The following is a 288,358-nucleotide window of genomic DNA, read 5'->3' as shown; positions in this document are numbered from 1 at the left end:
AAATTGGTTTCCGTCCAGGTAGGTCAACAAACGTAGCTGTGCTGTCTCTGATAACATAAAGAAAAGTAGCGATTCAGGAAATTTAGTGAGTTCGATTTTTTTAGATCTCACTAAAGCCTTTGACACTGTAAATCATCAAGTCTTATTGCATAAACTTCAGTTCTATGGAATAATTGGACCTGCGCTTACATTCTTTAAATATTACCTACTTGACCGACAGTACACAGTACACGCCGCAAATACCTTTTCTACAATAAAATATGGTAACCAAGGAGGACCGCAGGCCTCAGTATTGGTCCCTTTGCTATTTATTTTATATATGAATGATCTTCATGATGTTCTTAACTCTTTTTACTGTGGTCACTGTGTTCTATACGCTGATGGCACAGCAATATCTTCATCTGATAAAAACATTGATGCTCTTGTTTCAAGGTAAATCTTGCATTAAGTGCCCTCATGAATTGGTGCAGCAGTAATTGCTTAGTTATGAATCCCACAAAAACTAAATTTATGTTGTTTAAAAGTGCTCAGAGCTCATTATCTACAATTTCCTTATTACAACTTGGTATTCATTTCATTTCTGCTTGTTCTGATATCGTCTTTCTTGGCATACATCTTGACCCATGCCTCACCTTTCGCAGTCACTTTAACCATCCTAAGTAGAAGACGGCGTTTGGTATATGCACATTAATCGAGGCTCGCCCTTTCTTTTCCCGTGAAGCTCTACTGGCACTGTATTTTGCGTTCATTCATAGTCATATTACTTACGGTGTATTCTCATGGGGCAACACTTATGCTTGTTATTTATCATCAATACAGCATATTCAAAATCAGTCCATACGCATTGTCACTTCTAGCTCTTCGCAATCGAACGCCTACACATTACTACGCTCTCACAATATCTTGCCAGTAAACCTTTTGTTCCGGTTGAATCTTCTGACCTTATTCCACAAATTGCTGTATAACCAACTGGAATTCCCATTTATTGCATGTGATATTCTGCAGAATAATAATGTGACCAGGTTTGCGGCTAATAAAAATTTCCTATTACCCCTCACTCATACTAATTATGGGCAAAAACCTTTCGCTTTCAATGCGATATTTTTTTGGAATGCGTTATCTTCTGGCATTAAGCGTTGTGCTTCATTTCCTTTGCTCAAAAAGTCCGTCAAAATCATTTTCTCGAATAACCATGCATACATGTGATCGTTTGCCTGTTTAACTTGTCTGTTCTTCGGTTGTATTTATACCATGTTGCGTGTTTTGGCTTGATTTGTGATGTAAAAGTGTATTTTGATGTCTCTATTTGTAAGAATTTTCTGTTGCTCTGTATAAATTTTACCGTCATTTTGTATTGACAAACCGAAGGTACCACTGAATTCTCTGGGTCTGGGACCCTCGTCTGTGTATCCTAGATTTTGTAACTTGTTTCTGGAAATAATAAATCTTGAAACTTGAAAAACTTGATTTGTCGCGTTCCTTTCCTCAAGTTTTGTTATCACCCCGTTACACTATGTTCAGCGCAAACCGCGCCTACCGTGTTACAGAAGCTTCGAGGTTGTAGTACATCGTTTTGTTAAGATTACGCCCACTTTGTGAAGCGTTCAGATTATTCTGTAACCTACGTTGCCGCTAGCAATAACGCTAGAATGTACGATGGCAAGTGTATAAATGCCGACACGCTCCGTCGCTTGTCAGTTGATCGACGGCTGACGCTCAAATCGCCGCTATCAACGAAAGACTGCTACTAGAATCCGACTTTTGGTTCAGTGGGCCCAGGTTCACCTAAATAAACAGTTTGGTCTCAACATACAGTCTCCTGTCTACGGCCACGTCAAAACCCCGTGACATCTGGTGGTGGTGCTGCTTCGTTCATGTACCGGGCGCCCCCGTGAAGCTGTGAACATAGCCCATGTCGCGAAAAAGACACCGACGCCACCACGAGCACTGAACAAGCCGCAGATAGCAGGGTTCTCCACCAGAGTACTGTGCTCTACAAGACAGGGCTCGGAAGACTAAGACCGTGACATTGACCGTGGCACCAATGACAACTGCTGCGCCACAGACCACGATAGTGATGCAGCTGCCAAGAGAACCACCGATTGTCTGTGGGTCATCGTTTGAAGATCAGGAGACCTGGCTGGAGACCTACGACTGGGTGGCCGCCCTGAACAACTGGGACACAGAAAAGGAGCTACTTCGCGTCTACTTTTATTTGGAAGACGTGGATAGAACCTGGTTCGAGAATCATGAGTCCACCCTTCAAACATGGGATTTCTTCCGCAGTGCATTCCTGGATACGTTCAGGAGCATCGCCCGCAAAAAAAGAGCCACGACGCTGCTGGAGACGAGGGTGCAACTGCCGAAGGGAACTGTAACAATCTTTGTGGAAGAAATGACGCGACTTTTCCACCACTCTGACTCCCATATGCTCGAGGAGAAAATGTTCGCTTTCTCACGCTAGGAGTGCAGCAAGAACTCTTCACTGGACTGATCCGAAGCCCTCCGACGACCATCCCGGAATTCCTATCGGAAGCAAGATCAATCGAGAAGACGATAGAAATGCGAACCCGCCAGTACAATCGGCGAACAATGGAAGACAACCCAGCTCTTCATGCTCTTGGCTCTGACGACCTTCGCGAAACAATACGAGTGATCGTACGGGAAGAGCTGCGTAAATCATTGCCGGCCTCACAGCATCCCGTCGACCTGATCGCCGATGTTGTTACGCCAGGAAGTCCAGCAATATTTCTGGACACCTGAACCAGCACCGCCCGAGCCACAAACTGAGCTATGCTGCTACAGCGCGCCATCACGCTCCTCCTCGACGCCCACGCCAAAATGCCACCCCGTCACACTTCCGTTGCCAGACGCCGCCGCCGCCACCACCACCACCGTCCTACAGTTCGCCAGCGGGCCAGCACAGCACGAAAGGGAAACCGATGTCTGGTGTGCGCCTGAGAACCACCCGCTCTGCTACCACTTTGGGGAGGCCAGGCACACTTCGAGTGATTGATTGATTTGTGGGTTTTAAGTTCCAAAACCACTATATGATTATGAGAGACGCCGTAGTGGAGGGCTCCGGAAATTTTGACCACCTGGGGTTCTTTAACATGGCCGGGCACACTTAACCGTTTTATGTACTGAGAGATGGGTCTACTGGGCTTCGACATTAACGCGCCATGCCCACAACGGGGTGAATGACCACATGATATCGCCGACTACCTCGCGGGAGCGCTGTCAACACCCCGACGACCATATCGTTCGCCGTCGCCAGGCCGCTATGCCTAACCAAGAAGTGGGCAGTACACCTCGGATCTGTTCGGAACCGATCTCCGAGCCCTTACTCAGAAAACTAAGGGCAGCAACCAATGGAGGCGCGGTCGCTGTACGACGAACTACCGAAGATCCTCCACTGCCGCCGACAAAGCTGCCGCCGCCACGAAATTGAAAGCATCCGCCACAAGACAAAAAGGGTCTTCACGTCAAACCTTCGCAGCATACAAAAGACGTCACGACGTACGCAACGTGGACGCAGCGGACCAAATAGACGTAGCTGTTACCTAATGCCACGACCCGACCACAACACACGACGACAAACCAATGAACTCGACGTATTATTCGACGGCCACCTCGTCACTGTTCTCGTAGATACTGGAGCCGAATACTCCGTCACCAGTGGGTCTTTCGCGACGAAGTTGAAAAACGTGAGGACAGCACGGAAAGGCACCGAAATCCAGACCACTGGAAGTCACTAAACGGCCACTGGCCGCCCCGCGTTTAAAAACGAGGGGGTGATTTTCTCCTCTCCATGCACAAGATGCATCCTCCTCGCTACTAAGTTCTTGAATGCATGTGAACAATATCAGCACTATAAGTGCTAGAGCCTCTCAGGATTTTGCGCTTCTCGGCTGCACACTGTTATCGCCGCTTGCGCAGTTGTAAACACAAAAAAATAAAGTTTGATCGGATGATTGTGCATGATGTTCATGCGAGACAAAAAAAAGAACGGATGGGCGGCTGCATGGCAAAGTAGTGCAGGAGACAAATCACATGTGATATTTCGCGTATATCAATGAATCGAGAGCACGTATGCTGTAGATGTCACGAGAACTACTGTCTACGTCTTTGTATTGTACCAAGAAGGACGAGAAATATCAGGAAAGAATGTTGTGCTCTCTTTTATATTTTGAGAGCCTCGTGTGTGATCCTTTAACAACGCCGACTGCAGTCTGCAAAGCAAGAATCACAATCAATAACCAGACTTATCCTACGAGCTTTGTAATCTTACAAAATTGCTCCAGGGATTTGATACTTAAAATGAACTTTCTAAGTCAACACGGTGCTATCATCGACCTGAGGTCTGATGCAATCACACTACCCTCAGAAAACACGTTGCCGACCCCTACAACGCCAAGGAATTACGCATTGCTTTGTGCTAAAAAAGCAGGTTACCGTGCCGCCTTTCTCCAGCGTCATTTCTAATGGCACCGAAAAAGCCGAAAACATTGAAGGTGTCGTCCAGGGCGATCAGGACCTTCTTCTAAATCATCAGATTTGCATTGCAAGAGGCATAGCTGAACTGCGTGACGGCAAAGCAAAGGTGGTGCTGAAAAACTTCAGTCACGAATATAGGCATCTAAATCGTGGTACACGGGTCGCCCACATCGATGAATTCTTCGAGCCCAGCAATTAATTCGCCCTCGTCAATGTTGCCGATGCTGCTTCGACAAATCGGGGTGCCGAAGCAGATTTAGATGTCAACCCAAGCTTTTCTAAGTGCAAGCAAGATCAGATCGAGTCTCTGCTCTTGCAATCAAGGACTGCTTCTCGTCATCATCGCGAATTCAACCTACCTCAATCGAGAAACATCGCATCATAACAAAATAAAGTGTCCGACCAGTTCGACAAAGCCCGTACCGAGTCTCAACGCGTGAATGTGACGCCGTAAAGAAACAAGTGGGCAAAATGCTACGCGACGACATCATTCTGACATCCAAGAGTACGTGGGCGACACCCGTGGTATTAGTGAAGATGGACGGGACCCTACGGTTTCGCGCCGATTACCGCCACCTGAACAAAATCATAAAAAAGGATGTGTACCCTGTCCCACGTATAGACGACGCACTGGAACGTCTCCACAACGTGAAGTACTTTTCTTCTAAGGACCTCAAAACGGGCTATTGGCAAATTGAAGTTGACAAGAGAGATCGAGAGAAGACGGCCTTTATCACGCCAGGCGGCCTCTTCAAGTTTAAGGTCATGTGATTTTGTGTTTGCTCGGCGCCTACGACGTTCCAGCGCGTTATGGACACCGTGCTGGCTGGATTAAAATGGCAGACTTGCCTCGCGTACTTGCATGATGTCGTCGTGTTTTCCTCCAGCTTCGACGAGCATCTCCGGCGCCTTGAAGCAGTACTTCAAGCTATCAACACCTCTGGACTAACCCTGAAGCCAGAAAAGTGCCACTTTACATGCGACTAGCTGTTGTTCCTGGGGCACGTGATAAGCAAGTCTGGAGTCGTGCCAACCCGCTGAAAACATCCGCCATCGCTGATTTCCCGCAGCCCACTGAAAAGAAGGCTGTACGCAGATTTCTCGGATTGTGCGCCTATTACAAACGTTTCGTCAAACGTTTTTCACAGATCGCCGAGCCTCTTACTCACCTCTCAAAAAGCAACGTCGAATTATGGTGGGAAGCGGCACAAGATGCATTTCAGGCACTTAAACGACGCCCCCAAACACCGGGGGCATTTCCCGAATACGCCAAAGCAGAAGTACACACTCACGAAAGCAGCGTATGACTCGGCGCCATCCTTGTGAAAATACTGGCAGCGTGGAAAGGGTTATCAGTTATGCTAGCCGGTCGCTATCCAAGGCCGAGACCAACTATTTTACAACAGAAAAGGAGTGCCTAGCTGTCATATTGGCAGCGTCAAGGTTGCACCCCTACCTCTACGGCAGGCCTTTCAAAGTTGTAAGCGACAACCACGCCTTGTGTTGGCTAGCTAATTTGAAAGACTCTTCAGGTCACCTCACACAATGTAGCTTCAGACTTCAAGGATTCAACGCGACCGTCATTTACAAGCCTGGAAGAAAACACTCTGACGCCGACTGCTTGTGTCGTGCCCCCGTCGAACCACCACTGCCTGACGGCCTGGATGAGTACTGCTTCTTCGGAACAATAACTGGCGATGACTTCGCCGAGCAACACCGAGCTGACCCGGAACTCAGAAGCCTTGTGGAATACCTCGAGGGTAGCAGCACGACTGTTCCGAATGTTTTTAAGAGATGATTGAAGTCGTTCTTTTTGCGAAATGGAGTTTTCTTGAAGAAGAACTTCTCGCCCCTTCGAGCCGACCACCTTCTCGTGGTTCCTTCAGCAGTGATAGCACAAGTACTCGAGGCCCTACACGACGACCCGCCGGCTTGACACCTCAGTGTTTCCCGTGCGTTCGCAAGAATACAAGAAAAGTACTATCTGGCTACATTCCGCCGACGTCACTCACTACGTCAAGATCTGCCGCGACTGTCAACGACGAAAGACACCATTGACTAGGCCAGCCGGACTTCTCCAGCCCATCAAGCCACCTCGCCGGCCGTTCCAGCGAATCAGGATGGGCTTACCGGTGGCGCTCCCGACGTCAAACTTCGGGAACAAATGGATCGTTGCGGCAACCGACTACCTCACGCACTACGCCGAGACAAGAGCTCTGTCCAAAGGCAGTGCCTCCGAGGTTGCAAGGTTCTTTGTCGATAACATTGTTCTGCGTCGCGGAGCTCCACAGGTTCCTATTACTGATAGAGGTACAGCCTTTATGGCGGAGCTAACTCAGGCGATCCTGAGGTACAGCCAAGCAAGTCACCACCGCACCACGCCCTACAATCCACATATCAACGGCCTCGCCGAACGTCTTAATAAGACCATCGCGGATATGCTGACTATGTACGTCGACGACGAGCACAAGACGTGTGATGAAATCCTTCCATACGTGACCTTTGCGTACAATATGGCCGTCCAAGAAACGACGCATATGACGCCGTACAAGTTGGGCTATGGAAGCTTGAGCTCGGCAGTGACGCTCGACGCTATGCTCCAAATGTCACTGGCGAAGAGAACCTCGACGTCACCACTTACCTTCAGCGCGCAAAAAAAGCTCGTCAACTCGCCCGCCTGCACATCAAGAATCAGCAGGCGACCGACAGCCGCCGTTGCAATCTTCGACGAAGCTTCGTTGAGTACCAGCCTGGGGACAATGTCTGGATATGGACACCGATAAGCCGACGTGAGCTTAGTGAAAAACTTCTGTGACGGTACTGCGGACCGTACAGAGCAGTCCAACGTGTGGGACCACTCGACTACAAGGTTATTCCCGACTGCTTTACGAACTCTCCATGGTGCCATGCTCGGCTTAAAGTCGTCCATGTCATGTGCCTCAAGCCATTTCATGCACGAACCTAAAGACAGAATTTATTGTTGTTGCTGTACTTACTGCTTATTGTCTTTATTATTGTACCTTCGTCTTTTGTTAAAGCATCAGGACAATGCCTTTTGCAGGGGGGTAGGGGGTGCAATGCCACTTTTTTTTCTCAAGATTTGTTATCGCCCCGTTACACCATGTTCAGCGCAAACCATGCCTACGGTGTTAGAAAAGCTCCGAGGCCGTAGTACATCTTTTTGTTATGATTACGCCCACTTCGGGAACCTTTCAGATTATTCTGGAACCTACGTTGCCGCAAGCAATAATGCTAGAATAATCAATGACAACTGTATAAATGCAGACACGCTTCGCTGCTTGTCAGTTGATCGACGGCCGATGCTCCGTTTGCCGCTATTAGTGCAAGACTGCTTCTGGAAATCGACTTTCCATTCACCGGGCACAGGTTCACCCAAATAAACAGCTTAATTTCAACATACAGTGTCCTAGCTGTCTTCGACCACGTCACGACCCTGTGACAATATTGTGAACTCGATTTTTATTTAGTCCTTGTAGAGAGAACGTCTATGAACACCGAATATGTTGTCGGCGCCGTGTTTGCCTTTTCAGCTCATTGCTTTATTGTATTCCCACTGCTAGGACACTAACTACCACCGACGAGGCAGGACGGTTTGAAGAAATCAAGGCCAAATGCTGTTTGCAATAAAATCTCACCTGGAAAAATTTGGTTTGTCCATTGTTGCTCCCCTTTTCTTCTAGCCTAATACACAGGTTTTTGTGCGGAGGGTTGGTGTATTATGATTGAGTTCCCTAGTATTTTCTGGCAATGCTTACCGCTTGTAAGGTTTTTAAGCACTTCATTGTTCAGATCATTTTGCAGGAACTAAACTTGCTGCACCAAATTATATTACGAAGAAAAGCAATATTTAGGGTGTGAGAAACAGGCTAGCGGAGTTATGCGGTTTACAGAGAACATCGCTAGCTATCCGGTAGTTTGATCTGCCTTCCATGTCGTTATTAACGGGCAATGCACCTTTTGATTGCCAAAATGACGGCTGGTGCCAAGGTCAACCCAACGGAGAGCACTTCGGCAGACCTGGAATAATAATCAATAATCAGGACTTAATCGCACCTTTTCAGTTGAAACAGATCGATGCCCAGGTGCGGCCATGGCCTTTCAGGTGTAACCGTTGGCAACATAGGTTCGGATTGCTGAACTCTAGTCTCGGCGCACACAGCACACTGCGACACCATATGATCCACATGCATGTCACAGTTAGGCTACCAAACAGTCTCCCTGGCCCGTTTTTGGCAACGGCGCACTCCCTGAATTCCTTCGTGTAATAGGGCGAGAATGTCCTAACGCAAGGCTGATGGAATCGCAAGTCGTCGGTCCAGCAGAAGGATGCCGTCGTATTCGCTCAGTCTGTCCCTCTTCTTGCAAAACGGTGACCTGCAGAGGCACCTTGGTTTTGTTGGGCCATACTTTCGGGCAGTAGGTCATGACCAAGAGCGAACTCCATCTTGAGCTTGATGCTTGCGCACATCATCCAGGCGTCTTGCTACCAGAGGCGGTAATTGCTTGAACACTTCGCTGATGAACAGCTCCGGTGTCTCTATTATGAGGGTAGCCAGCACTTCAAAGGCGCTCGTGACAGTGTCTGCCGTAGCTAAGTACTTCCCAGGCACATATTTCACCACATACTGATAGCGCATTAGTTTTATCCGCATTCGTTGTATGCGAGGTGGCACGAGCTCTAGGTCTTTATTACCCAGAAGTGTAAGCAGAGGAAGATGGTCTGTCTTTATTTTGAAGGTGAGGCCACTATAAACTGATCGTATTGTAAAACAGCCCAAGTCATGGCGAGACACTTCTTCTCTGTCTGGCTGTAGCGCACTTCTGTGGAAGGGAGCACCCTTGAAGTGTACGCAACAGCCCTCCGAGTACCTCCCGGATGGTTCTGTAGGAGCATCGCTCCCAGGCCGTAGGAACTGGCATCTGCAGATACTACTGTGTGGTAGTAGCAATCGTATTTTGCCATGCACGCGCCAGAGTTCAGCAACAACTTCAGTCATGAGAAGGCAGCTTCTTGACTGGTACCCCAAGTCCAGATGCCGTTCTTGTTTAAAAGGGGACGAATGGGCTCAGTGACATCGGAGAAGTGAGGTATGAAGCGTGCGACGTGGTTGGCCATTTCAAGTAACCGTCGTACTCTACTGACGTTAGTCAGCGGCGGCAGGTTCTTGACAGCCTTAACCTTGTCTGGGTCTGGTGAAATCCTGTCTGCTCCAACCACTACGCTCAGGAACTACACTGAGGTGACCCGACACATGCACTTTTTGCTGAGCGTGACAACCTCTTTTTCCAAGCGGGCCAGGACGGCCTTCAGGCGCTCGTCGTGCTTCTGCAAATCTTTGCTGAAGATCAGAATTTCGTGAATCATGTTCACGACTCCAAGCAAGCGCTCAAGTATTCTTGACATTAACTGTTGGAAGTACTCAGGTGCCGTGCCAATACCAAAAAAGAGTCTCTTATAACAATACCGACCAAACAGCGTGATAAAAGTTGTGAGTTCTTGGCTGTCTGCACTCAGCTTCACTTGATGAAAGATATACCAGCAATCTGACTTGGAGAACACCCATGCTCCACCCAACTCGCCAAGAATCTGCACCACTACTGGTTCCTTTCAATTTTACATTAGGATTATTGAAGTCAACACAAATCAAGTAGTCTCCAGATGACTTGGGCACGACTACGAGTCCGCAGCATCACTCCTTTGGCGTCTATACCTTCTGTATGACAATTTGTGATTCCGATTCATCCAGCGCTCTCTTGACAACGTCGTTCAAGTGAGGCACTCAAGCAAAATAGACGGGCGCTGGGTACGACGTGCACACGGTAATCTCCTTGCCGAAATTACTGTAGTTCATGGAGAATGTTTGCTTTAGGGGCATGAACGCCCTCGGCAGAATCCACGAACTCAACGACCCCAACAGCTTCGATTGCAAGCAGCGCAAGTAGGTGTGTACGCTGATGGTCAACCACATACAACATCTACACTGTGACTCGCCCCCCCCCCCGAGTGTAAAGTTGCTTTGAAGGTACCGAGAACGTGAAGAGTTTGTTCACCAGGGCCTAAGACTTCCCCTTCGACGGAATCTAGCACCCGCGGTTGACCTGGGAAAGACAGCGAGACCACAGACACTTCTGTGCCAAAGTATATCTTGAACTCGGCCGGGTGCCCATTAATAAATGTTTTCGTGAACCTTGTTCGGCGCGAATCTACGTGGCGAAGTTCAATAGATCCGAGCACGTCGTTTCTGTTCTTCTTCGTACAAACGTCGCCAAAATGTCCTACTTTTCTGCAATAGTGGCAACACCGATTTCTGGGCAGGGCAGTCTTTGCGAGGGTGTCGCTGACGCCCGCAAAAGCGACATGATAGCCTCGTAGCTTTGGCACACACCCATGCTGGGGTGTGTGCCAAAGCTACGTTTTCCGACTCGAAACCGGCCCTACAGAGCATGCAGTCAGTCCTTCGATGAGGTTGCCATGAACAGTTAACTTACGAAGTTGTCAAGCTTCTTCACCACGTCACTAAAACAGGCCACGAGGTCAAGTTTCAGTGGCTTCCTGGCCATTGTGGGATCAGTGGCAATAATTCTGCATTCAACGCGGCTCGCACATCGCATCAAGAAGAGCACATCCTTCCGATTCCTTTGTCAAGGACTGACGCTTCAAAGCGACTTCATCACCTGGCACGTAGTCTGTGTCTGCAGGAGTGGAACATCCCAAGCATAAGACACACGAGACTCTACCAAAAAAACCCTCGACAGGAACTTCGACCTCCATCCGGACTTCATCGACGTGAAGTTTCGCTTCTTTGTCACCTTTGGTTGGGTGTTGCTTTCACAAAAGCATATAGAATCCTCATCGGATTGACAGACAATGCGGAATGCGACGTCTGCTGCGCCAAAGAGGACATGGACCATCTGATATGCCATTGCCCTCGATTTGCCTCCGAAAGACAGAAGCTTTCGGACGCATTGCGACAATTGGACGATCGGCCACTCTTTATGCAGATGCTAATGGAACACCGTCCTCGCCTTTCGTCGGCTCAGAAAGTAGTCAAAGCTGTCTTGTGCTTTTTGAGGACTACAGGCCTACATGACAACCTTTAGCTTTTGTGTTGTGCCACCGCTGCATACGCGCCAGCCGATTGACTGACAATCCCCTTTTTTCTCTTTTCTTTCCCCTCTCTCTCATCTTTATGCCCCCTTCCCATTCCCTTAGCGTAAGGTAGAAAACCGGGCATGTGCCTGGTTAACCTCCCTGCCTTCTCTCTTGTTGTTCATCCCTCCCCCATCACGGTGGGGGATAGACCAGGAACCGGGTAGTTCTGAGGAAATACTGTTAATTTGTTAGCTCACGTTTTTAATTCACCAATAAAAAATTGAGCAAAAATTAAGAAGAAATGGACAATTAGAAATAACGAATATAGAAAATGAAGCAGATGGTTTCAGCAACAACAATAAATAAATCAACGAATAAATTGACCTCTAAAAAAAGTAACTTAGGAGTAATAATATGTTGTACAGTCTGAATCGTTTTGAAGCTTTGTTAAACTCCTGCAAGGCATCGACAACTTTCCCGTCACTGAACCCTATGGACAAAGCCCCCAAAGAAAGTACATTTGGAGTTTCAAACTCCAATCTTACGAGACGGAAGACGGCATCTAATGTGATTTTGCGCAATGCAGCGTATCTTTTACATTATATCAGACAATGTTTTGTTGTCTCAGGGACTCTAAAAAACTAACAATTAGGGGAAGCAGCCAGACCAGCTCTGTGTAAATAAAAAATGAGGTAAGGAGTATCACACTTCAGCCTTGTGGTTGCGACTTCAACCGCACGCGTGTCACATATTTTACGGTTGCAATAATAATTTAGGTGTTGAAATTCTATTGTGTTTATTATGTACGGCAAAGAAAATTATTCTAACATCATTTTCCTCCTAAATCTAGCCCATATAACGAATTTAGACGCTGGTAGTATGCGAATAACTAGGCCATTCAATGATGACTTAGCTAGTGCATCCGCCATATATTTAAGGAAAATTCTTTTGGGCCCTGGTACCCAAACCAATTTAACCAACTGTATATACGACATGCCCAGCTGAAGACGAATGCTCTTTTTCTTCGCTGAGACGCCTAAAGTTGTACCTGAGAGCGGCACTAACAAATGAAAGATTGTTTGGCATTGCTCTCTGAACATCCACGGTGAATGAAGTCCGCCCGGATGACATTCTATCTGTTCTTTACCAGGGATGTAGACGGCTTCAGCTCAATGTGTGTGTAGTATCAACTAAAGGCGCCTTCTAGAAATCAAGGAAGAAAGGCTACTGAAGTTATTCTGGGATTGAGCTTTTTCGAACTGCAGAAAAAAAGATAGTTATTAATGATCAATTGATAGGGTGATCAAAAAAACAGTATATAGTTACGAGACCCACCATAATGTGGGATGCTATGGAAATTTTACCACTTTGATTCTTTAGCATGCACCTAAACCAAAGTGCACAGGCACGGCCGCTGGATGCAAGAGCGCACGGTTACGGCCCGCCGCGTGCTCCAGAGAGAGAGAGAGAGAAATAACGCTTATTACACCCGTCTAGAATTACGGGGGAGGAGGCTTCAGCCTCTGCCCCCAATCATCCCCCTAGCCATCGGCCGGAATCCCTTGGGACTCGGCGGCGGTCAGGGCGAGACCGATGACTTGACGCTGTTCTTCGGCGTCACGGCTGCGTAATAAGACCTCCCAGGATTCTACGTTTCTACTTGGATCATTGTAGGATGGGCAGGTCCATACCACGTGCACTAAACCCGCAGTGCTGTTGCAGTGCGCACATCTGGAGCTGCACACTTCCGGGTGCCATTTACTGTACAGGTGAGGGTTCGGAAACACCCCGGTTTGCAATTTTCGCCACAAAATTTCGTCCTTTTTGCTCAGCTGTTTAGCCGCCTATGGACAAATCTTACGGTGGAGTTTATAGTGTGCGGTGATTTCCGGAAACGTTCGTAGTTCGTCTCTTGTGGAGATGGGCTGCTCGCGCGAAGGCGGTGGGTCAGCGTCGATCGACCGGAAAGTGAGCCCTCGGGCGATCGCGTGCGCCTTCTCATTCCCCTTCGGACCTTGATGGGCCGGGGACTATACTAGTGAGATTAGCTCTGCGGGTACTGGTCCTTGTCTTAGAATTTTGGCGGCTGTAGCAGACTGCGTGCTCCAAAACCGGCATGGCAGGTCTAATTCTCGAACCACCGCTGCGGCGCCACCGGGAGGGGGGGGGGGGGGGAGGAGCAGTTTTCGTGAGCGTCCATGGAATCGCATGCGCGTCGCGGTTGTGGTAGTTACGATTGATCGCATGCATCTTTGTGTGACTCTCGAAATTGTTTGCTTATCCGTCTGGCATGTGCCCACCAGGTGATTACTGACCTTGCTTTTAGATACTTGCAGCCCTTGCAAAATTTCGTATTGTCGTAAACGAGATGGAACCTTGCACACCGATCTGTTTTCGCGGAAGTAAGAATTACTAGCGCATTTGACTCGGATTCTACAAGATCACAACCAACAGATCTGGAAGAGTTAATCCTTTCTAATGCTTCTAAATAGATTATAGTAACCGTGAGTATGTTGCTTCAGAAAATGTTGCTTCAGACTTAATCATTCCATTCAGAATAAGTAACCTCAGCAATTGCAGTTGCCAACGTTCCTTTAACACAAAACAGGCTAGACTGTTTACTTCCTCAAAACTCGTCTATACTTTCACAGTAGAGTATCAGATGCAAGAGCCACGAAATGTACTTTACATGTGTGCGACCTCATAACAGTAGACTCGAGCCTCTTTGAAGTTTCAGTGACTGTAACTTCAAGGCTGGCATTTGAGCGAGCAGTTATGAAGTGAATAATATTAAACTGTGAGACGAATCGAGCTATGAAATGCTGCAAAATGCAAACACAACTGCTTGTGTTTCTGCGCTATTGAATGTTTTCGTCTCTTTCCGTCCCGACGTTTTTATGATAATGCAACCAATTCAACAGTGAACACACCGGAACAATATGAGTGAAAATATTTTATTTATTCTCAATTTGGGGCTGATGCTGGCATTTCAAACTTCTTTTGTTCTATACAACTTTGCATAAAAAACAACTTGACAGTTGCTCCTGCTTTTGCGCTCAACTTTTGGCTTCTGTGTCTATCGACAATTGCACCATCCGTTCGGTCTTTTCATGTTAGCCTCTCCACGGGCACTGGCGAATCCCGAGAGCACTCCCACGCGCTTCTCTTCTAGCAGTATCCGCCATGCGTTTCTGTCATCCATTACCGTTTATTTGTTCCGCTATGTATCGTCATCAAATTAGCACCTGGGCTCTCACTCGACTGCCCTACAGCAACAGCAGCCGTGGTTTCGCGATGTGTAAACGCAATAAAAACGAGGTTTCAACTTGACCTGGCTGCATATATATATATATATATATATATATATATATATATATATATATATATATATATATATATTATATATATATAGCCACTAGTACAAGTTCTAAAAGTATTATTTCCACAGATGCTGGCATGCTTGTATGTGCCACTATTCAGAAGAGGACAATGATGAGCGTGCACAGAAAAACAATAGTCGTACTGCCGTTGTTCGAATCAGTTTGACGTCCTTATGTGCCATTATTTACAGGTTACAGTTACGGTGTAATGTGACACTGGTGGAGGCACTGGGTAATAGTCTATGCACTGTTACCACGAGAAAGATCTCGGCCCCAACATTGACACCTTGGTAGAAACAGCCAACCTTCGACGCAGTCGGCGGCAACTAGGCCTACCACCCCGATTCGGCCCTCTTCCGGAACGCTCCATAACCATGGCAAGTGTGACAACTGCAAGCCATACTGAGCAGACCGTGACTCCGCCAGCTCCATGGCCACCAGCCCCTCGAACCCCAAAGCCCTTCCATGGGAGCCCTACGAAGACGTTGAAGACTGGCTGGACCAATACGATCGAGTCACCGTCGCCAACGAGTGGGAAGAGCACCGGAAACTGCGGTGTGTCTATTTCTACCTGGAGGATTCGGTGCGTATTTGGTTCGAGAACCACGAGGCCGCCCTGACAACCTGGCTGGTGTTTTGCACTCAGACGCGGAACACGTATGGTAGCGCCGACCGGAAAGAACAAGCTGAACGTCTCCTCAATTCTCGCAATCAAAGGCCAAACGAAAGCGTGGCCATGTTCGTTGAGGAGATGTCTCGTCTGTTCCGTCGAGCAGATTCTGCAATGACAGAAGAGAAAAAGGTACGCCTTCTTATGCGGGGTGTCAAGGAGCAGCTGTTTGCAGGACTTGTACGAAACCCACCAGCTACCGTAGCGGAATTCCTCCGTGAAGCGACGACAATGGAGCGAATGCTAAGACAGCGGTCTTCGCAGTATGAGCGGTCCGACAACCTTGCATGTCTGCCAGCACCCTTGGTAACACCCGATGTCACGAGCGTGAGAGACCTTGCTGAGCTAGTTCATAGCATTGTATGCGACGAGCTGCAAAAGCTTCACGCAGTGCCTTCACAGCCTCAAGTGGCTGCTCTGACAGACGTTGTCCGTGAAGAGGTGCGGTAGCTGGTACGACCATTAGCGCCACCTCCAACCGAAGCTCCTCTGCTAATGTATGCGGAAGCTGTACGTACTCCTGCACCAGCAGCCAGCTATTTCCCCCGACCGACTAGCCTGCAGACGCCACAGCACTTCTCGGGTGGGCCACGCTATGAAAACCAACAACCGACCAGTCTGCCGACGTCGCAGCACTACTCGGGCCTGCCGCACTACGAAAACCAAAGACTGACTTGCCTGTAGATAGCGCAGTACTTCTTGGGCCCACCACACTATGAAAATCCGCGACCTAATTTGCGAAAATCTAGCCTGTGGCGCTCTTCCGACAATCGGCCACTATGCTAACAATGTGGTGAGCCAGGTCACTTGTACTGGGAGTGCTCGTACAGACAGAGGGGCCTACCTGGATTTCGGCCAGACGCTCGTCGGCCCAGGGACGGCGAACGACCCCGCGCCATCGCAGAATACTTGGCAAGTCTACCGTCTCCGAATCTGCAGCGACGCCAATCACGCTCTCTGTCTCCTCGATGCTCTACGTCCCCGAATCAATACTCCGCTTTCACCGTTGTTCCAGGACGATCCGCTAGGTCCCCAAGTCCACGCCGGGGAAACTAGAATCAGCGGCTTCCGGGGGTGGGACTGCTGTTAAGCTATCGTCAAAACAGCCTCCTCCGACCAATCCGCCGACCTTCGACGATTTCTTTCAGCCGACACCTCGCATCGCTGACGAACCCGTTTCAGCGGACATTGCCGTTCGTGTCGACAACCATCCAGTGACTGCTCTGGTCGACACCGGCGCCGACTACTCAGTTATCAGCGCTGAACTTGTGGCTGAACTCAGGAAAGTCCCGATTCCTTGGGGGCATGGACCAAACCTTCGAACAGCCGGTGGTCATCTCTTGACACCAATCGGGAGATGCACTGCAAGGCTGCAAATCTGTGAGTCGACGTTCATTGCTTCGTTCGTTGTGCTTTCCGAATGCTCCCGGAAAGTTATCCTTGGCATGGATTTCCTTCGTGAGCACGGCGTTGTTATAAATCTTCGAGACTGCCTCGTAAAGTTTGCTGACGACTATGGCCCAAAGCCTAGAGATACCAATCCGCAGAAGACTGCGCTTCCCATTGTCGACGACACCGTCACACTTCCGCCATTCACCAGTATGTTTGTTACTGTACAGGGCGACATAGACCATGGCAGTAGTGGTATCGCTGAAGCCAACCTTTCAGTGCTCTTGTCTCAGCAAATCTGCGTTGCCCGCGGCATTATTCAATTTAAACGTGAGATGACTGAGTTGTTGGTCACCAATTTTAGTGGAGCATACCAGCATTTGGCCAAGCGAACAACTATTGCTCATTTCTAATCCATTGACGATGAAGCGTGTATGACGATAGCCCCGGTTTCTGCAGCCGTTGAAAGTGACACCGTGGTAGTAGATGCAGTCGATGTCAATCCGAAGCTGTCATGTGCGCGAAAAGAGCAAATCCGCTGTATCCTTCGCATGTTTAGCGACTGTTTCGCGTCTACATCCAAGATAAAACAAACGCCAACCGTAAGGCACCACATTGTCACTGACCGTGCTGAGCGACCCATACGCCAGCACGCCTACCGAGTATCACAAAAGGAACAAGAGGCTATATATACGTTCTCAAGTGAAGCAGATGCTCGAAGATGGCGTAATCCAACCCTCGAACAGTCCATGGTCGTCCCCCGTCGTACTAGTAAACAGAAAGACGGCACTCTCTAATTTTGCGTCAATTACCGCAAACTAAACAAAGTAACAAAGAAAGACGTTTATCCACTCCCGCGCATCGACGACTCACTAGACCGCCTCTGACGCGCCCGATACTTCTCCTCTATAGATTTACGTAGTGGCTACTGGCAGATCGAAGTTGATGAACGCGACCGAGAGAAAACAGCATTCATAACGCCTGATGGTCTGTATGAATTCTAGGTGCTGCCCTTCGGTCTGTGTTCTGCCCCTGCGACATTCCAGAGGATGATTGATACAGTGCTCTCCGGTCTCAAGTGGGAAGCATGCCTTGTTTACTTAGACGGCGTCATTGTCTTCTCCCAAACGTTTGAGCAGCATTTGCAGCGACTTAGATCTGTTTGCTGCAAATCTCACGGCAGGCCTATCACTGAAACCAGAAAAATGTCATTTTGGTTACAGCGAATTAGAGTTCCTCGGTCACCTTGTTAGCCCTGATGGTATTTGGCCGGACCCAGACAAAACATTGGCTGTCGCAGATTTTCCACCACCTACCAAGAAACGTGATGTACGTCGATTTTTAGGCCTCTGCGCATACTACAGACGCTTTGTGCAAAATTTCGCAAACATTGCCGAACCCCTCACTCGTCTGACAAAAGATGGCGTTCCCTTCGTGTGGGGCCTTGAGCAAACACGCGCTTTCTCCGAGCTCCAGCAGCATCTCCAGTCTGAGCCCTTACTCGGACACTACGACGAATATGCCGACACAGAACTACACACAGACGCCAGTAACATCGGCCTTGGTGCAGTCCTCGTCCAGTGGCAAGGCGGCGTCGAACGCCCTATTGCTTATGCGAGCCGGATTTTATCATCTGCGGAGGCGAATTACACAACTGAAAAGGAGTGCCTAGCTGTTGTCTGGGCAATAGCTAAATTCAGACCGTACCTGTATGGTCGCCCGTTCAGAGTTGTTACCGATCATCATGCGCTCTGCTGGTTGCCGAACCTTAAAGACCCTTCCGGACGTGTGGCCAGGTGGAGCTTACGCCATCAGGAGTTCGATTTGACAGTCGTGTACAAGTCTGGCCGGAAGCATACTGACGCGGACTGCCTTTCGCGAGCTCCTCTTAAGACAGCGTCGGGTGATCAAGATCTCGACGGCTGTTCTCTCTGCGTCGTTAGTGTATCCGATTTGGCTGAACAGCAGAAGAACGATTCCGAGCTTCAACAATTCATCGAATATCTCAAAGGCCGTACGCCGCATCCACCACCAGCATTCGCCCGCTCATCATCATCGTTCTGCGTCCGCAGAAATATTCTCTATAAAAGAAACTTCGACCCTTACGCGACTGAGTACCTGCTCGTTGTCCCACCAGCGTTACGAGCCGATGTCTTGTCCACCTGTCACGATGAGCCTTCCTCAGGCCACTTAGGATTCACACGTACCTTGGCCCCGATTCGCCAACACTACTACAGGCCTAAGCTCAGTCAAGACGTGAAGCATTACGTGAAGACGTGTCACGAGTGCCAGCGCCGTAAAGCACCACATCAGCGCCCAGCCAGCTTTTTGAAGCCCGTCGCTCCTCTGACACAACCATTCCAACAAATTGGCATGGATCTACTCGGACCTTTACCCAAGTCTCGTGACGGCAACCACTGGATTGTAGTCGCTACTGATTACATGACGCCCTACTGCGAAACGAAGGCATTACAACGTGGCACCGCCATTGAGACTGCCTGCTTTTTCATGAAAAACATCGTCCTCCGACATGAAGCACCAGCAGTGGTCATACCTGATCATGGCACAGCTTTTACCGCCCGGATGATACTAGACGTCATGCAGCTTAGCGGCACAGTACATCGACAAACTACTGCATACCACCCACAAAGCAACGGCCTTACAGAGCGACTAAACAAGACGATCGCCGACGTGCTATCTATGTACGTTGACCAAGACCACAAAAACTGGGATGACATCCTTCCTTACGTCACGTTCGCTTACAACACCGCTGTGCAAGAAACAACTGGATTCACACCATTCCCGTTGCTTCACGGCAGGGAGGTCACTACAATCCTAAATGCCATGCTTCTACCAGACAGACACCAGGTTAGTGTCAAGACGAACGAATTCATCAGACTGGCAGACGCGGCTCGTAAGCTTGCAGTCTAACGAATCCATAAGCAACAGTTCATCGACTCACTGGGGAAGAACGCTCGTCGTCGCGATGTCTCGTACCAACCCGGAGAACGAGTATGGTTGTGGACTCCCATTCGACAACGGGGCCGGTCGGAAAAGTTGTTACGCCGCTATTTTGGTCCCTATACAGTTCTCCGTCGTCTCAGCGAAGTGAACTACGAGGTTCTTGACGAAGACATGGCTCGTCAATCCCGCCGTTCACAACAGCCACACGTCGTCCATGTTTCGAGGATGAAACCATTCTACCAACGCTGACTATTCGTCCCAATCCCTTGAGTAGACTTACAGTGATTGTGAACACCCCCTTGTGTACTGCTTATCGTACGTTTTTTTTTTTCTTTTCATCTGGTAATTATGTTATGACATCGGGACGATGTCCTTTGGGAAGGGGGGTAATGCCACTAGTGCAAATTCTAAAAGTATTATTTCCATAGATGCTGACATGCTTGTATGTGCCGCTGTTCAGAAGAGGACAAAGATGCGCGTGCAGAAAAAAACAATTGTCGTACTGCTGTTGTTCGAATCATCTTTGACGTCCTTGTGTGCCATTATTTACAGGTTACAGTTACGGTGTAACGTGAAAAAAAAATATATATATATATATATATATATATATATATATATATATATATATATATATATATATATATATATATATATATATATATATATATATATATATATATATATATATATATATATTACACTGCCTAGTAAGAAATATCGAAAAATGAATGTCACTTCTAATACCTTCGCAGCCTCTTCAAAAAATATCAAGGCGCGTCATCATGTTTAATACACTTTATTCAGCCTTTGAATCTTAATTACTTTTTGGCACACTACCGCTTACCAAATAACATTAAAAATAATCAAATTGTGTTTCTTTCATACGCACTTAGCATATAAAAACATTAACATCTATTGTCAAGTGTCGGAAAAATGAATTGCCAAGCATGCCGCCTCAGGAAACGTGAAAGTGCTGAATAAATGTCCCAAAAATCGAAATACATTAGTTTAAGGCATCTTCATAAATGTAACAACAACATGTGTGGAAATATATGAACGCACAAGGTAGCAGGAAAAGCACTTGACAGAAAAGACGCTCACTTACAGCTTGTGGCAGTAGGCAGTACCATGTTAAAGAAGTCAAAGAGGTTAAGTACCACCAACACGGCGGAAACGAGGCCAGCAAATACGGTTGTAGCTATGCGCTATATGCACAAGATTTCGCACTCCTTCATGAAGATTGGGCGCAAGCACGGAGCATGCGGTGTTCTCACTGCTTCTTGCAAACTGGCAAAACTGTGCCCCATGATAGGAAATCGTGGAAGGGTGAACAAGAGTGGTAGCACCAAAAAACATGCCACACTGTTTGTACTGTGTATTTCAGGGGTTGTTTAAATAATCCCCTTGAGCTGCGGAAAAGTGTACATCGGCCAGAAGGGTCGTTGTTTAAACATGCGACGTCACTGAAGGTTCTCGCAGGTGGCACGCACCTGTCAATGCGCTGCAGGGATTGTGGGTGCAATCCGCAGTTTGGCAGCACGAGGATTCTGGGCAAATCAAAACACAAACTGATCAGAGAAATCATGGAAAACAGATTAGGACAAACGCAAGCACGTGTATCAGTGTTCTTTCGGTAGCCATAAGTGAAAAAGAGGGATCTTTTTTGAGCTGTTGGAGTATATAGACATATACCTCCTTTTTGGGGGAGAGGGGAGGGGTTAAAACCTTGAAGTGATAGTTGGTTGCGCCTGCGAGTTTGCGTTCTCGTGCAATGAATGTTTTCTAATAAAAGTTCAGTTGTAAGTGAGCGTCTTTCCTGTCAAGTGCTTTTCGTGCTACCTTGTGCACTCATATATTTCCACATTATGCTTTACCAACTGGTTCAGCATTCCACTTTATTGTAACGACTTTGTCACGCATTCAGTGCCATATCATTCAGCTACATGCATTGTGAATTTTTCTTTCAGCCTTAAAGCAAGAAGCTGGTTCTGAAAAAAAAAAGAAAAAAATTTCAGGTGTTCGGCATGCACAGGAAAAATCAATTGAGTTTTTAATTAGGTAGCGCCTGGTATAGTACATACAGAATATATCATCACTGCGATAAATGAGATTAAAAAACACTTATTAGAACAACTGAGTGCAACACTGTTGTGACAAACACCAGCTAATTTGCTGCGGCTGCTGCCCCGACTGGAGATCCTCCGAACTCTGCCGCTAGCACCACGCAAACCCCTCCATCTGCTTTCGGCCCCATGCGCCCACTGACGGTGAACGCCTTTACCGAAGCAGATAACGAAGAGGTCCGACGCAAGCATCAGCAGAAAAACGGATTTCCATGCCACGCATCAACAGCTACTAATGCCCCATCTAGTAGGCAGCCAGCCTGTGCAGCTCCCCCAAGCAAGGGAAAAGGACCTCGCCAGAAACCAGGTCACCGCCAGCACCAACTCGATCTTATCGAACACCTGTTCGTGAATGAGTCCCGTTGGATCTTTGCCACTTTCCTCTACCGCCCCAAGGGCAGGAAGAACAACTTCATCTCCCTCAGCCGAGCCTCAATTGCAGCACCGCTCTCGAAGGTGCCCGACACGAAGCGTGTGCGCGTTAGCTTCCACGGCAACGTTGTTGCGCTTGACACCACACCCGGGGCTGACATCTCCGCTCTCGTGGCAGTGAAAAGCATCGGGGAAGTGGCTGTCAATGCCAAGACCGCCAACGAAGGAACCTGTACCGGCGTACTTCATGGCGTTGACGCTGCTTTTGACGAGAAGGTCCTCAAAAACAACATAGAGAGATGTGCTCCCATCGTATCTTGTGCCCGTACCGGATGCAATGTCCTTCTCCGATTTGCGGGTAGCGCACCGCTACCTGAGGTGGCGTTATTTAGGCAGGCCCACCTTGTACGTGTTCATCGTCACTGCCCCTTCCAGTGCGTTGGCTGTGGTGCTTTCGGACACACTCATGCGAGGTGCGCCAGCTCCCCACGCTGTTAGCGCAGTGGCGGCGACCACGTCCGCGCCGACTGCGTTGCACCGGGCCCCAAGTGCCTACAGTGTACTGCGGCAGCCCCCATCCAGCCACCGAGCCCCGATGCCCTCGCTGGCAATACGAGAGGAAGATGCTAGAAACCATGGCCTCTGCCGACTTGCCCCTCTCTCGTCGTGAGGCCGAGAGGAACCCTGAGTGTGAGGGAAAAGCCGTGCCTGCTCGAGCACCATGCACTGGTATTTCCTCGGTAGTGCAACCGGGCCGAACGTACAGCGCGGTTGTTTCGCCCCGGCCGCCGAACCCTCGGTCCCCGACAGCGAGGTGCAAAAGAACATGGTGATTAGTGTCCTGGCCGCTGCTGTGCAGGCCCTCATCGGGACAATACCGCAATCCGCCCTTGTGTTCAAGCTGCGCAACGCGGCCCTGGCCGCCCACGCTGCCCTCAACCAACTGCAAAGTGTTTCGGCCGTGGATTCTTCAATGGAGCGTTCGTTCTCTCCACTGCCATCATGCCAAGCTGTCTAGCCAACTTCTCAGACGCGAGTACGACGTCTTGTTGCTGCAGGAAACCTGTGCTCGTGTCAGAACACTCAACTTAACTGGCTTTGTCGGCTATCACAGCACCACGCAGTGCGAACTTGAAGAGTGTCGCGCAGTCCGGTGCAGCACTCCCTCGCATCCTCCCGGCAAGTCACGGGCTTCGGTTTCTGTGTGCGCCGACCTCCCTGACACTGCGGTGGACATCGAGTACATTCTCTGTAGCACCCTCGAAGCCGTCGCCCTGACTGTGTGCTGTTAATTTTGGCCTGGAAATTTGTCTAGGCAGACGCCATTGTGCGTAAGATGGTCTACTGGGGAGGCTTTCAATCCCTTTGGCGCCCAGTCTGCCAGACGCTGTCGAAGATTTGAGCAATTACCCGGACCATGTGGCGAACCAAAGCGAGTTCCTGACTTTCAACTACGGACCCTTTCGTCGTCTCTCCGAGCAGAAGCGATGACTGATGGCCTCGGCGACTCATCTGGCGATGGGGAAGCTGTTGTGACCGGCGCCAGAGCTGACGGCGGAGCGGCGCACTTTTAATCCTCAAAGACGTAGCCGACCGGCGGGCTGCCTATGCTCGTCAGGCATTGTCCGTGCTAGCCTGGGGAGGAGACGTCGTGTCGCCACGACGCCATTAGCCGTTCGAGAGAGGACAACAAAGACAGCATCTTCCTGGAAGAGACCGCGGCGGCCACCGCAAATCACCCCGCTGATTAGGCGAGCTGTGCGGCAGACCCTTTGATGTACGCTGTCACGATCGTAGGACCTCTCGACTAGCGGCACACACACGATGAGGAAGAGTCCCACTGGAGCCACCTTGCAGTGCAGTGATAACGACTCAATATTGGACGTTCACGCGGACCGTGCATGCTCATCCCCCTCACCTGTTGTGTGTGTGTGATCGGTGTTCCACTCGGAGAGGAGGAGCCCGACAGGGCTTAAAACGACGCCGCAGAGTGCTGGACGTCGCTCTGAACTATGTAACGGTTCATCCACTACGCTCGTGGTTTGGGAAACCACTAACCTTTCTTTGCTGTATATATGTGTAAATAGTGCCATAAACATGTTTGTTTTCGTATTCTCTTCTTGTCAGCGTTTGTTTCCTTCACCCGGTTACACCACGCCACCACGAGAGACCGGGTAGTCCCCCATTCCTAACAGTGCATAGGGTGCATAGACACCAGTGTCGTGAGCGTGTACGTGCACACATCGAACTACTCGGCACGCTGGGGCACCCATTTCGTGTGCTGCCTTGCAGACCACCTAAATCGCGACGCGGTCATCGGTGGCGACTTTAACTCTCACCACACCTCGTGGGGCAGTGACGTGACGAACCGCCGTGGGCGCGATCTCATCGACGCCATGCAAAAGGCCGGACTGCTCGTTATAAACACGGGTAGCTGTACTGTCGCGCGCCGTGGTGTGTCCGAAAGTGCCATCGACCTGACTCTCGTGAGCGTTGCGTGTAAATATGAGTGGCAACGTGCACCGGACTTACGGCTCCGACCACTACCCCATCGTGGTCACACACCCTTCAGCTAGCATCAGGTAAACTCGGACCTACAGTGTTGTTAAGCGGACGCGCTTCAGAGAATTGTGTGCTACCGTTCCAGTTTCTCCACTTCTTCACCGCGCTGGTGGAGTGCCATGACGCAGCTACCGCCCGCAGCACCGTGTCTGCGGGCACCCCCGCACCAGACATCAGCCTCCTCAATCTTCGTGCCAAGTGCTGCAGGGCGCAGATTGTGGCGGTGCACTCACAGAAGGTGGAACATTAGCGTGTCTATAACTGTATTGACGTGTGCCTACAACTGTATTGACGTGTGTATAACTGTATCACGACCATAGCTGGGGGAGCCTCTGCTCGTCACTATATGACCCTCAGAACCACACCCACGCCTGGCGCATCTTCGCTGCCGTTCTTCGCACCAGAGAGCCTCGCTGCCTAGTTCTCTGCGTTGCTGTTGCAATGAAGACCGCCACGCAGGAGTTGGATGAGCTGCTGGCAGACAAGTTTGCCCCTCCTGCCTGCCCACAGCCATCACATGGACTACCACCTGTGCCTGCACTCAACAGGCCTGAGGTGTTCGCTCCCGAGTGGTACTTCCCCACTGAGAGCATTCTGCTGGAGACCCGCGCATTGTGCACGGAGTTGTTTACTCTAAGGAAACTGACCACAGTGCTCAACAACCACACGAAGCAGTCTGCCACAAGAGTGGATGGCCTCACCTACCAGGTGCTGCACAATATTGACCCCTCCATGTGGCCCTGGTTCCTGGAGGCCTACAACGAAGTGTGGTGCACGAGTCCGGCGCCTCCCGGCTGAAATGAGGCGCTCGTGGTGCCCATCCTGAAGCCACAGAAGCCGGCCACGGAACATTTATCCTATACCGGTCAGTATCACTTACCTTGGCCGCAAGAAAAGTCATGGAAGCCATGGCATTGCGACGCTTTCGCTAGATTGCCACCGCCACCAACGCATTCCCTCCCGAACAGAGTGGATTTCGCCCAAGGCACGGTACGTTCAACTCACTGGCTGACGTGATCGCCACCCCCGAGGAGGCCAAGTACCACGGCGATCACGGCATCCTCGTGCTGCTCGACGTGAGAAGTGCGTTTGACTGTTCGCCCCACGCATCGATTTTGGACGCACTTCTTGACTTCGGTGTGTGCAGGTGGATGTTTGACTACCTAGAAAGCTTCTTGGGTGACCGCACTCTTCGCGTTTGTGTTGGCTCCACAATCAGCGGTTCCCACCCTGTCATCGCGGGCGTACCCCAGGGCAGCATATTGAGCCCTTTTCTATTCAATCTGGCTCTTGCCAAGCTGTTCGACTACTACCCGCGCCACACAGCTCGTGAAGTGCATGTGGTGATTTACGCCTATGACATTTTTGCCTGCGGCCCCGGTCGCCACCGGGCAGCCCTTCTCGACTCCCTCCAGGTGGCTATTGATGCGGTTTATGCATTCCTGAACGGGATTGAATTGGCGCTCGCCACCTCCAAGACCGAGGCACTGCTCGTCCAACCACGAGCGTTGACATGCCGCTCCAGGCCTCGGCTCTCACTCCGGGGCCTCCCCATCGAGTGCAGCGCGAAGGTTTGCTACTTGGCGGGACCATAGACCACTGGCTCAGCTGGCGACTGACCGCCAACGATCTGCATACGAGCAACCGCAAGGTACTCGGCGCCGCACGCAGTCTCCTAGCGCGAGGTCACGGTTGCACCCCTGCCCCTGCCCTGCGAGTCTATAACACAGTCGCATCAGCACGCGTGATCTACACGCTTCGTTAAGTGCTTGCCATCTAGCTGCCTTGGACGCGGACCATCGCAACGCCGTGCGGGAGCACTACGTACTTTCCCACACCTCCCAGGTGGGCCCCATGCTCTCCGAAGCGGGCGAAACTTCCATGTCCCTGCGGGTGACCCAGCGGACTCTAAATCATGTACTGCGGTTGAAAACCACGATGCATGGGCAGCTCCTTGTGAACAGGCTATACGCTCTACCTCACTAATTCATGGGGCAGCGGGCGAGTGAGCTCTTGACAGTTGTGCCAGACATGCAGTACCCCAGCTGGCTAGCTATCCCAACCTACCGCCGCATCCCTCTGGTGACCACCAAGACCATTTGCGGCATCGAAGCGCAGGTGCGCAGCCTGCTGGCAGCGAAGCAGCAGGAGTGCTCCACCCTCCGTCACGAACAGCTGATTGGCCGGCTGCTTGTTTACGCCAATGGGTCAGTGCTTCGCGACGGCTCCGCGGCCGCCACTTGCGTTGTACCATCAGTCTGCGCAGTTCCCAAGTGCCGCCTCCCCTCCCTCGCCTCCTCCACTGTGGCGGAACTTGCCGCTATAAATTTGGCAGCCGATTTCCTGAGTGAGCGGGCACCCATGAGCGCTGCAGCCATCATCTGCGACTCCCGGATGGCCTTGGCCGCGATCTCGCACGAGGAAGACGGCAGCCTCCTTGCGCAGAAAGTTGCCCGGAAGCTACACGTTGTGCAGCAAATGGGCGGCGACCTTTCGCTGCACTGGGTGCCTCCACACATTGGAGTACCCGGCAACGAGGTGGCCGATTGTGCCACGAGAGATGCGCACGACCCCTACCCCGCCGTTGCCAACTTCGTGTGCTCCGTGGATGGCGGCCTTCTCCTCACCGCCCACTACGTGCGCGAGCGTCCTCCCGACCCTCGCGTAGCAACTGGAAAGCCGCCGCAGCGGCTCCCTCTGAAGGGATTACCAAGACGAGACCCCAGTTTCCTCCTCCGTCTCCACGCCGGAGACAACTACACCGCAGAGCGAAAACGTCGGTACTACGGACGTGGCAGTCCATACTGCATGGACTGCGGTAACCTGGAGACTCTGGACCACCTTTTGCTTGATTGCCCGGCTGGTGACGCGACCAGACAAGTGATGCTCGCAACGTACGGAGCTCTCAGCCTGCCTCGGACAACTGAGCACCTCTTGTCCCGAACGGTGGCTGCGCGCTTATCAAGCATGCCCTTCGAGCGCTGCTGGACTTTTTTGACGGAAGCGAACTGCGTGAGCGAATTTAGAGAATTCGCGCCCCGTGATTTTGGTAGACGATCAGTGCGTCCCCACCTTTCTTTTCGGTCTCTTCACTTGCTCGCTCTCTCCTCTTTTCTCTCTTCGCTCAAGTCTATTACCCCCCCCCCCCCCATTTCCCTTCCCCTGCGCGGAAATTCTTTTCTTTTCCAATTTTAAGAACCACATTCCTTAGGAAGCCGGCGACACTCGTTTTTCCGTCCCTCCCATCTCCACCCCGTCGCGCTGCAGCAGCCGGAACTGACCCTATGGCTGACACGGGCTCTCCCATAGTAAGTCGTCCGACGCGACAGGCCGTACCGCGCGCTCTTTCGTCCAGCGGCCGTGGAACAGGCCTCAATCATTTTCGCTTACATCGAAAATACGACAGGGATACGACCTGCGGCTCAGCAATGGAGCACCAAACCATTGGACCACTCTGACCAGTAGTAAAAAACACCGTTTTGGTAAACTCATTATGCTCAACTTTCGTCCAGTTGTAAGGAAGCAAGTTCAACTGTATAAGACATATTGCTGAAAATCACTTTGACCGCATGGCACAGTGATTCCATTCTCTCTCGTTGCTTACGCCTTGCTCTTCAGTGGCATTTTTCTCTTGAAGACGTACGTAGTCCGCGGATACGAAATATGGGAACGGCAAGGAAACAATGCAAATGTGCAAATGCCAATGCTCGCGCATTTTTGTTGAAATATTGGGCATATGTTATGACATGTAGTGAGCACGCTAATTTTTACGTTAATTGAAAAAAAATAATCCGCAGTATTCTGCTATGTAATGTCTCTCTTGCTACGTGAGGCACACACCGAGCAACTTCTGCAACTATATAGTGACATGTCGTATGACGAGAAATGCACAGAATTGAGAAACATCGGCTTTCATATTATCATGTCAATTTACGACCAATATGCATAGTAACCATAACTTTTTACAAGAAATGAAAAACCCTGTGCAAGCAACTTCTAGTCATGTCAATGTAAAGAAACGAGCAGATGAAGCGAATCAATACATAGGTATAATTTTTGTCGTATATTTTTTCAGCTTGATGTTTCCTATCCTTGCGCTGTCTGCCACACTGCTGAACAATAAAGCTTGTGCTCACTACAGCTGCCCATACAGCATTTCTCATTACGCTGCTTTAGGTTACTGACAATTTTTTTATTTATCAGCCTTAGTTATGTGATGAGTATTTTAGTAGGCCTTTCTAAGGCTGTGATTGGCCTGCATGTTTGTCTGTGTGGCACTTTCGCCACTCGCGTCGGAGTTCTTTTAGCCGTTAGGGCATAGTAAAGATATCGTAAGGAAGCAGACAGAGAACAAGTGACCACACCCGATAGCTTGCTTGCTCCTTTCTTTTCTGGCTCTCACCTACTAAGGGGGATTGGCCAAGAAGCCGGTGGTTAATGCAAGTCAGTACCTCTAGGTTTTCCAGACTATAAGAATAAGATTACTTTGTTTTAACTGTGAAATTAATTTGGCGCAATGTAAAAAATGGGGGGAGGAGAGAAATAATATAATTTGTTGAATATCTGAGGTGTAATCATTATATAAAATTCTTCTCAAGGTTATATCATTGCAGTGTAACAGTTAAATATGAAATGGTAGATTGGCTAGTAAAATTCGAGAGCTGATCAATGGCTCAGCAAGGTAATCTTCTTGTGTTGTGTAGGAATTCGCAGAGAGCCCCGCAGATGTTCCTGTCACTGTGTCCCAATGAAGCGGCCCCAAAAGACAAAATATTAGGAGTAGTAAGTAATATTCCTAGTTTTTTATTAAAATTTTGAAGCAAATTTTTTTCTTTGATTTTTGAAACGGTGACATGTGATAAGAAAATGGTCGATATGTTCAGGGTCGTTACAGCTTGAGCACAGAGGGGATGGCACCAGACCAGACCTGTTTAAGTAGAAATTAAGAGGTGGTACACAGCAACACAATTTTGTTATAGAGACTTCCAGCTTACGCGTGGGACACCAATTATTATTCCATGCGAAGTGCAGGTGCGAGAAATCTGGATTCAGTATCGTAATTTTTATGAGTCTTCAAGGAGGAAAAGTTTTCTAAACCTCGCTTTTGTTAGATAAGCTGTAGGAGGCATAATTGGCACAATCGGAAGATCAAAGGATGTTCGTGCAAGTGTGTGAGCCATCTCATTGATAAATATACTATGATGGCCTGGCACCCATATCATTCACACTAGACGAATGTTTGCTGGGAATAATGATTTAAAAGTTTCTAGTACTGCTGATGTCGACGACGATGATAAAATGAACACACGGAATACGAGTCAGTCACTATCACAGCTGTCGAATGAGTCGCAGGAAACTTACGAATAGCTAGCATAACGGCCGTTAATTCCGCTTCAAATATTGGTGTATAATCTGGGAGGCGTAATGAAAATGACCAGAATAATGAGAGAAAAATCCTGGGCCAGCTGTTCTTATTCTGTACTTCGTCTTTCTCTGCTTCTTCCAGCTAGCTCCTAGCGCCCAGAGGCCAGATTCCGCTGCTCTTAGTCATCACACTTGGCCATCACTGCGAGCGCGTGGAGCGGCCGACGGTGCTTCAGGTGGGCGGGGTCGGCTGCATCGTAGTGGTCGGACTCTTCCACGCTTGAACTTCGTCTGAAAATATTTCGGAGCTAAATCCTGTGGCCGACACTGGATGTGTTGCCGTGGTCGTTCGAAATGTCGGTGAAGACGCTGAGGTTTGCTGAGGACTGGCGTAAACCTTGGCGGATAGCGACTGTGAGTTACGACTTTGTGTTGCGGCGGTCTTTAACCTCGGCCACGTTGCGACGCTTCCAGTGCGATTTCCGACGGGTGGAATGAGTTATGTCGCTGCGGTCAGTCTCGTTCAAAGTTCGACGTGTTCGGAAGACTTGGCGAAAATGGTTCTGGCGGGTGGCATTGACTGCCTCGCCGCGGCTGCACCCATCTAGGCTGTGACTTGGCACGCTGAGACTGTAATCGTTGCCTTGGTCGGCCACCGTGCCGTTGTTGACGTTGGACATTGGCATTCGCTCGAACCTTGGTTGATGAAGACTCAGGGATAGGAAACTGGCTGTACCTCGGTGGTCTGTTTTTACGACGCTGTAACATGGTGTAGAGATTTGGTGGGCGACAGCGGTTGTGTTTGAGTAGTTGTTGCTTGCCGAGTATACATTTATTAAGTCGTCTGAGTGTGGTGGTATGGTTTTTCTGCGCATTTGCATGCCGAGCCAGAAAATGCTTGCGCAACACAGGGTGAGTGTGAGCACGCACAGGCCACTGGACACAATCATGATGCGAAGTGCCTGCAGCTTTCTTGCTGTTATCGCTCTTGTGTTGAACGAGCTGGTCATGGCCTGAACAATGATGGGCGATTTCCATGGTGACAGCAACGACTTCGTGGGGGTCAGAATGGCGTGCATGTCATCGTCGGCAAAATCAATCATCATGTTGCCGGAAAGGCCGATGCTGGCTCTCTCTGCCTAGAATGCATTGATGTAGCTCACACGCTCGGCCAATGACTGCAGAAGATGTGGTACAGACTGGACCAAGATTGTCTCCTTGCCATCCATGGTTGTCTCCGACAGCTCTGTCTTGGAAATATCATTAGTTGCTGGCACGGAATTTCGTTGAGCTGGGTCCCGGTGTGGAACCTGGCTTCGGAAGAGCAACGCCTGCCTTGGAGCCTGTTTCAGTGTACCCTGTGGAGCATTCAGCCAAGAGGTCATGAAAGCATATGCAGGGTACAGCTGCACATTCGGGATGATTCAGTGTGGTATGTCATTTCAGTGACGTCCTTCACGAGGCTCGTCTTTGATAGTGGTCTTTGGCTGAACTGAACTTGAATCGGACGACGGCAAAGAGTCCGAAATCTCAAGTGGTGAACTGCAACGCATGACTGCAGCCTAGAGGCGGAAACCCTCCTGCGCCTTATCCTCGGTAGTGGTCAGGTTGAACTGGGTGGTGGAAGGGAGATCAGAGATTGTCCGCTGAGGGCATAGGCAGCTGTGAGCTTGGAGCTCCACTCCGCCCATGACTGCTGCTTGAAGCCTTCATACCGGTGCCACGCCGTTGCACCTTCCCGAAGACGGTCTATAGCCACGAACCATTTCTAAGATTCCATCCAGGCCTCACGCATTGCTATCGCGTCGACGGTCGTCACCCTATCGTCAGCGTCGTTATCAAAGCCATGGAACTTCGGTATTTGGGCGACGACTTGCGACGATAAAACGGCAGGTGAAAATGCAGAGAGCGCAAACGTGAAGCTGCCCACCTGGTCCGAGAGCTGCATGAGGGCATCTCGGAGCTATCTGTGTTGCTCGGGTGGGCTGGCCTCCAGGTTATGTGAGGATGCTAAGTCAAGCATGGCGTCAGCAGGGCTCAATGTCGGAAGGATGGTAGGAAACAGCACGGAGCTCGTCGCTGGCTGGCCTCCAGGTTATGTGAGGATGCTAAGTCAAGCATGGCGTCAGCAGGGCTCAATGTCGGAAGGATGGTAGGAAACAGTACGGAGCTCGTCGCTGTAACAGCGTTGACCGTGACCTGGAGTCGCGCTATGGTACGCCGCAGCTCAACAGCATTGTCGCATGAGGCATTGGAACCACTATTATTCGCGTCCGTGGAGTATGCGGTACGAGCACTATTCACGGTGGCGACATGCACGTCCAAGGAATCCTGGACAGCGATCCGTGGCGGCCCGTATGTGGGAAAAGTGCCAGTAACGGAATGAAGGCCGTGGGAAGCTTGAACTGCATTCCCAAAGGACTGGAGCCGGTGCGGATCCCTGCCGTGAAGCGGTGGCAGGGTGTTCATCAGGTCATGCCCATGAACCACAAAGGAGGCCTGGACGCCATCCACTGGTGGTCTAAAGGGTAGATGAAGTGGCTTGCGGGACCGCATCGCCAAGGAAGCGTGAACGGCGTTCCTCGATAAAGAAGCCCGCACTGCAGACGAACCGCGAAAACACGTACCGGTAACTTCCTGCAGAGGGTTCACTTTTCGGACAGCGCCATTGTATTGAAGCAGACAGAGAACAAGAGACAACACCCGATCCTGGGTCAGCTATTCTTATTTTGTACTTAGTCTTCCTCTGCTTCTTCCAGCTAGCTCCTTGCGCTTAGAGCCCCGATTCCGCTGCTCTTACTCATCACAATATATACATTGTACACTCGCATACAAACGATGTTAAGTATATGAACCGAATACTCTGTCGCATGCGTGTGTGTGAGTGTTTGTGTGTGTGTTTAGATGTTAGCAGAACATGCGAAGGTTCTATAGAAATGTTATTCTCTTAGTTGAACATATTTTAGCTCACGTACGAAGAGTACCTGTAATGTGCTTTAACGTGGCCCATCAGACATTGAAACTATGTCTGGCTTTTGCACTACAACAAACCTTTGCATATAAAAAATTATCGTAGTGGTCGACTCCGGCGAGATTTGTTCCGGCGGGTACAAACATGACCACCGCTAAATCATTAATCCCGTCGCTAAGCCAACTTATACCCCTGTTACACGTAGCAACTTAAGCGGACTTTGAGCGAGTGTACTTACGCTCACGAAGTGTCATTTTCGCGATTCGCTGCTACACGAGGAAGCGAAGTGTACTTTGGAAATGATGGCAGTGGCGATTGACGGATTTGTAGGACAACATATATTTGTTATTTTTGCGCCTGTGTCTCATCTTCAGACAACGTTGTCTTCGTGGATGTAGCACGTGTGGCACATGTCATCTTAAATGACTAGAAAACAACTAACCTACACATGTGCAAGGGTACCTGGAAGTAAACAACGCGACAGACGCAGCCATTGCTGTGCATGTGCTGCCGCATCCCACTAGCGGACGTGGTCGCTAGTGGGATGCGGCAGCCCGATGGTGATAGTAGCGGGGTTATTGTTGTGTTAAATGCGAAGCATTTCTTGTGAGCTTCGGTGACATTGAGCGTATCTATCTATCTATCTATCTATCTATCTATCTAGCTATCTATCTATCTATCCGCTTACGTTTGGGTGCTCTCGTGGCCACCCCCTTGGCGTAAACCAAAGTTAGCATGGGAGGGTAAGATTGCTAGACGAATATGAAGCGCTGGTCAAGACATGAATAATGTCGCAATCCCATCGCGTACGTCGTCAAACACTTCCCGCCAGATAGTGGCACATACCCACGCGCGGGTATGTGCCGCTGATATGTGGGTATGTGCCACAGAATATTGACACTTCTTATCTTCCCATGAACGACGAGAACGCACATGGACAATTTCAACGCGTAAGCGTTAAGCAATACCCGACATCGGTAGCGTCGACTCAACGAAGGCATAGAATAAATGTGTGTTAAGAAAAAACCTGACATAGGCAGCGTTGACCCCCCGAAGAATGCAAATAACAAATTTCAGGGTCTCAGCAGGAATCGAAACCGAGAATTCTGCGTCGTGGCAGTCAAGCATTCTACCGCAGAGCTATAGGAACTACTTTTCAAATAGACGCTAATCTTCGTGAAACGTCAATAGTGGTTGCAGTGCTGCCTACTGAATTTTAAAAACATTACATATGTGCTCCGTTGATGCCGCCGTCACGTCGGGTGAACGTCCATTGTGGTTAGTTGCCATGCGCTGAAGTTGATCTTTGTAGCAGTCTCCACGACCTGTATTCTCTCGAGCATGAGAGCTTTATATCCGGTTCTAATGTTGCTAATACGTATGTTCCGGTTGACGACTTTACGCAAGTGCAAACAACTGGTTATATAAACATCTACAACTCTAGAACATGTGTCTGTGCGTGAAACATTTTATATTCAGCGTCATTTCATGGCACAACGCTCAGAAAAAAAAATACAACGCGATCACCTTCCCTCCGCATGCTTCGCATAACGTCGATTCCCAGGTACAAGGGATCTGCCGATGTTTCTTTTATAATTTGTTTTATACAGAACATTCTCTATCATAAAAAAACAATGGTTTAAGTATTATATGAGCACCGCTTTAGGCAACAGCGTCTTTCTGTACAAGCCACTGGTACCAAGGCTACACACTTAATGAAAGCCGTCACAGTGATGTGAAGTTGGGGAACGCACTTGCCGGCAACTGTACTTGCAGCGAGTGACACTAAAGTTGCTCGTGTGACAGCGCGCAAATGACACTCGCAGCTAAATTTACTCGCTCAAAGTGCACTTAAGTTGCCACGTTTGACAGGGGTATTAAAACACTCATGGCCGAGATTCCCTCTCCGCCCCCCCCCCTACAAAAAAATCTCACAGTGTGCCAAAACCTTGCGAAATACCGCGACACGTCTTTTTCGTATGCACACATTATTCATTGTAAAAACGCTCAGGAATGATATTGTGATAGTAGCATCGCTAAGTTTCTAAATCATGTCAGCGCGAAGCGACGCAAAAAAAACACACACATTTGGCTAAGTCGTGGTAGTGATGACAGGGGGGTGGATGAAAAATCCCCCCTCCCCCTTCGCTGCGCCACTGGCCCTCCACCATCTCCTGACCCTGTGAAGCTCTCGCTGAGTGTTACCCCGTCCTCGTACTCCTTCGACTGTGTCCCTATCTTTTTCTATCTTCTCTTTATCCCTTTTAATCCCTTCTTATCCCCTTCCTACGTGATCCACATGAGGTGTCGCACTCTGATGCAGACAGTTACGGGGCTCACTTTCTTACAATATATGCTTTAAGTTGTTCCTCATTGCTTGTATATACCTAGATTATAGCAACAAATTTATATTTATTGTGAGTGTAATAAAAATAAGCTCAATATACCTTGACGTTATTCTGTTATTGAATTATTATAAAAAATTCGCAGGCATATTTCAACTACACTTCTGCTGCTAACATAAATAAACTCATGTAAAAGATTGAACCAGTAACAAGCCACACAGGCTAATGGTCCAAATACTTATGCAACCATTCTTTGTATTCCCTTGTTCAAATACACGTTCATTGATTGAAGGGCCTGCATTAAAGGTAGGGGCGAAATTTTGATATAGCCCATGCAGATGATGGCATGGCAGGTATACTCCTTTTCTATTGCAGAATCGTTGGCCTCTGCCTTTGATAGTCACCGGCTGGCATAGCCCAAGTAACCACAGATATCCGGTAAGCATACGACAGGACGTACAAATAATCCCGGTAAATTAATCCTGGCGCCGCCCCCGGATTGAACCTGCGTCTGCAGCCGAGCACCGTAACCGGTGCGGCAATCTCATTGCATTCCTGCTGCGTACACAAAAAGCACCACACAGTGATGAGGTTCCCCTCTAAAGGAATTCATATGATTAAAAACTAAATGCGCCGGGCTGAAAAAAAATTGAGAAAAATATTTTGCCTGCAGTTATAACTGCTAACGAAAATTTGAGGAAGGAGGAGATTAGGTCCACGGATTTCCCGCAGAGCTTGGATCCAACACTGATATTTTGGTAGCTCTTGCAATTTTATTAAGAAATAGTGAAAAACTTTCCAACCACTTCAAGGCACCATGCTTAAAAATAGAGAGAGATAGAACTTGTTTTGTGTCGTTATACGCAAACTAATCAAGTCATGCGCAGAAAAGGTTCCTCCCTATTCGGAGCTTTGGCGGCGCCAGCACAACTGTAAGAGTAGGTGCAAAACATCAAAAGAGGTTCCTATGGCTACATAAATTCCATTTCACTGTTTCTTTGTACAGTAACTTATAATTAACCGTTCTTTGTTTGCTTTATATGCGCGCAAACTCCTTACTCACAGTTTGCGTCAAAATGTCTGGCCTTTCCTCATTTTCACCGTTTAATATATTTTATATCGATAATGAAGGCGTCATAATAGTCAGTGAGTATTCTTGTCATTGTAATCAAACATAATTATGTGAAAAATAATGTTATAATTGAACTAGAACTGGAAGCTTGAATATTATATATGCCACCAGTATGGGGCGTCCTGAAGGCGCTAACCTGCCCGAATAGTCCACAGACCTCTTTTTTCCGCATTTACAATTCATTGGCGCCTTGTGAGAAAACACAACGCGCTTATACCACAACTACAATACTTCTTAACGCGAGGAATTCGTCAAGGCGCTGGCTGACGCGTGCGAACAAAGCGCGCCAGTGAGCTGCTGCGCCCTCTGAATACTGTATCGTAAAATATTTCAGCCTCACTGCCTCGTCCACGACACTAAAAAAGCACTTCTAGCCGCGATACCGAAACCATAGAGTTTCCCAAAATTAACTAGAGGGCACTCTGGCGCTGCGATCGTACAGCGACCATGGAAATGATGGGTAGTACACACATTTGCCTAGTCTTCGTACTTGTGGGCAGTGAATCGTACTTGCGGCTTCGTTTATTGCTGTGTTTCAGTTTTGTTTTGAATGAAAAAACAAACTCTTTTCAACTTAGTGACTTGATTCAAAATAGTAAGCCTGAAAGAATAAGGTTGTGAAGCCCAAACGGTGAACATTTGCTAATTTATGTTTTCATAAAAAACAGCTTCAAGCCACACGGATACACACGGAGCCAGAAGCAGGCGAGAAGTACGAAAATTAGACAAATGTGTGTACTACTACCACGGTGACTACTACAGACTACTGGAAGAGGGCAGTGGGCTTACTCCACAGCTACTCTGACGCTTTTGGCGTCACATAAGAGAGATAGCGCCACAGGCATCTTCAATGGAAGCTTCACCTGCAAAAGCTGCTCGCCTATGGCCGCTCGTAAAAGTTGGAACGTGCATTTATTCGATATTTGTAATAAGGTTGCATGCTTTGACTGCCCTCTGATTATATTAAGAGCTTCTGGTGCTCTCGCTTCACAGTGTTTTCCTTTCCTTTTGCGATACAGCTTCCCGAAAATTAGTCCGATCGCAGCTGGTGCAGAGTCTGTGCATTCTCCTTTCTAGTGCGATGCAGCTAACGCTTTTTGTGTGTGTGTGTGGGTTTCGGAGGGTGTGTGCTTGAGTTAGTAGAGTATTCCTGATAAGCACTATATTTGTTCAGGCCACATCATGTTTCCTCGAATATAACACCTTGTCGAAAAGGATAATGTATCCCACAAATTATGTTTTGATACAGTGACCAAACGTACGGTTCATGCTGTGTAGATGGAACCTAAAAAGAATTCGCAACAAGATTATGCCCGCCCTTTCACGACATAATTAGAAAACAGTGCACGTTCACTTCCTAGAAAAGCTTTAACATGCAGGCGTGCTGGCTGAGTTTGCGCCTTTGTTATAAAGTGAAACTGTAGTGCTTAAATAATTTTTGTTCTGCTTCAGTTGTAGACCATGGCACAACAGTTTTCTGGGGGTTATTAATAATCATAAATATGCAGATACACGTATGTTAGACATATGTAGAGCGACATAGTTAAAAACTAAATAAAGATACACACGAAGCTTCTGCTCCTGACATGAAGCTCTTATTTGCAAGAACTGCAGTACACCATCTAGCCACTGATTTACACGCCTTATTCACTTCATGTGTGACAGCTTATCTTCAGCTGCTTGGCCCTCTGCCGCTTCCCTGCCTAAATGTCAGTGTTCAGTTCTTTTAAATTGAATGAAGACGTGTGACAACGTAAAAAAAGTAATTACTTTCGCTTTGAGCGTAGCTGCGTGCACACTTCAACCAACTTCAATCGGCAGTCTGCGCTGAACAATTGCCAGTACTATGTCCATAATGCTGTCAGAGTGCAGCTCACTCTGGCAAAAACATTGTGTGAAAATATCCTCGAGCTTTTTCATGAAGCTGTACAGCTGACTTGAGGGATGAAGGAGGCCTCCTCGGTCACAAAAGTTGGTCAGCCGAACAAGTTGAAAACAGCCTCGGCGTGGATAGTGGGTAAGGTATGCGCACTTTTTTTTTCATCGATAATATGCACAGACGTGGCTGCAAGTGGACTTCGCGAACTGCGTTGGTGTCTTCCAGAAGCTTGTCCGCTCTGTGCTGGTTCTTCTCGCATTCTTTGGGCCTGTTTTCATCCGTCAGGACGCCAAACAATGACAGGTCCCGCTTACTCTTCACGAACACGTTGCCTGTAAAGCATACTGTCATCTTGCGTGGTGCGTAACGCTCAGAGCTGATGGCGAAAACTCGGCTTAACAATGTCAACAGCCACACAACGTGGCTCAAACTCTATTGCTATCATTCCCATGCTCGCTGAAGCGCCGTGTGTTGCAGCTCCCATAGACACCAGTGCCAGAGCTCCCTCTAGTGTATAAGAGGGTTGCACAGGGGCGTGGCCCACGAGATGGCGCCAGCGTCGAAGAGGCATCGAAGGTTCAACTGTCGCAAGGCCCAGCTTCAGCGAGGTAGTGGTGGGGCTGGGAGGGGACAAAGCAGCCGGCGTCACAGGTGCAAGCAGCCCCCAGGTGCAGGACGCTCTCGCTGAAAGGTCACAGCATGTGATAATCGGCGGGGACTCGAATTTAAATCGATGCACAGAAGCCATCAAAGAGAGGGTAAGAGGGGACAAGAGGGTTGCAGTAGGGGCGTTCCCAGGACGCAAGCTTGAAGCAGACATGAGGCAAGCGAGCGCAAAACTCAAAACTACAGCTGATAGACGAAACCTCGTGATTAGTTCAGGTGGTTTAAACGATGTCTTAAATGAAGATACAGCAGGACTAGCAGCCACACTGGCGAAAGGCGTCGATGACATGCGCGCCACCTCTCCTAAGGTACAGGTAGTGATATTTATTTATTTATTTAAAATTCCTTACAGGCCCTTTACAGGGCATTGAGTAAGGGGGGTAATTGGTGAAGTTTTACAGATCACACAAAATTGATTCACGCTTTACAAAGCGTATCAGCACAATGAAAATATGACGCGGATTGCAATATAAGTTGAAGTTAACAGGCGATAACAAGAAAAAGGGAAAGGCGATTTCATATTGCACACACGACAGTGGGAACCGAATACAGTCATTATAGCATATGAAGGCGACATCAACCAAAGATAGCCAGCTGGCTTTACCTCAACGACGTGCCGTAATTTGTTTATAAGTTGCAGAACATACAATAGAAAAAGCACCAAAAAACGCAGAACCTATGGCCATATACAGAAAACATTTCCAGTGTGCAACAAACATAATCGGGCACAAAATCCGACACGTGCATAACAGTGGCAAGTCTATTGTGAGAAGAGAGTAAGCAGCAACTGACGGAAAGAATTATTGTCTGATACAGATGCGAAGTTATCTGGAGGACCATTCCACAAACGTATGGCACGAGGAAGAGCAGATCAGTTGAATGAATCAGTTGCCCCGTATAATCGCTTGAAACTGAAGTGATTATGCAACCTATGTGAAGTAATGGAAGGAACATCGAGGTGGAGTGGGAGGGGTCTGTTGGTGTACACGTATTTGTGAAAGAGGCAAAGAAGGGAAATGTCGCGACGAGTGCTCAGGGGTTGAAGAGAAAGATTGTTTTTAATTTGCGTTATGCTGCTGTGATAGTCATGATTGCGTGAAATGAAACGGGCCGCCCTGTTCTGAATAGCTTCAAGCATGTTAATTAAGTAGTTGTGATAAGGGGACCAGATAGGAGCGGCAAATTCAAGCTGGGGACGGACAAAGGTTTGATAGGCTAGTTGACGGACGTGAGCGGGACAGCTATGTAAATTACGGCGTAGATATCCTATGGACTTGGAGGCTTTCGCGCTAATGGTGGTGATGTGGGGAGACCAGGAGAGATTGGGTGTGAAATGGACACCAAGATACTTAAAGGATGATGCCTGTGATAGTGCAGAATTATTGATAGTGTAGTGGAAAGTGCAAACGTTTTGTTTGCGCGTAAAGGAGATTATTTTACATTTTTCCGTGTTCAGGAACATTAACCATTTGTTACACCAGTCATTATTGCGGTGAACGTCGCTTTGTAGAGTTAAGTGGTCGTCGGGGGATGATATAGGACGGTAAGTTATGTAATCATCTGCGAAAATACGCATGCAGGAAGATATGTTATTTGGCAGATCATTTATATAGATTAAAAACAGTAAGGGGCTGAGGACGCACCCTTGTGGAACGCCGGAAGTTACGTGGGAAAGAGGGGAAGGGGAATTGTTAATTATAGTAAACTGCTGACGAAGTGAAAGAAAGTTGCGAAGCCAAGATAGGGTAAGAGAGTCTAATCGGAAGGCAGATAATTTAGAAATCAGACGGCAATGGGCTACGCGATCGAAGGCTTTAGAAAAATCGAAGAAGATACAATCAGTCTGAAGGTTACTGTTCATATTGGAATGCAGCTCGGTTGTTAGTTCTAGCAGCTGTGTTTCGCAAGAAAAACCCTTTCTGAATTCGTGTTGGTTCAGAAAGAAGAAATTATTTGATTCTAAGTGTCGGAAAACATGGGAAGCGATTATGTGTTCAAGAAGTTTGCAGCATATACATGTAAGAGAAATTGGACGGTAACTTTCGGGTAAATGCTTATTACCGGTTTTAAACACAGGCACTATTTTACCAATTTTCCAGTCAGAAGGGAGTTGACCTGTCGCTAAAGAATGCCTGAAAAGGTGATACAAAATGTTAACAGAAACGGAGGCGGTGTTTTTGAGAATTTTAGAATTAATGTCGTCGATGCCGGCTGAAGTGGAAAGCTTGAGGTTATTAACTAGTAGAGCAATACCCTCGGCAGTTATTTCTATAGGTTCCATGTACGCAATGTCACGTTCAGGAACGTATGGTACGTCGGAACGGTCTTCCAGGGTGAAAACGGATGAAAAAAATGCGTTAAATGCTGATGTGCAATGACTATCTGAAAGAGGGACATGGTCGTCATCTAGCAAAGATATTTGTTGGCCATGCTGTTGAGGAGAAACAAGTGACCAGAACTTCTTGGAATTTGATTTGAAGAGGGAAGGTAGATCAACAGAATAATATTTAAGTTTAGCAGATTGTACTGCCGCGCAGTAGCTTTTCATAAAATTCTTGTATGTCTGCCACGTGGAGGGCGTGTCATGGCGTTTAGCTGTGTGGTATAAACGTTTCTTTTTATTTCTGAGTTGCCTGAGAGATTTCGTAAACCATGGGTTTGTTTTATCGTTTCTCACTTTTACGAGGGGGGCATACTGATTAGTTAGTGTACATAGTTTATCTCGGTACAGCACCCAGTTATCATTTACTGAACAACGGTCGAAAAGGGGTAGGAATGTGTCGTTGTAAAAAATTTCGAGTTCGGCGTTAAATTGGCTGTAATTGGCCTTACTATAGTCGCGAATATTTTTGTGGTCGGTGCCGGAGAAAGGTAGTGGGATGTTTAGAGTTACTTGGAGGAGGCTGTGGTCGCTAAAACCATCTATGTTAAGAACGGTACCTACTGTTTCAGGAACTGTCGTAAGAATTAGGTCAAGGATGTTAGAGCCGCGCGTAGGTTGGTTTACTCTTTGAGATAGGTTAAAATCTAACGCAAGATTTATAAATTCCGTGGAATTGCGGCAAGAGGAAGACAATTGGATCCAATCTATTTCGGGATAGTTAAAGTCGCCGAAAATGTAGATGGCGTCGGTGCGACATAAATTAGTCGCCTCGGTTATGCTACTGCGCAAGTCGTCTACAAATGAATGGGAACAATCAGGGGGCTACCTCAGGTATATGCACAATACCGGAGGTAGCGGTGCATGATAGCAACCTGCAAAGAGCGGTTGTCAACGCAAACCAAGAGATATGGCAGATGAGTCGAGAGAAAGGCTTTGAGGTGGTGGAAATAAACAGAGAGGTGCATAAGTGGGGTGGTTTTTAACGAGACAGAATTCACTTCGATGGGCGGCTAGGTCATGAGGTGGGTTGGCGACTTGCAGGACGCGCAGTAGCTTTTTTGGGGGGCAAGCGAGCCCTTCGGAGTGCAGGATAGCTAGTAACGAGGAAAACAACCAGGGAGACTCTTCGACAGGTGGTATGGACAGATACGATTCCAAAGTGGCACAAAGATCTAAGATAGGTAGAGTCTGGGGCATAAATATTAGAGTCTGGGGCATAAATATTAACATGCAGGGTGGTAGAAACAGGCTGAAATGGGAAGAGATAGAAGAACAGCTAAGGGAAGAGAGGCCGATGGTATACGGTTTTGTAGAAACACATCTCAGGGACATGGAACAACCTCCGAACAATCCGGACTACGCGTGGGAATATTGTAATAGAACAGAAGGCAGCAGAATGGGGGGTGGTATTAGGGCATTCATTCATAAAAGTACAGACTGGCAAAGGGTCAAGCAGTAGTGCAAGGAACATTTATGGCTAAAAGGGAAAGTGGTAGGTCAAATGACACTCCTTGGTTTCGTGTACTTGTGGACGGGAGCAAAGGCCAGAGAGGAAAACCAGGCAATGGTAGAGTGTATATCAAAGGACATTCAGGAGTTAGGAAGAGAGTGCGACATAATTATACTAGGAGACATGAATGCGCACATGGAAGATATAGATGGGTATACCGACCCGACAGGCAAAATGATCATGGATATGTGTGAAAGGCTTGATTTGATGATTTGCAACAGTGCCGAGAAGTGTGAAGGGCAAATAACATAGGAGGTAGGAAGGCTGCAGTCGACGATGGATTATGCACTGATGTCACATATGATGTATGATAAGCTCAGGGGAATGCACATAGATGAACGTGGCTCCAGAAGTCTGGGTAGTGATCACAAACGTATCAAGCTAAGTTTTGGAAGAGCAGTGACAGTAGGAAGGTGACAAGATGAGCCACCACAGGAAAATTTTTATTAAGAAAGGCAAATTAAAAAATCCACCAAACAAATTCAGAAAGTAATCACAGAGGATAGTAAAACAGTGTGGACATACACGAATATAATTAGACTGTTTGAGCTAGAGCTTGCTAAGGCACGTGACAAGTCATACCGAAAAAGAAGACAGAAACCCAAAAGTTTTTGGGATGAGGAAGTTAAGAGAGCCATAGCAAAACGTCAGGAAGCCTCTAGGAAACACAGACATGCTAAGCAGCGGGGGGAACCGACAGATGATGTTGAAAGAAAATGGGAAACCTTTCTAAGCTGTAGAAGAGATGCATCCCTTCTGATCAATGAATAGATTAGAAGAAAGGGAGCTCAGTGGCTGGCAGAAGTACATCAAAAAGATAGAAAGGCAGCTGAGAAATTTTGGAACCATCTAAACTCCCTAAGAAATGAGACGAGTCTAGAGCAGAGTTTTATAACTACAGCCCAAGGTGCTAGGCTAGAAGGGGACGAAGCTATTGAATATATAAGATCAAGGGTGACAGAAAATTTTCAACAAAGAAGTACTTTATGCACCACAATAGACAAGGACGAATCAAGTGGTGCAATGGCTCCATTTTCACAACGAGAGTGGGAAAGACTGAGAAAAGGGTTCCTAGTAGTACATCAACAGACCCAGATGGCATTCCAATTAGGCTGATAAAGACATTAGGTCCGAAGTCTAAGCAGGTTTCGAGAGAGGCAGTGAGCAAAATAATAATCGATGGTGAAGTTCCCGATGGATGAAAACTTAGCAGGATGAGCATGATCTATAAAGGAAAGGGGAACAAAGCTGACATAAACAACTACCGTCCTATAACAGTGACATCGGTGGTCTACAGGCTGGCGATGCAGATTATAAAGGAAAGACTGCAGGCATGGATAGAGGATGAGGGGGTGCTGGGGTAACTGCAGAATGGGTTTCGGAAACACAGGAGGTTGGAAGACAATCTGTTCTCACTGGCGCAGTGCATCGAAATAGCAGAAAAGGAACACAGTCCCCTGTGGTTAGCATTTTTGGATATCAAGGGAGCGTACAATAGCGTGGTTCAAGAGGAATTGTGGGGAATACTGGACACACTAGGCGTGGAACATGTAGTCACTAATCTTTTAAAGGGCATCTATAAAGGTAACAAGGTAGTTGTAAAGTGGGAAAAACAGGTATCCAAGCCTGCAGAGGTAAAACGGGGGCTTAGGCAGGGGTGCCCCCTGTTACCCTTATTATTCATGATGTACCTACAAGGATTAGAGGCAAAATTAGACGGAAGTGGACTGGGCTTCAACCTCTCTTTATTCAAACAAGGAAAACTTATTGATCAGGCACTACCAGCATTAATGTACGCAGAGGATATAGTGCTAATGGCCAACAACAAGGAAGATTTGCCGAGATTGATGGACATCTGCGGTAATGAGGCAGATAGGTTAGATTCTAGATTCAGTAAGGAAAAATCAGCAGTCATGATTTTCAATGACAACGAAGGTAGTGAGCTTAGAATACAGGAGGTCACGCTAGAGATAACAGATAAATACAAATATCTGGGCGTATGGATAAGCAATGGGACCGAGTACCTGAGAATATACGTGACGACTAAAGGTAACAGGAATGCAGCAGTGATGAAAAATAGGGCACTGTGGAATTACAATAGGTGTGATGTTGTGAGAGGAATATGGAAAGGGGTCATGGTTCCTGGGTTGACGTTCGGCAATGCGGTCTTGTGCATGAGATCAGAAGTTCAAGCAAGATTAGAAATTAAGCAACGTGGAATAGGTAGGCTTGCTTTAGGAGCTCCCGGGAATACATCAAATCAGGGAGTACAAGGTGATATGGGATGGACATCATTTGAGGGCAGGGAAGCTAGCAGCAAAATAAAATTTGAGAAGCGATTGAGAGAAATGGGGGAGGAGCGTTGGGCTAGGAAGGTATTCAGCTACTTGTACATGAAGAATGTCGATACAAAATGGAGGAAGCGAACCGGGAAGTTGACTGGTAAATACTTAGAAAACAGCAGGTGGCCAAACCAAAAAGAACTATCGGTTAAGAAGAAAGTGAAGGAAACAGAGACTGACATGTGGAGAATGGGCATGATTAAGAAGTCCGCACTAGAGATCTATCGAACTTTTAAGCAGAAAATTGCCAAGGAAAGGATCTTTGATAATACTCGGGGTAGTTCTCTACTGTTTGAGGCTAGGACGGGAGTACTGCGAACCAAGACATATCGGGCCAAATACGAAGGGGTAGACACTGTATGCAGTGCGTGTGGAGAGGAAGAAGAAACTGCCGAACACTTGATAATGTTCTGTAAAGGGCTTCACCCGATAGTTCAGGATGATGGCGCAGAGTTTTTCAAAGCACTGGGGTTTAGGGACCGGGAGGGCAAAGTAGACTTTAAGCGGGTAGACATAACTAGAAGGAGGTTATGTGATTGATGGCTATAGTCAAGGCACGAGTGAAAATTAAACTCTTCACTGCAAAGTACGAACCCTCAAACTCACTTTTTAAGGGAAAAAAATATAGTTTTTGATTCATTAAGTATTACGGCTTGGTGGCGCTAGCCACCGCCCAATCTAAAGGGTACAGCCATATCCATGCATCCATTCATCCATCCAGTGCATTCATCTTTGTAGTCTTCCTCCCTGCCGCCGCGGGCAAGCAGTCGCAGAACGTACACTAGTACGAGGTACGCTCACGGCTGCGCGCCTGTGCAAGATACCTGTGCTGATAATGGTGAACTGTGCCTTATTTGGTTGCTACAATCACTCGAGTGAGAAGGCTGGTCATGAGAATGCGTCTGATGTCGGCTTTTTTTTTTCTTCCATACCTAGAATGATCGTAAACCAATCGAAAAGGTTTGGATGGTTCAGCCACACTCTATACCACGTGTGCGTTAAACATTTAATTTCCGATAAGTGTTCAGAACCTATGCAACATCTTAGAGGTTCGCGTTTGTGGTGGAAAACTTGGGTTTTCGCGACGTGCTACGGAGCTTTGTTTACGCAGCAGGAGACGAGCGTGCGCACTACGACCGCGATCGCTGCTTATCAGCGGTATCAATCAGGTAGGTGCTACGTGTTATTGATTTATCTGTGTTAGTAAACAGTCAGCGACGCAGTGCGTTCTCGTTTACCCTTTACCCATGCTTTACAGAGCTGAGCACATTAACGTCGATCAGTTACAATCGAGACCATGTGATTTCTGGGTGCGCAACTGCCCGACGCGCGTCATTGGACCCTGCAGCAAAGAGCATTTTTGATCGCAAGCGGCTTGGGCTCAACCATGAACAAACTATGACAATTGCATCGCCTCACATGCTCTTGCAAATCGTGAAGCCCTTCTACACAAAGAATTCGGGAAACGACACCACCGCGGTGAAAAAAAAAAAATTATTCGTCCGAGCACTGAGCAAGGAAAAGCAGTCACGTTTCCGACGACGACGCGGCGGCCGTCTCCGAGGTCTCTAACTCGATGCTATTGAACCCATCCGCTAGTGACATAGTTTTGGGTGTCCATCAATTTACATGCTTTAAGTTCGTCCCTTGTTGCAAAGCTTGTGCCGCCAACAAGGTGGTCCTTAATGTCCGTGAGCTTTATGCGGGAATAACACTTCAAATCCCACACAGCTTCATCGCTGCTGAAGTCGAACGGGTCGATATCCGCCGCAAATGTGAACCTTATGTTCATAGCGAAGTTTCGCCGGACTTCGGAAGTCACGCGCGTAAGCACTCAGTCGAATTTCACCACGTTGGTACCGTACGTAGCGGCACGCACACAACCTCTCACTGCCGCTCGCCGCTTCAAAAGGGGCGCGCTTAGACTATTGACATGGCGGTAGAGGCAAACGCCGCTAGCGCCTCAAGGGGATGACGTCACGTGCAACCCTCCTCTAAAACTCTGTGACCGAAACCTACCATCCTCCGTGCCTACTATGGATAGATCACTCCACTACACCATGGAGAAAAGAATAAACATTGCAGTGTTTCTTGCAGTGGCTCTGTCATGGGCTCTGTGGTGGATAGGTGGCAGGTCGGTTTTCAAACCACGCAGATTTGTGTGCGGTCATGGACGTGCTGCAGACCGGTGTATTGCAGCTAATACGATCTGAGAAGTTGTTCGGATTCCGGCGTTTATTCTCAAATATGGTAAAAACAATGTTAATGAGCAGTGCTGGCGACTGTAGGCGACCTAACGCACCCTGAAAGACGCTACTCGTCGTTTCTTACTGCGTGGCCAAGGTGCGTACTTCCCTTGCCTACTCATGCAGCATACGTGCAACACACTGTATCATTGTTTGGTGCGTGCTTGTATACATGGTTAGCAAACACGCTTATTTTTGCGACCGGCGTGTGGCGCAGTGTCATGTACAGTGGATCGGCGTGATCAATCGCGTTGCGAAAGGGCTTCTGCGGGCGAAATTACGCACAGTAGGGCAGCACAAAAAGAGCACCGTGCTGCTTCTTTATGAAGCTCATCGGTGCGGTCAGCTTCTGTCAAAAGACGTGGTTAAGAGCGTTGCTTCGAAGCGATGGAAAATGCCGAAGTAGAGAGTTGATATGGTAGCATAATTGAAAGGCCATGATGCTTTTAAGCACTTGCCGGGACCGTCAGCCACTGGATCCGTCAATGCAGTTGGGTCTCGAATACCAACCTGTAGACAGCTTACCGCTGTACGTGACAGCAGTGGCGGATGGAGAAGATCAAGCATGTGGCAGTCACTGTCGTGCTACAGGAGCTTCGATCATCGAAAATACTGTGCGCTAGGTCGGTGCAGCTGTGCTGGAATAGCGGGCAATTGATCGGCGCCCATTCACACGACTCGCGAACTATGGAGACCAATGTAATCAAGCTCCTACGACTATCTGGGGCCAAAATCTTATAAAGAGACACCATAGTGGACAGTGCATGTGATGTGATTGACTTTCTGCTCATGTTTGTGGGAAAGCGTGCCTCGACAGAATTTTCACGCGAGGCTTGTGGCCTAGCAGTGGTAGAACTCTGTTGGTGTGTGTCTGGTTCATTGTATTTCCTCTTTATGATTCCATGGATCCACGTCCTGTACACGCATTCACTTTCTGCCAGTGTTGGAATATCCGCTGTACTTGCTAACGTCCCGATTGTGCTTCCAGTGAACTCTGTTCCACTGAACACGACTGTTTCAGCTGTCACATGGCTTCTGCACAATGTTCCATTGCCCCCATACAACTTTAGCAGTTTGATGTGACCAACTGCTATGAAGCCTGCAACCGTTTGGATGATGCATTTGAAGGTCTTGCATTTGGACATGTAGCGTGCTGGTGTCACATGCTACAGAACGTCAGGTGACAAAAGTAGGGTGCTCCACACTGAACGTCATAGCAGTGAGTGGCGCTGGGCAACACTCCCAGGTTTATATGCTCATAGATACCCCATACGACCACCCGGTAGCTCAGTTGGTAGAGGATTGGACACATTCTCTGAAGGCTGATTTGCTGCCAGTCAGTTGTCTTTCCGGTCCATGTTACAATTGCTGCATTACAGTTTATGACTACAAATATGCCCTTACACTTTCCTTGGCTTCATTTATCTTAACAGCGTGACAAACATAGACAAAGGACAAAGCTGCCTTTTGAATGAAGGCTTATTAATGAAAGTGGAAACATCAACACAAGGCTGAGCACTTTGTAACGAACTCAGCCTTGACCCTTTATTGTCATTCAACTTAAAATACTGTGCACAGTTATACTCGGGTACAACCCAAAAAAGAAGGAGCTTGTTGCCCTCAGAGGACCCCCCCTCTCTTCAGCCAGTGGTGTTGCGGCTGCTTTATGACACGCAGCTTTGTGAGTCCTGCTGTGAGCGTGGTGTGTGGGTAGGTGCCGCAAGGTCACGATGACATGGTGAAAACCTGCTTCCTTTTTTTGATTTCTACCTGAGTAAAAGCATTGCTATGGGAGCTTCGACTGACTGCAAAAAGACGGCTAAGTTACAGACAGCAAAAGTAAATATGGCCACAATACCAGGCCCAGAATAGCAGCAGATCCTTATCCACTAACTAACAAATCACTTTTAATTTGTTGATTGATTTATATGCGGGGTTTAACAGTCCGAAACCGTCATATTATTATGAAAGATGCGATCGTGGAAGCCTCTGGAAATTTCGACCACCTAGGGTTCTTTACCGTGCATCCAAATCTAAGCACTCGGGCCTACGGCATGTTCGCCTCCATCAAAAATGCAGCCGCCTCAGCCAGAATTCGTCATACTTATTCAGTCCAAAGCTCTTGGAACAAAGTTTGAATGATACTCTTCTAGGAATCACTCACTCAAAGTCCAGCACTGTTGTTGATTCGCTACCGCCGAAGTTTCTCTTCCAGGAAACCTTGTGTCTTCGAATGTTCGTACTCCAAGCACCAAACCTCTTCGTCAGTGACACGTCGGCTTTCTACGCGCAGTTGCTGCAAAAGCGTCTTTGCTCGCTGGCGGCAGACACCCTCTCTTTTTCTGCTTGTAGTACTAGCCTTCACCTTTCAGGTAGAAACCTTCTTCATCGCCTGCTTTGTCACTGACGACAAAAGCCTTCGCCCAACAACGGGACAACTCTACGCACTTTTGCGCAAAGCTTCCTTCATCGCCTGCCTACACACACTGGCATAAACTGTCTTCATCTTCTGATCACCACTCTTCGCTGCTCGCTTAAATACTTTCGCGCTGGTTTCTGGATGTTTCTAATCGTTTCGTCAGCACTCTGCACAGCCAAGGCTGGGGAAAGGGCAAGCCTTTATGAGTACAATCCGCGACAGGAGACGCAACCAGGAAGTGACACGTGTTTTGCATCTCGATGATTCTGGGAGCCACTCGGCATACGTTTCCGGCAACACCCTCTAACGTGAGAGCTGTAAAAAGGGCGGCACCTCTTTCTCGTAAGATGATGCAACTCTGCCTCATCATGCCCCTTTCTTCATAGGTTTTTTGAGCAATCTCTAGCCGGCCGATGCGAGGAGATTTGTCGGCGAAACTGCGCCTCCGAGGGGGAGAGCCGGTGCGCCCGAGGAGTGCTTTGATGTTTGTTTTTTTCTTTACCGCTGGCTCTGGAGTGACTTTCTGGCACCTGGTATCATCGCCTGAATTTGGCGGTGCACGCTTTCCTGAGCGCTCGTTTGTGACAGCAACAGTTGTGACAACACACGACGTAAGCAATTGCACTCGGTAATCCTAGAGGTGCACTATATGCTGCCTTTAGGTAGCACAGTTGCGCATACGTTTTCCTTCCACCGCTCGTGCCGCTGGTGAAGGCTGTTACGTACTTGGTGAAAAGGGACGTCAAATGTTCAAATTAATGTGGCGGAGCCAACTTTACATGCATGATGGCGCGACGCTCGTGCGTTCTACGGCTGCACCGACTTGAGTCTCATCGTGACCGCGATTAGGGGCTTTTAGCTTGTACGTATATGATTTGTGTTACCATGTTACCGAATAGAATCTGCGCACGTGCAGGTCTTTACAGAACGTAAAGCTTTCCGTAACGTACACTACTCGCTAGGTAGGCTTTACGTTTGTGGCAGTATTTTGCAAATTCACCTTCGTTCACAGAAACTCGCGATATCTGCATGGTGGAGAGTCCAGACATCGTGTCAAAATAGCCGAAGTGTGAGTGACAATAGCGATTACATTGTTTCAGCCGGATTACCAAAGCTAGAATGGCAAGAACATCGAAGCCGCAACCGTGTGAGCCGTCGATAGACTGGATAGGTGGTGTCATCTAGCGGAGTCAAAATGAACCAGGTCATCCCTACATTGTTATTGCAGAAAGACTGTGCATCATTTGTCTGGTGTAGTAACCGCGCTGTGGCATTATTACGAATGAGTTACTTTTTTCAATCATTTGCACCTGATATAGTTTATTGTTGAGTTTAAGTCCTAACACCACCATATTATTATGAGAGACGTAGTAGTGGAGAGCTCTGAAAATTTCAACCAGCTGAGGTTCTTTAACATGCACCTAAATCTGAGACACGGGCCTCGAGCATTTTCGCTACCTATAGCAAAATACCGCTGTTTAATCAAGCACAGCACCAGGTCAAACCGAGGAAGAATCGCCTCCTTCCATGAGCATGTCTGTGCTCACGGGACTTGCAGCCAGATGTAAACCTATACGGCTGAAAACTAAGTATCGCTCGCGATGTTTAAGCCTCGTTTTTGTCAGTGAGCCATATGCCATTTTAGACAATCTGGTGCCAAAACCCAGGAACTGCTATGAGGGTCCACGGAAGACTACAGAAAGCTTTGAATGAGCTCAATGTTATGGAGAGGCTGAAACCGAAGCAGACATCGAGACGATCTCTCAACACTAGGATTAACAACAAGGCAAGAGCTCTTCTAGGCAATGCGACAGCCACAATCGACCAGCTGAACGCCATTTACGGACGTTTGAAGGCAAACAACGATGAGCTGAACCAAATCAACAGGGAGTTAGAGGGCCACATACCAGATGAAGAGTTTCAGGAAGAGTACAACACCGTCCTTGAATACGAAGTCAATACTCACAGCGTCATGAGTGAGATTCTAAGCAAGCGCGACAGTATTGTTGTGGTCACGTCATCAACACCGAGGCTTCAGACTTCGTCAGTAGCCAGTAACGCTGGAGTCTCTGGTGTCAAGCTTACCATCACCCCATTTGCTGGTGACCTGTGCTAGTGGAACGACTTTTGGGAGCAATTTCACCAGATGATTCACGGGAACAGGAGCCTCACAGTAACGGACAAGTTCAACTACCTGAGGTTCTTCCGAAGGGGTGACACAGCTTCAGCTATTGTGGGCCTGCCAACCACAGAATCAGGCTACAAAGATACCATCGACATATTCAAGAAACGCTTCAGTGACAGAACGAGACTCGAACAGGAGTAGTTCTCCAACCTTCGTACGTTGCCTTCTGTCCATTCAAGTGCCCCGTCTGCTCTTCACAAGGTGTACGACCAGGTCATCATCAACATCAGAGGACTGAAGACGCTTGAGGTGAGCAAGACGTTCTTTTTGCCAACACTGTGCGACATTGCTGCGGGCTTTACCACACGATCTCGTTGCACAGTACCATCAGTCATGCGCCAATTGGGTGACGAGCTACAGCAATAATGCAGCCTCTAACCCGGAGCTGGAACGCTTATTAAGTTTCTTGTCTATTGAAGTGGAGAGCTTAGAGAAGAGTGAGTTCGCTAACCACCATGGAAAAGGCAGTCATAATGAGAATGCACAGAACAAATCACATCAGCCTCGTAGCTCAAAAGCCAGGTCCTCAGTTGTTCAAAACAGCACAAAGAAGGTACCTGAGAACTGTGTGTTTTGCAAATCGAGCCAACATTCCATGGAAGAGTGTTCTTCTACCAGAAGAGAAGTGCATTCTATCAGGAGACATGAGGTGCTTTCAAAGCACGACGAAAGGTCACAGGGCGTGTGATTGCAGACGCAAGATTACGTGCTCTACCCGTCAAGGGCGTCATGCGACAAGCTTGTGTGATCTGCGGAAGACACGAGAAACCAGTCAGAAGAGAAATTAAGCCAGAAGACACGAGAAACCAGCAGGACAAACACCAGAATACTGGCAAGTAAGCAAAGCACCAACACGACTGTACGTGCATCTCTAGAGAAGAATCGACATACCCCCGAGAATTTATCAAGGAGTGTACTTCTTCAGACGTTTCGGGCTTGGGCCATATCGGATGTTACATGTCGGTATGTCAGAGGTGTCATAGACGGAAGAAATCAGAGCACATTCGTCACAGAGAGGCTATCAAAGCAGCTGATGTTGCCATGTGTGGGATCCACCATCATTGCGCTCAACACCTTCGCAAGCAAGTCAAGTCGAGCAGCTCATAGGTGGCGTGTTGTGCAGCTCCGTTTGAAGAGTCCATTTTCACAAACTCAAGTTGCCTTAGAAGCTATAGAAATTCCGCACATATGCCAAGGTATCGCAGCAAGTACAATAAGTTCACCATTTGTCGCAGAAGTACAGAGAGCTGGAAGAGACATCGCTGATAAACCACTATACGGATCCGTTGTTGGGGAAGAAGGCATAAGTGTTCTCATCGGTTCCGACCAAATGTGGACGGTGATGATAGGAGAGGTCACTCGATGCACAGGCGATGAGACGCTAATTGCTATCAACTCGAAGCTATAATGGATGTTTCCAAGGCAACACCAGCATGGCATCGGATGTTACACTCTTACGGATTATGGCCTGTGTATGGAAAACCAGTGTACAAGAGAGGGACGAATTCCTTCGTTGATTTTGAGAACTCGAGAGCGTAGGAATAACAAAGGCCATTGACAGTGAGAGCGAGCTCAGTCCAGTACTCAAGTGATTCGAACAGACCGTCTGCCTTAGGGGCATTGCCCTGGAAGGAAAATGTGGAGCTCTCAGACAACAATCAAGTGGCTATGACAAGACTTTGGAAACTTCTCCATGGACTGTCGAATGAACAAGGACTCTTCGAGACGTATGACGCCATCATACGGGAACACCTACGAGCGGGACATGGAGAGGTTGTGAACGGGCCACCTCTGGATTCGTCGAAAGTATATTATATGTGGCATAAAGAAGTGATCTGAGAGCAAACACTCACCACGAAGGTCCAAATCATTTTTAACGCTTTCTCTCACGCAAAATGGTGCTTTTAATTGAATCAATGCCTAAAAAGAGGTTAAAACCTATACCAGGATCTCGTGAAAACAGCACAAGACAACGAGTACACTACAGAAGAAGAGACAAGGACAGAAAGAGTGCTGCAGTAGTTGCGACATGACCACAGAAGAATAGAAAAACAGACAAGGACAGAAAGAGCGCTACAGCGCTCTTTTTGTCCTTGTCTCTTCTTCTGTGATTACGTCGTAACTACTCGTCTTGCGCTGTGCAAATATGCTGATTTTCAATCACGAGCTAGCCCAAGCATCTGTCTTATCTCGTGAAAGTATTATTATGCTTCAGAATGCACCATATAGCTCTTCTTGCCTACATTGAAAAGGTATTGCTTCAAATTTTAGTCACTCAAAAAGACAAAGATGTCTTTAGATTCATCTGGTTTCGAGAAAAGGAAGCACTGCATTTCTCAGAAGAGGATATTTAAGAGGGGAGAAGGACGAGTGCCATTTGGAGCGACGTGCAGTCCCTTTCTACTGACGGCAACTATACTCCACCATCTGAGGAGCATGCCTTCAAGCAAAACCAGAACTGCAAGACTTCTCAGTGATTCATTTTACGTGGATTATCTAGTGGCTGGAGCAGGGTCGAATGAACAAGTACTTCAAATCTGCAGAGAAACCGAGGAGATTATGCAGCAAGCAGGAATGACACTGAGGAAATAGAGCACTAACTCGGATGGACTGATTATCGCATTTGAGCACGAGGAACAGACTGCAGGCAAGGAACTGGCTATCCTCATTGAGACAAGTGCAAAAGTACTTGGAATTACATGGAGTCCGCACACGGATAATTTCACATTTTCTTTGAGGGGCCTTCTTGAATTTAGGAAAGAAAAATGTGATACCAAGCGGTTCATTCTTCAAGCTGCTTCCAGAATGTTCGACCCCATGGGATTTGTTGCGCCATTCACCATTGCTATGAGGATCTTCTTCCAGAAGTTATGGACATGTGGAATAGCATGGGATGAGCAGCTACCTCAGGATCTTCAGGATGAGTGGCGTGAATGGGTGCATCAAATACCGCTTTTGCAGAATGTTTCCATGCTGCATTATCTTGGCAGCATAGCCAAATCACCCCGAGAGCTGCAGGTGCATGTATTTGCGATGCAAGCCCATCGCCATATGGTGCAGCGCTTTACGTCGTACCGAGCTGTTCAGCGAAGCCAGAGTTGCTGATCGCAAAAGCCCGTGTGGCACCTATCAAGACAAAGGCACTACCACGGCTAGAGTTTCTAGAAGGCTTGATTGGAGCAAATCTACTGCACCATCTGTCAAGTACACTCACTGGCTTCGAGACCTACTGTACAATGTGGTCGGATTCCACAATTGCATTTTCGTAGATAAAAGGCGACATGACAAAGTGGAAGCAATTTGTGTCCTACAGAGTGAATGAGATCAGGGAAAAAGCAGATCCTTTTATGTGGAGGCATGGGCCTAGTCATGTGCATTCAGCCGACCTCTTTACACGTTGAGTTTCTATGGAGAAATTATTATCCATTAGCATGTGGCGACATGGACCAGACTTGCTATGCAAAGCAGAAGACCGATGGCCTCAACAACCATCAGAAGCTATCAGCACCGACTACAGGATTTCTTCTGAAATGATTTCCGTGCACGTTGTGATATCCAGTGAGACAACGTCGACACCAGTCCTAGACATAAACAGTTACAACAAAATTGAAAGGCTGCTCAAGGTCACAGCTTGGTATTAAGATTCATTGAATGCTGCCGATGGAAAACTGCAGCGCACACTGGATTTCTAGTAGCTGAAAAGATTGCTGAAGCTGAAAATGATTGAATCAGGCATGTACAAAAACAATCTTTCAGAGAAAAAATAAGCTCGATTCGGAAAGACACAAGTGCAAAGGAGGACTCTCGAATCAAAGACCTCAACCCGTTTTTGGTTGACAAAAGCATCTTTCGGGTCGATGGGCGCCTTTTACACCTTGAAGCATCTGAAGAGGTAAAACACCTAGTTATCCTCCCGCAGGATCATTGCTTTTCCACATTACTGACCGTACGAGCACACTGCAAAACTTTACATGGAGGCGTGAGAGACACCTTGTCACAGTTGAGAGAGCAATACTGAATCTGCCGGTCACGAACACTGGTGAAGAAATTGATACATGGCTATGCATGCAGACGTTTTAGTATAAGCCCAGATGACGCTCTGACGGCTCCTATAGCACGCCATTGTTTGACAACGACGAATTCGTTCGAAGTCACTGGAGTTGGCTTCGCAGGACTGCTCTTTGTTGTGACTACAGCCGGGGCCGCAGAGAGCAAATGCTACATAGCGCTTTTCGTGTGAACTACATCCAGAGGAGTCCACTTGGAGCTGGTATTAAGCCTGACCTCAGGAGCCTTCCTCATGTGTTTACGACGCTTTGTAGCATGAAGAGGTCTCCCTCCCGTAATTTATTCAGACAATGCAAGAACGTTCAAGAAGACGTCAAGAGACTTGGAGAAGCTCTGTCGGATGGTTTCCTAAGAGGACGTATTAGCATACTTGGGTCACAAGAGGATCACCTTGAAGTTTATTCTTCCCAGTGCTTCATGGTGGGGCGGATGGGGGAGCGTCTGGTCTGGACTATCAAGCTTCCACCGAGAAAGGTTCTCAGCAAAGCTCGACTTGACTTTGAGGAGCTGACTACTGTGCTATCGGAAGTGGAGGCGGTTGTGAACTTGAGGCCTCTCACCTACATCGAGTTGGACAGCGGGGAACCTCGTATGTTGACCCCCAGCAAAGCTCGACTTGACTTTGAGGAGCTGACTACTGTGCTATCGGAAGTGGAGGCGGTTGTGAACTTGAGGCCTCTCACCTACATCGAGTTGGATAGCGGGGAACCTCGTATGTTGACCCCCTGCAGACCTCATTATTGAAAAGAAACTTACGGTGCTACCACAGGGCTGCAATGACACGTCAATGAACCTAACGCGCACAGAAGCTTTACGACGGCATGCATACAGAAAACGGCTAAGTGAAAAGTTTCGGAACTGGTGGACAAAAGAATATCTGCTTCAGTTTCGATTAGCGCACTTTTCGTGGTCCAGACCCACCAAAGAAGTTAAAGCAGAAGACATCATCATAGTCCATGAAGAAAAATTACCCCGACAAATGTGGAAACTTGCAAGGGTTCTGAAAGTCTACAGAGAAGCTCATGACCATGGTCCGTTTGTGCAAGATCCAACAACAGCAAGGGGTTGTTATAACAAGGCCAATACAAAAGATTTATTCGCTCGAGCTGAACGAGTGACTTGGCGGCCGGGAGTAGGTTTAATCTACCGCAGCGCCAGGTTATACCGACGAAGAAGAAGCGCCTCCTTCTATGAGCAAGTCTGTGCTCACGGGACTAGCAGTCGGGAATCAAGCAAGATGGCTGAAAAAATAAATATATCTCGCGATGTTTAAGCCTCGTTTTTGCCTGTGAGCCATATTTATTTATTTATTCATTTATTTATAATACCCTCAGGGCCAAATGGCATTACAGAGGGGAGTGGATTACATTGAATAACACATGGTACATGGTGAGGAGGGAAAAAAACAGCATTAGTACGAATATAAGCAAAAGTCAGCGTACAAACAAAAATACATTAAATAGGTCCTGCATATACAATGTTAGCTACGGTATCACGAAAAAGATGGTTGTCATTAATAGCAACAATTTCAGGGGGAAGGTGGTTCCACTCGCGAGAAGAACGAGGCAGGAACGACTGCGCAGCTGTGTTAGTACGATAGGTGATAATTCCAACCTTGTGACGGTGATCGACACGGTTGGAAAAATACTGGGGTTGCAAAATAAGTTCGTCGCGCAATATGGGGTGGTGATACAATTTATGAAAAGTTGATAGGCGGGAAACTTTTCTTCGAAGTGACAGAGTAGGCAGGGACAGATTATTTTTCATTGCAGATATACTGGCAGTGCGATTGTAGTTCGATAATATGAAGCATGTGGAATTATTCTGAACTAGCTCAAGCGATGTAATTAAATTAATGTGGCTGGGATCGCAAATGGAAGAAGCATATTCTAGTTTAGGTCGTATTAATGTATTGTACAGGGCTAATTTCAATGAAGATGGAGCTTTGGAAAAGTTACGGCGTAGGTACCCAAGCGTACGGTTAGCTTTGTTGATTATTTGTTCGACGTGCATTGCCCAAGAGAGATTGGATGTTATGTGGACGCCTAAGTACTTGTACGAGTTAGTAGATTCAAGAGGTATGTCGTTTAAGTAGTAAGTAAATTGACTCCTTCCATAGGGAGTATATACAGTAACTCTACATCATCCGACAGAACACCAGACACAATATAGCAAAATATTGCCACATGCGTATGGGTATGTATCGGCATGCCTGTCAAGTCTCGATGATTTCGACCGTTGTTTTAGTTTGTACGGTTGTCATGAAAATGTCCCGTAAATCTAAATTTCTGTGCATAACCAGGCTGCATTGACATAATATACCTCAATCCACTCCCGGCTTTTTGCGAACCCACCGCATTTTATCATAAACGAATTGAGGAGGCATTCATCTAAACCTACAGTAGTACCATATTTACTCGCATAATATTAAGGCGCACTTTTTTTTTAGGGAAATCCGGCTCGTAGTTAGGGGTGTGCCAATTACAGGAGGTAAAATTCTTGAAAATTTCTTGGACTTTGTTTTCGCACGTTAAATCTGCATATTAGTGAAGTAAAAGGTGACTTTATCGTTTGCCAATTAATTCAACATAAAACAAACATACCTACGTACCTCTTCATGAACAAGCGAGAGCCGTCAACTGCACACACACGTAAAATTTACTGACACAAAAGTCGTAGGTGTTCTTCTTTTTCCCTACTCGGAGTCCGAGTCGGAAAGCACACATTCATCCTTGCCGAGCGGGGATTCGTTTTTGGCGTCCGAATCATCCGCACCCCACAACATTTCATCCTCACTCGCACCCAGTGCATTCGAGATACCCGTCTTCTTGAAGCTTTTCCTGGCGACTTGGTCGGAAATAGCCTACCACGCTTTAACGATTCAAGTGCACAGCATTTCTACAGGCGGCCTCGTAATCTTACTACCTGGAGTCAGCTAACGTTGTCCTCCAGTCATCCAGGTGGTGTACAGCCTTCGAACATTGTCCTTGGAAGGCTTATTCAAGGACACGTCCAAAGGCTGCAGTATTGATGAGAGGCCGCCCGAAATCATTGCCAGATCTGTGCGCAGCTCCTTTAGCTTATCTTGTATGTGGTCTACTAGGTTCCCACGAAAACTGTCCAGGACAAGCATGGACGGGAACAACAGAGCACCCGGCCACCGACCCCAGACTGTTTTCACCCAATCCACCTCGAGTTCCCTGCTCATCCAGCCTTTTTCGTGGACTCTGACGTAGATGCCTTGAGAGAAATTCATCTTGGCGAGCTTCTTACGTTTAAAAATAGCGCAAGGCAGTAGCTTGCGCCCATCCGCTGTCACCGCTAGCATTACGGTGCACTGTTCTTTAGCAGTGCCAGACGATCTGACGATCACGCTCCATGCACCCTTCTCCTCCACTGTCGTGTTCCGCGGCATATCAAAGCAAAGAGGGTCTGATCAGCATTGCCGGTCTGGGACAAAATCAAGTCTTTCTTCTGTTGGAGATTTATAACGAAACGGTGGAAGTATGCCACTTTGTCCGCATATGCTGTGGGCAAGTGCTGACACAAAGTGGTCTGCTTTCGCAGTGTGAGGCCATAGCACCGCATCAAACAAGTTGTCCATCTGGAGCTGGCTTTTAACTCTTTTGCTTCGATGCTCTGCGCTAGGGCTATTCTGCGCGCCTCAGTCTGCAGAATATCCTATGACACAGCACAGCTGTCTTGTCGTAGCTCTCGTATATGCCGGACGAGTTGCTCTTCGACGTTCGAATACGTGCCTGTCTAGGCATCGCGGAAAGCCCCTCATGTCTTCGTCGCCTCAAGTTTTTATTCTTGATCCCTCCAGTACCGAATACTGGTTTCTCCAGCACCAAAATGCCTGCTTACATCCCGGTTGTCGTACTCTAGCGCGTACTGCACTGCCTTCAGTTCAAACCGAGCCGTGTAGCTTGCGTACTTACCTATCGTGAAACCAAAGTTGAATACACGACCACAACATACGCACACTGCTTGCCAAACGACGTTTCTTTCAAGCTTCAAAAGCTAAGCTAAAAGCTTAAAGCTAAGCTTGCTAAACAGCATAATTTCAGCGTAACGTTACCTACTTTTCTTATCAATAATCCCCACAGGTTTTGAAATCATTTTTGCACCAAGAAAACAAGAACATCGCATCTCCTCCCTGAAGAAAGAAACCGTTAAGGCCAACACATATAATAATTTTTTTCGATCAGTGTTTACTGTAAATGATGACGTTATTCCACTAATGATACAGTAACATAGAATAAATATCCACAAAATAGATAACGCTGATGCTGGTATTTTCAACCTTCTGCTAAATCTCGACTCCAAAAAAGGTAGTTGCCCCGCCGTTATACCAAACAGTTCCCTAAAGAAATATGCAGAATGTTCTAGTCAGTATCTAAGTATCATTTTCCGAAAATCACTCAAGACTTCACAACTGCCTAACGATTGGAAAATGGCAAAAGGGATACTAATACACAAAAAAGGGGACACATCGTTACCTTCGAATTTCAGACCTATCTCATTAACCAGCACCTTACGTAAACTCCTTGAACACATAATCCTAAAACACGTGACATTATTCCTAGAGCACATTAATTTTTTCTCTCCTAACCAACATGGCTTTAGAAGTGGCTTGTCCACAATTACCCAGCTTACTGAACTAGTTCACGATCTTGCTGCTACAGTTAACAATTGTGGCCAAACTGACTTAATTTTACTAGACCTGTCTAAGGCATTTGACTGTATGTCACAGCAAACTAATAGCTAAAATCAAAACTGTTTTTGGCATAGGGGAAATTTCTGCTTGGATAAAAGGTTTCCTATTTAGCTGATCACAATTTGTACTTTACAAACAAATGTTTTCTAACACAGCTGCAGTGACATCCTGAGTTCCTCAAAGCTCTGTGCTTGGGCCTCTGCTCTTCCTAATCTACATTAATGATATTACTGATAATGCTGCTTGCAATATAAAATTATTCATGGATGACTGTGTCATCTATAAAAAAATTAATATTTATAATGACCACATCAAGCTTAATGATTCTTTAGCTAACTTAGCTGATTGGTGCTCTAAATGGCAGATGAAAATAAACATACAAAAATCAGGGGTATTGACTGTAAGCAGGAAAACAAAACCATCCAACTACACATACACCATTAACAGCACTCTGCCTAATAAAGTAGAGGAACATAAATATCTAGGAGTTACACTCCCTTCTGATAAGACAAACACATAGATAACATTACTTCAAAGGCACTACGCAAACTATTTTTCTTAAAATGAAGCTGTTGGCTTACACAACATTTGTGAGGCCAGTTCTCAAGTACGCTGAAACAGTGTGGATTCTGCATACGCAGATGAACATAGGCAAATTAAAGGCAATACAAAGGAAGGCTGTTAGGATCACAACAAAAACAGACGCTTATATTCGCCAACAAATCTTTTAATCTAGTCCGTCCTGCAAACACTGTCCACAAGAGTGAAACATGCTCGCATAAAATTTTTGTTCCAGCTACTCAAAAATAACTACAGGATAGGTACCTCCAAATATGTCTCACGTTCCCAGGCTAAACAAACACGTAATAAGCATGAGCATGCATTGCCAAATTACGTATGCAAAAACCACGCTTTTAAGTATTCGTTCTTCCGCTCGCAATAGCAGAATGGAATCGACTTGGTGCTGCTATCCCCAATACAGAATCGCTATCTGGATTTTCGTCACAAATAGAAAGAACTATGCTGACATAATAGGAGCTATGTATGAAGGGCCACGGTAGTGATAAAGTGACACAGGTTCCGTTCTTCTTTGTTTATTCACACCTGCACTCAGCAATAATTTAGACATTTTCCAACAAGCTCTCAGTGTTTGCAAATAAAGTTTTTTATGCATTTGAAGTCTCGATACTAAAGTTATCGTAATTACATCCGTCTAGTCTTCATTTAATGCCATACATTTTCTCTTTGTTGCATTCAGTTTGATGACTGCATTGCATAATATTTAGAGCTTCCAATATGTTTTGTGGTCATTTTATATGTCAATTATTATTATATTGAACTCCTGCATTCTTTGATTGTATTGACGATATTCATATTCTCTTGTCATGCTTGTAAGTGTTTGCTTTTAACTATGTTTTCTTTCGTTATTTCATTTTTGTGTGTGAAATATTGTACTGCCCAACTGCCATGCTCTTAAAAGAGAGTAGCAGTATTGTAAACAAATAAATAAATTTAAATAAATAAATTTGTTAAAAACAGCTGCAACGAGAACTAGCAACAGTATTGTAAATAAATAAACTTAAATGAATAAATTTGTTAAAAACAGCTGTAGTGAGAACTAGCTACATCAGAAGCAATTTTTTGTACTGCATAGGGCTACTCCAGGAGAATAGTGTGGTGGGTACCTCTTTACCGGATACTACAGCGAATTTTCTTGCAGGTGTGATGGCAGTGGGCCCACTAGTGTCTGAGGTGTGCTTCACGTTTGTGCTGGCAGCCGTGCTGTTGCACCGGTATGGCAACTTCAGTCAGCACCCGCTGCTTGTCACAGTCAGCGTGTTCGTGGCCTGGTACTTCTCCTTCACCATTATCTTCATTCTGCCCCTGGATGTGTCCACGGTGAGATAATGTTCCTCGTTCACATCTTTCAGCAGTGCACTCATGTCACTATATATTGCATGGCTTTCCAACAAGAGAAAAGCACCTTTTTTTATAACAAAGTACGCAGCTTTTACCACCATAAGCTCACTCATGCTCTCGCATATCAGTCCCGTGTCAACGTCCAGACTTGGTGCCCTTTATGTCGAGGCGACATTGCAGCCTGCATGGTCCGGCCACCCTCGCAGATTTTTCACTTCAGCAATTGTGGGCTGGTGGCAAAAACAATGCTGTAGTAGGTTTAGGGTGCAGCTACATTAATATTTTATTGGATTATTAAGGGCTGAAAAATTACTTTCTCGATTTTCCCAAGTTTCTGATTTGTATAAATATTTGATTTTTCCAAGTTTCTGATTTGATTAAAACAAAACCGAAACACAGCAACAAGTGAAACCACACGACTAGGCAAATTCGTATGCAAACATCATTCCTATGGTCGCAGAACGATTGCAGTACCAGAGTCCCCTCTGGTTAATTTTAGGAAACTCCATGATAGAAACCACTCTTCCGGTCCTTTCGTGCAGACGGCCTACCGACAATGCCTGTATGATTTCCTTGATCCCGATCCAGTGACCAACAGCTCAGTGGCCAGCAACAGCAGCCCTCCTCTCCATGGTAAGTGTGGCAAGGCGAAGCACTCCAGTTGGAAACTCCATCACGAGGGGTTTATGCAACTCTGCTGCTTGCTGATACACTACTGCCGATGTCCTTGCTGGGCCTTTTTCTGGCTCGCGTCAAAGCTGCAGCTGATCATTCTGAACGAATTGCCAAAGCTCATAGGTGCATCATTTTGATGCCTTGCATTATTCTCTTGGTTGTTTTAGAGAAAGAAGAATGCTCTGGTAGTTGCCTAAGCTCATAGGTGCATTATTCTGCTGCCTTGCATTCTTCTTATGAATGCTTTAGAGAAAGAAGAATGCTGTGGTACTTGCAGCGCCATTGGCTATGATCGCCGAGCCGGTTTGTTGATCAGTTGTACTTCTGTTGAAGTCATTAGCAAAACGCTTGAACTGCTAATATTTTGCCTGTCGATGTTGCTTTTCACAAAACAGTGCATTGATTTTTTGAGGCACCGTCACTTCATTGGGCCTGTATATGCATTAATGTCCATTGCATTTTATGCATGTCATCAAGGCATAATATTGAAGAGAACTAACAGCCTCTCGTCCCTGAAGTTTGTGCTCTGTAGCAGTTCAAGAGAACTAACAAACAATGATGCCAAGGAAAGTATAGGAATGTTATTAGACACAATTGTAATGTGAATGTGAAGAAAAAAAATTGGATGAAAAGATAACTTGCCATCGAATCCTGCTGGTGGTGAGTTATCTTTTCATCCACTTTTCTTTGTTCATGTTTACATTTCACTGACTTCTAATTAGTACATTCCCTATACTTTATTTGGCAGCATTGACTGTTAGTTCTCATGAATATTTTTGTCTATCAAAATAAGATGAGGCTTTGATATTACTTCTTTCCTTCATCAAGGCATAGTATTTTGAAACGCTGCTGGTATTTCCTCCTTCATACGATGTTTGCCTTTTAGATGTTACCGTATTTACTCACATAGTTAACGCTCTCCCATAATCAACGCACCTCAACTTGGGTGATAATTTAGACTCCTACCAAAAGTTTTGAAGAAACCCGACATTTCGAAACTGGCTTGGTTTCTTCCTCAGAGGCGGCTGCGTAGACTACGTAGCAGCGGCGTCTTCAAAGCACTCGCGGGGTTGATAATGACCCCCCCTCTCTCTATGGTTTTGCCGTGAAGCGCAGTCCGTGTGTATACACTGGGGGAAGGATTCTGAGAAAGCGGTTGATGTTATGGGCTGTCCTCTGTATGTGCCACGACTCGAGTAATAACCTTCTACTCCAGTTCAGCTCGCTTTCAAGGATGGTCGTCGCTTCTAAATTTATTTGGTGATCCAACGTCTCAGCATGTTCGGCGACTACACGGCGCTCTTTGTAGAACTTCCGCACATCGTTGGCATGTTTACTCAGTTGTTCTGGTAGGTTTTTCGTCTCGCCGATATACGAAGAGGGGCACTTTGTGCACGGAATTTCGTAAACGACATCGGGGTTCCTGTCCATTGTTGGCCGGTCTTTCGGGCGGGGGAGGAGGCGGCCCAGCGTACACCAAGGCACTTGCGCGATACGAACCCCTTCCTTCTGGAAGATCCGCGGCAATCTCGCTGGTTCACTGAACGTTTGGAACCAGTACGCGCTTCGTGGGGCTGCCAATTAAGGTTGATTGGGGTTTTTGTATCCTCTGTTGCTCTGCACGGCGGGTGGCGGCTCGAATGAAATTTTTTGGGTATCTGTTTTTTCTGAGGTCTGCAATTATGCGGGCCTCTTTTTTCTTTCGCTCTTTGTCCTTGGAGCATACGTTCCTAACGCTTTAGAGTAACGTGGTCACAACCGAGGCCTTGTGGCAGGTGGGGTGGGAAGAATCAAATCAAAGGTAGCGGCCAGTGTGCGTTGGCTTCCTATAAATGGAGAACTTCAGACCGTTGCGCTTTCTTGCCACCTGGACGTCGAGAAAGGGCAGGCATTAATCGCTTTCACACTCAGTCGTGAATTGTATGGCTGGGTGCGCGGAATTGAGGTGTTGTCTGAAGTTGAAAAATTCAGATATGCTTATCTGTAAAGCACCGCCGTAACCGTGCGGTAGTCGTTATCGCTGATCAACCGGTCACTGCCATTACTGAAAGGCAGAACACCTTTCGCACCACATAGTGGCGTCGCAGTGTAATTTTAAACGACAAAAAGTCATTGCTTTTTGCACTCGGGCTTCTTGCATTCGAAGGCATTGTTTTGTCAGTCGGTGGCAGTCCTAGGTGCGGAGAACAGCGTCAGAAAAGTTTGCCGTGCAAAAACCGACCGCAAGTCTTCATGCTGCCACCTTTTCTTTTTTTCCTTACTGCTGCCCTGCTAGTCGAGCTGGGGGCGCCCGAAGTCTGCTTGCGGTACTCATTGCGGTCTGCGATATCTTCGTTGCGAGTAAACTCAATGGGCACATTCTGGCACGCGCTCCCATGTGCTTTAACATGCCTGTCTAATTTTTTTTTTTTTCACTTTGTATGCGCCATATTTTGTATGCCACATCAGCACTGTGTGTGTGTGTGTGTGTCCTTCCTGAATGTTCTGTCTCTTTTTGCACTGATAAATCTATCTTAATCATGAACCAACTTACCCAAGCAGCAGTTCTAGCCATATCTATTGTGATCATGTCGGAAGTGTTCTTTGTAGCATTAGGAGGCTTTGAAAAATGTTTGCAATATGTGGACGCAGTTTCTATGGGTAGCCTAGGAAAATTGTATGTGCACCTGAATATGGTCGTCATAACCAATAGATCGTTGTACACTGATACTTTGTTGTAATGTAACGAAGTAAATGAAATTCCCCTTGAAAGCTCTACTGAGAACCACGCATCTTAAACGTCGTTGTAACTAAGTAAAATTGACTGGTAAATGAATATAACAAACTAAATTAGTCTATAAAACAGTCTATCAAAAAAGAAAAAGCGGCCGTAGTGTGTTAAGTATAACGTTTTCTGTGAAGTTTGACGCTGGTTCGGCGCGGCTCTTTCAAAACTCCCGCGCCGACCTTACAGCCACGTCCCGCACGGTCGAGAGAGCCGTCCTCCTCACACAGCCAGCGGAGAGGGTGGAGGAAGTGCTCAGCGGGTCACATGACTGAGAATCGACACCGCGGTGCAAAGCGATTTCCCTCTCATGACGGCGACGACTGCGTTTCCGCTGCTACCATGGCTGCTACCCTCTGCACCAAGAAAATAGGACTCTCTGCGACAGCTTTTTTTTTTTCCTCTCTCCCTGCACGCAGCTTTGAAAGGAGAAGGGTCTCTACATTCAGAGACGGAAAAGGGAGAAGCGTGGAACAGGCACGTCGCAGATCGGCATTTCAGAGAGCAAACAATCCGCCACAGTCTTTTCTTTCCTTTTCTTCTTTTTCTTTTTCGTGCGCAGCCTTGAGGGGTGCCGCTGAGAGATTGGGCATCGCATTTTCGGAGCGCAGTATGTTCAAATTAACCCTCGAAAGTGCTTGCACGTTCGAATTACACGGCGTTTTCGCCCATTGGAATACACATAGCTTCGATGGAACCTCAGCGCGTGTTCAAATTACACGAAAGTTCGAATTAATGAGATTCGACTGAGTTTATTTTCCGTGGCACGCAGGGTCGCGCAGCGTTACATCGAGCCGCGAGGCGGTTTTCTTCTTTGCATGTTTATAGGTGTGTGCCTATCTGAGCATACATTGCCACAAACTATTATAATCAATATAACGAAATAATTGTGGCTCTCCTTCAACTTAGTTATAACAAGGTTTGAGTTTACTCTGGATCGTTATAACTTAGTTCAACTGTATTACAGCACAGACCGTGCAGAACCTTCATTTCTAAGAACGATTCCCGCACCTGACTAATCCCCCCTTGTGTGTGCAGTGATACGAGCATTATGCAATGTTACCCATGGGCTATTTTATGCACCATAGAGCTCGTCAATTGGTCCTTTTCCCGACGAAACGGTGCCTTGTTCTTGCGGTGATGCAGTTCTGGCTGCACAGTCCACATTTTCATTTTCCTGTGCTGTCCTCTGCCATTTTGTAGGGTTCGAAACTACCAGAACGGGTGGCATTGCCAGAAACAAAGCGTCTGAGACAAAGAAGGGTATCGCTACTTTACCGCCTGGGAAAAAGTGCTCCTCGCTTCGCGCCTCCTCCCTGTGCCGCTATGAGATGGGCTCATGTGAAGGAAGCCCTGCTTGGTAGTTGGCTGCATGCCAATAACATCGCTGACGTGTCGTGTCATGTTGCTGAAGAGCACGCAGTCACGACGACGGCTACGGTTTTCCCCACCTATGACGGAGAAGGGTGGCAAGGCTGCGCGAAAATTTGAAACCAGCCAAAACGGATGTTCTAAGCCCTGTAACTTCCATATTATAGCTCATATTTACAATATCTCTGCAGCAGCGTGTTCACAAAGTGAAAATGCGCATATTTCTCTTTATTACATATTCGGGACTTGGGTTTGTTTACTGGCTTATAAAGGTACAGCTTATGGCTCCACTTTTTTTTTGATGCATTTGCACTTTTTTTTTTTGTGCATCACTCACCTTGTCTTAGCGCACCTAAATCATTATAGAATAAACGTCAATCAAGTATACCAGCTCGGTGCTCATCTATAGTTATAACCTGTTAACGAAACAGAAACGAATGAAATGCAAGGCACCCTCATACTGGACAGTCTCAAAACCCTGGGCGAACTGAAGTAACGTTGTGTAATAGGCAAGTTGGTATATGTATATGTTCATGGTGCTGTGTTTTCTTTTGATGTGTCCTGTTTTCCTCGCACTACACTTCGACCTGAATCCTGGGTAGGCTAAATTTTAGGGAGCCTCTGCTGCAGTGTGCTCAGTGTGCTTTGTGGTCATATAAAGGTATTTGCGCGCGATGTCGTAAAAATTAGGAAGGCTAACCAAATTGAAATGTATCCGTGCATCGAGAGCCATACAACACTGTGTCCCTACTCTTTGAAGTACTGTTCTTTCCGGCCACTATGCAGTGCAGCTGTACGAATGCATTGCAAACAGATGTCATTGAGCAAAGAACATGGCATGACGATGGAGCTGTGACAGTCACACTGCCCTTACTGCTTAATACCTGCCACAGAAGGTCGTTAAGGGGGGTCGCGTACATAATCTTGGAGCGAAAAGATAGAGGCACATTCACACCGAGGACAGATCCAAAAAGTTTATAGGTTGGTATGGAATGTGGATGCGGATTGCCCGCAAAAGCAGAAAATCCGCGGTTGCTTGCCTCGATTGTGTCCAGACCCATTTTTTTCGCATGGTAAAGTTGGCCGCTTTGGCCTCAGCCAATCAGAGCCTGAGACCCAAGCTCTCAGTGTTGTTTAGTGCCGCAAAGTGGAAACATGTCCACCGTAGATTGGTGGATTGCTGAACTCTCCTGGCGGAGAGGGCAGTGGACAACACAGTTGGCCTGACCGGCTGCGTGTGCTCGCTGCCTCTCTAATTTGAAAATCTGCTCGCTGCTTGTGGAATGTTGGGTGGAAACATTCCCAACACAAGTTTGGTGTGTGTGTGAGCAATATGCTTGACTATAGCCACCCGAGAATGGGAAATAGTGAACGGCCGTGCTGCTAGCACGTATGGCTGTGTTCCAATTCTTAAGCAGCATCGTAGACCGCCTACGCAGACAGCCTAGAAGACGGCATCGAGCCCATGCTGTCTGAAAAATGGTACGCGTCCAGACTACTTCTATCCGACGGAACAACACCTAGCGTCAAGAAAAGAAAGGTAAAATAAACAAACGTAACTGCAGTTTATTTACTGCTCAAATTTTGAAGAAGTTGAAATTTCCTCACATTTAGTGTCTGGAGAAGCGTCTAGTAGTTGTGTGCAGACGATCATTCCGACGAGTTATAACCTGTCCGAGAAATTTGCTTAGCGGCCATTTTGTTTGGACAGCAAAGTAGCCTGCATCATTTTTGTCTTCAATGCGGTCTTCTTGGGGCTGTCTATATTGCCGACTACGAGAGAATTGGAATGGGACTTGAGATGGCCGCTGTGGATTTGGCTGTCTATTTAGTCGTCTTTGGTGAGTATTGGAACACACCCAATGATAATTTCGCTATGCGTCTAAACAAATAAAGCCATCATCGAAGTGGCAATGTCGAGACCTGGTGTGTGCAACCACATGTAGCTCCAGGCAGGTTTGTAAACAAAGACAGTGACGGCCGTGGAAGCACAAAAGGGTGATACTTTATGTAGTTGACCTTATAAGAGCAAATAACCTGTGATAAAAAACGCCAGGCCCGTGCGGAATGCGCAGTACAGTCACAGTGAAAGCTGGAAGAGCGGCCTTTCAGAGCCTTTTCTAATCACGCTTTGGGTAACTGCTTCAAGTACACTTGCCAGGTATTCACTATATATGAACATATATAATCATAATTTTTCTACAGTTGGCCGGCATTCACTCTGCTATCCTTCGTCATTTTTCAGAGAAGCGTGGTATCTGCTACACACTTATTATGCCTGAAGTGGGTATGCGCCATAGTTAAAAAGAGATCAGGAATAAGCTTTTGTAATAGGTTGTAGCATTGGACGACCAACTTGATACGCAAATCTCCATGTGTGATGCCTGGTTGTTTCTTGATGTTTTAAAACGGTTTAGTACTCATTATTAATGCGATTTGTTTTCCGACATCAAGCCTGCCTAAGGCAAGTTAGCAAACCCGTCTCAAGCACCGGTGTGGCTCAGTGGTAGAATACCAAGCTGGCACACAGGGGACCCCGGTTCAAATCCCGTTGTGTCCTTGGTGTTTTTTATTTACTAAGTTTTTTTTTATTTTGTGTGATACAGTGAAATCTCGGTAGAACGAACCCCACATTTGCGAACTTTTCAGATTAATGAACTTTTGAAAAATCTCGCGCTGACTGCTAATATTTTCAATGTAAATTTATTTCTATACAACATACTTTAGAATATGGAACTTTTCAGAAATACGAGTGTCTATTCAGTTCCGCGTTATATTAACAACTCCTCAATACTACGAACTCATGAAATCCGTCGCGACTACCGGAGCGGTACTCAAGCAGACGACAAAGTGAACGAACGCCTTGCTTCTCAGAAGTCGCGCAACGGAGCGGGGGGGGGGGGGGGGGGCGAAAGGGCAACTTTTTTTTTTTTTTTTTTTTGTTCGAACGCTGACGCTGCAGGTTTACAAGTGCAAAGAGGGACAAGGGGAACACGGGAGAGCAAGGTTGGCGAGGTAGCGTGGGAGTTGCGTAGCAGGAAGCATGGGCGCGGAAAACATGAGACAGTGAGGTGCAGAAAACGAAACACGAGGAATTTTCTTTTTTTTTTTTAGCACTTTTTTTCCTTCAGAAGAAGCGATGACAATCGCATCGCTTCGGGTTTTTCTTTCTTTGTCACTTCTACATGTGCTCTTGGAGGCCTTGTTTGTCAGTAGTGTTCATCTCTTTTCAATGATTACTTATCGCGTCCGCAAAGCAAGTCGGCGTTCGCGCTGCGGTGCTATTACAAATGAGTTCATCTCTGCTTGTGACGAAGAAGCAGAAGCAGTTTTCGCTAAGCGAGAAAGTGGATATTCTTCGGCAGGTGGAAGGCAAAAAGCAGACTGTTGTGACCAAAGAACCGAATCGCACCACAGGAATGTGAATGAGCTGGAGGCCTTCACGCTGCGATGTTTGTGCTGCAAGCGTTAAAAAAAAAATAATAGATTTCTTTGAAGTGAACACGCATTTTTTTGTGTTCACTTGTGTATTTGTTTTTTCTTGGGAAAAACGAGTTCAGGGACCCACCGTTTTAAAAGTAAGTCGCTTTGGTCGGCGGAAAATAAGTATTTATGGTTAATTTTTGGGCTTTCACTATAATGACCTTTTAAAATAATGAACAAATTGCCACAGCCCCCTGAAGTTGGTTTTACCGAAATTTCACTGTAGTAGTTACTGATAATAGTGGCGGTGGCAGCGGATAGCTACAGCGCCGCAAGTGAACCGTGTTATGATCTCTTTACAGCTTTCAGTGGAAATTGAGGATGGGTGCGGCAGAGGGCGCAGGCGATTCAGTGTGTCTCGCCAAAGCGGGAGCGCTTGCGACAAGCACAGAACGTGTTCTGTAGTTTGTGCAGTGAACTTCGGCGCCCTGCTATCAGCTTGAAGCGCTAGTACGAGACGCTCGCTGTGCAATGTTGCCTTTCCGCGATGAAAGAAGCATCCCCACGGAAGTGTCCGCGAGGTCCGAAGTATTGTTGTGTTGTGGGCTGCCACAACAATGCAGACAACACCAAGGGACGTTCTCCACATGTAAAGCTGCATCAGTTGCCAGCAAGTCACAGCCGGCGAACACAGCCATGTTCGCGAAAGATAAAGCAAGCATGACACGAGAGCCGGAAAAAAACGAGGCGAGCACTTCAACTTGACTTGCAGTGGTTAAAGCTCAGCTTGCTGCTTTGTGGTGAAGTCAGCTGGTCATGCTCTCGTGGCACATAGGACTTGACTCTAAAACTTCTCAGACATTTTCATGCCATGACCGCATAACTTCAGTTTTTATTTATATTTAGCACGCTGCAAATGTTTGCACATCACGATGCACGGCTGCTACTGCTAGATACCAAATCAAGAAAACTACATGATGTTCATAAACGTCAACGCAGCAGATCGATAGAGTACGTGGTTTCATGCCCACAGAATGAGACTACCTCGAGGCACATGTTGTACACGGTATTGTCACAAACCTGAAAAATGCATTTCGCAGTGACACGGGCATCCTCGTCTGCTATCGTGAGCTGCACATTATAAACGCGACAAATCAGCTTCACTCCTATTGTTATATTCGCTTTTCGAAAGTGGTTGTTCAGCTCAGAAATTTTTTTGAAGCTGCACTGCAAGCTGTGAGGTGAATTAAATGCATCGCGCACGCTCTGCAAGGGCACCCAAGCGAGTGGCAACGCATTGATGGGAAGGGAAAATGCGAAATATAGATCTCGTATTTCTACTTTTCTACCAGAGATGGCGCTGCCTGTTCAGAGTAGCAGCGCCAACATCTGTCGCTTTGGCTACCTATGAGCATTTGCAGGAGAGAGGGAGATATTTCACTGTTACAAGAATTTTATTGTTGCTTGCTTTCCTTTAGATAGATAAAGCGCAAAAAACAGACGACTAGAAAAAGAAGAAGAGAGACACTGCCGCTGTCAGTATCTCTCTTTTTTTTCTTGTCTTCTGTTTTTGCATTGTTTTTATGGGAATTATTTTTTTCTTGTACTCCGTTTTTTGGCACTGTTTTTATGTAAATTATGTTGTACCGACTCACCCAAGCAACCAGTTTAGTTACTTCCCTTATGGCAGGTTTCTACTGTATACAGTCGAGCCCTTTTATAAAAGAGACTGATAAAAGAGAGAAATGAGTATAAAAACACCAGTGTGCCTACAGTATAACACAGGGTCATAAGAAAATGCATGTGAGGTACCCTGGTTATAAGAGACATCTCGTATAAAAGATACGAATCGCTGTCGGGAGTATGCCTCTTAATAAGGGGTTGAACTGAACTAAAAATAAAGGCCAACTACAATGTTTATTGACTTAGACAGTACTGACCGAGAATGCAGTATAGGTTAAGTAAACAATGATAGTGACAGTGAAAAAGCTTGCAACCACGTATTTAATTTATAATCCGTGCTCTAATTGTCAGCAAGCAGAAGACGCGAAGCACTAGTGGTGTGTCCATGCAAATCGGACAAACAGAAATGACGTCAATTGCAGCTCCCCACTGCTCGCGAGCAGAAATCCGTGCAGCTGCAATATTTCTTTTTCTGTGGGACGCTCCTCTACGAGCAGATCATGAAAGGGGTTCACTCTTTCATTTTACGAAATTAAGGGCTGTAGGCTGCTGGAACATATGTTGCCAGTGGGAACTGCTTTCAGGCTTTTTCGAAAACAGAGAAGCGCCAAAAGCTGCGGATTATTGGACTGAGGCATAAGGAATGGGAGGTATCGAAGAGTGTGGAGCTTCACACAGGGTACTTAAGGGGGGACGCGGCTTTGGGATCGCGAAAAGTGGCAAAAAAATCGATTTTTTGAAACTCAAGTTTTCAGTTTCTGTGCGGCGGTCTACGAGTGCGGCGCGTCGTCGGAGTCGGCTTTAGGCCTAACTCCGCCGACAGCGAGACTGCGGGCAGGAACGACGCGCAAGCGCACTCTTGGTGACGTGCTTCTTCGCAAGAAATGTACCACATCACTCGCTAGCTCCTCTGAATATTGTACGGGCATTTTACGCATCGACAGCGGACAACACAGTCAAGCTCGTCACCCCCCCCCCCCCCCCCCCCCTTCACTGCCCAGGGTCGCTCGGAACAGCGGCTAGCAGTTTCGCGCGTCGTCATTCGAAAATGCGATGCCAAGTGCAGTGTGTGCCGATTTTTTGTCTTCGTAGTTACACATTTCGCGCATCGTCATCGAACGCCGCCGGCAAGTGCATTACGCGCCGGCTGCACTGTCCATGCGGCCGCGCACCCCACGGTCATATGGAGTGCCGTCAGTAAGCTTTTGTGATGCGATTCAGACGTGCTTGGAGCCGTGCTTGATATCGCCACGAACGTCCATGAATGTTCCGAGCTTAATGAATTGCTGTAGATAAGAGTTTCCGCGACCGGCTGTATGATGATGCGTTTCACGGCTAGAGCGGCGAAAGAGCATGTGTGAATCAGGGGCACGAATTTTTATATGCCCGTTTCGTGTCATTAATTATACTGCTAGAAATTCCCGTGCCACCAGTCATCTGCCCATAACTTTGTTATGTATAAAGAAGGCATAGGCCGTCATGGTGTGATCCATTTTTCTGATGCAATAAACTTCTCTCCAAATAAAAAAAGTTCAGTGAATATTTGTAATCAAGTACTTAATTACGCTAATTACAACTTCAACACACAAAAAAGTATGTTTAATAATTTCAGTATATGGTTTTATTCAATTACAATCTTTTCTGTCATACCTACCACACCACTCCTTCATACAAAGAACTTGGTTTGAAATTCATACTTGTTCTTTGTAACTCATGAAAAGGAGTAAATCATGAAAAGAAGTCAAATATCACAAGACAAACCTGAGATCACAATTTTTAGGTCTCTTAGAGGCGTAAAGAAAAGTTGAAACTTTTAACGCAGCTTTCTCAATACTGTTTTTTTTTTTTTTGACATTATGCTCAGCCCCTCCACATGGTTCAATGAAGAAATAATTTGTTTCTCGTAAAGTATTCGTGGTATCGCTTCAAAATTTTTATGGAAGCACTGTGAGGTTATTCTTAGTGTCTGTGCCAATTTTCATCAATATCCAACGAGAAACAAAAAAGTTCATTGAAGAAAAGCCTGTCGAAAACTTCGACAGGCTTTTTCTCACAAGTGTGTTTTGGACATTGTGCATTGCTCGTGGAAAGAGTAGCACGAGAATGACTGGACCGATTTTGATTCTGTTTTTTTTTCCTGAATCCCTGAACACTGCTTGTGGGTACAGAAATCTTCAATTTCTGTTTTGTGGCCCTGTTATTTTTCTAGACGATGATTTGTCCGTGCCATTGTTTCTGACAATGTGTGTCAGCAGCCATGATGATCTCTAAAAAAAAAAAACGAGAACTTACTAAAAAATTCCGAGAGTGTCATACCCTGTAGCTTTCTTTTGAGTAAAGATCAACATCATTCGCAGCTTCCTGGCATGTTTTGTTGCAGCGCTAGGCTTTCCACGAGCAGACCATGTAATTGGATCGTGTAGCATTATGTAACTTGAGAACTACTGAAGCTATCATGATGAAACTGCATATTTCCCTATTCTAGACACTTATGAGTATGCATGCCAAATTTCATTGCTGTAGGTCAACAAATAAAAAAGTTTTTTTTCAAAGCCACCTCCCCCCTTAAAAAATGACGAATATAAACTTGGCCGGTGTCTCTCCGCCCAAATACTGTTGAAGCCGAAAAGAATGCCGAATCCTGAAGCAGTGCCTTCAATACTCGGCCACTGCAAACAAAACAGCGGGAAGCCCCGAACAGAGTTTGAAGAATCACCAGCAATGACATGCATTCGTATTAGACAGCTTTAGTATAGCATAAAATGCTCGTTAAATATATATTCCAATTATAGGTTCCCATTAAACGATTCTTCGCTAAGTACCAGACTAGCTGCGCCATATATGAACATGTAATGACAGCTTTAGAAGCTGCTTGCTTCTAGTTGGGAGTAGTCGAAGCAGCGAAGTTCGACAGAAATGAAATTCAAAGCAATTTAAGCCGATAAATGTACTGGAAGAAAACGGATTGTGGGACATTTGGTTTAATGCAAATGTTTTGGGCGCATTCAGAGAAATGTTTACAGAAATGCAAGGATGCTTCTGTAGATATGGGAGTGTGCCAAACCTAGCCTAGGGACAAACGTTATGGTGAGGTTTTAAAAAGATAGTAAAATAAGGTGCCTCTACCCATACCACTGAAGTATAACAGGCCTATGAAGCATAGAGCATAGATATAGAAAACGCCATCTTATCATCCGTAGTCCATCGACGAAGAATAAGCGAGCGGCATCATTTGTTGTGTACCAGCGAGTTTGCCAAGATTGCAGAAAAAGGCGGTAGGCACGCAGCGGGCAGCCGTTATTTAGATGCGTGCTTTAGCTATCTTTTGTGATTGTGTATCCTTCACGGTGTATGTTTACAAGTTTAGTTTTTTAGTTGCCATTTAAACGGAACACTCTGGGGTGCGGCCGTGCAGCGCATGCTTTGGTACACAGAGAAGATGATTCACCTGCATCGATTGGTCTGTCAAGCTGCTGTCTACCTCACTTCCGGTCAGCTGTAATGGCGTCGTTTTTTCTAGTTTCGATGTCGAAAAATGCATCGCTGGCGAGTTTTGTTCTTAGCTAACCACTTGCATTTTGATAATGAAATTTGCTAGGCAGTATTGTCCCCAGCTAGGCTGCCTATAAGTTGGCTTTCTGAGGTGTGCTCAATTTCATTGCAGTTGGCCTTTAACTCTTGCATATATTGATTTTTCAAGATGCTAGGGCCTTGCTTCGCAAAATAGTGATGCACTGCTAATCAGTGGTACAGCTGGATGCCCTCATACTGTTCATTGCAGCAGTGTGTGTACGTCCCTGGAGTTTTGTCCCAGAAGGGGTCCTGCAGAGCCTCTGGCGTGTTGTCTACTGGACGTCCCAAGCCTTGACCTGGTCAGTTTCGTGCGTTATGTACCGTACCACTCATTTACATCATGCCTTTGGGCACACAAAGGCATGAACTCACATGCAGCTTTTCTGGGTTCATTACAACCAGCAGCTCTTAGCAGCAGTGGCGCTGCTAAGAGCTGGTGTGCTTTCAATGCAACTAGCGAGCTTTTCAGAAATACGGAATCATATATGGTGAATAGTGAAAAATTCAGCCCGCAGAACTCTTGAAGGAACCAAAACGCATGAGTCAACAGCAGCGATAATCTATAAATTCGAAGTTCTGCATCCTCAAAATAAATGTGATCATGAGGTATGTCGTAGTGGAGGGCTCCAGAAATTTCAACCATCTTTAAAAGGCAACCTCGTGTTCCAAAATTTCTAGTGGAGGAAGAACTTGTACAATGTGAACATGCTGTCAAAACAACGTTGCGAATAACTGCTGCAATAAGGAAGTTACAGGGCTGAGAATGACCTGTGTTGCCTGGCTTCAGTTTTTCGCTCATCCTTCCCACATTTTTCTCTCAGTGGGGAGTTGTAGGCATCGCCCTTTGTCATGACCATTGAGTAAGATAAAAGTGGCTGCACATTCACGAAGGGAATTCAGATGTCGAATTGAAGCCAAGTCCTAAGGTCTCTAATGTCTACATTGAAGTCGGCGCTTAGTATGAAGAGTAGATGGGTGGACAGACGAGTGGACAAATCAACGGATTGACAGACAGATGGATGCAGGCACAGACGCATGGACAAATACTCTGACGCATGGGTGGATGCACGCACAAATGCACAGAGAATCGGGCGGACAAAGTATAGCCTACTTTTAAATCATATGTTTAGTATTAGTGCTCTTTCTATGGTATATGTAACACTGATGTTTCAGTCTGATGGAGACCTATGACGACGGGTCTCTATGACGAACATTGTGGGAGCCTAAGGAGCTTCACTCCTATAACAGGAGTGCCAACTCTGCTCACCTGGAAGGGACACATTGAAATGCCACGTCATGCTTCGCGGCGTCTTTGCCATATGAGGCTATATAAAGCAAAGCAGCGGAGGACAGACTGTATCCTTAAACAGAGCTGTGACAACATGCCAAATTGTAGGCTAGCTAGGCCTAATCACAGTTGGTGCGTTTTGGTAGCCGTCGCGGGTGATTTAAGTTGCAGTTTTGTGCGGAATCAACGTAACTCTTTTCGGTGGCTCTACTTAAAGGAAATGGGGCTTGGGTGGCGCTTGTAATCTTAGAATAGTGGTTTGCGATTTTATTGTAATGTCTTGTGTGTGCGGTGTGAGCCCGTTGATCGAACACTCGGTACCGCTCAGCGCACAAAATTTTGGTCTTGATAATGCGCATAATCTATGTGGCTTAAAATATAATCGGCGAGTTTTTGCGATGGTACTTTTTTTTTCATAGTTATTTTTTCCCGCATTCATTTTATTGGTAACGGGAATTTTTTTATGTAGATATTTAGAAATGCAAATCACACCGCGTTGCATGCTTCAATTCTAGGACAGGTGAGATTGCATGCTCAACCTGTTTTGTGCTAGTGTAGCCTAAAGAGAAGGTTGTTTCAGCTGTTGTGTGGATATTCGTGGCTTTGGCGACGTATGTTATCAACTGTTTATGCTGTAGTAGGAAATCAACATTTTGAAAATTTTACCCCGCCTAATAGGAACACCCTGAACTTCGAACCAGATTTTTTGTAAAAAGAGGGCACCCGTAATGCGAGTAAATGCGGCAGCTACATCTGAGGCATAACTTATTCACGTTATTCTGCCTTAAGATTATGCGACACTGCATTTGATCAAGATTTGAGTCTAATCTTGATGCAACAATGTGTCCCCATTTTCATAATGTAACTGTAACGAGTTCCTTTCGCATTAAAGGAATAAGTACTCGATCTCAAATGGGGAAGGCAGGAGGAGCGAGTACTGTTGTTTTAGAGGAATGTGTACTACACTGAATGCTGGCCTTTTCTACACAGGAGCCTTGCTTCTAGTGTCAGCTGTAGTACATTTTGTTGCATTATGTGACGACTCAGGTATTCAACTTAATTCATGTTGCAGGTTGATTCTGCCACTCATGCAGTCCTACTCCACGGCTGGGGAGTTCACCATCGCTGGCAAGCTGCGACGTGCCCTGATTGAGAATGCCATCTACTATGGCAGCTATTTGCTCATCTTTGGTGTGCTGCTCGTCTACCTTGCCCTGCAGCCAGGCATGAACCTGGACGCGTCAGTACCATCGTCATTCGCTTCAATTGGGCATGCACTCATACTGTCAAAATGCGCTGAGAAGTTACTACTGAATGACATACTTTGGCCACGAAATATCACAAACACAGAGCAAATGAAGGCACGACGAGCACAAGCGGCACTTCCAGCTAAAGCAGGCTGAGCGCAAACCCAGACTAACAATATACAGACATGTGCAGTCTTCACACAGCGTTACTGTATCGAGCTATCGAACAATCTCTTCACTGATACGTGCAACGTCATTGGCGGACGTGCAACGTCATCGGCGTGTCTGTGAGACACCTTTCTCCTTTCTTATTAATGCAATAGTCTTCCATCAACGTACGCGCATGCAGTTTTATACCTACTTCTACCTAAAATATTAAACTCTTTAAAACGTGGTACACACCCGCAGGCTTTGTGATGCCAAGGCAAATGCGCCAAGCCAACCTTCATTAGATTTAATTCATGCTCCCTAACCTGTTCATTAATACAGTGCCAGGTGGTCACGATGTACGAGTTGCCACAAGAAAAGATAATTTCATAAAGCACGTCTTTGGCACATTTCCATACGTCGTGCCATGTTTCTTGTCGCATCCCTGCACGTGTCATAATGGAAGTCTATTACAATAAATAGGAAGAACACTGTATCAGAAACACGACGTATCGGAATAGGTATTGTTCGATAGAATGATGCTGTGTAAAGACTGTGCATGTCTGTATGTTCCTTACTTAAATCTGAGTTACGCTCAGTCTACTTTAGCTGGAAGTGCCACTTGTGCTTGTTGTTGTGTGTTCCTTTACTCTGTGTTTGTGATATCTTGCTGCCAAAGTACCATATAAACCGGAATATAAGTCGAGATATTTTCAATAGAACAACGAGCTAAAGTCGCCCCTCGTCTTATATAGCGGTGTCTAGCACAGCGCACCACTGTCTGGCAACATGTGGCTTGCATGTGCATGAGAAGCTGGACACGGCCATATTCGCATTCAAATTCAATAGCAGGCTGTTCTTTTTTTTCTCTCTTGTCTGTTTTTTTGTGTTTGTCATTTGCCTCCTATTTGTTCTCAGTTCTCGTTCCGCTTGACATTGTGTTTCATTTTTAGTGGTCTTTTTTTCGTTCACTGAATATGAATAGCAGTACGAGAAGGCAGTACTCAGCTGCGTTTAAATAAGAGGTTGTTGAGTTCGCAGAAGCGAATGGGAATATGGCTGCTCAGTGCCGCTTTGGTGTATCAGAAAAAAGTGTGCGCTATTAGTGGGTGCAGAAAGGGAAGCTGCAGATGTGCAATCCTCGGAAAAGGTCATTTTGTCGGTGAAGTGCGATTCATCCGCAGCTGGAGGATACGCTAGGGAACTTTGTGTGGGAAAATCATGTGTGCTCGCTGCCAGTGACCAAGGATACCATTCGCAAGAAAGCTGTGGAACTTGCTCGAGGAGCTGGGCTCACGAGAGAAGAGTTTCGTGCACCAAACTCTTGAGTGCGTCGATTCATGAGACGCAAAAGATTTTATTTCCGGTGGCGCACATCCATCTGTCCGAAGTTTCCAGACGAGTTTGAGGACAAGCTTATAAACTTTCAGGGCTTTGTGAACCGGCTTCAGGAACCGAACAACTACGTGATAAGGCAGATTGACAATGCCGATGAGACCCCCGTGTGGTTTGACATGCCTTCATCGACCATGATCATGCAGCGTGGCGCCAAGGATATGAAGCTGTTGTCCCCTGGCAATGAGCACTCGCGCTTCACCGTCATGCTGGCATGCGTGGCAGATGGTAGAAAGCTTCCTCCCTTCATAATTTTCAAATGTAAGACATTACCAAAGGAAGTGTTCCCGCCAGGTATTGTTGTTCGCATCAACAAAAAGGAATACATGAACGAGGCCATGTGTCACAAAATGAGCGCTCAAAAAGAGCGCGCCGCCAAATTCTCGCGACGAAACGCCGGAGTGACGCCGCGAGGTCAACGATAAAAAAAGAAAAACATCCAAAGACTCTCCGGGCGCGCGTACCTCTCCCCTCGGAAGCGTAGGTTCGCCGACGAACCTCCTCACCCCACATCGGCGGCCGAGCAAGCCCTCGAAAATTTCTAGATGTAAAGGGGCGTGATGATGCCGGGTTGAGTCATCCGTCGCGAACGGCCCTAGTACTGTCTCGCGCTTTCCCCCAGCCTTCGCTGCGCCTCGCGCCGACGAAATGATGAGAACTTTCTGGAATCACGCGCGGAAGGTATTTAACCGAGCAGCGGAGATAGGAGATGAGGAGAAGACGGAAGTAATCGCGCGCGGAAGGTATTTAACCGAGCAGCGGAGATGGGAGATGAGGAGAAGACGGAAGTTAGCGCCAAAGCGGGTTGGGTATTCCGCCGTGTAGTCGGCGAAGGTTTTGTCCATAGAGACAAAGCAGGAGAAGAAGATGATTTCTGCCTGAGGGGTGAAGGCTCGAGCTACAGGCAAGAGAGTGTGTCTACCACTATCGAGCGAAGACGCGTGGCAACAGCTGCGTGTGTGAAGCCGACGTGGTTCCGGCGAAGAAGTTTGAAGCTTGGAGAGTGGCCACTTGAAGACGCGAGGTTTCCTGGAAGAGAAACTTCGAGAGCACTTGAAGATGCGAGGTTTCCTGGAAGAGAAACTTCGAGAGCACTTGAAGATGCGAGGTTTCCTGGAAGAGAAACTTCCGGAGCACTCGAAGACGCGAGGTTTCCTGGAAGAGAAACTTCGGGAGCAGCAGAACGACAGAGGTTTCCTGGAAGAGAAACTTCAGGGGCAGCGGAACGGCAACAAGGCTGGGCTTTCAGTGAGTGATTCTCGGAAGAGTATCATCCAGACTTTTGTTCCAAGTACTTTGGACTGAATAGGTTTTCTACCTCTTTAGTCTTTAAGTGTCTTGGTTGTTCGATGCATGCGACTGCATTGTAGTGCGTATTGTTGTCTGTGCCCGTTGTTTCGAGTGTGACCGATTGTACTGTGTCGTACGTTGTTTGGTTGGTGACATATTGTATTCAACTATTGTGGAGTGTGCATACTTGTGTATTGTTTTTGATCTGCCATTATTGAGAATATAATTTTGTTTTGTTTATCAACTCTCGGCTCTGACTTGTTCTTTGGGCCACAGCCGGCGTCCGCTGGCGCGCCAAAAAGGACCACTTCTAAATTGTCCACGCTTCCGTGGTGCGATTCGGGGGGCCGATACTTCGGCCCTTGGAATTAGCCCGGCGATCGCGTCCCGAATTAACGAGACCTGTGACAATTAATGTGGCGTCCGCGACGAGGACGTTTTGGTGGACAGTGTGTTCAAAGTAGTGGGAAAGAGCCTCGAGTTGTTGATAGTGTTATCGGAACGATTTTGTGTGTTGTTCAGTGTTCTCGTTAACGAGTGCAGGAGAGTGTTCCGATATACTGATTTAGGCAGATATTTTTTGCACGCGGCAAGGTTTTATTTGCGAGACACAATGGATCTCGAAAAGTTAGTCGCCCTTGGTGAGAAGATGGGTCTTTCTGGCGCTGAACTACGGAAGTGGGTAAGCCAGAAGGAGAAAGAGGCGGTGAAGAGAGAGAGGTTGGCAGCTGAGAGAGCCACGGAAGAAAAAGCAGCTGAGTTGGAGAGAGAGAGATTGGCAGCTGAGAGAGCTAAGGAAGAACAAGCAGCTGAGTTGGAGAGAGAGAGGTTGGCAGCTGAGAGAGCCAAGGAAGAAAAGGCAGCTGAGTTGGAGAGAGAGGGGTTGGCAGCTGAGAGAGCAAAAGAAGAAGGAGAGCAGCGATTGAAGTTGGAGCTGGAGAGAGAAAAGTTGGCAGCTGAAAGGGCGAAAGAAGAAAGAGAAGCGGAGATAGTTGAAAGGGAACGGCAGCGGCAGCACGAGATGGAACTCGAGCGGCTTCGTTTGCAGCAGCGAAGTGAAACTCCGGTCCAAGCTAGAGTTGAAAGCAGCGAACGGGAAGATCATGGCTTCCGCTTGAACCCAAGCAAGCTGCTCGTAGCGTTTGATGAAAGGAAGGACGACCTTGACGCGTACCTTCACAGATTTGAGACGATTGCAAGGAGCCAGAATTGGCCGGAACATTAATGGGCAACTGCTTTAAGTACTTGCTTGAGTGGTGAAGTGCTCAGTGTGTATGGTAGGCTGACGCCGACCGATGCAGCCAACTATGCAAAGGTGAAAACTGCTTTACTCAAGCGATTTAGATTTACTGTGGAGGTTTCCGAGGTTTCCGGGACAGATTTCGGACAGGAAAGCCAGCTGATGGTGAGACGGCTACGCAGTATGCCGCCCGACTTTGCCATTATTTCGACAGATGGATTGAACTTTCAGGGACAGCGCAGGAGTACGATGAACTTAGAGAGCTCCTAATTAGAGAACAATTTCTTACTAGTTGCCACCCAAGCCTGTCGCTGTACTTGAAAGAGAGGAGAGCTAAGTCACTTGAAGACATGCTTGAATTAGCTGACCAGTTCTTGAAAGCGCAAGGTGGCACTAATTTGGCCAAGGTCAAGAAGGAGTGTCCGGAAGATTCGAAAAATTCGGCACCCGAACAAAAGAAGCGTGCACCGGAGAGTGTTCCGCGATGTTTTCTATGTAACCGAGTGGGTCATCGTGCGAACAACTGTCGTACTAACTTTACGAACCCTACGGTAGTAAAATGTTTCAAGTGTGGTCAGACTGGGCACAAAGCAGACGCATGTCGTAACGGACTGAGTCAAACTCACCAGGTATCCTGTGTGCAAGCGGCACCGAAATCTGATAATAATGCCGTCACCGACGGATTCGTAGAGTTGAAAAATGGGGAGAAACTTCCTATTGTGGGGGCTGTAATGTCAAAACAGCCAACCGGTGTTACGAAGGGAATGCCAACGCTGCCTGGAAAAGTTGCGGGCAAAAAGGTTACGGTGTTAAGAGATACCGGCAGCTCCACTGTGATCAAGCGGGGAAATTTGGTACGGGAAAGTGAGTTAACAGGCAAAACGAAACCAGTTTGCCTAATTGACAGTACGGTTCGGATGCTTCCCGAAGCAGAGATTGAGGTTGAAACCCCGTACTTTAGCGGGAAGGTTACCGCTCTATGTATGACGACCCCCCTGTACGACCTCGTCATCGGAAACATTGACGGGGCGCGAGGGCCGAACGAACCAGAACGTTTGGGGGAAGACCCGAAGATGGAGCCCCCGCCGACACAGGGACCGCGAGATACAGCCGAGAAAAATCCCGTGAAGGATCTCACTTGAGCCCAAGGTGAAGCCTCGGCGCAAGAGCCAGCGAATGAGAAGATGATCGTGTTGAATGAGTTCACGTGCTGGGCAGCTGGACTTACGTCTGCTCGACCTCAACTGACCGACAATGTAAAGATGACGGAGTCGGCCAGCCAGGCCCAATGTCGTGACATGAACAAGCGGGAGACAGGACCGGTTTAACGTTCAGACCCGTTAACGGTGTCGGAAGTAACAACGATGGCTGAGACGCCACCTCAGATACCGTCGTTTGAAAGGGCTCGCTGAAAAGGAACGAGGAAGAACAAGAAGAGATCGAGCGAGCACCGCAAGAAAGGGCGCAAGCGCCGTTCGAAATGCGCTGATAAGTGCAGGATAAGTGTTGCGAGGATAAGTGTTGAGGACGAATCGGAATGTGTTTGGCAGGGCTGAGTGCCCTATGCTGTGTTAATGTTCTTGTTATCCTGTGTCACAAGTGTATGTCGAGTGAATCAAAATTTTTGTTACGGTGATGCGATTGTACAATTGTTGTAATGAGAGAACTTTGTACATGTGTATTTTTTGGAATATGGGGTGGAGGGTTGTACTCATGTACCTGTGGTTATATTTCATGTGTTGTGAGATTGAATTACAATGTACAATTGTATTGAGTGATCTATTGTAAATGTGACGTGTCATGAGCGACGGACTATGTTACAGTCTCTGATAGTGTGGGACTGTTCGCGCTCGTTTGTGTGGTTTTAAATATTATGAGATAATATTCTTAAAGTGGGGGGCAGTGTCACAAAACGAGCGCTCAAAAAAGAGCGCGCCGCCAAATTCTCGCGACGAAACGCCGGAGTGACGCCGCAAGGTCAACGATAAAAAAAAAAGAAAACAAACATCCAAAGACTCCCCGGGCGCGCGTACCTCTCCCCTCGGAAGCGTAGGTTCGCCGACGAACCTCCTCACCCCACATCGGCGCCCGAGCAAGCCCTCGAAATTTCTAGATGGAAAGGGGCGTGGTGATGCCGGGTTGAGTCATCCGTCGCGGACGGCCCTCGTGCCGTCTCGCGCTTTCCCCCAGCCTTCGCTGCGCATCGTGCCGACGAAATGATGAGAATTGTCTGGAATCGCGCACGGAAGGTATTTAACCGAGCAGCGGAGATGGGAGGTGAGGAGAAGACAGAAGTTAGCGCCAGAGCGCGTTGGGTATTCCGCCATGTAGTCGGCGAAGGTTTTGTCCGTAGAGACAAAGCAGGAGAAGAAGATGATTTCCACCTGAGGGGTGAAGGCTCGAGCTACAGGCAAGAGCGTGTGTCTACCGCTATCGAGCGAAGACGCGTGGCAACAGCTGCGTGTGTGAAGCCGACGTGGTTCAGGCGAAGAAGTTTGAAGCTTGGAGAGTGGCCGCTTGAAGACGCGAGGTTTTCTGGAAGAGAAACTTCGGGAGCACTTGAAGACGTGAGGTTTCCTGGAAGAGAAACTTCGGGAGCACTTGAAGACGCGAGGTTTCCTGGAAGAGAAACTTCGGGAGCACTTGAAGACGCGAGGTTTCCTGGAAGAGAAACTTCGGGAGCACTTGAAGACGCTAGGTGTCCTGGAAGAGAAACTTCGGGAGCACTTGAAGACGCGAGGTTTCCTGGAAGAGAAACTTCGAGAGCACTTGAAGACGCGAGGTTTCCTGGAAGAGAAACTTCGGGAGCACTGGAAGACGTGAGGTTTCCTGGAAGAGAAACTTCGGAAGCACTTGAAGACGCGAGGTTTCCTGGAAGAGAAACTTCGGGAGCAGCAGAACGACAGAGGTTTCCTGGAAGAGAAACTTCAGGGGCAGGCGAACGGCAACAACGCTGGACTTTGAGTGAGTGATTCTCGGAACAGTATCATCCAGACTTTTGTTCCAAGAACTTTGGACTGAATAGGTTTTCTACCTCTTTAGTCTTTAAGTGTCTTGGTTGTTCGATGCATGCAGTGCATGCAGTGCATGCATGCATTGCAGTGCGTATTGTTGTCTGTGCCCGTTGTTTCGAGTGTGGCTGATTGTACTGTGTCGTACGTTGTTTGGTTGGTGACATATTGTATTCAACTATTGTGGAGTGTGCATACTTGTGTATTGTTTTTGATCTGCCAATATTGAGAATATAATTTTGTTTTGTTTATCAACTCTCGGCTCTGACTTGTTCTTTGGGCCACAGGCGGCGTCCGCTGGCGCGCCAAAAAGGACCACTTCTAAATTGTCCACGCTTTCGTGGTGCGGTTCGGGGGGCCGATACTTCGGCCCTTGGAATTAGCCCGGCGATTGCCTCTCGAATTAACGGGACCCGTGACACCATGATGCTCGAATGAATGAGAGTGGTGTGGAACCGTCAGCCAAGTATACTGCTGCATCTTTGCAGCATGCTGGTGTTAGAGGGGTTTTGTGGTCACTTAACCGACGCTGTGAAGCGCGCACTGGGCGATGGAAAAACAGACCTCGCCGTGATACCAGGTGGTATGACCTCCACTCTCCAATCGATCAACGTTGTGCTAAACAAGCCGTTCAAGGACCGAGTGCGGCTGGAGTACCAAAAGTGAATGTTCGGCGACAACCCAAAGGCACCGACGGGCCGGCAACAGAGGCCTCCGCTTGCAACTGTTTGTGGCTGGGTGCTTTCTGCCTGATGTTTCTTGCCAAATTCCATGGTGCGAAATGCTTTTAAGAATTGTTTCATCAGTAGCTTGCTGTATGGCACAGAAGACAACGCACTGCGGGAGGCGACCAGCGACAAACTCTCGTCTTCAGAAGACAGTGGTGGCTCGTTTGACGAATAGGAACAGTTGCGATGGTGGTTGAGGAGAACGTTGACAATCGGGGTGCGGTGCGCCCAATCTGCAAATAAATTCGGCGATGCGAGGCGCAGTAGCAATGATTTGTTTTTTATTCTTTTTCCACTGTGAGCTACAAGTACAGTTATCACAAAATGTGCGGGGTGCCGCTGTGCACACACCGTACAGTCAAAGGCGAGCTTTCCTGCTTTGCACAAGCAGTAACCCTGCAAGAAAAAGAGAGAGGAAAGAAATATTTGTACTCGCGGCACTTCAGTCGGAGCATAGGCGCAGGGCTTCAGGTGGGCTAGCGCGCAGGTGCAGTCTAGCTTGGTCGTGAAGTGGGGGCGAAGGTTCATCTAAACGCGCCCACCTCTTCAAATATATCATTGTATGTGCGATACACTGGGCCCTCTTCTTAGGCTACTAGCCCCGTCTGCACCCACCCGTGCGCACATGTATGAGAAGTGAAGAAGTACTTCCCATGAAATTTCTTTTCGTTTCGTTGTTGACCCAACGTCTTAGTTTGTGGACTGTTGGGTTTGAATTTTATTCTGCACTGATCACATATTTTCGTTTGCTTATGCACTGCTTTTTATTGCTGTGCACTCACACCATTATGGGGGGGGGGGGGCTGACAGTAATTAGTATAGCATCCTATCGGCAGATTTTTTTGATGTTGCCCTTTATCTGTGAGACTATACTTGATAGAAAAATAAGTTTGATTTACAATGAACATATATATATGATGGTGTAATCAGCTTCCAAGCATGCCTAAAATTTCCCCGAGTGCTTTACTACCTCATTGATCACGCTTCAACGTGCAAATAAAACCAAGTGCCTTTTGTTTGCAATCGCATTATAGAAGCGTAGCTTCTGCCCTGCAAAGCGGCATTGGGGGTTCGAACGCTTGACGTCACGACTCACTGTTACTTAGATCATGCGAGTGGGTGGCTTTGTCTTTTCAGAGCGCCGCTGCTTCTTTCATAGCCATGCATCGAAGCTAAAAGACATAAGACAAGATGCAGGAGTATCAGGTTGCTACTTTTGCTTCAGTGCGAGATGCCTTGGATGCTCTAAGCCATCCACTTGCACGACCTAGCTATGAGTCAACAACTGTGTGCACATACTCTGTTACACACTCATCAGGAGCAAGTGCTTCATTTGTGTGCAGCCATCAGGCCTGGTGAGCAACAGGTGTTTCTGTACTATCAGCAGGCAAAAATAGAGTAACTACACTTGCATGGGTGGGGTCACACATGCAAAGCCAGCAAGAATACCTTATTAAAAAAAGACACCCCCCCCCTCTTATGAAAGTAAATAAACCAGTACAGTATGTGAACTTGCCTTCATCGTTTCGAACCTCGGCTCATGCGGGTATTTCCTTGGTACGGGCAATACTTGGATACTTCACAAGCTGTACGTGCATCTTGTCACACCTCAGCAAATGATGTGCCCAGCGTTCAGAACTTCTCCTTTAATAATACACTGCACACGTTTTTCAACACCCAGTGTGAGATATAATACATGCTAGAGTCAGTGACTTTCTAAGCAAAGCATTGACAACACAGTGGCTGCAGCCAAAAAACCTACGCAGTTCGAAGTGACGGGCACTTTATCTGGCAGCTGCTGCACGATCCTCCAGAGAACAGCCTTATTGGACTTACACTAGCGCCCTCTCTGGGCGGTGAAAGTTGCGAATCCGCTAATACGGTGAAACCTTGATGATTTGTACGAGCTGAGAACGGGGCATGAGTATGCACTAAATGGCAGGGCACGTTCACAAGTACAAATGTGCATATTCTGACGTGCACGATCAACAATGAACACAGTACCAGAGCAGTTGTTGTCCAAAGTACCAATGAGAGAGTCTCTTCTTCATTTTTGCCGAAGTGCGGAAAGGATACTGGGCTAGCACTTTTCCATGAGCGTTTCATGGCGCGCAGTGGCAACGCCAACGAGCATTTCGAAACTATTAAGATGTCCGAAATACACAGCGACTGAAATAGTGACAGAATGGATACATGTATGTCCCGAATACGTATGTGGGCTTGTCTACTGCAATGTGATAGTAAGCAACTACTGACAACTGACTGGCGTGGACTTCATCATCTCTTGGTTGGTTGCGTGTAGCGCGGTGCTTGTGCTGCCCACACCGTCGCTGCCAAGCGGCTCGCTGTACCGTGTGTGCGTATTTGCCTTGTGAATTGTTCGTCCCCACTCCACTTCAGGCTGAGCACCAATGAGCAGAGTAGCTTGTTTAATTAGTGTAGAGATAACAAACTTCTGCCCGGCGAAGTACGCCGCGATTATCTAGCAGTCATGAAAACAAGAGATAAGCATCGTCTATACCTTGTTATTTTCTGTCAGCTATGATGGGAACACGCACAGACATTTGAGGGTAATAAATTTGGTCAACTCATTATTACTCATGTTCAGTGAAAACTGTTGAAATTTTCTTTTACCAGAAGTAATTTTCATTGATGATGATATTTGACCTTAGAAAGTTGCTCCAAAGCTAACTTGGATTGCTCTGAACACATCTCTTGCTGCTGTGAACCTCTTCCAAAACTCTCATTTTACTGTGCCAAACCTGCTCTAAAACAGTATTATTTCTGCTCCCTCAGGTGCTCCAAAACACTCAAGTCCACTTCTACCCCTTCTCAGGCTAGAATCGTAGTGCTACATTCTTTTTGGTTTGTCCATTTTGACCAAAGAAAAATTATGCTTTTCATGTGGCTCACAGGAACCAGCATGTTGAGCAACTCGTGGAATGTGGTAAGTGCCTTCAGCAAATGGTTAATATACAATAGTACTCTGCAAAACGCAGTTAAATGAAGAGATATTTATTTAGGAGGTTCAGTTCATTCAAAGCTTGATATATCTACCTTTTTCTTTGCCCCTAGTTGATAGAAAGAGCAAAAACTTTTGATGTACATAACATGTGATAAGTTTTAGAGGTAAAGTTGCATTCTGGTTGGTAAAAAGAGGGAAGTGTTTGAAAGGACCGCCGACAGTGCGCTGACTGTGATGAGTGTGTGTGTTCAGGGCCAAGCTGAAGGTGGTGTGCGTGAGCGCGAGCAACACGTGGGGCCTCTTCCTGCTGGTGCTGCTGCTGGGCCACGGCCTGGTGGAGGTGCCACGGAGCCTGTGGCACCGGGCACAGCCAGGACACGCCCTCTGCCGCACCTACTTCCGGGCTGCAAAACTCAGCCTGGAAAGAGCCGAGGCACAGGAGCGCCTGGATGATTTGCTACAGGTGAAGTGCTCATTTGTTGGGCTCCGTAGCTTTTTTGACAGGCACCTACATCCGAGTGCAGTCTCCGCGGCCGACATTCGACCCTTTTAACGCTGGGCTGGCACTAGGGGTGTACGATTATCAAAGTTTTTGAATAGGAATCGAATATGAATTCATAGCTTAGAATACGAATTGAGTATCGAATAATGAAGATGGGCAATTTTTATTCAGCAGTAATCTTTTGCTCAATCATATATTTATGTTGAAAAATGTATGATTGTTATTATTACAGGACAGATTTACAGGCACTAAAAATTGGTTTTTAGGCACCAAAAATAGGCAAGCAAAATACTGTTTTAGGCCCCTCAAATTGTAATAATAGGCACAGTAAACTTTGACAAAATTCATTTTTTTGAAAAAATACTTATGGCATACGACAGAAGAGCAAACAGGGATGTTTTAGTTTATGATAGTACAAAGGCACCAGCGGCATAGCATAGCGACACATTTTTTTTCCTGCAGGAATTGCAGAATACAGTCTTCCTTTTCTATTCCGGCATGGTGAGCTAAGCATCCAACGTTGAATAAGCACACTCTTGGGTCTCTTTCTTTTCGGCATTGCTGAGAGTGGCATCACAGGAGCAAATAGTGAAAGCGCTAACAGGCCAGGTTTTTTTGCTTTGTATTACCTTGGTTCAACAGCACAAGATCAATTTCTCTTCTATGTGTGAACACCTGAAGGGGCTCTTATTAGGTTTCAGAAATTTGAGCAGGCAGGATGAATGTATGCACTGGGCGCTCACAATCGCATCTGCAAAAATTTATACTGCTACGCGCTTCGGAAAGAGGTGAAATGTCAGACTGAGCGCCACTTGACCTTCAACTCAAGGGCGCGTGCCAAGCATGTTGGAGGTGGCGTATACAACTAGGAACGACCCTGCCTTCGTCAAAGTAGTTCATGACTTTGCGAGAATTATTATAGGCAACGCGTGTAATTTGTGCTATTTGTTGCCTGAATAGAAGTAAAGTGGAATCCCGATAAACGAAACTGGCCTAAACGAAAATGCCGCATTAACGGAACTACACGGGCTCGTATGGCTGGACTTCTATGTGTTGCACAGTAAAATTCATCGGTTGATTCAAACAGTGCTTATTGGTTACCTACGGTTAAATGTCACAAACTCTAAGCACAGCACATACTCGCTCATGCCAAAGGTAGTCTCACAACCATGGCAACACCTCGAGATCGAGACAAGCTAATCCAGTAGCCGTTCTCGCTTGTGGCTGTGGCAGTCAAGTCGGCAAGTCAATTGTGCGTTGGGCCTATTTGTGCGGCGAAGTGCGTTGGATCACGGTGTTATTTCAGCCCGATGGAAATGAAGCGACTGCACCATGCACTCTTGCTTGAAAAAAGCTGCAAATTCTTCAGGAGCTCGATCGAAGCAGCCTGCCCAAGAAGGAGGTGGCGAAAAAATACATCCAGAAATCGATGCTGTCGCGGATCTGGAAAGACAGAGAAAAGTTTGAAGGCACTGTTAAGAATGGGACCTTTACATCTAAACGGATGCGGACAATGCCTTACGAACAACTAGAAAAAGTTCTTTTTCTGTGGTTCAAGCTTGCAGGAAGTTCCAATTTGCCCATAAGCGGACCTGCTCGAGAGATTGCCATGCTAATGGGTGTTAAGAACTTTGTCCTAAGCGACGGATGGCTCAGCCACTTTAAAACAAGCCATGGCCTAGTCTTCAAAGCAATCTCAGGGGAGAGTGGTGCAGTCAACACGGACATTTGCACCGACTGGCAGCAGGGGCGGCTTAAGGAAATTTTAATGAGCTTTGAGCCACGAGACGTCTTCACCATCGACGAGGTGGGTCTTTTTTATAAGGCGCTACCATCAAAGACTCTCACCTTCAAAGGTAAAGCCTGTAGTGGAGGAAAACTTAGTAAAGATCACATTACTGTGCTGGTGGGTGCAAACATGGTGTCACAGAACGAGCGCTCAAAATGGGCGCGCCGCCAAATTCTTGCGATAACGCGCCGAAGTGACGCCGCGAGGTCAACGGAAAAAAAAAGAAAGAAAACAAACATCTAAAGGCTCCCCGGGCACGCGACGCTCTCCCCTCGGAAGCGTGGCTTCGCCGATGAACCTCCTCACCCCACAGCGGCGGCCGGGCAAGCACTGGAAAGTTCTAGAAGGAAAGGGGCGTGTTCTGCCGGGTTGAGTCATCGGTCGGGGACGGCCCTCGTACAGTCTCGCGCCTCTCCCCAGCCTTCGCTGCGTATCGCGCCGACAAAATGACGAGAACTTTCTGGAATGTGGTGCGGAAGGTATTTAACCGAGCAGCCGAGGTGAGAGAGCAGGAGAAGACGGAAGTTAGCGCCAGAGTGCGTAGGGTATCCAGCCGTGTAGTCGGCGAAGGTTTTGTCCGTAGGGACAAAGCAGGAGAAGACGGAAGTTAGCGCCAGAGCGCGTAGGGATTCCGCCGTGTAGTCGGCGAAGGTTTTGTCCGTAGAGACAAAGCAGGAGAAGGAGAGGATTTCCATCTGAGGAGTGAAGGCTCGAGCTACAGGCAAGAGCGTGTGTTTACCGCTATCGAGCGAAGACGCGTGGCAACCGCTGCGTGTGTGAAGCCGACGTGTTTCCGGCGAAGAAGTTTGAAGCTTGGAGAGTGGCCAATTGAAGACGCGAGGTTTCCTGGAAGAGAAACTTCGGGGCAGCGGAACGGCAACAACGCTGGACTTTGAGTGAGTGATTCTCGGAAGAGTATCATTCAGACTTTTGTTCCAAGGACTTTGGACTGAATAGGTTTTCTATCTCTTTAGTCTTTAAGTGTCTTGGTTGTTCAATGCATGCGACTGCATTGTAGTGTGTACTGTTGTCCTTGTCCATTGTTTGAGTGTGGCTAATTGTACTGTGTAGTACGTTGTTTGATCGGTGACATATTGTACTCAGCTATTGTGGAGTGAGCATATTTGTGTATTGTTTTTCTGATCTGCCATTATTGAGAATATAATTTTGTTGGTTTATCAACTCTCGGCTCTGACTTGTTCTTTGGGCCACAGCCGGCGTCGCTGGCGCGCCAAAAAGGACCACTTCTAAATTGTCCACGCTTTCGTGGTGCGGTTCGGGGGGCCGATACTTCGGCCCTTGGAATTAGCCCGGCGATCGCCTCCCTAAATAAACGGAACATGTGTGACACATGGCAGGAGATGAGAAATTGAAGCTTTTGGTAATGGGAAAATGAAGGCATCCACTTTGTTTCAAAGGCGTTCGACACCTTCCCGTTGCGTACCATGGGAACTAAAGGGCGTGGATGACCATGGCCATTTTCGAAAACTGGCTTTGGGAGGAAGACACAAGGTTTATGAGGCAAGGCAGGAAGGTTGTCTTCATCGTGCATAATTGCCCAGCCCACGGTCATGTTCAAGGACTCCCAGCCATCACTCTGGAGTTCTTGCCAGCCAATGCAACGGCAGTGATCCAGCCGATGGATCAAGGTGTTATTCAGAACATTAAAGTTCATTACCGCAGACATTTGATAATCAAATGCTGCCTAGAGCAGGCAGCGGGAAATGCTACAGCATAGATTTATTGGCAGCCATTCAAATTTTGGCTTGTGCCTGGGATCAAATGAAGGCTTTCACCATGCTGGCTTTCCAATGCAAGAAAGCAGTATTTGATGAAGAAGAAAGCCCTGCTGATGCCTACATTTAGACAGTATTCAGTCAGGTCGTGCCCTCTGCTCCTTTCACCCTGCAGTACTACGAATCAATTGATGAAAATGTTCATACCTGTCATGAAGAGACTGTAGGGGAAATGATTGCCGAAGTGCAAGATGAGGATCAACCTTCCAGCAATGAATGTGATGACAACACTGCCAGTGCAGTAGTGCCACCAGACCGATCAGCTAAAGAAGCTGTTGAACTTTTGCAGCGCTATTTTGAACATGAGGCTTGTCCAGAATTTCTAGCTAGTTTGCCAGGCATGGGTGCGTCCAGTCGAACCCGGGTATATCGAACTCCCCAAAAAACGTTTATTAGTTCGATATATGGCATAATTCGATATAGGCCCGGTATAGATTTTGACACAAAGGCACATAACAAACTAGAAGGAAAGTACTTTATTAATATGGTGGCTTACTTGCGTGCCCTACTGTGGAACAAAATAGTCCGAGATTTTTTTTTCTGTGTTAACGACTTCGCTGCCTGCGACAGCATGCACGCCTCCACGTTGTCCTACGAGTCGGAGCAGCTGAGGCCGCAACCTTCCACATTAAGCAAAAGCGCCGGACCAACTCAATTGCACTAATCACTTCAGAGGATGTAGGCAATTGGCTGTCTTCGATTTCCATATTGCTGTCGCTTTGGCTCGTGGTCGGCACGACGTCTGCAATGTAATCCTCATCCTGTAATTGGCCCATGATGGGGACATCATCGTCCGCACTGACGGACTCGTCGAATGTCGATCCCTTGATAGCACCTGGGAACTCTGTCAGCTCGTTCCAAACTTCGGTGGAAATACCTGCGGTGTCTTCAGTGCTGTCAGAATTTGGGGTGTCATCACCAGGCATGCGGAAACCGGCATGCCGGAAGCAGTTCTGGATCGTCTCCTTCTTGACATTTGCCCACGATCTACTCAACATAGAAATAGCTCCGAGCAAGTCGATCTTAAGCTTCCTGCCGACACGAAGGTTCTGCAGCAGCCTCTCCACCAGGCCCTTCCGATAGCCGGCTTTTATTGCGCGTATAACGCCTTGATCCAGTGGTTGCTGTGCAGACGTAGTGTTCGGGGGCAAAAGACGCAGCTCGATGTTGCTGAAGGTCGTACTGCAGTGGTGCGATGAACAATTGTCCACGAACAGGCACACCTTGCGATTTTGGCCTACCAAATCATCGATTCCGTGACGATAGCCATCTGCTGAAAAGCTCCCCGGTCATCTACGCTTTTGAGTTTGCTCGGTAGGTAACTGGAAGCGACAACGCATTTCGAAAACACTGCGGTGCCATGCTTTTCCCGATAACCAGAGGTCAAAGCTTTTTCGATCTGTCTAAATTAGCTGCCAACAGCACGGACACACGAGCTTTTTTTGCCTTGCCGCCGCTTGTCTTGTCGCCACGACACGCAAGTGTCTTGTTTGGCAACATTTGCCAAAATAGAGCGGTTTCATCCACATTGAAGATATCTTGGACCCTATATCTTGCTGCGATATCTCGCCAGTTTTCCTCGAGCCATTTTTCTACGCTGTCCAGGTCTGCCGCTCTGCTTTCACTTGTAACAGCTTTGCCAACGATGTCGTGCCGTTCTTTGAATCGCTGAAGCCAGCCTGAACCGCCTTGTAAATCATTTGTGCCAAGCAGAAAAGCAAAGTTCTTGGCTTTCTGCTCGATCATAGGGCCGGACACCGGGATGTTTCGCGACCGAACGTCCACAAATCACTTGTAAACGGCCGCTTCAACATCTTCAACGCAGCAGCGCGCACACGTCGGGCGCCACGGGCACCTGGCCTTTTGTTCGACTTGGCCCTGATGTCTGCCTTGTTCTTCAGGATAGTACTCAAGGTGCTCCTTCGAATTTTGTACGCAGCGGCGACGTTGGACTTCTTTTCACCGTGCTCAACCTGATTGATGATTTCGGATATCGTGGCGAACGGCAAATTTTGCCTCTTTGTGCAAGCCATGATGACAGCGCGCCAATACAGTTCACAGAGCACCAACAGGCAACACCACAGACCACGCTGAATTGGCAGCAGCAGGTACACAAGCATAAAGAAAGAAAAAAATGGCGCTCACTTCTACCGCCTGCGCGCCTCGGAGAAAGCACAGCGGCGTCTGATTGGCTGTAAGCGCTGCGATCGGGCCAGGATCATTTCTTGGAGGGGGGTGTTCGCCCGCGCACAACCGATTCTAACCAACTTTTTCTAGAGTGGCGCTGGCAGTTTTTCCCGCCACCGCGAGGGAAAGCCAACTTGCTGGGGCACTTTTGAGGCACATAGAGTTTGATGTATCAGTTGTCATTGCTATTTTCGTTCGATAAAACAGTAACTTTTGCTATATATTCTCAATGTAAACTTACTTTGTTTAGGAATTGTTCGATATACGGGATAACTTGATATAAACGGGTACGATATAGTTGGGCTCGACTGTACCTTGGGAAAAAACAACTCCAGCTTGCCAAACAAATCACTCTTCACTCTTTTTTTTCCTTCTACTCATTCTCATGAGTAAGGTGAGGTTTGTGCAATTTTAATAAAGGTCTTGGTTCACTAAATAAGTGTACTTAGCTTAAATGAAACTTGTGATAAATGAAACACTATTATGGGTCCCCTTAGAGTTCGGTTTGAAAGGAGTCGACTGTATGAAGATTGACAAAAATACCGTATTTACTCACGTAATAAATGCACTCACATAATAAACGCACCCCCAAATTCAGTAATCAAAATTTGGATTTTTTTTCTCCGCGTGATAAACCCACCCCCTACATTTATCCGCTGTAGTCCCGCTAACAGACACCTGGTGCCTCCTCACCCGTTGGGTCTCTTCTGTTTTTGATTACTTTTTCGACCCCCATCAACCACCTCAGCTCGCTCCACCCCCCCTCGCCCGTTGCTGCGTGCTGTATTGCTTTTCTTGCTACCTATAATAAATGCATCCCCTACATTCATCTGCTGCAGTCACACTAACCGACACCTGGGGCCTCCTCACCCATTGGCTCTCTTCTGTTTCTTTATTACTCTGCCAACCCCATCTCAGCCACCTTGGCTCGCTGCCTCCCCCCCTTCGTTCGTTCCCGCATGCCTATTCCATTTCTATCTGTGCGCGGCCCGTCCCCCGTTTTATCTGTGTGCCACAGCGTGGTTCACGAGCAGTGGGAGTATAGAGACATCGCAGCTGATAAGCACACAGCAAGCGAAGGCAGTGCCTCCTCTATTTTTAGATGCCAGTCAGCTCATATGCCTAACAATGGGAGCTCGTGGGACGCCGCGCTTTGCATGCTTGCCGTGGGGTGGCGCCACCGGCTGACACTATCGCCGGCCTGTCGTCTGCTCTGGACGAAGGTGCGGTGATGCTCTGGCTGTGCCAATTATAGCTTTGAAATTTGTGAACCACGCACAGTTTTTACGCGATAATGTTACTGTGCTCGAGTAGCGAAAACTAAGTTGTTTCGTGTCTCGCACACGTATTTTAGGACTATGACTTTGGGATCGCACGAGACTTCGCCTTGTGAAGCTGCATATATCTTTCATGTATTAGATTGCGGTCATTCTCCAATTTGTTGTAGCGTGCATTGGGAAATGACGTGAGGAACTACAACCAAGCTATTGCCCTGCTGACACAAGAATTAGTGTCATTATTTTGATCATGCTTTGGAATATTGCTTAGGCATGTTTCATTCCAGCTTCACCAAAGAACTCAATAAGAATAGTTGGGACAGGCGATTCCTACCTTTTTTCCTCATTCGACTTTTTTTATGTTTCATTTTAAGTGCTGAAAATGCCCCCTAAAAGTTAACATTGCAATTAACCTTGCTGCCAATTTTAAGAACTGGCGATTTATTACTGGGTATCTTATGCTAGCACCCAACGTACGTGTGCGGCTAAAGGCAGACTTCCCATTGGATTGGATTGGATAAACTTTTATTTGGTCTTCCAAAACACAGATCACTGTGTTGCGGGCAGCTCCCACGTGGGGACTGAGATGCCAAGCTCCTCCGCCGCCTCGCGGGCTTCGTGGACAGCCCAGAGCTGATCTGCCAAAGACGAGCTGCGGATTGCCGCCTCCCATCTGGCAGAGGTGATGTTCGATAAATGAGCGAATTTGGTGCACTGCCAGAGCATGTGTTCTAATGAAGCTATTTCCCCACAATGTGGACAAAGATACTTGGGTCAGGGTACATGATGTGTAACATTTTCAAAGTAGGATAGATCCGCGTTTGCAAAAGCCTTAGTGTAAGTGCTTGGGGCCGGGTTAGATTTTTGTGAGGTGGAGGGAAAATCCTTCTAGACAGGTAGAAATGTTTAGTGAGCTTGTTATATGTTGTAAGAATTTCCCGGTTATCCCCTTCACCGGTAGAACGCATTCCCGGGGAGGCGTGGTTGGAGAGTTCTCGCGCCGCCTCATGTGCTGCTTCATTGAGATTGGGAGGGGAATCGTTGATCTGTCCAAGGTGAGCTGGGAACCAACTCAGAAGATAATGTGTTATGTTCTTGCCTTGCAGTATTTTCAGCGTTTGTTCAGAGACTGTCCCCTTGGCGAACGCCCGTAGTGCTGCCATGGAATCACTGTAGACGACTTCAATGTTATCCATCTTGACTGCTAAGGCGATGGCCACTTGTTCCGCAATGATTGGGTCTTTCGTCCTGACCATCGCTGAGTTGACGACATGGCCAGCCCCATCGACCACCACTGCCACAAACGCTTTCCCATTGGCGCAGGAAGCCGCGTCAACAAATACGACCCCTCGTTCCTCGCTTGAGACTTGACGAAGTATAGTCCTGGCCCTCGCTACTCTTCTTCCGGCGTTGTGTTCTTGATGCATGTTTCTCGGTATAGAAGATACCGTTATAGTCTCTCTGATGTTGTCAGGGATATCATTGTAATTGCGTCTGATTGCTATTGGGTGTTGGCCCAGCTCCTGCAAGATAATTCTCCACGACCTTGTTGTAGATAACCTTGCAAACTGTTCTCTCTCTTGGGCTTCTGCTATTTCTTCGAGCGTGTTGTGTATGCCAAGCTCAAGCAGACGCTCGGTGCTGGTATGTATGGGTAGGCCCAGGACCTTCTTGATAACTTTCCTGAAGAGCATATCCAGTGTCCCGGACTCTGCTCTTGACCAGTTGTGCATTGCTGCCTCGTACGTGAAGTGGCTTACAACAAACGCATGCATCAACCTGATGAGGTTGTCTTCCTTGATCCCATTTCTTTTGTTGGCCACTCTGCGTATGAGGTGCACCGCATTGTCTGTTTTCCGAGTTAATTTGGCTATAGATTTGCTGTTGGTGCCGATAGACTCTATCAGCATGCCCAGGACTTTGATGGAGTCGACCCTCTGGATGGCATCCCCTTGATTTGTACGGAGGTGGATGTCCATCTGGTTTAACGGCTTCCATCCCCTGGGCTTCGGTCCCCAGCGTGCAGTCCGATAAAGCAAAAGTTCTGACTTACTCGAGGAGCACTTGAGCCCGGAAGGGCGAAGGTACTCTTCTACGGTGTCAATCGCCTCTTGCAGAGCGCTCTCAATCTGCCCCTCGCTTCCACCTGTGCACCAGATAGTAATGTCATCTGCGTAGATGCTGTGCTTCAATCCTTCAATGCTCGATAATTTCTTTGACAATCCAATCATGGCAATGTTGAACAGCATTGGTGAAATCACTGCCCCTTGGGGCGTGCCCCTTGCTTCTAGTTCGATTGCTGCGGTCTCGATATCTGCAATCTTCATCACGGCTTTCCGATCTGTAAGAAAGGATCATATGTAGTCATAGAAACCTTTCCCTAGACCAAGCTTGGAAATTGCTTCGAGTATGAATGAGTGGTGGATGTTGTCAAACGCTTTTTCTAGATCTAGGCACAGAATGGCTCTCACGTCTTTGGTTTCATTGTCAATGACCTGGTGTTTGATAAGCTTCAATGCATCTTGTGTGGATAGCCCTGCCCTGAATCCAACCATATTGTGTGTATATATGTCGTTATCTTCCAAGTACTCGTTTATCCTGTGCAGAATGGCATGTTCTGCAACCTTGCCGATGCATAATGTCAAGGATATTGGCCTCATGTTGTCCAAGTTAGGGGGCTTTCCTGGCTTAGGAATAAGGATCGTGCTGGCCAGCTTCCACTGCTCTGGCACCCTGCCTTCTTTCCATGCTGAATTGATCATATGCTTCAGGGTTTCAATTGAATCGTCATCAAGGCTACGTAGGGCCTTGTTTGATATACCGTCCGGGCCAGGGGCCAACCTGCCGTTGAGATCATGCAAGGCTGTTCTGATCTCCTCGATGTTAAAGTCGCGCTCAAGACCTGGATTTGGCGTGCCCTGGTACGGTCTACTTGGTGGTGCCAATCCTCTTTTGATTGGGAGGTACTTATGCACGAGCCGCTGCACAACTTGCTGTTCTGTAGTGCGCCCTATCTCTTTATGCAAAATTTGAGCGATAACATGTTTTTCATTTGTTTTGGTGGTGTTTTCGTTGAGGATATGCTTCAACATATTCCATGTCTTGCCATTGCGCATCTGACCATCGACGGAGTTGCAGATTTTGTCCCATTGCTGCCTCGATAGTGCGCGACAATGTTCCTCGGCTGAGCAGACCTCCCATTTCCTGTAACTAATGCTAATGCTTCTCTATTTCTCTACTTTGTGATAGACAAAAAATATGTATAGTCAAACGAATGATTTAATATATTTTCTTAGTTCACAAAAAATAACAGTGACAAAAAACACACTCAATGCTCTACACTACAATTTGAGAATTTTTCGCGACAATAGCTATTTACCATACATTTTGATCACACAGTTCTTGTCAGTAAGGATGATCGCATGATTGCTTAAGAGTGGCTTGATGAACTTCCTGCAGAAAAAATGAAGAAATTCCTTCCTGTGGGCACGGTCTTCATTTTCGCACTTCAGGACAGCGAGGTCTATCAAAACGTTTGCAGCATGCTCCACACTGGTCTCTAGTGGCTTTACAATTTGTTTCTGATAGTCAATAACAACGTCTACAAACTCGCTGGGGCTTTTTATCGAAACTCCCACAGTAGGGAAGCAGGGCCACTGTGAACAAAGAGCAGTGACGCGGTGAACCACGTTACACGTGCACAGAAAGCATGGAGATGGAATGCCCCGCTTAGCTGAGCATTGTGTCAGCTGGTTGCATCCACCAGTGGCGAAATGAGGCGAATGGAAGAGAGCGACAGGAGAGGGCTCGCAGGGCCAGCGGCAGCCCACCTGACAGGCATCTAAAAATAGAGGAGGCGCTGGCGAAGGTCACCAAACTGCTCGCGCCAACCGACTTGGGTCGCTTTTTGCGACCCCTCCCTCCCGTTTTCTTTTCTAGCCTGCTTTCTTTTTTCTTTTCTCTCACTGTCCCTTCATTTCCCATTCCCCTTTCTCTTACTGTCCCTTCATTTCCCATTCCCCTGTGAGTACACGCTTTTGGGCGCCCCTCGAGATTACAAGCAGATATTTATTTTATTTATTTATTTAATACATACTGCAGACCATGGTTAGGTCCAAGCAGGGGGGCACAAGAAGATAAAATGCAAAAATACGAACAATACAAGCAAACAAGGCACTTATACAGGGGGTAATTCATTCCACTCTTGTATCGTACGCGGAAAAAAAGAGTACTTGAAGGTGTCAGTAGCAGCAAAATATGGGGCGAAAGCATTCGGGTTGTGGTGCCTAGTAGGTCTTGTTTGTAACGGTGACAAGAACGGAGATGGGTCAATGGACAGTGCACCTTTACTTAGTGAAGAAAGGAAATCAAGACGGAAGCACTTTCTCCTGGATTCAAGGCTGGGGATTTTGTTAGCAAGCATTATTTGTGAGGGAGAATCAGTACGTGAGTATTTAGAGTAAATAAACCTTACAGCTTTTCTCTGAATTCTTTCTATTTTACGGATGTTGTGATTAGTGTAGGGGTCCCAGACTATACAGGCATATTCGAGCTTAGGTCTAATAAAAGTAAAGTAGCTGAGGAGCTTGACGTTAGAAGGGGAAAATCTGAGTTTGTGTTTTAAGGAGCATAGCTTACGAAAGGCAGATGAGCAAATATTGTCCATGTGTAAATTCCACGAGAGATTGCTGGTTAGTGTGACACCGAGGTATTTATGACTGGTGACTTGTCTCAATGGCGATGTTCCTAGTGTGTATTGATAGTCGTACGGAACTTTCTTTCGTGTTATGCGAAGATACAGTGTTTTGTCGGCGTTCAGCACCATTCCCCAGTTCTTGCACCATTCAAGTATATTAGTAAGATTGGTATTAAGTTCACACTGATCAGCACAGCACGAAACATCCCGAAACAAGACTGCATCATCCGCGAACAACCGAATTTGAACACCAGTTGTAATTTCATTAACAATATCATTTATATACAGTATGAAAAGCAATGGACCCAGCACACTTCCCTGAGGAACTCCCGAAGTGACATCAAGATAGCCGGACCCTATTCCATCTATTATGACCAGTTGTTTGCGGTTTTTCAAGTAATTTGCAACCCATGTGAACAGAATTTCGGGGAGGCCAATATTTCGCATCTTAAGAATTAATTTGTCATGTGGTACCTTATCGAATGCTTTACTGAAGTCTAGAAATATTGCATCTATTTGACCGGTGTTTTCTAAGGTGTGTGCAAACGAATGAAATACTGTAACTAACTGTGTGACGGTGGAGTACCCTTTCCTGAACCCGTGCTGGAAACCTGTTAGAATATTATGGTCGTTTAAGTATTCAAGAATGCGAGTGGCGACAATGTGTTCCATTAGTTTGCAACAAGAAGATGTTAGTGATATTGGACGGTAATTTTGAAAACATAGGCGGTCGCCCTTTTTAAAGGTAGGTACAACCAGAGCTATCTTCCAGTCTTCGGGGAGCTCGCCATACATTAAAGAAGTACGAAATAAAACAACAAGAAATTTAGCCTGTGACTCAGCATAGCGACGAAGAAATATGTTTGGAATGCTGTCGGGACCACATGATTTTTTTGTATTAAGGTTCAAAAGCATAGATAACACACCAGAGTAAGAAATAAAGCCAACATCACTAGGACGATACACTGCGGTATGCGCCAACATACATGCGCAAGAATCAGAGAATACACTTTGAAAGTACTGGTTAAAATGCTGAGCAATTGCCTGCGGGTCTGAAATAACAGAACGACCCACTACAATTTCCTTCACCGGCTTCTTTTTTTCAGAAATATAATTCCAAAATTTACTGGGGTCATTTTTAATAAAATTAGGCAACAATGTTTTAAAATAATAGTCTTTGGAGCCACGAACCTCACATGCCAAAGTATTCTTTATCTCTTCTACAACGGGCGATTGTACATGTCTTTTTTTTAAGCGTTTAATTCTTCGCTTAAGGTGAATTATCTTCCGGGTTACCCAAGGCGTGTGTTTATAGACTCGTTTGCGCTTGTTTGGCACAAAATTTTGTACGCAGTGTTCGTTTGGCACAAAATTTTGTACGCAGTGTTGGCAGATTTCTTTAAATTTATTCCAAAGGGCGCATATGTCGTTCCCATTGTGATGCGATGGTGATGCGACTGGTGCGCGTAATTGTGAATGATTGAAAAGTGCGCGAAATTAAAGGATGACCGAGTGCACGTGCTGGGTCGCCTGAACAACGACGACGCCGAGGACCGGTACACGTGAGAGCGTGGAGCGCAAGCATCCAAGACCATAAAGCAAACAAGGGCCAATGGCTGATCACCACGGAGTTTTGAAAGGCCAATCGGGACGAGACAAGTGTGCCCCAGAGGAAGCCAATCCTGAAGGGCAAAAGAGCTAGTAGTTCGAGGTGAACGAGGCAAGAGGAAGGTCACAGCTGGGAGCTGAAGACAGGCAGTCGGGTGGCAGACCTGAGCCTTCTGGACTTCACCCGGTCTGGACCTCCGGACAACGCCTTCCAAGGACGGCGAGCTGCCTCAACGGTCGAGACCAAGGCCTGCAGATTCCGGTGCGGGTGCAGCAACGGCAGTTCGGGTCACGGGCCTGAGCCTTGCAACCAGCCACCTCATCGGGCGAATCTGGGCCGCCACAGGCATCACCGAGCGAGTCCCGTTCCATCGTCGCCGCCAGTGAGCATCGGTACACGCCGTCGTCACCATTACAGCAGCAACGTTTTGGTGAGATCGAACTTGCTCTCTTCCCTGCACCGCCGAATCACCGCGTCAGAACTGCATCATGTAGCTGTGACTTTCCGTCGGCAGTTTCGGGACTTTAGATGTTTGTTTTCCTTCTAAATCCCGCTTTTAGCCAGCTACTCATTTCTTGTAGTTTGTGTTTGAGTTTTGCTTCAGTTCTGCAGTAAATGTTCAGGTGTTGTTTGTTAAGCAAACGGCTTTGTCCTTATTAGAAAAACTCTCCGGGGCTCAACCAGGAGGAACAAATCAGCAACAAGAACCCGCATCACAAACTGGCGTCCGCAGCGACAGGACAAAGCCGTTGGTTTGACACCTTCATTTATTGACGCGGTTGACATCATGTCGAATATGCGAGAGCTAATGGCCTTGGCGGATCGCATGGGAATTGATGGGGCGGATTTTAAAGCATGGTACGAGGAGAAGGAGGCACGAGCACGAGAGGAACGGGCTGCGGAACGAGAAGCTCGAAAGGAACAGTTGGAACGGGAGACGCAGGCCAAGAAGGAGCAGCTTGAGCTCGAGACGCGCGAAAAAGAAAAACAGCTCGAACTGGAGACACGCGCAAAGAAGGAGCAGCTGGAATTAGAGAACCAAAACCTGCAACTGCGTCTTAGACTTGCCGAAGCTGAGAATAGCCGTGTAGAGACAAGAACTGTTGACTCAGCACCAGGCTCAGCACAAGAAAGGAGTGTTTCATGCAGCGTGAATCCTCATAAGTTGATACCGGGATTTAATGAAAGCCGGGACGACTTGGACGCCTATTTAAAAAGGTTCGAGAGAGTCGCCATCGGTCAAGAATGGCCTAGGGACAAATGGGCCACAGCTCTAAGTTTATGTTTGAGCGGAGAAGCCTTAAAGGTGTTTGGAAGACTTTCGCCGGAGGATTCACTCGATTATGATAAAGCCAAGTTGGCGTTGCTCCAGCGTTTCCGTTTTACGGCCGAAGGGTATCGGGAAAAGTTCCGACAAAGCAAGCCACAGGACGGCGAAACAGGCAAGCAGTACGCAACTAGGCTACTGAGTTTTTTCGATCGTTGGGTCGAAATGTCGAGGACCGGAAAAGAATATTCGGCTCTTCGTAACTTGATAGTTACAGAACAGTTCTTAAGAAACTGTCATCACCGTTTGGCACTTTTCCTGCGAGAAAAGAACTTCAACAAGCTAGAGGACATGGCCGAGGCCTCAGATAACTTTTTAGAAGCTCAGAGGCAAGTCAACCTGTTAGTTTTCCGAGAAAAAGTGGAATCTAAAAGCAATACGGAAAAAAGTGGTAGTTACTCGGAGAGAGGAGCAGTACGTTGTTTTGTATGTGGCAAAATGGGTCACAGGGCATCGGAGTGCCGATCAAGGCCAAAACAACCTTTCTGTGGATATTGTCAGAAGGCGGGGCATGATTCCAAAACTTGCTCAAAGAAGAACGGTTCAGCCAACAAGACGTCATGTCTTTTGTCGCCAGAGGAGCACTCAACGGAAGTGAAGCTTTCACCGGACAAAGAAGAGGACATGGCGGGCGCCGTGAATACTCACCCGAAGTTGGCCACACACAAAATGCCCGTGTTACAGGGCCGAATCTTTGGCCGAACCGTCTCAGTGTTGCGGGATACGGGTAGCAATACACTGGTGGTGCGTCGTTCTCTGGTACCCGATGAAGCCCTCATAGGTACTACCGCTACGCTATTCTTAGCCGATGGCAGTAGCATCATCGTTCCTGAGGCGGAGGTGGAAATTCATTCACCTTATTTTTCTGGTACATCTATTGTCAAATGCATGACAAACCCACTCTACGACCTTATCGTCGGAAATGTACCAGGTTCACGTGAAGTCCATGACCCCGATACCAAGTGGGAGGAAAGGATTCCGGTAAAAACCTACCCCAACTATATAGCGAGTGGAAAAGGAGCAGATAGAGAGGATGGTACCCTGAAGTCTTCAGTGGTTGGTATCAAAATCCGAGAGCAACGGTCAATCTCATCTGAAATCGATGTACCCACCTTGAAGACGACCCGAAAGGATCTTAGTGCCGCTCAAAAACAGGACAAGACCCTAGATTCTTGCAGGAGTAAAGTAGGTCAAGGGCTACAGGGAGGATCAAAGTCCTATTCGTTCGAGATAGAAAAGGGGCTGCTATACCGCTATTATCACCTACCATCTGGTAAGGTGATTCAACAAGTAGTAGTGCCCCAAAGATTGCGCAGCCAAGTGCTTACTTTGGCGCACGAAACCCTGATGTCGGGGCATCAAGGAATAAAAAGAACGATTGATCGTGTTCTACAATCATTTTACTGGCCAGGAGTTCAAGAGGCAGTGAGGAGATACGTGCGCTCTTGTGACGCATGCCAACGAACCTACCCCAAGAGCAGAGTTGGTAAGGCACCACTAGGTCGAATGCCTTTGATAGACACCCCATTCGAAAGAGTGGCAGTGGACATTATCGGGCCTTTAAAGCCAATATCACACATGGGTAATCGATATATACTAACACTAGTGGACTTCGCTACTAGATACCCAGATGCAATAGCCCTGCCATCCATCGATTCAGCCACAGTAGCCGAGGCACTGGTAGAGATGTTTTCTCGAATCGGGTTCCCGCGTGAGGTACTTTGTGATCAGGCATCATGCTTTACATCGGAGCTAATGAGAGAGGTCAATGACTTGTTGGCGATCAAGCATCTCAGCTCCACACCCTATCATCCCATGTGTAATGGCTTAGTGGAGAGATTTAATGGCACACTAAAGCAAATGTTGCGTAAATTGTGCCAAGAGGAGCCCAAGACATGGGACCGACTATTAGCCCCACTCCTGTTTGCGTACCGGGAAGTCCCGCAAGCCAGCTTGGGATTTTCGCCTTTTGAGCTGATCTACGGTAGAAATGTTCGAGGACCTCTCAGTCTACTTAAAGAATTATGGACCGGAGACAATCAAAGCGAGGAAGTGAAGACAACATATGGGTATGTCCTGGATCTCAGAGATCGCCTAGAAAAAACATTGCAGTTGGCACAAGAAAACCTGTCACGAGCTAAAACAACGCAGAAGAAATACTATGACCGGGGAAGTCGGATGCGTCGGCTAAAGGTTGGAGACCGCGCCCTCGTACTACTTCCCACGACGGAAAACAAGCTTATGATGCATTGGAAAGGACCTTTCAGGGTCACAGGAAAGAAGGGTGACTCTGACTACTGGCTGGATATGGGACATACTACCAAGCTGTTCCATATAAACATGTTAAAACGCTACGAAGAACGTCCTCCAGAAATATCACCCCAGTCCGCATCTTTCATTGTAGTGGAAGAGGAAGAGACAGACACGCCAGTGCCTACCTTTAAAGCTACTGAGGGCTTTGGTACTGAAGCTATCAAGCTTGGTCCTAACCTCAGGAATAGACAAAGGGAAGAAATTGACGAGCTCCTAGCCACCCATAAAGACGTCTTTTCCGAAGTCCCCGGCAAGACAAACTTGTTAGAGTGTCGTCTTAAACTGACAACGTCCGAGCCTATCAACACTCCACAATATCCGTTACCATTCGCAATGAAAGAGGTAGTTGAGAAAGAAGTCGGAGAAATGCTGCGACTCGGAGTGATTGAAAGGTCCGACTCACCTTACAACTCACCATTGGTGCTGGTGAAGAAGCCCGATAAGAGTTACCGTACTTGCATCGACTTCCGTCGCATCAATGATGTGTTGGTCTCCGACGCAGAACCAATTCCGAGAACGGATGTATTGTTTACAGAGATCGGCACTAGAAAATTCTTTTCCAAGTTTGACCTTACGAAAGGATACTGGCAGGTGCCCTTGGACAAAGAATCCCGGCTAAAAACGGCATTCTCCACCCAATCGGGACACTACCATTTCCTCTATATGCCATTCGGTATCAAAACAGCGTCCGCAGTGTTTACCCGGCTAATGAGACGTCTCCTTCAGGGCATCCCGAACGTCGTTCATTATATCGATGATGTTCTCGTCGCTACGACAACCTGGGAGGAACACATGCAGACTCTGAGTGAACTGATGAATAGGATTCGAGAAGCAGGACCCAAAATTAAGCCCCAGAAATCGGAGATTGGAATGACGTCGATTGTGTTCCTGGGTCATCGACTGGGAGATGGAACAATTCAGCCGGTAGAGGACACGATCATAAAAATCGCCAAAGCCCCATTACCCACTACGAAGAAACAACTACGTTCGTTTCTTGGCTTGGCAGGATATTATCGTGATCTAATCCCTCACTACGCTGAGAAGGCACTGCCTCTGACAGAGATGACAAAGAAAAGGGAGAGTAACAAGATCAATTGGAATATTGAAGGGCAGACAGCTTTCGAAACACTAAAGCAAGCTCTGGCGTCTGGACCTATTTTAAAGGCTCCGGATCTCAAACGTGGATTTGTACTCCGCAGTGACGCCTCCGATTCTTGCATCGGTGCAGTCCTTATGCAAGAGCACGACGGTGTTTTATACCCGGTAAAATACGCCAGTCGTCAGCTACTGCCTCGAGAACAGAACTACTCAACAATCGAGCGGGAGTGGCTCGCGTTGGTGTGGGCAGTGGAAAAGTTCCACATATTTTTATATGGGACATATTTCACGGTTCAAACAGATCACCAACCGTTGCAGTACTTATCTCGAGCAAAACACCTCAACAGCAGAGTTCTGCGGTGGAGTTTAGTACTGCAAGAGTACAACTTTCACGTAGAACATATAAAGGGATCCGAGAATGTTGGAGCCGACTACATGAGTAGGTTGCAGTGAATATGTTCTGTGTGTTATTATTACAAGGTTATGCTTGTGTGGTGGACTATTACTGGAGTTAATGACTGTATTTGTACTGTTCTTAGTTGCTGCCAAAAACTTTTCTTATTGTTGTTGGTTGAATGTTACGTTCTGTGGACTCGGTGTTTCGACGTGAGACATGTCAACGAAGAAGCAGTGTGGTGCCATCGGTGTGTTGTGATAGCTTGTGTGGTGCGCATCGAACGACAGTTTTTCAACGGGAAAAACTTCTTCGAAAGGGGGCCATTGTGATGCGATGGTGATGCGACTGGTGCGCGTAATTGTGAATGATTGAAAAGTGCGCGAAATTAAAGGATGACCGAGTGCACGTGCTGGGTCGCCTGAACAACGACGACGCCGAGGACCGGTACACGTGAGAGCGTGGAGCGCAAGCATCCAAGACCATAAAGCAAACAAGGGCCAATGGCTGATCACCACGGAGTTTTGAAAGGCCAATCGGGACGAGACAAGTGTGCCCCAGAGGAAGCCAATCCTGAAGGGCAAAAGAGCTAGTAGTTCGAGGTGAACGAGGCAAGAGGAAGGTCACAGCTGGGAGCTGAAGACAGGCAGTCGGGTGGCAGACCTGAGCCTTCTGGACTTCACCCGGTCTGGACCTCCGGACAACGCCTTCCAAGGACGGCGAGCTGCCTCAACGGTCGAGACCAAGGCCTGCAGATTCCGGTGCGGGTGCAGCAACGGCAGTTCGGGTCACGGGCCTGAGCCTTGCAACCAGCCACCTCATCGGGCGAATCTGGGCCGCCACAGGCATCACCGAGCGAGTCCCGTTCCATCGTCGCCGCCAGTGAGCATCGGTACACGCCGTCGTCACCATTACAGCAGCAACGTTTTGGTGAGATCGAACTTGCTCTCTTCCCTGCACCGCCGAATCACCGCGTCAGAACTGCATCATGTAGCTGTGACTTTCCGTCGGCAGTTTCGGGACTTTAGATGTTTGTTTTCCTTCTAAATCCCGCTTTTAGCCAGCTACTCATTTCTTGTAGTTTGTGTTTGAGTTTTGCTTCAGTTCTGCAGTAAATGTTCAGGTGTTGTTTGTTAAGCAAACGGCTTTGTCCTTATTAGAAAAACTCTCCGGGGCTCAACCAGGAGGAACAAATCAGCAACAAGAACCCGCATCACACCCATCAAAATCATCAAGGGAAGATTCCAAATGCTCAATTATAGATTCATCGTTAGCTTGTGAATAATCCTTGAAAGAGCGTGATAAACATTTATCAGTACTGACAGACCGACCCAATGGCAGAGAGGTACAAACAAGATGATGATCTGACAAGCCCTTTTCTACTGTTACTGTACTCTCTCTAAAGTCGCGGTGAACGAATACAAGATCTAGTACAGAACTGGATGTAGCGTTGACACGAGTGGGTTCTTTAACTAATTGGATCAAGTCGTGAGTAAGTATTATATCAAACAAAATATGTATTTGTTTGTTGGATCCATAGTCTGTCTGGAACCGCTCCCAGTTGACTCCTGGGAAGTTGAAGTCACCAATCAGTATTATTTTGCTATTTTGGAACTGGAGCATGTGATCCCGTAATTTGGCAACATAATCAATTCCGGCATCCGGCGGTCTATAAAGAGCATAAAGAATGAAACTGAAGCCCCAACAAGACAATCTTAGACATGCGCACTCAAGCCCAAAAGGATTATCAACAAAGACGGCTTCTATTGATCTCTTGATCAAAACGGCAACCCCGCCCCCCCTAGATTCCCCATCTTTCCGGTATATATTGTAACCAGGGGGGAAAGCGTGGTCGTCACTTACATCACTGCGCAACCAGGTTTCAGTGACTACCGCAATGTGAGGGTCATGTTGAAGTAACAGAATTTCGAACTGTTCTGTTTTGTTATTGACACTTCGTGCATTTAAATTGATGATTCGCAGCTGTCGTTCCTTGCAAATGTTTATGTTATTTTGTGCACCATTTTTGTTAAAGGGTATGGAATGGTTCGTTTGGTGTTTACTCTTGCCTAGTGTGATGACCCTATTGCCAATGCATGGAGCCGTGTCATTGGGTGGCTCCTGTTCATGGCGTCATTTTTTTGTAGTGGTACTCGTTCATTTTTATCGCTGTCCCAGATATAGGCTTTGTTGTTTATGTACAATTTGGTAAATGCTAATGCAACTTTCTCCTTTTTATCGCGATTCGGTTTGGCACTTTCCCACAGTTTCTTACGTACATTTCGTACTTTTTCTGAAAAATCCTCCCCAATTGAAAAATTAGTATTTTTCAGTTTATGACAGTTCTTTAGTATACTGCGCTTATCTCTCATGTCAAGCAGTTTGAAGATTACTGGTCGTGTCTTGTTTGGATCCGGCCTTCCTAGACGATCAATCCGTTCAATTGCAACCGGTTTCAGTTCCAGAGTGCCCTCAATGATTTCACTGTTCACTACGTGCTCTAGCCTTTCGTTGGTCTCTCTTTCAACCTCAGGTATGCCGTAAACAATCAAATTTGATCTCCTGCTGTAGTTTTCTAATTCATCAATTCTATTCTCTAGAACCAGGATTTGAGCACTCATAGAGGCCACTTGTTCCTGATACGCCTCGACCTTTTGTTCCAGTCGCGTGAGGGTATCCATTTTGCTTTCTATGTTGACCAATCGGGTCTCTTTTATTTCCTTAATATCGCTAGCAATTGCTTCTAGCTGCTTACAGATTTGCGTCAATTCCGGGCCAGGGTTTGTTTCAATATCTCCACCGAGTAGTAACAACAATTTCTTTAGTACAGACTTGGTGGTACACATCATGACACACAATTGTGGGCACGGCAGCACAAGCAAAAAAGGGTCGCTAGTACGGATACACTTCTCGTTTGGTAATCTCACCTGCGTAAAGAAGATCAGTGGATTGTAAGACCACCGCATACTGCCAGTGCCGCCGTGCCCACTGAGCTTGAGGAACGGAGGTAGCTTATATGTAGTCCAGATGCACGATGGCGCCGCCTGCAGGCTGACATCCTCCGCTGTAAGCAACGACGTAGACGATCCGTGAGATAGTCCATCCAACGACGTTGGTAGCGGCAGGCAAGACACGTGCTGTCTTGAATGGTGGTCATGCGCAGATAGGCCTCCGAGAAACGATCCCGGGTGACTGGCATTCGCACGCCCGAACAAGCCGAGAAGCTGCGTAAAGAAGATCAGCGGATTGTAAGACCACCGCATACTGCCAGTGCCGCCGTGGCCACGGCGGCACTGGCAGTATGCACTGGCAGATATCACAGTTACGGTTTAACGATTGCGAGAAAAGATAGTCAAAGCGTTTTTATGGCATGCGCAGGGGGCCCCGAGGACAGCTTGCAGAAGATAGCGCAATCAACACCGAAGATGAGTGAAGTGCATTGAAGAAGCTGTTCCAAACAGTGCATGCGTATGTAAATTGTGAAAGGCTAAGCGACCTAACATTTTTTTTTGCATTACCGTGGTTATTTCTTCTCCCGAAAACGTTTTCATAGAATTTACCCCATGTAATAAATGCACCCCTCAATTTAGCTCCGATTTTTCATTTAAAAAAGTGCGTTCATTACGCAAGTAAATACAGTAATAGAGGATACCAACGGAATCTATGTGCATTATTTTTTAACTTTGTATCGAGCGGAATGCGAGACTAAGCGGTCTTCATTTCGTTTCCGTTGTTCTTGCCATTCTCGTATCATGTTGGTGCCAGCATTCACAATGCTTGGCGTGTTTTTTGTGCATCGTGCCTTAGAGCAGTTCCAGCAGTGGGACGATGTGTATCGTGATAACGATACATAATGCATGCCAGCCTCTGCAAAACGGCGCGCATGGAGGGCAGGGCACCGCATAGAAACAGGCAATACAGCACAGAGAACGTCGAAATGATACAGCACTGCTTGCGTGTACGACCTGGCACGGGCATGCCAGGCGAATGTATCTTTATGTGCCTATGATGTGTTGATGTGTCCCCGTCGTGTGATTTTCCGGCTCTGAATTGCTCTGATACCGAAGAGGGCAGGGAAGAAATTCGACTTGTGAAGTCTGCACCGGGCGAGTGGCAAAGGTTTTAAGCTTGCTTCCTCTCATCATGCTTTTGCAGCTTTTTATAAAGCAATTAAAAATTATAGTCGTGCAAAGATTCGGATTCGGTATGCAACAACTTCCAGAGTCTAAGTAAAATTTCTCTTGTGACCTAGCGAAGTGCCGTTTAAGAAATAACTGAAAAATGAAACCAAAACTGCGTGGTCAGTTTTTTATCTACACTCTGCTTTACCTGATGGCACTCCACGGTTTCATATTCGTTCTTCATCGTCCTGCGGCTGCACAAAAACACCTGTTCTCCACGCATTCGAGCAGATGACGTGGAGATGCTTAGCAGATGACGCCAAGCGGATGAACACATGTGTAGAGGCTTATCTCCCTTTTTATGGCCTAAAAGGCCTTGAAGCCTTGAGAGTGCTGAGAGAAACTTATGCAATGGAGTGCCCTCAAACCTCGATATAACGGAATCGGTTATAACGAAATATCCGCTATAATGAAGTAAATGAAAAGTAGTTTTGCAATAGCCATAGTGTTATGAATAAACTTTTATAACAAATTTTCAGATATACCGAACTTATTTTTGTGTAAGATGCAACTTTGTGATAGTGCGGTTTGAGTATATATGTCGCACCTTGTAGAGTTCCAAAAGCTCAATTTCCCCTGGTAACACAAATACCGGTTTCCACTTCTACTCGAAAGCAAAGTTCGAGGTTAAACAGCGTTTTTCTAAGCACCGATATTGAAAATAGGCATTAATAGGCACTTATATTCAGCCACAAAGGTCGAAAATGGGCATGTGCCTATAATTCGGTCTCTAGTTATTATAGTCAGTTATTGCGCACAAAATTTTTTAAAAAATGCCACCATCTGTACTTGCCAGAAAGCATAAGACTAATAGTTGACCTTGTGACTGTGATGTCTTGGGTTCAGTCCACATGTTGAACTACTGTATCTTTTTTCATTACAAAATAAAAGAAAAGCTTTTGTACCTGCCTTGACGACTAGTGAGCCACTGGTTTGATTGTGTGACAGTTAAGACCTGTGTTGTCAAGTCTAAGCAATTAATAAAGCATCCTAGGTGGTCACAATTCATCCAGGTTCCCACACTATCAGTTTTGGCTCAAAAGATTCTGATTTTATAGTTTTCTTTTTAATTTCCTCCTCTGTTCTCACCGGTCGAGCCACTAAGAAAGATAAGACTACTTGGGGTGTTTTTCAACTACACAGCAATATTTGCTATCTCGCTTGCTTTCGTTGCTTTTCTTGAAGACTACACGTTCGCCATTTTCTGATCACGAATGCTGTGTAGTGCTGATAGCAGCATGATCGTGACGAAGGTGTACTGTGTACGCAGGGATAACGTGAGGCAAGCGCGCGAGATAGATGATTACTGATGTGTGATAGAAAGATGCCCCTAGTACGCCCTTTTGTTATCAGAGCCACAACTCCCGGCAGCAAGGGCACTATTTTGCCCCATCGCGACCCCCTTCGGCGCACTGGCTGCCGACGGCAGTAAACTGAGGTTGGCAAAAGAACGAGATCGCAGCAGCGGTGTAACCGAGAGTTGATTGCTGGAGGCGTTGCCGCACGAGCGTGTACGACGAATTTTCAAAGGCGCTGTTGGGAACGCAGTGGAAGTGCGCGTTATACTGTCCATTACGATACGCGCGTAGTCGTTGGCAAACAACTGCCGTATTTATTCGAATGTACCGTAATTATTCGAATCTAACGCGCACCTTTTTTCCGGTTAAGCGAGTTCATAAATCGCATGCGCGTTAGAATCGAGTACGAACAAAAAAATTACGGTCAATCTATTGCCATTGGCAAATTCAAAATGGCCGCCCCCTACGTGTGTCGGCATGGCGCGTCGGCCATTTCTGCCTATGTGTTTCCCATGTGCGGCACTTCGTACGTGTGCTGAGGAGTTCGTCATCTAGTAGTGCATTAGCATCGACGGTGTAGAAGGGCCGACTCCAAAAACTCGAGTGCACCACGATGCCGCTTTTAAAGGAAAAGTCATCGCGTGTGCAGAAACGGAGGGAAATCGGGCCGCATCGCGGTCGTTCGGAGTTCCCGAAACGTGCGTGCGGGACCGGCGGAAACAAAAGCAGAAGATTGTCGACAGGAAAGCTTCATGCAAAGGCTTCAGTGGACCACAGCAGGGTCGGCTTCTGCAAATTAAAGAGCTGCTCGGCGAGTATGTGCTTGAGCAGCGAGCGGCACAGCGGCCCGTGACGACAGAACTGCTCCAAGTGCGGGCTATGCAATTAGTCTTAGAAAAAGGTCTAATGCGGAGCCAGTTTAAAGCGCGCAGGTGCTGGCTAACTAACTTTATGAAGAGGAAAGGCTTTTCCCTTCGAAGGGGAACATGCATATGCAAAAAGTTTTGCGGAGGAGTACGATGAAAAGCTTCACAGTTTTCAGAGGTTCGTCCTAAACTTGTGGCGCAACAACGGCTACCTGCTTGGGCAAATCGGGAATGCCGATCAGACGCCTCTTTACTTCGACATGCCTGGCACCACAACCGTCGAAAAGAAGGGGGCGAAGCAAGTTCGCGTGCTGACATCGGTCCACGGTAAAACTACAGTGAAGGCAATGCTCTGTTACACGTCAGATGGGCACAAGCTTCACCCGTACCTCATATTTAAATGGAAGACGCTCCCAAAAGGAGTCGTTTTTTCGAGTGGTGTGATCGTGCGGGCCAGCAAGAAAAATAGGTGCGCGTTCAATCGATGTCTTACGTTTTTTTTTTTTTTTTTCCCGCGGTGGAAATCGGGTTCGCGTTACAATCGAGGGCGTGGTAGAATCGAGTAAATACGGTAAGTCGACCTTTTTTTTCCGGAAATTTTGTTCATAACCAGCTATTGACCTATATTCGTGATCAAACCAACCAAAAACGCCGAGCTTATAGCTGAACTGCCGCACCCGCTGTTCTTCAAGCGGTTCCTGTTGCATACACACGTTATATACCATAAAATCCGTAATAAAGACCCTCGTCCTACTTTCGGACTACCTAAGTAATTGAGAAAGAAGTTATTTTTTATTTATGCAATAGCCACATATCGCCTCCACGAAACGCAGCCGCTCGGCCGTACTAGTGATGAAATCCACGATTTCCTTAGGTATTGGCCATGAAGTTTCTAGTCCCTAGACTGCCTTCCTGCGCGCAGCAGCACTATTGGCCTGAGGCGTCACGCTTTGTTCCTTGTACGATCGGCGTGACAGGGTGAGGGTTCGCATTTGCTTTAGGCGCTGCACCGTGCTCCCTGCAGAAATTAGGCGCCTTCTTTTTCTTCTAACCACCACCACCACTATCTGGTTGTGCGCGGTTGCCAGGATGTCACATTAGCAGAGCTACACAGGTGACTTCAAGTGCCAAGTAATACTTTTTACTGAGTACTTGAACAATTCTGCCGTGCAGCACAAGTTCTGTGTAAATGAGATGTTGATTAGTGGTTGGGGAAAGCAGTGTGACCGTCTGTTTGTATCCAAATGTCGGCGTCGTGCCTTTCGCGGCTCAGCAAACTGCAGTGATGGCAGCAAGGACGACGTCGTCTGGGAAGTCGCGGGTGCTTGCGAAGAATCCGATGATATCATCATCTTGCACATCTGACAAAATGACAGCCCCCGCAGCGATTAGGGCACTGAGATATGTAAATAAAAGTGTGCTCTGTTTCAATTTCTCTGTTTCTAAACTAAAAAAAAAAAACGTTGGTTGACTTATATTCGGATTTTTTTTTTCTCTCGTAGAACGCTATAAGTAGGGGTCGACCTATCCTTGTGCCCAACCTATTTTCAAGTAAATATGGTACTCACTTGCCACGAAGGAGACAACCTAAGGCGGCAAACAGAACAAACCCTTGAACAACTGCAGATGTCTCAGGTTGAGGCAAAACATCGTCGCCATTAAACTTGAAGCTGAAGTGATGTCATCCTCAGACTTTAAGCTCGTCTTCACTCAATTCAGGTGCGGTTGCAAGACAGTTTTGAGCAGCGCTTGTTTTTTGCAGTGCATGTGTGCACCCATGCGTCTGTGACGACGTGCCATAGGAGCGACTAGTGACATGAGTTGCGGCCCTTTTGTCTGATATACCAATACAAGCGAAACGAAAGTTGCTGGAGACTGACTGAGAAGACCACCGTACTTCAGACACATGGCTGACGTTCAGAAATATTTTTGTGGAATAAATTTTTCTCGATTCCTAGCAACAGCTCTCTAGTGAGTAGCTGGTGTAAATTTCTGGCAATTATTACTGGTCAACACCCTTAGATTGCGAAGGTGAGAAATTATATTTGACATTTGACTTGTAAAGGTTCTTTGGATTACAGAACTTTGATGTTACTGTAGCATAATCACGACGGGCACGAACTTCTGTCAAGTTTGCCTGCAAAGTGCATTATCCCCAAAACACACGCACAATGGTCTACGAAAATGTTTGTAAAAAATCACTATGTTGCCAAAATCGGCAAATTCAAATTGATTCTGAAAGTTTAGGAGCTGTACCATATTTTTGCGCGTATAACCTGCATCAAAGACCCAAAAATTTCAGTGGCAAAGTGGAGGTGCGGATAATACGCGTGGGTTTTTCCTATAGTGTTGCTTCACAGCAATGCGTGTTGTGCTCTGAAGCCCCTTAACACTGTAGCGAAGGCTACGGAGGCGGTTTCCGCAAATTCGTGTTGCTCCTCAAGTAGCACGGCAGCTTGCAGCTGATTTTGGTTTCGCTTGCTTGCATCGTTGAAGCCTTTAGAAAAACATTTGGGGAGAGACAATTCGATTGTTCAGTGTAAAATCTTACTGTCACACTACAAGTATATTTTTTGGACGTTCGCGGCCGCTCAGTGACCCTCCACATGTCCCTATGTCACGGACGCCATGTTTACTTTAGGAAAGGGCTTGCCGAAAAGGTGGTGCTGTCTAAGAAAGTTCCATAATAAATAAAGTAAGTTCCATAATAAATAAAGCAGTATTTATTTAAGCAAGGCAAATGAGATGTTATAGTGCCTATAGAGATATTATCAGTAAATTAATGTACTTGTGGTAAAAAACGCTGCCCTGGAGAGTGTGCGTCATGCTTTGACGTAGAAAATCGGTGTGCGGGGCCGATTTAGTATTTCAGGGTGCGCGGGAATCATCATGATGGTGATAGCGGTAAAACTATGAGCTCGCGTATGCGCGTGCTCGTGCGCGTACCACGTGAAAAGCTCCCGAGCCACGGGGACAGCTCGGCTAACCCCAGAGAGCAGAGCGCAAGGACAAGTTCGGGCCACGCCCCGGCTGCTCGTTCTGACCCTCCGTGTCCGGGCCTCGTCTCGGCGTTGAAGTCCTCGGGTGCGTCCTGGACTGAGCGTCGCCCCACCTCACCCCCACGTTGTTCTGAAGCAACGTTCGTCACGGCCAGCTGCTGTTCTGGTCTCGGAGCAAGACGCTGTCCCAGGTCTGTTCGCGGCAGTCGGCGGTACGCTGTTCTTGGTGGTGTACAGGCAAGCCCAGGCATTGACCACCGTACTGGGATGCCCCTGGTGGTTATCTTCTAGACCGGGCCCCGCCTCGGTACGAACTCCGCAAGCACAAGGCACACCGCCTCCTGACTACCAGAGAGCTCAAGGTCAAGCGCAACGTTCACGCCCTAAGAGTAGAATGTGAGTGGACGAACAAGAACATTAACTCCCTTTCGCGTAGGACCGTGAACGCGTGTATATATGTGTGAGTTTATGTTGTGTGTATCCATTTGTCCGTCTTCGTGTATATAAATGTCTCTCGTTGTCCTCGAACGTCCTCTGTCCTCATCTGGCTAACCTGTGCCCACAGTTGCCCACAAATTTTGGCGAGCCTGCCAGGATAGATCGGCCTTACCTTCTTGCCGAGAGCCAGACGGGCGGGACGAACCGATGGATTTAGAGAAATTGCACGCGATCGGAACGGACATGGGTCTAACAGGATCGGCACTGCAGGAATGGGTTGACGCGGAGCGCGTTATCGAAAGGGACCTTCGTGCGCAAGTTCGCGACGAGCAGCGAGAAAATATAGCGCTGGAGGAAAGACGGCTGCAAGCCGAGGAGCGCGTTTTGTTGAAGCTAAAGTTGCAAGAGCAGAAGACTGGTTCGAACGGGGGAAAGATAGGGAGACCGGTAAGCGATGACGCAGCGTCCCCAGCTGTAATGGATAGCTGTGGCCCGCACAAGCTATTGCCACCGTTCAACGAGATGCGAGACGACCTCGACGCATATCTGCAGCGTTTGGAGCGCGTCGCGGTGTTTCAGGAGTGGCCTTGGAGCAAATGGGCCTTTTCGCTCAGCTTGTGCCTGACGGGAGAGGCGTTATCCGTGATTAGTCGACTTGACTCTGCTTCCGCCACCGACTATGATCAGGTGAAGGCAACATTGCTGTTACGATTCCGGTATACGGCTGAAGGATACTGCGAGAAATTTCGCAAGGCGAGACCAGAGGACAAGGAGACGGGGCTCCAATATGCTTCTCGCATAGCAGGTAATTTCGACCGTTGGATGGAGCTGGCAAATGTCGAGAAAACATATGACGCTCTTCGCGACGTAATGATTTCAGAACAGTTCATAAAGGGATGCTCACCCACCCTGAGGGTATTTCTGAAGGAGAGGAACTGTAAGAAATTGCACTCTTTAGCGCAGAACGCAGACTGCTTTCTGGAAGCCCAAGATTTGTTCAATTTGGGCAAGGACAAGCTGTATAAGGAGAGCTCAGCAGATGCTCGTAAAGCAGATACTGCTAAGCGCCAGTTTAAATGCCAAAGTCTCTGTTTCTTGTGCAATAAGACAGGGCACCGTGCCTCTGAATGTTGGTCTCGGACAAGAAATAACCAGTCAGCAACAGGCTGGTCGAGTGGTAGAAACGGTTGGTCTGTGGAGACAACTCGAACCCAGGAGAAGCAGTTGGCGTCGTGCACGCTGTCACCCAAAGAAGGAGACAACACTGACACACCGGAGAAACCGGATGAAAGGTACGTCGTACTCCAGACCGGGGAGACTATCCCGGTCGTGAATATGACGTCGACGCATACCCCAACTGTGGCTGATGTCGGAACTCTGCCTGTAGTGAGAGGATTGCTTGAGGGCAAAACTGTATCTGTACTTTGAGATACGGGATGCAACACGATTGTGGTACGAGAAAGGCTTGTCCCGAAAGAGAAGTTTACGGGCACTACAAGTCCGGTTTTTCTGCTCGACAGAACAATGCACAACTTGCCGGAGGCAATCGTTTCTATTGACACACCGTTCTTCACCGGTGTCGTGCGAGTTAAATGCATGAAGAACCCTCCATACGATGTCGTGCTAGGCAACATCGAAGGTGCCCGATCTACAGAGCTAGAATATTCGCACAAGCCCCACCAGCATCGTGAGAGGCATCGTGATTACAGCGGAGGGAAGGTAGTCAGAAAGCTCGCTAACTCGCCCGTGCCCCTCATCGCGGACGACACGCAAAGTGATGTTGGAAACGATTCAGGCTACTTACCAATGACAGTAGAGACAACTTGCACACCTCATAGACCCGCAGATCAAGTACCACTGGGTGATAGTGCTGAAGCAGTGAAAGAAACACGCGCCACAGCCAGCCTACCTGTTCTGAAAGCCACTGCCACAATCATAGATAAAGTGACGCTTGAGGAATACCAAAGAAATGACCCATCGTTACGGCATTGTTGTGAGAGTCTTGGTAAAAAGTTAATAGTAAAGAATCGCGAAACCTGCTTCTTTCTTGTAGATGGTATCTTGTATCGGAAGCACAAGTTCCTCTCAGAGAAGGAACTCGAACAACTGGTCGTACCGAGACAACTGCGAGAGACTGTGCTCAAACTAGCCCATGAAGGTATCCTCGCCGGACACCAAGGGATATCCCGAACAACTGACCGTATTCTTGCCGAATTGTTCTGGCCAGGTGTTCAATCAGAAACCAAGAGGTTTGTGAAGTCCTGCGATATGTGTCAGCGGACTGTTCGGCGCCATTTGGTTGGTCGGGCTCCGCTAGGTACCATGCCAATCATTGAGATTCCGTTTTCACGTGTGGGCATCGACATCATCGGTCCTTTGTCACCGACATCTTCCAAGGGCAACATGTACATTCTAAGCATGGTGGATTTTGCAACGAGATATCCAGACGCCATCGCACTTCCTTCGAGTGAAAGCAAGGTCGTGGCAGAGGGACTAATGGAAATGCTGTCGCGAGTTGGTCTACCACGCGAAATTGTAAGCGACCGCGGGACAAGCTTCATGTCGTCGGTTATGAAGGAGTTCAGCCGGCTACTATCTATCAGGCAATTACCGACAACCCCTTACCATCCGATGGCAAACGGGTGAGTGGAACGATTCAACGGCACGTTGAAGCAAATGCTCCGCCGAATGAGTCGGGAAAGCCCGAAAAATTGGGACCGCTACCTCGGCCCCCTCCTTTTCGCGTATCGGGAGATGCCACAAAAGAGTACCGGATACTCGCCGTTCGAGTTGCTTTATGGCCGATGCGTTCGTGGCCCAATGACGATTTTGAGAGACTTGTGGACTAACCCAAAGTTGGATGACGCGACCAAGTCAACTTACGAATACATCGTAGAATTGCGGGAACGTCTGCAACGAACCTGTGAAATAGCATCTCAGGACCTTGCGAAGGCACATGTTCGTCAGAAGACTTACTATGATCGCAAGGCGAAGAAGCGGGATTTAAGCGTGGGTGACAAAGTTCTCGTGCTGCTACCCGCCGATCACAACAAACTGATACTAACATGGAAGGGCCCCTTTACTGTGACAGACAAGAAAAGCCCATTGGATTATGCTGTGGACCTCGGTCACAGAACAACTGTCTTCCACATCAACATGCTCAGAAAGTACGAGCTGCGGAATGCCTCGGACACGTCAACGACGACAGCTGCTGCTGTAACGTCAATCCATCAAGTGGAAATCGAAGGCACAGAAAATTTATTACTTCCACGTAGAATACATTCAGGACTCAGATAATGTCGGTGCTGACTATCTTAGCCGCACATCTCTTACTACTGACTAGGCTGTCCGATTACTCGTATAGACACACAAAGAACTCATGACGCGGGTAATACGTTGTCTACTCTATGAACATGCCTACCCTTCTTATCCCACCGTTTCGCTGTTCTTGAACTGAGGGGAAGATGTGGTAAAAATTGCTGCCCTGGAGAGCGTGCGTCATGCTTTGACGTAGAAAATCGGTGTGCGGGGCCGATTTAGTATTTCAGGGTGCGCGGGAATCATCATGATGGTGATAGCGGTAAAACTATGAGCTCGCGTATGTGCGTGCTCGTGCGCGTACCACGTGAAAAGCTCCCGAGCCACGGGGACAGCTCGACTAACCCCAGAGAGCAGAGCGCAAGGACAAGTTCGGGCCACGCCCCGGCTGCTCGTTCTGGCCCTCCGTGTCCGGGCCTCGTCTCGGCGTTGAAGTCCTCGGGTGCGTCCTGGACTGCGCGTCGCCCCACCTCACCCCCACGTTGTTCTGAAGCAACGTTCGTCACGGCCAGCTGCTGTTCTGGTCTCGGAGCGAGACGCTGTTTCAGGTCTGTTCGCGGCAGTCGGCGGTACGCTGTTCTCGGTGGTGTACAGGCAAGCCCAGGCGTTGACCACCGTACTGGGATGCCCCTGGCGGTTATCTTCTAGACTGGGCCCCGCCTTAATACGAACTCCGCAAGCACAAGGCACACCGCCTCCTGACTACCAGAGAGCTCAAGGTCAAGCTCAACGTTCACGCCCCAAGAGTAGAATGTGAGTGGACGAACAAGAACATTAGCTCCCTTTAGCGTAGGACCGTGAACGCGTGTATATATGTGTGAGTTTATGATGTATGTATCCATTTGTCCGTCTTCGTGTATATAAAAGTCTCTCGTCCTCGAACGTCCTCTGTCCTCATCTGGCTAACCTATGCCCACAGTTGCCCACAGTACTACATTTTAACGTGGTAGCAGGCATGCATTTCGGTTCTGTTGTTTCCAGGGTGCTGTTACAGTGTACTAGAAGTGGTAGTGCTGTCAAGTTGTCGCCGAGTATGAGCGCTCTTTACCTCGCCGGTACCGCTAGTTCTCCACATCTCGACCCGTTCGCCAAGCCTAAGTCGCTCTGTTCTGTCACCATGAGTAGTGTACGGCGGCAGGCCTTCACGGCACAGCAAAAGCTTAAGATCATCGCCGTCGCCGAGGAATTTGGCAATCACGAAGCGGGAAGACGGCATGATGTAGACGAGTCCTGCGTGCGACTGTGGAGAAAGAAGAAAGAGAGCCTACAAGCCGCGCACCGCGACCGTAGGTCATTTCGTGGCCCCCAAGACCGGTGCCTACCCTGAGCTGGAGGCGGAGCTAGTAAATTTCATCGAAGATGTGAGAAGCAGGGGTCACGCTGTGAGGCGGAGCTAGTAAATTTCATCGAAGATGTGAGAAGCAGGGGTCACGCTGTATCGATCGAGATGGCCCAAGTGGAAGCGCGGCGACTTTCGAAGGAGCTAGGCCTACCTCACGAGTTCTGTGCGAGCCGCGGAATGCTGCACTGCTTTATGAAGCGGCAAGGGCTCTAAATCAGACGGCGGACTACAATATGCCAACGCTTGCCGGCTTCTTATGAGGAGAAGCTGCTCAAGTACCAGAGATATGTAATTGGCCTGCGAAAGCAGCACAATTACATTTTCACGCAAATCGGCAATGCGGATGAAACTCCTCTGTATTTTGAAATGCCGTTGGACACAACGATTGAGAAGACGGGCAGCAGTTCCGTGAGCGTGCTGACCGGCGGGAACACGAAACTGCGCATCACAGTCTTGCTTTGTGCCCTGGCCAACGGCACGCAACTGCGACCGTACGTCATCTTGAAAAGGAAAAATCTTCTGAAGGTTCATTTGCCTGCCGGTGTGGTGGTGCGCGCACACGAGAACGCGTGGATGAACAGTGACTTGTTCGTAGACTGGATCAAGACAGTATGGGAGAAAAGGCCCGGTGCGATGCTCGCAAAGAGGTCCATGCTCGTTCTTGACTCGTTCCGGGCCACACAACTGAGGAAGTGAAGGACTGCCTTTCACGCAACGGCACCGACTTAGTTGTTATACCCGGTGGAATGACGTCAATGTTGCAGCCTCTAGATGTGTCGCTTAACAAGCCCTTCAAAGCGCATGTCAAGCGCTATTACGCCGAGTAGATGGCCGAAGGCTGCTACGACTTGACGCCGACAGGACGAGTCCGAAGGCCTGATATTGCCCTATTCTGCAAGTGGATTGTCGAGGCATGGAAGGCCATTCCAGGTGAGATGGTGCGAAAAAGTTTCAAGAAATGCTGCATCACAAACAACATGGATGGAACCGAAGATGACCTTGTGCATAATAGTGAGGACTGCGGCTCAAGTGATAGCTCTAGCGAGAGCAGCGACAGTGAGTGAATTGTGACTGGCCTTGCAGACAGCGTATTCTGCTTGCTAAATAAAGCTTTTTCTGTCTACATATGTGCTATGTTGCTTGAGCAGTAGCTTTTGTACAGCCTTTCCTGTATATCAAATGTGCGGGCAATACGCGATGATTTTTTTTTTCTTTCTCGGTGAGCTGAAAGTGGAGATGCGGATTATATGCAGGGGCGGGTTATATGCGCAAAAATACGGTACTAACTACAGTCGAACACGAATTCAGGCAAACTCTGCTACAACGATTGCCGCTTCAACGAAATTTCCGCTACAATGAAAAATTCACGATTCCCTGTCAGCGGTCCATAGGAGTCAATGCGTAAATATTGTTGCCTCAACAAATACTTTTTTTTCGTCACCCCGTTTCAACGAAATTTTATGATACAATTTTAGGCTCAGATTTTCATTGCTATGCAGTAAACCCAATATTTATTGTTTTGATGCATTTTCAGAGCCTGAAATTTCGTCAACGAAGTCTGAAACTCGCGTTGGCACCACCAGAAACCGCCGCTGTTCAGCAAGCATGGGCACTGCCATTGCTCGATAGTCATGGCATTGAGACTGCCTTGCTTTTGTTTTGCCACTGGCGTGCTTTTGAGCTGCGCACGATCTGAAGCTGAAGCTCAGTCGCTCAATTCAAGGTTTTTTCTCGCAGCTGCTGGGTGCAACTGCGGCACGATGCCTTTTCCGATTTCGATGCTTTTCATTATGTTCGCGCTTGGCCAGTGTGGTAACTAATCAGAGCGTGTGTTCGTCCGTATTATCAACAAAATCAGCTAGCCGCAAGTGATGGATGATAAGAATAGCATAGAATAATGCAAAAGTCGCCGCTCTACGATACCCTGCCTCCATCTCGTCATTTTCAGAGAATTTTGACAACGGACAGCTGCTGGTGTTAACGTGTTAATGCAACTGTTTGGTTCGTTCACGAAAGCAGGTTTAGGCGTTATTTCAGCGTGCTTTTTTTCATCATGGCCTCGCTATGCATGGGTGAGAATCACGTCGTGACGCTGCTGGGAAAGAATAGGAAGCCGCAGACATTTTTCGAGTTTTGAGAATAAACGTTCCTTTGTTTTGCTAGCTCAGATCCGGTATATATATATTTTTTTATTTCACTACAACGAAATTTGCTACCCCGGAAACATCAAAACCAACTGTCGATAACAAGATTAAAGACAAAATACAGCCACCGTCTCACTTCTACATGAGAAGTGCCTCTACGCATGCATAACAAGTGAAGTGAGAATCGAAGGTGCTACCATAGTGCGGAAATCATCACGGTCTTCTCTGGATGACAAGCGATTTTTTTCTGGTTTTTCAGAAACCTGCGATTTGATAGCGACAAATGCCCCTTCGCGAAATGCGGCCGTCGTCGCTCGAAAATCGCGTGCACATTGTTGAGCTTTTTTGGGAGGGAGTGGAGAGGGTGAAGGGTGAGCAGGGTGATTCTTTAGAAAAATGTGGAAAGGTAAGAAAAATAGGTGTGGAGTGCACCATAACTGTCTCTCACGTGAGGGCACCTCAGCGGATACACTCACGGGGGGAATGATGGGACAGCTAGAACAAAGAAAAAAGAAAGTAGGCTAAAAAAAAAAAGAGGAGGGTGGGTTCTGCAGGAAGGGACTGAGCGCGCAGGCAGTTTGGTGGCCTTTGCCCACTGTGTGCTTATCAGCTGGTATGTCAATACACCCAAGGCTCATGAACCCTGCTGGGGCGCACAGATGAGATTGGGGACCTGCCCCACACAGATTGAAAGAAAAGCAATAGGCATGCAGAAAGGAGCAAAGGGGGGCAGGGGGAACCGAGGTGGTTGAGGGGCGCTGGCAAAGTAATAAAAAAGCGAAAAGATCCAACAGGTGAGGAGGAGGCACCAGGTGTAAGTTAGTGAAACTGCAGAAAATGAATCTAAGGGGTGCGTTTATCACAGATAGAAAGGAAGGAAACGCAGCACCCTGCAATGGCACGCGTTAACGGGCGAAGAAGGGGAGGGAGCCAGCCGAGGTGGTTGAGGGGTGTCGGCAAAGTAATAAAAAAAGGGAGATTTAACAGGTGAGGAGGCGCCAGGTGTCGATATGAATCTAAGGGGTGCGTTTATCACAGATAGAAAGGAAGGAAACGCGGCACCCTGCAATGGATCGCGTTAACGGGCGAAGAAGGGGAGGGAGCCAGCCGAGGTGGTTGAGGGGTGTCGGCAAAGTAATAAAAAAAGGGAGATTTAACAGGTGAGGAGGCGCCAGGTGTCGGTTTGCGGGACAGCAGCGGATGAATGTAGGGGCTGTGTTTATTATGCGCGGGGGGGGGGGGCGGGGGAGTGAAATCCAAATTTCTATGAGTGAGGTTGGGGGTGCGTTTATTATGTGCGTTCACTACGCGAGTAAATGCGGTATATCGAATTTCCGGCTATATCTAACATTGTAAAAGTATAGAAATTCGCAAGTTTATATCGAACGGTATTTTGACCCGCCTTCGGATATATCGAACGCCGCGCGAGCTGGAAGGTGCACTTCGGCACTCGCCGCGCACCGCAATCTCCACCGCAGTGCAGCTCCGCGCGTGAGTTGGAAGGTGCGATTTGGCACTCGCAGTGCCCGGCGACCCTTGCGCGTCACCTCGCCTCCGCTACCTCCGCCAAAACTCAAAACGCTCGAAAAAAAGTAAGTGCGAGAGGGTTGAGACTGCACAATCTTTCGTTTTTTTTTTTCTAGTTTCTCTTTCTCATGCTTTCTCCGCATACCCTTCGTCTTGGAGAGCAGGAACGAAAGAGGCAACATCCTCCTCCTTTCGCATTTTATTTTTTGTTCTTGATTTGCAAGGTTTGATCAGCCAACCATTGCTCGTCCCTTTTGCTGTAACCCTCGCAGGTGGTCATTGCCTCGCGAGTGCTTTGATACTTTCATTGTCGTGTCGCCTGAGTACCACAGTATGTGCAGCATTTCTCGTTTGCGTGCGTGGTGTGCAGAAACACTGCAGACTCCTTGAATTGTCGACTTCTTGTGTAGCTATGGCCAGTGTCAAAAAGCACAAGACCCTTGACTTTGCGACGAAGTTGAAGGCTATTCAGCTTGTTTAAGCGGGCGAGAAATATTCGACTGTCGCGGACGGTTTCGAAATACCACGGAGCACTCTGAGTACCTTGTTGAAAAACAAGGCATATATCAAGGCAAAAGCAGCGGAGAAGCGAACATCGGGAGCCTGTCATGTGCGCGCTTGTCCCCTCGTAAAGAATAAGAAAGGCACTTTGTGCCTGGTTTTAGAAGTGCACATGAAGAACATTGTGGTGGATGGCCTGATGCTGGTCTCCAAGGCTGGTCTCCAAGGTGAAATGGTTTGCCGCTGCACTCAGTGAAACAACTTCGCTGACAACAGCGGGTGGCTTCACCGATTTAACCAGCGCTACGACATCGTTGACTAAACGAATTCTGGCGAAAGCAAAGCTGTCAGCAGCCAGGACACCCAAGTGGGTGAAGAAGGAGTGGCCGGGAATCTCCGCAAAGTTTTCTCCCGCGGAGATCTTCAACACCTGGCAAGACGTGAAGATGGACACAGTGGTCAACTGCTTCTGCAAGGCAGGCTTCGAGACAGCGGAACTTGAGGAAATGGGTAAAGACAACGACGAGCCCATAGACGACACGTTTAGCTAGTTGTCATCCTGCTTCCCGGCAGCAATTCCACACGAAGTGTCTGCGGACGATTTAGTGGAAGCGGACTGTAATGTCCAAGCCGTTGCGAGCGTCGCTGACGAGGACATAGTAGCTGTGGTCGCAGGAACCCAGGATGCCCAGGCTGACAGCTCATGTGACGAGGATCGTCTGGACGAGGCGCTGGCTATTCGCGCGTACTCCGCCGCTGAAGTGGCGACAGTGTTTGGTGTCATTCGCCGTTGTATCGGCCACATGGAGGGAACCGGGCTGTCGCACCTGGACAGCCTTGAAAGATCGAGACTAGCGTTTTCAACATTTCAAAAATGAAGAAGCAGGCCAAAATAAGCAATTTTTTCTCATGCAAATAAATCATTCTGTTGAGGCGTATGTGCAGATTATGTTGTCATTCTTGAATGCACCTATGATCCGCTACAGGTAAGCTTTTGGGCCCTGTATTTTTTTATATCAAATTTTTCATATATCGGACTAATTTGTCATCCCCTTCGAGTTCAATGTATCTGTGTTCAACTGTGCTAGCAAGTACTGCATGCAGGAGAAACATATTCAACATGCTGAAATTCATAATCCAAAGCGTCGATCACTGTCGAATGATTTGAATAGGCGTGGTAATGAAAGAGTTTACCAGTGACTACCTGACAGCGCTGAGGCCCCCATCGCTGCTGCCTTTTTCGTTTTTTTTTTTTTTCAATTTGTAGGTGTGACCGATTTGCCTTTAGCGACAAGCATAATCATGCTTTACCGCCATAAGTCATATCGACGCACTAAAATCTTTTTCCCCAATTTCGCCACTAAAAGAAAAAAAAAATACATTGCAATAAACAAGTTTGGGGGGGGTCCAAACGCAAGCACATACATTGGTGTTCGGGTCTCGTAATGGCTTGCAGTGGCCACACGAGGGTAGGGTTCCTTAAATGTGAGAGTCTGAAAGGGGGAGCGCAAATGCTTTCGAAATTTCACGTCATCAAATTAATCATAGCCAAAAAATCACTTGCATCAAAACAACTCGCGTATGTCTTCACACATGAATTGACAAGACGACGAAGCTGGCTGCCGCGAAAGCGTGGGTCAAAGTTTTGGCTTTGCTTGCTACTAGATTCTCAGGACAGGAATGCCAAAACGCTTGTAGTCTTTTTTTACGTCTTTACCGCCTTTAATTTATCGCTGCATCAGCCACGTGTCCTCCGAGTTCGTGGATCGCTATCGCATCGCCACGACGATTGCGGCAAACGGTAGTTTTGTTTCAATCCACGTGCCTTCAAAACGAAGTCGTTTTATGCTATTTATGATCAAGACTGCCACAGTTTTGTACAACAGTGTTTTCGGAGAGCAGCGTTTCTTTGACTGGTCGAGCGTTGGCCGCGGGCACACTTTTGGAGTTCTGTCAGTTACATCGTCACCATACATGATCGTGTCGAGCTACTGCCGTTTCGTCCACAGCAGTTTTGGCAACGACAACCACATGCACTGCAAGGATAGTGTGTGGGCTGGTTGCACGCGTGCTTCCGAAGTTGGAGCACGCTGCTTTCGATCGGCCTTTGTTCCACGGTTTCGGTACTATTGGCCCTATAGAATGACTTTGGCTTGAGAATTTCACGAATTCGTATCTGTTGCGGTGTCACATTACTGAGAATCTGCTGTACATTAAGATGAACGCCCCTCAAATTCTTTTAGGACAAAATGCAGCAGGCTCTCATCTCAAAAAACCTGCACTTTTGTCAGTGCGGCCACATCTCGCACATAAATTTCAATTTCCAGGAGATTTTTATGGCAACCGTACAAACAGAAGAAACCGTTGAAATCAGAGAGTCTCCTAAACAATGTGGGAGACTTGGCAGGTATGTGATGATAACACCAATATAATATTGTTCTCTCCTGGTGGCAGAATATAGCACAATGCCGTCTTTGTGGTCTTCGCGACTAGCTATGGCAATGCACTGTATTCACTCGCAGAGGCGACGCTAATTTACTATTATTTTTCAACGAAAATGAATTATTTTTCGTAAAATTTTAGGTAAGATTCATAAAATTGTAAGAGCAGCCGAAATTAGTATATTTTACGGGAAAATCGGGAGTTGGCAGGTATGCATTTAGTATATGGGAGAAGTGAAGTGGCCATACAAGCATTCCTTAAAGGCCAACTGCAACGAAATTCGACCTGGGAAAAATTACTTCGGAATGCAAAGTACGTATTAGGTAAATAATGATAATGCCAGTGGAAAATCTTGCAGTCCCATATTTCATATATAATTGGTGCTGTAGTTATCATTTGGTAGACGACACGGAGCTCTATTGGTGTGCCAAGGCAAATCGGACGTAAAAGGAAGTGAGATAAATTGGAACGCTCTGTCATTCATAAGCAGAACACTGTGCAGCCGCATCCCTTCCTTCCAGCCCCGACCCATTTTTGGGGAGGCACCGGTGACAAGACGTATTCATATTAGACAGCTTTAGTATAGCGTGAAATGCTTGCGCTAGCATGTGTTGCAAGCTAGAATAACTGACCTAATGCTATTCGAAAGACACTTAGTGTAGCATAATACCTGTACAACAGCGCCCTGCAAAGTGCTAGACTAGTTGCATCATCTACTGAAGAGTAATCAGAGGTCCAAAAGCTAAATTGCTCACTTTTTATGCGAGTAGTCAAAGGCACTGACTTCATCAAAATTGTGGTTGTGTTCTGTTTGCATAATGCTGTGAGTGTGCTTAAAAATAGAAGCACATAAAGAAAACAAATTGTGCTATATTAGGGTTAATGTAAAAGTGTTGTGTGTAATCAGACGAGTGTTTACGGAAAAGCAGGGACGCTTTCAGTAGACATGGGAGTGTGCCAAACTGGCATTTATATAGAAAACAGTGCTGTACTACTGTCTGTAGTGCATCAACAAAGCAAGAATACCGAGGTGCTAACCAGCAGCATCATTTTATGCGAACCAATGAGTTATTCAAGACAGTAGCGCGAGATGATAGATGTGAAGTGGTGGGCAGCTGTTTCTTACAGCGCTTTCCGTGGGGCGAGCAGGAGCAAGGGGAACGAACAGCCAAAGCGGCACACGGCGTCAGCAAGGTCATGTCCTCTCGTCCCTCAAATGGAACAATCATGCTGCTCCAAGAGCAGACTAACAGCGGGCGTGTATGAGGTCAGGTGTCATGTGATGAAACTTTTCCTGCGCGCTCGCCCTCTCCACGCGTTGGTTTTCTGCTCCCACGCAGGCATAAAACCAGAAGTGACGTGGAAGAGGTCACGTGAGTTCCTCCGTACTCATTTCATTTCCCCGCTGGCGGTGGAGTACCAAATACTGCTCTCGATTGCCCTCAGCACTGAAAAAGAGCTCTTCCTCAACCAATCAAACACAATGCCCCCGCTCCTGCCCTACCACTGGAAGACGTCACAACTCGTGATAGCACATTGAACGCAGATAGAAGTGCTCCAGCTTGCCCAATGGAAAGCTTTATTAGAGAAGCACTTTTAGGAACCTCTCGCAGCTTGTACTCGTGTCCCCTTCACAGCGCATGTTTGCACAGTTTTCTTTTTATTACCATTTAAGCACAAAATTCCGGAGCGTGGCTGGGATGTGCATACTCTGGAGCGCTGAGCAGAGCCTCTATCAGTCAGTCTGTTGAGCTGTAGTTTGCATCTCTTGCAGTCAGCTGTAATAACATTGTTTGTCTTAGTTTCGGCATTGAAAATTTCATGTTGGCAAGTTTTGTTTTTTCTTAGGTAACCTCTTGCATTTCTAACATGGAATCTAGCAGGTAGCGTTATCTACATTTATACTGCTTAAGTTATTTATAAATCAGTGTTATGAGGTGTGCAAAATTTCGTCGTAGTTGGCCTAAGAGGAGATGCTAATTGAAAACAGAAGTTACTTTGATTGGTAGCCTAGGGCAGGGAAATCTTTTCAGTGTATGTACAGAGCCTTATGCAAATTTTGAATATGTTGTATAGTTTTCGTTTTGTACCATAAAATTAGGTAAAATATAATTCTTTTCGGACAAACTTCCTGCCATTATACGGGTCCTGAAACACTTTTACAAGTAACCATGGAATGGACTCACTGAAGGAGCTTATTGCCTCCCGAATTTAGCGCTGCAAAACTTTTAAGAGTCTGTCTAGTACGAGCGGAGTTACAAAGATTTGTCGCATGCTGCAATCGCATTATCTCTTCTCTCGTACGGAGGAAAGAACTGGAAGCTAAAAAGGGGGAGTAGGGGGAAACAAGATGGCATGGGCCAAGAAAATACATCACATGCCCCTCGCGACCTTGAGCACTTTTTTCTTTCTTTGTTTTACTTTCTATATGCAGCTTTCTCACTGATCGCACCCGCTCGCGGTGACAAGTCACGGCCTCCAAGGGCGATCCCTGTAATGACTGGGCACCCCAAGTTCAAATCGGGCACTGGCTGATAAAATCCCTTCTACAAGGGATTCTTTAGCTTTTTCCGTCATTTGTCGAAAGAAGAGAAAGAAAATTTTAGCTGACTTTGATAATTTATTGTGAATTGCAGGCCGCATACTCACTGCAGTTAAACAGTTAAACCTGCTTAAAACGAACCTCCAGATAACAAATTCTTTGATATAACGAAGTTTTTCTATTTTCCACTATTACTGTATAGAAGCACATGTATTTGCAACCTGGACACATTCTTGATATAGCAAATTTCGGTCACAGAAAATCAGGAATTTTCCTCCCAATTTTGTCATTTTGGCACGAATATTTCGCATTACCCTAGCCCCAACAAAGTGGCAGCGACGTGTGCAGCATGCTCGTGGCCCCGGCGTCTCATAAGCGTGAGCGAGCGTTCATTACTGAGTGCGGGTGTGCGCGAGGAGGGCCTGCGTGGATGTGTCCTCCTCCCTATAAAAAAAAAACTACTTGTGTGTTGGTAGTGCCATGCTTTTAGTTAGCGTCACATATGTAGTGCCGTGCTGCGTATGGAGGGTGCTTTACCGAATAGCCTTCCCCGGTGTCCGTCTCACTCTCGCTTCGTTTTCGACTCCCTGCACATCCATGGTTTCACTTCGCGTGCATGGTGTGGCCTCTGTAAAGGGCTCGAGGTCAATGATGGCATGTAGGGCGGGTTTCTTTATGGTAGCTGGCTTCTCGCCGTCGACCGCATAGCCAGTGAGGGGACGTATTAAGAGAGAAAATGAAGGTTTAGTTACATGATAGTGAAAAACGGAAACTGTACAGAGATTCAGCACTGTACAAAGATTCAGCTCAAGATTCCGTATTATGTACAACAGAGATTCAGTTCATGATTCAGTTCTTATTTTCAAAATGCTTGGGCTTTTATAGCTCCCCGTCTCCTTACATGGAGGTCCGAAGAAGGTGGTGAGCACTCTGGCCACAAACCAGGTGACGAAGTCTCAATGGTCCACCCACTATAAAGGATGCAGATGTTGCACCACTCGACTGGGCAAAAAGGTCCAATGGTAGCACGAGCGCATGACACAATGACGCAACCGGCCCCCGCCTTGAAGGCATCGCTGGGCGAGGAGGTAGATTCCGGGGAGGGAAGGTTGAGCTCCTCCGGGGAGATGGCCGCTGACCCGAACATCAGCAGCGGTTCAGGGCTGCTTTCAGCTACAGGCTTCCAGAACTCTCTCGAACATGTTAGTCCAAATGCTCGATTCCTGAGAACGGCTTGTTCGACGTATTCCCATGCTTCTGGACTGACGGTGCTTTGCGATGGCCTCGCGTAGACGACAATAGCCGATTCGAGAGGTTGACTTAATGAGACCAGCCACAGTGGTGCCGTCCCACGTTGTTCGAGCCTGTTCAACAAAAGGCTTGTCTCGCGAAGCTTTCGTTGAGATCCGACTGCTGCCTGGAACATCTACAGGACAGCGTCTTGCAGACTGGGCGCCGATGGGGTTGAAAGCATCCCTAGCAGACCGGCTTACGCACAATGGGGTCTGCCCAGACGAATTGCCGGGCAAAACGTAACACCCCTGACAACATTCAGCTCTGCTTTTTTTTTCTTTTTCTAAATGCTGGCAACCGTGACATTTTCTCGGACTACCGAAGGAATGTCAAATTAGCACTGATGGAAACTCTCAGACACCACAGTGATAATGACGGTGGTCGACTTGTCACACGCTTCCATCTTGCTCCCCACCACGAGTTCGCGGGACTGTAGCTATTCTGATTAGTGGATTGGCTCTGGCAACAACACGACAGTGCATTGAGTCCAATGCAATGAATGCGATAGCAACAAATTTTAGTGTTATACGAAGGCTGGCAGCCAACTATTTGGGATCTTATATCACGGAACCCCTACAAAACATTGGCGGAAGCGAATATGGCTGCTCCTTGAAGAAGTGCTCATTTCACATAGTCTCTTCGATATGAAAGTGCAGTCATGCTTGCCAATATAGCACGCGCGCCAGCGCCCTTGAAATCAAAGTTGCCGTTACTACTCGAGAGAACCCTTCTCGCACCGCATTTTTTCATGCTTGTTCAAGATGGGCAGTTTTTCTTCCATTAGAGCAATTGACTGCAGTTCTAACAGGCGGGGGGATGTTATCGTATGCGCCCTCCAGGCGATAAAGGTGGGCTGGCTCATGTTATATCTGCTTCAACAGCGTTTGCACGCTTTTACCCGCTTGTAACAGTCACGTTGCGCGGGGGCTGTTGTCAATTTGGACTTGTTACGGAACATGGCAGTGACGGCATAAACCCGCCGAAAGTGTTCAAATAGTTGCTATAGCAATAATAATAATGCAGTTATTTATCGCTAAATAAGTATATTGGGTTAGCTTTACCTTCAGTTTCCCTTTTGTTCAATTAGTGCGCTTATTTTTTGAATTTTCGTATCACACCTGCATATAACGAAATCTTCTTTATAACGAATTTTTTCAGAGAATTTGTCAGTTTTGTTATATCCAGGTTTAACTGTATAATATTTGGCGTGCATGTTCTCAGGAGCCTCTAATACCAATGGGCAGCGTTTTCTGACCATGCTCAACAAGAGTTGCAGGGCCCCTTAAAGCTTTATGGTTCTGAGCCAGTAATGGCTCATAATGCTTCACATTAACTTTAGAATGCAAATAACTAAAAAGTGCATGGATTGGAACCCCGCTGTTACGTTCCCCACTGTTGTGTTTTCTCGGCTGTTACGCTGTCTTTCATCGGTTCCAGCATAACTCTCATAGAATCTCATGTACTGTGAACCCCGCTGTTACGTCGCAGCTATGAGAACAATCCTGTATGATGCGTCTCAACCTAGCCCGTTGAACCCCCCTTGCACTGCCATTTTAATTTGACATTTGACAGTGTTGGCCTGGCTTGGCTACGAAACAGGCTGCAAGAAGCCGCAGGCGAGTTGGAGCGGCCGCTCCTAGATGGCCGTTTGTGAAAAGTGCTATCACCATCATCACTGTGCTTACAACGGGAGTTTCACTTTGAGGTGCCAAAAGGGGGTGACACACCGATGCACGTTGTGACTTGTTTTCAGTTGCAGTTGTGCTCACTAAGCCTGTCACCGTTGAACTTGGCAATGCAATATTTGTCAAGCCTTAATGGCATCGCGTAAGCGAAAAGCGCTTTCCCTTGAGGAAAAGCTGGACCTACTTAAAATAATTGACAAGCAGCCAGCGTAAAAAAGGTTCGACATTGCCAAAGACCTTAGACTGCCGCCGTCAACACTCAACAGCATCGTCTTGAAGTAGGCCGAGATTGAAGGGAGTGACACTCTTTTTGGCCCGAAAGCTAAGCAAGCTCATGGCGTCAAGCACGGAAACCTCAACAAGGCTTTTTTCACCTGATTCAAACAAGCTCGTGCTGCCGGTATCAACTTCGATAGCAGCATTTTATGTGAGAAGGCGATGGAAATAGCCAACAAACTGGGCTGATTTCGCGGAGTCAAATGGCTGGATCGACCAGTTTCGCAAGAGGCACAGCATCACAAATTGGATGGCTGCATTCAATGGCTGCAATTCGATGGCTGCAATATACTGCGATATGCATGACTCGAGACAAACTAAAGCCGTTAGTGATCAGCATGTTTAAAACACATGGTGCATGAAAAACACTCGCCTGCTGCCATGCTACTATAGAAGTAACAGTCGTTCATGGATTACATTCGCTTTGTTTGAAGAGTTTTTCAGTACTTTGATAATATGGGTTCACAGTGTTGGAGGGTTCTTTTCCTGGACCTACCCTGCCTACCCAAGAGGTTTTGCTGCCTACCCAAGAGGTCTGCCGTTCCTAGAAAACATCAAACTTGTTTTTTTTTCTCCAGATACGACAAGCCACTTGCAGTCGGTGCATGCCGGGGTCATAAAATCCGTGAAGCATTCATACAAAAAAAGGCATCGACAAGCGGTGTCTCGCACGTATTGATCGTGGACAGCAGCCTACGACAATTTCGGTACTCTACGCCATACATTACGCCGCATCAGTGGGAAGTGTAGCGAGCGCATCAGCTGTAGAGCACTGCTTCGTCAACTGTGGAGCCTGCCATCAAAGCTCAACAATAAGAAGCAGCCTCTTGTGAACAAGAGCTCAATGTGGCAATGAATGAGCTGGGTACCACGAATAACACGTAGGACTACTACATCACTGTGGATACTGCCATCATGACGTTGGAGCGCAAGAATCACAGAGATCGTTGCAAACTCGATCACAATTGAACATGGAGACATCGATGACAGTGACGAGCACAAGTCTCACGATTCTGAAGAGTTGGCAGTCAAGTCAGCCAATCTCAATTTTGGAGAAGCCGTCGCGGCCCTGGACTACCTTTTCAGGTATGTCGCACACCAAAGCGATGCTGAAAGCAATGCGGACTTCCACATTATCGAGGAACACGTGGAGCTTACCAGCAAGCGAAAGAAGCGGCAGTCAACTATCTTTGAATATTTTAAGTCTTAGGCTTACCTTGCCGAAATAAATTGTTTGTAGACAGAGTGCCTGTGCTCTCATTCATTTTCAAAGCTTTTCTCACTCTTGCGTTTTCTCGGCTGTTACGTTTCCTACACGGTCTGCTAAAGAACGCATGAACAGGGTTCCACTGTATTAGGCATTTTTGTGGACAAGAAACATTGTAACGGGAAAAGTTTAAGATTAGAATGTCCAGCCCATACTAATTGCTTACTTTAGGTTCGTAATATTCATATAGTTAATAGCAAGTTTTAGAAGAGATAGTTGCACTTTTCACGTACTAAGGATTATGTGGGCAAAGTTTCATCCTGATGTTGAAACACTCAAAATTAACCAAAAATGAATTTTTGGAAAAACTCACTTTAAAGGTACAGCGTACTTATAAGTACTTATAGTTACTGTAAAGGTACTTATAACGTAGCCACTTATAGTGCAAAACTGCTTACAATGCAGTCTGTCTCTACTCCCGTTTATCCTCCCATAGAACCCCGTGTATATGCATACCGCTTATTGTGCAGTCCCCCAAGATAAAAGACCGGTTATAATGCGGTTGCCGGAAATATTTGTGACAAACGCGGTAGCGAGTGCACTTCTGAAAGGAAGCGTGCTGGGTGCGCCGCTGGGGAGCGATCGACGAGGTCGTTACGGAGGAGGAAGGGACACGGAGGGAATGAAGGGCTGAGGGAAGAAAAAGAAAATGGAAAAAAAAGACCGCGGGACACTGTGCGTGCTCGCCGAGTAAGGGAGGAGGACATTTCTATCTGACCGTTAAGCCTTTGCACCGGCGCTGGCGCGGCTACAGCGTACAATGTCACTAGCGTGGCTTCGGTCGCGCGCCACGCAACATGGCACGTGTGATTTTGTCCTTATCAATTGCATGCGCCTTACAGTTTTCTGTTGGGAAAGACGTTATCAAGCTTGCAACAAATATCGCGTTTGCTTTCTCGTCCATAAATTGAAAACCTATTACGGATTTATGACGTGAGTTTTCTCTTTTTCTGCCAGTGTGCTGTCGTTTGTAAGCTTGGCGAGTTGTCGTCTATGCTGATCTCCTGGCCGTGAATGCTAACTTCGTATCATGCATGCTGATCTTGGTTCACTGCTAGTGCGATCTTTTTCATGCTGAATCTTCATGTTCTGGACACGCGACAACATACCGAACGGCAAGATAGGCTTAATCGGCATTGGTTGTGGTTCGATCGGTAGCGGTCGCGTGAATCTCGTTGCGGTTAGGTACCAAATCAACGAAACTCTTTATGGTGGCTGCACTTGACGGGAAAGGTACTTATCAATAATGAAAACAAGGGTAGCACATGTAGTGCTCAAATAGTGGTTCACGATTCGATAGCGATGTCTGAGTCGAGTGCGCGCCCGTGAAATCAAATAGTTGGCGTTTTTCAACCCATCAAGTTCCAGATGTGGTTTGACATAGTTTCTGTGTAATGCGCATAATTGAGGCGGTATTGTAGTCGGCGAATTTTCGCGATGCTGCTTTCATTTGTTAGACACCCGCCCTCCCCCTTTCGCGTTCATTCCATTGGCAATGCGTGTCTTTGGACGTTAAATTTTTTAACATTCAGAAATTTAAATGTTAGCAAGCACGCATTGCATGTTTCGATTCTCGGACACGCAAAGCTGCGTGCTCAACACGTTTTGCACAAGTGCGGCCCTTTTTTTTGGCGGTAATTCATCGGCGAACGTCCGTTCCAAGAATGCTGCTCATAGCTCATTTGAAGAGTCGCACTGCACAATATTAAAGCAACTTTCACTAATAACTGCACACTTGTCGCCAGAATGTCTGTCACGTCTATGTCTTAACATTGCGATCTAATTTACCACGCTTGGCATATACAGAAGAACACGTACGTGACCAGTGGAAATGTATTGAGACTTTTGCTCTGATATACAAGTAAACCTGCTTCAACAAACCTCCTTATAACGTAATCCTCGATATAATGAATTCCCTATTGCAACATAGAAGCACATGTATTTGTGAGCTCTATGTAACAAATTAGCAGCGAGAAACAACTTTAATATAACTGTGAAGAAGAAGATTTGCCTGCAGCAAGCAGCATCGCCAACGCCCGGCTCTCTCGGCTCGTGCTTCGGTTCATTGCTTTGCCGATTGCTGGACGGTTCTTCACGCTGTCTCGTCGCTGTCTTTAATGGCTAATAAACCTCCTCACATTTGGTGGAAGGTGCTGTTAATCCCCGTTGCTACACCCTGAAGCTGCGAAGCCGCACGCTACCACCTGTCATGACTGACAACGCCACTACATCGACGCCTTCACCCCAGTTCAACTGCCCTGGCCATCCTAGGCTACGAGACCCGAAGGACTTTAGCGGTGTCGATGGGATCGATGTCGAAGACTGGCTCGAGCACTACGAACTGCTGAGCGCCAACAATAAGTGGGATGAAGCCGACAAGCTGGGCCACGTGATATTTTATCTCACTGGCGTCGCGAAATTTTCGTTTAATAATCACAAACACAACATCCCCACATGGAGCGTCTTCAAGACGTCATGTGCTGAAGTGTTCGATCGGCCGGCTGTCCGCAAGCAGCGGGCAGAACAGCGCTTGCGTGTCTGCTCTCAGCAAGCAGACTGGCGAGACCTTTACCAGCTATATTGAGGGCGTCGTCGACCTTTGTCGACGTGCGAATGACACCATGCCCGAATGTGACAAGGTCAAACACATCCTGAAGGGCATCGACGATGGCGCATTTTAAATGCTCTTGGCAAGAAATCCGAGCACAGTTTCCGAAGTCGTCAGCTTGTGTCAGAGCTACGACGAGCTGAAGAAGCAACGCACTCTGACTCGGCAGCCTCAGCATGGTGGTGAGTCACTGTCCAGTTTCGACACCCTGCCTGACAATTCGCCGTTGCTTCAGCAAGTTCGAGCCTTCGTGCGTGAGGAAGTTGCCCGCCAACTTTCCCTAGTGCCCTTCACTCACGAGACCACCACCTGTCTACCTGCCCCGCTTCGCACTGCTATTTCGGAAGAGGTTGCCCAAGCTGTTCCTCTTGCGCATCACGAGCCGCCTCTATCCAGCCGTGTTCACTGCCAGCGTGTCGCGCAGCCAGTAGGCCCTCCTGTGGCCTATCCGCCAGCCGTGCAGCCTGCGGTCGCGCCCCTAACGTTTGTAGCGCAGCCTGTGGCTCCTCCTGTCGCCTGTTCGCAAGTGATGCAGCCATATTCAACAGCGCCGTTCACATATGCAGACGCTGTGCGTAGGCTTCCGCAACCACCCTAACCTCGCGCTCACCGCCCGTGTACCCGGCTGCTTATACAGCACCTTCGGCGGCACCACCAATCGCCAATTCTTGGAGGACGCCCGATAACCGACTGATATGCTACGCCTGCTTTACTCCCGGACACGTTGACCGCTACTGCCGCTATCGACCTCAGACGTTCGGTGACTATGTCCTATCGTCGCAACCCGGCAGCCAACCCTTCACGCAATACGGGCCGGTCTCGTCACCTCGCTATGCCCCTTCCAACGACCTCGACTTCGTGACGCCGCGCGCGCCCTCTTCTCGTCGGCGATCGCCCTCCCCCATGCGTCGCCGGCCCAGACCTTCTGACTAGGAAAACTAAGCACCGCAACTCCGCAGTTCAAGAGGCAAGAACTGCGCCATTTTCGAACTGTCTAAGCCCTCGCCCCTCTCCTGCTAACGTGGTCGCAGTAACTGTTGAAGGTTATTCTACTTTCGCCCTTGTAGACACCGGCGCCGCTGTTTCTGTTATTGCCGCTAATGTCTGCCGTGTATTACGTAAAGTCACGACGCCGCTTTTGGGACTGTCACTCCACACCGCAAGTGCACAGCAAGTAACGCCTCTCGCAGCCTGCACTGCAAGAGTGTCCATCGAATGCATTGTTTACATTGTGGAGTTTATTGTCCTCGCTGTCTGTTCGCATGATGTCATCCTCGGATGGGACTTCCTATCCCGTCATAATGCCGTCATCGACTGCGCAAGCGCTGAAGTTGAGTTTTCACCCTTTTGTGATGTCCCATTACTTGACGCTCTTCATCAGCCGCCGAAGTTGTTCGTGCATAAAGATACCGATATTCCACCTGAAAATGTCGCACTTGTTCCAGTTTCATGCAATGCCTACACTGACGCTGCAGTCTTTTTTGTGCCTTCCGATATCCTCACGAGTCGTCGAGCTCTGCCGCTGCCTTTCGCAACGATTGACCTTGCCGCCGGGAGAAGCAATATGTTCATACTCAACCCGCTCTCCACACCTGTCACTTTGCTTGCGGCAAAATGTCTCGGCCACGTGCAGGATCTCGACTCTTCGTTTTTGGTTGATGTCCCGGATGACTACTGCGACCACCCAAAATCACTGTCGGCCCTCGAGGAGTCGTCCAAGGATACGTTTTCCAGCGCCATCGCCGACACCCTCACTCCCACCGAACATGCCGACCTGCTTGATCTTCTGCATGAGTTCCGGAATTCTTTCGATGTGTCCCAACCTCAACTAGGCCGTACGTCACAAGTCAAGCATCATGTTGACACCGGCCTACACCAGCCACTGCGCCAAAGATCATACTGTGTCTCCACTGAAGAGCGCCGCGTCATCAACGATCAAGTCGAAGATATGCTTCGTAGAGACGTCATTCGATCATCTCACAGTCCCTGGGCGTCTCCTGTCGTCCTAGTGCGTAAGAAAGACGGATCCATCCCATTTTGCATGGACTGTCGTCGTTTGAATAAGATAACCCGCAAAGACGTATATCCTTTGCTGCGCATTCATGACGCCATTGACACCCTTCACGGAGCGGAATTCTTCTCGTCGCTAGATTTGCGGTCTGGCTACTGGCAAGTTCCAATGGCTGAAGCTGATTGCCAAAAAACTTCATTTATTACACCTGACGGACTATACGAGTTCAACGTCATGCCCTTTGGGCTTTGTAACGGGCCCGCCACGTTTGAACGACTTATGGATAATACGGTACATGGCCTCAAGTGGAATATGTGCCTCTGCTACCTCGACGATGTCGTGGTTTTCTGGCACGACTTTCCTACGCACCTCCTTCGCCTCAGGCACGTTTTGACTTGTCTGACCAACGCTGGCCTGCAGCTTAACCTGAAAAAGTGCCGCTTCGCTGCACGCGAGCTCGTCATCCTAGGCCACATCGTGTCGAAGCACGGTGTATTACCTGACCCAGCAAAACTTCGAGCAGTCGCAGAATTTCCCAAGCCGACGACCATGAAGGAACTTCGCAGTTTTGTAGGCTTATGTTCATATTTTCGGCGCTTTGTTCGCAATTTTGCATTCATCATGTCACCATTAACCCAGCTTCTTCGCGGTGACGTGAACGTCTCCTCCTGTTCCCCTCCATGTGACGTTGCCTTCACTACTCTGCGCCGTCTGCTCACCTCCCCACCTATTCTTCGCCACTTCGACCCGACGGCTCCTATCGAAGTGCACACCCACGCCAGCGGCGTCGGGCTAGGTGCTGTCCTCGCTCAACGAAAACCCGGCTATTCAGAATACGTTGTAGCCTACGCTAGCCGCACTCTGACTAAAGCCGAAACTAATTACAGCGTGACAGAAAAAGAGTGTTTGGCTCTGGTGTGGGCGCTTGGAAAGTTGCGGCCGTACTTATACGGCCGCCCGTTCGATCTAGTAACTCCCCATGCTGAAAGACCCTTCTGGCCGCCTTGCGCGATGGGCACTCCGCATCCAGGAGTACGACATTCGCGTCGTATACCGCTGCGGACGCAAACACTCTGATGCTGACGCCCTGTCCCGCTCACCTTTGCCACCAGATCCGACATGCGGAAACACGTGCCTGCAGACCTTGTCATCATTAAATCTTGACTCAATTGCCACCGAACAACGTCGTGACCCCTTTCTCGATATCTATCCGGTACGCCCAACCTTCCGGTATCTTGATCCCTCCGACGTCAAGCTTTCCATTTTGCCATCCGCGATCAACTTCTCCATCGACGCAACTACTCTCCTGATGGCCGCCGGTGGCTACTGGTCATTCCACGCACTTTACGATCGCAGGTATGCGCCTCTCTTCACGACGATCCACAATGTGGCCACGCCGGGGTGTTCAAAACATGTGAACGCTTTCGCCATTGCTATTACTGGCGCGGCATGTACAATTTTGTATGCAAATTTGTGCAGTGCTGTCCTGACTGCCAGTGACGCAAATCAACACCGCTACGTGCAACTGGCGAATTGCAGCCACTTCCGTGCCCTGCCAAGCCATTTGATCGCGTTGGTGTTGACCTCTACGGCCCCCTTCCATTGACACCAGGTGGCAATCAGTGGATTATAGTGGTGGTCGACCATCTAACACGCTACGCCGAAACAGCCGCTTTACCGAGCGCTATCGCTCAGGATGTCATCTCTTTCATTTTACGTCAATTAATCCTTCGACATGGCACACCTCGAGAGCTCCTTAGTGACAGAGGCCGCGCTTTCCTCTCCGAGGTCGTCGAAGCTCTGCTTTTGGACGTCATTCATCGGAAAACGACAGCATACCACCTGCAGACTAATGGGCTAACGGAACGGTTTAACCGCACGCTGGGTGATATGCTCTCAATGTACGTGGCATCTAATCATAGCAACTGGGACCGTGTTCTCCCTTACGTCACATTCGCATACAATACTGCAATACAAAGAACCACGGGATTTTCACCTTTCTTTCTTCTTTATGGACGTGACCCTTCCCATACAATTGATACTCTACTTCCCTACCGTTCTGATGCTTCCGAATGTCCACCTATCTCCGATGCTGCTCGACAAGCCGAAGAGTGCCGCCAGCTCGCCCGTGCGTTCACATCGGACGAGCAGCAACTCCAGAAAGAAAACCGTTGCACCTCTCTTCCGGATCCCAGCTATGCCCCAGGGTCTCTCGTGTGGCTTGCCATCCCATACCAAACTTCGGGACTCTCATCAAAACTTGTCACCCGGTACGAGGAACCTTACACAGTTTTAGAGAAAACCTCTCCAGTTAATTACCTAATTGAGCCAGTTTCCCGATCGGATGACTTGCGCCGGCGTGCACGTGACATCGTCCATGTTTCCCGCCTAAAACCGTATCATGAGCCTCTCCCTAAAACTTCTTAGGTCGCCAGGATTGCTCCTTTTTCAGCGGGGGCGATTGTCAAGAAGAAGATGTGCCTGCAGCAAGCAGCATCGCCAACGCCCGGCTCTCTCGGCTGGTGCTTCGGTTTGTTGCTGTGCCGATCGCTGGACGGTTCTTCACGCTGTCTCGTCGCTGTCTTTAACGGCTAATAAACCTCCTCACATAAGGAATTTATCCTACGGACAATCTAAGAATTTTGGCCCGGATTTCATCATTATGGTACAAGCATGCACCTTCAGCGGGCACCCTGCGACCGATGAAGCGCAAAGCGGCGGGCTTCCGCCCCATGAGTTGGAGTTGCCGCCGTTCTTGCTGCCGCAGGCGCATGTGCAAATGTGCCCTTCCCCCCTCTAAACCAAGAACAAAAAAAAAGAAAACCACTGTTGCATTAGCAGTGCCACGCTTTTAGCGTCACATATACAGGGCCGCGCTGCATATGAAGGGTGCTTTACGAAACAGTGTTCCGCGGTATCTATGTCGTTCGCTCTTTATTTTTGATGCCGTGCGTGCATGCATGGTTTCACTGCACGCGCATGGTGTGGCCCCCGATGTCACTCGGCTTTGTTTTTTTTCCTTTCTGTTTTTTTTTTATTTGGACAGCTGTGTCGTCACTGCCGAGGGGATGTCAGATTAGGCACTTATGGAAACTCTCCGAGACAACGGTGACAACGAATCTTGGGATCTTCGGAGGTCAACTCATTTAGCACTTCCGTGTGGTGCCGAGCCGCGAGTTCGGGGGATCGTAGCCATTGCGATTAGCTCTGGCAACAACACGACGGTGCGTTGAATGCAAGTGAATGCAATAGCAAAAAATTGTTATGTGACACAAATTAAGGAACTCTTTCGGATCTGATATCGTGGAAATTCGCTGGTGTGAGCAAATGCAGTCGTGGAAACGCTGGTGTGAGCAAATGCAGCCGCTTCCTCCAGGGAGAAGTGGTCTTTTCTACAGTTTCTTCGCGTTCAAAGTGCTATTTACTTGCCTAGATAGCATGTGCGCCAGCGATCGCGACCGTTCTTAAAACCAAGGTTCATTGTTGCCACTCAAGCACTCTCCCCCCCCCCCCCCCCCACTGTGTTTTTTCATGGTCGTTCAAGATGGGTGGTTTCTTTTCTGCTTCAGCATTCAATCGCAGTTCTAATGCACGGTAAGATGTTATATTGTGCACTTTCTAGGCAATAGAGACAGGCTGACTCGTCTGATCTCTGCTTCAGCAGCTCTCACGTGCCTTTACCCGCTTGTGAAAGTTACAATGCGCGGGGGCGTGTTGTTAATTTAGACTTGTTACGGAACATGGCGGCAACAGCGAGAACCCACTAAAGTGTCCATATCAATGCTATTGCAATAATAACACACTTTTTTTGCCCTTGAATAAGTGTTTTGGGTTAGCTCTGCCTTTATTCGCCCTTTTGTTTAATTTGTGCACTTATTTCTCTCAGTTTCATACCGAACTTGCTGTTACCGAAATCCTCTTTGTAACTAATTTTTTCAGAAATCCATCAATTTCATTATATCCAGGTTTAACCATACCTGATCCAGGGATCTTCATTCAGAAGAGCTTTTGGTAATTCCTTCCTTCGGCCAATCCGTATTTGTAATTGCTGTTGCGATAAAAGCCCCGAATAGACGATGTCCTTTCGAGGTCATGAGTGCAAGGGTCCAAATTCAAATATTTTACTTCATTTTTTTTTAAATGAAATGTTATCTCATTAATAAAGACATGTCTCTTGGTCGGAGCAGCTACAATCTGGTTTTAAAATGCGCAACTTTATATAGTGCGCCCATCGCTCAAGGTCAGGCCCACTGGGAAGTGGTTACTCTTTAATACACGTCTGTTCCTCTCTTTCTAGTGTCAGTAGCTGACGGCTTAAAAAAATTAAATGTCACGGCATTGGATTGATTGCTTCGTTTTAGGGGAGGGGGGGGTGTTGGGAGGCTGCATTCCCTCAAAGGACGCAGTCGCTGGCGTGCGTTATCTCGTGGCGTCATGAAACTGCTCATAAATTTTCTGTGCTGTCAACTTCTGCTTGGCGTTTAGAAAAACAGTGTCAGTACCCTTTAACAGACCTATGTTGTTCTGGGCAATGCTTTCGGGGGCGAAATGTGCCAATGCCTTTGTTTGTATGCTTTGAAACTATGCAGCAAATCCAGCAAGTTTCAAGTGGCTTAAACTCGACCCATCTGCAGCACCACATGGACGTCATCCTGGCTAAGGTATAATCATCATTTCTGGTTGGTGCCATAGATCAGTCTTGGGCAGTATCTAGTTAATAGTAATGCATTACCGGTAACTAGTTACCTTTTGCAGTAACTTGTAACTGTAACTAGTTACTTTTAATTTAGAGTAACTTGTAACTGTAACGCTGTTACTTTTTTACTGAGTAACTGTTCCGAAAAATACAGTTGCAATTACTTCTGTTTTTGTAAATAATCATTCAACTGCCACACCCCTTAAAGACCGACATTACACGCTTTCTATTTTTTAAACTTTTTTTTTGCAATATCCCCTCCACCTTTCGACATTCCACAGCTCCCATCGCAGTTTAAGAGAACAGGCTGCTAAGAGGTATATCTTCCCTGCAGAAAACCAAGCTCGGAGTTTACTTGTATACTACATGTCTAAAGGTAAACATATTTGACAAAGACCTACGCCTGGCGGCTGGTTTCAAGCGAAGTGTGTTTGGAGGGTATGTTTATTTGTAAAACTACATGTCGTAAATCAATAATGTTGCAGCTGAACACCTTGCCAAGTTCACGTGCCCCCCCCCCCCCCCCCCCCCGTGCTTTTCTTTTGGGAGGGGGGCGGGGAGGTGTTGGAGACGGGAAGGGGATTATATATATCGTTTTTGTCACTTGAGCTTCTATCTCTTTTCTTGCTATGCCGGTGGAGCATTCCTCCGTCTGAGGCTTCCAGTAAGTCGCGTTTGACAGGTTGGTAGAAAACAGCAGCATGAAACTGCTGAAAGCCTGAAGCATTTAAAACGTGTTTGTAATCAATTGTGAAATCTCTACTATGAGTTAACACAATACTTATTAACAAAGTAATTGACGTTTCGCTTTCTATACTGGTGGTATCCTCAGCAGACACTGGCAAAAAATAAAAATAAGTAGAGGTCGATCAGTTTATTGGTCACACGTGTCCTTACAAACGTTCGATAGGGGGCGACGGGTTGCTGTTGCTAGGCGGTGCGTCGTAGGGAATGAACCACGTTTCCAGATCCCCATCCCCACACTCACACACACATTGTTTAGGTCATAACTATGGCCCTGTGCAGCATCTTTCTAGGGTTTCACAACAAGCAACTTTCACTACCTGCATGCATTCCTACAACTTTATTAATTAAAATGCATCACTTGTTTTGTAATCTATTTTTATGCAGTAATGGAAAAGTAACAACGTTACTTTCTCACTGTAACTGTAACAAGTTACATTTAAAAAATCAGCAACTGTAACATAGTTACTTTTTTGGCTTCAGTAACTGTAACTGTAGCACAGTTACTTTTTACCGGTAATGTGCCCATGACTGCCACAGACAAGCATATACTAGGACGTTTGTTGGATCATCGGGGTCAAAGACTGTGGTAAAAAAATATAGAACAAGACTTGAAATACTCTCGAAGCTCAGTGTAACAAATTTTAAAAAATAAAATTCCCAGTATACAACCCAGTGGGTTCATTACGTTGCATGTTGTGTGAGGATGATTTCTTAAAGGGGCCCTGCAACGCTTTTTCAGCATGATCACGAAACGCCACCGATCGGTAGTAGGGGCTTCCGAGAACACGCGAGCCAAATGTTATAGCATAGCATACGGCCTGGAATTCACAATAAATTATCAAAGTCAGCTAAAATCGCTTTCTCTTCCCTCGAAAAATCAAGGGAGACGCTCGAAAATCACTCGTAGAATGCCCATCTATCAGTCATTAGCTGATTTAAACATGTCGCGCTCAATCGCACTTAAAAAGGCCGTGTATTCGAAGAAAAAAAAAGTGCTCAAGATCAGGAGATGTGCGTGACGTTTTTTGTTTGCCCTTCCCGTCCCCTCCTGCTTAGCTTTCAGGGCTTTTGTCAGGACAAAAAAAGAGAGATTGCGATTGAAGCGCGTGCCAAATCTTTGTAACTCCGCTTGTACTGGACGAATTCTTAAAACTTTTGCAGTGTTGAATTTGTGAGGCAATAAGCTTTTTCAGTGAATTTCATGGTTACTCAAGAAAGTGTTTCAGGGCTCCATTAAGATCCAAGACAATCTCTTCTTGATTTTTGTGCAACACTGTGTATTACAGTCGTTCCTGGTTGGGTTTTTGTAATATCTGCGCTAAGTTACTTTCCTTAAGATGGCGTGAATCAAATGGGGGCACCTTTTCGTCACCGTAATTGGCACTTAAGAGGCTGTGTCTGAAGACTTTGTTGATGCTGAATTGCTGATTGAGGATTAGGAATTATGGCTTGCCCCTTTGTAATGGTTCAGTATCTTTCAAGCACGTGCATCACATGATGCGGTGTCTGGTGCACTTTTGTAGAACTTGATGACAGCCTAATAAAACACATTTCCACCTTGTCCTTCACCATTCCTTCCTCGGAGAATTTTCATGAGTGCTCTCCATTCAGTGGTGCTCACTCATTTTCCTGAGGCCAAGCAGCATTTCGAGTAGAGCTTAAAAAGACGCATTTGTTATTGCTAGTTCTAGGTTGGACGTCGTGATAAATTGGTCAAGAATGCTGATACCACTGCTCTGATAAACTCTGATGTCCTTGGTAGTAACAGTGCTAACGTTTAATGTTTTCGGGGGGGGGGGGGGGGGGGGAGAGACATACGTGCTGCCTGCTCGGACCCTCCTCTTCACTTGGCCCCAACACATGAGTCTTTCTTTCAAAGAAGCCAAATCTGGCTCAACAGAATTTGTGGAAACAGTGAAAATTTGCTGCGAAAGAAAACAGCGCTGTTAAACGTATTACATTATAAATTTTACGTGTCAGCTACGAGTTGTTTATGAAGAAAATATACAGCGGACAAGACCAATATTAGCATGATGACTATGGATCTAGCTCATATTGAATAAACACATTGAGTTCGATGTGGTATTCTTGAAAATCTTTATTGAAATTGACTTTTAAGAGTAGTATGATGGAGTTTAGTTAAAAAGACCAATAAAAAATAGACTGGAGTGTTTTCAAGAGCTTCAAACTACAGTAGAATTTCGATGATATGAATTAGATGAGAGCAGACAAAAATTTGTATATTCTCGAAATCGTATGAACCAAAAACTAGTTGAAACTGATCATAAAGGTGAACGAAAACTTGATGGGGGTCAACTGCTACTTGCACAAATAAAGTTCATGATGGTCTTTTGAACTTTCCTGCCTTCACCGCCTCTCAATAAAGGGCCGCAATTTCCTTGCTCATGCTGCTGGCGCTTAAAGTGCCTTCATACTTAGCATCAAAAGAAGGGAAAGCAGCAAAACTTATAGAAAATTCACTGACTTCACTGCTTGACTGGCCGGAAAAACGCGTCGTGAAATTGACACGAAACAAATCAGTCGTATGGTAGAATTCAAGTGAAAACACCAGAGTGGCCACGAAACCACATCTGTGCCCGCATAAAATTTGCCATATTTACTCTGCCTTGTGCCGCCACCTTCGCCACTTGAGCAAGTATTTTGTTTTTCCCATTTCCTGAACATAAAACTTGTACTGCATTCTTGTTATGTGTGCAAAGCACTGAAAAGAAACAGTTTACACCTGTACAAACCTTTTTTCGGAAGATACGCCAGCACAAATGGTACTAGTGGGTGCACTGGCAGCCGCGGTGACAGATTGAGCTGGCAGTACAAAAGCGTGTGTTAGGGTGTGCCAACTCGCTGCTGCTGCAGCTCTTTCTACTTCCGCTGTTCGCAGTGATCATAATTCAAACCAGGTTCTTGACGAATGCATCCTTGTCGAGGCCGTGAGGTTTATCCTGCTGGACGGGTAGTTCGTGATTTTATCAAATCGAGCCACCGTCGACACGTTTGAGCCATGTTGAATTTGCGACTCGTTGTTTACATCACGTGGTTTGAGAGCTAGTGCAGCCGATGTAGTCCACGGCGTGAAGCAAATGCCATATTTACTTGCTTAATTAACACTCTTCTTTTCTCGGAATATTGGAGGAATCTTGGGAGTGCGTTTATTATGCTGGGCAAATTTTATGACAACTTTTTGGGGAGCATCAAAAAATGCGGTTATGCAAAAAAAAATGTTCGCTTAGTCTTTTGCAATTCACATACGCGTACTCTGTTTGGAAACAGCTTATTTATTGCCCTTTAATCATCTTAGGTGGTCAATGGCGGTATCTTCTGCAAGCTGACCCCATGCCGCCCGTGCATGCCATAAAAGCGTTTTGCGGCTATCTTTTCTTGCAATGGTTTAACCGCAACAGTGGCATCGGCCCTCATCTCGAGGGGTGCCTAAAAGCGCGCACTACGACGCACTTTGTCAACTTCGCGGCAACCTCGCACGACGACCGTGCTGCCGTCATTGACATTGTAGCAAGTAACCAACATTGCAGCAAGCTACCCCTGAAGCATCGAAACAAACCGCCGATAACAAGATTATCGTCAAAACACAGCCGTCATCTCTCTTCCACATGAGGAGTTTCTGTACGCGTGCAGTACAAGCTAAGGGAGAATTAGGGTTGCTATATCATGTTGTTGCGGAAATCGTCACGATCTTTTCTGGGTAGCAAGCGATTTTTTCTGGTTTTTCAGAAGTCAGTGACACGATAGTGATGAATGACCCTTTGCGATGGTTAGGGCCCCTAACTTTATGCAATAAAATTTGCAATTCTGCAATTCCAGACAGAGAAATCTGCAAAATTCCACAGCAACTGTAAACATGCAAAATTTTGTGGTAATAATGAACAAATGCAAGAAGGCAGACATAACAACTTATTTATCACACTTTCAGGCTCGCAACATGCCTGAAATAATTATAATTGGAGAAAGCTGTTGTGGCACAGCATCAGATGGTGCTTGGTGCTCTCTTCACTTAGAGAAGTGACGCTTGTGGGAGACAATGTCACCATAGTGACTAAATGATCTCTCTGCATCAACAGAGTTGATTGGTATCGCCAAGTATTTCAAGGCGATTGATGAAAGGGTTGGAGTAAGCTGCTTCATCCCTGCCCAGAAAGCCAGGATATCGAAGTCTGCTCCTGGATTTTGTTGCTAGGACACAAATGGAGCCAGGTCCCTGTCATCGGTCTTCAGTTCTTGTGCAGTCTTCAGGTAAATCTGCCGTTCGGCAGCTAGAGCAAATGATTCTTCTGCAAGCTGAGGCACGCATGTCAATTCTGTCCTCTTCTGTGGAAGACACCAAACTTGCAGAGGATCCAAGCACCTAACATCCTTGAAGAATTGCGACGTATTGGACTTCTCCAAGTATACCTGTGCTTTGTTAGCCGCTTTGGTCATTGCAGCCTTCATCTTGCTTTCAATTTGATTGGCCTCATTATGTGAACATTTTCTCTCTTTAGCTGTGTTGCAAAATCCTCCTTTGAAGCTGCTTCAAGGTACCCCCAAAGCGTAAACAATCCTATGTACGCTTTGTGGCAGGCTACGCGCTGACCTTTGGTTGCTTTCAGCAAGCTGGAAACTTTTTTCCCAAATACCGCAATGCACCGCATGCTGTACCTGAGCTCAGTAGAGTCTTCACTAAGCAGTTTCAGAAGAGAATCAACACACTCTGCTTCACCATACTTCTGGTGGACTTGCTGAAGTAATGAGGGATAGTTCTCGAAGTAGGCGGAATGTTGTTCCACAGCCTCAATCCGTGAATTCCACCTGCTTTGGACCGGTGCTGGCGGTGCTTTGGCACACTGAACTCCGCACTCTTCTAGATGCGATTTGTAGAAAGCTCTCTTTCTACTCGACAGGCGGAAGGCCTTCTTCATACAGGCAACAAACTTGTTCACTAAGGGAAAAGATGCCTGCAGTGTGCTGCCAACAATGTTCACTGTATGGGCTACACACGTAATGTGAACAGCACTTTCACAAAGTGGCTTTATGCACTCCTTAGAATACTTCACCATGTAAGTGGCGTTATCGCTAATAAAGCCCGATACATCCTCAAAATCAACTCCATACCTCGTGAGTGTTCTTGTCACGATGTGTCCGATGACGGATGAGTTCACTTTATTCACGAATTTCACTTCCACAAGTACAGGTTGTAGTGCAGTATTCGCCGTTCTGGCCGACTGAACGAACAACACGTTCACAACCGATTTTGATCGGTCGTCGGTGGTTTCGTCTGTAATTACAGAAACTGTGGTGCCTTGAAACATAGCTATCAAATTTTCCTCGTGCTTCTTGAACAATTCTAGAAGTCGTCGGCGGAGCGCGTCAGATCCAGGCACCGATCCGCCATTCCGAACGTGTGTCTGCAGAAACGTTCTCAGTTTCGGATTGTCCACCTTCCCAATGGGAATATTTTCAGATATCCACACATTCAAGAACTTGAGCACAACATCGTTCCTCACTTCACTAGCCGTGATTGCTGATTCCAGCGTTTGCAGTCTACTTTGCTTCCTCGGCGCTCCTGAACCTCCGGCTCCATCTTCCGATGGTTCTTCGCCGCTTTTCCGCTTAAAGGAGTCCCTTGTTCCGACATTCTTGCGATGACGATTGCTTTCGATGTGCTCGTCAATAGTTGATTTGCGGCGATGGTGAACTGCTCTTGCGCAAGCCCGGAAAAAAGCACACTTCTATCATCGTAAAGCTCGGCGTGCTTGTATTCTCGAGTGCGTTCCCTGGCAGTCTTTTTACTTAAATGTGACCCTGAAGGCGCCATGTCTATTCAGGCATCGATCTTCAAACAAAGCTAGGGTGGCTAGAACGACCAAAGCAAACGAGAACAAGGCACACGGCACACGTGCAGTCGCAAAAGCGAGTACGTTGGATCGATAGGTGACTACGGCTACTTACGGCTACCGTTAAGCCTTGTTATCAGTGGCGACTTAAATTTTTCCTGCTACTAAAAGACAATAAAGCAACATGAATAATTTTTCTATCAACTAATAAAGTATACGAGTACATTGATTCGCCGACATCTAACCCGAACTTTTTTTCCTTTGTGGAAAAAAAAAAGAGTACCAAGAGATTGCCTCTGCGTTTCCATCGAGTACGAAACCGGAACCGCCTTCGTGACAGGGCGTTGCGAGCAAGGAGGGTGGTTGCGAGCATGGTTGCAAGTTCGTCACACAGCCCCGTTTCGCGCTAGACTAGTCGTACCTGTTCTCAAAGAAGTGTCTCACCCATTTTATAACCAAAGCTCATACCAAAAAGAAGTTATTTCACACGCTACAATGATGTCGATTCTTTATTGCGCACCTGAAAATCTGTTAGCTGGCATTGCAAACAAACTAACAACTTTTCGCATTTCAGCGAAGAAAAAATGTAATTCCGTGATTTTTCGCGGAATCGACTTGTTTTTAATATTTTCGCGGAAAAACCTTATTTCCGTGCTTTTTCGCGGAATCGCGGAAAGCTAGGGGCCTTAGCGATGGCAAATCCTGTCGTTGTCGCTCGAAAATCGCGTCTAGGTGTTTGGCCTTTAAAGTTTCGTATTTGCAGGAAGCGACTGTCTGTTGGCGCGGGCAGTTTTGTGACCTTCGCTCACTGTGTCCTTATCAGCTGCAATGTCTCTACATTCACACCATACAGGTAAAAAAGATGGGGGACGTGCCGCGCACAGATAGAAAGGCAATACTGCACGCGCACGCGGCAACGAGTGAAGGGGGGAGGAGCGAGTCGAGATGGGTGAGGGGGGTCGGCATAATAATAAAGAATGGCAGAAAATGGCATAATAAGAATGGCATAATAATAATATAAGAATGGGGTGGAGCATATTTGGCAAGCACTCTCAAATTATGACAGGTAGATTGCCGCTATCCCTCAAGAGGAAGGTATATAACAGCTGTATCTTGCCGGTACTTAGCTACGGAGCAGAAACCTGGAGACTTACAAAGAGGGTACAGCTTAAATTGAGAACGACGCAGCGAGCAATGCAAAGAAAAATGGTAGGTGTAACCTTAAGAAACAAGAAGAGAGCAGAGTGGATTAGGGAAAAAACGGGGGTTAAGGATATCATAGCTGCAATCAAGAAGAGGAAATGGACATAAGCCGGGCATGTAGCGCGTACACAGGATAACCGCTGGTCATTTAGGGTGATTGACTGGATTCCCACAGAAGGCAAACGGGTTAGTGGGAGACAAAAGGTTAGGTGGGCAGATGAGATTAAGAAGTTTGTGGGTATAAATTGGCAGTAGCAAGCACAGGACAGGGTTAACTAGCGGAACATAGGAGAGGCCTTCGTCCTGCAGTGGACGTAGTCAGGCTGACCATGACGATGACGAATAATAAAGAATGGCGGTTAGCAGGGCTGCTGCAGATCAATGCAGGGGGTGTTTTTATTACGCGGGGCAAGAAAGAATGTAAATTTTGACGATCAAAACTGGGGGTGTGTTTATTATGCGAGTACGTTCATTACGCCGGTAAGTACAGTAGACGATCTGCTATTGCGTGGCGGGAAAATTATTCTCGGACCAATTTTTTTTTGCATCAGCCTCGCGGCGTGTTTTTCCAGCCACTAAAGCGAGGAAAATCCGGCCGAGTTTTGCCGCATATACACCTTTCGAGGCTCGGTCTGAACGGGTCTTTTTCTCACAGACAAGCCGCGTTGCATCGTTCGCATGCAGCAGTCTGTCACGCTTTAGTATTATCTGCAGTGGCTGGTGAAATTGTTTGTATAACAACGAATTATGGCCTTTATTGTGTAATGTAGCCCATCTGAAGGAACCTTAAAATTGGTGTCATGGCGAAATTCGTATCATCGAGGTTCTACTGTATGCACGAAGAGCCAGTGTGTCTTCTTCACAGCATGGGTCATATGTACGATCATGTTTTGTGGCATGCCTGAGGACACTCACAAAATAAGTGAGCTTTTGATTTTCTTCTCATACACTGTCGAAATGCTTCACAAGAAGGCTCGTCATGTCTTTCAGTTCCAATTCGTTGTCATGATGATTCTACAATGGGTACTGCATGGGAGCTTGTGCAAGGGACCTACCTCTCGCACTCTTTAGGACTGGCACAAAACTTTATACTGAAACCTTATAGTGAGATTCTGCTCTAATTTTAGGGCTTTTACCAGCTGCATTTTTTCTTCTGTAGAAGACCTTGGTTTCTGGTATCTTAATCGTCAAGCTGGATGTCGATTTCATTCCTGCCGTACTGTAGGCTTTCCAGTCATACACGTCCCAATGTTTTTGAGATCTAGTAGAGTGCCATGGTTTGAAAAAAAAAAAAAAATTATTTTGGTGTCCTGGAGACTTGAGCAGGAACTTGCAAGGAGGTTGCCGTGCTTATTGGATGACATTTTCACATAACTGCTGTGCCATTGGCGTACCAGATTTGGCTCATTTCAATCTGTACATCACACGGATCTGGCTCAATTTACCAAATCTGTTTGCACACATAGCTGGTTGTATTTGACCCAGATAACTGTTTTACAGAAACATTTAGGGTATGTACGGGCCAATTGAGCCTCATCTGAGCTAGTCTCGGTTTTTTGATTTAGGTAGCTCATTTCGGAAAAAGAAAAGACTCCTAATATGTAGGCACACATGCATGCACAAGCTACAGGTGGTGACTGGCTCTGGTGGCAGTGCTAAACTCTGGTGCGAAAAAAAGTATATGGCTTGAGCAAAAACCACCTATAACGACTGTCTTTCACAGCAGGTTCTGTAGGCAAAGCAGACATTTTTGCCTAGCTTGTAGCCAAACCTCTTCGCTCCTCGCCCTACATAATGTCTTTATAGTGTTGTTTTCCCAAAGCGGTACGACCATTGGTGTGGTGGCAGTGGGGTTTCATTGTCCTTCAGAATTCCTAGGGTTGATTTGAGCCCTGATTTCGTCTGTCTTTCTTTCGTCAGGTGAGGCATAATTATCTGATTGCTGTGCAGCTACCTGAGGGCAGCAAGGTTGGCGGCCACCGGCAGCGGATTAACTCCGAGATGGACGTCCTCTCGGGCTCGGCTGTCAGTGAGCGCAGCCTCGTTCGACTACATCAGCAGGTATAGCATGTGCCTCTCAGAAATAATGTTAGCTGGCTGGGAGGCATAGACAAATGACTTGTAAGTGACTCCTGATATGGTGGGCTGACATTTAATGAATGAGATCTTGATTCATTCAGCAGACTCACTTGCAGAAGAGAAACCGGTGCATACTTCTGTAGCACGGAAATATTGGTTCTATTCTAGTGAGTGAACATTTTCTTCATCCAAGCATTGTCAAGTGTACATGTGAAGGGGCAAAGCTCCATATTTTGCCAGAATTACAGCGCTTTGGCATTTTAAAATATCATTTTCAGTGCACATTGATGCTCTCGTAGCAGACGACGCCCCACTAATGCTGCCTAGGACGCCATACTGATGGTGGTGGCAGCTTCGCCAAGGGTTGCAACAGAATCAAAAGTTGGGCTAGTTGGGTATGCATAGTATAACTGTCGTTCAATTGCATGAATAAACACAAAGGAAGAGAGGACAAGCACTTCTCCTCTCTTTCTTTGTGTTTTGTGTGCACTTGAACGACAGTTATACCTTGCCAGAGGTGGGTAACCAGCCAACACCAGTTTAAGCACAATTTTATCTATTCATTGAAATGGTTGCTGTAGTTCTTCTCACAGGAACTGCCCCTTTCTTCTTCATCTGCCTGCCTATGCAAGGCTGCACGATTCAGAGCGGGAAACAATTTGTGCACGTCTACTTATTGGCCAATCACTTTTTCTGACAATCACTTTTATGGTTAGGCTGATGGGTAGTTCGCCGGGAAAACTGCCATTTGTCGAGTGTTCTAGCTGATTCATGAAACTGGCTTTTATGGGCGGAAAGCCATGGTGACATTAACTATTTCTCGTTCACCTTAGAGTTGTCTTAAAGAAGCAAGCTTTTCCGAGACTGCACGAAATTGTTCTTGTCTGCAGGTTGGTTTTTCTAGGTTTTTTTGTTTTGATCGTCTGTTGCCATTTCAATTATTATTGCACTGGCCACCTAGCCCTGGCCTTGTTTTGCCATTTGTGTGTGTGTGTGTGTTTGTGTGTGTTTGGCTGCTGTTTCACTGCTTCTCACTGTTTTTAGCTGTTCACCTTATCAAAACTGGTAGTTTAGCCAGCATTTCGATGGCGTTTATGTCCCCTTATTTTATTGTTCTCTTGCTGACACATACCATGTTTACTGAAATGTAGGCCGACCCCGATTCTAAGCCGATCCCTAAAGTCGAAAGCCCGAAAAAATAAACTTACCTTCAATGTTGGCTGAACGAAACAGTGAAGACAGCATTCATAAAGAGAAAACATTTATTAATTACGAAGATGAAACAAAGCAGTTGGTTCCTGATGCAAATAACTCAAGAAACATACAGCCTAGTCCCAAATAACTTAAGAAACATACAGCTTAGTCCTGTTGTGTGTGTTTCTTTGATGTCGTTTTTTGCGCACTTCTTCTAGTCCAATGCTGCGCTCATTTCGGGTCGTCGTCGCTGCTTTTCTCGTCGCCGACTTCTTTGTCGCTGTCTTCAAACGCGGCACAATCTTCGGTGCCACCAAGCGCATTGGCTTAGCCGCACTTCTTGAAAGAGCGCACAATAAATGTTCCCGGGTTGTAATCCCATGCTGCAGCCCCTCCACTGAGGCACATTTTTTTCGTCCACTCCTAAGTACTGCCCGGCTTCAACGTCGGACGACAACTCCATGGCTAGGACAACTTTCCTTTTATAAGTGGCACTAAAATCACACGGCCTGTTTGGAGCCATTGAGCTATGCCACACACAGACCACTCGAAGCGCGACTCGAAATGACAAATGACTCGCCTCAGCACTCGCCACAAAAATCAAAATGGTGGCCTGGCGTTGACATGACTAGTAACGGCTGTATTACTGTCTAGGTGGCGCTAGTTGTGCACCACTTTTCTCCAGCAAAAATGGCGGGTTTTTTCAAAATCCTTTAATCTAAGCTGATCCTGGAGTTTTATGTGAAGTAATATGAAGAAAAAAAAACTGTCGGCCTAGATTCAAATAGAAACGGTAACTTTTGAATCAGAGGTCGGGTCAGAGCTAGTTGGCACCGAATAGTTCCCTATATAGTGAATACGAAAGACATTGATACCATCGGCTCAACTATCATCAACACAAGAAAAAGTCAAGAGAACAGCAATTGAGCACCGTCATCTGGGTCCGTCTGCGTTCCTTTCGAGCTACCACCCGCTTGCTCAGTTCCTTCAATAAACCCCTTTTACATTTGGTGGATCGTGCTTAGTAACTACATCACCTACACCCTAGAACTTTGATCCTGCACCCTGCCGTCGACCAGGCAAGTGGACGCTGCCCAACAGACAGCACATCTCGCGGCCGTTACTTGCCCCGGCCCGGTTCACCAGCGACACCCCCCGATCTTTTCGGGCGCCGAAGATCCGGACGTCGAGGACTGGCTGTCGTCTCACAAAAAAGTCAGTGAACCAAACAGGTGGGATGACGCTGCTAAGTTAAGCACCGTCAACGTTTACTTGGCTAATGTGGCAAAGCTGTGGTGCCCGGCTACTCAGACGCCCGATCACGGAGCAACTACATGGACCGACCCCCTTTTGGTTATGAAAGTTCGTATCATCAGTTAAACGTGTCTTCCCGTGACTATCTGGCAGAGTGAGAGAATAAAACATATATTTGCGACCGAGGAAAGAGTGTCAATGAGTGGGCTCCTTAGTCCGGGATCCAATTGGCACGGGCCGCTGTCCTCGCTCGTCTCATGAGGACCTCTTGGGTCTTCGGATCGGAGCTGGACAGAGCTGTCTCCCACTCTACAGTGTTGCGCTGTGCTCTGGGTTGTAGAGGTGGATTATGTGGACATTCCCATACCATGTGGTACAGGGTGGCTGTCTTAGTGACGCAGAAACTGCACTGTAGTGCATATGTGTCGGGATCTATCTTGGACAGTATGTATGGATTGGGGTAAGACAAAGTCTGCAGGCGACGCCACGCTACCTGAGATTCGTCTCGTCGCTCACCTTCACCCAATCGACGCTCCTTGTTATCCATGCGTCCACAACCAGCCCCTCAAAATGAGGGAAACTAGCCGTTGCAGTTCAGGAGGCAAGAACTGCGCTATCAAAACGTTCAAGTCCTCGCACTTTGTCATCAAGTATTGTCGAAGCTTTTGTAGACGGCGCCCATGCATATGCTCTTGTAGATACCGGTGCCGATGTGTCTATTATAGATGCCAAACTTTGCCACAAGCTCCGAAATGTGACCACGGCGCTTGATATGATGTCCTTACGTGCAGCAAATCGAGAACCTGTTTGACCTATAGCCACCTGCACTGCCCGACTCACAATTGTGGAGGACCACTACATTGTTGAGTTTGTTTTCCTTTCCTCCTGCTCTCATGACATCATACTTGGCTGGGATTTCCTATCGTGTTTTCCTTTCCTCCTGCTCTCATGACATCATAGTTGGCTGGGATTTCCTATCGTGTAATCACGCCGTTATAGATTGTGCCCATTCCAAGCTTGAACTGCTTTTGTTCGACCAGTTCTACGATTACACGAATCAAACCGCACACAAGCTAGTTGTCGAAGAAGACACTGACATTCCACCGACAACAGCTGTTTTGCTCCCTGTGGTCTTGGACGGCATGCGTGATGAAGTAGCATATTTTGAGTCATCAAGCCTCTTTCTAAGTCGAAAACCACTACTGCTTTCTTATTCAACCCTCTCAATTCCTAATGGAGCCAGTGCTCTCTGCCTTACCAATCCCTTTCCGCGTACGATCAAACTGTTTAAAGGCGAATCTTTTGGATGCGTACAGCCCATTGATAATGGAAAAATTTTTACTGTGCCGCAAGAGTCATCCCAAAGTGACCTCGCCGCCCTCAGTGCTCTCAACCACTCTGATCTACAGGCTTCGGAAGTGTTCGATTCGGCGATCGCAGACGGACTGTCACCATCTGAACGATCTGAACTCCTCCAACTGCTGTACTAGTACCACGAATCTTTTGATGCTGTTGAACCTTTACTTGGCCCTGCTTCTACCACTCTACATTACATCGATACCAGCTCCCATGAGCCACTATGGCAACGACCATACCGTGTTTCTGCGGCGGAACGCCAAGTTATTACAGAGCAGGTGGACGATATGCTGCAACGCGGCATCATTCAACCTCTACAAAGTCCATGAGCCTCACCTGTAGGGCTCGTTAAAAAAAAAAAAAAGGATGGTTCTGTTCGCTTCTGTGTGGATTACCGGCGTCTAAATAAGATCACTCAAAAAGACGTGTATTCTTTACCCAGGATTGAAGATGCCCTTGATACTTTACAAGGTGCCGAGTTTTTTTCATCATTAGATTTGCGCTGAGAGTACTGGCAGGTACCCCTTGCAGATGCCGATCGATCAAAAAACAGCTTTCGTGACACCCGACGGTCAATATGAGTTCAATGTCATGCCCTTCAGCCTCTGCAATGCGCCTGCCACCTTCGAGCGCTTGATGGACTCGGTTTTTCAGGATTTGAAGTGGCAAATATGTCTCTGCTATGTCAGCAATATTGTCATCCTTGCGCTAGACTTTGCAACACATTTTGAGCACCTGAAACACGTCCTCACGTGCCTGAAGAATGTTCAGCTCCAACTCAACCTCAAAAAGTGCCACTTCGCTGCTCGGCAACTTATGATTCTCGGGCACGTCGTATCAAAGGACGGTATACTTCCAGACCCGGTTAAATTACGTGCTGTCGCCGACTTCCCCAGACCAACGACTCTGAAGCAGTTACGGAGCTTCGTGGGGTTATGCTCCTACTTTCGCCGGTTCGTGCGCAACTTCGCCTCTATCATTGCACCTTTGACCGATTTTCTGGGCAGTGCCACTGATATTTCGTCATGGTCTTCTGAGTGTGACCAAGCCTTCTGTACCATTCGTCGTCTCCTCACTTTACCACCAATACTGCGTCACTACGATCCTACGGCGGCAACTGAGGTCCACACCAACGCCAGTGGTGTCGGCCTCTGAGGTCCACACCAACACCAGTGGTGTCGGCCTCAGTGCGGTTCTTGCGCAACACAAGCCTGGACTCGCCGAGTATGTCGTCGCCTTCATCAGCAGAACTCTCACCAAGGCTGAATTGAACTACAGTGTCACCGAGAAAGAATGCTTGGCAATCGTTTGGGCGCTTGTCAAGTTCCGCTCATCCCATTATGGCCGTTCTTTTGATGTGGTAACGGACCACCATGCATTATGCTGGTTGTCTTCGCTAAAAGATCCATTGGGTCATCTTGCCCGTTGGATTCTTCGGCTTCAAGAATATGACATCTGCGTTGTATATCGTTCCAGTCACAAGCATATCGATGCTGATGCACTGTCCCGATCTCCCCTATCCCCGGACATTGCATCTGTTTTCTCGAACAATACGTCAGCTCTTGACAAGGACACCATCTCTTCTCCACAACGCAATGACCCATGGATCGCTTCCCTGGAGCGTTACAGCCAGCGCAATGACCCATGGAGCCTTATATCCTGACCGAAAAAGTGGCTTTGGCAATAACATGGGCTATTCAAAGGTATGACGTGTTCGTCCGCGGCATCAACTTCGACGTTGAGATTGACCACCTGCGACTCGTTTCACTCCTGGACAAGATGGAGCTGGACGTGTTGCCGCCTCGTATTCAGAGACTGCGACTCAGGACAATGCAATACCGATTTCGCATGCTACATGTGCCGGGAAAACTGCTAGCGACAGCAGATACCTTGTCTCGAATCGTCAAGGCATCCACTCCCCTCGACAAAGTGCAACTCTTTACAGCATAAGTCGTCGGCTGCACATCGGATGTCTTGCCACTGAGCCATGAAGACATACGACAGTCACAAGAGTCCGATGGAGAGTGCAAGGTTCTCATTTTCTTCTGCCAGTAGGGTTCACCACAGAAATCAAAGATGCCACTGCACCTTTCGAAGTACGCCTCTGTGGCAGACGAGCTCTCAGTCTGTCATGGTGTTTTGCTCAAAGGCCCCCGTATAGTCATCCCATCATCCCTTCGACCTGCGTTCTTGACGCTGCTGCACGAAGGTCATCAGGGCATTAACAGGACCAAAGCCCTAGCTCGGGAATCGGTTTGGTGGCCGGGCATCTCTGTGGACATCGCCGCTCTCGTCGCCAATTGCAAACAGTGTGCCTCCACCCGCGTGAACCTTGCGTATCCCCTGGTCTATGTGGCCCTACCTGGACGTCCCTGGAAATTTCTTGGAATGGATTTATTCCACCTCAATGGCCAGACGTTCATCCCAGTGGTGGACTATTACTTGAGGTTCTCGAAGGTGGTTACCCTGAGAAGCACGACAGCTCAGGCACTTGTCGACACTCTCAAAAGCATCTTTGCCAGGCATGGAATTCCGCAAGAGGTCAGGTCAGACAACGGCCCACCATTCTCGTCGCAAGAATTTGCATCATTTGCAGCATTGTATGGCTTCAGACATGTGACCAGTTGTCCATACTTCGCTCAATCGAACGAAGAGGCAGAGAGGATGGTTCGTAAAGTCAAGGACCTGTTTTAAAAGTCAAGCGACCCTCATCTGGCCCTGCTCAGCTATCGGGATACTCCAGATGTTGATGGCTTCAGCCCAGCCCAGCTGTTAATGGGACACCAACTCAGAACCAAGGTCCCGAAACAAGAATCCAAGCTACGTCCCAAGTGGCCGTCAGGGAAAGACGTCGCCGCTAAGGATGTAGGTTACAAGAGGAAGCAGACAGACAACTTCAAGTCCATAACGGAGCTCGAGACCTGCCACCGCTCCAGACCGGTCATCGTGTCTGGGTGCGACCCGAGAAAATGCTAGGTACAGTCCTCAGTCCAGGGCAAAGGCCACGAAGCCAGGTGGTCAAGACAGAGCGAGGTGCAGTCCTGCAGCGCAACCGCCGTCACCTAGTGCCTTTTACACCTACTGCAGCCAGAGAGGTACCACCGTAGACAACTGCACAAGAACCACTACCACAGCATTTTCCCTCTCAGGAACCTCAGCCTCACAAAATCATGAACCCACTGTGGGCAGTCGGCGCAAGGGCCTCCTGTGGCCAGTGACAGCAGTGTGACGCGAACACGTTACAGCTGACACGTTCTGCCGCGCCATCTGAATTTGTGAAGCTCTTTGTGTCAGGCTTCTTCCATTCTCCCAACAGATATTTATTGCTTCAAATCAAGTGGGGAGATGTAGAGGTCCCCATCTTTCAGTGCTTTGATCAGGCTGCCACCGAAGCGTGGCGCCCCTGTACCTCCTGTGTATGTCTTTATATGTTGGTCCCAATAAAGGGAGCGAACCCAGTTTTTTCCGGAGAGCCAGCTTGTGCGTGTCGGTTGTTGCGTGCCCGTGCCCTTTCGTGGCACTAACCATGTGACACACTCAAACACTGTTTCAAGAGCAGTATGTGTAATATGATGTTTAGGTTCGTGGGGAAAAAAAATTAACAGCGACAAAAGTTTTTCATTGTGCAAGTCTGCTTGTAGTGGCAGCTGATTGCAGCACAGGCAAAAGCTCACATGGGAAAGCTGAAAAGCTCTTAAATTTGTTGATGAAGTTGCAAGTGTGATAACGACGGCGTTTTTTTTTTTTTTTTCTCTCTTTTGACAGGAAAATCACTGCGAACTTGATGAGGATCTCATAGTGCGTTTGATAGAAGCACGCGTGACCATCTTGTGGCTAGAGCTTCGTCCACACGTCGGTGCAAAGGTCACTTTAACGCACAGGCAGCCGCTCTTCTTCATCACCTGGGGAAACCAGGGAGCTTGCACAGTGCTGCCGTCGGCATTATTTTTCTTTTTGCTCGCTTCAGACTATGTAAGAGGGCACGGAGTTAAAACCGTGCTAATAGAACAGAAGCACTGATCACGGCCAAGTTTGGGGTGCGCCTATTTATGTAAGGAAATAAAAAAAATTTGGTTTCTCGTGACTAAACTGGGGGTGCGCCTATTATGCGAGTAAATATGGTATCTAGCGTAACTCATTGACAAGACACAATAAAGATAAACACACTAAACAGTGCTAATTTTCAACAAGGAGCTTTCACATTTCTGTGTACTTATCTTCTTGTCTCCGGCCAATCAGTTGCGCTATACACTCATGCTTTTTCACGCCTAGTTTTTCATTTTAGCAAGCTTTACTGCCCTTTTCTGCCATGGTGACATGAGAAGTGCCTTTGTTTGGATGTCACTAATGCAGGTGATCCGAGCCCTGCAGCACCACAACCGCACCAACTGTCAGTGGCGCCTGCTGGTGGAGCAGGCAGTGCACCTGGAAGAGGTGGCACGCAATGCAGAGACGGGAGAGCGCCGCCTGCGCTCGCCAACCCTGCTGGCCTCCTGGTGTGGACCCACTGTTGGTAAGCAGGCTGTGCCTTGTTCAAGAGCCAAAAAGATTGAGGTAGCAAATGGGGACTGGGAGGGGTCAAGCCCTGTTTGATGGAAAGGGCATCTTAGGGGTAGGGCCAACACCGGCTGTTTGGATTTTTAAGGCTCCCTCCAGAAGAGGCAGCACAACCCTTTGGCCCCGGCTTCACACGGGCAGCACCCCTTGGCTTACCCACCCAGGGGAAATTGACGGCCGTCTTTTCCCGTTCCCTTCTCTCTGACATTTTGCTTTCCTATCTCTTTTCTTGCTGTCCTATCTCCTTCTCCCTTCAGTCAATTCTCAAGTTTTATAGGTGGCCTGGTCCAAATCACGAAAATTAAAAATGCCCTTAGCTTAGAGCTATGTGTAAATACGTTTCGCTTAATACGTTCCTGGAAACCATGATTATTTGGCAGCTATGTTCAGCATTTCGGTAAACTGTGGCTGTATGATACATTCTGTGGGCAATAATTCTCAAGGAAGCGTGCGCTTGTGCAGTCTAGCCCGGCTGTAATCGGACGTTGAGGTTCGCTGGGAAGGCGAACCTCAGTCTTTACAGGGAAGGCGCCCTAGCCTTCTCTGTATATTAGGAGCCCATGCACACAGGCCATTATCTCAGTTTTAATTCGCATCATCCTATTGCCCACAAGATGTCCGTCGTGTCATTCTTAGTAACACGCATCGTACAGGTCTGTACAGGTAATGATGCTTTGAAGAAAGAATTATGGACTATCTATTGGGAACTAGACCGCAAAATGCTATCCTAATAATTTCATTACTAAAACTGACAAATGAGTACTAGAGCCAAGCTGTGTAAGCTTGGTTGTGGTACTACTAACTTTGCCCGTGCGTATGCAGGAACCTGTGCCAATATGACCATACTTTACGCTGAAGGAATCAGCGAGGCTGTACCACACTTATTTTGAAAGTACGATTTGCGCATTGAGCACATGCCTACCAACAAGCTCCGAAACCAGCTAGTTAATGTGAAAGATAGGCAGTCATTCCCAGGAGTCGTGTACAAGATACTGTGTGCTGATTGTCGTCAAGTGTACATTGGTGAAACAGTTCTCCCAATGCCTCAAAGAACACAAACGTGATATCACTAATAGCAGTTACACAACAAATGCCATTGCTGAGCCTGTGCATGAACATAATCATGCTATCGACTTGGACAGTGCCGCTGTCACTGCCAACGAAAAAAACCTGTCATCCCGCTGGCTCCTAGAATCTCTAATCATCCAGTCAATGCCAGCTACAATGAATAGGACAACAGGGGCTATGCCTCCTATCTACGGATGCTGGTTGCGCCACCTACTGGCTTCATAATAGACGATGACTTGTCCAACTCAGTGAACAAAAAATTCGTATGCGATTCTGAAGCGTCAGATCATCATCGGACTTGGTCACTGACCTTGTTTCACCTCATTCAGTGCCTTTCCTCGAACTCTTAATCACATGATTCCCTTATTTTTGCTAAAACACATTGCTATTTGGCTTGCATTCATATTTTTGCATCAGCAAGTGAAAGGAGTGCTTCTAAGATGATTTGGCCCCCTGAGAGTTACAATTAATCGAAATATTTCTAGCTCTTCACAAAAAAGCCCCAATATAATTATTCATGGCCTTGAATGTAAATGCAACTTGCTTCTCCTCTGCACTCCAGGATGTGAAGCTCCCAGACGCAAATAACTTGCTCCAAAGTTCTCCAAAACAGAAATTTTTGCTGCTCCAAAGTGCTCCAAAATAAAAATTTTACTGTTTTAAAAATTGCTCTAAATCAGAAGAGCTCGGTAGCATCACTGCACAGTAAGCTTCTTCCAGCATCTTTGTTTAGTATGAAGCAGAATGGGCACATTGGCTTGGCATGCCATATATGTCAAGTAGGCGACGCGCTGGGCACAACTAGCCAGTACCGCGGACAGACGATTATGTCCGTTTCATCGCTCGCTGCGTTGGCTGCGCATTCCGGATGAAAAGCCTGTGCCTGCTTGAAACACTGAGGCAGTTACTCCAAGGCAGAATTTGCTGGCTCCAATGGCCGCTCCAAAGTGGCAGAAGGCATTCCCACCACTGCGATCAGGTTGTTATTAGTATTAACTCAAGAAATGTAGTATATGAAAGCATCTTAGTTGTCATGTGGGAATGGTCACTTGAGCAAGACACATGACAGTTCGGCAGCTGTCTCGGAGATGCCACAGGCGCTGATGGCAGCACGTCGGCAACAACGTCACCGTTGGGATGTCACCAGTGAATCCTTGCCGTTTCTGCAAATGCTTGGTCTTTTTGTGCTACCAGACACAAAGACACCCTGAAGGACTTGGTGATGTTAGACATAGCACAACATAATATTAATGAGAACTGACAGACTATTATGCCAAGGAAAATACAGTCGAGCCCACATATAATAGCCCCACTTAAAACAAACTTTCGCTTAGAACGAACAGCATCCGCGTGACATGAAAATATACATTGGTTCAATGGCACGAAATCGCACTTACATTGAACGTCTCTGAGCGCAGCTGATCGGTTACAGTGAACGGAGTCGGCGGTCTGCCGACTTCCCGGGAAACCAATTTCGACTATTGATCAGGCATCGGCGAGTTGCCCATACATTCTTATTGTTAAACGCCAACCCTGCCTCCGCGCCTCTCTAGTTGCCGCTCTCCCCTACCGCTTTTGTTACGCAACCCTCCATCCTTTGCCCCCCCCCCCCCCCCCGCCTACTCTGAGCGTTCCGCATCGCCAGACGAGGCCGGTGTTTTCACACTGCCACGAATCTTTTGAAGACCGGTCGGCCATCTACCCCGTTTTTGATCAACATCGTCGGCTACCGACTGTATCTGATAGCCTGCGTCTAGTGCACGCGCGTACGCTACCCCACCGACTCCGATAATTTGCGATTCGTTTCGTGTGTAGGACTTGTTCTCCCTCACTTCGCACTCAACTCAGCATGCCTTGCGCGTGTGTGGAAGTGCCAGAACGGCTGTTAGTTTGCGCGGAACGAATAGCGAAATATTGAAGTTCGTTAGGCCACGCAAACCCGCCTGCGCAACAAAACGATTTTTGACTACGGCCGCCGATTCTTCAAACACCGCCGCGCGCACCGATTCAGGCGGCCATGCACTCTTTCCAACTTTTTCTACATGCGAGTTTCGCGGACCTTTCAAGCAAGCTATCCAACCTGCCTCCTTCCCGTGTTTTGGTTTTCAAGGTCCCCCTCCCACCGCATCCTCCCCTTTCTTTATCGCAACTCCTTGCCCTTCTCTCGCAAGTCTGCTCTCCTCTCTTCATCACAACCTCTTCGCCCGTCTCCACCGCTCTGCAATGCCCGCCACGCTGGCTCAAATTAGTTTCGTTTTCTGACTGGAAACGGGCCCAGAGCTGTTCCACGTGTTCTGGCATGTGTGTCGCATGTGCGCGTCTTGCTAGCTCTTGGTGGTGCGTGTGGTCATGATAGCCGACGGGAGGACTAGCTCGCTTTTTCCTGCCGCTCAACAAAACGTCGAAAGTGTGACCGCTTGGCTTGAGCATAATCCGCGCGTTAGGTGCCGCGTTGCGGAGCGCTTGCTCATAGCTGTTGACCACCTGGCAGCCAACTTGCCGCTTCGGATGTCCCGGTATTCAGCTGTGTAGATGGTGAATATTTCGTGGGCGGCGGTGACGGCTGCATGCTCGCGAAACTGTTCTCGCGAGGCCGACTTCGCCGACGTCGGGCCTGATGCCGAGCCTGAAGCTTCCGAAGAGGACCACTGCGGCGGCGATTTGTGGCAACGCGTCGTTGACTTCGACCTGGGGGAGTGGGCGCGTCATCTGTTGCAATAGTTTAATTACGGCCGATGATGATGCCGCCACTGCGGAACCGTGCACGGATTAGGGCATCGTGAATTAAGTACGTGGCAAGAGCGATTTGGAGGAATCAGATTGCGAGAATGACGAAACTTTGAGGAGTCAGTGCATCATGCAGCTTATGCCACGGGCTTCGGCGAACTAGCGCCCTGCCATTTTAAATGAACTCGAGACCGCCCTTATCGCTTCTCTTATTCGAAACACGTGCATCACAGACTTTTGGGGGAATAAAAAGTTTGTGTTTTGACGCGCAACTTTTTTTAAAGGCTGTGTTTCATTTAGTACGAACTTCGGGATACAGCGAACGAATACCGCGTCACGCTCGGGTTCGTTATAGGCAAGTTCGACTGTATAGGGGATGTTATTAATAGTAAATGTAATGTAAATGTAGTGTAAATGTCAAGAAGGAAAAGTGGACGAGAAGATAACTCACCTCTTGTCGGGACAAACCTGCGATTTTCGAGTAACGCTTTCACTGTTTGACCAATTGAGCTACAATGCCGGTCATCCTCCTGTTCACTCTCTGGGGTATATATATATGTGCGTTTAAACCGAGGAGTGTTAGTCAGTGCCACCACTAGCAGTCATGGCTTGTGGTGGCTTCACACATATATTCACATTTACATTACTATTACTACTACACAGTCACATCCCCTATACTTTCCTTGGCATTTCTGGCTGTTAATTTTCATTTATATTTGAGAAGGTATGTTACCGGGATCACATTCTATTCATTTCTATAATAGGATGCTGTGCTAGTTTAGGAGCCGGCATTATTTTTTACTAGTTTTCATTTATATTGGGGAAGGTATGTTACCGGGATCATATTCTATTCACTTGTATAATTGGATGCTGTGCCAATTTACTAGCCGGCATTATTGTGTGTCCGACTTGGCATTATTTATAGTGGCTAAGGTAATCGGCTGCTGACCCGCAGGTCACGGGATCGAATCCTGGCTGTGGCGGCTGCATTTCCGAAGGAGGCGGAAGTGTTGTAAGCCCGTGTGCTCAGATTTGGGTGCTCGTTTAAGAACCACTGGTGGCTGAAATTTCCGGAGCGTAGTAATAATCGTATAGTGGTTTTGGGATGTTAAACCCCACATGTCAATCAATTAATTGACATGGCATTATTTATTCATTTGAGGTTCTATTATTTATCTGCAACAAGTGAACCACTGATTTGCTCGTGCAGTTACAGTGTCATGTTTAGAGGGGCTATAAAGTCAAATAACAATTTACATCAGAGTAAAAGCTCAATGTATGACATCTAAAATGACAATATTATGAACAGCAGTGCCCTACTTACTGAGAAATTAAGGCAAATGTGCAACAATACGTGCACTGCAGTAGAACATTCTCAAAATGATACCAATGGTGTCAGACGAACCACCTACAATTATTCACTTGTAAGTGATCTAGCTGCACAAAATAAAGAACCTTCTGTGCATCAAGAGGTGCAATTAAATTCCGCTTGTTCATTTCTGTTTGATTCATGAAAAAAAGGATTGCCAGATGTTACCATGAAGAATGGTGTGAGAGGTTCAAAAATTCAATTTTTCCTTGGTTCAACTAGACAGGTCATGCCACCTAGCGGGGCACAGTTGAACCAAAACCCGTGTGCCATCTCGGAGCCAGTGGCAGGAAATTGAGCAATGGCTGTTGTTGCTGCTGTGGCTCCTGATGCTTTCGTTTTGTCTACTAGTTTCGGCGACTGCGCAGTAAAGCTTGGCAACGTTGTGCATGGCAACAGTGACGTGAGTCGGTCCGCTTATTGAAGCGGGTAATTTGAAGTGCACTAACCCGATGCAGACCTCTGAAATGTGATTTTATTTCAAAATAAACCCTTCCTTGGCACAAAAGTAACACTACGATGTTTCTGGACCGCAATTTCAACAATCAACGTCGACTTAATAGTTGCCTTTAGCGTCGCTTTAAGTTTGCTAATCCGTGTCTATGCAGGCCTCACTTGTCTTCACAGAGCTCTTTTGAGCATTGTTGTAGCTCGATAAGTAGCGCAGCCAACGCAGGTGAAAGATGTTGCCTGAGAATTTCTCTGCCACTAGTTTAGAAAGGCTGACATGTCCTAAACTTTTGTTTTTATGGCTGATTGAATAAGTTTACTCTGCTGCTGTTATGAAGCATGGGCCAACAGCCCGACAGGCTGCCAAAGCCAACTGTATGAGTTTTCTTTGTCAGTAGTGCTGTTCTGCTGTTTTCAGAGTGGTACTGGCTGTGCCGGGTGCGTGGACACTGCCTGCGAGCCCTGTCTCTCCTGCTGGGCCTGTGGAGTGCGGCCGTGGTGTGGAGCGAGATGACCTTCTTCATCCGCTCACCCATGGTGTCCCTCTTCGGGCTGTTCCACCGGGCAGCTGAAAGGCGGCACGACTACCTCGCCATTGAGGTACGAGGGAAGCCGCCCTGTTAACCAACTTTACTGGGGTGGGATCCTAATAGTAAACATACATTCAAGTAAACAAATAAAATGTATATCTTCGCTGAGTGGAATTATTTAACGGGCCTTGGGACACACATTAAGCGTGTCGGTATTACCACTGCTTCTCGAACTATGAAATGCACCGATATTGCTGCACATGCTCATTTGTTTCTATTTTAATGTTACCGCCCCATTGCAGTGTAACTGCTGCCTTGTACAAAGTGCACCCAAATAACTGGGAACTGCAGTCAAACCTCATTAGTACGCTCCCGCTTTAAGTCTACTAGCAGTTAAAATTCAGTTGTGGCAAATCCTCAGCCCAGTCTCCTAAAGACTAATGGATTCGGGGACAAAGTAGTTTGTCTTATGCTTAAGGCGACATAATCTGTCTTCGCACAGAAAATCAGTGAATGCCTTATTGAACTTTTTGCATGGCAGTGGCCTCTTGAATAGGCTATAGCACCCCAGCTCACTTCTTTTTTCTTTTCTTCTTCGTGCATCAATTTCGCCCTTCGCTTTCTGTCCCATCTTTATTCCTCATTCTCCCTTCCCTTAGTACAGAATAGCAAACCGGATGCTCCAATTTCTGGTTAACCTCCCTGCCTTTCCCTCATTTTATTCTCTCTCTACCGGTTAGTGCGAATCAACTGTGTACCATGATAACACTTTGCGCCATAAAAGTTCACTGCGTCACTGAACTTGCAGATGCGACAACTTGCCGCAAATGGTTTTTGTCATTTTGAGTAGTGCAGAAATTGGTGGATCAAATATTCCAACATCCACGCTATGCAGCTATGCGTTTGCTGCTGATACTCATAGGGAAAGAACAAAAGCGAGGTGGCGACCAATGAGAAACGCGCCGGTATGACTTACCACCGAAGAAAAGTTTTATCTTCAGCCACCTGCTAGGACACGCAAGGCATTAAGGGGGGACGCAGCAATTGGAACAATAAATTTAGTCAAAATTATCCATTTTCGATAGATTTTTTTTCCTCGCAATCTTAAGATATTTTTTTATCTCATGGTGAAATATTATAATAAACTATGCTGTAGTAAAGAAGAAAGCAGCACTTTTATCAGTGTGTTGTCATAGAAAACCACGAAAAAATTCGTCTTTAGGGGGTGCCGCCCTGCTGCAAATTCCGCGGCTCTCGCACGACGGAGCGCCATCTTGGCATCATTGTGAAAAGCAGAGATTGTAGCTGAATTCTCGCTTGACGGAGAGCCGCCATCTTTGTATCATTGTGAAGAGGAGTGATTGTAGCTGAATTCTCGCTCGACGGAGAGCCGCCATCTTTGTATTATTGTGAAGAAGAGTGATTGTAGCTGAATTCTCGCTTGACAAAGAGCTGCCATTTTGGTATCATTGTGAAGAGGAGAGATTGTAGGTGAATTCTCGCTTGACGGAGAGCCGCCATGTCGATAGCATTGGGAAGAGAAGAGATTGTAGCTGAATTTTCACTTGACGGAGAGCCGCCATCTTTGTATCGTTGTGAAAAGGAGTGATTGTAGCTGAGCTCTCGGTTGACGGAGCGCCGCCACCTTTGTATCATTTTGAAAAGGAGAGATTGTTGCTGAACATAGCCGCAGTGTCGTGTTTCTCTAACAAAAAAATAAAACCAGGAAAAGCGCGCGAAAAAGAGCAAAAGTGGATTGTGATTGCGTGCAATAGTCATGTGGGGACTCATGGCGTGCTGATTCCTGTGTTGATCACCACCACTCATTCCTGAGTTGATCACCACAACAATATGCGTATTCTGTGATGAGCCCCAAAGGAGCAAAGTACCGAACGATCCGCTAAGGTACTCGGCTGCTGACCCGCAGGTCGCGGGATCAAATCCCGGCTGTGGTGGCTGCATTTACGATGGAGGCGGAAATGGTGTAGGCCCGTCTACTCAGATTTGGGTGCACGTTAAAGAACCCCAGGTGGTCGAAATTTCCGGAGCCCTCCACTACGGCGTCTCTCATAATCATATGGGGGTTTTAGGACGTTAAACCCCACAAATCAATCAATCAATACCGAACGATCCACACGTATGGGAAACGACGAACGCCATGGAATAAAAGAAGAAAACTGGACACAGAAGCGAACCCCACTGCACTCGTCATTCTCGCCAAATCTCAGTATAACAAACAGGGGGCCGTGGTAATTTGTTTGTTAATTTGAAAGGTCGTTATAGTGAAAGCCCAAAAATTAACCATGAATGCTTATTTTTCATTGATCAAAACGACTTATTATTACAGTGGTGGGTCCTTGAATTCATTTTTCATGAGAAAAGCAAATGCACAAGTGAACATCAAAAATTGGACATTTACTTGAAGAAGTTTGTGATTTTTTCTTTCTTTTTTTTTTTTTTTTGAAGCATGAAACACTAACGTTGCAGCGCGAAGGCCTCCACCTTATCCACATTCTTGTGGTGCGACTCAGTCGCTTTGTCGTTTATCGCTAAGAAAATGCGTGCTTTCCTCATAATATCCATCATATCTGCCGCTGTAACGGCCTCGTCACAGTCTTCAAGTTGGGACGAGGTTGCACCTTCATTGTCCGCAGCGTCGTTCACACTAGTGTCGTGGCCTTCATCTTGAATGGTTTGAAGGATGTCTTCTGTCATCAGCTCTGCTGATATTGGGGTTCCTTCATCGCACAGCACATAATCAATCAAATAAGACCGAATCCATGGCCAGCAGATCGGTCTCCTCAATCCAAAGCTCGCCAGGGTTGCCCTCCTCCGCCTGGTCATCGTTGCATGGCTGCCCGGCATCTTTTGGCTTCTCACTTGTGTGCATGAGCCCTGCTTTCCACCAGCATCTCTGAACAGTTGTTGAAGTGACCCTCCATTCTGCGCCGGGGAGCATTTCCGCCGCCTGTCGTACGTTAATTACAGTCGACTGCTGAAGTTGCAGGTTTATAAGCACACGCTGAACAAGGCACTTGCGGAAGTGTGCCTTGACACTCCTAATTATTTCCTGGTCGATAGGTTGAAGCACAAATGTGCAGTTGAATGGAAGGAACTCGGGGCACACATTAGTCAGCCGTTCGTTGATGATGCGTGCCGAGACGTTATCAATTATCATTAAATTGTTCTGTCCTTCCTTTTTCATCTTTATGTCCACGATCAGAAGTCACTTTGTAAAGAGCTCTCGAGTCATCCAGGCTTGTTTGTTTGCCCTGTAATCGCATGGAAGGGACACTACACTCTTCATGCAGCGTGGTTACGGAAACCTTCCAATGAAGAGAGACTTAAGCTTCTCTCTGCTGGTTGCATTGCGACGATACGAAACAGGAACGCAAACCTTCAAATTTTTGCCGCCCTAGCACCCTTCACCACTTAAGTGCATCGTCTTGTCTGGCAGAAGTTGGTAGAAGCAGGTTGTCTCATTGGCATTGAATATATCGGCCGCACTGTATGACTTTACTATTTTCTTAAACTTTTCTTCCGGCTATGTGGACGCTGCCGCTTCGTCTGCTGCCTTCTTCTTTCTGGACACAGTCCGCCAGGTGATTGCATTTTGCTGGCGGAAACGATGATGCCAACCAGAATATGCTTCGAAGTCTGTTACAATCAAAATTGCAGCAAACTCTCGCGCCTTCTCCTGAATCAGTGGGCCCGGCAAGGGCACGTTCTGGGCTCTTACGTCTTTGAACCATGTGAGCACCGCAGGGTCTATCAACTGGAAGTCACCAAGCCGCGGTTGCTTCCTTGAGGGGGCAAGTTGCGACTGATCCTCGCACTTCATTACTTTGTCCTTATCTTTCAGGATCAAGGCAGTTGTGGAACGGGCCACTCCAAGTTCTCTGGCCACAACAGCGTGCATTTTGTCTTCCGGATGCCGAACAATATCCACTTCTTCGCTTAGCGAAAACTGCGTCCTCTTCTTCATCGCAAGAAGATATGAACTCATTGTAGTAGCACCGCAGCACTAACGCCGACTTTCTTTGTGGATGCGATAACTAATCACCAAAAAGAGATAAACATGACCGACAAGGCCTCCTAGAGCACATGTGGAAGTGACGAAGATGAGAAAAACCCCGAAGCGTCGCGGCTATTGTTGCCTCTTCCCAAAAAAAGAAAGAGGTAAAAAAGAAAGTTTATCACGTTTCGTTTTCTGCTCCCTCACTGTCTCAGGTTTACCACGCCCATGCTTCCTGCTCTGCAACTCGCACTCTACCTCGCTGAGCTTGCCCTCCCGTGTGGCCCTCGCCCCTTGCCTCTGCACTTGTAAACCTGCAGCGTTGGCGTTTCAAGAAAAAGAAAGAGAAGAAAGTCGTCCTTTCATATTTTTTTTTCCTCTGCACCGTCATCCGTCTTTCAAGAAGCAACGCGTCCGTTTGCTGTGTCCTCTGCTTGGGTACCGCTCCGGTGGTCGCAACAGATTTCAAAACATGAGTTCGTAGTACTGAGGCGTTGTTGATATAACGTGGAACTAAATTAGCACTTGTTATTCTGAAAAGTTCGGTGTTTTCAAGTACGTAGTAGTGAAATAATTTTACATTGAAACTATTAGCAGGCGGCGCGGGATTTTTCAAGAGTTTGTTCATCTGAAAAGTTCGTTAATGTAGTGTTTATTCTACCAAGGTTTCACGGTAGTATGTATTTTTAAGCAAAAAAAATATTAACTATATACTAGTCATAAATCAAAATGGGAGCTGACAGATGGAAACACGTAGTGGGATAATCAGGGTGAACAGTAGAAGTGCCACAAACAGGATGGCCAACATTTTGAGAGGAGGACCTATCTTCGTCAAAGGCGCCTTGTCATCCTCAGCGTGTTAGTTTTAAAGAGGTTAGTAGTAACGTCATCTCCTGGTGATGGCGCATGCCTCTGTTGGTAGTCGCCGTCTGAAAAGAAAAAAAAAACTATAAAGCAGAAGAGTGCACTCCCCGCTTCATTTCAAGTTAATGTTCTTAAAGGGTGGGGGAAAAAAGAAAACGCAATGTAGGAGCAGTGTACTGCGAAGCAGTGGCCGCTGCAGACACAAGCAAAGGAAAGAGCTTGAAACTTCGAAGCCAGCAGGTGGTTTCCACGTCCAGCCATATGAAGGGTTGCCGACGATTACGGCGTACACCTATTTTCGAACACCTATGAATGGGACACACAAGAAGAAAGCAGTTACAAAAAGAGGGAGATGGAGGCGGCGTACTTTTAAATGGCAAGATGCCATAGGTAAGCGATAGAGAATAAGGTCTGGAGACCCTCGGCAAGCAACAATAAAAATTAGTATACAAGAAACTTCCGCCTGCTAAGTTTCGCCTCACCGCCATTTTATTCAGCAGAGAAAAACTGCCTAATGCTGGTCTTCCTTGGAGTCATACTCAGGCTTAAGCTGGTCCCAGGCAACTTATGCTCTGACACTTGTTCTTACTGAGAAGGGGGGTGAGTTGCTTGCAATCAGACTTAGTCCATAATTCTTACGTGAAGGTGTGCTCGAAAAGCACTGTGCAGGTGCAACTTGCACACTTTGACAGAAAGGCAGTGGGCGAAGATGAGGTCATACAAAGCTGCAGTTCGATGTGAAACTTGTCTCATGGCAACCCTGCAGTTTCAAGGGAAGTTTTTCTGTCAACAAGGAGTGTCTTTTTGAGAATTATCAAGAAAAATTGCTTATAGCACATGAGGGGTGCATGATTCTGTCTTGGTGGCAGCTGCCGTAACAAAATTAGAAATTGCCAAAGAAATTACCATCATGTTCACAGTGTTTAGTATAGCAGCTGTTTACAATAAAGAGGGACAGACAGGAAGGAAACAAAGATCGTAGAAAGAGGAGCAAACACCAACATTGATTTATGGGCTACCAAGACGAAGCAAAGGGTTTTATTGATGTACAATCAATGTAAGCCTGCTTGCTATATATATATATATATATATATATATATATATATATATATATATATATATATATATATATATATATATATATATATAGGAGAATAAAAGGAGTTTGACTCACAAGTGAAAAGATTTTTTACTTGACGTTTCGACCGTGGGCCCGGCCTTCGTCAGAATGAAACAAAACACAGCAATGGTAACCACTTATATGCCAGTTGGTCACATGGATTGTAGATAGGTACAATCAATACACGTGGAAAAAATGCGTTCAAAATGTATCAACATACTGTTCGTCAGTAACATACTCGCGTAACAAGAAGATTCAACAGCAATTGACAGCTCATGTGGTGACGAAAAAAACACCGATAACAGAAGATTAACACGTGAAAAACAGCACCTACACTGTTACGGACAATTTTCAAGGATATAATAATAAAAGGTGATCAATGCGCATGACATATTACTGGCGCAAGAACGTTAAGGTGCCGGGATTTTCGTTGAGACCGAAAGCAATGGTACTGAATTTGTGGATGAGATATGATTCCCGGACTTCTCTGTCACGATGGGAGCTAAAGCCTGACTCTAGAATTGTAGCTTTTATCTTGCTGAAGGAATGACCTGGAAGCGCAACGTGTTTCGATAACGGTAAGTTAGGAAGGGAAATCGCGTGTGCTTTATGATTATTAAAACGTAGACGAAAGCTGGTCTCGGTTTGTCCAATGTATTGCATACCACATACAGAGCACTCCAGAAGATAGATTACGTTCGATGTGTAACAGCAAAAGTTACCCTTTATTTTAAGACTGAAACCGGAGGCGGTACTCTGAGCTGAAAGTGATGTTGTCATATGTGCACAAATTTTGCAGCGTGATTTATTGCATGGATGGCAACCCGAATATTGCGGTTTAGTAACTTTAGAGGATGTGACTAAGTCGTGTAAATTTTTAGAGCGTCTGTAGATTACTTTAGGTGGAATCGGGAAGATTGTTCGGAGACGTTGGCTTTGCAAGAGGATATTATGATGCTTTTGAAGAATACAGTTTACTCTGGGAGCCGAAGCTGAATGAGTGAGGACCAGGTTGGTTAGGCGTGAGGTGGCAGTCTTTTTCGGTGCCTTTAATAAGGTCTTGCGTTCGACGAGGTCAGCCTTTTTGAAAGCGTCTTCTACGAGACGGACAGGATAATTCTGTTTAACTAAAGATTCCCTCAGGGAAGTGCAGTTCTGGTGATAATCAGACTCATGTGTACAAACGCGTTTGAAACGGAGTGCCTGACTGTATGGAATGCTGGTCTTCCAGTGCTTTAAATGACTACTGTGAAAATGAAGATATTGGTGCCTGTCTGTGGGCTTCTTGAAAAGCGTGGTGCTTAGTCTGCCGTTCCGCAAAAAAACAGTAATGTCAAGAAAATCTGCGCGCTTGTCCGAGAATGAATGGGAGAATGATATGGAACTGTGAACATTGTTGAACGCTGTTATAAATGAAAGTAATGCATGCTCCCCGTGTTCCCAAATCAGGAAGATGTCGTCAATGTACCTTTTATAAAAAAGTGGCGTTAATGTTTGACTACTCAAGAATTCTTTCTCCAGCACACCCATGAAGATATTAGCGTAATTGGGGCCAATTTTAGTCCCCATGGAAGTCCCGTTCACTTGTACGAAATGGTCATCGTTGAATTCAAAGTTATTGTATTGAAGAATTAATTTCAATAATGTTGCTAATGTTGCGCCATCTATAGAATGGTCGGAGGCCGAACGCTCGTATTCCTGACGAACAGCTTCGATTCCGTCCTTGTGTGGAATGTTTGTATATAGGGAACAAACATCCAGAGTAACCAAGAGGGATCCTTCAGGAATAATTAAATCGGCAATGTCGCTCAAGAATTGGCCTGAGTCTTTGATGTAGGACGGGTAAGTTTGCGGAATATGGCTAATGAGGGTGTCAACAAAACTGGAAACTGGAAAGTTACGGAACCGATAGCCGAAACTATTGGTCTGCCGGGGTTGCCTGTCTTATGAATTTTGGGTAGTAGAATGAATTTTGGGTAGTTGAAAAAACGATACGATCAGAGTTGCATGTTTCCGCATTGAATGCTTACGTGTCAGAATCAGTGGTTCCTAAAGGTCTCATGATTGTGCATCATCCAGCCGTTAAATTGTCGCCCACTCACCAAGCAAAATGGGACGATGCACTAAAGAATGCGTCCTTGAATTTGACCCGTATCATCCTAAATCACTATGAACACTCAGCAAAATCTTTGTCGAACACTGTACGACAACTGCTTTCCCAATCAAGGTTATCATCAGAACAAGTAATACTTCTCGATGAGTATCGGCTTAAGAAACGAGATGAGATTGTCAAGATTAAGATGAGCAAACTTGCGCGTGATAATGTACCTATACCGGCCTCTCTGACGACTGTCGCGTCACGGGCTACGTCAAGAACTTCCTGTAGAACATCCGAGCATGATAACATAGTAAACCTTTCCAATCACTGTTTGTCAGATGACGAGAAGTCTGTATTATCACGTGGCCTCAATTTTTGCCCCGCTTCCGGTGGGTATAACGAATTTCAGTTCCTACAAGATTTAGACAACTTCGCCCGCAACATGAGGCTTCGAGAATTTTTCTATAATATGCCTACGTCGAGTAACTCTACTGCTCCTTTGTTTTCGAATAAGCGATGGACACCTCCAATTCAACGCGAGAAATGCCTAGATCTTTACATTGAAGCGGTCCAGCGAGATCTACTCGAAGCATATCAAAAACAACAACCATTTAAGAGCAACATTTCTATTAAGGAAAAGGAGGCAATAAAGAGCTTGGCTAACAATACCGACATTGTCATCAAGCAAGCAGACAAAGGAGGCGCCATTGTTCTTATGAATCGAGTTGACTATATTTCAGAGGCTTACAGACAGTTACGAAATGACACCTTCTACAGACGCTTGGAAATGGACCCCACTAACGATTTTAAATGTGTCATCAAAAAAGAATTAGAACAACTCGTGGCAGATAAAAAGTTAACAGTCAAGGACCTATCTTTCTTGCTCCCGCTAAGTCCTTCAGCAGGAAGGTTTTATCTACTACCCAAAATTCATAAGACAGGCAACCCCGGCAGACCAATAGTTTCGGCTATCGGTTCCGTAACTGAGAAGATTTCCAGTTTTGTTGACACCCTCATTAGCCATATTCCGCAAACTTACCCGTCCTACATCAAAGACTCAGGCCAATTCTTGAGCGACATTGCCGATTTAATTATTCCTGAAGGATCCCTCTTGGTTACTCTGGATGTTTGTTCCCTATATACAAACATTCCACACAAGGACGGAATCGAAGCTGTTCGTCAGGAATACGAGCGTTCGGCCTCCGACCATTCTATAGATGGCGCAACATTAGCAACATTATTGAAATTAATTCTTCAATACAATAACTTTGAATTCAACGATGACCATTTCGTACAAGTGAACGGGACTTCCATGGGGACTAAAATTGGCCCCAATTACGCTAATATCTTCATGGGTGTGCTGGAGAAAGAATTCTTGAGTAGTCAAACATTAACGCCACTTTTTTATAAAAGGTACATTGACGACATCTTCCTGATTTGGGAACACGGGGAGCATGCATTACTTTCATTTATAACAGCGTTCAACAATGTTCACAGTTCCATATCATTCTCCCATTCATTCTCGGACAAGCGCGCAGATTTTCTTGACATTACTGTTTTTTTGCGGAACGGCAGACTAAGCACCACGCTTTTCAAGAAGCCCACAGACAGGCACCAATATCTTCATTTTCACAGTAGTCATTTAAAGCACTGGAAGACCAGCATTCCATACAGTCAGGCACTCCGTTTCAAACGCGTTTGTACACATGAGTCTGATTATCACCAGAACTGCACTTCCCTGAGGGAATCTTTAGTTAAACAGAATTATCCTGTCCGTCTCGTAGAAGACGCTTTCAAAAAGGCTGACCTCGTCGAACGCAAGACCTTATTAAAGGCACCGAAAAAGACTGCCACCTCACGCCTAACCAACCTGGTCCTCACTCATTCAGCTTCGGCTCCCAGAGTAAACTGTATTCTTCAAAAGCATCATAATATCCTCTTGCAAAGCCAACGTCTCCGAACAATCTTCCCGATTCCACCTAAAGTAATCTACAGACGCTCTAAAAATTTACACGACTTAGTCACATCCTCTAAAGTTACTAAACCGCAATATTCGGGTTGCCATCCATGCAATAAATCACGCTGCAAAATTTGTGCACATATGACAACATCACTTTCAGCTCAGAGTACCGCCTCCGGTTTCAGTCTTAAAATAAAGGGTAACTTTTGCTGTTACACATCGAACGTAATCTATCTTCTGGAGTGCTCTGTATGTGGTATGCAATACATTGGACAAACCGAGACCAGCTTTCGTCTACGTTTTAATAATCATAAAGCACACGCGATTTCCCTTCCTAACTTACCGTTATCGAAACACGTTGCGCTTCCAGGTCATTCCTTCAGCAAGATAAAAGCTACAATTCTAGAGTCAGGCTTTAGCTCCCATCGTGACAGAGAAGTCCGGGAATCATATCTCATCCACAAATTCAGTACCATTGCTTTCGGTCTCAACGAAAATCCCGGCACCTTAACGTTCTTGCGCCAGTAATATGTCATGCGCATTGATCACCTTTTATTATTATATCCTTGAAAATTGTCCGTAACAGTGTAGGTGCTGTTTTTCACGTGTTAATCTTCTGTTATCGGTGTTTTTTTCGTCACCACATGAGCTGTCAATTGCTGTTGAATCTTCTTGTTACGCGAGTATGTTACTGACGAACAGTATGTTGATACATTTTGAACGCATTTTTTCCACGTGTATTGATTGTACCTATCTACAATCCATGTGACCAACTGGCATATAAGTGGTTACCATTGCTGTGTTTTGTTTCATTCTGACGAAGGCCGGGCCCACGGTCGAAACGTCAAGTAAAAAATCTTTTCACTTGTGAGTCAAACTCCTTTTATTCTCCTATTATTCCCGGATCCGGCGACAAACGCTCCTCCAATATATATATATATATATATAGATGAAATAGATGATCAGAGTTTCTTCCGGCTACCGTAATAAAAGTTATAAACTTCGAGAATAGTGCAGTATAGGAAACAAAACAACAAAATATTTATTTAATCTTAACAGTTTCGGCTGGTGGACCAGCCTTCTTCGGAGGATGTAAGTGAAATGATACAAGTTTAATGATACAAGTTTGAAACTTGTATCATTTCACTTACATCCTCCGAAGAAGGCTGGTCCACCAGCCGAAACTGTTAAGATTAAATAAATATTTTATTGTTTTGTTTCCTATACTGCACTATTCTCGAAGTTTATAACTATATATATATATATATATATATATATATATATATATATATATATATATATATATATATATATATATATATATATAGGCATGGTGGTTGAGTGGCCGTAGCATTGTATATAGTCAAGTAGATCATCCGTGAGCGGTCACAACGTGGTTTCTTTCGACGTGTCGGCCTAGAGTCTGGCCTTCATCAGGATGGCCTTCATCAGGAGTCTGGCCCCCCTGCAAGCAATTCACCACAAGGAAATTTTTCAATATATTTTCTGATGAAGGCCAGACTCTAGGCCAAAACGTCGAAATAAACCACGTTGTGACCGCTCACGAAGAATCTACTTGACTATGTATATATTAAAATAGAGGTGTACGTCAAGAAAGGTTCAGACGCAGCTTGGCAAAATGTGCTTTATGAGGCAGGCCTGGCTCTGGCGAGCGGCGTGCGAGAGCTTCTACTACTGTCACCGACGGTCATCGTTTTCTTCAGTAACAGCAGAGCGTCCGTTATTCAGATTCATTACAATTACTCTCCGCGAAATAAGGAGCCATCCTGGGGACCTATGGACAAGTAGACACGGGAGGGTCATAGCAGGGCTTAAGTCTCGACACGTGGACAATTTTCTGGCCACGACGACGTTGGTCAGAAGATGGTTCCAGTGGCTCGATGAAGTAATTCACCGGTGATGTTTTTCGTACTATACGATATGGGCCGTTATACTTGGGGACCAACTTGGTGGGGACCAACTTGGTAGAAGGCCAGGTGTAGCAGAAGGGACATGCAGCCAGAAGAGTGAACCTGGATCGTAGGAAGTAGTGTTAATTGATGTGTCATGATGGTGCTTTTGGCGTCCTTGGTCTTGGGTTGTGAATGATCTTGCCAGTTGGGGGCATTCTTCAGCGTATGTAGCGGCTTGAGACAGTGTCGTGGACTCTGAGGAGTCAGGTCTGTACGAAAGAATGGTGTCCATGTGCAAGAAGGTTCGCGTACGTAAAACGCGTACGTGCGTGCTTTCACGTACGTGCTTTTAATGGCGGTATTACAGGCGAATGTGATAAACGGGAGCACTCGGTCCCAATTGGAGTGGTCTGACGAGATGCACATAGACAGCATATCAACAAGGGTGCGGTTGAAGCACTCTGTCATTCTATTAGTCTGGGGATGATAGGCGCTTGTAGTGCGGTGAACGACGTGACACTCACGCAGCAATGCTGTGATGACGTCTGACAAGAATACGTGACCACGATCACTCAGTAACTCTTGAGGTGCTCCATGACGTAATACGATGTTGTGAAGAATGAAAGTCGCAACATCTTTTGTTGTAGACGAGGGAAGGAATGAAGTTTCGGCTTACCGCGTGAGGTGGTCGATGGCAACTATGATCCAGCGGTTACCGTCAGCAGTGTTGGGAAGGGAACCATAGATATCGATGCCGACGCGGCCGAATGGTCGGGATGGGTATGGTAAGGGTAACAAGGTACCGCTGGCGTGATAAGGGGGAGTTTTTCGTCTCTGGCACGTCGAGCAGGCCCGAACGTATTGTCGTATAAAACAATACATGCCACACCAGTAATATTGGAGACGTATGCGAGAATAAGTCTTCAGGAAACCTACGTGGCCACATTGGGGGTCGTCAAGAAACGGGGAACAAATTTCGGATAGCAGATGACGTGGAATCACGAGTAGCCACTGATGTTCACCGGGTGTGTAGTTGCGTCGGTACAGCACGTCGTCGCGAGTGGTGAAGTGCTCGACTTGCCGGCGCAACGCGCGAGAAGGGGGGGAAGCCGTCCGCCCAGCTAGGATGTCTAGAATCGAAGCAACCTAAGGGTCCTTGCGTTGCTCAGATGGCATGTCGGCGATGGTGACGGCAGTGTCATCACAGGTTAGACTTTCGCAAAAGTCCGGGTTAGAGGGTAGGGGCGAACGGGATAGGGCATCTGCGTTCGAATGTTTCTGGCCGGAGCGATAGACCACGCGAATATTATATTCTTGGAGGCGTAATGCCCATCTGGTGAGGCGACCGCTTGGATTCTTCAGTGACGACAACCAGCAGAGGGCGTGGTGGTCAGTCACGACATCAAAAGGGCGCCCGTACACGTAAGGTCGAAATTTCTCTATCGCCCAAATAATGGGGACGCATTCCTCTTCAGTGACGGAATAGTTGATTTCGGCTTTGCTAAGAGTTCGGCTTGCGTAGGCAACCACGTACTCTTGGAAGCCGTCTTTCTGCTGTGCAAGAATAGCGGCTAGCTCGACACCACTAGCGTCGGTGTGGATCTCTGTGGGTGCCGATGGGTCGTAGTGTCGCAAAATAGGCGGCGACGTGAGGAGGTAGCAGTTCATTGAAAGAATCGTAACAGGTGGCAGGCCAGGCTGAAAAATCTCTAGAGCCGGCGAGGAGCTTGGTCAAAGGAATGATGATCGTCGCGAAATTGCGGACGAAGCGCTGGAAGTAAGAGCAAAGGCCTATGAAGCTTTGGAGCTCTTTCATGGTGGTCGGTTTGGGAAACGCTGAAACGGCTGTAAGTTTGGCAGGGTCAGGAAGAATGCCGTCTTTTGAAACCACGTGGCCAAGGATCTTAAGCTTTCGAGCGGCGAAATGGCGCTTCTTCAGATTCAATTGCAGCCCCACGGCAGAAATACACACGAAGACTTTCTCGAGGCGGGCTAAGTGGGTTGCGAAATCAGCTGAAAAGACGACAATGTAATCTAAATAACAAAGGCAAACGTTCCATTGAGGCCTCAAAGGTGGAGGCGTCCGTTATTCAGATTCATTACAATATATATATATATATATATATATATATATATATATATATATATATATATATATATATATATATATATATATATATATATATATATATATATATATATATACTCACCGACCGTTTATTCGGACTCAACGGGAACCGAAAAAAGTCCGAATAATCGGGAGTCTGAAAAAACGGATCTACTCGAAGAAAAAAAGGCACTTTTATAGGCCCTATCGCCCGAAAATAACTGTCATGTCTGCACACACGCACACTTCCGAGACGGTTTGCTTGGAAATAGAAAATTCTCAAGCCACTTCAGACTGAGGTCGGCCGCCTTCTACTTGGCGAATTATCTCCGCTTTCTTCGTCATCGTGAGCGTCTTGTAGCTCCCACGTTGGCCGCGTTTCTTCACTCCCGACGGCGCAGCAACGGGTGGCGTCGTAGCCATTTCAGCGCGCCACGGAACACGCAAGAGAGCGAGAACACAGAGAGCAAGACGAACCAGGCCTACCGGCAGAATCAGCTGACTGACACTGCTGACAAACGCCACTGCGAACAGACTCTGTAGGCGGCTTGGCCGCTCGACTGGCAACTTATTTTTTTAAAGTAAGAAGCGTCACCACACATAGCCTTCGAGATCGGCAATGGCGATTTCTGCGTGCATTTTGACACAGGCCCGACATCCATCCATAGCTAGTGCAGCATATCAGTGCTAGCAACCTAGCAAGCGTATTGTAAACGTCACTGTCAGCGTGTAATGGCGTACTTTGACACATCCGGTCAGTCAAACGGAGTCCGAATAATCGAATGGCGCACAGTGGGGCTTCCGAATTTCAGGTCGTGGGTTTACATTAGGATCAATGGGGAGAGTGGTGGTGCCATGAAGATGTCCGAATAAACAGGAATGACTTAATTTTTGGCGTCCGAATAAACGGTCGGCGACTGTATATATATATATATATATATATATATATATATATATATATATATATATATATATATATATATATATTGTTACGGGGAAGATTTATTCACTGAGAGCTGGTCTTGCTAACAGCTTAAAGAGCGTACAGTCATGCAGGCCAACGGGAGAAGCTCGAGAGTCCAACCCACTACAACCACGTTGTCGTCTTCTTCATTTGGGTGCCAATTCAGCTGTGTCGGGGCGACAGTTCTATACACGTATCATCACCCCGGCCCGTAAGGCACCGTCTCGGTGCCTGTTAAATGAGCGAGTCGGCGTTGTAGGGCTTGAGACGAGAAACATGGACTACTTCCGTTCTAGGTGCAGCAGCTGATGAGTTTGTGGTAGCGGCAATCTCATAGGTCACAGGTGTGACCTGACGAATGACTCGGTAGGGCCCAGCATATCGCGATAGTAGTTTCTCGCAGAGGCCAACACATCGAGATGGGAGCCACAAGAGAACAAGAGATCCCGCAGAAAAAACGGCATCTCTATGTCGACGGTCATAAAGAGACTTCTGTGCTGTCTGCGACGACGATAACCGAGCACGCGCTACCGCGCGTGCTGTGAGGGCACGGGTGATCGCATCCTGAGCGTACGAAGTGGAGGATGGGTGGTCTGATAAAAGCAGTGTGTCGAAGGGCAGTAAGGGATGACGTCCGAAGAGTAGATAAAAAGGGGAGTAGCCCGCTGTTTCATGACGCGACGAGTTATAGGCGAAGGTTACGAACGGAAGAGCTATGTCCCAATCAGTGTGGTCGGTAGATACGTACATGGAAAGCATGTCCGTCAATGTGCGGTTTAGGCGCTCCGTAAGGCCGTTAGTCTGAGGGTGGTAAGATGTGGTGAAGTTGTGACGGGTAGCACAAGATCGGAGTAGATCATCAACCACACGAGATAGAAAGTAGCGACCACGGTCTGTGAGCAGGTGAGTCGGAGCGCCATGCTGGAGAATAATGTCGTACAGCAGGAAGTCGGCAACATCGGTTGCGCAGCTGGTTGGTAGCGCTCAAGTGATTGCATACCGAGTGGCATAGTCTGTGGCCACTGCAATCCATTTATTTCCAGTTGTAGAAGTAGGAAAGAGACCTAGCAAGTCCAACCCCACTCGATAAAATGGCTCGGCTGGAACTTCAATAGGTTGAAGAAGACCGGCAGGGGGAGTTGTAGGCTTCTTTCGGCGCTGGCAGAGGTCGCAAGATGCGACGTAATGGCGAACGGAGTGGTAGAGACCCTTCCAGAATTCTCGTCATCGAACGTGGTCATAAGTTCTGGAGACTCCTAAATGTCCAGAAGTTGGAGCGTCGTGAAATTGTCGCAGAACATTCTTTCGCCGATGATGAGGTATCGAACCTACGACCTTCGAAGGTCGTAGGTTCGATTCCTGCTCACAGCTGGTAATTTTTTCATCCACTTTTCTTTCTTCTTTCTTCTTATTTACATTCCATTGGTTCTAATAACTTCCCCTGTACATTCCTTGGCATTACTGTCTGTTATATCTCATATATATATATATATATATATATATATATTTCCAAAAACAAATTAGCACTTTCAAAGCATGATACCAGTTCATTTAGAGAATAAGGGCAAGTGAAATCAATATATTACATGTTTTCTGTTTTCTTTTTGTCTAATTCGATATCAATATTTTTCAAAATAGTGTTTGTTGCATTTGTCAGGGGATTTTAGCTGTAGTGGTGATTAAAAAAAACCTAGAAAAGTCGGAAAATTCGATTTGCAATTTGCTAGACACCCTGCCTCTTTCAGGTCATGAGCATCGTGACCCTAGGCTACCTGTGCGTGTGCGCCTACTACACGGTGTTTCGGGTGCGAGTGCTCAACTACTACTACCTGGCTCCTCACCACTTGACCGACGCTTACAGCCTGGTTTTTGCCGGAATGCTGCTGTGCCGACTGACGCCACCGCTGTGCCTCAACTTCCTCGGTCTTCTGCACCTGGACACCCACGTGTCCTCCGAGGCACACCGCATCGAGACCGCTTACACCGAGGTTTTCTCTCTTGATTGCTTCATGCCTCGGGAACAGGCCAATTGTAGCATAGTTGTCTACTGCCATTGCCTAAATTGAAAGGAACGGGATGGAGAAGCACCCCTTCTTTCAGTGGGATTCAAACACACATTCTTTAACGCACAAATACCCAACAGAGTGGAGCACAAGAGGGCCCACTATCGTAACTGAGTTGGTAATAAAGCACAGGGTGCCTTATTTAAAGGTTTCAGATGCCACGGAGGGAAAGGGTGCTTTTACACATTTAGTATGTCCAATTCTCTTCAATAAAGGTCATAGTCATTGCACCCCTGCTGAAAACAACAAATAATCTCCCCCTATGCTTTCCATGGCTTAATTGCCTGCTGGCTTCATTGGCCTTGTCGTAACAAAGTAGTGAGCATCTTGAACTATTCCCCTTCTTTCGGACAAGTCGCTGTGATTGATCATAGGATGGCTACCACAGTCGATTCTGGATATATCGAACTCGAAGGGGATGTAGAAATCGTTCAATACATTAATGACTCGAGTTATAAAATATGCGTATTTAAGGCCTAAAAAGCATTTCAGGCCTTGGAAATCCTTACAAGCACTAACATAATGATTGGCTCACAGTTTAATGAAGAACAAGGTGTGAACTGCAAGTTACTGCACCTTATTTCACAGGAAAATAGTCCGTAAACTTGTCTTGCTTCTTGCGCGCTGTCAAGTTCTTGTCATCTTCAATATCGTTGAAGCTTTTCAAATAAGCGTATTTGGTTCCTTCGGCCTCAACAGCGTTGATTGACACAGAACACCAATGCAAGCTTTGTAGCGCGAAAAAATGTTGGTAAGTGGCGGCAGCGAAGGCGTTGGCATATTCATAACCGCATGGGTACACTCCGCAGCATCGGCAACGGCAGCCATGATCTCAGCATCGATGCAGTCAAAACAGCTACGTCGCCATCTGCACCGATGAAGTCTCTCACTGTCTGAGATGGTGCCCGGAAATGCTGATAAGTCGCAAAATTTACTATACCGAGGCACCGTATGCCGTTATCTGCAATCAGGATGTCGTCACCTGGCTCGCAAGGTAAGTTTACGAAAGTGCTTTGCTTGGCGTCACTCCAAGCGCCAGTCACAATTTTTATCGCTACCTGCGGGTCAAATTCAGTTTAACTCGCAAATAAGAATTTATCAACAACGAGGCCAGAGGTACACAAGTCCACAAGGCGTGAAAAACAAGGCTAGTTCATTGTAAACAACGCCAACTTTCCACCGTTTACATCAGTCGACATCATAGAGTTAAACATCTGCTTACAACAAACCTTCATATAACACCCCTCCATAGGAGCACATGTATTTGCAACCTCTATGTAACAAAATTACTGTAGGAGACAACCTCGATATAACAACTTTTCCCCACCCCACGGACAATCTTGGAATTTTGCTACGCATTTCCTTGTTTTGGTATGGGCATGCATCTTCCGCCGCTGTCCCACCGCTGCTGAAGTGTCAAGCGGGGGGGCAGGCGGGCCGCGTAGCATGAGGCTGCGGTCGCATGCGCGGGTGTGCCCCCCCCTTGAACTAAAATAAAAAAAACTACTTTTGCGCGTAAGCTGTGCCACGCTTTTAGTTAGCATCACATATCTGGGGCAGCGCTGCATATGGAGGGCGCTTTACTCAATAGTTTCCGCCGTAATCGTGTCTGTGTCCATGTCGTTCATTCTTCGATTTCAACGCCGTGCGCATGTGCATAGTTTCACTACGCGCATCGTGTGTCCCCCGACAATGTTCGGTTTTTTTTTTTATTGCGATGCAATTATGTATATGGGCAGTTTGGGCTGGGTTTTTGCCGCCGCCTCCTTCATTCACCGTATATGTATAGTATATGTATACGTACCTATATATATGAAAACTCAAAGAAAAAGAAAAAGTTCCTGCGCTCGTCTCGTCACAATGTGCTGACGGGCGCTTATTTCCCACGTGTATTTTGCCCCTCGAATGCGGAAGGGGGAGACGGAGGTTAGATGCTTGTGCATGCACCCTTATCCTTCAGTGGGGAGAATCGCGCGCCTTCAACTTTGACCGGAACGATTGCGTTTGCTCTTTTCACAGAGTTCCTTCGCGTTGAAACCACACTGATACTCGCCGAGATAGCAAGCGCGTCAGCGATTGCGACCGCCCTTAAAATCCAAGTTCATTATTGCTACTCGAGCGATTCGCCCCCCTCCCTCCCCACGTTGTTTCATGCTCGTTTGAGACAGGTGGTTTGCTTTCTGTTTGAGCATTCGATGGTAGTTCTAACTTGCGGGAGATCTTATGCACTTTCCAAGCGATACGGATGGGCCGATTCATGTGATCTCTGCTTCAGCAGTGCTCGCGCGCTTTTACCCGCTTGTGAAAGTTGAAATTGCGCGGGGGCATGTTGTCAATTTGGACTTCTTGTGGAACGTGGTGGGGACAGCAAGAACCCGCTGAGAGTGTCCATATAATTGCTATCGCAATAGCAACGCATTTTTTTTTTTTACTAAATAATGAGTGTTTGGGGTTAGCTCTGCCTTCAGTCCCCCTTTTGTTTAATTGGTGCTTATATTTTCGGAATTTCCATACAGAACCTCCATATAACAAAAACCTCTTTATAACAAATTTTCTTGTGAATTCATCAATTTCGTTATATCTGGGTTTAACTGCATATTAACTCCATGGTTGACATACTGACGATATTGATGTCAATTGTGGCTTTGTAGCTGGGAGCCACCACTTTCAGCGGCTTTAATGCGAAAAGCTAGAATAAGGGTAGCCTCCGAGACGTGCGTTTTGAAACCGAAAACACTAAAAAACGTCCCGAGGTTGCACGTCTCAAAAGCCATGCTTCTCAGGCTCGCATGCCACTGTGCTTTAACAAAAAAGGAAGGCGATCGTTGCAACTACAGTAGACTCGCAAAATTTTGAACTCTGATAATTCATACTTTCGGTTCAATCAAACAAAAGTCAATTTTAACGCGATAGCGTTAGAGAGCTCACGTCTCAGAAATTCTGCCATCGGCACCGTTGGTTGTGAGCGAAAAATCGTCCGTGAGCAAAACACCAAGAAAGAGGCAAATAAAATAAAGAATAAAATTTTCTGTCCCATTGAGGATCGAACCCGGGCCGTTCGCGTGGCAAGCAAGTGTCCTATCACAAAGCCACAATGTTACCGTATTTACTCGCATAATTGGCTCACTTTTTTTTTTTTTCAGAACATTTGGCTGGAAGTTAGGGGTGCACCAATTACGCAGGGCAAAATTTTCCAAAATGTTTTCGACTCGGTTCTTGCGCTTTAAATCTGCACATTTGTTAAGTAAAAGGCCACTTCATCATTTACTAATTAATTGAGCATAAAACAAACATACTTGCGTATCTTTTAATGAACAAGCGAGAGCCGTCAACTGCACACACACATGTAAAATTTATTTACACAAAAGTTGTAGGTGTTCCTCTTTTTCTCTATTCGGAGTCTGAGTCGCAGAGCACACATTCATCCTTGCCGAGCGGGCATTCGTTTTCGGTGTCCGAATAATCCGCACCCCACAACATGTCATCCTCACTCGCATCCAGTGCGTTCGAGATGCCCGTCTTCTTGAAGCTTTTCCTGGCGACTTCGTCAGAGATCGCCTGCCACGCTTTAACGATTCAAGTGCACAGCATTTCCACAGGTGGCCTCTTAATGTTACCACCTGGAGTCAGCTGATGTTGTCTTCCAGCCATCTAGGTAGTGTACAGCCTTCGAACATTGTCCTTGAAAGGCTTATTCAAGGATACGTCCAAAGGCTGCAAGTATCGATGTGAGGCCGCCCAGAATCACTGCCAGATCATGTCGTACCCAGTTTACTATGGGCCCACGAAAACTGTTCAGGACAAGCATGGACAGGAACAACAAACCACCCGGTCGTTGACCCCTGTCTGTTTTCACCCAATCCACCATGAGTTCTGTGCTCATCCAGCCTTTTTCCTGGACTCTGACTTAGATGCCTTGAGCGAAATTTGTTTTTGGGAGCGTCTTACATTTGAAAATAACGTAAGGCAGTAACTTGTGCCCATCTGCTGTCACCGCCAGCATGACGGTGCATCGTTGTTTATCAGCGCCAGACATTCTGACAATACCGCTCCGTGCGTTTTTCTCCTCTACTGTCATGTAACGCGGCATACAAAGCAATGGGGGGTCTGCTCAGCCTTGCCAATCTGGGACAAAATGAAGTCTTTCTGCTATTAGAGCTTTATAACTAATAGGAGGAAGTCCACCACTTTGTCCTTATATGGTGCGGGCAAGCGCTGGCACAAGGTTGTCCGCCTTCGCAGTGCGAGGCCATGGCACCGCATGAAACGAGTTGTCTATTCGGAGCTGGCTTTGAACTCTTTTGCTTTGATGCGCTGCGCTCGAGCTATTCTATGCGCCTCAGTCTGCACAATATTCAGTGACACAGCACAGCTGTCTTGTCGTAGCTCCCGTATATGCCGGACCAGTTGCTCTTCGACGTTCGGATACCTGCAGGTCTTGGTACCGCGGAAAGCCCATTGTGTCTTTTTCGTTGCCTTGAGCTTTTCTTCTTGATCCCTCCAGTACCGAATACTGGTTTCTCCTACACTGAAGTGCCTGCTTGTATCCCGGTTGCCGTGCTCCAGCGGGTACTGCACTGCCTTCAGTTTAAATCCAGTCATGTAGCTTGCATACTTCCCCATGGTGGAACCAAAGTTGAATGCACGACCACAACATATGCACACTGCTTGCAAAACGGCGTTTATTCTTTTTCTCTCTGATGATGGTGATGGCAATCGAGCCCCCAGCGTTTAAAGGAACGCGGCGATTTGGGGGGTATCAGTAATTGATCGAACAGCCTGTTTTTTTTGTTTTTTTTCGCTTATGGACGCTTTCTTTTTCAAGTTTTATTTCGTCAGACGCGTTGGTTAAGTCGTTTCACTTCCATTTTTTATTTTTTGCTTGTTGATTTGCTTTTTTTTCTCTTCAGAGTACGGGGACCGCATTCCAACTGTACTGCTGGGGGGTAGGTAGAATTGTTTCTGATCACGGCCAAGTTCGGCATGCTTCTATAATGTGCAGAAGTAAGTAAAAAAAATCTAATTTTCCGCGACCAAGCTAGGGGTGCGCCTATTATTCGAGTGTGCCGATTATGTGAGTAAATACAGTACTTGCAGCAGCTTCGGGAGAAAAAAAAAAACACTACATGAATGCCATGTAGTGCAAGGAGTCTTTAACACATTTTGTTTGACAGGTGTCGCGATGAAAACGAGCCCATTCGGTGATTTGTAGGCGCATTTGTGAGGCCATCAAACTACTTCGAAAAAGGCCAGGATAGTCTTGCCATCGCCACTAAAAACACATCATCATCATCATCATCGGCCTGACTACGTCCACTGCAGGACAAAGGCCTCTCCCATGTTGCGCCAGTTAACTTGGTTCTGTGCTTACTGCTGCCAATTTATACCCGCAAACTTAATCTCATCTGCCCACCTAACCTTTTGTCTCCCCCTAACCCGCTTGCCTTCTCTGGGAATCCAGTTAGTTACCCTTAATGACCAGCGGGGTCTACGCGCTACATGCCCAGCCCTTGTCCATTTCCTCTTCTTGATTTCAACTATGATATCCTTAACCCCCGTTTGTTCCCTAATCTACTCTGCTCTCTTCTTGTCTCTTAGATTACACCTACCATTTTTCTTTCCATTGCTCATTGTGTCGGCCTCAATTCAAGCTGAACCCTCTTTGTAAGTCTCCAGGTTTCTGCTCCATAGCTAAGTACCGGTAAGATAAAGCAGCTATGTACCTTCCTCTTGAGGGATAGTGGCAATCTACCTGTCATAACACATAGTAACCTTCAAACAGCTCTATTAATGGACAAATATGTCCATCTAGCGGAAAACATATCATCCCTTTCCAGAGGCGTTGATCAAACAAACAGCAAACACTAGATAATGTGCTGCCATCTGTGAGGCATTGTGAGACTTTATGCCCCTTCAAATGCCATTTCAACAAACCACAACATTTGCATAGATTTAGCTTTTCATTCTCAAGACACCATTAAAGAAGTGAAGTTCTGCAGTTGTCATTTCACCAACCATAAGGCGATGCTTGTTGCTGTTGGCCGAAAGAGGTCTCCAGAAGAACAAGTCGAACAATCGCCAGATAACTAACGCTAGACGGATGACAGAATGTGACCATTTACAAATGCAACTGTCACGCTTACACGCAGTTCATAATACAAAACCATGGACCATATCGCTATACAATATTTTCATGAACTTTCTGTAAATGTGTTGTTAAATAGATCGAAAACCTGTACCATTACTATAGACATGTCGCACTTGCGTGCACGAACGTTTGTGTGTGTGTGTGTGTGTGTGCGTGTATGTGTGTGTGTGTGTAACAAAACATATTAATAAGTATGCACTTAGCGGTTGAAGGGTGCACTAGGGGCTGAGTTTCGCTATTGTGTTCAACTCTTAAGGACATAGCTTAAGGGTCCCCCAATTTCTTTTGGTTGTCCCTCCATTCTTTAATGTATTTAAAAGCCTCTTAATTCAAACTCTTACTTTTTGCAGTTTCATAGCAGAAAATATCTGCTGCTTTCCCACTACTATTTCAAATTTCGTGTGCTTACATAATCCTAACAGTCTAAAAATGAAAAATAACAGGGATCCCACTCTTGCGCCAACTGTGCCAAAGTGCACCAAATCAGATTTACTGCGCCATCCTGATAATATCAATGAAAATTGCACCGAACTGTGCCAAAGTCTGATTTGGGAGCGCCTATTATTGGCAGTAGCTACGCCGGTGCGTCAAAACATGTTCATGTTGTTCTCGGGGCCACCAAAGCCACAATCACGTGCCTAAAATTACTATTCCGCAGAATTAGCAGTCACACGAGCGTTCTAAGTAGTCCACAGTGTTTGGTGCCGGCGCAACTTCTGTTGTGCAAGTCCGCTTAACGATGAAACGCGCTCTTCACAGGCTGTCGTGATGTCTGTTCCGATCTGTATCGTGAAACTGTGGTGGATATTCTTCGGCGGTGTCGTCTGTTCCAGAAACACTGCTGATAATTTGTGTGAAGAGTTGCGCGGCATCTAATTAAAGCAATTTTCACTAACAACTACATGCGTACGCGCCGCCAGAATGTGTGTCACATCTACTTTTGGACATCGCGCGCAGTCTAATTTCCCACGCTTCGAGTCCACAGAAGATCACGAGCACGGTGGAAGCGCATTGACATTCCTAATACTATACTTTATTTACGGATCTTCATTCAGAAGTTCACTCTCGTAATTCCTTCCACCAGCATATCCGCATTTGTAATCGCTGTTTCCGTAGAAGCTCTTTAAACACCCTCTCATTTCGAACTCGAGATTGCAAAGGTTTGTATTCACAATTTCCACATGCTTTTTTTAATGTCATCACATAATTAAAAGCGTGTTTTCTGGTTGGAGCTGCCGAAATTTAGTTTTGCCCATAAATATAGTTCTGCACATATTTATATGGCACAAATTTCTGTGTGATATATGACCGTCATGCGCTATGTTGGCTTACGTCACTGAAGGATCCTACTGGCCGGCTCGGGCGCTGGGCTCTGCGACTGCAAGAGTATACCTACACGGTAACGTACAAGTCCGGACACCTACATCAAGACGCAGACTGCCTGTCCCGCTACCCGGTTGCTGAGTTGAGCACTATTCCTGACACCGACACCGAGCCTTGCGTTTTTTTCCCTTCGCAAATGACATGCACCGGTGATACGCAGCGCCATGATTCGTCCTTGAGTGCCATCATTGAGTGCCTCGAATCACCATCTTCCAATCAGTCCCATCGCTCATTCGTGCTCCACGATAGTGTCATACCGTCAAAGTTTTGAGCCGGATGGACCGACCCTGCTGCTTGTCATTCCAAAACACCTTCGCTCTGAAGTTCTACATGAACTTCATGACCTTCTGACTACTGGTCACCTTGGTGTCTCACGCACTTGCGACCGAATACACCGGCCCTTTTTTTGGCCACGGCTTGCACGCTCAGTCAGAAGATACGTTGCGGCTTGTGAGAAATTTCAGCGCCGCAAAACATTATCGACACTTCCCGCCGGACGCCTTCAACCACTTGACATTCCATCAGAACCGTTCTTCCGCGTAGTCTTGGACCTACTTGGCTCTTTCTCCTTGTCTTCCTCGTGTAACCAGTGGATAGCCTTGGCCACCGACTACGCCACGCGCAATGCCATCACACGAGCTCTTCCAACAAGCTGCGCCACAGATGTCGCCGACTTTCTCCTCAAGGACGTGATTTTGCACCACGGAGCCCCACAGCAGCTGCTTACAGACCGTGGCCCCACCTTTTTGTCGAAGGTCATAGCCGTCATCTTGCAGTCTTGTCAAACGAGACTCAAGCTGACTACGTCATACCACCCGTAAACCAATGGACTCACGGAGCGTCTAAATCAAACTCTTACGGACATGCTCGCTAAGTATGTTTTTACCAACCACACCGACTGGGATCTCGCTTTGCCGTACGTCACATTTGCCTACAATTCTTCGCGCCATGGCACTGCCGGTTACTCTCCATTTTTTCTGATGTTTGGCCGAGGAGCAACATTGGCTCTAGACACCATTATACCGTCCCCTGCAGTACTGACCAGTGAATATGCTATATACGCTATCACTCAGGCCGCTCACGCACAGGAAATCACCCGTACTCGCCTTCTGACCTCTCAAGAGAAGCAACGGCGTTTGTATGACCAACGACACCGCAACGTACACTTTCCGCCCGGTTCTTTGGTCCTGCTCTGGTCTCCGACCCGTCAAGTTCGCTTGTTAGAAAAGCTGCTTACTCGCTACACAGGTTCATACCGAGTCTTACGTGTGGTTACTCCTGTAACATATGAAATTGGTCCTGCCAACCCGTCGCCTTCATGTGCCCAACAGGCTACTGATATTGTACATGTTGCGTGCTTGAAGCCCGACCGCTCTCCTGGTGACGTTGACATTTAGATAAGCCGAGATAGCGCTTGTGCCGCCGGGGCTTATGCTACATGCATGCATATTACTTTAGGGGGCGACACGCGTGTGTGCCTGACGAGGAAGACGAAAGGTTGTCTCTGCTCGATTGCTGGTGAACTGGTCACGCCATTACCACTGGTTTTAAATACATCTAATCCCCAGCCTTATCAATACGGTTTCTCTTCTTTTCCGTAGCACTATATCGAACACGGATATATCGAATTATTATCTATATCAAACGGTTCCTACATCATGCTGGAAATAACATGCATTTTTTATTTCAAACGATGTTTCACGCATAATGGATATATCGAACTCGGCCACGCCTAACTGCCCGCGCTTCGTTGTCAAGTGGCGAGCTTTTCACAACACTCTCGAAACTAGCGGCAGCACGGTGGGTGCTTATGACCACTGCGCACATCGATGGCGCCGAGAGCGCCACTTAAACGTAGCGGCGTGTGCACGCCGCATTCTTGCAGCAACAACGGGTTGATACGCTGCACTTGTTAGACTAGCTCCTCCCCGTCGTCGCATCGCCCGTTGTGCTCATAGCCCTGTTTTGTTCGTGTGTGTAGAGTTAGGCTTGTCGCACGTTGCGGTGTGTGTAACGATGGCTGCAAATGCGAAGACACGAACGACTCAGACTTTTGCTGCTAAACTAGAAGCAATCCAGCATGTCGAGAATGGGGAGAAGTCGAGCGTCGCAGAAGCATTTGGTATACCAAGGAGCACATTGAATACTCTGCTCAAAAACAAAGGTGACATGAAGGCCAAAGCCAGGAAGAGTCAGCTCTCCAACCCGCGGTGTGTACGCAAAGCTGCCTTCGAAGATGTTGAGAAGGCGCTTCACAAGTGGTTTATAGAAGCAAGGGTCCGAAATATTCTTATATTGGGATTGATCATGCAACAGAAGACAGAGAACTTTGCATTCATTCTCAGCGCAGAGAATTTCAGTGCAAACAGCAGTTGGCTCTAACGATTCAAGACTCGCTCGATATTGTGGGGAGACGGTGACGAGAGAGAGTGAGGACGCCAATGAAGAAGAAATTCAGAAGTGGCTTGCTCACGAGTGGCCCAAAGTTCTCGCAAAGTATGAACCAAACCAGACCTTCAATGCTGACGAGATGGGCCTATTTTGGCAGATGCTTCCGCGACAAACGCTAGACACTCGTGGGGACAAGTGCCACAGGGGCAAGCAAGGCAAAGTCCATGTGACAGTGCTATTGGCTGCCAATATGGATGGAAGCACGAAGCTATGGCCACTTGGAATTGGAAAGTTTCAAACCCCAAGGGGCATGCGGAACTGCCCCAATATTCTGGTGTATTATGCCTAGAATAAGAAGTCATGAATGACGAGGTATATTTTCGTCAAGTGGCTGCAGGCATGGGATTCGGACCTGGTGCGTCAAGGAAAGAAGGTATGCCTTATTGTCGACAACTGCACTGCACACCACACCGATGCCTAGCTGAGCAACATCAAAGTGGTATTTCTGCTGCCTAACACCACTTCAAAGCTGCAACCGTTGGATCAAGGCATTATTCTCACATTTAAGTCAATCTGCGAGCGTCGGCTGATCGAAATTTCGCTTGTCAAGCTCCGGATGGGCCAAGACCTGAAGATTGATCTTTGAGTGCCATCCAAACGCTGAAAGCATCGTGGGATAACGTCAAGCAGACGACGATAGCCAACTGCTTTCAGCATGCAGGCTTCATTGGCTGCCCTAAGGAGGCATTAGGAGAAGAATTGGAAGAAGCTGGGCTCGCATGCGCAGATGAAGAGGGCGAGCTCGCCGAAACGTGGAGCAAGCTGGAGAGCTTTGTTGGTGCCGAGCCGCAAAGCATGTGCATTGAAGACTTTGTTGGAGGTGACCATAGCACTGGTATAACAGTGGAGCTGACGGATGTGGAGATCGTCGACAAAGTTACTGCTGAGCAGTCAAATGAAAACACTGCCGAGATGGATCGCGCAAGCGCTGATGATGCCCCGCTCCCTACATCAGCTGAAGTAATAGCTGCTCTAGCCCTTGTGCGCCGCCACATCTGCACGATTGAAGGCACCGGCTTATCACTCTTGGATGGCCTTGCTACGTTGAGGATGCAGTTGTCAAACACGCCATTGTCAACAAAAAGCAGGCTACCCTTTTGCAGTAGTTGAAGCCGACGCAATAAGTGATTTATTTGAATCCTCAAGTGAGTACTTATTGCACCATGATTGGTACATTGGTTGTTTTCCGCAAGTTTGTGACGCATACTTTACTTGATTTTTTTATATCGAATTCTGGATATATCGAACTATTTTGCGATCGCCGCGCTATTCGATATATCGAGGTTCAACTGTCGTGTTGTTTTCCGAAGCAGCTGCAAGTAACATCGGGATGTTGTGGTAGGATGCCTGCTTGCCACGCGAACGGTTGAACAGGAACATCAGGAACGTACCCCCCTTCTCCCGAAATTTTCTTTGCCATGGCATATGTATAGCTCAACATTACCACTTGCATGCCTCCCCCCCCCCCCCCCTTTAGATCAATATGCGCTTCCCCCCTTCCCAAAGTAACAAAAATTTACTTACGCCTCTGGCAATGGCAAAGACTGGTCGAGAATGTCCTTGTAATTGTATCGCAATGAAAAGACAGTGGCTCTCGCCTTTTAGTCGTCTTAGGCATATGCACAAGGTATCCTGTGAGGTTCTTTTTTCTTTATGCAACTGCTTTCTACTACACTACAGGGTGATTTTAGAGTATAGACAGAATGCCCTAGCAACATAAAACATCGTTGCGAATGGAAAACAAATTTTGTTAAGTCGTGTAGTTTCAGCACAGAGAGATGAGTGCCCGAAGAGATTGGCTTTATCAGACTAGCTAAATGACGCCATGTTAAACCTAGCAATATAATCGGTAGTAGAGAAAAAGAACCCTTCTATATCCTTGGAGTCGTCTAAGGGAAACGAAGTTGCGACTGTGTGTGTTTGTAGAGCTGTACGGGACAGCGTCTATCATATATATTGCTAACCACGTAGGTGTATATAATGTTATTTCATGAAGTACAATTATATTCAACCAGTATTATGTTTATTTTTTATGAAAATCACTATATAAGTTTTTTTAGAATGTACAATATAATGATGCCATTATGTTTGCATCATCAACAAAAATATTGAGTGCTCCTAAGATGACTGGCTTTATGAGATTTGAAATGAATGGAAATATATCTAGCTCTTCAGAGGAGACAAAAGCACCAAAATAATTTTTCACGCCCCTGAATGTAAATAAACTTATTTTTTCTCCAGGATGTGAAGTTAGCTGCTCCAGATTGCTCCAAAATAGAAACCTTTGCTGCTCCAAAGTGCACCGAAGTGAAAATTTCGCTGCTCCAAAAATTGCTTCAAGTCAGAAGAGCTCGGTGGGATCACTGAAATATGCACCTGAGGCCTTCAAAAGAAAGGGCTTTGCTAGTAAACAAATGTTTGAAACTAAGCACATGCATGATAAACCGTGACGCTTCTCAACTGGTATAGAGAGCTTTGTGCTAAAGGCACATATAGCAAAAAAGCTGTTGGCAACACACGATTGCTTTAAAAAGTCTGATCAGCAGTAAATAGCCAATATACTTGGCCATTTACTTTCACTTGTGCTTTCTGTTCACTGCGTGCAGTTAGGGTACAAAACGCTTTAAAAATTTTTAAATCTGATAGAACCAATGTCTAATCATAATGTGTGGTGTCACCTCACCCATAGTCATACATCTGAGAACTTCTTATTAATCAAACTTCTTGATAATTCAAACAAAATTCAGAGGTCCCTTCAAGTTTGAATGAACAAGAGTTGACTGTATTTCCATATATGAAAAATTCGATATAAAGAAATAGAGGCCCCGAGAGCTTACCTGTAGCGGATCATCACTTATAATAGGTGCATTGAAGAATGACAACTGATTCTGCACACATGTTGCAATAGATTAATTCATTTCCGTGAAAAAAATCTACCTTGGGCTGCTTTTTCGTTTTTGAAATGTTGAAAACGCTAGTCTCAATCTTATCAAGGCTGTCCAGGTGCCACAGCTTGGTGCCCTTCATGTGGCTGATACAACGGCGAATGACGCCAAGCACTGCCGCCACTTCAGCAACAGAGTACGCGCATTTAGCCAGCACCTCGTAAGGACGATTCTCATCACATGAGCTGTCGGCCTGGGCATTGCTGTCCACTTCCACGAAGTCGTCCACACGCAATTCTTGTGAAACTGCTGCCAGGAAGTGGGATGACAATTCGCAAAACATGTCTATGCACTCATTGTCGTCGTCTTCACCGGTTTTCGCAACTTCGCCATCTCGAAGCCTGCTTTGTGGAAGCAGTTGACCACTGTGTCCATCTTCACGTCTTGCCAGGCTTTTAGGATCTCTGCAGGAAAAAACTTTGCGGAGATTTCTGGCCATTCTTTCATCATCCTCTGCTGAATGTCCTGGCCACTGACAGCTTCGCTTTCGCCAGAATTGGTTTTGCCAACGACGTAGCAGTGCTTAAATCGGGGAAGTCACCCGCTGTTGTCGGCAAAAATGTTTCAGCAAGTGCAGCGGCAAACCATTAGGCCTCGGCGATAAGCATCGGGCCATCCACCAAAATGTTCTTCGGGCTTCTTGAGCACCGTAGCGCTCAAGTGGCCCAAAATAACACGCCTCCTTTGAATTCGGCGGCTCATTCGTGGAAGCCCTGGCAAAAAATGGCGCCAAGTGCAGTGACGCCAAAGGTGGGCGAGAATCGAGGAGTAAATGTGCACGCAGAAGAGAATGTTGTTGTTTTCCTAGACCCAGGGCTTTACCTGGTTGGATGGATGGATGGATGGATGGATGGATGGATTAATGTATCCGGCTGTGCTCATTAAATCGGGCGACGGCTCATGCAGCCTAGCCATAAAGTTTTGTACTATCACTATGTGTTGAAGGATTGAGTCTCACCTGCGCCTTTATTGTAACCACCAATCAGTCAGCCTTCTCCTGGTTCTTTCTACCCGTTTAAAGTCAATTTTGCCTTCACTGTCCCTGAACCCCAATGCTTTGAAAAATTCCGTGCCGTTATCTTGGACTATAGAGTGGAGCCCATTATAGAACATTATGAAATGTTCTGTCGTTTCCTCCTCCTCTCCACATGCACTACATAACATGTCTGTGCCTTGGTATTTAGCTGGGTACGTCTTAGTCTGCAATACTCCCGTTCTGGCCGCGAAGCGCAGAGAACTACCCCGAGAACTATCGTAGATCTTTTACAATTTCCTGCTTGAAAGTTCGGTAGGTCTCCAGTGAGGATTTTGTAAGCACTCCAATCTTCCACATGTCCCTCTATGTTTCCTTCACCTTCTTCTTAACCTATGTTTCCTTTTGGCTTTGTATTATGCTGTTGTTTAAATACTTGCTTGACAATTTTCGAATTCGCTTCATCCATTCAGTATCATCATTCTTCATGTACAAGTAGCTGAAAACTTTCCTAGCCCAACACTCCTCTCCTATATTTCTCTATCGTTCCTCAATTTCTATCTTGCTGCTAGCTTCCCTGCATTCGAACAATGTCCATTTCATGCCACCCTGTACCCCCTGTTTTGGGGTATTCTCATGTGCTCCCAAAGCAAGTCTACCTGTGCTACGTTGTTTAATTTCCAATCTTAACCTCTGATCTCATGCACAAGACCGAACTGCGGAACGTCAAACCCGGGACCATGACACCATTCCAAATCCCTCTCACAACGTCGTACCTATTGTAGTTCCACAGTGCCCTATTTTTCATTACAGCTGCATTCCTGTTACCCTTAGTCATTTCGTATTTTTCGTACTCTCTTATGTACTGTAGTGACACGTGTCCCGAAGGAGTACGGCCACTAGCGTAGGTCCGGTCTTAGCGAGCCGCAGGGCACGCGTTAACCGACGCCGTGGCGAGAACACGATACTCCTTAAAGTCGCAACACTTTATTGTCTGTGGCAACACCAAAACGCAGTACAGCTCGTTGCAAAGGCGCGGCAGGAAAGCAAATGGGCTTATCCATGCCACGGGCAACAAATACTACACAGGGTGCCACGAGCACGTCTCCGTGGTAAAAGTGGTTCACAGTGACACCACCAAGGCCTGGTTGCTCGAGCGAGGGCAAAGGCGCTCATGTTGGCTTCGAAGAGATACGAGTTGGCATAGCTTGACCACGCACTAGGACATCATACCACCCTTCGGCCGAGCGTATGCAAAGGGGCAACAAAAGGTGAGAATTCACCTCTGGTGCGAGGCACAGTCAGTGAAGTCCGACGAGCCCGGAAAAGAAAATGGGTGCTCACCGCAAGCTGTGATGAAGAATCTGACTTGCTCCCGAGGCACGCGCGCAATACCTCTCGGGAGACTTCGCACACGGCCTTACAGTCGACATCCGCTACCGTGTGAGAGGAGTTAAACGTCATTCCTTGCTCTCCCAGCGTGGCAGACAGCGGAGGAGGGGAGTCACGTCGGGACATGAGAACGGCAGAAAAGGCGGCAAAGCTTGCACAAAGGCAGCGGGCTAGCCTCAATTCCCATAGTACTCAGCCTCGTTCTTTATTGATACGTCCAAATATTTCTATTTATCCACTATTTCTAGCGTGACTTCCTGTATCTTATGCTCACTGCCTTTGTTATCACTAAATATCATGATTCCTGATTTTTCTCTACTGAACTTCAAATTTGACTTATCTCTCTCATTACCGCAGATGTCTATCAATCCCTGTAAATCTTCCTCGTTGTCAGCTATAAATACTATATAATCTGCATACATCATAGGCTGGCAATGACCGTTCAACGTGTTTCTCTTGCTTGGCAAAAAAGAGGCCAAGTCAACTCACCTCTAAATTTGGCTTCTAGTCCCTGTAGATACAGCATAAATAACAAAGGTGACAAAGGACATCTCTGTCGAAGCCCACATTGTATTTTTAAGGGCAACAGCAAAAAGGCGTGAGCTGTGGATGGCTGATCAAAACTTGCAAAATGGCAACAAAAAAAAGAAACGATAGAAAAGGCAAAAGGAGGAGGACGTTGGCTCCTTCGTTTCTTCTCTGAGAAAGCATGAGAAAGAGAAGACAAACGAAAGAAAAAAAAAGCCGTTCGGCAAGTTGGAGATTGTGCAGTCCGAGTCCTCTCGCCCTTACCATTTTTCGAGCGCTTCGGGTTTTGGTGGAGGCGTGGTGCCGCGTGAAGGTCGCCGGGCGCTGCGAGTGCCAAAGCACGCTTTCCAACTCGCGCGCGGAGCCCTGCTACCGTGGAGCACGGGAGGTAGGGGGGGGGGTGATTGCTGAAGCGCACCTTCCAGCTTGCGCGGCATTCGATATAAACGTGCGAATTTCTATACTTCTACAAAGAAATATCAAAAGAATAACTTACGAGTTCGATATACCCAAAAATGCTATTTATGTGGGTTCGTTATAGCCATGTGCAACTGTATTCTTGAACTCTTTTTCGGGCGTAATCACTTTCGCGAGATTCGGCACTTGTTGTGCAATGACTATTACATGTACTGAGCAGACGTGAGCTTGCTAAGTTGTTACGGCGCAGCAGCTCACCTTGCATCATTCTCACTGTTTTGTTCAAAAATGGGGCGAGCAGCGCGTGATGTTGCAAGCATAGAAGATCTTGTCCCAAATGCATATGCTTGAGGATATTATTTCAGCTCTACAGAAAACGTAGTTACGCATTTTCAAGCCAACAATGCAAAAAAGAAAAATTAATGCACACGTAGTGCAATGTTTCGTTTGCTTCCACAACGGTAGTGTTTGTTTGCGTTTACACTGGCTGTCCCAGCGTTTGATTTTGCAATCTTCTGGCAGCTTTAAGTTGCCCCGGGATCCTCATACACGTCACTTCAACACTGTTTGCTGTCCCAATCGGAACTAGCTGGCGACCCTCTGGCTAGCTATGGCTGCCAGGGGGCTGCCAGAGGTATGAAAATCGTAGATATTCATTATTTTGTTGTCATAACTGGGCTTGATGGTATAGAAATATTAGCTTAAGGGAAGTGCTAGTATGACAGCATGTGGATGATGCATTGCAGATTATGGGTCACCTGGACCTCATCCCGATAGTGGCACGGGGCTTCAACCTGTACTTTCCGACGCTTATCTGCGTGCTCTGCCTGGCAACCTGGTGGCACCTGGGCAGCCGACTGCTCCACTGCCTTGGCTTTGAGCAGTTCCTCACGGACGATGAGCTCACAGGCGACCTGGTCAACGAGGGAAGGGACCTCATCAAGCGAGGTAGGCGCTCACAGAAGCAGGCCATAGTGAAAAACGCCGCTGCCTTTAGTACAGTCAAATGTTGTATTAGAAAACCTCAAAATGACGACTTTTTCGAAAACCCCTCTCCAAATGTTCATTGGTTTAATGTAGGTACAAATATTTTATTGTTATGAATTTCAAAATACTGAATGTTTCAGAAAAACATATCAAATTATGCCGCTTATATCTTCACAACTCTTCAAAATAATGAATAGCGATTTTAAAAAGTTACTCAGGGCTGGCCACTATCATCATCATCAGAAGACTTGCACATTTCTCTATGTGCCCGCCCTATTTGAATTTGCGATAGCCCTATCGCCATCGCTATCATTATTGCCTGGTACTTGTTTTTTGCATCTCATCCGTTGCCTGTTTTTTTTTTGGCCAGCTTTACCTGCGCGCTTTTTACACGGCTGTTTCATAGCCTATTAGTTAGTGGCTTAACGTTCAAGATGTGCTCCAGAAGCAGCACCAAAGGAATTCTACGACAGTGGAAAATGTGACGCGAGTGACCTGTGGGATGGATTTGCCGATGATTACTTGTGCATGCTTCACTGATGCTCGAACACCAGGCACAGTGCGGCGACCAAGCATACACGTGAGCTTAGCTGAAGACCGTTAAGATTTTTTGTGATTAGGAAAGGGTGACGAAAGCAATGACGACGTTGGCACAGCGCATGCGGACTAACGTGAGGAATCTGTATTTAACCTCGATGCTTTGCAGTGGGAAAGAAGGATGCGCAAGCTTAAGAATTCGTCTTTCAGCAGTCGAGCTGCCTACATTATAATATACAGTCGAGCCCGCTTCTAACGAACCTGAGCGTGACGCAGCATCCGTTCGCTGTATCCCAAAGTTCGTATTAAATGAAACACAAGCTTTTAAAAAAAGTTGCGAGTGAACAAAGTAGCGAGATGACAAGTTGCGAGCGAAAACTTAAACTTTTTTTTCCCCAAAAAATCTGTGATGCACGTGTTTCGAATAGCAGAAGCGATAAAGGCGGTCCCGAGTTCACTTAAAACGGCAGGGCGCTCATTCACCGAGGCCCGTGGCATAAGCTGCATGAGGCACTGACTCCAAAGTTTCGTCGTTCTCGCAATCCGATTCCTCCAAATCGCTCTCGCCACATATTTCATTCACAATGCCCTAACCTGTGCACGGTTCCGCAGTGTCGGCATCATCATCGGCCGTATTTAAACCATCGCAACAGATGTCCCAGGTCGGAGTCGATGACGCGCTGCTACAAATCGTCGCCCATTGGTCCTGTTCGAAGCTTCAAACTCACACCGGGCCCGACATCGACGAAGTCGGCCTCCAAAAAACAGTTCCGCGTGCATGTAGCTGTCACCGCCGCCTGCGAAATGTTCACCATCTCCACAGCTGCATACCAGGACGCCTGAAGTGGCAAGTTGGCTGCCAGGTGGTCAACAGCTATGAGCAAGCGCTCCACAACGCGGCACCGAACGCGCGGATTATGCTCAAGCCAAGCGGTCACACTTTCGACGTTTTGTTGAGCGGCAGGAAAAAGCGTGCTAGTCCTCCCGTCGGCCATCATGACCACACATGCACACCAAGAGCGAGCAAGACGCGCACACGCGACACGCATGCCAGAACGCGTGGAACAGCTCTAGGCCCGTTTCCAGTCAGAAAACGAAACTAATTCGGGCCAGCGTAGCGGGCGTCGCGGAGCTGTGGAGACGGGCGAAGGGGTTGTGATCAAGAGAGGAGAGCAGACTTGCGAGAGAAGGGCAAGGAGTTGCGATAAAGAGAGAGGAGGATGTGGCGGGAGGGCCACCTTGAAAACCAAAACACACAGGAAAGAGGCAGGTTGGGTAGCCTGCTTGAAAGGTCCGCGAAAATCACACGTAGAAAAACTTGGAAAGAGTGCATGGCCGCCTGAATCAATGCAGGCGGCGGTGTTCAAAGAATCGGCGGCCGTGGTCAAAAATTGTTTTGTTGCGCTGGCGGGTTTGCGTGGTCTCACGAACTTCGATAATTCGCGATTCATTCTACGCAAATTAACAGCCGTTTTCGCGCTTCTGCATGCGCGCGCAAGGCATGCTGAGTTGAGTGTGAAGTGAGCGAGAACAAGTTCTAAACACGAAACGAATCGCACATTATCAGAGTCAGTGGGGTAGCGTACACGCATGCACTAGATGCAGGCCATCGGATACAGTCGGTGGACGACGATGTTGGCAAATGGTCTGGTCACTCCAGGCCGGCGATGTCGACAGTGCCAGCGATCAAAAACGGGGTAGATGGCCGACCGGTCTTCGAAAGGACGGTGGCAGTGTGAAAACACAGGCCTCGTCTGGCAATGCGGAATGTTCAGAGTAGTGAGGGGGGGGGGGGGACAAAGGACGGAGGGGTCCGTAACAAAAGCGGTCGAGGAGAGCGGCAACTAGAGGGGCGCGGAGGCAGGGTCGGCGTTTAACACCAAGAATGTACGGGCACCTCGTTGATGCCTGATCAATGGTCGAAGTTTGTTTCCCGGGAAGTCGGCAGACCTCTTACTCCGTTCGCTGTAACCGATCAGCGGCGCTCCGAGACGTTCGTTGTAAGTGCGATTTTGTGGCATTGAACCAATGTATATTTTCACGGTCACGCGGATATTTTTCGTTTTAAGTGAAAGTTCGTTTTAAGTGGGGCCGTTATATGTGGGCTCGACTGTATCACAATCTTCCTCAAAAAAGTGAATGTGCACTGGTTCCGTAATATTTTATGCTTGCTTATTTTTTCGTTCTCATTAGAGCATAACGCCACCGCTGTTGCGGCGACACGGCGAAGCATCATAGAAAACTGTTTCGCTCATATTGGCTTTAAGGGGGGGACGCGACTTTGGGATCGCGAAAAATGGCAGAAAAGTCGACTTTTCTTTAAATTAAGTTTTCAGTTTCTCGAACCCTTTTTCTATCTGATTCCATGTTTAAGAAGGGTAAGAGCGCACTTTTTATGTGATTCCAAAGTATCTACACTGAGAACCGCGCAGAAGTGCTTTAGAAAATTTCTTTCACCGTCCTAGGTAGTGAAATTGATTGATATATGGGGTTTAACGTCTCGAAACCACCATATAATTATGAGAGACGCCGTAGTGGAGGGCTCCCGAAATTTAGACCACCTGGGGTTCTTTAACTTGCACCCAAATCTGAGCACACGAGCCTACAACATTTCCGCCTCCATTGGAAATGCAGCCACCGCAGCCGGGATTCGATCCTGCGATTTGCGGGTCAGCAGCCCAGTACCTTAGCCACTATATCACTGCGGCGGGCAAATGGTAGTGAAACTTTTCATGGAAATCGAAAGAAAACGGCGATTTTTAAAAAAATAATAGCTTCGCGAGGGCGCACCCGGGAGCCGGCTTCTTGGGCTCATCGGAAAGAGCATTTCTCCGTGTTTAGTGTCTAACGTTTCTGCCTCAGCTGGCTCCTCCCTTTAGAAACAAGCGCACAAAAAGCAAATGTTTGAAGGTCATTGAGGCCTTTGATTGGCTGTGGCCGCCATGTTGCCTCAGCTCACCTCGCCATTGGCCTGATGCTCGTTTCGGGAGATCGGCGTCTGCTGCTTGTGCGTCGCGAGGACATGGCTCTCGAAAATGACTACTTCGTGACCTGTTCATGGCTTGATGATTACATAGGATATAATTACGCTTTAGTTGGGAGCCGCAAGCAAATGCGCAATCAGTTTACTACGAGCGGCTGCACAGTCTACAAAAGCGTGGTGCGTCATCGGAGTCGTCTTTAGCCCGAACTTCGCTGACAGCGAAACTGCGGGCATGAACGATGTGCTAGCGCTCTCGTGGCGACGTGCTTCTTCACAAGCAATGAAGCTGTAAGCAGATGCATGATCAGATTACTACGAGCAGGTGCGCCGGACGTACGATTATATTACTCTGAGTGGGCGCACAGTCTACGAGTGCGGCACGTCATTGGAGTCGTCTTTGGACCTAACTTCGCTTATGGCGAGACTACAGGCAAGAACGATGCCCTAGTGCACTCGTGGTGACATGCTTCTTCGCAAGCAACAAAGCACATCACTCACTTGCTCCTCAGAACCGTGTACAGGCATTTTACGCATCGGAAGCGGACCACACAGTCAAACTCGTCTCCCCACCCTTAAACTGCCAAGGATTGCTCGGAACAGCCGCTAGGAGTTTCGCGCATCGCTGTCTGAATAAACGCTATATGAAGTGCAGTGCGTGTCGATATTTTCTCATCGTAGCTTCACATTTCGCAAATCGTCGCTGAACGCCGCCTCCTAGTGAATCACGCGCTGACTGCACTGTCCACGCGGCCGCGCACTTCACGGCTGTATGGAGTGCTGTCAATGAACTCTAGTGATGCGATTTAGACATGCTTGGAGCCATCCGTCGTATCACCGCGAGCGTCCATGAATGTTCTGAGACATGGAAAGACTCATAGATAAGCAATTCCGCGAGTGGCTGTATGATGACGCGTTTCACGGCTAGAGTGGCAAAAGAGCATGTTTGAAGCAGGGGCACAGGTTTTTATATGTCCGACTTGCCTTATGCGAAGCATTGGTCGCTGCTAACGTACCTTGGGTCAAGATCGAAAACAAGACATTCAAGAATTTTTAGCAAAAGTACTGCAAACAAAATATACCATCAGAGTCCACTCTTCGCAAGCAGTACCTGTGTCTAATGTACGAGAAAACGTTAGCAAAAATGAGACGAGAATTGGGTGAGTCACACATACAGATTTCAGTGGACGAGACAACAGATGCGACCGGAAGATTACTTGGACATTTTGTTGCTGGAAAGCTCGATGGAAAAGAGAAAACAACACCTTTCTTGGTGTGCTCAAAACAACTAGTAAAAAAAAGTGGTGATAGCATCTACTTTGTGAACTCAGCCTTGAGGATACTGTACCCCTCCCGATTCCACGACGACCGAGTACTGCGACTCTACACTGATCCAGCAGCTTATATGCTCAAGGCAGCTGTACATCTCAAGGTCTTTTATCCCGAATTATTGCATGTCACTTGTCTTGCCCATGGGATATATCGGGTCTGTGAAGAGCTGAGAAAGTTGTTCAATTCTGTTAATGAACTAATAGCTGCAGGCAAGGCATTGTTCCTTAAGGCGCCTTTGCGCGTTCATGCCTTTAAAGAGCATTTGCCAGATGTGCCTCTTCCTCCAGAGCCCGTTTTTACCCAGTGGGAAACTTGGCTGAAGGCAGCAGGCTACTACAACAAACACTTCGCTAGTGTTAAAGCTGTTATTAACAGCTTTGCAGTAGACAAAAGCAATGCCGTCAGAAGAGCCCAGACTGCCCTACACCACGATGTGCTTGAATCTGAATTGGCATATTTGTTTGCCCACTTTCCTCGCAGAAAACATACAGAAATTCGAAATTACGGGCGTCCCTCTTAATCAAAGTTTCGAGCTAATTTCGGACGTGCAGGAAAGGTTTGCCATTGTCCCCAATGGACCTGTCACTAACAAGGTCTACACTTTGCTTAAATCTGTCTTGGTCAAGAATCCAGAATTTTATGTGCTAAAACAAGTGTCCAAAGTTTTGAGTAGAGCAGATTTGAAGATTCCAGATGGAATTAGAGCATCGAAAGTGCCTGACTACAAGTACGCTTCATTAACTTCAGTGGATGTCGAGCATTCTTTTTCTGCATACTAACAAATACTGATTTGCCACTGCTTTTATAGCCTTTCTCACGTTGTCCAATCACCCTAGCTTTCACCTAAATTTGTTCAAATGGTTATTTTTTTCCTGATTATTTTCATGCAAAATAAACGTCTTTCCCAAAGCCCGGGATTTGCCTGCTGCGTTTGTTAGATAGAACCCGAAGTTTTGTCCTGAAATACTCTGCTGAAATAATTATGCATTGTGCTTATATAAAGGGGGACATGGGTCTTAGGGCTCTCTCATTTATCTTTGTACCAAATGGGACAAAAGCTGGCACGCTTACTCATTTTGTTGTCCAGATTTTAAGTATGTAGTTTTTTTTCTATTGCTTCATTAGTTTATTATTTAATTAGAATAACAATATCTATTGTTCTTGCCACAATAAAAAAATAACCACCAGTCCGAAATTTACTAATAGCGTAGGGATCAACACTAGAAAGCACAAGCTACACAACATAGGAAGCACTTTTTTGATTGGGTCAATACTTTTTACTTTACAGTACACTAAACTTCATAGCTCTGAATGTGGCCATTGTGTCATATCACAAAAGACTAATTTAAAAAACTTGCATCAAGAGAAATCAAAATCTGCTTCATATGTTGTGTGCTCCAAACATATAGCTTCATGCTGCAAAAAAAAAATTATTCTGCTATATATAACAGTTTCGGATATATTGCAGGAATTTTCATGCAGGGTGTACAAGATTGCCATTTTGAGAAAATTAAGAAAACTAAGAATTCTAACATTTTTAACTATAAAAATGTATGTACTTAGCATTACATATTCATTAACATATATATGGATACTAGAAAGCCTAAGAAGTGCAACGCTGCAAGCTGATTGATAACTGAAGGAGTACTTCTCGAAATACAGCACAATTAGGTTCATTGAATGTAACCAAAAACAAATACTTTTATAATAAAATAAAAAATGAAGTTCCTCATTAAAAATAGGCTCTCAGCATTATTTTTTGTGCACATTTAGCTACATTGTGCAAAAACAATTAGAGCTCTAGTTGTCCTAGGTCCACTTTTACTGAACAAGCAAAAGAAAGTGGTCAAAATCTGTGCTTCGAGAATAATGCTCTTAAAACTTTATTTCGCCATTCCGAGTGAAAAATATTAGGGCACACATACTTTTAGTCAGTTAATATGTACCAGGAATGTAATGGGACTGATTGTTTGCACGGGCGTGTCGTTTCTTCTAGTCCTGTAGCAAGTTGTTGCTGTGTGCTCGTCTGCCGCAAGACTGCTTATCGGTTCGGCGACTGTACTGACGGCGATGTGGGACGAATGTGCGCCGCGCGTCATCCACGATACGGCGAATAACACAGCGATGTTTTCCGGATTGTTCAGAATCAGTTACCCGTAATGTCGCGAACCAAACTTGCTCCCTCGCTCAGGCTGCTGCCATCGAGTGCCGGACTTCGCTTCTTCTTTCACTATTATGCTACGAGACAGTACCAACAAGGCGTGTGAAATTTTCAAAGCAGACATAATTTACATATTAGGCGACTTTGACTTTCCCCTCATTGACTAGGCCACGCTGTCATCTCTATGTCAAACGTCAAATGATTTTCTTAACTCTACATTTCAACCTCTTCCAAACTGTTCTGAAGCCTACACAAAGTGCAAACATTCTAGATCTTATTCTAACTACTGCTCTGGACACAATATATAAAACGAATTACTTGGACGGATTCAGTGACCACACGCTACTCCAAGTAGAGATAAACATACCCCGACTTGTAGCCAGTGTACATGTAAAACAAATTCGAGACTTTAATAAAGGCAATTATCAGGAGATGAATTATCAACTAGCATTGTTTTTTGAAAATACTTTCCTACCTTGCTTCTACAATTGATCTGTTGAAGAGAACTGGCTGCTTTTCAAGCTAATTTGTGTATGTTAGTAGACAAATATGTACCACTGGTTAAAATTAGCATTGATAAATCAAATCCGTGATTCACTAAAAATCTTCAGAACATGCAGAATAAGCAAAAGCGGCTATATAGGTAATAATGCAAAGTGCTTGGGCAGTTTTTCTTGTTGGCCAAATATAAAACCTTGGTTGTACAGGCTTACGGGCCTACATCATGCCGTGATGACGCTTCAGTTGAAAGCTTCTATCAAGACGTGGAATCAGCAATGAGTAAGGTAAAAACACAGTACACTATACTGATGGAAGACTTTGTTGCAAAGGTAGGGAAGAAACAGGCTGGAGACCAGGCAGTAGGAGATTATGGCATCGGTACTAGAAATGCCAGAGGAGAGCTACTAGTAGAATTTGCAGAACGCAATCATTTACGGATCTTGAATAACTTTCACCGAAAACGAGGCAACCGCAAGTGGACATGGAGGAGCCCTAATGGCGAAAATAAGAACGAAATAGACTTTATAATGAGTGCACACCCAGGCATCGTGCAGGATGTGGAAGTGGTTGGCAAGGTACGATCGGATGTATGCACTAAGGGACAAAGAAGGCAAAATAACTACCAATATATAAATAGGATAGTTAAAATAGCGGAGGAGTTATACAGAGATCTGTACAGTAGCCGGTACAACCACGACCTTAATAGTATAAGAACTAGCAGTAACCCAGATGACACCCCACCACAAAAGATAGAAGTCAGAAAAGCTTTGGAGAGCATGCAAAGAGGCAAAGCTGCTGGTGAGCATCAGGTAACATCAGATCTGCTGAAAGATGGAGGACAGATTGTGTTAGAAAAACTAGCCACCCCGTTTATGAGGTGTCACCTGACGGGAAGAGTACCACAGTCATGGAAGATTGCTAACATCATCTTAATACATAAGAAAGGAGATGACAAGGACTTGAAGAATTACAGGCCGATCAGTTTGCTCTCTGTAGCATACAAGCTATTTACAAAGGTGATTGCTAACAGAGTAAAGAAAACATTCGAATTCAATCAACCAAAGGAACAAGCAGGATTTTGAACAGGCTACTCAACAATCGGCCACATTCATACTATCAATCAGGTAGTAAAGAAATGCTCAGAATATAACCAACCGCTATACATAACCTTCGTAGGGTACGAAAAGGCGTTTGATTTAGTAGAAATATCAGCCGTCATGCAGACGGCTGATATTTCTACTATGGATCAGGGCGTCGATGAAGTATATATAAACATTCTGGAAGAAATCTACAGGGGATCAACTGCTATCATAGTGCTTCATAAAGAAAGCAACAGAATACCAATCAAGAAGGGTGTAAACAGGGGGACACAATCTCCCTGATGCTATTCACCGCGTGGTTACAGGAGGTTTCAGAAGCCTAGAATGGGAACAGTTAGGGATAAGAGCTAATGAAGAGTACCTTAGTAACCTGCGCTTCGCCGATGACATTGCATTGCTGAGTAACTCAGGGGACGAATTGCAACTAATGACTACGGAGTTAGACAAGGAGAGCAGTAAGGTGGGTCTAAAAATTAATCTGCAGAAAACGAAAGTAATGTACAGCAACCTCGAAAGAGAGCAGCGCTTCGAGATAGGTAATAGTGCTTTTCAAGTTGTAAAAAGACAATGTCTACTTAGGGCAGGTAATAACCGCGGAGCCGAACCACGAGATTGAAGTAACCAAAAGAATAAGATTGGGGTGGAACACATTTGGCAAGTACTCTCAAATTATGACAGGTAGATTGTCACTGCCCTCAAAAGGAAGGTATGTAACAGCTGCATCTTGCCGGTACTTAGCTACAGAGCAGAAACCTGAAGACATACAAAGAGGGTACAGCTTAAATTGAGGACGACGCAGTGAGCAATGCAAAGAAAAATGGTAGGTGTAACCTTAAGAGACAAGAAGAAAGCAGAGTGGATTAGGGAACAAACGGGAGTTGATGATATCATAGTTGAAATCAAGAAGAGGAAATGGACATGGGCCGGGCATATAGCGCGTAGACAGGATTACCGCTGGTCATTAAGGGTAACTGACTGGATTTCCAGAAAAGGCAAGCGGGTTTGGGGGAGACAGAAGGTTAGTTGGGCAGATGAGATTAAGAAGTTTACGGGTATAAATTGGCGGCAGCAAGCACAGGACCGGCTAGGACGGAACATTGGAGAGGCCTTTGTCCTGTTGTGGACGTAGTCAGCCTGATGATGATGATAAAAGCATACTGCGCTGCTTTAAGTAAGGCTAAGGTGAAGTATTATTGTATTGATCTACCCATACTACTGAAAAACAAACCAGCTAAATTTTGGAAAGTCATCAATCCCACCAGCGAAAACCAGCACATCTCATTACACGATTACGCTCTCACTTAGCGTTCCAGCCCATCTTCCACGTAGCCCTCAGTCCTTCTTCCTTCGCCCGGTTTCTTCTTCAGAAATTTTTAACGTAATTTCTTCCCTCAAAGTTACGGGACCAGGCCTGGACTCCATCCGGCCCTCTAGAATAAAACTGGTTGCTGCAGACATATCATTAGTTTTTGCAGATATTGCTAACAAAATTTTCAGAACCGGTATATTTCCTGAGTTGTTGAAACGTGGTAAAATAATTCCTGTGTACAAAAAAGGCTCTCGTGATAACATTAACAACTATCGCCCCATTTGCATTTTGCCATTTTTTGGCAAAGTCATTGAAAAGCTTATCTACAGTCGTCTGATGCACTATCTAAACAAATTTAATCTTCTTTTCCCACACCAGTTTGGCTTTAGGAATGGTTATTCAACGGAACAAGCATTGCTCAAATTCACGGATAACATTAAACAATTTATTGACGAAGGGTTCGTTGTAGGTGCCATATTCATTGATCTAACAAAGGCATTTGACACACTAGAACATTCTATTCTTCTGGATAAGCTCGAGTCTTTTGGTATTACTGGCCCAACTCTAAATCTTATTCGTAGCTACTTGTCTAACAGGCCACAAGTCGTATATCTTAATGGTCAATTTTCATCGACTAAACTAATTAACTGCGGTGTTCCCCAAGGTTCTATATTAGGTCCGTTGTTATTTCTACTATTCATAAATGACTTACTTAATACGCTTACGTTTTCTAAGTGTTTGCTATATGCTGACGACACGACCATTTACTCACCACATAAATCGCTCACCGCACTTCAAGACACACTTAATGCAGATCTTAACAACGTGCATTCATGGTGTAGAAATAACAAACTTCAGATTAATCCTACTAAAACAACTTTCGTACTCTTTCATAGCCCACAAACTGTGGTTTCTTCCTCCATAACTGTCTTGCTGGATAATTATACTTTACTGGCATCTGACAATGTTAAATTCCTTGGTGTTACTCTCGATAAACATCTTAAATACAATAGTCATGCCAATTCACTTATAAAAAGGGTTTCATTTGGTATCCGCATTATCATTACAACACGTGCATTTTTTCAACCTCATGTTCTCATCTCACTTTATCATGCTTATATTAATAGCCATTTATCATACTGCTTATCATCATGGGGTAACACATACGCCATTCATCTCAAACCGCTTCAACGTCTTCAAAACCAGGCGATCAAGTTAATGACTTTTAGCCCATTCCGTTGCCATTCTCTACCTATCTATCAACATCTTCAAATCCTACCCATTCAACAATTGTTTTATCATACATTGTCGCTCATCACATACCGTCTCATTCATCGCGAAATATCACTTGATAATATTCCTTTCCATGTCTTCGTCAACAACAATAATACCAGGTTTTCAGAGCGTAATAACTTCCTTTTACCTAAAATCAGATCAAACTATGGCAGATACACAGCACGCTTCTTTTTGTTCATCTTTGGAATAATATCCCTCTTCATGTTAAGTCGTCTCATTCATTGCAGTCTTTTAAACATAACATGAAAAGCATACTGTTAATTGAGCCCCTTGTTCATTTGTAATAAAACATTTTCATTATTACCTCTACGTTTTCAATTCCTGCTTTTACGTATTCTTGTAGTTTTGTATAATGTTGTTCTGGTAAATCAACTTTTTCGATTTGACTATTTATTGTTCTGTGTTGAATGCACTTTTTATTTTTGTTCGCACTTGTAGCTTTTGCTGCTGTTACTTACCTTTTATGTACCCCATTAACGATAGGAGGTCCCCCTGACAGTTTCTTACTTTGGGACCTCCTGACGCTGTATATATTATGTGAGCTCATTTTTTTTTGTACTCATGTACTCAGCAATGAATAAAGCAACAACGTCTCTCTTCTAGCTAGCCAAGGCCCAACAGCACTTAATTCCTTTTTCATTTCTGTCTTCACGAAAGAGAACAGTACAAACATACCCTATGTAGCCGAGTTTGACTACCAATTCATGGAACCAATAGACATTGAGCTAGACGGCATAGTTATAGCCATAAACAATCTCAAGTTATCTTCGTCATGTAGTGTAGATGAAATCTATTCTAAGGTGCTAAAAAATACAGTAATGGTCTCAAGCAAAATTTTACCCTATATATTCGGGCAGTCTCTAGCAACTAGCATAATACCGTCTGACTGGAAGTTGGCAAAAGTAATACCAATATTCAAAAGTGGAATTAATACCTCATGGGATAATTACCGTCCTATTTCGCTTACATGCATTTGTTGTAAAATGCTAGAACACATCATTGCTTTGCATATTTACAGACATCTGGAATCCAATAGTTTCTTTTTCAAAAATCAACACGGTTTACGAAAGGGTTTTTCGTGTGAGACTCAGCTGTTCGAGCCAACCACAGATCTTCATGCAAATATGGACAATAATTATCAAACTGACTGCGTGTTCCTGGACTATTCGAAGGCTTTTGACCGGGTTGCACACTGTTGCCTGTTATTAAAACTATCCGCCTTGAAGTTAGACTCCCATACACTATCATGACTTCACAATTTTCCATCTAATCGGCAGAAGTACACAACAGTCAACAATTTTTCTTTTTCTCTAACTGATGTTTCTTCAGGTGTACCACAAGGCAGCGTACTCTCACCATTACTTTTTCTCATATTCATAAATGATCTTCCGCAACATGTTTCTGCTTGCATCAGGGTATTTGCGACGACAGCATTATTTACCGTCCAATCAAAAACTTTAATGATCACTTGTCGCTTCAAAATGACCTCGATGTACCGTAAAAACCCGCGTATAGCCCGGGGTTTTTTTCTAAAATTTAAGGTGCGAAATTTCAGCCCCGTACTATATGCGGATCCCAAAAAAGTTTCGGCCCGAATTCAGTTTTGGTTTCGGCATTGGTTGGTGCTATCATCATTATCAGGTGTCTGCGCACTTCTACGTTAGGTGGTGTGGTAGCGTGAGCGGCGTTAGTCCTAGTGTTGCTCGCCTGATGTGTTAGTGTTGCTCGCCTGATGCACAGGCATGCATCAGGCGAGCAACAGTGGCCATTGCAATCACTTGGCGCACATCACGACGGCCACGATTTTACGTGATTTTAAGCCATGTCGGGACCGCGCAGGCAGTACTCGGCTACCTTTAAGAGGAAAGTTATTTCTGCTGCCGAAACCATCGGCAACTGTGCCGCGGAGCGGCAGTTCGGCGTGAATGAGCGGAGCATTCGCGGTTGGCGGAAGCAGAAGGAAGCCCTTTTTGCATGCTGCGGCAAGAGGAAAAGTTTCCGGGGACCGAAAAATGGAGCATTTCCAGACGTGGAACGAGAACTGACGGTTCGGGAGCAACAAGCTGCACAATAGCTGTGCACATCGAGCTGCTGCAGGCAAAGGCAAGGGAGATCGCTCGAGACAAAGGCATTCCGCCTGCGGACTTCAAGGCAAGCAAGCATTGGGTGTCTTGCTTGCCTTGGAGATTTGGAAGACAGTGTGTCAGACGAAGACGACGACTAATCGTGCGCGTGCGTGCGTGCGCATGCAAGTGTGTAAATAAATGCATTTTTTCTGTTTTCCTCGAACAATATTCGCGTGAAAATGTTTTTTCTCGCGTTTGCTATCCCCGAGTTACACCTTGAACTATACGCGTGTTTTTACGATAATTAATAGTTGGTGTAGTACATGGCTCATGACTCTAAATGTTTCAAAATGCAAAGTGATGTCATTCATACGTAAATCTAGCAGATTCGAATTTTCATACAGCATTAATCAGTTCAATATCTCGATTGCGACGCGGATGACACCAGTCTTTTTGTTTCGGGAAAAAATTCAGCTCAGTATATTGTCAAAGCCCAAAGCGTATTATCACATGTACTACGGTGGTCTACTACTAATGGCCTGCGAATAAATGCGAAAAAATCGAAAGCTGTCTATTCCAGATCCAGGGGCACGGAAACTAATCTTCACCAATCGTTAACGCTTGAGGGAAAACCCGTAGAAGTAGTGGAGAAACATAAAGTTCTAGGGGCAACTTTTTCCGCTCGTATGACATGGTCATGTCATGTGGAATCATTGACTAAATCATTATCGCGTGCTGCTGGAGTATTGTCACGAGGTCGGCACTTTCTTCCGGAAAAAGCTAAAGTGCAAATCTACCATCTTTGTTTTCCTCGCACATAAACTACTTCCTTAGTGTCTGGGGCACCACTACCTTAGACAACGTAAAAACTATTCACTTATTGCAAAAAAGGGCACTGTGCTACATTGAAAATGTTCCATGCTGTACTTCTGCTGGTACTTTGTTACACCTCTACAAAATAATCAGCATGCTACACATGTGCACTTTTTGACTCATTAATAACTACTTCTTTGCGAAGGAAGACTTCTGAACATTTCTTGAAGACTTATCAAACATAACTCTTCAACACACGGATTCATGAACCCAAAGCATAGACAGGTGGCTCGATCCTTGTTTTCGCACGAATTATTTTCTACAGTCCCATAGATATGCATTACCATCCCTACTTAATAAGTACAGTCAACTGCCGATTTTTCGGACACCCGAATTTTCGGACATGCCCGATAATTCGGACATCTTCGCGGCACTGCCACAAGCCCCATAGAATCAATGTATAAGGTAGTCTGAAATTTCAGACGCTCGAACCCCGCGGAGTCCGATTTTCCGGACTTTCTGACGCGACGGAAGGTCGGAAACCACCACTGACCTCCAGTGGAAACCACCACAACTGCGTCACACGCGATTACGGTCGCATAAATGAGCGCACCGGTCTACTGTGGCGGCATCTGTTGCTTGGACTTGTTGATCGTTAGCGGAGAAACACACACGGCCTCTGAGATTCCTAACACTGGCCGTGTTTATCGTGCACGATAGTCGAAACTATCCACCCTGAAATTTTTAGGCGCCAATAAAGTTCCTTTCGCTTTAGTGCCTGTGCTCGTGCGTGCCACTCTGACTTCCCGCGCAGCGCTTTCGCGAAGCGTTTCACTATTCGAACTAGAACTAACCGTCACACATCTGGTCTGGCCACGCTGGCTATCTTGATTGTTTACCAGCGCCACCTCCGGAGTACCCGAGGCACCGTCACCTGCCGTCGCACCGTTTTGTTTGCGCAGCCCACATGGTGGTTGGCTAGCCTAGTGCGTGGTTGTGCGATCGTGTGAAGTGTGCTCTGCAACGCTAAGCCTAGGTGCTTCAACGCTCGTCAGCAAACTCCTTTGTTCACATCGTGAGGATTTCGCTTGCCTGCGACGGCCTCCACTCCGCCTTCGTCATCCTCGCCAATGGCATCGAAGCGCGGAAAACAGTATCGTCTGTTAACGATGAAGAAGAAAGCCGCCATTATTAAGTTAAGTGAAGAGTAGCCGACCGCAGGCTGATGAGCAAGGAGTTTGGCATTTCCAAGCAAACAGTTTCCGATTTCCTGAGGAACAAAAACAAGATCTTGGAAGCGGCCGAAAAACTGTCTGGTGCCCAAAAGATGAATGCCCTGACGGCACCCGCTGTTGGCTGCATGCATTATTTTTTAACGGCTCTTTTCAGAGCCACCCCACTGATGCTTTCGCAGAATTCCGGAAGTCTGGTACTTCGACCTTGACCTTCTTGATCAGAGAAATATTAATGAAATGGTGCGTTTTTTGCTTGCATTCAGAAATATTAGCAAAATGGTGTGTTTTTTTTTTGCTTGCATTGAAGATTATCAGTAAAATAATGCGTTTTTTTTTTTTGCATTCATTTTTTCGAACTGCCCGAATTTTTGGACGGTTTTTGCTCCCTAGAAGGTCCGAAAAATCGCCAGTTGACTGTATATAAATGATGAGCCCAACTTTTTAATGTTCACAAGAAGAGAAATGCGAGAATATTTCTTCACCCTGGCCTAGTATCTTTCTTTTTATCATGCTATGTTATCATTACTCCATGTATCGCATTTTTTTTCAGTCTCTGTCATGTTTATTTTGATACTGTTCAGTGTATACATGAGTGCAGATACATAGTTATTAGTTCGGTCGGTGTCTATTTGTTCTAATGTTGTATTTGAAGAATACTCGTCTAATTTTTTGTTCTAATTGCCTACTTACATTACAGCAATTTTTTTTAAGAGCTTTAATTTCCAAATTGCCGCCATGTACGTGGAGCCTCAGGCACTCTCAAGTGGTTTTTCAGCTGCTTTTCACCTGAGGGACCCCCCAACTGGTTGTAAAAAACTTGTTGGAAATAAAGAACGAATATCGGTACTTGGGCATTATACTTACACCTCATCGTGGTTCGACCATATTAAAGCAATCTCTGCCAACGCCTCCAAGTCACTTGGTTTTTTAAGACGTAGTTTTAAAGCTGCATCTTCAAGCATTCGCTTCAAGGATATCGTATATAAAATGACAACTTTCACTTCTACGTACTCTTGAACATCCGCCGTGACATTGCCTTGATTTCATTCTTTCATGAAATCACCCACTCTTCCCCAATCACCGTTCCTGGTCTGCACAAACCATATCTTACCTCAAATAGATTACACAAGTATCTCAGCTATTCCCGTATATACGGCTCTACAAACGCATTCAACAAGTCGGCACTTCCATGTGCCATTATTCTCTGGAATAGTTTGCCTGATTACATTGCTGCCGAGACAAATCATGAAACATTCCGTCATATGTTATCCATCCACTTCGCAAACTTCACCGAGTAGATGCTTTTCTGCAGCGCAAGGATGAATTTTGCGAACGTTTCCACACTACACCATCATCAAAGCAAATCTCTCGTATGCTACGTCAGATGAGCTATTTTTGACGGGCAATTATCCCACATATCGCCTTTTTTTTTTTCCTGGCATAGTAAGTTCACCCTGCTGTATTGCCGCTATGAAATGTATCTTTTTTTTTTTCAAATCTTCATCACGCATGGTATTAGTTTTTATTTTGTAAAACATGAACTCGTTTTAAGATTGTTGCAGCTGTGACATGTAACCGCTCCCTTTCTTTGCTCAATAAATGCACACTTTCGCTTACTGTTTGCATGCATGCGTCATCTTTACATGTATATAGTTATCTATAATTCTTTCTGTTTATTGTATTGCAATTGTATCTTTCCTCAAGTATTTTTGCCAATTCCATAAGTATATGTACTTGAATCTAGTGTATCGTCCCCCCTTACTCAATGCCCCCACCCCTGGGGCCTGTAAGGTACCTTGAAATAAATAAAATAAGAATAAATCAATTTCGAGGCTATGCGAGTGCCAAGGTGTTAGTTTCCTTTTCACGTAAGACTGCTACATTTTCGAGAGGAGACTACGACAACGTTGTGAACACTTGGTTAAAAGCAGTCTACATGTTGCCAGTAGCCTCCATTGCGTGGGCGGTGGGCACGTTCACCGCAAACGGATTGACTTTCTGTGGTTCGTCGGTGCGCGGCGCACTCCACGCTGACGACTCGTCGCGCTGTTCAAGGTCCTTTTGTCAGGCGGGGGGAACCGTGGCATCGGCGTGTTTAGCGATAAGGCTGCGCTTGCATTCCGTCACAACAAAGATTGATGTGTCTTTAGCTTCACTTCTGCCTTTTACTTGCCATCCTCTAATTGATGAGGCTGCAAAACAGTAACGTTGTCGGCAACCAACGGGCTCGTACGTGAGTTGGGCCTACACCGGTGACTCCACGACCGCCGTTGACCGCGGCGAGTTCGTTATCCTCGTTGTCCTGAGCCATAGCGGGGCTCATTTTGAAATTCACAGCAAACGAACGATTGCCACACCCTCTTCACAAATTACTGTAGCACGGAATTTTTATGCTGCCGCAGGCAGTCAGTAGCACTATGACAAAATGGTGCATGTCCGTGCGCGTCACGATGGTGAAGCAGACGCCGGAAACGCCACTTGGCCAATCGGATGCCTAGCTTTTGTCACATGCCCCAAGCAGCCAATAGAATCGCGCGCTAGTGCTTTTCGATGACGCGTTTTTGTTGAAAAATTAAGGAGCAAGGCGAGCCAGCAATGGTGGGAAATTGGAGATAAAGAACGACCCTTCCAAACGAGACCAAGATGAACTCGATAGCTCGTGTGTAACGACAACAGTTCGGCGCGGAAAAAGCGCGATTTTAGTGTCAATTTGCACTCACATTAATCGTACAAGGATGTTATAAATTGATTTTTTGCCACAAATAATGACGTGAGAAGCTAGAAACTTCTCAGATATGTGGAAAAATAGGTACAGATTCCGGAAATGTCAGCTTCAAAAAGTCGTTTTTTTTTGTGATTTTTAGCCTTCTAAGACCTGTGTATCCCCTTAAGGTGCCTATTTATGCCTAAATGGCAGTATTTAGGGCCTATTATAGGCCCCTAAAATTGATTTTTCGGGCCTAAACTTCCAGTCTCTAGTAATCACATTTTACACATTGCAATATTTTAACAATAAATTTTTTTGTTCGTTTGAGGTCTATCGTATTTACTCGTATAAACCTTCCTTTTTTTTTCCGGCGGAAAACCAATGCAAAGTCAGTGGGTGCTAAAATTACGCGCAGAAAGCTTTCCATGATAACGTACAGAGCGATAAAGAAGACGTACTGGCCGCAAATCGGGATTCTCACACCATCAACTAACAGCAAGCTTTAAGAAGTACTACTTAAAATTCACTTCGACAATAAAAGCAGTGGTTCAACACAAGGCAAGATTTATTTGGGACACAAAAAGTGCAAGCAAACAGTCGAGAATTAGAATACCATACGCAAAGCTTGTGGGCGTTGCGGGCCTAGCGGTAGCGTTCGTCCCTTAACAGGAGCCCTCAAAAGGTAAGCATAGGATGTCAGTATTGGGCTTATGGCTATTTAAAAAAATTGTCTGCAGTTTCCTTCTGAAGAAAGAAAGTTTACCATCAATCTCAGTCTTAGGCTCACGGCAGGCCCAACGAGTCTCGGTGGCTTTCATCTGCAGTCACCAGTAGCGAACAGAAAACTCATGGACTCCGAAGGGCCTACTGGCGGCCCTGTTGCCATTGTTTAGTGCTTGATCAATCACTTTCAACTTGAAAGCAGCCGTGTATCTTCAGTATCGCCCCGTAACGGGACAAGATTACCGACACAACATGCAAAACACGCCGCGAGGCGCACTTGCCGCTTTGACTTGGCTTGAATTGGATTGAATCTTCGTGCACTAATAGTACGCTTGATGCGTACTATTATTTCGTATTTTTGTTGGACGATGTGGGGCCGCGAGAATTATGCGAGTGCGAGGATTAAGCGAGTAAATACAGTAGTAGCTGTCCAAAATGCCACCTATGTTTTTTCTTTGAGTTGTTACAGGAATTTCACTAAGGGCCATGTCTCAGCCATTGACATCAATATTTTGAAACGGCGAAGCACTTTTCTCCCATACACTTGTATATTATAGGTGCCAGGACACGGGGGTCTGCAGGGAAATGAAGCGGCCCACGCCGGTAGCGGCCAACGTTGGTGCCCACGAGTACGTCAGTTGGGCTGCCCCTTACTCACAGGACATTCAACCCGTCGTTGAAGAAACGGAAGTTGTTCAACACACCTATTCGTCATTACTCCAGCATTACAAGCTAGAGCGACGAGTATACCCTCCACCACACCCAAAATCGACAAAAGAGGAAAGCGTGATACTGAGACGCCTGCAAAGCAGCACATACACACTTGGCGCCCTAATACACCGTCTCTACCCAACGAGGTATAGCTCTATGTGCCCGCTCTGCAGCGTACCGGACACCCTGGCACACTTCCTTCTTGCATGTCAGTGTATTGCCAGACGTAATCTACAACAGCACACGACTGATAATGAAGCAGGCCGGATGAATGAAGACCTAACCGAAACGTGGGAGGGTAAGCTTGCCCTTGAGGACCTGGAAGACTAACAACTCGTCGCCAGGTATAAGAGGGCAGTAGAAGCCAGAGGGTGCCTGGACTAAGGAGCCTTCCCACCTCAGGGTGACATCGGGCATTGCTCGGGGCACTGTTTCGAAAATAAATGTTAACTTCTCTCTCTCTCTCTGTTGCGCTTTCACTTTTGATGTTCTAAGGTTTAAGATATATGAATTTCGAATCAAGTCTGGTCGCTTGATTTGCATTGCAACCACTAAACTTTTACCAAAATGAAAAATGCAAATTTTTACCAATATGCAAAAGTTCTAATTAACAGTGATGTGTGACCCGAGAAATCTACTCTAAAACTAAATTTTGATGCTCCCAAACACACCTTTTGCTGCTTCAGAGCAGCTCTAATACTTCCTTTTTACTGGTATACGAGGGAAGTGCTTAACAGCACACACGACAAGAGGGTATAGAAGAGACGAGAACAGAGCGCTGAACTAACAAGCGAAGTTTATTGCGAACCAACTGCAACATATAGGAAAACATAATTTGTGCATAACCACGCGACATCAGCGGATCACACATGCATGTGCCAAACGGCCTACCTTATCAAAAGCCAGTCATATCAGTGGACCCCAGATGACTAGTTTCACAGCCGTGAAAACAATTCTAAGGTACGCTAACACAGAACGCACCAAGTTGTTTAATGTGGAAGGCTTCACAAATGTCGCACTCGCGCTGATTGTTATATCGCCCTCTGATCACATTCTTGTCAAGAATTGACTGACAACCACGCCTCTTACAATGGTTCTCAAGTGGCTGGAAACGGAGCCTTTTAAAGAGTAAGCGTGCTCCCTCAATCGATCATTAATTAATGCATCGGCCTGTTTGGCCAATGTAACAGAGCATACAAGTAAACGAAATCTTGTAGACAATTGCTAAAACAGATTCAACATAGCATGTAGCGTGTTTCTTAGTGCTTGCTTCTTTCTTAGGTCCTTCGCTGTTGACCCTGCGACGTAGCCCAGCAAGCTTGCCAAGTGCGAAAAGCACAACTCTTACACCTATTTTACCAGCGATTTTCTTTAGCCTAGGGGAAACCTCGTGTACGTAGGAAATAACATCCATGCTAGAATGAGGCTTGTTGATTTGGCTGTTGCTTTGTCCCTTATCAGGCAGTCTTAGTGACATAACGAGAGTCTCGGCGATGGAAGTTAGTAGGATATTAGGAAAACCTGCTTGTTGAAAGCAGTGAACTTGTTGCGAAAAACTGTATTCCATCTAGTGGTGACAAAAGTGAGTTAGAGCTGCCGTTAGGCAGGAAAAACAATGCTTTGCTCAACTAGCTTAGAATGAGCAGACGTAAAAAGAAGAAGGCTTTTTCTTTAGCGTGGCTCGTATCGCCAACAGACATGGTCCACCAGAAGAAGGTGGTTCGCTGAGGGTTACATTTATCGATGCGGTAAACACTAAAAAGTCGTCAACGTTGTGGAACACTTTAACTGTGCTTGTTTGATGAAGGTTAGCCATGAGAATTCTGTCATAACGCACGAGTAAAAGGTCACTAAGAACTCAAGCTAAACACGAGCCAATGTACACTTCCGCTAAGTGTAGAAGGTGTCCTTGTGAAGTACAAAGGTCGAATGTAGATAATACCGCAGTACTTTCATAAAACTGCACTCTTTCCTGTCTCTCTTGTTTTTTTCTTCAAGTTTGTGCAGCAATTCAATTTTTCAAGCATTTCTAGGTCTACAAATCGTAGCTTGTCATCAGAATTAAACTTTGACGTTCTAGTTGCTTCATTTCACGCCGAAATATGTCAGATATCTCACCGGTGGTTCGCTGAGGGTTACATTTATCGATGCGGTAAACACTAAAAAGTCGTCAACGTTGTGGAACACTTTAACTGTGCTTGTTTGATGAAGGTTAGCCATGAGAATTCTGTCATAACGCACGAGTAAAAGGTCACTAAGAACTCAAGCTAAACACGAGCCAATGTACACTTCCGCTAAGTGTAGAAGGTGTCCTTGTGAAGTACAAAGGTCGAATGTAGATAATACCGCAGTACTTTCATAAACCTATGAACAAGAATTCCACGCGCATTCTGAAATTTGGTGCAGCCATAACGCTCAATGCACTGGCTAACTTCATCGCACATGAGGTCATGAGGTAAAGAATAAAACAAGTCCGTGACATCAATAGAGAAGGCGCTTACTCATTTCGGGCACTCAGTCCGGAGGTAATCAGTGACGGTGACTTGGCTCTTGATTCAACAGAAGTCATCAATGGGCAGGACAACTGAGCAACCTCTGAAGCTACAATGCAACAGGGTGCTGCCAAGTACCACGCTCGGAGACGATGGCTCTGAAGAGATTGCCTTCCTTGTGTGTCTTCCCTGAAAAGAAGACTGAAATGCTCAGGCCTTTTGCCGTTTTAATGGACTTTGCTAAAGTGGTCCAAAGCTGCTCCAAAACCCTATTATTCCTGCTTTGAAAGCTGCTCCAAAAGACTGTAGCCCGCTTTCACCCCTGAACACGGTTGCTAGATCAGCAGCTCAAACAAACGAATCTTGAGTGGGAGTGGTGTGCACGAGCAATCCGCGGGAGACAGACCCTCCAGATGTCACTGGAGAGGGTCTTTGTTTCTCTTTGCTATCTTACGTTTTGTTATCCCAATGAACACTGCAGTTTGCTGCAGACTGGCTCGGTGGCAGCTTAACAGCCGCACTGTAAATGTGTTGCCTGGTATTCTTGTAAGTGTGGTTGCGCTGCACAGCAGGGCTTCAAAAATGAACCTTTGTTTCAGAGCGTGGACGACGCCAAAGGGCTGCAGACCAGCGGCGGAGGCCTCCCAGGCAGCCACCAACAGATGAGCTGGGTGAGTTGGCAGCATTCATAATGTGCGAGCAGAAAACTGTCGCATTTGGATGTTACTCCACTACAGGCTATGCTCATTATAACGCACCCATGTACAACGAACTTTTGGATACTATAGAATATTATTCAGCTGAAGTTTGGTCTGTGTAATAAGCTAGCAGAGTGAGGTTTGCTTTTAACAGACCACAATATAACGAACTATTAGTTATAGTAGACGAAAGTAGTGAATTTTTTTTTTCTCCGAAATTGGGCGCATAAAGTGTACTTTTGTCGTGTCGACACATGCTCACAATAGGCTTGACCTTGGTGCTCTCTGCATGCTAAACACACAATAACATTGACTTGTGGCTGGCAACGTTGGTGACATTTGACCAGGCCAAGCTTCCAGTACAGCCAGTTTAAAAGTATGTTGGTCGCGCCCGTGGTTCAAGTGTTGCAGCTGACTGTGAAATGCAGTGCGAGGTGATTGCATCATTGCTCAAGGGTGCTCCCCCTTCTCTTATCACAAATTTTTCGGTTTGTGTGAATAGTAAACTTTAGGTTTGAAGCAAATTCGAAGGGAATAGTGATTTGGTAGAATAACTTTAAATCGAATTTGAATATATAATGTATATACTGTATTTACCCACATAATAGGCGCTCTTTGTTTCCTTAAAATGGGGTTTGAAGTTCGGGTTGTGTCTATTACGCGGGGTAAAATTTCTAAAAATTTCATTTCTGGGTACAGCACAAACTACTGGTAATGTATACGTGGCCGAAGTTACGAGTATCTGTGCTGCAGCTAAAACAACCTTCTAAGATTCATCGGCTACACTAGCACAAAACAAGTTGAGCATGCAGTCTAGCATGTCCGAAAATCGAGGCAGGCGATGCATTCAAATTTCCAAAAGTAACAATTTAAGAAGACCCATGTTGCCAGCGATATAAATGCAAAAAGGAACTTCAAAAAGAAAACGCCATCACCGAAATTTGCCGATTACGTTTCAGGTCACATAGATTATTTGTGCACTGAATGGTACCGATCGTTTTATTTACAAGACATGGCAATTGAATTGCAAACCACCATTCGATTGTTACTAGCACCACTCAAGCCCCCTCTCCGTGAAGTAGAGCCACCGAAAAAAGTTATGTTGGTTCGGTGCGAAACCGCAATACGATCGCTTGCGACCACCACTAAAAAGAACGAACAGTGATTAGGCCTAGCTTACGGTTCGGCATGTTGTCGTGAGAAGTTGTGCAAGACAACATAAAGATTGGGTGTCGAAAAGATCGCACTCAAGCATTGATATAAGAGGAGCGCGCGTGATACGATGTTTAGGTTCATGACCAGGAAATCAATGGCGACAGATGTCCTCTGAGCTTGTGCAAGTCCATGTAGTGGCAATAGAGGTGACAGTTCCCATTGGAAAGCCGTAACTTTGCGGACAAAGTAGCAAACCCAATAGGGACATTTTTTCCGACAGTAAACTCCAATTCAAACTTGACGAGGACACGATCGCGCATTCCAGGCGAAGTGCGTGCGGCTGGCTAGCGGCCGGAGCTACGCTCGCAGGTCCGTTCAAAGGTTATTCCACGCCCAGGCAACCAACCTTCTTTACTCGGCGAGCCAATGGAGCTCGTGCGGCGCTGGCATGGTAATTTTTCATTTTCTTTTTTCTTGCTTCAGTTAACATAAGAGGGCGTCGAATTGCAACTACTGATCGCGGCCAAGTGAGGGGTCAATCAATGTTTGAAAGTCGAGCCTTTTACGGCAAAACAGCATCTGTCGAATGCAAAAGGAAACTCTTTGCTAATAGCGCCACGCAAGCACAGCAGCACAAAAACAAAGTGCATGGCCTTCAAACTTCTGTGTGCACGGCGTAGAAACACCCGCACTCTCACCATCTCAAAGGCCATGCAAAGCGCAATCGCACCCACTGCGACCATGGTGCGTTGTGCACCCCCAACGTTTGTGCGCCGCCATCCGACGCTGCATTTTATTGCGATAGCAATTTTATGGACATTCTCAGCTGGGTTTTGCCTCCGACGCCGGTGTCACTCACCGTATCTGTATACAAATCTATATATATAAAAACTCAATAAAGAAAAAAAAAGCCCCCCACGCATGGCACCCAGCTCGTCCATGCGCTCCTATCTCCTACACTCCCACAAGTACTTTGCCCCGCAGAGGGGGGAGGGAGGGGTTAGAAGCTTGTGCGTGCACGCTTATCTTTTGGTGGGAAGAATCGCGTGCCTTCGGCTTTGACTAGAGCGATTGCCGGGCGCAGCACAAAGGTCACTTTGCTCACTGAAGAGGACCAGTTGCAAAAAGAGCGTGCTTTTCAAACACAACGAAGTATTAACTGGGACACTTGTTCGCACATATCTGTACCTGTGATTACATTTAGTGCACCGTTTTTGTTTAAACGGCACGTTACATTCCGAGTGGTAAACGTTTTTGATATGCTCTCAACCTGTGTGTGTTGTTTTCATGAATCGTGTGCATTGTGGGCTCTTGAATAGGCGAGTGCCAGGCTCTTGGAGTGAACGGACACAGCAGACGCGGTCAGAACAAACCAAACAAATTCATTTAACTAATTTAGAACGACGATCTCGTCAGCCGAATTATAACAACAATCGTGATCAACTCGCAAAGATATTCTTACACAATATTAAACAACGCTCAACAACATAACAAACAAGGCGGTGTCGCTAACGGCTTACTCACCACGTGGGCCCACCGCCGACGGCCCACGGTGCCGTCCACGGCAGACCCACCGCTAAAGACAACCAAACCCCTCGCCCCAAACGCCACCAGCGCAAGAGCCCAGCTTATTTGTTGCGCGCCGCCACCAAAGCTTGCCTGCCGCCAGGGGTCACTGCCGGTGCTACCACTCTAACAATCATAAAGATGATGATGATGATAGGGGTGATCACTGCTCGCGTACACAATGCCACCTATCGCTCAATAGCCGTGACCCCCGAAATATGGCTTCTGCGCGAGACGCGTTCGCCATGTGGCGCAATCAACTTTACAGGGGAGTGTCAGTACCCCCACATCCCCCCAACCTTAATTCAAACCATATTCCGAAAAGAAATCCGCTACACAAGCTCTAACAAAACATGACAACTCATGACCCTACATAATCTCTGTACACGACGACACCGCCACCGGTCGATCGACACTGCTGCACTGTCCAGCTCGACGACTTCACCTCAATACTGGTCCCGCAAGAGCAACGTTGCCGTTGGCGCGATGAACCGTCATTCACGCCGACACGTCTTCCCGTTGCGACCACCACTCACAAGGAACCAGACTGCAGGCAGTTGCACAGGTCCCAGGCATCTCCATCGCCCGACCTGACGACCGCATTCCTGGCCAGCAACGCTGACGATGTGCAGAAGGCAGCCAGCCATGGGTTACATCACACCCGCTGTGTACATTTCTTAAACACTTGAAAGAACAATGCAGTAGGCCAAAGAGAAGGGAGCTTCGGGCTCCTGGCCCACGTGGTACGATGGTCAGTAGGGCTAGCTAAAACATCGGCAGCGGTTGAGACGCCCTGCCAGCTCAAAAATAAAACAGAGGTCACTTTTTCTAACTCATTCATCACAAGATGAGAAAAAAAAAATTAAGGGAAGCAGAGTGCAACACCTCAACGCCATGATCCACCTAGTTGTGCCACGTCTAACAGGCGGCTGCATAGAGCCTAAGATCTAATGAGTTGCTCGGCAACAACCGCCATCCACCCAGCACCCAGCTTAGGCGCAGAAGAGGCAGCCGCAAGAAGACATTCACTCTGTAAGATGGCCCTATCACTTACAGCACACAGTAGCTTACCGAGCCATCGGCGTTTGCCGTCCCGGACGGTGTCACAATGCCCCAGCGTCGACCCGCAATACCAGACAGCAACGATGCCTGGCTCCCTGAGCCCAAAAGATAGAAGAAGCTGTTTATGGAAAATCAAACCACCCACGAGCCTTCCGTACTCACTCGCTTCGGGCCTGGCCTACAATCCTCATGCTCTAAGCTTTGGTCACCCCAGGGTGCAGACCACATGGCTCTCGTCCCAACTGAACATTCTTGAAAAGCAAAGGCAACAGAAAAAAAAAAAAACACTTGCGAGCAGAAAAAAGCAAAAACTCAACATGCCAACAAGTTCAAACATGTCATCAATACCGATCTCTTCGCTCTCAACAAAGCACACCGCCGACACTAGCAAAGAAGTCCCCCCAGGCCTACTCTACCCGGGCTCTAACAAAAACTTGTACCGAACCGCGAAAACTGCCGTCCAATGCTTCAAGAGCTCCACGTTAGGCAACCAGTGTGGGATCTTTAATTGGCGAGCGTCGGGCTCTTGGAATGAATGGACACAGCAGATGCGGTCGGAACAAACCAAACCAAACACATTTATTTAACTAATTTAGAACGATGATCTCGTTAGCCAAATTATAACAACAATCGTGATAAACTCGCAAAGACATCCTTGCACAATATTAAACAACGCTCAACAACATGACAAACAAGGTGGTGTCACTAACAGCTGACCCACCACGTAGGCCCGCGGCCGTCCACGGCAGACCCTCCACGAGAGACTACCAAACGGCTCGCGCCGAACGCCACCAGTCCAAGAGCCCAGCTTATTTCTTGTGCGCCGCCACCAAGGCTTCCCTGCCACCAGGGGTCACTGCCGGCGCTACCACTCTAACAATCATGATGATGATGATGATGATGATAGCGGTGATCACCGCTCACGTACACAACTCCACCTATCGCTTAATAGACGAGACTCTGAAACATGGCTTCTGTGCGAGACTTGTGCGCCACGCGGCACAATCTGCTGTACAGGGAAGTGTCAGTACCCTACAGCGTGAACAGCCCGCTCGCTGCCTGTATCGATCTGCTAGCCGTTCTCACCGTAACATTCTAAGTTGTTCTATCGCATTCATTGCTTGGTCCTTGTGGCAAAACTGTGACTTTTTTGTTGTCGGGTTTGTCATTGTGAACTTAGTTATGACACCTGCTGCGCAGGGCGTGTTCGGCCGGTATGCTAGCTGCACGGCTGTTTACAAACAGCATTTGCTGGAGCATTGAAACCAAGCGGCTGGACGGCACTTCTGCGTTGACCCGTGCGCTTTCATTGTGGAAGGAAACAAAAAGAGCTTCGGGCTACAAAAAAGATTTGTCGCACATTTCAAGGGCCAAACAAGGAAAGCTGTCATGTAGAATTTTTGCTGTTGTAACTTCCGTGACTTTTTTCTCTCATGTAGTGAACCCTCCCCCCGAATTGGCGTGAACTTTTCTGAAACAAAGGTGGGCTCATTACAAGAAAAAAAACGGTATGTCAACGGCAGGCCTGAGGTAAGCAGCGTAGCTTTTCCCGCTGTTGGAGCCCAGCACCATGCGGCTGAGCACGCATGATTTATAGAGATGCTTCAAGTTGCGAATTATTGCTTGGTCCATTGCCTGCTGGATTACTGTGGTGTTTGGTGTCATAAATAAAGTCTGTACAGCCATTAGGTTCTTTGTATGGCAATGTGCAGTGCAGTTATCCACAAACAGCGGCACTTTTCAGTGTTGCTGCTGGAACCTTCTGTTCAGCTTGCACACATGCACTTCGAAAGGCTGCTGCGTCACCCAGGCTTTGTTGGCTTCGTAGAGAGCAAGCAGAGTCGCTGCCTCCTTAAAACATCTTGGATGCCTCAACTTCTCTATTACAAGCAACTCAAGCTTCTTGCTGCCTGACTTGTTTCTGCCAACGAGGACAGTTAGCCGCTCCTTGCTATGCCGTGGCAGGGGTAAGCAAAAAAATGCAATAATTTTCTCTGACAGCGGCTTGCAAAACAATCCGGTTTTGTCGCAGTTGAAAATGTTGTCTGGCAGAAACTGCCGAAGCGAGGACTGCAGTCTTCCATATCGATATTCGGCGACTATCAAATCGTTGCCGGTGCCGCTTTCCCCGCACATCTTCTTGAATTTAAGGTCATTGCAACCCCTGAAGTTGCGAAGCCTTCCTTCACTAAACTTGAAATCCTTCACGTTTGTTCGAAGTGCAAAAAGTTCAACTTTTTGCTTCAGGATGTCACCTGGCGCTAGCATTTTCTTAGTAATTATGGCAATAAGGCACACGAGGAGCGCTTTCTCGAGCTTTGAGTAAACACACTGACTTGCATTCTTCTTCGCAGCCACATTTGACTTGGCAGCCAGTTTAAAGATCTCCACCTTGTTCTTCATGAAGTCCGAAACAGTTTGCTTAGAAATTTTGAACTCTCTCCCCAGCTCTGCCTGCGACTGGCCACTTTGGATTATGTTTGATGATGGCAGCTTTCTTTTTCGTGTAAGCCTGCGAAGGGGATTTAGGCGCTTCGAAGATGTGAATGAAGACAAAAGAGCAGTTGGTGCCATCGCTGTTAACGGTGAATTTGCTTGACGAAAAGGCAGCGCTAAACAGCTAAAGACTCTGTGAATGCAGACGCTCAGGAAACGTGGACGCTGAAGTTGAGGCGTTGCAGCACAGAATCTACTGCAGAGCTGACAGAACAACACGTGAACAGGCACAGCGAGGTTTGTGGTTTGACTGGGCTATGGCTTGCAACGGATTGGCGCTAGATTGCAGAAATTGTGGTTTCGATAGTACGGGGCAGCCGCAGTGAGCAGCACTTTATGGGGAGCTGGACGGTGCCAGGCATGAGTTCGGGATCGGGAAATCAGCCATATCCGGAATTTTGTATGCTTTTATATATTAGTTGAGCCCTCTTATAACGAAACTGAACGTGACACGGCATCCGTTCGCTGTATCTCGAAGTTCGTAGTAAATGAAACACAGCTTTTAAAAAGGTTGCGAGTGAAAACACAAACTTCTTTGTCCCCAAAAGTCCGTTATGTACATGTTTCAAAGAGCAGAAGCGATAAGGGCAGCCTCAAGTTCATTTAAAACGGCAGTGTGCTCGTACATCGAGCTCCGTGGCATAAGCTGCATGAGGCACTGGCTTTAAAGTGTCGTTTCGTCATTCTCGCAATCCAATTCTTCGAAATCACTCTCGCCACATACTTCATTCACGATGCCCCAATCTGTGCACGGTTCCGCAGTGTCGGCATCATCATCGGCCGTAATTAAACCATCGCAACAGATGTCCCACCCGCTCTCCCACGTCAGAGTCGACGACACGCTGCCACAAATCGCCGCCGCAGTTCGGAAGCTTCAGGCTCGTCATTGGGCCCGACGTCGACGAAGTGGGCCTCGCGAAAACAGTTACGCACGCATGTAGTCATCACCGCCGCCCACGAAATATTCACCATCTCCACAGCTGAATACCGAGACGCCCAAAGCGGCAAGTTGGTTGCTAGGTGGTCAACAGCCATGAGCAAGCGCTTCGCAACGTGGCACCTAACGGGCGGATTACGCTCAAGCCAAGCGGTCACACTTTCGACGTTTTGTTGAGCAGCAGGAAAAAGCGTGCTAGTCCTCCCGTCGGCCATCATGACCACACACGCACACCAAGGGCGAGCAAGACGCGCACATGCGACACACATGCCAGAATGCTTGAAACAGCTCTGGGCCCGCTTGCAGTCAGAAAACGAAACCAATTCGAGCCAGCATTGCAAGTGTCGCGGAGCGGTGGAGACTGGCGAAAGGTTTGCGATCAAGAGAGGAGAGCAGACTTGCGAGAGAAGGGCAAGGAGTTGCGATAAAGAGAAGGGAGGATGCGACGGGAGGGCAACCTTGAAAATCAAAACACACGAGAAGGAGGCAGGTTGGGTAGCTTGCTTGAAAGGTCCGCGAAACTCGCATGTAGAAGAACTTGGAAAAAGTGCCTGCACACGCAGAAGTCAAAGCATGGCCGCCTGGATTAGTGCGCGCGGTGGCGTTCAAAAAATCGACAACCGTGGTGTAAAAATAGTTTTGTTGCGCTAGCGGGTTTGCGTGGCCTCACGAACTTCAATATTTCGCGATTCGTTCCGCGTAAATTAACAGCCGCTTTCGCGCTCCCGCACGCACGAGGAAGGCATGCTGAGCCAAGTGCGAAGTGAGCGAGAACAAGTCCTAAACACGAAACTAATCGCAAATTATCAGAGTCGGTGGAGTAGCGTATGCGCGTGCACTAGACGCAGACTATCTGATTAAGTCGGTGGCCGACGATGTTGGCAAATGGTCTGGTCACTCCAGGCCGCCGACGCCAACGACAGTACCAGCGATCAAAAACAGGGTAGACGGCCGACGGGTCTTCAAAAGATCGGTGGTAGTGTGAAAACACGGGCCTCGTCTGGTGATGCGAGGGGCTTAGAGTAGCAGGGGAGACAAAGGACGGAGGGGTACGTAACAAAAAGCAGTCTGGGCATGGAGGAAGGAAACAACTTTCCTTCCTCCATGGGTTGGGGAGAGCGGCAACTAGAGGGTCGCGGAGGCAGGGTCTGGGTTTAACAATAAGCATGTATGGGCACCTCGCCGATGCCTGATCGGTGGTCGAAATTGGTTTCCTAGGAAGTCGGCGGACCGCCGACTCCGTTCGCTGTAACCGATCAGCGGCGCTTAGAGACATTCGTTGTAAGTGCGATTTCGTGCCATTGAACCAATGTACACTTTCACGGTCACGCGGATATTGTTCGTTTTAAGTGGGGTCGTTATATGTGGGCTCGACTGTATATATTATGAAGAAATATGAGCAGATGTGTTGTGGCGCAACAAGCAGTACTGCTTAAAATTTAAACAAGGCATCAGCAAATGTCGTTTTTGGTTCAAAGGAAAGTGTAACTAACTTTAATAGTAGCAGGATATGACCTTCACTAAAATGCAATTGATAACATGTAAAATACGCTACATTTTAAAATTTACTATACTTACTGTAGTGAGCAAATACACTGAAGAGCCACGACGGTTAGAACCGTTTATTCAGAGATTGTGAATAATGTGGTGATGATATGTCTTGACTTTTCTTAAATTCTTCGTCATGTTCCGTTTTCTACATTGTCCTCCAATGTAAGCACTCATAAGCATTCTTGCAGTGCAGGGCTCCCAAACTCACCTCAGCGAGTGGGTCACAGTTAGGCAGCAAACACTGGCATTCGAAAGAGAACTTTCCTGTACCAAATTTGTCTAGCAGACTACCATGAAAACCAGAACATAGGTCAGACAGGGAATATTGGTCGACCCCCACACTTTGAATCTCCGAAAAAGAAAATTTTAAAAATCGCAAAGTATTGGTGTGCACCCTTACCTTGGTAAATACGGGACACAACTAGCTGCACTGTAGTGACATTTCTTTTATTAGGACACTCATCTTATGTAGTTAAACTCCAGAAGGCCACAAAGTGCTGTCACTCGGGCATGTTCGTACATGAGCATACGACGTCTGTTTTTCACTAGTAACGTCTCAGAGTGCATCATCCTCCATTCTATTCAATGCGTTAAGCACGAAACAGACAGTGCAATTTTCCGTGCCATTCGGCGTGCGGTGCGGCGGCAGCCGGAGTGGTGACATTTCGTGGCATTTCATGACGTATCATCGCATCGCACCGCCGCGTAGCCAGTGCGGCGAGCATCAAACTGGCCAGATATTTTCATCCCCACATCGCACCGTCGCATGGCAGCAGCCATCACAGCACGAGCAGACGAGTGGCGTCACGTCGCTAGTGGCGCCATCCCCCTGTAGCCGCTCCCATCACCCGTTGTCAAGGCCAGACTGGCTAGTTCAAGTGAGTCGATAGAGTGGTGCGAGCATATATTTGCTGACATCGCCAACTGCGACGGCGTGACAAACATAGAGTACATTTCTCTGGTGACGTGATATTATTCCGGATTGAATAAAGTGATGTTTGAAGTGTGCCATTTCTGCATGACAAGGCCTATTTTGAAACCTTTAGTGAGATGGGGATCGTGAGCAGTGATGCAAGGTCATTCGCAGCTAAACACGGCTACCGCCGTTTTCGATCATTTTTTTTTTTTTAAGCGTAACGTAAACTGCCATCGACTACCACTAATTTCTGAAAGAGAAAGAAAACATACTGACAGCAGATAACCAAGGCAAATTGGCGTTGCTAGAACACTGTAGGCCTTGCCTAGCCTTGCGCATAGGCACTGCTGCTGATGCTCACAATGGCAATGAAGGCTTTCAACTTCAGCTGCCTATTGTTGTGAGACTTCCACATTTCTTTCTGCCAATGACCGGTATATAAGACAAAGGTTGACTTTCTATTGCGTTTTTCGAAAAAAACAACAAGCTGTATTTCAGTTCTTACGCTACTTGTGCAGGTTGTCGGTCAAAAAGGAAATATCACTCATATCTGAGGCTCAGTATCAATGCACCATATTTGGCTATGTGTTTCTTTATACTGCAAAAGGCATATACATGTAATTCTAAAGATGATAGTGTTTATTATGCTTTGCGAGGCTCAGTATCAATGCACCATATTTGGCTATGTGTTTCTTTATACTGCAAAAGGCATGTACATGTAATTCTAGAGATGATAGTGTTTATTATGCTTTGCTGACAATGTGATGCAATGCACATGAAGCCGGGTATTTCCTACGCTTTGTTAAGGCAATACGGTGAGATTGAGCAGAGTTGCCACCTGATGGCCTGTGGCTGAAGCGTGCCTAGTGTGAATTGCTGCTCTCTGCGTCATCTGCTAACCACATAAGGCTGGCATATGCGCGTACGTCATGCTCATTCTCAAAGGACAATTTGTCCCGCTTTGTCAGCGCAAGTTTAACTGCTTGTATGTTTGCCTAGCACGACCTATCTACACATTCAGTTTTACTCAGCTGTATATGCATCGCAATACGATCAATTCGCGTGCTTGCATACACTGCTGTGTATAGCCGTCGCACCCTCAGTTTGACAGGATCATTTCAGTGTAAGTACCACTTCGTAGTGGAAGCACATTCTAAAGTGCCCTTGGTGTCGTCCCAAACATGAGGAATATTAGATATTGTGCGAATGCAGTTTTTTAGCGACTCAGTGATAAACAAAATTTTGTTTGTTGGTATTGCGGGGCTGTTGCCTATCGGTTATGTGACCTTTTATTTTAGGTGTCCTTTTATTGTATGGTCCTGGTCTCACTACACAATGATCCCACTCTTACGCCAACTGCGCCAAAGTGGGCCAAATCAGATTTACTGTGCAATCCTGATAATATTGCGACAAACTATGCTGAACTATGATAAATTGATATGATGACAAACTATGCAAACTATGATAAATTGCGACAAACTATGCTGAAGTTGGATTTGCGATGGTCTATCACCTCCAATAGCCACGCCGGCGCGTCAATGCATGTGCACCTTGTTCTCGGGGCCACCAAAGTCACAATCACGTAGCTATTCTATTACGCCCAATAAAGATCGGTCGCCTGTGCTTCCTAAAATCCACGATGCTATGTTTAGTGTCGATGCAACTCTGTTGTGCTAGTCCGCTTAATGGCGTAACGCGCAGAGAGCGTGTTTCGCCATTAGTCCAATCAGTAGTGTGAAACTGTGGTGGCGATTCATCGGCGGACATCGTCACTTCTATGAATGCTGCTGATAGCTTGTCTGAAGAGTTGCACGGCATGTAATAAAGGAATTTTTACTAATAACTACACGCGTGTTGCCAGAATGTCAGTCATGCCTATGTTTGGACATCGTGATTTAATTTTCCATGCTTCGCGTCCGCATAACAACACGTGAATAGCAGGAACGCATTGACACTTTTTTTTCTAATATACTTTAGCCATGGATCTTTGTACAGAAAAGCTGTTTCACAATTACTTCCACCAGCACATACATCTGTCTCTATAATCTCTGTGGCGGTAAAAGCCCCTAAAGGACCCTGCCCTTTCGAACTCGAGGTTACTAGGGTCCGAATTGAAAACTCTCACGTGCTTTCTTTATAAATATCATCTTATTTATGAAAGCATGCCTCCTGGTCGGAGCAGCCACCATTCAGTTTCAATACGAGCAGCTATACTGAGGCCATCACTGGCGGTTCTGGTGTCAGAAGGCCTTTGAATCAGCTATGCTTTGTTACCCGTCTGCCTCTTGCTTTCCAGGGTCAATAGCTGATGGTTAAAAAAAATAATTGAGCATCAGGGCATTGCATTTATTGTTTCATTTTGAAGGGAGGGGTGGAGGGAAAGCGGCTGCGTCGCATGGTGTAGCTGCCGCACGCTATTTCGAGGCATATTGAGACTGCTCGTGAACATTCTGTGCTATTAACCTCTGCTTTCTCTTTACATAACAGACAGCACGAAAACTTCTTCAGCAAATGGATTGATCATTATCCCTTTAGCTAGCGTTTTTTTTAGTTATGTGATAATGGATCCAAAAGATAGAATTTGTTGGTTTCACTTACGCTCTCAGCAATGAATGCGATACCAATAAATTGTATTATTACCTTATACCAAATAATAAGGCTTGATGTCATCCATAAGAAGCGCTAGCAGCAGGTTTGCAATTTTCAAAGTATGCGCACTCGCGAAAACTTGCTTCATGCTCGGTGTTCGATATTTCCGACTTGGGTGATTGGAAACCCCGGAAACATCTCTTGCTCGGCGATGCACGTACAGATGGAATCGGACACGTCCAAAGTGCCCAGCCGACCGCTCCAGCAGGTTATTTCTTCATAAATATGTAAAGAGAGACGCAATGCACCAAACTTGGTCGTACTGCGTGTTGGAACATTGTGCTGTAATGTAAGCATCAACAGTAGCTTGCAGCTAACATGAGATAAAAGCCGCAGCCAATAACAGTGTCGACAGGCACACGCTCTGCTGCTCTAGATCAGTGTAGTTCTATATGCACAGCACGAATGGCACGTATTAGTGCACCTCTGAAATGGTGCGACGAGGGTGTGGCTGCCTTGCTCAGTGCCGCTCTAGAAAGTAAAGCACTTGTCACACAGTCTGTTAGCGTTGAGAGTACACGGTAGAAAGGTATACCAGCCATAAATAGCATGTGCGCTAGCGATCACACCCTTAACGTCAAAGTTCATAACCCGCCCCTTCCCCCTCATGTTTCTAGCTCTTTCCTGTTCCTTGGACATGGGCGGCATGTTCCTCTGCTTGAGTAAGAATAGATAGGAGGCCTGGCATGCGGTGTGATGTTATCGCATCCGTCCTCAGTGCAAAGGAGATAGGTCAGCTTTTCTTATCACTGCTTAAGCTGCATTCGCCACCCCCACTCGTGCGCTTTTACCCGCATGTAAAATACGGTGCGCCGGGGCATGTTATCGATTAGGACATTACATGTAGCCAAGGGGAGCGGGGGCCCATCGAGAATGTGCCCCCCCCCCCTTCAGATTAAGGTGTGACCCCCCCCCCCCCCAATTAAAAAAAAATTTCTGGCTACACACCTGGCAACAGCAAAAACCAGTCGAGAATGTCGAAATAATTGCTATCTTATTATTAAAAGCAAAATGAATCTTGCCTTTGCTTTGGTATGCATGTGTTACCCTATGAAATCTTTTTTTATGCACTGCTTTCTAGGGGACACAGTAGGGGGTTTTGGAGTATAGACGGAACGCCCTAGCCACATGAAATATTGCTGCAAAAAGAAAACGAAGTTTGTTAAATTGTGTAGTTTCAGCACAGAGAGAGATGACTGCCGGAGTAGGTTGGCTTTCTGAGACTAGCTGAATGACGTCATATTATGTCCAGCAGTCTAATTAAAATTGTGAAGAAAAAGAACCTTTTTTTTATTCTTGAAGTCACGTTAGGGAAATTCACTTGGGAGTGTGCGAGTATTTAGCGTTGTATGCCTCAGCGTTTGTCTACCATATCTGCTGATAGCCACATAGGTATATTTATGCTGTTATTTCATGAAGTACGATTTTATTCAACCAGTATTCTGTTTATTTGCTACAGAAATAATCACTGAACAAGTTTTTCGAGTTGCTCAACAGCATGACACCATTATTCTTGCATCATCTACTGAAATAGGGGGTGCTTCTAAGATGAATGGCTCCATGAAATTCGTAATGAAACTAAATATTTCTAGCTTTTCACAAGAGCCTCAAAATAATTTTTCATGTCCTTGAATTTGAATGCAACTTGCTTCTTCTCCAGAATTTAAAGTTAGCTGCTCCAGATTGCTCCAAAGTAGAAACTTTTGCTGCTAAAAAATGCTCAGAAATAGAAAGTTTTGCTGCTCTCATGTGCTCTAAATAAAAAAGATTTGTGCTCCAAAGTGCTCCAAATTGAATATTTTGCTGTTCCAAAAATTTCTCCATATTGGAAGACCTCACTGGCACATGCTTTCATTTTCCAAAATTACTGCCAAATGGCACTCATGTCTCACGCACCACCTACAGGATACCATTCACCAATCTTCCAGCGCAGAGCATCAAGTGAGTGTTTTATTCTCTCTCTCCAAACAAAAGACTATCATCTTTCAACGGCATTCGCAGTCAAACATGCAGATACGCGGCCTTCTTTTTTTGTTGTTGTTGTTGGCCGTCAATTTTTAGCAGCTTTGGAAGAGAATACGTGCAGTGCTATCAGCATTAGGAATTCACGGGGCAATGAATGGCGGGCAGCGTCAACAGCACACTACCCAGGCGTTTCCCAGCAACGTGTGTAACTTCGTCAATCTGTCTTTGCAGACACGCCATACGGGGGGGGGGGGGTACCTTACAAGAGATTTTACAAAGGGGGGAGGGTACCTTACAAGAGATTTTACAAAGGGGGGAGGGTACCTTATGGCCATACAAGAGATAGAAGGGGAAAAACCAGCGGTGTTGTGGCAGGAGGAGTTCTAGGCGAACGTCACTTAAGGAAGATTGTGATCTCAATTCCAGTGGCCCGCAGAAACATACATAAATAGCATAGTGGTCAACATGCGATTGAGGCGCTCAGTGAGTCCGTTAGTTTGCCGGTGGTACGAAGTAGTGAGCTTATGACGCATAGAACACGAGTGAAGAATGTCGTCAACCACCTTTAAAAGAAATGAGCGATCACGTTCAGTCAGCAGTTGATGTGGAGCTCCATGGTAAAGAATGACATCTTTCAGCAGGAAGTCCACGAAGTCAGCAGTACAACTTGTCGATAGTGCAGGGGTGGAAGTGCTGTGCCATTTGCACTATTCTGCGCCAAGCGGCGCCTAAACAGTAAATTGCATGTGCAACGCCAAATTTAGTTCAGTTTTATCATCAACCGAGCAAAACGCTTGGGCTACACAAAGGGCACAACCGCGTCCATATGAAAATTGTTTGGTGACATCGCATTTGGGTTCATGCATGAATCTCGTTAAGGTGGTGTTTGTGTGCATACCTCATTATGCAACTCTATATATGCTTTAACAACAAAGCTCTCAGCCAACCTATATAAACTGAAAAAAAAAAATAAATAAATAAAAATCAGTTTCATTGGTGAAGTGCTGACGGCAATAGCAAAAATGTGTAAACCATTGCGCGTGTAACGCAGCCTTGTGCAATCCGCTCCCGAATGACTCGGAACAATCTAGATATTCTTAGAACCTTCTGATGAGATTACGCGCGCAACGCGTATAATAAAGTTTGTTCTGGAATTTACGCAGCCGCTAGTGATAACGTGGGAATCTTCGATGGCACTCGTATAAATGCCCACGCACTTTGCTGCTCAAAAGATTATTGATGGCCGACGCTCTGGTTTGCATATCAGTATACAGCTTGTATTGCTTGTAGAGTGACGTTTTGTTTTCCGGGCAAAGGTTCGCCCAAATAAGGTTCAGTCATGAAAACAGTGGCTGCTGCCTTCGTCAATCTTACGACCCCTTCACAATACGAAGGTTTAAAGCTAACGCTTTTGAATCCAACATCAGAACACTTTGCAGAATGCTAGTGTAAGAAAGGAGGTACGGCTACTTCAGGGAAAAATGTTCTTATCACACGATCTCTTTCCGTAGAGTGCGCACCAAGTAGAACGGTTTACCAGCCGTGCGCTGATGCCTGCCGATAATGCCCACATCAGGTTATTACAACCACGCCCTTAGAATCAAAGTTCACCGCTGCTGCTCGAGCGACCCGTCGCCCCCCGCCTTTTCCACTGTGTATTTTTTCATGCTCGTTCAAGACGGGCGGCGTGTTTCCTCCCTGCTTGAGCATTCGACGGCAGGTCTAACTCGTGGTGGAATATTACTGCGTGTGCCATCGCTTACAAGCGACGGAGATCGGCCGCCTCGTTTAGTATCTGCTTCCGCAGCGCTCACCACCGCAACTTGCGGCATTTTACGCGCAGGTAGAAAGTATGATACGCGGGGAATGTTACCAGCTTGTTGTTTACGTGTGACATGATGGCAACGGTGAAAACCCGTCGAGTGCTCACGTAGTTCCTATCCTAATTTAAAAAAAAAATCACATAATTGCCTAGCAGTGGCATGGCGAGCCATCTAAATTTCTTTGCAGTTCTCATGTGCTGTGGCACTTTAATGACTGGAACATAAGTTTTTTACATTTATTTTTATAGAGCCCTATTGGTTTAGTATGAAGATAACGTTTATTATATAAATTCATTTTTAGTCCTTGGTTGCTGTTCATATTATATGCAGTCACATAACATTAATTTTTTTATTTGTCTGAGTAGCAGGTTAGAGCATTGCATATGTTTTTTCTTTGAGTTGCTATGCTTTCAATTTTAATGTTGTAAGGTTCAATATATTGACACGAAGTGTCACTACCAGGAAAAACAAGGGAAGCGCGGGTAGAGAAGGAAGACGATGTTGCTTCTACTGCGATCCCCCTGAGTGGGTACGAGCCATGGCTGTGGAATGATCATTATCATACTGTGATCGCGGACTCAGGGCCCATTAAAAACCCCCTTAAGTTACCTTACCTTACGTAACCATTTGGGTGAAGGTGCTGGGTAGAACGGGAGCTTCACTACCAGGACTTCGTCACAGCCGCCGCCTCGCCAGACTTCCACCTTCGCCGATGGTAATGGCCCAAGAGCAGCCATCCAACGCTTCAAGGCCAACTCCGATGGGTTCCGTGCCATACTACAGAGTGCCACCAAACTTCAGCAGGACCTCAGGAGAAGACATCGACGTGTGGCTTAAGAACTACTAGTGGGTGAGCAGAAGCAATGGCTGGAACTCGAACAAACAGCTCAATCATATTGTATTCTCGTTAACTGACAGCGCCCTCATGTGGTACGAGAACCACGAGGAAATGTACACGACTTGGGAACGTGTTGTAGAAAAAGTGCAGAAGTGCTTCGGTGATTCGGACGCAAAGAAGAAATGCGCGGAGCAGACATTGTCTCAGAGGGCACAGCTTCCAGGAGAAACATCTACGACGTACATTGAAGAAATCTTGAAGCTGTGCAACATCATCAATGCAAGTAAGTCTGAAGAAGACAAAGTTGGACACGTTCTCAAGGGTATAGCCAAAGACGTGTACAATTTCTTAATTGGAAAAAACTGCTTGAACTCCGTGTCCGACGTGATGAAGCACTGTTGTACCTTTGAATCCCTCAAGATGCGACGAAATTCTCCGAAATTCGGCAGCCTTTCCAATGTCCCCACTGTGGCTAGTGTTGAAACAGTGCCGCCTAACGACCTTGCTTTCACCATACGGCGAATCGTCAGAGAAGAGCTGCTTCGATGTCAGCAGACCTATCATCGCGCCAGCGATTTTTGGGATGCTTACGCAAGCGAACCAGAACGTGTATGGACTCCTGTTTCTCTTCCACCATGGCAACCATCGATCAATGCACCAGACGCTTATGAATATCAAGGCACACAGCAGACTGGATTCCCACGTAAACCACCTCCAAACTACGAACGAAGTTTTCGCCCGCCTGTTTACTCAATGTCGACTGCCTACAGTGCGCCTGAAGGGTGGCACCACTATTCCATGCCTTCTGAGAGGAGTCGTTACTCTGAGCAGCCACGTGCTCCTCGACCAATTTTGGTGTGCTACAACTGTGGCATCCCGGGTCACATCGCACGTTTTTGTGACCACCACCCACATCGGCAACAGTCTTGGTACATGTCTCACCAACCTTTCGACCATCGGCTCCCCACGTCACGAAAACCACGCGCACTTACCGGGTCACGCTACCCCTCGCCGGCCTCTGATCGAAGTTTGGCGCCACCACTAGCTCTACGTGCTCCCCGATCGCCATCGCCGCGGCGACGCACTCAGACACCGCCGCCGGATAACTAGTCGGTGCGGCCAGTGGGGGTGAGGCCGCGAGATCACAGGTGCTATCTACAGATATACCCCCGTCAGCGTTTATGTTGAAGAACAAAGTTCATGTAGTTGTTGATGGAGTGGCTACTATGGCACTTGTGGATACAGGCGCGACAGCCTCGGTGATGAGTGTAAATTTTAAGAGCCTGCTAGGACCAAAAGTGATGTTTTGCCTGAACCGTGGGGTGACATTTCGTGCTGTAAGTGGTGACATGTTGTGTCCAGTGGGATATTGTAGTGTGGACGTCTCGCTGTGTGGCAAGGTGTTTTGCACAGAGTTTGCGGTTATTTCGCGGTCTACACATGACGTTATCTTGGGTATCGACTTCTTGTGTGAGTGGGGGGCAACTGTAGACTGCAGAAGGGGGCACCTTTCTATACAAGGAACTTTCCCAACGGCGCTCTTGGAAAATTCCTGTCTAGAGGAGTGCATTTTTTTCGTCTCCGTGGACAAAGTCGTTCCTGCATTTTCTGCTGTGTGTGTTCCCATGACATGTTCCAGTAACAACTGTGGCACGTTTCGCACAACGCTCGAACCGATTCCCTTGGCATGCCTTAAAAAGAACATCCTCATTCCCCATTGTATAGTGCCAGTCGTTGATGGACGGGCAGGTGTGTGGACAATGAACAGTTTCATGGAGCCTGCAGTTTTGCCAGGCAGCATGGAACTTGCAGTATTTAGACCCGAATCATCTACGACGCTGGTTGCGCTTGTTGATGCAACAAGCCAAAATGAACATTTAGACTTAGAAGGTTCAGAGGATGCCCAATTGCTACAAATGGTCAGCAAATCACTTGACCAAAGCGAACGTCATTGCTCGACATTCTATCTAGGCACTCGAAAGTGTTCGATTTTTCTAAAAACAGCCAAAGGCCCTTAATCCCAGCGTCTTGGATACGTCATCAGATACACACCGAGTCAGCGCATCCCATTAGGCAAAACCTCACCGAGTGGCATCATCGGAGCGCAAGATCATCGACGAGCAAGTCCGAGAAATGCTGGAAAAGGGAATAATACAGGAATCCGCAAGTCCGTGGGCTGCTCCCGTCATTCTAGTGAGGAAGAAAGATGGTACGTGGAGACTTTGCGTTGACTACCGTTTACTACCGCCGACTGAATTCTGTTACCAAGAAAGACGTCTATCCACTGCCGCGCATCGATGGCGCTCTAGACTGCCGGCATTCCGCGTCCTGCTTTTCATCTGTTGACCTGAGATCAAAATACTGGCAAATTCCGATGCACGCAGCTGACAAAGAAAAGGCGGCATTCGTTTTGACCGACAGACTTTTAAAGATTTATGGACTCTATATTGCGTGGTTTAAAATGGCATATGTGCATGTGTTACCTTGACGATGTCATAATTTTTGGACGTACGTTTGAGGAGCACAACACTCGCGTAGACCTCGTGCTCAACTGCATTGAAAAAGCTGGCCTTGTATTGAATTTTAAAAAAAGTGCCACTTTGGTGAGCAACAGGCATTGGTGTTGGGACATCTCGTTGACAAAGATGACCTGACCCACAAAAGACAGTGGCTGACGGGGATTAATTGGGAAGGGAGGTAAGCAAAGCCGTAAGTTTGCGAAATGCATTAGCTGGGGGCCTAAAAAAAACGACATATCCTTCATTAGGAGTTGTGTGAAAGGTCGGGCAATGTCGGCGAAGTTCTTGACAAAATGTTGAACGTAAGAACATAGGCCGACAAAGCTGCGTTCATCTTTCGTGAAATGTGGTATGCGAAAATCTTTAATGGCTAGAATTTTGTCAGGATCAGGTTAGACACCTTGAGCACTGGCAAGGTGGTTGAGCACAGTGACTTCTCGGCGGCCAAAACGGAATTTGGAAGAGTTGAGCTCATTGGCATTTGGAGACCTGGGCTTCAAAACTCATGGCTAACAAGCGGCTAAGGTGGCTTTCGAACGCTGGTGTGGATACGATGACGTCATCGAGATAGCAAAGGCATGTGGGCTGTTGGTACCAACGAAGCATAGAGTCTATTATTCTTTCAAATGTAGCTGTAGCGTTGCATGAACCAAATGGCATTACTTCGAACTGGATAAGTCCGTTCGGCGTCGCAAATGCTATTTTTTCACAATCTTGCTCACCGACAGAAATCTGCCAGTACCTTGATTTCAAGTCAATAGGAGCAAAGTAGGCAGACCTGTGTAGGCAATCGAGAGCATCGTCAATTCTTGGCAATGGATAGATGTCCTTTCCTCTGACCTTGTCTACGTAGATGTGCCAGCTGCCTTCCTTCCTTATTACGAGCAGGACTGGTGATACCCATGGACTACAGGGCGGCTCATCAACATCTTTCACAAACATTTTATGAACTTCATGCTGTATTACCTGTCTCTCGACAAGGGACACACAATAAGGACATCGTCGGAACTGGTATGGTGTTTTCACTGGTGTTGATCATGTGGCAACTGACGCCTGACCTAAAGGGCAGTCGTAAAAGTCGAAGATGTCCTGGAAGGATTCTAAGATATGCCGTATATTGGCTCTGTGCTGGAACAAGGTCAGGCATAATCATCTTGTCAATGTCTCCATCAGCTGAGCTCGGTGAGGAAGATGGGACAGAGGAGAATGGAGCGTCTGCAATGAATGCAGAAACAGAATGTTCGACAAGAGAAGAGACGGCTAAAGTCATGCTGTCTGGGATAACTTTCACACACCAGCTGAAGTTCAGTATAGGTAGAGATGTTCAAATATTCATGACCGTTGTAACCATGTGAGGAACAGCAACATTTCGGGCCAACAAAATTTCAACGATTGGAGCCAACACCTAGTTGTCATCGGGAAAAGGAGGGCAAGAGCTCAAGGTTATAAACTTAACGGCTTGAGAAGCAAGCCGAACGTACTGAACTGCACACAAACGTAGTGTAGGTGCTGCTGGAGCGTCTTAGCAACATGGGAGGTTGAGCTGAAGTAATCCGATAAAAAGTCCATGCCGAGGATAAGGTGGTGGTAGCACTTTTGTAGCACAGCAAATAGTAGAGTGGTGGAGCGGTCAGAAATAGTAACACAAGCAGAGCACATCCCAAGCACAGGAAAAGTTTCACTGTCGGCGACCTGGATGAGAGGACACCCCCACATATCAGAGATGAATTTAGAGCTTAGTTGCCGCCTAAAGAAGGTTTTAACTTGGCGGCGTTATACCTTTTTTTAGGCGGCGACGAAGCTCTGATGTGTGGGCGCTTGTGTCCACAAGAGCAGCAACAATTGAGTCGTCCACTTCAACATCGATGAGGTTGCTTCAAGTCTGCAGTGTGGTCAGAGGATTTAGCGGGCGGATCGTTGATGCAGCAATAATAAGAATATGAAGGGGCCACTGTAGCGGCGCAGTGCATCTCCATGTTTGAACCAGCGTTTTCTATAGTCGATACATTGGCTATCATAGCAGGGTCTGAAAGGCAGCCTTGCCGCAATACTAATGTATGATGGAGTGAAGCATATAAAATTGTGAAGGGGCCACTGTCTGTTGTACGTTGACTGTTTTTGTCTTTGAGAAGTTTGCGTACTTCAAATAGTCAAGATTCTTGTGCAAATTGAATGAAATAGTAAGCACTATAAGGAAAATATTTGAAGTTCAAATATTTGCAGACTTCTAGAATAAAGCGTTTTCTTATGGCATACCATGAACACATACCAGTTCACCCAGCAGTGTTTCTTAGCACAGAACCTCTTGTCAACGCACATTTCCTTTTAAATTTTCTCATTGACACACATTCCTCGCAGGTTGCAACTTCTAGAAACTTGTGGCACTGGCTCACTTTTGAGGCTACTGCTACGAGTTTAACATTCCCATAACACATGCTCCTTGGTGCAAGGGCTTTGCTGAGGAAGTGGTGCCCTCTTACTGACCTGTTCTTTACTTCATCATGCCATTAAAAATGCTGCATGCGTACTTAGCACATTCCAGCTAGCAATACTATAAATTTATTTGATATAAGCATTTTCACACACTGCTCTGCGATTTGTTTTTAGGCCACTACAGTGAAATCTTGATACAACGAATTACAAGGGACCTCTAGAAATCATTCGTTATTTTGAAAAGTCATAGTGAAAGTATTTAAAATTGGTGCAAAAACCGTAGATGCAAACACGCAAGTCGCTTACCTGTGCTGTGTATACATTCGTGATCGCGTTATGCTTTAATAAAGCACGAAAAAACAAACAAGAAATATTACATAAGCAGTGCACGCTTATTTGAGTTATAATGGGAGCTATTCTGATGTGTGAAACTCTTCTGCTAAAAGACGAATTCTTAAGAGTGTGCATGGTGTTCAATACCGATGCTTCACGCTGGTTCGTGTGTGCTGTTTGGGTGCTGTTTGTGTGCTGTTTGAATGTTGTTTTCGCACTCGTCGCTGTTTCCTCATCACCACAAGTGGTATGGATCGTATCAGTCGTCAGATACGCTCACGTGCAGGCTTCGTCGTTGCACTTGCGTGTTGTTTGAGCGTTAGTGACGCATGCATGAGTAATCATCGGGGACTTCATCCCACAGGTCACTCGCATAGCATTTTTCACTGTCGTACAATTCCTATCATGCTGCTTATGGAGCTCATCTTGAACAATCAGCCACCAACCAAAAGGCCAGAAAACAGGCACGTAACAATCGTGCAGGTAAAGCTGGCCGTCAAAAACAAAGGCAACGGGGTGAAACCTGACGTGAAAAACAAGTATCTGGCGGGGACGATGGCGATGGGGCTCTCGGACATTTAAATAAGGCGGGTATGGAGCTTGGCATTATTTTTACAGCCGTGAGTAACTTTTTCACAATTGGTGTTTGTTATTTGAAGCATTGGGGTTAAAATTGGATACGTTATTTCGAAACATTCGGTATTCTGAGATTCGTTCTAGAGAAATATTTTAGCATTAAATCAGAAGGCATTTGTAAGGGGATTTTCGAAAAAGTCATTATTCTGAAAAGATCATTAATCTGAGGTTTGCCATAACGAGATACTGATAATTTATTAATCATGAATATGTTATTGTTCTGTTGAAAGTTAGATTTCTTCGCACTCTTTGGCCAAGCCTGGTTTTTGCAGCATTAGATCCTCATGTATCATCATGTATCAATAGTACCCTACCTTGTACCGCTTCGCCATAAGTGCAAAGTACAAAATACTTGTCTACTGTTGAAGGTAGTGGTGGTTAACTTTTATTCTGAAATGCACTGGAGAGTTCCTGTGCACTTGAGGGGCAGTCCCTAGTCCAGGACTCCTTTGGAGATCGTCGCTTCCCAGGGCACGCGTCACCAAATAGTGTTGTGCATCCAAGGTAGAGAGCTGAGCAGGTACTCCTTCCAAGCCTCTCTAGTTGAAAGGGGGGAAAGAAAGAGAGTGGAGTTGCAAGACATGAAGCCACAACATGAAAGGTGTCGGCTAGCACCTGAAAGTGAACGAATGACTGCTACATTGACTTCAGACAAATGTATTTATTTGAATCTAAGTCAATAGTTTTTTTTTTAATTTCTTTGCATAAAACTCCAGTATCGGCTTAGATTCAAGCCGTGCCAGAGATTTCCAGTATGAGGTGCTGGGCGACCTCTGGACTAAGGAAAGTACATAATTACTCGAATCTAGGCTGACCCTGATTCTAAGCGAACCCCAAAAACTTCGAAGCCCAGCACCAAAAAAAATCTTACCTCGATTGTAGACCGTACGAAACAGCGATGACAACGTTCCCAAAAGGAAAACATTTATGGTACATGAAGATGAAACAAAGCAGTTGGTTCATGATTCAAATATCTCTAGAAACACACAGCCACTAGTACTGTTGTGTACACTAGTACATGCTAGTTCTGGTTATTTGCGTCATAAAGATGCCGCGCTCATTGTGAGTCATTGTCACTGCTTCTCTCGTCGCCGGCTTCAAACAGGGTCCAATCCTTGGTGCCATCAAGTGCATTGGATATGCCGCACTTCATAAAAGAGTGCACAATCAAAGTTCTCTGGTTGCCATCCCGCACTGCAGCCCCTCCAGCGATGCACATTTTTCTCGTCCAGTTCAAAGTACTGCCTGGTTTGAATTTTGGACGACGACTTCGTGGCTAGAACAATTTTTCCTTTAAATGTAGCATTAAAATGACACCGCCCATTTAGCGCCCTTGAGCTGTGCTACACACAGACTACTTGAAGCACGACTCGAAATCACGAACAGCTTGCCTCAACACTCACAACAAAGATAAAAATGGCAGCCTCACATCTGTAATCAAGGCATATGTTGGCTTGGCTACCAACGGCCATAATACCGTCTGGGTCTGGCTGACGCTAATTGTTCACAACTTTTCTCAATGAAAAATGGTGCATTTTTTCAAAATCCCTGACTCTAAGCTGATACTGGAGTTTGATGCAAAGAAATATAAAAAGAACTGTCGACCTAGATTCAAACAAATACACTTGTCTGAAGGCAGTGTAGCAGTCATTCGTCCACTTTCCCCAGACTGTGTGCAGGGCCAGGGTAAAGTCGGTGCGAAGTGCGACAATAATTCAGAATATTGAGGTAGCGTGGGTGACTCTAGTTTTGAGGACCTGACTCGCGAAATAGAAGGGCAGCAGCCCGGAGGCGAGAAGCACGGGCAGCGGGATTCGCCACATCATTGTCGGGAAGACCTGTGCGGCCTGAAGTGCATACTACTAGGAGGAGTTTGCCATGTAGCACAGCTCCATGATGCATCATCTGAAACGATGCACCACATGGTGAGTCTGTGGACGCACGTGGAGGGGCAATGACAAGTACAGATGTAATAGGCCCCACCATTGCATCTTCGCGTGTCATATATAACTCTACTATTCTTTGCTGTCACCTAATTACCACTGATTTGCTAACGAGTGTAACATTTTTTTTTTTTCGAGTGGGATCAGTGCAAAATGGAGCCTTGCGATAAGCACTTCCTCGGCCACCACATGTGATCACATGAAGGTTACACTTGGCTTTGTGTGCCCTTAAATACAGGTGCCATTCTGAACTGTTCAGAACATGTTTTGGTTCACTGCTGCTTACTATATGCAGTTATCGAAAAAATAAATGGCAAATTAGTCGTTTTCTCTGTCTTACACGTGATCATTCTGCACGTAGCCAAAAACTACTGTGTACATACTTTGCATATTTGACTTGGCCTGCCTTTATCACTTTTTTTTTGCTTTACAATGCAATCATTATTTACAATGTTGTCCTTTTTGTCACCATGGACCGGAGCTTGGGGTGGGGCTAACACTCTCCCTCACCTAACTGTGCATGGCTTACCTGTGCCCAGGAAAAAAAGGATCCCGTGCATTAAGTCGAAACTATGGAGTGGTCGTTCCGGGGCGACGATGTCGTCAACCGAGCCTCTTCGGAAGGTGCGTGGGACTGTGAGGGCCAGTGTCTCACGGAATATAACGCTCCTGTCAGGACTACTGTGGGACTCTGACACTGAAGCGTGCGAGGTGAACAAACAAGTCACTGTTTTGATTACAAGAGAAGCTCAGCTCTGCCAGTTCGACAAGCAGATTATCGACGTAACTGAAGACAAGGCAGTTGACCAGGAAGTCAAGGATCCTGCACGCTACAGTGAGAAGATCGTGTATGCAATCGCTGAGGGGCAGTATTTCCTGTTTGAATGCAAACTGTTTGGTCATGTATGTGACACGAGCTATTCTGCGCTTTGTTATGCCAGACATGAAAATGAAAACTACAACCGAGTTGATTTCCATAAAATCACGCACGACTGTGCCATTGTCGAAAGCATGGAGAAAGACATTACAGGTTGCGAAGACTCATGGTCCAAGTACGAAAGCGGATTTTCTGCTAGTCAAGCAGAAGGTGAAAACAGTTTGATTGAAGTTGAAGGAAATAACATAGCATTGGGCGTGACAGCGTGCGACAGTGTGGAACCATCAATTCAGAATTCGATGCTTCTGGCCACTTTTGGCAAAGATGAAGAGACGATAACATTCATGGAAGATGCTCAACAGCAAACGTTTCACGCTGTGAATTGGACAAGAGGGGAGCAGCCATTGGAGGAGTCTGGCAGTACTCTGGAGTTGGAGCAAGAACGAAGAGACAAAAAAAGATCAAGTGATTGCCAGTCTTGAAAAAGCAACAGGAAGTCGAAGAGATGATGGATGCTGTGGCAATGGTGAGAAGATTGACCATGATGGACACTGTGCTGTCACGAGCCAACTTATGATAAGTGCCAGCGAACCTGCTGACAGCTTACCAACCATAAACAATGAACGATCCGATCAGCTACTTGTTAGAGCGAGCAGTCCTACTGTATTTTTTGCCGTGTACTCATCATTACATGCACAGGTCGGATGTTAGGACTTTGTTCCACTCAGCTTCGAGGTACCAGACGATGTTTGGCAAAACAAGGGGATAGTCACCTAAATGTGAAGTTGAACACGTAGCTTGTGCCTCTGAAAATGAAGCGGAGGGTTCCGGAAAAGGAGCCGAAGCAGGATCACCACAGTGCGAACCAACTGCGCAAGCGTTGTAGCAAGCTTATTGCTACGGAGCAGGGAGTGCACAAGACGAGGGTTCGGGTCACAGCAAGAAACGTCTGTGCATGTATCGAGGCACTTCAGAGAGAAGACTGCAAAACGCTGCGGTAAACACCCTACAGCAAAACCTGAATGTGCAGTACAGTCGGAACGCCGCACCGAGATGGAAACGACGGAGATGGAAGCGCGCGCATCAATTGCGAGTTGTATTAGCAGGCTATATCTCACAGTGGTGTCGTCGACGTGGTGACTGCACAAGAACACCTCTTCGAGCTGCATTAGAAGCAGGACAAAGTGGTCAGATCCTGTTTCGTGGGTTTGGCAACTGATGACGTGGTGAACCACTGGTACAAATGCTGTACATGTTTTTAGCGACAGCATGGATTTTGTCATGTGTTCCCACCTCCTCGGAGGATGTTGAAAATAAAGATGTGTGGCTTGGGCTTGGAGGAAGGCGGTACAGAGTGGAGAAAGAGAAGAAGGAAGTAGGAACGTGGAGCTAGCCCTGATGGAGTAAAGATCGTCGTTCTGAGACATAAACGGGTCCTTGTTCTTAGCACTTCCGACCTCACTGAAGACGAAGGTATCGAAAAAGAAATTGAGGGTGCAACCGACTAGCAAGGCAAGATTCTGTACGTGATCGCTGTCATGCAGTTCTTCCTGTCCGAACGAGAACGATCGACCCGTCTCAGTGACCCATGTATGAGAGGACAGGACGGCGACCAGGTAACCGTCACCCTGAGCAACATCGGATCTGCTCATCCAGCGCAAGAACAAGTTAGTACGCCAAGTTGCAGTCAGTCGCATTGGCCACGCTTCAAGTACTAACATATTCCGGCGATATACGTCAGTGGCGAGGATTCCGGGATCACTACAGCGTAACATTCCACAGCGACCACGACTTGCCACCAATCGAGAAATTCAAATATTTGTGACATACCTTATGGGAGCAGTCAAGCGAGAAATCGAAGGCATCAGGCTGGCTGACCACAACTACGATGTCGCCGTGAGCACATTGCAAGAGCGCTTCGGTCGACATGAACTTCTGGTGAACGAATACATTGACCAACTTCTTGAACCGTCTTCAGTACGTTGTTTCAAGACAGTGGAGAAGCTTCGGATGCTGCATGACAATGTACGTTTCTGCATCAGGGCACTTGAAGGCCTGGGTGTACCACCTGAGAAGTACGCTGTCACCTGAGAAGTATGCTCAATCGCGTCCTGATAAGGTACTTACCAGAAGACTTAGCTATATTGTACCGACAGAAGAAGAAAGAAGAGGGCACCCAGGATGGTGACGCCTCATCTGAGCGCGCGTTAGCAGATGCGAGAGCGAGTAGGGCGATTGACATCTTGTCTTTTCTGAAAATCCAGGTCAAGGTGCTTGAAGAAAGAAAGCGAGAAGCACAGTCATCGCATTTCCACCACTCGACCAATGTGCTTGATCAAATGTACTCATCGACAAGATCTGCACAGGACATTGGCAGCTGCACTAACTATGACAGAATCTCCACAGCAGTGTACTCGTTCTTGCGTGCTGTGTAACAGCAGAACTCACAGCCTCGCGCAATGTTCAGCCGACATTTCGGTCGAAGAGAAAAGATTCAGGTTTTGCAGCGCCCGCTGCTGCTTCAGGTGCGGAACGCGCAATCACGTCGCTCAATTCTGCCCCATTTCGCATAATCTCACGCGCGACAAGTGCCGACATTGACATATAACGATCCTCTGCGAATTGTCACGTGTCATCGCAATGACTACTTCTACTTGATTGACCACCCAGCTTGATACATCTGGTACTTCTTCACTGACACTGACCACGGCCTCGACCAGCGACACAGGAGCGACAGCTTGATACATCTGGTACTTCTTCACTGACACTAACCACGGCCTCGACCAGCGACACAGGAGCGACGTCTGTACTGCTTCAGACTGGTCGCGTTTGGGTGAAGAGTGGACCACGATGATTCCTAGTTCGTGTAATGCTAGACAGTGGCAGCCACTGTTCATTCATTCACATCGGTGTTGCAAGGAAACTTCAATGCAGAGCCATCAGCATAAAGAGCTGTCGTTGGTAACGTTCGGGAATGCTGAACCACGGCATAATTTGCGCTGTCACTGCGTTTCTGTCACGCTGAGGAGTCGATTCAATGGCAGAAAAGTTACGTTGGAAGCACTACAGCTACCCGGCGTATGCTCCGTGACTAGTCCGCCACCGGATCCTGACTTTCTAGAGCTGTTGCGCGACAGGGGACACGATGCGGCAGATCTATCTGTACGACCCTGAGACTTGGCACCCAGACAATATCAGCATCTTGATTGGCTCAGACGCTTACTGGAAGATTGCAATAGGAAGGATTGATCGCCTCAACCAGGAAATCACTGCGGTTGAAACATCTTTCGGGTGTACTGTGCAGGGAAGAACCTTGTACCATGCACGTATTGCAACTTGTGCCCTCCTCATGTCGACTAACATTTAGGGTAAGGAATTGGCTATGTGGCACTTCGACATGATCGATATTGCAAGCATGAGGCCAAGTAAAGTGGAAGACTATCCACACCTCGAAAGGCTTGAACGCTGGCTGAGCAGGCAAGCTGGTCGTTATGGAGTTCTCTTAATACTCCAGGAGCCTGGTTTCTCTACCGGGAGCGACAACCAAGAGCTTGCAGCACATCAACTGAAAATGCACCATAACCGATTTCAGGAACAAGTACTGCTGCAACAGTACGACAAAGTCATCAGAACCTACTTCAAGGATGGTCGTGCGGAAAAGGTCGAACAAGAGCAGATGTTCAGCCCAAAAGAAGAGCCCACCGACAGCCCTTCCACCAGCAACGGTGGCCCCATCGATCTTCTTGGCGGTGAAGCTAGAAGTCCGGTGTTTCTCGTAGTGCCTTTGCCAGTGAATCAAAAGTTTGGACATCAGGACAGTGTTCCACTCAGCTTGAAAAAACTGGATGATTGTGTGACAAAACAAGGCAATGGTGGCCTAAAAATGAAGGTGAAAACATTGCTTGTGCCCCTGAAAAGGTAGCTGAAGGTCCTGAAAAGGGAGCCGAAGCAGAACCAATACCATGTGAGCCAACCGTGGAAGCTTCTCATCAAGAATATTCATGCGGAGCCGTGAAAAAGCAAGATGCGCAAGGTTCGAGGCACAGCATGAAACGTCACAGCAGCTTTTGGGCCCTTCATGGAGAAGACTCCAAAATGCTGCCGTACACAGTCTACAGGAGAACCTGAGTGTGCAGTACAGCTGCAACAGCGCACTGAGATGGAAACGACAGAGATGGAAGTGTGCGCCTCATTTACGTGTTGTGATTAGCAGGCTTCATCTCAGGTTGGTGTCAGAAATGCTGACTTTACAAGAACACCTGCCCGAATGACGTAACTGCATCATGGATGAGACGACGCGGTCGGAGACTGCTCCGTGCGTTTGGCAACTGACCACGTGCTGAACCAGCCGGGACATACTATGTGCCGCATGTACAACTGAGTACATACCTACATGTACAACTGAGTTTTACATGTAAGGGGCAGCATAGATTGTGCCATGCATTCCCTCTGTCTCAAAGGATGTTGAAAATAAAGAAGTGGGGCGTGGGCTTTAGGAGAGGTGCGACAGGCGTCGAGAAAGAGAAGAAGGAAGCAGGAATGCGGAGTTAGCCCTAATAAAGTAAAGGTCGTCCAGTGCCACGACCACGGGTACTTGTTCCTAACAGTGCGTAAACGACTATAAAATGACGCATTATAGACTGCGTCAATGTGTACACGGAATGAAACAACAGTTACAAAGTACTCTAAGGTGCTGTCACCAAGAAGACCTTTTTTTTTTGTCACTGAGAGCTAGTGAATCGTAACGAATCCACTTAACAACTGTGGGATCTCGCGAAGGCGAGACACACTCTGGAAACGAAAGGGCATAGAAGATGCAGTCGGGCAAACCAAACATTGTGTACTATTCAACCACATTTACAAAACGACAGCGTCACCAGCCGAGTCAAATACGTCACTATTGACATGCTCACAAAAATCTCATAAATATTTCAATATACTCAAATATGACAACACAAGGTAACGTGAAGATGCTGTCGCCGATGTTCAACTCACTGCGAGGGATTCAGAGAACACTACCTGGGGTTGTCGTATCCCGCGCATCCCATCAGGAGACGACCATCCACGCCAGCCGCCAAGAGAGACTCCCGGATCTTTAGTTTGCAGTCACCTAGCCTCGCTGGAGGGCAGAACTGCTGGCGCTACTGCGCCAATCATGATGAGGATAGTGAACCCATGCGAGCGCTGCGACACCTACTGCTCAGTGATTAAATAAATGCGACCTATCCATGAGACACGTGTGCCATGAGGCACAAACGTCTTTACAGGGGGTGATAGGAACCTCACATACCCAAATATGCAATCACCTCAGGCTCAGTGATGACTTTGCAATCCAGCTGCATACTGCCACAGGATCCAGTAGTGCAAAAATTAAATGAGGTTTTAGAGCCGCAGTTCCGACAACGAACTACCGGTGCAACTTCTTTCGTTATTGTGGTGTTCTCATCCCAAGGCTCCGCCAGGTTTGCCCACTACACTGCTTTCTACACCAAAGTGAGAGGTTGTGCATGACTAGTTTGCACACCCATTCAGCCTATTTCAGTAGGGCATTTCTCTGGCAAGATGGCATTCCGATTCACATAGCTTCCCGAGTTCTTGGGAGCGGGAATCGCAACCCTTACTGGGCTTGTAAGAATATTCGAACAGGTATTACAGTATTTGAATTGCTTCCATTTGAATTTAGATTACTGGAAATTGCAAAGCATTCAAAATGAACAAACAAATGTATGTGATATAACCCCTGTAAAGGGGGTTTGACTGCAGTTAAGGGGTGCTAGGGTGTGAAAACACTTGTCCAGAGAAAATATACTGTGCCATGAAGTAGCAATTAAAGGTTAAATGAACATAGTATTCACACATCGCCTTGTCATTTTTTTTTTTTGCTTTAAAATCTTGGTCTACTCGCTTATTTGCTCCATGTACTGGTAATTTTAAAACGTATCATGTTGTACGGATTATCACTTGCATTCTACCAAAAATGAAATATTGCTACTATTCAAAGTTGTGCCCACTTCTTTTGAACCAAGAATAATGTCATTTGCTCAGGCCTTGTCCCAATTAAAGAGAAATATTGTGCAGGCTAGTTGGGCTAGGACAACTATGCCAATTTTTCTGTGTAATACTCGAAATAGACAATACGAATTCAGTTCAAAGTTATTTTATTAAATCACTATTTTTTTAGAACCTAAAATTTACTGCTTGCCCTAGTCAAAACCTTATACTTGCCTTCTGGGCTATCTTCTTATTGTTACGGGATGATCTGTTTTAGTGATGTGAGAGGCTATAAACGTATGTATAAGTCACAGCATTTTCATCTTCTCTGCGTTACAAGCTTTTTTTTATTCAGTTGGCAAGTGAAATTATTTGACAGCTCTCTTGCAACTTAGATCAGTGATGCACACAAGAACGATAATGGAGCTGTGCGAATAGCAAGATTTTGGATGCAAATTGAATTTGAATAATAAAGTGTGAGTGCAAATCAAGGTAAGTAATTTTAGAATACAGTCGAACCCCTTTATAAGAGACACTGATGTGAGAGGCAAACGGGTATAAGAGACACCAACGTGCCCACAGTAAAATACGGGTTGACAAGAAAACTCATGCCAGGTACCCTGTTTATAACAGACATTTCATATAAGAGACAAGAATTGCTGCCCAGAACATGCCTCCTATAAAAAGGTTCAATTGTATTTCTCGAATATTTTTGTAGTACTTTGAAGTCAAATTACTGAAAAAAAGTTTCAGAGGATCCCTAAGCCAATTCTAAACTATGTTTAAAAGGAATTATAGCTTCACGACAGCACAACAGGATGCTGCCATATTAGGCTTGTAGGAAAGAGCATTTATCTCTCTTCTTATTCCCCTCTTCAGCTACGTCCTCCAGTCAGACACAGATGTGCAAAAAGCTAGCGTTTACAACTTTATTTTGAGGCCGCTGATGCAGTGTCTACCTTGTTGTTCCACACGCATTGGCATGGTCCATTCACTTTGGAAGAGAGTCATCTGCTGCTTGCTCATTGTGGTGTCATGACTGTCTGCAGTACTTAGTAATGCATTTGCACTGGACGTCATGACATGGAACACGTTGCATGGAGAGCAAATGTTCTTACAGGTGCCCTGACCCGTTCTGGCTCGGATGAGAGTGCTCGCACCGAGTTGCTGCGTGGAGTCGAGCCCTTGGCCGGCTATACAGTACCGCGGGGGACTGAACACGCCTACTCGTCACCACCCAGGGGCCTCTTCGACGACGTCTGAGGGTTCTTCATGAGGTCAAAGGCTCTCCCCTCTAATCATTTCCTCAACCTAAAAGATAGTGACTTGTCAAGTTTTCAAGCAGCTAAAATGCTGAATTTTCTGAGCCTGATTTCATTCGTGTTAGCATTCAGAGAGCGGAGCTAGTCAGTACGTATTCATTCGCAAGGACAGAGCATGCACACATCAGACAAGTTGGCGTCTGTAGTGTCTTGAATTCTCTTTTGTGTCTGGCTTTGCACACACAGCCTTTAAAGGGCCAGTAAACAACCCAGAAGTCCAAAAATTGTTATGAAGAGAAATATGCACACTTTTGCTATGTCACCATGCTGCGGCAAAACTTTTGTGAATGTGTTGTATAATAAGAAAGTTACAGGGGTTAGAACATCCGTTTCAGCGGACTTCAAGTTTTTTCGATCCCTTGCAACCTTTTTCTGCCATAAGGATGAGAAAGATGAGCCCGTCGTTGTGATTCTGCCCATTTTGGGAACATGACATGGCAACAGCAATACTTCATATACTTCATCGGTGTGCAGCCTGCAACCGAGCAGGGCATCCCCAGCGTGAGTGCGTGTCATAGGGACATGGGGATATTAAGAAGCATCTATTCTCGAGCGGTAAAGTATGCGAGACGCCTCTTTATTTGGCAGGCTTTCTTTCTGGCAATACCGCTGCTTCCGGTAGTCGGGCTCTACGAAACGGCAGAGGGCAGTACAAGAAAATGAAGGCACAGCCGAAACTCTGTCAATTCTGGGCCAGGGTGCCGTTTGTAGTGCAAAGGAGCAATCAACGAGCTCTGTGGTACATAACGGTGAGCATGGGAAAGCTTTTGCTACTGCGCGCATACGAGGAGGATTGGTCTGCAGAAGGAAACAGACACAGGGAAAGTTTTTCCAAACGGAGAGTCTGCGTGGTGCGGAGCGCTGTAATACGTATTCGGAAAATGTGATCGCCGCAGTCTACTTTACGAATTGGCGAGCTTGTTTGCGGGGTGTAAGAAGTTAAGCCGGGGCCTGTTTACTAGCCCTTTAGAGGATTCTGCAGCATGACAGCAGATTTTTGCTGGTGCAAGTATGGTCATTTTTTTCGCTTGCTCTATTCAAGGAAATGACTCGTTGGTTTGTAGTGAAGGCAAATGCGAAAGCTCATTCCAAGCTCGTTATATTTGATAAAGCAGTGTCACCAGCCCCGAGATGGTGTGTTCGAGCTGTTCATTATGCCTTCCTGTGCCAGCTTTTGATTGCGCTGGTGTCTGGCATTTGTTAGTGGCACAGGCATTCATTCACCCACTCAAAAATAGGACGGTGTCCACCTTCTGTTGTACTGTTAAGCTGTTCTTTAGTAGCTTCATCTTTTGCTTATTGCTGTGCTTCGTGTTGATTAGTAGTCGACAACAAAGCCCCAGCTGAGGTTAGCTGTACCTCTTCTGAAACCAATGATCATGGGAAAATTCTGCACTGTACAGTGGAGATGAAAAATCAAAAAACCGCAGGAAGAGGAAGATGTAAACTTGTAATGAAAAAGTCTAATGAAGGCTTGTGTGCATGAACTGACGTTTCAACAACTGTGTTATTCAAGGCTAGAACTGAATATCATCTCCACTAGGTATAACTGAGTTTTCAAGATGTTTGCAGATCAAGTTCTTTGATTTGAACCGTTCTAGCATCGAAGAAGACAATTCCAGTTGTTGAAGTGTAGGCTCGAGCCTGTTCGCAGATATTTCTCATACCATGCAGTGAAAAGGTTTTCTTGCCATGGACGGTGTTTTGAAGAACCTATGGTGGAATTTGTTTTTACTACTGATTTACCTGTCACAGCAGTGGTTCAGGTCAGGTCTTTCACTTTGCCATTTTAATGAGAGTGCTCGTTTTGAGGCACCTCCAACAGGGCCACTTTGTAGCACCAGCATTTGAAGAGGATAGAAAAAGTAGGCCAAATAACACAAGTAATGCATTGTGCAATGGTGTCTTTGTGGTTAGTGTTGTCTGAAAGAACGTATGAACCAGTCGTGCGTGACTTCGGCTGTGAGCAGGAGGTGACATTGATTGTCTGTTATTGAGGGTAGGCACAATTTTGAGTCTCTAGACATTGTTGTGTGGCAGCCTCACATGCTACAAAGTGATTCCGACATGGCGGTTAGGGAATGTCCACATTATTGTCCTCTGGACAGTCTGTTCTTGTCTCTTGTGATTGACTTTTTTCTCTGCGTGCTGTCAAACTTGCAATTTTTTTTATTGTATTGACTGCTCTGTTGTAAAACTACACACAGCTCTTTTAAATGCTTGTATAATGATTAGTGAGATCATCATTCGTAAAGATACTATATTTATTTGAATATAATGTGCTCTTCAATCTAAAGCTCACCAAATTTTTGTGGTTTTGAAATAAATATGCATTGGAATGTTTTTTTTTATGAAGTTAAAGAAAGAAAACACTATGTTGATGATTAAAAGGAAGAATGGACAAGCACAATTCAACTTCACGGAATGGGAAATTTCTAGTACATTCAAATACAGTTGATCCCGGATATATTGAACTTGAAGGGAATCGCGAGATAGTTAAATATATTGATAATTTGAAATACAAAATGTGCAATTGTAAGGCCTAAATTAAACCATTTCAGGACTCGGAAATCATTACAAACACTAGCATAATGATTCACTCACAGTATAATGAAAAACAATATGTGAACTGCAAGTTGACGCACTTTTTTCGCATGGAAACAGTCCATAAACTTGTCCTGCTTCTTGCACGCTGCCCCGCCCGGGTGGTCTAGTGGCTAAGGTACTCAGCTGCTGACCCGCAGGTTGCGGGATCGTATCCCGGCTGCAGTGGCTGCATTTTCCAGGCGAAAATACTGCAGGGCCGTGTGCTCAGATTTGGGTGCACGTCAAAAAATCCCAGGTGATGAAAATTTCTGTAGTCCACCACAACGGCGTTTCTCATAGTCATATCGTGGTTTCGCGAGGTTAAACCCCACATATCACTCAATCAATTCTTGCACGCCATTAAGATCCAGTCATCCTTAATATCATTGAAGCTTTTCAAATAAGTGAATTCAGTTCCTTCGTCCTTAACAACGTTGATTGACACAGAACACCAATGCAAGCTTTGCAGTGCGGCAAAATGTTGGTTAGCGACGGCAGCAAAGGGGTTGGCAAATTCATAACTGGGAGATGATTTAGACTTCGACCAGAAGTTTTGAAGAAACCCGACATTTGGGAACTGACTTGGTTCCTTCCTTCCACAAGAGTGACTGCAGAGGCTACGTAGCAGCGGCATCTTCAAAGCACTCACGGAGTGGCTAATGACCCCCCCCCTCTCTCTCTCGTTTTGCCAAGGAGTGCAGTCCGTGTGAATACACTGGGGGAAGGGTTCGGAGAGAGCGGTTGATATTATGGGCTGTCCTCTGTATGTGCCACAACTCGAGTAAGAACCTTCTCCTCCAGTACGGCTCGCTTTCAAGGATTGCCATCGCTTCGAAATTTATTTTGTGATCCAACGTCTCAGCATGTTCGGCGAGTGCGCTACGCTCTTTGTAGAACTTCCGCACATCGTTGGCGTGTTGATTCAGTCGTTCCGGTAGGTTTTTCGTCTCGCCGATATATGACGAGGGGCACTCGGCGCACGGAATTTTGTAAACGACACCGGGGCTGCTGTCTATTATTGGCTGGTCTTTCGGGTGGGGGAGTAGGCGGCCCAGCGTACACGCAGGCACGTGCGCGATGCGAACCCCTTCCTTCCTGAAGATCCACGCCAACATCTCGCTGGTTCTCTGAACATATGGAACCGGTACGCGTTTCGGGGGGCTGCCAATTAAGGTTGATTGCGATTTTCGTATCCTCTGTTGCTCTGCGCGGTGGGTGGTGACTTGAAGTTTTTTTTTTGCGCATCCGTTTTTTCTGAGGTCAGCAATTATGTGGGCCTCGTCTTTCTTTCGCTCGGTGTAATTAGAGCATAAGTTCCTAGCTCTCACGAGTAGCGTGGTCACAACCGAGGCCTTGTGGCAGGCGGGGTGGGAAGAATCGAATCGAAGGTAGCGGCCAGTGTGTGTTGGCTTCCTATAAACAGAGAACTCCAGGCCGTTGCGCTTTCTTGCCACCTTGACGTCAAGAAAGGGCAGGCAGTAATAGCTTTCACACTCAGTCGTGAATTGTATGGCTGGGTGCGCAGAATGTAGGTGTTGTCTGAAGTTTTCAACTTCAGCCGTCTTAATGACGCAAAAGCGATCGTCCATATAACACAGAAAAAGCTTGGGTCGCGAGGAGAAAGAGCTGAGTGCTTTCTCTTCTATGTACTCCATGGTCAGGTTTGCCATCGAGACAGAGATGGAAGCTCCCATAGCGGTTCCAGAACAGTGGTTCCCAAGACGTGAGCTAGTGGCATGTCATGCTTGAAGCTACGACTCAAATGGCCACTCATCACATATGGCTGCAAGCACACACACACAAATGAGCTCCACTCAGAGAACTGCAGCACAGCCGCCTTTCACCTGTGAAGGACGTTTCTGTGATTCCATTATGACTGTTCATGCCAAAGAGACAGGGCGTGCAAACTTCTTTCTTGTGTCTGTCTTGTTAGAATGAGCCAGCTATCTGAGCCCTCCGTTATTCGTAAATGCTTTTTCTCAGCAATGTCAGAGTCCATGGAAAAATCAGCCAGAACATTTCCTAACTCAAACCAGCTGCACAGACGAGTCACTGTGAGAATGTCAACTATCTGAAGCACTCCAGAATCACTCGACGTCGCAGACGTGAGTATGCCCTCTTGGATGAGACACTTATGTGAATTCTCTGCAGGAGGGACAATGGAAGCCGTGTGCAGAGCTGACATTTTTTTGAGGTGGTGACCACATGTAATGTAATGTGACATCAGCAGGCAACAAAATGCTTTCTTTTGGCATTTATCGTTATTGTGTGATAGTAATGACAGCATAGTAGACCTCCCTGACTGGAGGCTCTTGTCAGTGCAGCAAATTTGTAGCCGTTTCAACTCTTCAGGTAATGTTGGACTCGTTTTATTTGGGAATAAGTGTTCATTATTTTCAAGTGAATACAGTAGTTGTCATTGTTCTATGTTGATCTACATCATTTTCTAGTCAAGTAGTAAACATATGGGGAAAATGAGTAATAGATACTTCGTGATATCGCGTGTGTGATGATTGGCATGGCATGTAATGGTGGCGATTTCATTGTCTTTCGGTTTGCATGGCATGCATTGCAAAAGGTGAGTCGCTTTCAGAGGCGATCATTGATGCAATGCTTAGAGCTCACAGAGATGCCATCCCACAAGGGCCTCTCATCTTTTTTTCCTTGGTTGGCTCTTCTGTGTGAGGCACTCACTTTGCAGGAGGCTGTCGCACATGCACGATGGCATCTTCTAGTTGTATTTCCATTCAAGAGCCCCTGAGCAACCTTTTTCTCATCTTTCAGAACGGCCTACCACAAGTACTTCAATGACGAGATTTCTTTCTGATGGCCTGCCACTGGTCTAAGTTGTGCCTCCATCGCTGCTTAGCAATCTTTTTTCTCACCAGTTTATAAAACAGAGGGCACATACAGGGGCCAACGTTTCGAGCGGCGCACTCGTCTTCTTTATGGCTACAACTGATTTCTTCAGCGCTTGTGTGCCCCCTCCTTCAATCCAAACAAAGAAGGAGTGGACGATTGCGGAAATGGTTATAGTTTGGGAGTGGCCAGCATGCCAGATTAGGACCTGCATCAACAACAATGAGTACATTTTAAAACCTGGAAGCTCAACATGAACGAGGACAGAAAGGAACATGTATCTTTCAATTTTCATTCCGGGCCTCATCGATATTGCGCTTCGAAGTTATAGGACTATGGCCCAGCAAGGCATGTTTTTAAGATATCTACATTCATCACTTAAGCAACCCAAAGGAAACATCAGTTGCAAGAAATCACTTGCACGACACACTAAACAAGGCCTACAAGTAAGCTTGCGAATAGGGCAGGAAATAAAGAAAAGCTAAAAGAGCCCCATTGCATAGCATAACCGAGCATAGCACAGCATATATCGAGAATATGCGCACCCCGACATAAGTAACGTGCTCCACAATAATTATCCAGTATATCACCCAGCAACAAGCTCCTTAGGTCCATATTGTGAAATGCTCCTTATGTCGATGCATTTTCAACAGTTAACTTTGAATTGGTTCTCCCGCTCGCCTCAGGTAGCAGTTGACTGCTGTCACCAAGGAAGTAGAAGATGAGAACTTTCATCTGCCAGCACCTTGAAGGAATGAGTGCTCTGGCACTATCTGGATAAACGTGTAATGCGTGTCACTTCCCCTTGTACATTGTATGAACGCATGGTTGATTTAAACGCACATAGTTGAGAAACTTTACCTGCATTGTTTGTGTTTCTGAGGGAAAGTGACGGGATAGGGTGGTAATTGGCTCTCACCTCCCTCCGTTTCTGCTTCCAGAATCTCCCGGATTCATATTCCTTGTACTTGGCAGGTATGCAGCAGTAAATGTGAAACCAATAGTAATGCCTCGTAAATTTTGGTTGTGCATTCTCTAGAGATGCCATCAAAACTGAGCCTCTGCTTGCAACTTTGGAGACATGGCATTGTGACACTAATTTTGCACACACCACAGTCATCAGTTGCCGACTAATGCTGCTGCTGCACATTGCTGTACTGCTGCGGTACGTGTGGGTGTTTCTATCTCACAGTGCTTTATCTTACTCTGTTGGCTCTGTTAGATCAATGATGGTTGCATTGTTTGCTATTTGTCAAAAGTCTGTTGTTTCTTTCTATGTTTTTGTACTTTTGCAGGTATTTGTGCCATACAATATTTCGTCACTATCATTGTACTGTTTCAAGCAGGAATTATCAACATTATTTGGTGAACTTTTCAATGTTGTGAGCAAGGTACATAACAGTAGTTCCGTGTATAAGTGAACTGATATGCTGGCATGCACTATTGTTGAGGGCTAGCTGTTGCCTGCAAACCATTTAAAAAGCTGTGTAGCTCAGTTGTTATGTAGGTAGAATTGTTTATTACATGCGGTTTTAATTATATTATCTTTTTAAGCTGGTGTCTCTCTTGAAGTGTGTCAGATGCGGATGATTGTGGCAACAAGCTCTCTAGGAAAATCTCCCATGTTCACGAGGTGCTTGCAGTAATGAGTGTAGTAGCACCAATTGTGAAATGAGTGTGCTCCACCGTATTTATTTGTGATTTGAATATGTGTTACTTTGATGATTAAATGTGGTTAAGTGTAAGGCTTGTCTTTTGTGCTAGCTGTTGCCTGCAAACCATTTAAAAAGCTGTGTAGCTCAGTTGTTATGTAGGTAGAATTGTTTATTACATGCGGTTTTAATTATATTATCTTTTTAAGCTGGTGTCTCTCTTGAAGTGTGTCAGATGCGGATGATTGTGGCAACAAGCTCTCTAGGAAAATCTCCCATGTTCACGAGGTGCTTGCAGTAATGAGTGTAGTAGCACCAATTGTGAAATGAGTGTGCTCCACCGTATTTATTTGTGATTTGAATATGTGTTACTTTGATGATTAAATGTGGTTAAGTGTAAGGCTTGTCTTTTGTGTCATTAATATAAGCCTGGTTGGGCGAACCGGTTTCGAAAGATGAATGTGGGATTGCATTGAAAAGACAAGGGCGAATGCTTATGGCGAAGAACACATAGCACTGCTAGGTTTGCAGTGAAATACCAACTAGCCTACTTGCTTGAAATACCAACTTGGTTACTTTATGCAGGGCGGAATAGCTGCACCATTTCTGCCATCGGGCACATGACTTGTTTACCTGCGCCATCCTGTGCCAAACCATCCCCGATGCGCCAAGCTTGCTGCTCAACGCCACACTGCGACGCAGCACCCGAATTTAGCTGCAGGGTGCCCCGTGTTTTCATTCACCATTTTTCATTGAAAAAAAAAAAGTAAAGGAGCATTGGCAGGTCCTCCGTTCTTGCTTTCGATGGCCGTTCAAATACATGCTTCTCAAAGGGAGCCGTTGGTCAGAGACATGATGGCTAGCGCCGCCGCTCTCCCTCGGAGATGCAATATACGTGTTTCCCACTCCAATGTCAAACGTCTGTCAGGGATGAGGCAATGGAATATATAAGAACAAGGATGACAGAAAAATTTAAACACTAAGGAACCGCTGCATGCACCATACCGAATGAAAATGAACCAATTAGCGCAGTGGCTCTACTGGGACAATGAAAGTGGGAAAGGGAGGAGAGTTTCTAATAGCACATCAACAGGCCCTGACGGCATTCCAGTTATGCTAATAAAAAAACTAGGACCAAACACTAAGAACACATTAATAAGAGAGGCAGCAAGCAAAGCAGTAATGGGTGGTGAAGCTCCCAATTGGTGGAAACTAAGCAGGATGAGCATGATCTATAAAGGAAAGGGGTACAAAGCCGATATAAATAACTACCGTCTGATAACAGTGACATCAGTAGTTTACAGGCTGGTGATGCAGATAGTTAAGGAAGGACTACAAACGTGGGTGGAGAATGAGGGTGTGCTGGGAGAACTACAAAATGGTTTCCATAAATGAAGGAGGTTGGAGGACAATCTGTTTTAATTGATGCAGTGTATTGAATTAGCGGGAAAAGAACACAGGTACCTGTGGGTAATTGATGCAGTGTATTGAATTAGCGGAAAAAGAACACAGGTACCTGTGGGTGGCATGTCTAGATATCAAGGGAGCTTACGATAGTGTGATTCAAAAAGACTTGTGGGGAATACTGGGCACATAAATGTGGAAGATGGAATAACTAATCTTCTAAAAGATATATATATAAGTAACAAGGTAGTTATCAAATTAAAGGAACACGTATCTGAACCTGTAGAGATACAACGGAGGCTTCGACATGGATGTCCTTTGTCACCTTCGTTATTTATGCTGTATCTCCAGGGACTAGAAGCCAAATTAGAGGGGAGTAAACTCGGCTTGTCTCTCTTTTGCCAAGCAAGGAAAACACATTGAACAGTCATTACCAGAATTGATGTATGCAGATGATATAGTATTAATAGCTGACAACAAAGAACATCTGGAGGGATTAATAACAGCTGCAGTAATGAGGAAGATAAGTTAAATTATGTTCAGTCTGGAAAATTCGCATTCATGTTTTTTAATGATAATGAAGGCAATGAGCATAAGATACAGGAAGTAATGCTACAAGCAATGGGTAAATATTTGGGCGTATGGATAAACAATGGGGCTGAGTACCTAAGGGAGCATGAAAGATATGTAATGACTAAGGGTAACAGAAATGCACCTGTAATGAAAAATAGGGCATTGTGGAACTACAATAGGTATGATGTTGTGAAGTGGATTTGGAAAGGTGTCATGGTCCTGGGTTCGGCAGTGCAGTCTTGTGCATGAGATCAGAAGTTAAGATTGGAAACTAAACAATGTGGCATAGGCAGACTTGCTTAAGGGGGCAGACTGCTCTTTGGGACCAAAAAGTGACAAAAATATTCATTTTTTAAAATTGACATATTTGGTTTTTGCAAGTATTTTTCTATCTCTCTGCAAATTTTCACGCACCAAGAAGTAGTAATTTTTTTGTAATGTCATTTTAACTGTCCAGATTCTTGGTGCTGTTAACATGCAGAACCTGCAAAAAAAATGGGGAACCGACTTTGAGGCTTCTTTATAATTTGCCAGCCCCTTTGTCTAAAGCTCTACTACAAATTTATGAGCGCCTTCGTGAGGATTGCTAAACATGCGCACCATGATCGTTGCTTTTTGAAGAAACTGTGCGTTTTCAGTTTTTTCCATTTTTCTCAAAAACGTAAATTTGTAACTATTCAATTTTGAGGCCTCAATATCTCTGCAGCTAGAGCAGGTACAGCAATATTTCTATTTGCAGTGGAAACCTGTATGTGTGTAGAATGCAAGTATGGGAGCAAAATTTAGAGCACATGCCTGTTTAATTAATTACTAATCAAAATTGTAACACAATTCCAACTACTTTTGAAAATGTATAGTTCATTTTGCTGCAAAATAACCAATAAAGGTCTAAAAACAAAAAACTCTTCCATACTTTCACTCTATAGTCGTTAGTCTATGTTGGCATATCCTAAATATCACTTTTAATTAAGCACTTTTTTTTCTATGGTGGCCTTAAACAATAGGGAGTGAACATAAGTTATCTCAGCAACAAAGTGAGTTACAGGAAAACTAATTACATATTTGAAATCAGCAGAAAAAACTGTATAACCCTGTGCAGTTTTATCAAAATCACTGAAGAAATAAACAAAAAATGTCTAAGACCAGTCTGCCCCCTTAAGGGGAGATGCTACTCGAAGACATTTTTTCCTTAATATTCACCCTAGAGCAATGAAACTTGAGCTGTTTGTGGAACTTTTTATGCCGATTTCAAATATATAATTAGTTTTCTTGCAAGTTACACACTTTTAGCTCTGTAACATGACAAAGTGAAAACCTTAACCTTTTTGCCCCCCCCCCCCCTCTTTCATCCCTAAAATTCTGTAATTTCTTGCCATTCATAATTTATAATGCTTCAAATAAAGTGTAGAGTGCGAATAACTAATTAGAAAGCACATACAAAATATGTAGTACGTGTGAAACATAATAGACGTAAAAAGTCCATATTTCACCTTCTCTAGTAAAGATATGCATACAATTTTTTTACTATACCATAAAATATTGAAATTTAAACCAGATAATTGCATTCGTCATACTTTGAAAAAAATTTGGGCAAAATTTCATGCAGATCACAGTACTAGAAGCGCCCGAAAAAGGAGGGGCACATTGGAAAAAATGGCAAAATTTGTGTTTTGAGAAAAACTAGTTTTAAAGTTAAAATTGAGTTTTTATTTATGAAAGATATTATTAAATCAGATGAAATTTGCACACCAAAAAGAACAATCCTTCTTGTAGTGGCCACTGCGACTAAAATACGCCAGCACCGTGAGTTTGTCCTTCTCGGCATTTTCGAGCAGACTCCTCACAGACATTTCGCTCACAGACAGGGCCATGAAACGCTTGCCGAACTTCCGCTCCATCTCGCATAGCCTTGTGCCAACTGCAAGCTAGGAAGTTCGACAGGACTGCGAAATCCAAACTAATTCCAGTGTTGTGCCATTTTGCAGCCATGTTTGTGCCACATACCGTTGTACATAATGGCAATGTCGTCCCTGCTAAGTTCTCTCACTGTGAGCTCTTTCGACCTCTCAAGATTGGCGCTGGTGTCATCCATTGCCGTATCACGAACTTTCCAGCTGACGGGTGTGAACGACTTTGATGCATTGGCTTTTGCAAGCCAACAACTGCCGCAAATTGGACCAGCGGCTCGTAGCCTATTCCTACAGAGCTCGCCGCACAACGGCTTTCACTTGCGAGCAATGCCTTTTTTCATTCATAACGGAGATAATTACACGAGAAAAGCATTGTTCAGCTGCGCTGCTCGACATGACATGGACCCTGCAAATAGGTTTCACAGCACATACAGGCGCGCAGCGGCCAATGGCGGTCCCCGATTCGTACCATGTGATAAGCCAGTCGCGGCACTCGAAAAACGCACAGAACAGTGATTCTTTTTATTATTTCTTGCGCTGCATCAGCGAGAGAAACTATTGTTATGTGAAGAGTGAGGCTCGACTCTTCGATTCATGCGATCAACAATGGCTAGCGGCGGCGCATTATCGGCGGCAAGGTGCTCGAAGACTGCACACTTTCGACCTTTTAACAGGCACTTTGTGCTCTTTAGATGAAGTTTTAAAGCATTTCCAGTTAAGTCTCGACCTGTATTATTTTTTTCATAACAGTAGAGGTACTAATATTATCAAAACAGGTGAAAATAAAAAATCGGTAACTTTTAAAAAAAGTAGACTTTTTTGACCCACATCTCCCCTTAAGGAGCACACAGGAATACCTTAAAACAGGGAATACAGGGTGGCATGAGATGGAAATTGTTCGAGTGCAAGGAAGCTAGCAGGAAGATAGAATTTGACAAGCGATTGAGAAAACTGGAAGAGGAGTGTTGGGCTAGGAAAGTTTTCAGCTTCTTGTACATGAATGTTGATACTAAATAGAGGAAGTGAATTCGAAAATTGTCAAGCAAGTGTTTCGACAACAGCAGAATACCAAGCCAAAAGGAAATATCGGTTAGGAAGAAGGTGAAGGAATAAAAGAGAGACATGTGGAAGATTGGAGTGCTTACGAAATCATCACTGGAGACCTACCGAACTTTCAAGCAGGACATTGTAAAAGATCTACGATAATTCTCGGGGTAGTTCTCTGCTGGTCGAGGCCAGAACTGGAGTATTGCGAACCAAGACGTACTGAGCCAAATACGAAGGCACCGACACGTTATGTAGTGCGTGTGCAGAGGAGGAGGAAACGACTGAACATTTGGTAATGTTCTGCAAAGGGCTTCACCCTACAGTTCAAGATATTAACGCGTAATTTTTCAAATCATTGGGTTTTAGGCACAGTGAAAGCAAAATAGACCTTAGACAGGTAGAAATAACCTGGAGGAGGCTGACTGATCAGTGGCTACTATCAAGGCGCGGGTTAGATTCAATCCTTCATCACATAGCGTTAGCACTTTACTTTATGGCTAGCCTGCGTGAGCCGCAGCCTGAACTAAAGGACAAAGCCGGATACATCCATCCATCTAGGTAAAACCTCGGGTCTAGAAAAATAATGACATTCTCGGCGCGTGCGTTTCCTCCTTGATTCATGCCCGCCTTCGGCGTGCGGGCTGCACTCGGCGGCATCTTTCGCCGGGGCTCCCACAAACTCGCCGCCGAATTCAGTGAAGGCGTGTTACTTCAGATATAGTACACTATACTTCGGACCACTTGAGCACTACGGTAGTGTATTGAATTCAGAAAAATTGGGATCACAAGATAGAGAATATAAAAATAAACGTTTGTTAGATTATTAGTTTATTCAGAAAGCTGAGTAAATGTTGCATGCATCTCTAAAAGCAGCTTCATGGATTCTTCCGTAACGCAGGTATTTTTTCTTCGCATAATATATAATTTTGCTTGTGGCAACTACTATAAAGTGAAACTTCGATTATACGACTTTCAGGGGACCACGCAAAATCGTCGTATAATACGGGCGTCGTATAATCGAAAAACCAAGAATATAGGCACTCACTAATGGTCGTTGTTGCCCCACAACAGTTGTCACAAAATGCGTAAGTCTGCGGCACAAATCTACGCTGCTCCGATGAAGGTAGATTAAATTACTTGAAAAAATGACAACCACGCATTTTATCAGAGGTCTGAACAAATCTTTATTCTCACTTTTTAAGAAAATCTGATTTTTTTCTGCGAGTTTGCCCAGCCACGATGCATCAGCTTTCTTCGTTGTCGACGTAGCACAATACGTCCGCGTACGTCGGAACGGACGCACTAGCCTCTGCAGTGTCATTCATCTCTTCCTCGTCGGAAGTTCCTGCAGTGTCAGGACGCACAGTTTCGATAATGTCATCCAGCGACACTGCACCGCACACTGCAACGTCGTCGTCAGCACCAACATAGTCTGCAAAGGATCCAGGCAGCTCCAGGTTGCCAAACTCTGATTCGTCGTCAACAGGCACTGCAGCTTCACTGGTAGAACAAGCACCACTTCTATTAAAGCCGCATTGCCTGAAGCAGTTGACAATGGTTTCTGGCGTGATTGCGTCCGATGCACTTGCAATGTAGTACATTGCATCAAGCACAGAACTTCTTATCCAGCTGCTTGCAATCCATGCCCGCCATCCAACACTTCACCAGAAACTTCCGATATTTCTGCTTCATGCACTTGATGATGCCAGCGTCAAGTGGCTGCAGCTGGCTAGTGCAGTTGGGGGGCAGAAATGTAACTTTCACATTTCTCAAATGCGACGTATCTAATGGATGGCATGGTGCATTGTCAAGCAGAAGAAGAATCTTTCTGTTTTTAGCCCCCATTTTTGAGTCCAGCTGCTGCAGATATGTTGAAAACATAGCAGCCATCATCCAGGCTTTCCGGTTGCTTGAAGCATCGCGGCTTCGCAAACTTGCCGATCACGAGGGCAGGAAGATTTTCTGAGCAGTCTTCATTAGTGCAAAGTAATACAGTAAGACGCTCTTTGCTTCGCTTACCCCCGTGACAGCTCTCTTCTTTGAATGTTAATGTCTGCTCTGGCTGCATATTATAAAATAATCCAGTTTCGTCCGCGTTGAACACGTTGAACGGCTTGTATTGCCGTATCGATTCCGGCAGCAATGCAGTCCACTTTTCGACAGTGTCGGAGCTGACTGACGAGCTCTCTCCACAGCAGCGGCTGTACACAACTCCACTGCGTTTTTTAAAGCGATCCAACCAGCCATTGGAGGCTTTAAAGTCATCAATGCCGCAGCGCAATGCAACTGTCTCCGCCTTCTCCTTCAACATTGCGCCATCCAGGGCAATTTCTGAACTGCGGGCCTGACGCAACCACTCAACGAAGGCCGCCTCCATGGCAGCATATTTGCCACCTTTCGTGGCGTTCTTGTTCAGGCCGAACTTTGCCGCATTTAGTAGGATGCTGTCCTTCTTTGGGAGGATCGTTTTCAGCGAGGACTCAGAAATGTTCAGGTCGCGGGCAATGCTCGCCTTTGTTGCTCCGCTCCGCTTCTCCGCCTCCTCGATCATGCGAAGCTTTTCTTCAAGCGTCAGCGGTTTTCGGTTCCGCGACATTGCGAGACGCAGCACTCGCAACAAAGAATTCGAAAGCTTCCTCGCACACCAATGTCCGAATATGAAATTTTGCACGTAGACGCAGCAGCTGCGGCGCACAACCCACCTATGAGGAAACACGTGAAGGAATGGCTGAAAGGCAACAAAGCCACAGAACACCCACCTGTTCAGAAAACGGAAACTGTAACTTTGGGTTGTTGTACCAAAATAACATGCAAATACGTAGCAGCGGCGTACTGAACTGCAATACCGCGAGGCGAGATGGCGCTTGTAGTATTATCATCATCAATAAACAGACGCATTTTTTTGCGGCAGGTGGGGGGGCCCACGGCTGATTCGCGCTGCTTGCTTTCTTTGTTTGTTTTTTTTTCGTTGCCCAATCGCGTTTTGCGTCTGTAATTATCGCCAGGGGACCTAGCTGGCCTCGACTGGCAAAAACAACGTCAACCAAGTAAGGTTTGCATCGTTTATTGCGTGTCCAAGCCGGTACAATTAATGTATACGGTCAGGTCCGAACAAAACAAGTCATACATATCGGAAGCTTTCAACCGATGAGTAAAGACTCTTGAAAGCTAACAAGCATATGCATATAAGTGAACATCGAAATCGCTGAATGAACGTCGCTCTCATTGTGTTGCGGCACTCGAGTTTAATAGCGTGGCTTCAGGACAAGGGTCTGATTCTGCCGCCAGATGCGGCGCTTGCCCCCTAGTGTTGATATTGAAGCGAATGCATGATGTGGAATCGGGAAGAAAACTTGCACATAGCCGATAGATAGCTCGCGCAGTTAGAGCAATGTAGTTTTGCTAAATTCGTAAAATAAGCAATTGGGGATGCGTGCATTTCTGAATCTTTCTCGCTCTGCAATGCTACATTGAGTACTTCACAATTCTGCAATGTCGCGTCGTGTCGAAAGAGTAGGCACTAGTTTTAATACTCAGCCGTGAGCCCATATCATTGGTATTATGTATTTAGGGGATGGGCCTAGAAATATTTCAGGCTTGCTACATTTATTGTTAGAGTTAAGTTGCACAGTTACCACAGCTACAATTTCTCGTCGCAGGTAATGACTAGTCTGCTAAGTATGCAGCGAACATGTATGCTAAAGGGACACTTATGAGGTGTGTGCTTACAGATCGAAAAGGCCCAATTCTAAGAAAATAAGCGTCAGGTGTGCATTGTACAATTTTGTTGTCTGTACATCTTTGTTGGTACTCTTACATAACACTATCTCCTCAGCCCTGAGCACAATCTTTTTTTTTTGCATAGACATATCCATAGAACTTGAGTTCTCTCTCGCAAGCAAGTACTCCTGAAATCCATTGGTTGCACATGATGTGAATCTGTCCGAATACTGGATCAATAAAGGTCACATTTATTACACACTTGTTATTGTGTTTACTTTTTCAGTATACTTGTGCTTGAAAATGAAGTTGTTTTCTCCCTGCTACTCTTAGAGGTTAGGACTTAAAATACGTACTATCTTGCAGTAAGGCTGTAGATAAGTGAAGATCATGTATGTTTCAACGACCTGTGCGATTTCCTAGATTTTTTTCATGACCGTAGTGCACAGAATTTCACTACGCAGTGGAAGACACAACAGTTATGACAACTTAATTTAAACAGAAGCAGAGGTGCACAAAGAAATTTGGAACGTTTAAAAAAAAAAAACAGTACCACATGCAATGAACACAATCTTGCTCTTCATGCCAGCATTCACATCTTTGAGGAAGCTGTGCCGCAACTGCTCATCACTTTTATGATTTATTATTTTAAGAGCCCATTGAACATATGTGCAAAGCTAAAGCAATTGAGTGTAGTCTTATGAGCTTTGGTGCATCTTTTTGTAAACTTGTATGAGCTAAACACAGTTAAGACAAAACAGTTCTGGGTGTTGTTGGTAAACTGTTGCAAGTCACAACTAAATGTCGGAAAGCCTGTTAATGCCCATCACTCTGGGTGTGTTCATTATGTAGTGCAATTAATAATTTCCGACGATTCACATGTCAACTATGAAGTGATCGTGAGTCGTACAGTAGTGGGCAAATTTAGATTGATTCTGGCTTCCAGGGGCTCAAACAAATGACATTGTAGCCTCATAGGAGACAAGAATGCTTGTCGAAACATTTGCTTTGACCGCTTATGTTAACATATTTTTCATATTTTCAAGCTTCCATATTTTAAGGGTCAGTTTAGTTCACCTGCACCAATCCGAACTGGTTCACAGCTGTGCACAAGAAGTTCAGAACTTGTGCGGCAGGAGTTCAGCGGTGCGGCACCACAAGTGAATGACAAGGTGCCGACAAGGTGGAATCCTTATTTTTGTTCACTTAATTTAATGAGGTGCAAACATCTTGGCAAAACACGCCGCATTTATAGGGGTGGGTACAGCACCTACGTCTAATGCTATGTTGTTTGTTAAGCTGTGCGAGCGGCTGCACCAAACCAGCACCGTCAGAGCAGAAGATACAGGAAAGTCATGAAATAGTTTTGGTGCTGTACCTCTCCTGCGCTTTTTGAAATGAATGGCAAGATTTAGAAGATGCCATTGCTGCGCCAGTAAAAGGAATGGCGAGGTGCAGCACTTGGTAAATTGGATCATGTGGTGCAGGCGAATCGAACAAACACTTAAGCACACAAGCGTCTTAGCGCTTCACCCCCATCGAAATATGGCTACAGTGGCTGGGATCAAACAGTGTGTTGTTGAGCTCAGCAGCGCCGCACAATCTAACTAATAGTGTTACAGTTTCAACATTATTGAAGTGTAGATTGCATGCCACCGTAGGCAGGCAATGCTTGTAGTCAATCTAAAGCAGCTCTCCACGATATGCGCGGTAAAACATTCACAAAAACAGCATTACATGTGGGAGGTTAGAGATGACCTGTTGTAGTGGACATGCAGATGTTTCAACCTGCTTGCAGAGTGGACATTCGGGGGTAGTCACCCTGTCATTGCATGGCAGTCTGGAAAAGCAAGTAACATCACCAGATATCAATGCATGAAATCAATGCATAATCAATGCATGAAAAGTTCTAAAGTAAACAAATAAACTCAGGTAATTAGTAAACAGCAGTATTTTATGCATATATGTAGTGGTACCTCATAACACGTATATCACTCAGGGCTGCTTCTTCACGAGGCATGTCATGTAGCAGGTTCCTTGCCCATTGTACACATTTGCTTCCATGTCAGGTGGGCCAGGAGGCTGTGGCATAAAAAGAAGTATTTATCATTTATGTGACGCTTCCTTTGTCACACTATATCAAAACCAGATCCAAAATTATGTGATGTTTCTCAAACGCGACTGCAGTAAACTATTAACTAGTAGGTTTTTTGCCTTAATATATGGGCTAGCTAAGAAGACGCATGCGAGGCGACGGTGATTTATTTGCCTTCTTTTATCGCACAGCCTGGTTGGTGTTACCTGGTGATAGAATTTCAGAATTAACTATAGAGTCAGCGACTCGTTCCCACGTGAAGCCATGCACGTAACGCACGTTTTCCCGGTTACAGATTGAGACGTTCAACAATTTTAAAGTTTAATACTCCAATGCGCTGCCACCGGTGACGCCTACGCAGTCATTGACAAAAAAAACTACATATCTTGAAATAAACCAACTAGCCCCGCAAGCAACCATCCTTAAAAAAACTGAAGTGGTTTCTACTGACCGGCCCGGGCTTGCAACGGGTGTTCATCCAATCAAAGCTTCAACGGTCCCTTTGTTCCCCGAAAGTCGCTCAAATTCCCTTCGCGAAAGCATTTGAACGAGTTAAAATAAACAGAATGAGAAAGAATGTGTCGGTCGGCAGAGGCTCGAAATATTTACAGCGAAACGAAACAGTCCGAGACACATCCGAACGTACCGCAAGCCGTTACCTCACAGAACACCTAGTTACCTGCCGTCGCAACCGTTGGCCGCCACAAACTTTGAAATGAGGATAATGATGTCGATAGGCTGCTACTGACATCGAGTCAGCTGGAGCAAAAACTATTACAAAAAGTTGATGATGCAGCACATGTTTAAGAAAAACTACTCACTAGAAGAATAAAATGTTTTTTATGTGTAGTGGTACGCAAACATGTAGTATTTGATCAATTTAAAAGAAAACTTGGCCCCGACGAAGACGCCTCTACAAGAAAGTGCAATAGGGTGAGTGGCGAGAGAGTTTAGTACATCCACTCTAGGTGTTTGAAGCAGAAATGCGATGGATGGATGGATAGATTTGGCTGTACCTTTTAGATCGGGCGGTGGCTAGCGCCACCTAGCCGTAATACTTAATGAACCAAAAACTAGATTTATATTTTTTCCTTAAATAGTTAACTTGAGGATACGTACTTTGCAGTGAAGGGTTTAATTTTCACTCGTGCCTTGACTTTAGCAACCAATCAGATAACCTCCTTCTAGTTAAGTCTACCTGCTTAAAGTCTATTTTGCCCTCTCGGTCCCTAAACCCCAGTGCTTTGAAAAACTCAGCGCCATCATCCTGAACTGTAGGGTGAAGCCCTTTACAGAACATTATCAAGTGTTCGGCAGTTTCTTCTTCCTCTCCACACGCACTGCATACTGTGTCTACCCCTTCGTATTTGGCCCGATATGTCTTGGTTCGCAGTACTCCCGCCCTGGCCTCAAACAGTAGGGAACTACCCCGAGTATTATCATAGATCCTTTCCTTGGCAATTTCCTGCTTAAAGGTTCGATAGATCTCTAGTGCGGACTTCTTAATCATGCCCATTCTCTACATGTCAGTCTCCGTTTCCTTCACTTTCTTCTTATCCGATAGTTCTTTTTGGTTTGGCCACCTGCTGTTTTCTAAGTATTTTACCAGTCAATTTCCTGGTTCGCTTCCTTCATTTTGTATCGACATTCTTCATGTACAAGTAGCTGAAAACCTTCCCAGCCCAACGCTCCTCCCCCATTTCTATCAATCGCTTCTCAAATTTTATCTTGCTGCTAGCTTCCCTGCCCTCAAATGATGTCCATCTCATATCACCTTGTACTCCCTGATTTGGTGTATTCCCGTGAGCTCCTAAAGCAAGCCTACCTATTCCACGTTGCTTAATTTCTAATCTTGCTTGAACTTCTGATCTCATGCACAAGACCGCATTGCCGAACGTCAACCCAGGAACCATGACCCCTTTCCATATTCCTCTCACAACATCACACCTATTGTAATTCCACAGTGCCCTATTTTTCATCACTGCTGCATTCCCGTTACCTTTAGTCGTCACGTATATTCTCAGGTACTCGGTCCCATTGCTTATCCATACGCCCAGATATTTGTATTTATCTGTTATCTCTAGCGTGACCTCCTGTATTCTAAGCTCACTACCTTCGTTGTCATTGAAAATCATGACTGCTGATTTTTCCTTACTGAATCTAGAATCTAACCTATCTGCCTCATTACCGCAGATGTCCATCAATCTCGGCAAATCTTCCTTGTTGTTGGCCATTAGCACTATATCCTCTGCGTACATTAATGCTGGTAGTGCCTGATCAATAAGTTTTCCTTGTTTGAATAAAGAGAGGTTGAAGCCCAGTCCACTTCCGTCTAATTTTGCCTCTAATCCTTGTAGGTACATCATGAATAATAAGGGTGACAGGGGGCACCCCTGCCTAAGCCCCCGTTTTACCTCTGCAGGCTTGGATACCTGTTTTTCCCACTTCATAACTACCTTGTTACCTTTATAGATATCCTTTAAACGATTAGTGACTACATGTTCCACGCCTAGTGCGTCCAGTATTCCCCACAATTCCTCTTGAACCACGCTATCGTATGCTCCCTTGATATCCAAAAATTCTAGCCACAGGGGCCTGTGTTCCTTTTCTGCTATTTCTATGCACTGCGTCAGTGAGAACAGATTGTCTTCCAGCCTCCTGTGTCTCCGAAACCCATTGTCCAGTTCCCCCAGCACCCCCTCATCCTCTATTCATGCCTGCAGTCTTTCCTTTATAATCTGCATCGCCAGCCTGTAGACCACTGATGTAAGTGTTATGGGACGGTGGTTGTTTATGTCAGCTTTGTCCCCCTTTCCTTTATAGATCATGCTCATCCTGCTAAGTTCCCATCCATCGGGAACTTCACCATCGATTATTAGTTTGCTCACTGCCTCTCTCAAAGCCTGCTTAGACTTTGGACCTAATGTCTTTATCAGCATAATTGGAATGCCATCTGGGCCTGTTGATGTACTACTAGGAACCCTTTTCTCAGCCCTTTCCCCCTTTCCCACTCACGTTGTGAAAATAGAGCCATTGCACCACTTGGTTCGTCCTTGTCTATTGTGGTGCATAAAGCACTTTTTTGTTGAAATTTTTCTGTCACCCTTGTTCTTATATATTCAATAGCTTCGTCCCCTTCTAGCCTAGCACCTTGGGCTGTAGTTATAAACCTCTGCTCTAGGCTCGTCTCATTTCTTAGGGAGTTTAGATGGCTCCAAAATTTCGCAGCTGCATTTCTATCTTTTTTATGTACTTCTGCCAGCCACTGAGTTCCTTTTCTTCTAATCTTTTCATTGATCAGAAGGGATGCATCCCTTCTACAGCTTAGAAAGGTTTCCCATTTTCTTTCAACATCATCTGTCGGTTCACCCCGCTGCTTAGCATGTCTGTGTTCCCTAGAGGCTTCCTGACGTTTTGCTATGGCTCTCTTAACTTCTTCATCCCACCAACTTTTACGTTTGTGCCTTCTTTTCCGGGATGACTTGTCACACGTCTTAGCAAGCTCTAGCTCAAACAGTCTAATTAGATTCGTGTATGTCCACACTCATCCTCAGTCAGTCATCCTTCCTTTCTGACCTGTAAATCCTACAAGTCTGACAACCATTTTATTGTCGTGGTTCCATGCCCAGGAGCCGTTCTTGAACCTTTTTGTGCATTGTTTTTGGTGATATGCGGGGACATCGAGCAAAATCCCGGGATGCCAGACGAATTACTGAAATTAGTTAAGGAAACCAACGAGCGCTGTATAAGGATTGAATCTAATCAATCCAGCATGGCAAAGGCGATTGACGAACTAAAACGTGGCCATGAATCGATGGTATCTACTGTTGCGAATATCAGCACCCGCCTAGAAGCCGTTGAAAAGCAGGCTGCCAGTCTTGAGCTCTGCCAGCTAGATCAGGCTGGTGCTGATGTTCCAAGGTGCCGTCTGCGTGAAGAAATAACCACGTTACGCGCAAAGCTTGATGCGGCAGAAGATCAATCGAGGCGAGATAACTTGCTGTTTTTCGGAATTAAAGACAGTCCTAAAGAAAGCTGGCAGGAATCTGAAGGCCAGATTATCTCGTTTTCTTCTGAGATACTGCAGCTGCAAATTCCTGCAACCGACATTGCGCGTGCACATCGGATAGGCCAGTATTCAGTTGACAAAAACCGTCTCATTGTTGTTAAATTTTCTTCTTTCAAAACTAAAGAACTGATTCATGCAAAAAGATCCTTGCTAACTAACACAGATTTTAACATAAGAGAAGATTTCTCTCTTTCTACGCGCATTGCACGTAAAAAGCTGCTTGACTTCGGCAAAGGCTTGAAAACTTTGTACAAACTGCACCACAACAAGCTTATTGCAGACGGGAAACACTACCGGTACTGTGCAGATGCAGATTCTGTTCTTGAAGTTAGTGCAGTTGTTTCCTCTCTTCCTGCGGTTGCCTCTCCGGATGTTCCGTCTGGCTCTACATCACCGAGGTCGACGCGTTCGGGACGTGTGTATATTCAGCCCAACGGTAGCTAGGATAGTGTGAGGGGTAGTGGCCGTACGCGCAATGTTTCTGTTCTGTATACTAACATCCGTAGCCTATATCAAAAGAAGGATAGACTTATCGCATTAATCAATGATTCTGAAGCCGATATCGTCGTACTGACGGAGACTTGGCTCACGAGCAAAATATCGGTGGATGAGTTATTTCAGTGTGACAAAAATTTTGTGGTATATCGACGTGATCGCAGTGACAGGACAAGTGGTGGTGTACTAATCGCAATCAGTGACCAGCTAAAATCTTTTGCTGTCTCTGTAACTACAGACCTTGAAATTATCTGGTGCTGCTTAACGTTCAATTATAAGATTATTCTTGGCGCCGCTTATCGGTCTCCATCCGTTGCTACCGGTTTTCGTGAAGGTCTTCATGATAGTTTGAATCAAATTGTGGTACGATATCCCGGAGTAGAAATTGTTTTGGTTGGTGACTTTAATTATCCCAATATTCAATGGCTGCACTCCATTCCTTTAGTCGAACCTGCATCTGCTGATGCATCATCGTTTCTCGACGTTTGCTCCCTTTTTAACTTATCCCAGCTTGTCGATCAGCCAACCCGTGTAACACCGAAATCATCGTCTTTGCTTGATCTCGTCCTGTCATCTGCCCCAGATATTATTTCGTCAATAACACACATCCCCGGCTTGAGCGACCATGACGTATTGCAGTTCGCTCTTTCCCTTCCTGCTACAAGAAAACAGAAGCGCATAAAAAGCATCAGGGACTACAATAGAGCCAACTTCGAAGCTATTAATACGGTGCTTTGTATTTTTCTTGATAGCTTACTGCCACGTTATAGAGAACTAAGCGTTGATTACATATGGAATTCTTTCAAACAACAGGTCTATCAATTAATCAACAAACATATACCGTTGCGGCGCGTTTATAGTAATACTAACGCTCCCTGGTTTACCCGTTATTTGAAACGATTGTCTAACAAGAAAGCCAGGCTCTATCGTACTGCCAAGAAATCTACTGGGCCGCAACGCTGGTCAGCCTACAAATTAGCAGCCGCATCTTACACCAAGGCCCTTCAAACTGCAAAACGTACCTTTTTTCAGTCAACTCTACCGTTATTGTTAAAGACAAATCCTAAGCGTTTCTGGACCGTAATGAAGCCTAAAAACGACACCACAATAAGCCTGGTTGATAATCGCGGTGTACCAGTTTCTAGCCATCTGTGCGCATCGCTGTTAAATAATAGCTTCGCCAGGTCTTTTTGTAACCCGGTTGTAGATAATTTTAGAAAGGTGTAGAGGGCTGCAGCGATAGCATAGTGGTTAGAGCATCCGCGTCGCATGCAAGAGGTCCGTGGTTCAAATCCCGGTACCGCGCAGTTCCCAACCGGATTAAAAAAAAATAAATCCGCGTGTTGATCGAACTGCATTAAGAGGCCTGGGGTGCGGCCTCACCGGCAAACACCGCCGAGAACGCACTCCCTCACCAGAGAAGGACTGGCCACCCTGGGGCAGTATCTGGCCACTACTACAGTGGCTAGAAGGAGAAGTGTGATCAGGAAGCCGTCGCCTGCGTGCGCCGCGGTGATTCACGGCCTAGGTGGCGCTCGCACCCGCTTTCACGTCGGCGCGCTGCTGGCGTAGCCGTGGTAGCCGTGGGTTTTTATGAATTTTGCGTTAGCATCATTAGTTTTTACTTGCGCTGGCACTTTCCACAAGTAACTAACGCATTTGTAGTTGAGTCGTTGGGTAAAAGAAGTCGCTGATTGCCTAAACAATTTTGTCTTTCCCCTCTTTTTTTTTTGTGCACCCAGTGTAACACAAACCTCCAGACTCCCGTGTCCTTTTCTTTATGGCATGCACTGCGACTAACATGTATAGCGACACTGCAAAAGTTACCTTCTTACTACTTGCCAAACTTGTTAATTTTGGCGCAAAGCTAAAAACACGAAAAAAAAGACAGAGGAGCATACATGTTTAGCAAACTCAGGCACCAACTCGCCCAAGAACAAGTTCTTGAGTTCCTTACTATTTCTTTGCAATTTCATTATAACATGTTTGCTCCCTAAAGCGTTTTTAAATATGAATGCAAATTAACCAGCCTACTATCCATCTTGACGTGAGCCTTTATTTTTGCCACAATTAATATGGTGAAACAACGCCAACATTAAACATTCGCCAAATGTTTATTAGCTCAACTCGTGTTCCAAATAAGGAATTATTAGAAAAAAGCGATAAAAAAACTCAGACTGTTCTGTCTCTTCTGGCCTCCTCTCACGTCGTTCGTCGAAGCTTCAAGTGCTTCCTCTTTTCTCTTGTTGACGTCCTCTCCTTGTTAAGTGAATTAGTGTAAAAATAAAGTCTTGTCATGATAAAGAACTTGACTAGGTTGCTGGTCAAATCCTTCTTGTGTGTCTCACAACCTACTTGCGGCACATTTAGCAAGTGGTGCACCATTTCTGAGAGGCTGTCCTTGTGAAGCTTATTCCAACTAAACCATAATGTGAAGGTGTCCTCCAAGGCTTCAATAAACGAAAACAGTTCTCTTGAAGGGTAGAGCAGCCCGCCTCGATCACAGAATGATGTAAAAGATGAAATACCCTTGTCTGCTTGCTCCGCTGATGTCAGCAGTAACTGGAAGCAATCTTGGCACTTTGTTGTCAGGACCTTGCGCCTAGCGACATATCCAGCCAAGTAGTAGACCAACCTTGCATCACTGGTCTGCTGCGGATAGATGTGGTCCGTCACTTCTGAAGATGCATCAAGTACACTTGATGCATCTTCCAATTTGCTGGCATCTATTAAATTGTCCACATTACTCGGTACCTCATTTGGTCCGACCAATGATACGAGTGTGCCGCCTGCTGTGTTTCCGGAGTCGGGAGGTTTCACCAAGTTATAGAAAGCGAGGCAGTTCACAGTTGTTAGGAACTGTGCTGACGTCGGGTGATCGTTGCACCCCGAGAACTGCCTTATTACCCCAAAAAGCTTCTCCAGCGGGTCTTGGCTGAGACGGGATGTCAAGAGGTACTTGAAGCCTACCTGCTTTGCCAGGTATTCCAGTAGCTCCAACGTAGCCTTCAAGCTTACACGCAGCCCTTCTCCTGTGCCAGGTGAAAGAAAACCTCCCTTGGATGGTTCTGTGCATGCTTCCCACTTGTTTATGTACTCTAAGGTGTCATTCAACAGCTGTGCTTCCTTTGAATTGGGTTTCAGGGCACCTGATGGCACTCTTGACGTCATCACGTCGATTAATTTGTGCATGAAATCAACAAACTTCTCTGTCTGGTCACTGCAGGAACACTGCTTTACATCTGACGTTTGTAGAAAAAAAGGCCCCGGAGAACTTCTAGGCTGAAAAGATGGAAAGCAAGGTTAACCTTCATTTTTTCAAAATTGTTTGGGTGTACATGCACATCTGTGATTTTGGGCATCACCTTGAGCGTAGTTGCACATTTGTCTAGTTCATGGGCTATTTTAATTGGCGTCACATCTACATGACCACGCGGCGTCTTATATCCTGTCTTTATGAAGCCATTCCGGATGCACTTCACTAGGTGCGGGAAGTCTGAGAAAAAAAATAGACGCCTGTTATCTCCAACTGGGTGAGCCGCAGACGGCTTAATTGCAGTTGCAGACCCAGAAATGCCGAACTGCCGCCACATCGCACGATTCCATGACGCTCCGTCACAAGTTACGTAGTCCACCCTGAGGCCAGCATTCTCGGCAAGAAGAGTGGCTTCTAGAATGATCTTCGAAAGCAGTGGTGCTTTCACATTTCCCCGGGATGCAAATACACCAAGAATCTGGTGCCACGACCCTGAAAGTGGCTGGAAAAGGATCACCAAACCGTGGTCGCATGCAACTGTTTTTTCGGGCTCAGGAGTGAAAGGACCCAGGTCGACGAAGCCGTCAATTTTACCCGAGCCACCTTTCACAGCAAAATTCTCAGCCAACTTCATCTCATCGATGATGAGTCCACCGTGACACTCAAATTCAGTCATTTTTTCAGTTTTTTTGGCAATTCCTGAAAGCACATTGCGATTAAAACCAAACGTGCTCTCGTACTGCTTCATGTACTTTTTGAGGCAGCTGCGACTTGGTAGCGCCAAGATTTTTTTCTCTACGTATATGCTCATAGAGCCGTGGGCTCTTTATGCGCATAATGATGCATTCAAGGAGCCATTCAGGGTTATACCGCATCCCCTTTGGAGATTTTCGTGTCGCAGCCTCAAAACACTGAATAATGGCAGCCTTCTGCTTAGGTGGAAGCTGACCAATTTTCTTCAGGAAGGTGGTTTCTTCAATTGCCTCATTTTCTTCCTTCATTTGGGAGATCACTTGCTCTAGCGACTTCACCTTGGTTCTAAGGCGTCGCACTGCCTGAGTCTTCACTCTCAGCTTTGATGAGGTATTTCTTCTAGTCTTCTTCGTTTGCTGCGCTCGGCACCTTTGGTTAATTAGGAGTCTCCTCAGATACTTGCACGACACGCACCATTTCTCACTCTGGCTTGATACACCTTTACACCTAATGTGGTACAGAGTATCATTCCATTGCTTCGAATTTGCGTTGGAGCACGCTAGCGGAAACTCCGCACTCAGTCCTGCTCCAGTGCAAGCACGCAGGCTGTCGACCTCTTGCAAAATAGATGCTGGATCTCTTGGCACATCAAGCGCGACCTCGACACCCCGCACAAACACTTCATGTTTTATCACACTTTCGATGCATCTAAACACCACCATTTTCAGCGCATGAAGCAGGCTCATGTCTTTTCCAGGTAAACACACGCTGTAGGCCACGTGAAGGGGATTCTCGCTGAACATGTGCTTCGCCCACTGGTTGGTCGGAAGTGGCACATTCAGGACTTCTAGAACATGTGCAGCTGGAGCATCAACAGTAGCACAGACTTCTTCAGCTTCAACAACTTCAGAATTTGGGCAACACGTTCCGTCCATGCGACGTCTTCTTTTGGGCGACGAGGGCTGTGATGCTGGCTTCTCCCGTGCACTTCTTTTCTTCGGAACTGGCTTCGAGAGGTATTTGGGCAAATTGGGAAATATAGTCGGTACAGCGTTTGGCAGGAGAACCGGCCTGGTCCGATCAATGCGCACCAATTCACCTTGTATTACATGCTCGAAATGCCGCGACACAAACTGCGGATCAAAATGCAATTCACATACTGCTGCATTTTTCTC

The 288,358-nt window shown here is 46.4% G+C and overlaps 2 protein-coding genes, 1 long non-coding RNA gene, 1 other non-coding gene and 1 pseudogene across 9 annotated transcripts; 2 read left to right on the top strand and 3 right to left on the bottom strand.

Annotated features, from left to right (window-relative positions):
* Nucleotides 1-46,431: 46,431 nt before the first annotated feature.
* Nucleotides 46,432-268,708, top strand: LOC119163014 (G-protein coupled receptor-associated protein LMBRD2B). 6 transcript variants are annotated; one of them, XM_075882680.1, is made up of 15 exons: nucleotides 46,472-46,832; nucleotides 63,022-63,200; nucleotides 63,764-63,854; nucleotides 76,919-77,009; nucleotides 79,071-79,238; nucleotides 90,274-90,484; nucleotides 146,337-146,408; nucleotides 156,190-156,300; nucleotides 164,476-164,635; nucleotides 170,712-170,893; nucleotides 187,610-187,852; nucleotides 204,911-205,112; nucleotides 227,714-227,785; nucleotides 260,623-260,779; nucleotides 268,507-268,708. In XM_075882680.1, exons 1-14 carry the CDS (start codon nucleotides 46,499-46,501, stop codon nucleotides 260,763-260,765), a joined length of 2,259 nt encoding a protein of 752 aa, XP_075738795.1. In that variant the 5' UTR covers nucleotides 46,472-46,498; the 3' UTR covers nucleotides 260,766-260,779; nucleotides 268,507-268,708. The 6 variants fall into 6 exon arrangements, with proteins under 6 accessions (XP_075738798.1, XP_075738797.1, XP_075738796.1 ...); XM_075882683.1 differs by lacking the exons at nucleotides 46,472-46,832; nucleotides 268,507-268,708 and adding an exon at nucleotides 46,432-46,454 and having other exon boundaries at nucleotides 260,623-268,321; XM_075882679.1 differs by lacking the exon at nucleotides 268,507-268,708 and having other exon boundaries at nucleotides 260,623-268,321.
* On the bottom strand, nucleotides 90,478-112,273 carry LOC142784049 (uncharacterized). Its single transcript, XM_075882684.1, has 2 exons — nucleotides 111,937-112,273; nucleotides 90,478-91,966 (listed from the first exon to the last, which is right to left on the bottom strand). Exons 1-2 carry the CDS (start codon nucleotides 112,270-112,272, stop codon nucleotides 91,889-91,891), a joined length of 414 nt encoding a protein of 137 aa, XP_075738799.1. The 5' UTR covers nucleotide 112,273; the 3' UTR covers nucleotides 90,478-91,888.
* LOC119163016 (uncharacterized) lies at nucleotides 149,020-153,973 on the bottom strand. Its single transcript, XR_012888578.1, has one exon. It is a non-coding gene; the product is annotated as an uncharacterized LOC119163016 (transcript).
* LOC142784048 (uncharacterized) lies at nucleotides 193,654-204,900 on the top strand (annotated as a pseudogene).
* On the bottom strand, nucleotides 251,054-280,383 carry LOC142784050 (uncharacterized). The gene is made up of 4 exons (XR_012888579.1): nucleotides 278,552-280,383; nucleotides 278,313-278,415; nucleotides 258,507-266,477; nucleotides 251,054-251,230 (listed from the first exon to the last, which is right to left on the bottom strand). It is a non-coding gene; the product is annotated as an uncharacterized LOC142784050 (long non-coding RNA).
* Between the last annotated feature and the right edge of the window lie 7,975 nt (nucleotides 280,384-288,358).

This window comes from Rhipicephalus microplus, unplaced genomic scaffold (assembly GCF_043290135.1).
Source record: "Rhipicephalus microplus isolate Deutch F79 unplaced genomic scaffold, USDA_Rmic scaffold_13, whole genome shotgun sequence".
NCBI lineage: Eukaryota > Metazoa > Arthropoda > Arachnida > Ixodida > Ixodidae > Rhipicephalus > Rhipicephalus microplus.
This window is presented reverse-complemented; position numbering and strand designations above follow the sequence as displayed.

Coding starts and splice junctions, on each gene's coding strand:
- LOC119163014 (XM_075882680.1), top strand. CDS start 46,499: ATGGTGAACTGTGCCTTATTTGGTTGCTACAATCACTCGAGTGAGAAG. Junction 170,894..187,609: donor ACGACTACCTCGCCATTGAG/GTACGAGGGAAG, acceptor TGCCTCTTTCAG/GTCATGAGCATCGTGACCCT. Junction 187,853..204,910: donor TCGAGACCGCTTACACCGAG/GTTTTCTCTCTT, acceptor GATGCATTGCAG/ATTATGGGTCACCTGGACCT.
- LOC142784049 (XM_075882684.1), bottom strand. CDS start 112,272: ATGCGGTGGTCTTACAATCCGCTGATCTTCTTTACGCAGCTTCTCGGC. Junction 91,967..111,936: donor CACTGATCTTCTTTACGCAG/GTGAGATTACCA, acceptor CTGTCTTTCCAG/ATCCGCGACAGCATCGATTT.